At 42.6% G+C, this 244,314-nt stretch overlaps 8 protein-coding genes and 1 long non-coding RNA gene across 21 annotated transcripts; 6 read left to right on the forward strand and 3 right to left on the reverse strand.

Annotated features, from left to right (window-relative positions):
• Nucleotides 1-87,769: 87,769 nt before the first annotated feature.
• Nucleotides 87,770-122,820, forward strand: dmxl2 (Dmx-like 2). Of its 8 annotated transcripts, none has more exons than XM_034572820.1 (55): nt 87,770-88,234; nt 94,290-94,415; nt 94,666-94,737; nt 94,860-94,938; nt 95,149-95,293; nt 96,257-96,323; nt 96,426-96,598; nt 97,167-97,347; nt 97,462-97,642; nt 97,871-98,089; nt 98,174-98,445; nt 99,156-99,425; nt 99,541-99,770; nt 99,925-100,130; nt 100,218-100,339; nt 100,640-100,729; nt 100,834-100,942; nt 101,050-101,169; nt 101,345-101,572; nt 101,695-101,981; nt 102,521-102,693; nt 102,785-103,436; nt 103,660-103,989; nt 104,074-104,193; nt 104,532-104,667; nt 105,876-105,986; nt 106,104-106,273; nt 106,663-106,760; nt 106,854-107,019; nt 107,516-107,780; nt 107,939-108,135; nt 108,279-108,698; nt 108,858-109,040; nt 109,135-109,431; nt 109,534-109,725; nt 109,842-109,918; nt 110,245-110,375; nt 110,904-111,149; nt 111,471-111,656; nt 113,978-114,168; nt 114,304-114,437; nt 114,539-114,624; nt 115,201-115,402; nt 115,599-115,716; nt 116,721-116,786; nt 117,584-117,670; nt 117,948-118,069; nt 118,183-118,321; nt 119,309-119,369; nt 119,537-119,664; nt 119,991-120,068; nt 120,213-120,304; nt 120,399-120,451; nt 120,549-120,766; nt 121,669-122,820. In XM_034572820.1, exons 1-55 carry the CDS (start codon nt 88,148-88,150, stop codon nt 121,876-121,878), a joined length of 9,399 nt encoding a protein of 3,132 aa, XP_034428711.1. In that variant the 5' UTR covers nt 87,770-88,147; the 3' UTR covers nt 121,879-122,820. The 8 variants fall into 8 exon arrangements, with proteins under 8 accessions (XP_034428711.1, XP_034428721.1, XP_034428727.1 ...); XM_034572830.1 differs by having other exon boundaries at nt 99,928-100,130; XM_034572836.1 differs by having other exon boundaries at nt 94,863-94,938.
• Nucleotides 122,821-123,675: 855 nt separating this feature from the next.
• gldn (gliomedin) lies at nt 123,676-128,846 on the reverse strand. 2 transcript variants are annotated; one of them, XM_034573025.1, is made up of 10 exons: nt 127,745-128,846; nt 126,968-127,019; nt 126,855-126,872; nt 126,651-126,749; nt 126,050-126,151; nt 125,824-125,958; nt 125,405-125,488; nt 125,182-125,307; nt 124,887-125,037; nt 123,676-124,787 (listed from the first exon to the last, which is right to left on the reverse strand). In XM_034573025.1, exons 1-10 carry the CDS (start codon nt 128,321-128,323, stop codon nt 124,322-124,324), a joined length of 1,812 nt encoding a protein of 603 aa, XP_034428916.1. In that variant the 5' UTR covers nt 128,324-128,846; the 3' UTR covers nt 123,676-124,321. The 2 variants fall into 2 exon arrangements, with proteins under 2 accessions (XP_034428916.1, XP_034428926.1); XM_034573035.1 differs by having other exon boundaries at nt 125,824-125,950; nt 126,051-126,151; nt 127,745-128,845.
• Nucleotides 128,847-132,739: 3,893 nt separating this feature from the next.
• Nucleotides 132,740-136,353, forward strand: LOC117754230 (aromatase). Its single transcript, XM_034573049.1, has 9 exons — nt 132,740-133,305; nt 133,399-133,549; nt 133,642-133,796; nt 133,887-134,051; nt 134,203-134,317; nt 134,419-134,530; nt 134,641-134,803; nt 135,023-135,264; nt 135,606-136,353. The coding sequence occupies exons 1-9, from the start codon at nt 133,110-133,112 to the stop codon at nt 135,876-135,878; spliced, it is 1,572 nt and encodes a 523-aa protein (XP_034428940.1). The 5' UTR covers nt 132,740-133,109; the 3' UTR covers nt 135,879-136,353.
• Nucleotides 136,354-143,983: 7,630 nt separating this feature from the next.
• tnfaip8l3 (tumor necrosis factor, alpha-induced protein 8-like 3) lies at nt 143,984-162,155 on the forward strand. The gene is made up of 2 exons (XM_034573133.1): nt 143,984-144,372; nt 161,018-162,155. The coding sequence occupies exons 1-2, from the start codon at nt 144,327-144,329 to the stop codon at nt 161,578-161,580; spliced, it is 609 nt and encodes a 202-aa protein (XP_034429024.1). The 5' UTR covers nt 143,984-144,326; the 3' UTR covers nt 161,581-162,155.
• Nucleotides 162,156-169,237: 7,082 nt separating this feature from the next.
• Nucleotides 169,238-183,063, forward strand: scg3 (secretogranin III). Of its 2 annotated transcripts, XM_034573062.1 has the most exons (12): nt 169,238-169,581; nt 170,266-170,318; nt 170,489-170,531; nt 170,718-170,933; nt 172,181-172,323; nt 172,660-172,818; nt 172,897-173,131; nt 173,501-173,617; nt 177,246-177,326; nt 177,841-177,951; nt 178,850-178,939; nt 182,206-183,063. In XM_034573062.1, the coding sequence occupies exons 1-12, from the start codon at nt 169,479-169,481 to the stop codon at nt 182,322-182,324; spliced, it is 1,470 nt and encodes a 489-aa protein (XP_034428953.1). In that variant the 5' UTR covers nt 169,238-169,478; the 3' UTR covers nt 182,325-183,063. The 2 variants fall into 2 exon arrangements, with proteins under 2 accessions (XP_034428953.1, XP_034428962.1); XM_034573071.1 differs by lacking the exons at nt 178,850-178,939; nt 182,206-183,063 and adding an exon at nt 178,079-178,223 and having other exon boundaries at nt 169,240-169,581; nt 177,841-178,009.
• Nucleotides 183,064-183,155: 92 nt separating this feature from the next.
• lysmd2 (LysM, putative peptidoglycan-binding, domain containing 2) lies at nt 183,156-189,114 on the reverse strand. Its single transcript, XM_034573119.1, has 3 exons — nt 188,627-189,114; nt 186,875-187,212; nt 183,156-183,975 (listed from the first exon to the last, which is right to left on the reverse strand). The coding sequence occupies exons 1-3, from the start codon at nt 188,879-188,881 to the stop codon at nt 183,924-183,926; spliced, it is 645 nt and encodes a 214-aa protein (XP_034429010.1). The 5' UTR covers nt 188,882-189,114; the 3' UTR covers nt 183,156-183,923.
• A 7,708-nt stretch (nt 189,115-196,822) lies between these two features.
• tmod2 (tropomodulin 2) lies at nt 196,823-212,187 on the reverse strand. Of its 4 annotated transcripts, none has more exons than XM_034573079.1 (11): nt 212,035-212,187; nt 206,508-206,730; nt 205,154-205,310; nt 201,767-201,889; nt 201,376-201,450; nt 201,169-201,299; nt 200,976-201,083; nt 200,740-200,883; nt 200,193-200,337; nt 199,243-199,274; nt 196,823-198,871 (listed from the first exon to the last, which is right to left on the reverse strand). In XM_034573079.1, exons 2-11 carry the CDS (start codon nt 206,631-206,633, stop codon nt 198,605-198,607), a joined length of 1,308 nt encoding a protein of 435 aa, XP_034428970.1. In that variant the 5' UTR covers nt 206,634-206,730; nt 212,035-212,187; the 3' UTR covers nt 196,823-198,604. The 4 variants fall into 4 exon arrangements, 3 of the variants coding, with proteins under 3 accessions (XP_034428970.1, XP_034428987.1, XP_034428980.1); XR_004612372.1 differs by lacking the exons at nt 196,823-198,871; nt 199,243-199,274 and adding exons at nt 199,670-199,781; nt 199,921-200,035 and having other exon boundaries at nt 200,154-200,337; XM_034573096.1 differs by lacking the exon at nt 199,243-199,274.
• Nucleotides 199,281-218,260, forward strand: LOC117754296. The gene is made up of 3 exons (XR_004612375.1): nt 199,281-199,585; nt 199,826-199,831; nt 218,248-218,260. It is a non-coding gene; the product is annotated as an uncharacterized LOC117754296 (long non-coding RNA).
• A 945-nt stretch (nt 218,261-219,205) lies between these two features.
• Nucleotides 219,206-226,620, forward strand: leo1 (LEO1 homolog, Paf1/RNA polymerase II complex component). Its single transcript, XM_034572995.1, has 14 exons — nt 219,206-219,321; nt 220,099-220,229; nt 220,975-221,261; nt 221,384-221,592; nt 221,833-221,937; nt 222,050-222,144; nt 222,347-222,492; nt 222,750-222,834; nt 222,992-223,086; nt 223,178-223,312; nt 224,445-224,580; nt 225,496-225,688; nt 225,799-225,896; nt 226,169-226,620. Exons 1-14 carry the CDS (start codon nt 219,264-219,266, stop codon nt 226,409-226,411), a joined length of 2,016 nt encoding a protein of 671 aa, XP_034428886.1. The 5' UTR covers nt 219,206-219,263; the 3' UTR covers nt 226,412-226,620.
• The last annotated feature ends 17,694 nt before the right edge of the window (nt 226,621-244,314 follow it).

Here is a 244,314-nt window from a genome sequence, read left to right on the forward strand (position 1 = left end):
GACAGATGCAGTCAGGAGAGGTGACCTCAGTCAGACCTTACGCCAGCAAACCAAACTTATTCTCCTCTCCCAGGCAAAATGTCACAAAGACTAAACACAAAGTCGTAGAACCGCCTCACGACTTCTCTTTGGTCTGTGAGAAAACTCCAGTGTAAACATATCAGTTGTTATAACGGTTGTAGTCTGATATCCTGAATTACAGGAGCTAGAATACACAACATGATGTAGCAATAGGGCTGAGATAGCGTGTGTGTGTGTGTGTGTGTGTGTGTGTGTGTGTGTGTGTGTGTGTGTGTGTGTGTGTGTGACATGCAGCATTAACAACAACACCGCTTTTCCTCACTGGGTTGATATTAATGTTTAATCACGGTTTGGTGGGAGTTTTTTAATAATGAATTAGGAGTTTTTCGATCATAAAATCTAAGATGCTTGTTTGAAAAGTGTGTTGTTTTAAAGCAAATTATTAATGAGAAAATTAAAGCTTACTCCGAGGATAGACGAGGATCCCAGCGTGCGCTCATGCTGTTCGCTTTGGTCCAAAAAAACGATGAGTCCTCTCACTCTAATTCATTAGACCTGATGGTGTGAGTGCAACACACACGCACGCACACACACACACACACACACACACACACACATACACAAAGACTTACTTTAACCTTAACCATAATCACTTCTTGCCTAACCCTAACCTTAATCTAACCTGAACCTAACTTTAACCCTAGCATAACCTAACCTCAACCTAAACCTCAACCTCAACCTCAACCTAAACCTAAACCTCAACCTAAACCTAAACCTAAACCTAAACCTTGACCTTAACCTTAACCTTAACCTAACCATATCGTTAATCTCACTTTAACCTGACCTTAACCTTAATCTAACCTCACCCTAACTTTAACCTTAACATAACATAACCTAAAACTTATCCTAAACCTTAACCTAGCCTAACCTAATCTTAATTTAACCATATAATTAATCTAACCTTAATTTAACTTTAACCTCCCCTGACCTTATTCTAACTTGAACCTAGCCTCAACCTAAACCTAACCTAAACCTTATCCTGTTCCTCAATCCAACCCTAACCTAATCTGAACCTAACCATAACCTTAATCTAACCATAACCTAAACCTAACCATAACCTAAACCTAACCATAACCTTAATCTAACCCTAACCTAATCTGAACCTAACCATAACCTTAGACTAACCATAACCTAAACCTAACCATAACATAATCTGAACCCAACCTTAAACTAACCTTATCCTAACCTAAAATATGTTTTCACCTTTAGATTTAATGATTTACATTGTAGACTTGCTTTTTGTCCCGATAAGGAATACAAGTCCCCCATGATGTGACCGTGGAAACAGATTAAGGTCCGTACAACATGACTAATGCATGGACCACACACACACACACACACACACACACACACACACACACACACACACACACACACACACACACACACACACACACACACACACACACACACGGCCTGTAATGATATTCTGGATTTAATGGACTATAACTGAAGCCGTGCAGACCATCACAGCCTCTACAGACACAACGTAAGAAACTTTGAGATTCTCAGTGGACCCATCAAGCCGAGCCGGTTCATTCTTGAAGGAGTCAAGTTATATTTTGGAGCGAACACACTCACCGAGATACAGCTGCTCATTAGGGCCTGTGATGAAAAGAAGCTCAGACAACACCTGATGATACGATATCGAAAGAGCAAGACCTGGGTTGTTTTGAGGGAAGATGCTTCAGGCAAACACAAGACACCTGCTTTATGCTCTTTGTAGTCCACCAGATAACTGCTCACAACTGTGGGCATAATGAAAGTGTGTTTCTTTTTATCTGTGTGTGTGTGTGTGTGTGTGTGTGTGTGTGTTTCAACAAAACACTAATTCTATTATTGCTTTACTGCAGGATGCACATTTCTTCTGTTCCTTAGAGACATCATTGTGCAATGGTGTTTTTATCAGATTTACGGAGCCCCCCCCCCCTCTTCTCTGCTGACACATAGACTTCTATGTGCTGACCAAGTCTCCCTCTCTTTCTCATTTACCTCAGATGGAAGCAGCGATTCAGATGTTGGAGCTGATAAGTACCTGGCATGGAGGCATTATGCTGGAGGAAGTACTCAAACATTTTCCTTCACTAAAAGTACAAATAAATACCAAAAAAAAGACACAAATTAAGTGAAAAATTAATACATTAACTTTTCTACTTGAGTGAATTTACTTTACAATGCACTTTAAGTATTTAAAGTAAAAGTACTTGCTGAGTGTAACCTATTCCCTCCTGCAATGGTCTACTACATTGGTCATTGGTACTTCATTGGTACTACAATGGTCATTATCGCTGATATGTAGAGTAAAAAAAAAATCTTCTTACGAAAAGTACAAGTACCTGGAAAATGTACTTAAGTAGAATAACTAAGTAAATGTACTTTCATGTTTTCTATGTACCAGAGGGTTATATGGACTATGTGACCTTGGTTGTAATTTCATTGTTACAGCCTGATCCAGGAGCAGAGCCTTTAAAGTATTAAACTACTGTCTGAAGGGTTTCAACCTAACCTCTCTGCAGCCCACTCCTTTTTGTTTGATGAGGATTGATGAATGGATGGATATATGGATGGATGTGTGGGGATAAACAGGAGGAGCGCGGGGCCGTGTGGCTGCAGCAGATGGAGGAGCAGCAGGTGTCGGGGTGGGGAGGCACCAAGGTTCCCATCGTCAGTGTTCCACATTGATGCTCCTTGACAGCGCAGGGAATGGAAGTGTGGGAGGAATGTGCTCTCTCCCTGTTAGCGCAGCCTCAACCCCGAAGCCGCCTCCACTCCAGGTTCTCCTCGCGCTCAAGCAGAGGAAAACAGGAACAGGTGGGAAAGTTGCATCTCTCTCGGAGGGGATGGCAGAACCATTTGAAGCAGGTGATGGATAGATGGGATGTTTGACTGGTGATGTGTCACAGGGGTCACGGACTGTGCCGGCGCTTGAGTTAATGCAGCATTTATCATCCGATCACACGACGCGGCCTTAAGTGACAGTTGTGAAAATTGAATTTGGCTCACATTTTTGGAAAAACAATTTCTTTATTATTTAGTGTCAAAAATTTCAATTGGTGATCTGGATGGAATTCAAACGTGTTCATGTTCTTTTATGTTTTATGTCTGTATGTGTTGTATCCCTTGCTGTAAATGCAAAATGCCCTTTGGGGGAAAGTAAAGATGAAAATTTAAGTTGAAGTAACATTGGAGCCAAAGTGCCTTGATCGCCACCTGGTGGTTGGCTGCAGCATTGGTCATAAGCCCTGCCTCCTCCATGTTAGTAGATGGGACAAGGACCAAAATAAAAAGTCAAATACACGTCAAATACATTTTTATCTCGAATATTGGGTAGTTCTTATCACACACACATTTTTTCCGTAACGTTTGTTTGCGGACTCTTCCTCCAAATGCGTGAGATGGCCCCGTTCGTATGTGGACATTTTTGGCTTCATTTCTGGATCGTGAGAGGAAGCAGAGACACATTGTCCATCTTTCTATACAGTCTATGTGCTAAAGTGACATATGTAAGTGCAGCAACAGAACAGAGAGACACAACAACGATGTGTAAAATCAGGCACCGTAACCTTGTCAAAGTCCAAAAACGATGAGGCTGCCGTTACCATGTGAGTCTGGTTTAGGAAATAACTGGTTGCAGTAAACACAGCGCAGCAAGCCCAGTCAAACGGCTCCGAATGAGGCTGGGAACCTTTGCACTGAGGGACCAATAAACACCCAGGCTAGTGCCTCAGCAGGACACACACCAACACACACATGCACACAAACCTGCTTGCCAGGGGGAAAAATCAGGGCTGATGAATAGAGTGTTGTGCAGCACATTACTGGAGACAAACAAATACGCAGCATGTGTCACAAGCGATAACACACATCCCTTGATGTCGTGTGGATGAGTCTCAGGACGTCTCCTGCATACGAGGCGGCAGATGTCTTTCACAACTCCCAAACTACTTCTGTTCATTCAAAAAGTCTCAAGCAACACGACTCGTGCGGCTGCTGTGAAATCTCCTCCTCAAATAGTTTGAGCTCTTTCTCTGTGACGCGGCGCTCTGGACCGAGTCGCCTCTGTGAAATGTTCCGACAGATTCGTTGAACCTGTGTCCTTATAGATCTTTTAATGAGTGTGCCCTCCTCTTTCTGGATCACAGGGACTCTGTAAATGCAAAAAAAAAAGTCACACCTGTCGTCGGGATGATTTTAGGTTTGCTTCCTCGAGGCCTCAGAACAAATCTGTTTGATCGTCTCCGGCAGGCAGAGGCTTACCCACTGTTTTTCTTGTGTCTGAAATAGAAAAATATTTTATTTAACTGCATCACTATGACGTATTTCAGCCAGAAAACAGTTTCAGATGTGCTGCTTGTTTGTTGCTATTTTGAGGTTTTTCACATCGGACTCTCCTCTGATGTGAGAGTTCTGTGTCAGTAGTAAATCCTTATATAATTTCTCATTATGAACTAAAGCCCCGGTGGGACGGCAGGTTGAACCCAGAACCTTTTTCTGCACCACCATCCAGACCTCGACCTTTCTCTGTGAGTTTCCATGTTCCCCCCGTGCCTGCGTGGGTTTTCTCCCGGCTCTTCCTCCCACAGTCCCGAGACAGGAAGCTCAGGTTGATTGGAGACTATAATTTGCCTGTAGGTGTGAACGTGGGCATGAATGTTCGGTTGCCCTGTGATACGAAAGAGGTCTGTCCATGAAGTACTCTGACTTCTGATCCAATGTGAGCCAGGATCGGCCCCAGCCTCTCTGAGACCATCAAGGATACGTCGTACAGATAATGGATGGAGGGATAGATTGATTAATTATTCAGAACTATTTAAAGCATGGATGCTGGGAAACACTGGATTAATAGCTGCCCTGTTAAACCGTAAATGTGAGAGGTGATATTTGATGAATAAAGGTTGGGTTGTATAATGCTTCCTCTCTATAAACAGACTCTGCATGTGAATATGCACAAACTGTAGGCGAGGGACAAGCCTTATGGTTTCCGTTTCTAGTTTGACCTATTGTGTTAGAGTGTTTTGTGTGGTGAAACGTTGTGTGAACTTGTCAGACTGTAACAGAGTCATGGCCCTGATTCTCCTGATGTCTACAACGGAAGCCTCAAAATATTGACTATTCCCCTGGAGGCTAATTTGCTGTCAGGCGAGAACAGGACTTTGATTAGAGGTAGCACAGTTAAGCTCAAAATTAATGAAAGAAAACACTATAACAAGGAGGATTTGTATCTGTAAACACAAATGCTAAGATTATCATGTATCAATATATTAACTGCAGTATGTTAAAGGTACATATAAATCTCTATATTCCATTCGTCTGTTTTTATTTTTCTCTAACTTGTCCCTCCATTTTCACACAGGTATTCCAGTATTTGCATTCATATCTCATAATATATTCATGAGATATTACTGAGTCAGAGCATGGGATCCAATTGAACGGACAATTTATTCAATATTCAGTGAGACCAGGCGTCATTAATGAAAATTACCATTCTAATTGATGAATGACTATCTTCCTGTAATGGAATTATGGGGTGAAAAGCTGAAGAGTTATTTTAAGGAGAGCAGGATAAGGTGCTTTTGTGGTAATACGCTATTTTTATGATAAAAGATAATAGGAGAACTCTAATTGGAGTGTTGATGAGGACGTTACAATGGGTCCTGTCCCGAGAAGGGATTTCTGGGGGTGTATCTCTTAAAGATAGGCCCCCCCTATTTCAAACGGCTTTTAATTGAAATCTGAAAGAAAAACTTAATAGCTTTCGCCTGAGCACTCAACCATTCACAGAGATAGTAGCACCCATTGACTTGAGTAATTATTTCTGGGTTTGACTCTTGTGTGCATTGAGCAATTGTGCTGGTTCCTTACTAAGTAGCTGCTGCTGCTAAATAGTGGGATGTGTCATGTTTGGAGGCTCGAGGCACCAACAATGCTGGGTGGATTTTTCCTTAATGAACACCAGTTTGTGTTGATATTCGAGCCGATGGGATGGCAGGGATCCCGACACACTGGGACCAGAGCATCCTGGAAACTGCACGGTAAGGCTGGTGCTCCTCTGACAGCTTAAGATGGATGACAGTGATCTATATCCGGGTGCACAATTTAATCACAGGTCTCCTCTAGCAGGGGCGAGTACAGTATAATGGGGGATATTTATGTATGCAGACTATTGGTTTGATGTCAGCAGCTGGTTGCCTTGATGAAAGACACCAGGGACTCACAGCTGTGGTTTTGTGAGCCCACTGAAGCCCACTATGATCTGGGAGCTTTAAGGGACTCTGTCACTGGTTGACAAGTGGAGTGGGGGTGGACAGATGCTATTTCTGCACATAGGTTGCATCCAGCGAGCAGAAAGTAAACCCACCGCACTTCCTTTATCATCATGATGACCCAGCAACCGCTCCAGTTGATCCACAATGCTGCAGCGCGACAGGAACTTGAAAACGAGTCCATATTTCATCAAGCTTTCCTGCATCTGCTTCTTGTAAATCCAGACTATTATTCAAAATCATTTCCTTAAAAGCTCGTACTAACCAGGTTTCTTGTATCTAATGAGCTCAAAGTATCTCAGTAGATCACTTTGCTTTTAAAAATGCAGGTAAACTTTTGGTTCCTATAGAACAGGAGCTGGAGCCTTCAGCCATCAGGCTCCTTTTCTGTCGAATCAGCTCCCAATGTGGGTTTAACAGGCTTTTTAAGTTAGGATTAAACGTTTTCTTTTTTATTGAGCTTGTAGTTCGGGTTGGCTGCTATAGGCCTGTGCCGCTGGGGGAACTCCCATGATGCACTGGGCCTCTGAACTCCCCCCTCTCACTGTATCTCTCTCACCTGTGAATTTATATCACACTAATGCATATCATTAACTTTGAGTTTTTTCTCTACAGTCGTGATTTTCCTCTCTGTCTTCATTCTGCAGAATCCACATCTGAAACGATCTCAACTATAATAATAATCATAATAATCATAATTATTATGATTATTATGATTATTATAGTTGATATAGTTAATTTTGGGAACTGTTGGGTTTCTTTAATTCTTAAAGGTCATGACCTTTTGATGTAAAGTTCCTTCAGATAATGTTTTTATTTGTCACAATACACATGAATTCAATTTAAATTTGAATTTAATACTTTTAGCTGCATTCAGAGCTTTAAACTGGAGCCTTTAAAATACACAATCCGTAAGTGAAAGAATATATATGCATATATATATATATATATATATATATATATATATATATATATATACTGTAATTAAACATAGATAATCAGTGTTCACAACATAAATACTGCTCCTTATAGTTTCATGAGTTAGGTATAACTCATGAAACTATAATACTTATTTACATCAGGAGTGGGTCCTCACTACAGAGGCCCCCATGTTTTTTACAGTAGCCCAGACTGGACAAACTAATCACCTTTTGAGTTGTTATGACAACTGAAGGCTGCCCCAAGTTCTCGTTCATATTTGGAAGGGGAGGGTGAGGTGAGGGATATTCAGCTGCAGCATGCAACTTCACCACTAGATGTCACTAAATTCTACACACTAAACCTTTAAAAATCACTCCCCATCTCCAGCTGCTCCACCCACCACCCCACCCCTTCTCCTCTCGCCGCACAGTCTCGCTCTCTGAGAGAAGAACAACCATATATTTAGCATGCTGATGACAATATTCTCGGGGATCGTCATTCTCCAGTGGATTTGAGGAAAACCTTAATATAGGACAGGAGGTGAAGGCTATTTATTCCTACCTCAGCCTCGTAGCCTCTGATGGCTAACAGTGTGCAGGAATGAGAGTATGAGATAATAGGAACAGGTACAGACTGAAAAACAATAATTATTCATTTTTAGTTCGGCAACTCCCTGCAGTGATAAGGTCTAAAATACAACACATCAAACAGCAGAGACAGTAAAGCTGATTTTTTTTAAATCTCCTGAGGCTGCCAACAACATTGCACTTGATTTAGACTGAAATAAAATAAAAATACAATATGCTCTCTCTTGTTAATTTCAGTAAAAGCATTTTGGCATGTTTTTAAATAGCTATGTGATGATGTTTCCCTCAGTAGGCGTTTGAGTAGAAAAGGGGACACTGAAATGTCAAATTCGCTTTTTAATCTTCTTTCCATTTCCACATTTCCACGCACCTGGGAATACCAGTGCAGAGCTCGGCTCTTCGTCATCTCGTCTCTCTGTACTCCCTCTCCCTCTCTCAACAGTTTTCATCCCATCCCAGTTTCCCTCCTTCTCTGATCACAACCCTGTGTTGTGTACCACTGACAGAGATTGTGTGGCTGTGGGTTTTTTAAAGAGCAGGTGATCCCTCTGGGTGGCTTCCCATTCTCCGAGCCTGGATTTGAGGCTGCTGTGGTCTTCCAACACACACACACACACGTGCAAACACACTCACACACAGGATACACACACTTACATTAAATGGGGCATACTCATACTCCTAATATGCTTCATGTACAGAAGAAAATATACATTTGTACCACACACACACACACACACACAGAGGGTCAGAGAGGAACACATTATATTTGGTTCAGGTCCAGATCCAGTATTTTATTTTCACTTTCTTTAACATTGTGAAATCAAACATTTTTCAACATTTTCCTTGATATCTCAATGAATAATTCATGGACCCTGATGAAAATAACAGACGTGTTTTTAGGACTGATATTTAGTTGTGTGCAATTTGGTGCAGATCCAAATAATAATCTGGATCTGGTGAATTTAAACGTGGTTTCATATGAAGACCTTTGGGCCTTTGAGTGCCATTCTAGTTAGTATTAGAACCTGTGTGCAGCCATGAGATGAATATTGGTGCTTTTCCCCTCAGACCTGCACGTGAGCATTTCAAGGTTGAGTTTTAAAAAGTCAGGTCACCAACCACTTGTGGTATTTAATCATCACAATTGTTTAGGTCTTAGACTCTACCTCCATCTTAATGTAGTAGAGGTGAATCAAATTTTGTTTGCGGTGCTCACAGAATCGCAAAATTGCATCTAAATATTTGATGTCAACATCTCTTTCCAGAAACCACGTCCTAGTTACTCTGAATAATCCCCAGATCCCACTGCAAATAGCAATCATTGGATCAAAGAAATAGACCCCATGAAAAAAAAACACACCAACAGAAGTGAGGAAAATAGAGAAAAAATCTGTTTTTTTTTGTTTTATACGAACTGACCCTTTAATAATTAATTTCCCAAGATAAGCCCATGCAGATAACAATTTGTTGAGCGTATTGATTTGTTCATATGTGAATATTGTCATAATCCACATCTTTCAAATGCCCTATACATGGTTGGATCAGTGGATGTACAGAGTGTCTCTGTTTGTCTGTGTGTGCATCCCGAGGACGTCAGACTGTCTATTGTACACATACAACTCCGAGCTCCAGAGACGTCGGCTCGGTGATAGTTTGTCTCTCTCTGAAAGGGCCAATTAAGCCTTCATGTGTCACTGCTCCCTGTCTTTTGCTTGGCTCCAGGATGTGTGTATCCGGTGCTGATTGTTCTCCTCTCCTCTGCTCTCTTCAGGCGTCCTCACATGCAGCTCTTTGAAGGATGTGTCCAGTTGTTTATCTGCTTTTGACTGAAGGTAGGAATTTGTATTTCTCCTCTACATGCGGCCTGTCAGGGGGGCTGTTGTCTCAACGAGGCAGCTCGGCCCAAAACTGACAAAACACGATGATACTCTCGGAGGAAGCGGCCTCCTCAGGAAAAGGCACTTGGACGGTCCAGTAGTTCTGCTTCCTCTCCTGTGAGCAACACGGAGAGCGTTTGATTTCTGAAGGTTTAATTACACGATTCTTTCAGGAAACAGACTAATTACTTTGTCAAGTATGTGTGGGGGAGAACTGAACGTTTCTCCTGTTGCTGCTGTTCCATGTCCTTGTCCACGTCTTGACCACCCACACACACACACACACACACACACACACACACACACACACACACACACACACACACACACACACACTGATTCATCTTCTAATGCAGAAAGCCATTATGTGACTGTATTGATCATGCTAATGAAGCAAAAGAGCAAACGTAGGCAAGCAGACATGGAGGTCAGGCAATGACACGATTGACAGCTATCTGACAAGGACAGAAGGGAATGTCATTGTGTGTGGGTGTGTGTGTGTGTGTGTGTGTGTGTGTGTGTGTGTGTGTGTGTGTGTGTGTGTGTGTGTGTGTGTGTGTGTGTGTGTGTGTGTGTGTGTGTGTCAGTCATTCTAGCATGTGTATTGCAGAGGATATCTGAGGGATGTTACGCACACTCATTGGTGCGATAGTGCAAATACAGACACACATGCGTACACATACAAACTTTCAAATCCAATTCCCGGGAATGAATGTGACTTTTATTTAAGGCTCCTTGTTCTGAGACGCCAGTCGGCGGATGATATGTGACGGTGGATGGGTGATGGATGCTGTCACCTTGTGGTGTCCCTGCTGGGACGGAGGGAAGGCGGCGGGGAGAGAGAGTGAGAATCGTCTCGACCGAGTTCAGGAAATGCAAAACAGCGGAAACAAAATGTCAGATTTGGGAATTGCGAACAGACGGCGGAGCGTGTACGTGGCGGCGTGCATGTTTTGTAGGAGTGTGGTGGGTGTGAATGTCAGAGGGGAGAAGTGTTCTTCCCCCATGCTCTGTATAAATCACATCCATCAGGCAGATCACAGAATAAGACATGAGATATGACAGAGAAACACCACACATCTGCTGTTGCTTCCCCGCACCCGGGAACATTACCCTCCTGGAGCTACAAGGCTGTAATTAGGATCATAAAACTTACTCCAAGTCCGTTAGCATGACCCCCCTGGTGATGCAGATCTGTAATCAGCATTTATGTGCCTGTCTTCATATGCTCGACTGTATCACTGTTGGTAAACAATGAAGTGATGGTTGGTTTTAGATATGGTGCAACTCAAAGTGTGGCAGCAGGGCAAAGACACACACTCAGTTATAAAACACGTTCTGAAATATTAAACCAATACACTGTTAGCTGTATGTGGCTGAACAACAAGAGACTGACGAATGCACAATCAAGTTTTCCTCAAGTTTTTATACAGCTGCTTTCAGACATGCAGTGAACTCCGGAGAATCTCCAGATATTCTCCACAGGAGCTGAATGTCTGAACGCAAATGTCTGAGAGAGAGCATCTGGACTTTCTGTAGAGTTTCTCCAAGCAGCCGCCTGGTAAACAATCCACAGAATGACCACGGGAGCAGATGTGAGAATCAAGGAGAATGTCCGCAGGATTCACCACGAGCGAGTGAGCGAGGTGATGACATTTCTGACATGAGACAGACAAATATCTCAGAATGAAAAATCTGAGCAATGCATGTAGAAGACACTGACAAAGACGTCAAGAGAAGTTTTGGTGATAATTGCAGACACCGGTGTTGATGTACTGTAAACATGTGATCTCTGCAGGAGTATCAATGCCTTACGTCCGGCCTTCTGTCTTCTCCGGAGATTTCTGTTAAGTTGTGACCGTGTCTGAGCTGAGAGTTTCCCACTGCATTGTTCATGTGTGCAAAGTAAACTCCAGAGAAAGTCTGGACCCAATTTTGCAGACATCCTCTGGAGGTCACGTCTGAAAACAGCTTATGACAGAGACTAGCAGGTAGAAAGAGTGGGAAATTTAGTAATTCCTTGTGCATCAGTTTTGAAACTGCACCCTGTACTGAATTATTTACATCCACAAATTATTCAGCTGAGTACATAAGTCCATATCTGATTACTTAATAGTTTTCTTGAATTAATTATTGTGACCTTCAACTATTAAATAGGAGCTTCTTTCCTAAACTGTTTTGGCCGTGGAGGCAAAACTATCATATTAGCACCTTTTAAGTCTTTATGGTGTTTGCATTAAGAACCAGTTGCTTATTTAAACATCCACCAGATACAGATCAACATGTCATGTGCTGAAAGTGTCACAAAGCTTCACCCTGGCAGCTGAAAAGCTTTTATTTGTAACTCTCTGCATAGCAGGAGAGAACCCCATGTCCAGGTCACTGAGTGTTTTTAATATTTTTATTGAATAAAAAACTGTAGACGATTAAGTAGGAACCCAGCAGTGAAATCTAGATAGATGCGGACTCGCTCACCTTTGAACAGAACATCCTTTTTCTCTCGGGCAAGTCAAACTTATCCTGGAGATTAAGGAACTTTACCAGGGTTGGCCTTGGACCAGCTCTAAAACCCGCCGTCGTACAGTAGGAGATCGATGATCCTGTTCGATACTGTGTGCAGAGGGCTCATTTGTTTCATGGAGCCCAGGATGTCCCGGCCCTCAGCTTGTTCTGGAACATGCAAGAAGAGGAGATTAGAAGACTGACTTTCACATCTTCTTCATCATTCCACTTTGCAGACCTCAGCTAAAAAGTGCTGAAAAAATGAATGAACATCCCCAGTTGATGAATATACACTCCCAATACATTTCCAGTGGAGGTTTAAATGTTCATCACACAACTGCACAGGGACAGTCGTGATATTTATACAACTTACATCCCCGACCTGGATGTTGTTCTTGCATAAGCACTTTATATGAATGAGAGATAAGAGAGAAACTCAGTGCATATTCCTGCTGACACGCAATGTGAGAACAGCACACACACACACACACACACACACACACACACACACACACACACACACACACACACACACACACACACACACACACACACACACACACACACTCATATTGTACCACAAACCTTAACCATACTTATTACTTTCCTAACCCTAAACTTAACCTCACCTTAAAATGCATCTTCACCTTAGAATTTAATGATTCACTTTATAGGGACTTGATTTGTGTCCCAAAAAGGAAGACAAGTCCCCATAATGCATGTCAAGGGCATTGCACATAGAGCGAAGCAGCAATACAACAGACACAAAGAATCAAAATAGCAATGTAATAAACATAAAATACTAAAAACTAAACATACTCCCTAAGTAAATGATACACAATAAAGTACTAGAATACACATCTAAGTACTAAATATAATAGAACAACGAATAATCCTATAAAGAAGAGACTTAATACAAATTAAGTCCCCACAGTATGATTTTCTTAGAATATAGGACATATCCCTTGTACGTAACGCACACGCACGCTCTCACACACACACACACACACACACACACACACGCACACACACGCACACACACGCACACACACGCACACACACGCACACACACACACACACACACTGGGTTGAGTTCACACCTGTAGTTCATTTCCCTTGGGTCAAACTAAAAGCTTAAAAACATTCAAGTATTCCTCTACGTTTTTCTTTTATAAGTCTCAACTCTGACTAAGGACAAATGAGCTAATTGCTGTAAACATCGGGTCACATGTACCGACAGGAAACACATTCATCAGAACATTTCTTATTCTGCCTCATCAGCTGCACACAGACCCCGACACAGCAGGCAGAGCTTTACTTTATCTACCGTATCATCATTGCGTAACCATTTTATAAACTGGTGCAACTGAGAAATGTTCATTAAAAGTTCATTATTACTGTGATCACATAATTGAAACTCACTTCTGTCCTCTTCTATGTGCGGCTGATCGGTTCGGGTGGAGTCCGGGAGGCTAAACTGCGAAGCCGGCTCGGTATGGAAGCACAGACCGGAGGCTCGGTGAGATTTCATCAGATCCTTCAGATCAGAGAACCCTCTTGACAGAAGGATTTAAAAAACGCTTCCCTAATTTTTACACAACCTGCAAAACTGAACTGAAACTTGATATGTTTACCCATTCTGTTTGGTCATAACATCCCCATAAAAGCATGGCTGCGCTGAGAGCAATAATTTCCTGTTCAAAGGATTAAATGTTTAATGTATTAAATTTTCAGCTGAATAATTTCCCTGTTTCCACTGACAACACTTAATATTTTCAGAGTAAAATACCTTTATTCACTGTGACTTATCTTAGAGTAACTGTGGCTATTGATTATTTTGACAGTAAAATCTCTCTCTGCAGCATATTTTTGTCTTTGCAGTTAAATCACAGCTTGGTCTAGTTTCACTGAGGATCTGTCTGAAGACGCGAGTATGGGTTTCGCTTTTAATTGCAATAACTGTTAACTCTGACTTCCTCTAAATGCTGCCCACTTGGGTTTTATGGATATTTGCTCTCATGTCATATCAAAGAATTAGTTCTCAGATTAAGCCATTAGCTAAAGATGTTGATGTTTTAAACTTCTCTTAGAGGAAGAACTGAGCATGAAGATGTACTTACTGTCTGAACACTGACATATGTTTATATGAATCAACCAGTGGGAAGTGTTCACCCATTTAGTGCTTGAGGCTCATTTATGCTGCCTTTATGTATGAAAAGAGATATGTCTGTTTCAAATGATGAAACCGTCACGTCCATACTTCTCTGCATCCTTTACGTTGGCATCGTTGTTAAGTGAAGTAAGTCTCTTTGCTGTGTAGATCGCCAAACTACTAAGAGACAGTCTGGTCTACAGACACGATGTGAAAGTATAAACTGCACTTTGGTTTTTTAACCAAGTGTGACTCAATCTTTGGATGTCTTGCCGGTGCCATTATCTCTTTGAGAAATGGTTTGTCACCGAAGTTGACAGTTCTAGGATAGGTTAAGCCCGGGAAGGATCCACCCATTGGAGCCTTTGTTTCTCGGGGATGAAGGGATGCATTCGTCGGCTGCATCTGAAGGAGCCTTCGAAATGGGAAAAGTCTATTCGTGCCGCTGAAGCAATCAGTTTTCAAATGCAACTACTGTTGAGATATCTTCCTTGTGTCCTATGATCATCTTGCTTTGACTACACACACACACACACACACACACACACACACACACACACACACACACACACACACACACACACACACACACACACACACACACACACACACACACACACACACAGATGAGGCTGTTTAGTTGATTGGTGGTTTGGCATACATTTTATACAAATAGCACCAGTTACCCCATTAAAAGTTCAGTGTGTAGAATGTAGTGACATCTAGTGGTAAAGTTGCATGTTGCAGCTGAATACCCCTCACCTCACCCTCCACTTCAAAACATGAAGAACCTGTGGTAGCCTTCAGTCGTCATAGAAACTCAAAAGGTGTTTAGTTTGTCCAGTCTGGGCTACTGTAAAACATTTGTACAATTTAGATGAAACACACTAGATAGATCAATAGATCCCTTTCACCTAAATCGTACACACTGGACCTTTAAGTAATACCTTTCAGTTACATCTATATGTGCCAGGTTTGCTTTGACGGTAACGATCCTGTGCAGTCAGAGAGAATCTGGTGAAAGGTAAAGAGGGAGGCTGAAGGGAAGCCTGACAGTGTGTCGTACCCTGAGGGACTCCGTGCTATCTTTTATTCATACTAATTAGCCTCTAACTAAATTAACTTCCTCCCCCCAGTAATTTGCACAGATTGACGTTTCTAATGTGCATCCTCCCCCCATGTGCACACACACACACACATACACACACACACACACACACACAGACACACATTGACACACAACTCGAAGAATATAATTTGTGTGTACAGTACATATAGGACGTGCCTATGGGAAAACAGCGCTGAATATGTATAACAGCAGTCCATTATTGTTCTGGCATTCCCAGTTTGCACTGATGTACATTAATGAATCTTGTTCAGTAGATGAGTAACATGTAAACAGATGTATCGGTGTCTTAGAGTGAAGCTTCGTGGTTATGTTGTTCATTCTCTACCTTTGCAATAGCACAATTAAATCCTTTGTAAGACATTTTACCTTGACTACCTTCACATGGATAGACACATTCTGAATATTGACTTTATTCTGACATTGTTTCGATTATGATGTTTACACGAGTTGCTTTATAATTTACATGTTATAGGGCATAGTTTGATTGTTGGAGCCAAAGTTAATATTTATTTATACAACTATTTTATTTTTGTTGTTTGATTTGTTGTCACTTTATGTGAGAACAGCCTTCATTTAATTTCATGTGTAGCTACATAATGTTTTTTAGATATCAAAGTGTCCGTGTTCATACATGTGTGAATATAGCTAATATTTTTTTTTGAAGAATTAATTATTAACATACGTTTGATGCTCTCATGTAGACCTATGCTAAGTTAGCTTTTAACAATGACATTTGTTTTTTTTACTTTGAGATGACAAAGAGAAACATATCAAACAAGGCAGTGAGGGAGTGGATTGTCAGTTTAGTGAGACATAAGTAAATGAAAAGATCTTATTATTGTTCTACATCCAGTGAACAGGATTTCAGGAAGGTTATCAAGCCAAAGAAAAACAGTTTTGAAATCTAGACCAGGAAGACGGCAGAGAAGATCAGAGAGAATTGAACAGGAATTTCAGTCCCTGTGGAGGGATGGTTTCTGGAAGGAAGACACTGTCAGGGTCGCGCCTGTCTGCAGGACAAAGGCAGGACCGGAGCTGCCCTCGAGAGCGATTTGAAAAAGGGCTGAGACGCCGTGGGACAGAGAGTGAGCTGGCTGGAAGAGCAGGTCATGGAAAAGAACAACATGATCACAGCTTCAGGCATCAAACACAGGCAAGACAGAAAAACATGGCGCTGTGAGGAAACTTTGACCAAGAGGAGCCAGGAGAACGTCTGAGCTGAAAGGAAACGAGACAGAGAGAAGCCATGAAAAGCTCGGCTGGGTTTTTATTTTAGTTCACGTGTTGATGTTGGGAGTCCTTCTACCACCCAAACACATTCAGCTTTAACTTACTGGTACATACTGAAAATAGTTTCTATTAAAATACTGTGGATACTGTACAACTACATTCATATTTATAAAATGACACTGCAGCCAAGGCTGTTATGAAGTATGAAGAGTGTTATTACTTTTCTTGTAAACCATAGTAACACTGTTAACACTTCTGAGAAGGTGCTGTTTATATTTGTGTCTGCAATTTTCTAAGAAAAGGAAAGTGTACTGATCAGAATACACGTTTTTATGTACATGGATCGTGTTACTTTACGGTGGCAACTTTATTAATCACTAAGGATGCATGTTCTTTTTTTAACAGTTTTTTTAAGGTTTATGAGTATTAGGTAAGACCTAAAATGTCGGTACTTTCTTTCCTTACTGACTAAATAGAAATATAATGAGAGGCAGTAGTGGCAGAAGGTTTCAGTTGGATCAACTCAGCAATGCACAATAACTGTTTGTCACATTATGTTATTTTCTGCAATAGTCCAAAAGCCAGTGGAAAATTACCTGCGTGCAAGGGCTGCAGTAGCAAGAAGCTTCTCTGTGCAGAGCTACAGGATCGACTAATAGTGTGTATATGAGACACTGAGGGAACATCCGTAAATTGTTGCCTCTACTGATAGTCTGCATGTGAAAGATTCGGACTCCACAACTCTCTGCATGCATGTCAGTCACACAGCACTTCAGTACGACTCTACAATCGTCAGTGGAATTGGTAGCACCAAGGTGTCGGGGGGGGGGGTCCACCAAATCAAATTCTACTTTGGGCCCCATGAAGGCTTGGGCCGGCCCTGTTGTGTAAAATAATCACCCCTGTCTCTTTCTTCTCTCTTTGACGTCGTCTGCGAGCCTCACCTTTCTTCATTTCTTCACCTCCCTTACTTTTCAGAAATGTCTCGTGTGGGTGGAACGAGGCTCAAACTGAATGCAAGATGACTCCTCAGCAGACATCTGCTACCTGACTTTTACAGAATGAAACTGAAGTCTAAAATCTAACACCTAGTTAAAACACCAGCTGCTAAACCTGCTGACCTCTGCACTACATGTTGCTTGAAGTCAGAGAGTAACACTTGTGATAATTTGCTGCGTTGGCTCATCCTTCTGTAAATAAGCTCACAGTGCATATGTATTTATATTCAATCCTCTGCTCTGAGACGCTCCCACTAATCCAGACTCATCCCCAGCCCCAGCTATCCATCACACCACATGAATCCTGCCACATATACATACGTACAACCACAGACCTTGGCTGGTGACCAGTGGCCTCCAGGTCACAGATGTCTGTGTGTGGGGGGGGATGACAGGAACGAATATTGATTAGATGGAGTGATATCTTTGCCATCCCGCCTCATTTTGCCTCCCACTCTTCCCCTCCAGCCCTTTACCCCAGTCTCAGACACATCCTCTTGCTCCAGATGGCAAACCTTTACTCCCTCTGCATTTCTGTTTTGTCTGCATCAAACATGTTTTCTATTTTGCTTCATTGGCAGAATTTTTGGATCCTGTTGCTACAAAATTATAAAGAATGATATTAATGACAGGGATGTGTTTAGACGACATGAATCCAAAACATTTTGATCACCCCTGGTGGCTGTATGCAGTATAGGTTATAAACCCTGCTTCCACAAATTTATTTTGCTTAAAGATATTTTTTGTCATTTGAGTCATCACGTTTCTAACACGTTCGTTTTTAATGAGTGATTTGTTGTTTTTAAAATGTAGTGAGACATCATGATTGACAGCTGAGTCTGACTCATGATTGGTCGGGGGAGTGTAACACCTGCACCTGTGATAGGCTGGTGCCTCCTGCCCAATGTCAGCTGGGAGTAGTTCCAGCCCGTCTGCGACCCTGAGAGCATAAGTGGAAAAACTGATGGATGGATAATAATTGCAAGTCAATGTCAATGTCCATTGCATAATTACCATTGGTAATTATGGTAATCGGTGCATTTGTGATCGAGAAAGATCTTTTAAACATGTGGCACAAACATGGCGGCATATTCACGAGGCCTTGAATAATAAGCAGCAAACTTTATGCAGAATTCAAACATTCACAGAGGCTATTTGAGTCCACGGAACTTTTCTTTGCCTACAACCTCTACAGTATAAAGCTGCTTTCAGACATGCACTGAACCTCCTGACATTCTCTGTATGTGAAAATGCAAATGTCCGAGTTAGAGGCTGCTGATATTCTCTGGAGTTTCTCTAGTCAGCCCCTAAATATATAATCCTGACAACCACCAGTGAGTGAACTTGTTGAAAAAGTTAAAATTAAAAATAAGAATACAAAGATCTTAGGATGAAAAAGCTGAGCCAAAGATGTCAAGAGGTTTTGGTGATCAGGGCCGACGCCGCGGAATTCATACGTTACATCCGCATGCAGCGTCAGCTCACCTGAACGTGTAGTTGTGAACGTGCCTGGTTGAAGAATCTCCTGCTGTGTTGTTCATGTGTGAAAGTCTGGATACAGTTGTTAAGGACAATCTCCAGAGTTCATGTCAGAAGACGGCTGAAGACCAATGTCCTCCACGAGCCCTGTGTAGCCTCCATCCCATGATGTGCAGTGACCCAGCTCCTGATTCTTCTGCTCTGGATATTGCCGACATCACTTTGGAAAACACCAGGCAGAGAAAAATCATCCAAATCCTGGAAACTACTTAAGTTGGTTACGCAACACGAGGTTCCTGGTTTCTGGTGCTGTGTTTTTATGCAGAACTCCTGTGGGTTTTCTACGAGGCTTCTCCGCTCCCATTGGACTGCAATTAGGCTGTTTGGAGTGATGTGGTGCCAGAGGCCTTCGTATGAGCTACTTCACACAGGTCCTCAGAGAAATAACAGAGCTTACCTCTCTCTAACTCTTTCTCTCACTCAACACGCTGACAGCCCCTCTGTTTCACTTTCCACCTCTCGTTTTCTGTCTTATTATTTTCTTCTTCTGTCTCACTCTGCTCTCTCTCTCTCTCTCTCTCTCTCTCTCTCTCTCTCTCTCTCTCTCTCTCTCTCTCTCTCTCCCTCTCTCTCTCTCTCTCCCCTCTTCTCTCTCTCTCTCTCTCTCTCTCTCTCTTTCCGTCTCACGCTCCCTTGTTTTCTCCCCTTTTCTGTTTATGTTGTTTTTCCAAGCTGACTGATTTGAATAAACTGCCAGGGTTGAGATGAATTATTGATTATGGTGCAGACTTTCAGGGAACGGGTAAAACTCCTGTTAATCACGATTTGCAGAGGGTTACAGTTATCTTTTAATTAGCGAAGGAAAAGACCACACCGAGGCATTATCGCTCAATTTCCTGTCATGACTGTTTCGGGGAAATACTAAATCAACTTAATACCCCACTTTCTTTTCACATCCGTGCTTCCTTGTTTGTTTGAAAAGATGTTTGACCCGAGTCTTTGTTCCTCACACGTGGATTTTTACTGAATAAGAGCTTCTCTTTTATTTTGTGTTATTTTGTGTTCTGCTCTTGAAAAGATGTCGGGCTGCTCTCTCCTCCGTTTCTAATACGAACCCCGGAGGGAGTTATTTTGCCTGTTATAAAGACACCTTCTCTCTTCTAAGTGAAACAGGTGAGAAACAGCCACGTCACACGCAGCTCAATGCTCTCTTCTTTATTAGGCTCCTCTCTGCAGAAACCTTTCTCTTTGTTGGCATATATTACCTGTATTGTCCAATGCGGCCTCATGTTTCTAGTCCCATCGATTCTTCCAGCTATTCCTTTTTTCCTGAGACTCAATACACTGGTTATCTTTTTATTCCAGGACACCAGCATTACAAAGGCCTCAGTATCTCTCCTCAGACAGAACGCAGGAGCAAATAGAGTCTTTGGGCTCAAAGTAATTCCATATCTCCGCCTAACAAACATCCTTTACATTTTAATCTGACCGGGGTTCTCTCATTTTGCACCAAGCTGTTGTGTTGCGTGCTCCAGTATCTTCAATTTATTCAAAGACTACAGCTTAATTTCCCGTTGCCATTGATTTCTAGCCCTGCCACAGGGCTGGGTAAAGAGTCTATTGATCCGCTCGCTCCCTTTCTTCCTTCACCCTCCTCTTCACCAGCTGATGTAAAGCTGTGGTGCGTTGGAGGGAGGAGGGAGACACATCATGAAACAAGGAAGGGGAGCAGCAGGGGTGGTGTTGGAATAGGTGGAAATTGTAGTTGCGGAAACGAGAGGAAGTTTGTGTTGGAGTGGAAAAGTGAAAAGTGTGAGCGAGAGATGTGATGGTGAACGTTTGTGTGTCCCATAGTATCTGTGGAGTTCTGTGTTTTATGGAGAAACAAGCAACAGCTCTATGTCTGTGACAAATCTTCTCTAAAGTGTCCGGGAAGTTTGAATGTGGAGTATTGATGTGAGCAGTTGATCCAGTCATGTAATGTCTGTCGAACCCCAAACACCTGAAAGTGCCTCCCTGAACATGATTAGAAGTCGTTTTTTCTGTTTATAAAGCAGACAAGTAAAAATGTAATTTAATATAATCTAAAGGAAACATTAGGACAGACAGTGACATACATACAGTCTGTAGATTAACACACATGTTTATGTATGTTGACTCACTGACTTAGAGTCCAGATGCTGCTCACTTCAAACTATGAAGTAATTTTTTGTAAATATTTTATGATAATGTTTTGTGTTTCACCACATTTTCAAAGCATTAAATAACTAATAAAAACAAAAATGGAAAAAGTGAACACTTCAACAAACCTATAATGACAGAACAATATATTTGACGTGAACTTTGACATTTTAGTTTGGTTCATCTCCCATCCATCAACATGGGGAGGCAGGATATGTGACCTATAACTGCCAAAAGTCTGAAATTATGTTCATATCCAGCTGTTATTGTTCAGTATAAGATTATTACAAAGAACACGTTCAAATCAATCAAGCCTAAGTTATAGAACCCCCCCCCCCTCCCCCAATTCTCCAATAAGATAATGAAGATGTGGTTATTTTAAAGAGGAAAATCAAATTAAAAAATCAAAAAATCAATCACTGATCAAACATACAAGTGCAACAATAGGTTAAGACAAAAGGAAAACACACAATAAGAGGTGATGGCAGAAATAAAACAGAACAGAGACGTATCGTCTGCCTCACTCTGTCTCACACAGCTTCTATTTTTGACTTTCCTCTTGAGCTGCGGGAAAGTCAACAAACAAAAACAAGGCTCTGGCTGGATATGAGAATGTCTTTTTTAGGATGAATACCTACGGTCTGTGTCTGTGTGTGTGTGTGTGTTTCTGTGTGCATGACTAAAAGTGACTCAGACCCTATACAGTCAAGTGCAGGTACTCACCCGTTAATGGGAAACTTATCTCTCTCGAACACACGCTGACCTTCACCACCAGCTAATTGGCGTATAGGCAGCCTTCTTGCTTTTTATAAGACTGTAGTCGAGTATGTGTGCATGTTCGCGTGTGTCTGCGCTTTCAAGTTGAGAAGCTGAGAAAAACACCTGCACCTGCATCTTATGCCAATTACCACACTTAGCCCTCCACTGACCCCCCCACCTCCTCTGTGCAGGAGCACCACTTACTGTGAAGCCGCCTCCTCCTCCATCTTCCACTTTCATCCTCCGTCTGTCACCTCCGACAGTTTTCTAGCCCCTCCCACCTCCAGTCTGTCCTCCACCATTTACATTTTCTTCTGGTGTTAAAAATACTTCCGAGCTTCACTGGGGTTTTGTGCATGTGTGTGTGAAAGTCAGTGTTAGAAATTAATAGGGACTCGGGAGCTGGAAAGGTCATAAAACAGAGATTGGATTGAAAATCACCCAAATGAAGCACAAAGAGCTATTTTAGTATTTACACCTTGTTCTGGCCACTAGTTATGGAGGCCAGTTACGGGGGGGGGGGATTGTTTCCAGCGATCTGGGTGAGGAAAATTGAGCCGTTTTGAAGCAGATCAAACAGTAGAGCACTCTGCCTCAGGCAGTTGAAAATGTTCGCTTCATGCAGCCAGAAGTAAAAAAAAAAGCGCTGACCCGATGCAAACACACACTGCTGTCATCAAAAAGTAGAACAACCAGTTTTGTATATTAAAAAAAAAGAGTATGGGGGGGGGGGGATGGACTGGTTGGGAACACAGTGTCATCCTTCTCTCTGAGGCTTGTTTCCAGCAGTGGGGAAGAAATGTAGGACAAGGGGATTATAATGATTTTCAAAGAGGCTACAACACATCTTGTCTTGCATTGTAAATAAAATATCCAAACAGAAATGGAGAAGTTTATTTTCTCAGCCTGTAAAAGGGTGTGAATGTCCGTGATAGTTCCTGGTTGCTGCAGTTCGCTGTCAGTGGATCTGGAAATGTCCAATTTGTCCGTCTCAGCTGATCTTTATCTGTGTGTGTTACGATGTGGCGTCATCCCCCCACAGGGCTCGAGGAGAGTCTAACTCTACCTGGTGTAATGAGACATGACGAGAGACACCATCAGCTCAGGTTTTAACATTATAGCCGTTTTCAGACATGACCTCTGGATAGAGCCTGGAGCCAATTCTCCTACTAGCAGTTTGCCGTTCACACATGCAGAAAGGGGGGGGGGGGGTTCAACAGCAACAAATCCTCTGCATTCTTCAGGTGAGGGGTGGAGCAACCGGGTGAGAGCTAAGAAATAACGTATTCATTCCGCTGCAGGGATCTTGTGTTTTTGTTTACAGCACATTGGCACCAGCGTCGGCTCTTATCACCACAAACTCGCTCCCAGTCAATCCAGCGGGGGGGGCACCCTGCTGTGCGCTCACATTGGACTCTGCAGACTTTATACTGGGGGGTCAGGCAGAGGAAGTCCGCAGATAATCCGGAGACTCTGCCTCGGACATTTGCGTTCATGCAGGCGCCTCCTCCGGCGACAGTGCGGTACATCTCCGGTTTTCCGTGCATGTCTGAAAGCAGCTTATGATACAATCAGCCCCAGAACTACTAGATATCCTGATGAAGAGGAGAAGAGGCAGCACTAAAAAAACAATACAGGTAATGGTCAAATTGTTCTTAATTGATCATTTAAATAGTTTCAACCTGTTGTCAATACATCATTTATTTAATTTAAATATTTTCAACACGACTTTGTAAACACCAGCTACTTGTGTTTTTGTTCTTTTTTACCTCGTTCACACTTGTCACCCTTGTTTCTTACTGGTTTGTTATGTTTATGAGCAGGATTATGCAAAAATGATGGAATGGATTCCCATGAAAGGGCAGCTCGGTGGTGGGGGGGGGGGGGGTTGGCACTGTTGCCTCACAGCAAGAAGGTTTGAATCCCAGGTTGGCTTCTGTGTGGCGTTCTCCCCGTGTGTGCATGGGTACTCCCGCTTCCTCCCGCAGTCCAAAGACATGCAGATTGGAGATTAGATTGATCCGAGTGAATGTGAGTGGGAATGGGTTGTTTGTTTCTGTATGTTGTGATACGCTGGCATCCTGCACCCCGCCTCTCGCCCAGTGTCAGCTGGGATTGGCTCTCCAGCAAACCCCCCACACCCCCCCGTGAAGCCCAATGGATATGTGAATCTTGGTGGACGGATGGAACATGGGCCAAGAAAACGGATAGAATAAAGGAATTTTTCTTCACTTCCTTAAACATTGCGGAATATGGCCTTTTTTAATGTATATATTCTCACAGATTTTTCATGGATGTTAATGAAAATAATCAGGCACCTTTAGGAGACGTGTATTTGGTGCATCGATTAAAAAGTTGGTCCTTGGAGGAGGCGTTTGCTCTTCATGCTATTGTACTTGTCAAGAAAAGGGTAGGATAGCCTGATGCTAATTGTCATCTTCTACTATTGCGTGGTGTTGAGCCAAGCAGCCTTGTTGGCTTCTGTTTGCTGCTTCTCTGCCTCATCTCTCTCTCCCTCTCCTCATCCTGCAACCTCCATCATCGGCTGCTGAAACATAACAGTTAAGATTTGCCCATTTGGCAGCATGTGCCTGAAGGGCCCGAATGTTTTCTTGGCCCTCGGTTTTCTCAGCGGCTCCCTTGTGTTTTGTCTCATCCGTTTTTGGCATCCATTTTCTTTTTTTTCTTTTTTTTTGCAGATGTGCTGTTTAATGAAGGCACTGAGCCCAAAGTGGGAGGGAGTTCAAAGATGTGATTGGCCCGGCCCAGTGTCAGTTAAGAGAACAAAAAGATGATCCACCTATTTGATTGGGCGGTCGGGAAAAAGAAAAGGACAGTTGTCAGTCCAAAAGGCTCTTGTGCTCACTGGGAAAATGAGGTGGAATGACTTCATACAATGGTTTGAATGGTTTCTTTTCGCCTGAGAAACAGGAAACAATCAAAGTCAAGGCAGCCAGGCTCCTGCCACATTGTGTGTCTCCCTAATGAGAGAGAGAGAAAACAATACATGTCACTCCCTCACTCTGAGAATGATTCCCTCACACCTCGGGCCATTGTCTATTGATGTTCCTATAGACTTCCCCACTGCACAGCTGTCAATTCCGATTCCAGCCACATCCAACCGTTTACATATGCAAAAGGTAATTGTGAGACCGGGAAAAAAAGACTTTAACCGGCCCATTCGAATTGTGCAAAAGTACAGAAAACCCACTCCTCTGCTATTCAGCTTCTATGTATCCTGTGATCTGATTTCTGCAGGCGTCGCTAGATCACTCTCTGATGTTCAAATGGTCAAACCGCATCATTAGTATTCTCTCCGGACCTCCAACTGTGATTGGTTTCTTTTACACCGGCTGTTCAAAGCATTTGCTTAATGTCCACCAAAAGGCCAATGTGTCTGTGCTGTTTAGTACAAATCTAACATTTGGTCCGGTTCCCTTCCTCTTTCCCAGGCTGCTGAACAGAGCGGCCCACTGGAAACGCCGTGGGTTTGCGGCTCGGATGAAACGGCACAGATTGAAGCTAAATCTGTGAGTGTGTGAGCGAGTCCCACTGTTCCCATCGTTATCACCTCGCTGGCCTGGGCCTGGCCGAGGGCGAGCAGCTGTGCTTCAGGATGCCTCTCTGCAGGTGCAAATCCCACACACACTGCGGACAGGAAATTACAGCTTCACCTGGGCCAGCACTCACCTGTGCTCCGTCCTGACTCAGCCCCCGCTGCCCTGTGGGAGAGAAACCCTCCACTCCACTTCTCACACAAGCCTCCGTCCTCTCGCTCACTTTCCAGTTGTTGATTGTATTTTCTCCTTTTGTTTCTTCCTCTCTGTGCTTTTCTTAGCATCCTAATTTCCCCACCGTTTAACTGACTACCGCAGGTCTCAACAGGCCTCCTTTGTTCGACTCAGCACTTATAACGTTGGTACAAACACACTTTGACAAACACTGCACACACAGCATTCAGGTATTTCTGGACCTGATATACGTAACCTTGGAGCTGTGTGAGTTGTGTGGAGTCCATCGGCTTCTCAGTGTGGGAACAGAAGAATGCAGACTCCTGTTTTCTGCCTCTCCTCCGATATTAGATACACATTCAAGAGCCTGTCCTGTTTATTTTTTATATTTAGTCAGCAAAACAGCAACAACTGCACGTTATTTTGTGCAGACCCCAATCATTCCTCACTTATCTTCATTTAGGGCAAAGTGAATGAAATGTTTTTTTATAAATGCTGCCAATGTTTCTGCCTTTTCTGGGAATTTGGAGGTTTGAGGAACTTAAGGTGAACTTTATATTTGAAGATTAAAAACTTAGTATTTCAAGTACTTTTACACCCAGTACGAAGCGTGATGATTCAGACTGATTCATTGTCCATTTCCCATCCAGCTGCCATCTTACAATGAGGTGTGGACAGAAGCATTATCTTTGATCTCTCTTGAAGGGCAGGCAAAAGCAATTTTGTGATATACCATCAAAACCCTGGTCTGAAGTCAGTGGTGCAGTACTTCACTGTTACTTTAACTGTGCAAGATATCAAGATAGTTGTATGTACCTACATGTACAACATAAAACACTGTGCTCACAGATGTTCTGCTTGTGCACTGCTCGTGAGATCGGTTTACTCTAAAGGAGACATCTTGCTATCTGGCAATTACGCACTTCATATAGCAATTCATCAAGGTGCAAGCATTCCTGGACTTTAAAGTGAATGAGAGATGACACTCTGGTAGGTTTACAACATGTTGTACTCAAAACACACTCATGATTAATTAAGAAACAACATGAAGCCTTTATTTATTTTCCACTGTTAAACCAGTGTGTTTGGACTCACCCTGAATGCACTTGCTTTATACCCACGTGGTTCGATTGTTAAAACAGACCCTTGGCCTCAATATTTTTAAAATTTATGCTCACAGACATTTTCACGTTAAACTATGAACGGTTTGAAAATGCTACTTTATCCTTGGCTTTGACCTGGGAAGACAAATCACATTTTGGGGAGTAAGAGCTGAAACACTAGTGCAGTGGGAACTGCTCGTTTAAGGATTTATTAACAGTAAAAACTGCTGAAGCACCTGTGGTTAGTGTAATCTGGAGCCCCAGAAGCAAAACTTCAAATGTCTTTTCTTAGCAATGTATATTTCAGAATATCCTGTAGGGACATATATACTTAAAGCTGTAACTTGCTTGGTGCAAAACTAGCAAAATGTAATTATGATCTCAAATGATGCATTTTGGAAACAGACAGAAAAGGCAGGGAATCATATTGACTTGAAGGAGAAGAGATAAAAGCATCATGGACTTCTTCCAAATCACTGGAGGATAAAAACTAACTTCAGAATAAAAAATTTGCCTGAACGTTCTCGGCTTAAATAAGCTTTGAAAAATGACACCTGTTACTTCTGCTGCTTCCTGTTGGGACTCAATGATCCCAGTTCATGGCCTCTCATCTTAATTAAGTTACTAATTAAATTGAGTGGACTGGAGCTAAATATTCAACGACTCCTCTGGTGTTAATGAAAGTTTAACTAACTTTCGAGATTTTCCTCACTTCTTATAACTGTGATGGAACTTCACATTACCAAACACACGTGGTACATGCTACTGTTTTTTTAATTTATTTATAATACCAACAACTTTAATGAGTGAAAGGGAAAACAGCCATAATAGTTTCTCAGTAAAATCCCCCACTCCTCCCTCCAACTGTCTCTCTCACTCACGTTTCCTCCTCCGTCTTCCTGCAACAACCAAGTCTCGTGAGACGAGGAGCGAGTGGCAACGAGCGGAGGAGAGACAGCGAGCTGATGCACCGTGTGAGTGAGACTTCTCGTGTGATGTTGCCAGACTCTTGGCGAAGACCCAGAAAAAGAATTGAGCCTTTTATTGGTGACACTACATAGTTGCCCCATATGATTATATTGTCTGCCGGTAGACGTGAACTACTGGTTCGTTTTTGTGAATACAATTAATTTACACACCCAAATTTATAAACATAGGTCCCAGGTTGATAAATACCAGAATTCCTGTTTAAAAGACATAATTCTTGACCCTTTTAAAGTATATGAACAAAATGATTAACTCCTGTTCCTCTTTTAAAACCTTCGTCTGAGAAGTTCTGCTTGTCTGGAACCTTCTGTCGCTTTCTCACCATATTGTGTGAATATAGATGTGTCCTGTGGTGTCACCCCAGGTTACTTCAGGTGTCTGTCTGCCTGGAGAATATCTCTGTGGCATGAGCTAAATTTGTAAAAATTTTAAATTGAGCCCAAAGCTTATTTGCAGCTACTGGGTAACATGAATATAAAATGACATTAAACCTGTGGTAAAGCATTAAGCCAGATTCATGCTTCTCGGTCGAATCTACGCTGGTGTATTAGACGTGTACCCTACAAGGAACCCGACGCCGTAACCTGATGCAACCCAGGCCGCAAGAGCTGTGATTGGCCCAACCATCTCCTCCGACGTCTTGTTCTTCAACATCTAGCAGCTCCAACTCCAAAGAAGTAAACAGAGACACCAGAGAATTTGTAAATAAGTGGACGAGAAAGCAGAAGAGACACAGTCGCATAGAAACTCTCCACTAGCGTTTTGGCTCCACGCCCACTAGCGTTTCAGTGTAATTGCAGCGCGACAAACGCACACCTACGCACAACTATGAATGCTCACAGAGGTGTAGACCCCGTGTGTAGGATATGTTGTAGCTTCGACGCAGAACCATGAATCAGCCTTTTACAGTACTTTTAACAAAGGAAGAATGCTGATGTGAATTATTTAACATTCCAGTAGTATATTAAAGGAGGTGGTTGGTATATTAAAACATAATGAAGCTGGGCTATGTTTATCATTATCAAAAGTACTGTCTGTATGTATGAGTATCGCAGCTAAAAGCACAGCCACCCTGTTTTCTATGGATTGAGCTACAGTTCACGTCTTAAGGCTGCCAGGGATGAGCTCTAACAGTCTGTCAGCGACCTTTCTTGGCTTCGTGTCTGATCAAAGCCTCTGCTCAGCAGCACCCGCTGCTGCAGGTCCCAACCCTCTGTCCCTCTCACTTGATGTAAAGGAGAACAAAGGCAAGCCGGAGAAGGACAGACAGAGGAGAGGAGGAGAGGGAAGAACGTGAGAGTAGAGCGGGAGGGAGACACGGAGAGGCCACGCTGAGAGGTCATGTTTGATGGGAACTCTGGATCTCCTGCAGATAGACAAAGAGAGAAAGGTCGACTCAACTGCAGCCAAAATAGAAATACAGAGGAGGTGGGTAGAGGACAAAAGAGGAGCCAGAAATGTTTGGAAGACGGAGGAGGAGAAGGAGGAGGAGGAGTGGAGGGATAAGACAGGAGGTTGGACCCTTGGACAGGAATAGCCGGTCCGATTAAGATTGGCTGGCAGTTACACAGATGCTCTACGTGTGTTTGTGGTTCTGCATCTCTCAGTGTTTGCGAGTGTGTGAGTTGAGTCACTTCAAGTGCGGACAGTGTGAGTGTGTGTGTATTGGTGTATGAGAATATTCATGTATCTGTGCTTTTTTGCTTCCGCTTCTGAGTGTTTGGTTGGTTCTAAGTGTTCATGCATGCATTTGTACATTTGCGAGCATCCATACAGTGCGTTAGTGTACGTGATGAAATGCATCCATCCAAATATATGCATTTATCTGTACACATTTGTTCATGCAGCCATGGATTCACAATCACTGAATGTTTTATGGGTGCCTTCATGTCAGTGCACATGAATAACTCTAAAAGTGTTCCCATACGTCCTCACGCCTTAATATGAATATATGGAAGTGTAGCATGAAGATCTAGGAATAGGAGCGGGAAAGTGACCTTGGTCGCCATGGGGATAGTATCAGTCAGATCTTGATTGTATAGCCGGTGTAAGTGAACATTAACTGACCAAGTGGGCAACAAGCTGATCAGCTGGGAAGTGCATTGACTTCTATGTAGAGAATGATATAGTGAGTTCGAGGGCAAAAGAAAAAAAAAACTTTTCTCCGCCGTGAGCCCAGTGCATGATGGTAGACATTGCTCGGTCAGTGACCATCGGTTGTGCGCTACTTTTCATGATGCATTATGGGAAACAACGAGTCCACTATATAGCATCTAAAGAATTTCATTAGACATTCGGACATCTCTTCGTGAGAGAATGCAGCAAATGAAGGATTCCAGCGCCTCTGCTCATTAGTTGCTACTGGATACAGATTATCTTTCAGCCTCATGCAAGGACAGCAGGGCAGAGTGACAACCCCCCCACTGTGGCTCCAGCTTTCCTTCTCCAGTGTCTCTGTTGTTGTCACTGTCCTCGTCTGTCTGTCGCTCTCCTGTTATACCATCGACTATCACCAGTTAATCACAGATTAAATATCATGATAGGAACAATCCAGTCCATCCTTATGTCTCTGTATTGGTCAATAACACGTGGGGTGATGACGTTTAGAAAACGCGATGGACACAAAACTGAAAAAACTAAAAGAATATAAATATCTCAGGATGAAAATGAGGAGACGACACGGAGGAAGAAAGACTGAGTTTCAAGAGCTTTTGGTGATAAGGGCCAAAGCCTTTGTTGATGAGCTCTGAACAAAACATCATCTCCACGCAGAATTAGAGTAAAAGTTCCATCCTGCCTCGTGCCACCCCTCACCTGAACACTGCTGATATTTCTGTGTTGTTGTGAATACCTCTGATGGGAGATTCTCCTGATTTCTGCATATGTGTAAGGAAGGGGACGTCCACCATGCAGTTGGACATGTGCTTCTTATATGACATTCGTTTGACATCTTTCAGACTAAATGTTTTTCATCCACGTCCCTTATTGAGCCAAGAATACTGCATAGAAAATGACAGATTCCAAAATTGCTGTGGGCTGCTTATTTAAAGTAAACATAATTGAGTGTGCCTGTGTATCTGACTCGTGTCCTTGCCAAAATGCCACTTTACTGATGCAAAACATCATAATGTAGACATATTATGAGGGAGGGAAAAAATTCACAAGGCAGCATTTTGTAAAAGAAACTGTTCTATCAGGGGAAACACCAGTTTGTGTTTGGTAAGAATAAAGGGAAGCATTGGCACAGCACTGAGGACGTGCATCTGTGCTGCAATATGTTGTCCATTAGAAAGACGTGGCCCACAGTTCCTCGAGTGTCTACCACGTGCTTGACATTGTCAGCTGCAGATTCTTGAGTCCAAAGCTGGAAAAGTTTGCATGATTATCATCCTGATGCTTCAGTTTGAAAACTAAACTTTTTTTTTTTAAAGAGACAAGCTTTCTAGTTTCTTTATCCTGACAGTTCCAGATGCTGGTCTGCCACAGCAGAAGACTCTTAAGTGGTGGTTTGATGTGCGCAACCAGGTGGACACGTCTGTGAAGACAGGTGTATGATGACCCTGTGCAAATCACACTATCACTTATAGAAGGAGAGCATGAGAGTTACTGCTAAAGCTGCTGCCCAGCACATGCTATTAACATAACACCTCTATGACTAATTCATGAAGAAAGGCTGGAAATAAGCAAAGTCATCCATTGAACCGGTGAATCTCAGTTATTTCAAATATTCAAGGATATATTGAAATATCTTTTTCCGTCCTCCTCAGCCTCCATCAGCTCCACAGTCTCATTAGTGACTCAGTGTGTGTCATATCACTTCCCCTCGGTGCCGTCTCTCACAGAGTCCAGATCATTTCATGTCCCTCCCTCTGTGACTTTATTTTACCCGCATTACTTTTTCATTGCTTTCTCTGTCCTCCATCTCTGTCTCGGCAGCTCTTAGAGGTCATTCTCTCTATTCTTCAAGGCTCGCTGGTCACAGAAATGGATCTGTCGTCGCTGCCCACCAGTCTAGGACCTTGAAGACCTGTAAAGAGACAGAGCCGGTGTAACTTTATTCCCTCTTCCCTGAATGGAGGAGTGAAGGACTGAGAGGGTAAGAGACAAGGATCTGCCTCTCTGACCTGTTGTGAATGGTCAGTATTTATATAGAACTTTTCTAATCTTGATGACCACTCAAAGTGCTTCGCAGTACAGTTTTTCACACACACATTCATTCAGTGCATCTATGTGAAGGGGCAATTTGGGGTTCAGTATCTTGCCCAAGGACACTTCGGCATTCAGAATTGGGAAGACTGGGGCCTTCTGGCTTGAGGACGACTCCTGACACACAACCGCCCCGCAGGTTGTTGTAACGCCTCAGTAATTAATGATCTATTTTAATTATTTTCTAACATGGCTCCTCTTTGCTGTGAGGTTTGTTCTATGAAACATTAATCGCCATTAAATACATGTGCAACGTCCAGACTACATATGTATCAGGAGAAACACATCTGCAGCACGACAGCATGTGAAAGTAATCATTTAGAATTCATAAGTTAGGTGAGCAAGTCAGTTTACATGCAGACGTGTGATGCGGAGCCCATAACAAAGTGCCTGGTTAATTGAATTAACACCGGCAGTCTCTGTGGGAAAGTGCTGTGGCAGCAATAAGTCGTCAGCGCCTCGGAGCAGCGCAGCAGTCAGAGTAAACACAGCGGCTCCGCGGGGAGGCGTATATTGTGATGTTCCTCCTGTGGTCAGCTGGGAGGGCAGAGCTGTCAGAAACGGGGCCGGGCTGTTGCCTCTCTCTCTCTCAATGTCTGTGTCCCGCTGCCACTCTCGCTCTTTACAAGTCGCATTCCTGCAGAAACACTCATCATCTTCTGACACCCTGGCGCTCGCCCCTCGTCCCTGTTCCCTCAGGTAGTTTCTATTTCTGTCCACAAGTGCAATTAGGCCTTTGTGACCAAATATTTACAAAAGACCCACAGACACTGAAGTGCGTTTGTGTTCACACAAACTTTCTTGTATGTGATGTCTGTTTTTGAGAAGTTATTTGTATGCGATGGCAACAACGGAGTCATATTGTTGTCTTAATAGATTAATGTCATGTGTGCGAACTCTCAGGTCTTCCTCTTCCATCCACCTCACTGTACCACCTGCCCGCTTGACCACCGTGGGATCTAGATCTTTTCAAACTGGCATATTCAGTCTGATTGTTTCCAATTTGGCCAAACTACATAACGTTTTATTCACCGTTAATTTTATTGATCTTTTTTTATCTCTGCCTTGTAACGTGACCTTCAGTGCTATGAAAGGCGCCTATAAATAAAATATATTATTATTATATTATGCCAAGTTCATAGTTGATTAAAAGAAGCTCTACAGGGGTGGAAAGGCAGATTGAAGATGCCAGAAAGGCAAAGTGATCTCACAATGTTACAGAAAGTGGAAATAAAAGAAAATCCAGATCCACACCAAAATGCACCTGATGTAATTATGAACACTGTTTTCAAAGGCCTCACTCTTTCTTCATCCGTGCTACAACTTGAGATGTTTGTTTTTAAACTCAGCTGCTTCGGTGGCCACAGAGCCACCATTTTGAAAAAAAAAAAAACATGGTCTCAACCTCCTTTTCCGCTCTCCTCATCCTGAATCCCTCATCAACCGAGCACCCAGCACTTCTTCCCTCCGACAGAACGTCCCTCTCTCATCTCAGGGTCTGAATGCTGCCACCCCCCCCACCAGCCTCCCCTCGCTCAGTAGTGTTAGCCATTCACACTTGTCCTGTGAAATCACACTCTCTTCACGGGGGCTCTTCAACACGCCACACTCTCTCTCCTCTTTCCTGCCTTCCCTCTCTCTCTTTCTCTCTCTCAATCTCTCTCTCTCTCTCTCTCTCTCTCTCTCTCTCTCTCTCTCTCTCTCTCTCTCTCTCTCTCTCCCTCCGAATTTTAATTGGCCGAACAACGAATCCATGACTGTTTCTCTCGCCTGCAGCAAACAGATGGGGCACTGCCACTCTCTCCACGTTTCATTCTCCATTGTCCCCCCTCATCTAACCCTGTCATGATCACTGCATCATCAGTCTGTTTACCTAGAAGGAACACACTGTGCCTGGCTACATCCACACTACTGCGTTTCACTTTGAAAACAGCGTAATTGATCCTCCATGTTGCGTTGTACACTGTCACCAAGGCTAATGCCGGTTGTTTTCTTCTCCTATCACATGACCCCCGTCTGTGGGTCATGTGATAGGAGCCTTATCAGCGAAGGCTACGTTGTGACCGAAAAGACCAAATGAGCAAGTAGGTTGTGAGTGTCAGCGTCATTGTTTCCAAACATCTTGGTTCCTGCCCGTCCAGACCAAAGGGCGGCCCCGGGTTTTCAAACTTAAACGTGGAGATGCAGCATTCACAAACTTTTCCGTTTTGGCGGCTTTAAAACACACCAAGAGTAGAGTGGACGGCAGACGCATTAAATAGCAAAGTTGACGTGTTTTCAAACAAAAACATAGTTATGTAAATCTAGCTTTTTACTCTTATTCTGTCCACTCACATATCATCTTCTATCCCATTCACACTGTCCATAACAGTCTCCAGCTGAATCTACCTTCCAAACACTGGTGCTAAATATAAAAGTTTTAAATTGGAATCTATCTTTTATGATGTTATGGATCGAGTTAAGTTTTTGGAAAACGTCTTTAGTATTTAATGTCTGCCAAGAGAAACTATTTCCAACTGCATAGGCAGCAATAAAAGGAGTTTTAATGACCTTCACTACCTTAGTAAAATGTAGTTTCTCATAAAAAAGAACAGGGTTTTTTATGTTAGAATAATTTAATTGAGACTTGTGAATTGAATGATCCACTTTCCTTCAAAGGCCACGGAACAAATGAAAACCAGATAGAATTCAACATACATGTAAAAACATGACTATTACTGTAGCTCTCTGTGAAAAACATATTTTGATAGAACCATGAATATGTTTTGACATCTGCGTGTGTATGTGTGTATGTGTGTATGTGTGTATGTGTGTATGTGTGTATGTGTGTGTGTTCGTGTGTGTATTGTCGGTATTGTGAGCTTGTTTGTCTAACAGGGCCTGAGGTGGTGCATTGTTATATCTGAGACAGAAGAAGGGAAGAAAAAAAAAACATACGTGTCATTTATTATTGAGTGTGTGAATTTAAAAGCTGCTATTATTGATTTGACGTGAAGTGTATATCTCTACTTGTTGCTACACAACAAAATGTCACCTCTGACTTAGATTTAGATCAGAATTAAGAATGAGATTTCATTATCAGGAGTCTTCACTCGGGGGCAAGAGAAACTCCTGAGAGAGTATCTGGAGCCTCTGACTCAGACATTTGCGTCCTCACAAACAGCCCCTCCGGATGATTTGTCTGAATGCAGCTTTAAATGACTCCAAGGTTATTTTAACTGATCATTGCCAAAACCAAGTTATAAATATATATATTTTTTTAAATCAATAACAGCAGGTCTGTCAAGTTCGAGCTATTCCACTAACCCATGTTAACATGTTGATGCTGAAACTGAGGAAACATCCTGGAGAAAGATTTAATCAACCTCCTCCACACTTGACACTGCAGTCAAGTCAGTGTAACGCAGGGACCGAGGGGGTTGCTGTGCACTGCTCGGTTGTGTTGTGTTGTGCTGTGCAATGCTGTGAGGGATAATGATCCGTGGCTGTGTAAGCCATTAGTGAGTAAGTGGTTATGTTGGCGCCCCTGTATCCCTGATGCCTGCTGTCACTTTGATAAATATGTAGCACACAGATGCCCTCGTATGGAACTGCTCTCTGCTGCAGATAGAAGGTCCCACTTAGTTTATTATGTTCCCCAGAACTTATTAATTGTCGTGAATATTTGGAGTTTAGAGGCAAAGTGGGAAAGTGTTTGTTGGTATTCCTTGTGTGCAGAAATGTAGTGAAGGGTATACACAGGTGCAGTTTACCCATTTATATTTCAATCAGCATAATTTATACCCACTTCTAAATCGCCTGTTGGGTGCATCATTAATTTGCGTCCTGAAGTCTAGGACATTGAAAGCATCACCTGCCGTACTCTGCCTCTGATTGGTTAGTTAGGATAAGAACATCAGAGTCAGCCAATCAGAGGCCGAGTAGAGTGGGTCATATCTTCCTGGTAAGAAAATATGACTTCAATCATAAATTCGGCCTATAAGGAAATTCAAATATGAAGCGCACTACCAAACTAAAATGTCAGCAGGGTGGTAGTTCAGCGCCCACACCGGTACGCGCTCCGTCCACACGTCCCCCACCCCTCTTCAGAGAGGAAGCTGATGGTGACAGAGATTCTGACTGGTGAGTAGATTTGAATGGCCGAACCTTGTAAATTATGTTGAAGTTATTTATATAGTAATTACTGTAATTTTTGCAAACTGTAATATTTATAAAGTCATATTTCCAAACTATAACAAATAATGTTAACTTTATTATGGTGGAACACAAATGCATCATCTTGCAGTCTAAAGTCTGTGGGCCAGCATTCATACTAAATCTGCATCTGCATCACAAATTAAGTTACAATTTGCCTATTTCTGGGTGAACAAACTGTGCATTAGTATAATCTTTCATGTCACTGTTTATAACACAAAACATTTATTCTGTGCTGGACTGACTGAAGGCACTCCAGGCACCACTACACCACTGCTTGTGTGTATGTGTGTGTTTGTTTTTGTGTGCATGTGCATCAGTCTGACAGGCTGGAGTTTAATGTGGTTGCAGTTGGCCGTGCAGGGACGAGCGCAGTCCTGCAAGCACACAGGGCCCCGATAGGGAACCACGTGACGAAGAAGCCTCGCGATGAGAAAATGACAGCGCTGGCTCTGACATGCATATCCGCTGACAGCGAGAGGAGCCTCTGTGTGTGTGTGTGTTTGTTTCCCAGTGCACTGAATTCACCCTTGACTCCCTTCAAAAGCTGATTTGTTTGGGTCACCTCGGCAAACCTCCGCAGACATTTGGGGTAGACGTCCTGCGAAGCTGTCTCTTTCAAGTCCGCTTATTTTCACCTCATTTCACACCAGTATGAGATGGACGCCTGTGAAAAGACTTAATTCACAGTCCACTGAGTAGCTGTTTCTCAAAGAATACGTTAATAGATGCACTCCCTGATCTCCCTCTAATGTCGGGCAAGTAGCCGATCCTCAGAAGCGTATGCTGTCCTACCCGCTTTCACAGTGCCGCCGTGAAAGGACATTCAGGATAAAGCAGACGTATATATTCGCTCATGGTGAGTGTTTGTTTTTTAGCCGGGGAGTCTCTGTCCGACATGCAGATTGAAAGCTGCGCTCCTCACAAAGAGTGGAGATGCCTCAGCTTTTTGTCCGTGTGAAAGGTTGGAGGAAAAGAGGCTTTTTCATGGTCTGAGTCCACGGTGAATCGGGCTTTACATCCCGCTCAACTCCTCTGCAAGTGAATTAGATCCTTTATACTGTGGATCCCCTGGGGTCAAGCAGACACGGCTAATTGTATTTTCTATTTTCTCTGCTTTGCATCTCTCTTTGCTTGTGTTTGCACAGGTTCGCTGTTTGTGTTGAGCATTAAAATCTCCTTTTTTCAGTGTTGCCTTCTTTGTCCAAGGAATTAGTGAATGAAATGTCCAACATCTACTTATTTCCTACAAAGGATTTGTCCACCATGTATATTCCGACCTCTTTGAGAGAAAGTGTAGCTGCTTCACTGACTAAAATTAAACCATTAAATTCATGTAGCTTTTGTGTTTGGTGATATAACTGAGTCGTGCCCCCTGAGGTTAGCAATTAGGCCTCGAGTTGTGTGCGAATTCAGGTTTGTACACACTGTTGTGACTGTGTGCATGTTCCCAGGCAATTCTGAATAAGTGAGCCTCAGTACGCAGAGAAGACTTTGCAGCACAATACATGCAGCAGCAGCGTCTGAAAGAAAAAGGCCTGGAACTTTTTCAATTGTGCCAGTAGGTTAATCTCCAACCTAGCATTGGGCTACACACAGCTCCCACTGGAAACACTGGTCTGGGAAAAAGCCTTACTGGCTCGCTGTGGCTCTCCCCAGTCAGGACTGTCACTACTGTGGCCAAGGGACCGTTCTGAGAGAGTGGAGATACCAGCTCTGTTTTCAGGACAAGCCAAAACCACAGTTTTGTCTCTGTGTGAGTGTGAGCAGGAAGACAGTCCTCTTATTATTGGACTAATCTCAAGGATTAGGAAAAGCAGCTTTGGGCCTTCAACTCATCCTCTTTAATCAGCCTCAGTGTATTCAACAATTATGATGTATAACTGCTCATTCACGTCGCATCCCTGCAAACAAACGGGCCCTCTTACAAAACAAGAGCGGAGGAGGATGCTTTTCCATTCGTATTATAGTCTGATTTCCAGTATCTTCGGCAGCGTTGCACCAGTGGATCAACATAAAGGAACTGCATGGACATGGCTTTGATTGACTGTCCTCTTCTGGCATCATCTCCACCACCTAAACGTGTATGATCGCTAATTTCTTTGATGGTTTAAGCCCATAATCTCCATCAATAGACCTGCAGCACTGAGAAGCTGAACTGGACTTTCGAAGCAACAGCTTTGGCAACGAAGTATCCTCGCATCGATCTCCGTCAAATCACTAAAATGTTCTTAATTAACTTTTATGTCCCTTTGGCAAAACACAGCTGGTTCACATTAACATCCCATTTATATTTCATGTTTTATATATTTCTTCCAGCTGATCACAGGTATCAAAGGATGTGAGTAATACAGCATCTGAGATCTAAGCAGCCCAATTCAACTGATTCGCCATCAGTGATATTACGCACATTCCTGAATATTATAGGATGTATTTGCCTGTGTGTGTGTGTGTGTGTGTGTGTGTGTGTGTGTGTGTGTGTGTGTGTGTGTGTGTGTGTGTGTGTGTGTGTGTGTGTGTGTGTGTGTGTGTGTGTGTGTGTGTGTGTGTGTGTGTGTGTGAGAGAGAGGGAGAGACTTTTTGCTGGAGGCTTTGTTCGGCTCAGCGCTGCATGCCTGCTTTCCTTGAAATAGGATTTTGATCTTTTGCATTGAGAGTGATTATAGTTCACTTCGTTCACACCCAAACTTTGACAAGCCGCAGCAGTGAGGGTGCTGAGTGTGTAGGAGAGCGTGCACATATGCTTGCATGTGTGTGACTCCCTGTGTGTATGTGTGTGTGTGCGTTTGCTTGTGTGGCCACCTTAGCCAGATTCCCTGGGGCTTGCAGATGGTAACCATACATGCCAGCCTTATAAACACACACACACACACACACACACACACCTCCGGAGCCAACCTGGATTCAGGGCCTTGTATCCTGGAGGTGCTCGCTGCCAGGTTACTGTGCTCTTGGAAAAATGTCGTATTCCAAGACGTCCAACTGCCTCCCTGCTCTCCACAGAACCTTAACACACCAGGATGAGGGGTTTCTGCTTCTTGACAATGAAGACCAACAAGACACAAAATCAGGTAAGTTGTAAGTATTGTGCCATTAGATTTAAAGAGAGGTACAGTGTCCAGGTAATTAAATCGTAAAGGAAATCACAAAAACGAGTAAAGGATTCGCAGGTAAACAGAGACTGTTTTCCCAGTCATATCAGGAAACGGCCAAAAACATTTATTTACATTCAAGTGTCTAAGCCCTCTAGTGGCTGTAGTGATTATAGCTCTGATATAGAGGGAGCAGAGGAGAAAGTGAACTGTCATCTTTATTAAAATCAAAATCAAAATCTGTATGAGGAGGAGCTCAGGCTGGATGAGACCAATGTTCCTTTATTTATTTGTTTGTTTGGTGTTTATTTTAATCATGATCATTCCCTACACTTGACTTATGTAACCTGCCGGAAATTCAGAGCCAACTTTCTTTAAACCTTGAACTGAACCAAAGCAGGATCAGTTTTATTTTGACAAAAGTGGCATCAGATTCTAAAATGTCATTCTGGTGGGTTTGAATGAATTACATATTGTTTTGTTTGGATTATTACCTCCAACAAGGAGGTTATGTTTCCATCTGTGTTTGTTTGTTTATCAGGAGGATTTCGTCAAAACTCCCCAGACAGATTAAATTTAAACTTGGTGGAAGGTGGTCCCTGTGGGTCAGGGAGGAACCCATTCAATTTAGCTGAAAAAAGTCAAACATATTTAAGAGATCCTTATCTATTACTATGTGTAATTTGATGCAGCTGGATTTGAATTTAATGGGACTGTTGGGCCTTAGCAGCGTTTTTCACTCTTCAAAACAGGAAAACTAGGTTTTGACAACAACTGCCAGAAATCTGTAGTTTTGCAAGACATGGCAGAAATATGGACAATTTCACTGAGGAGAGGAGAACAAGACAGATATATATGCAGCTCACGCACACTTGTTTTTTCTCCATCCTCATTCAAGCTTTCTACTTCCTGATTTCAGGCTACTCATGCTATCGTGTGACTAATAATATATAATGTATCAGCATTCAGATACACAAACATACATGCACACAAACTGCTGTTGATTCTACTTGGTGTTGGTGAGTACTTGGTTCAAAACCAAGGGTCAGAATTAAACATTTATTCTCAGAGGTGAGGTACAGGTGAGGTAGAGGCGAGAACATTGCAGCGAAATAAAACAGATCAGCAGAAGTGCGAGTCCTGAGTCCTTAAGATGTGTGTGAGAGAAATGACTCTTACCCGACCTCCGATTTCTCCGCTCTCTGCCTTCAGGTGCATGAAAAGAAGAGAACTGCACTACAAAGTGTTACAGTGACAGGGAAACCTGCTGGTGTGACCCAGTGTGAAGCCGAATGCAGAGCAGTGCCAGTGATGACAGACTGGGATGTTGACTTACCAGGCTATTACACCTAGCCTGCTGTGCGCATGCAAACAAGTAAGTACAGGTAAATATAAACGTACGTTGAGCTGTAATGACCCAATCAAACGATGGCGCATACAAACAAAAAAAACACCCGACCCTGAAGATGCCATCCCGCTGCTTTTATCATCTGCATACAGGGGTGGTGGATGTGGGTCTTTTGATTTAATACCAGTGCGTTTAAGCCAAAGGAAAATGTTGGCATCCTCCTGAATTACAGGCCCAACACCAGAAATCTCTGTCTGTGTGTGGCTCGCACATCACGAGAAAATGTAGTGTTGAATTTGGTGCGATTTGGACATGTGACACATTTAATAATAATAAACTTTGAATAAACAGGAGAACAGAGACTGAGACCTTTACCTGCTGTGGCTCAATTACTGAAGGTCACTTTTACATTTTCAGAAATAAAGCTGCAACCAGCCAGCATCACCACTGGCCAAGTAAACAGCCCATTACAAACCAGCATGTTGAGAAGGGGTACTGTACCATCGCTTCTACTATGGTCATATTGTTTGGGTGTGACCCTGCCTCAGATACCTTGGATCCTCTCAGGAGCTGAGAGGTGAAGAAAAGGTCAGACATTTGGACAAAAATGAAGGGAAATGAGACAAATATAGAAGCATCCAACTGGTCAACTATGCAATCTCGTCCCAGGGAGGAATTCTCTGGCATTTCTCCCTCCCCAACTTTTGAACCCTGCATTCCCACATTCACCAGCCTCACTGTTACTCTCATGCCACCTCCTCTGTCCAGTTCTCTGCGTGCTTGCAACAAAAAGCGGCTGAACTAGAAAAGAAGTGGGGCGTAGAGCTAACCCAGCTGCCAAGCCAGGCATTCCTTATTCCTTTGGCTTTTAATGCCGGCTGTGATAAAATATGCATGGCGTGGCGTGGAGGGGAGCTACTTAAGGTGGACTACTTTATGTGCCTATAGTCTGCATTGCTGTCGTGTGTGTAGAACAGAGTGCACATAATGGAGTCAGTCCGCTTTAATGGGCTAGAGAGCAGGACGATCTCCCCGCTGCCCTTATGGACAGTGCTCGGCTGAGTCCCAATTTGCATACGCTGAGGATGCTTCAGCACATGATAATGGGAAGTACGGTTCCCAATGGAGGACCTGTAGTGATGTGAGGTCAACCAGGATGCATAATACATGTAGTGTTATACCGTGTATCCTGGTCGTCCATTTGCTGGTGGTAAAAAAAAAAAAAGCCCAACCTCACTCATTAGCCAATGTGTTCATCTGGTCCAATTGCAATTTAAATGGCCGCAGAGCACTAATGCAATAAATTTAATGCTAATCTTGACCAGTGTTTAAGTCTGTGGAGTAGCTACGAATAACTTCACCCACTTCCTCGTGCTTTGAATGTGACCCAGTTTGAGTTTGAGCCCTTACATTTGATTGTTGGAGTTATTTTTGACTCACTGTGATTAACCTCAGACTTATATCAATCCCTTCAAGCCGACAGCCTCATGGTGCATAAACGCTCCTCCGCTGAGCTATATGACAAACTCTTACTTATAAATCCAGCCTAAGTCAAATTCATGTTCACAGATTTTCAGTTCACGCAGTCATTTCTTTATAACATGGCGGGTGACTCATCTCTGAGAAATTAAACTCCGCGCAAATCCTCCCACAAAGGTTGTAGTGTTTGCAATTAAAAGCGTGGTTATTTGCTGTGTCGGGGAGGTGAGGGACATTAACTTAACAAAGCCAGTAAATTGCATAAAGGTGATGGAAATTAGTTTGAGACGATCATAACAGCTGAGAACATGCTCTGAGAAAAAACAGTGCTTCATTACAGTTACCTACTGTTACTCACTGTTAATACTATCGTACTTTGTATAATTTAAAGTGATACAATGTAAGATTCACGTTTAGCTTTACCCACTACAGGTAGGATGCGTATTTCATCTCATGAATAGGGGAATTGAGCTTCCCTGTGCACAAATATGCAATAGAATAGAATAGAATAGAATAGAATCAAATGATATTAAATTGTTTGGCTAATGTTCCAGCGAAACGTCTTCTGATGATAAACTAGCGAGAACAACTTCACTGACGCATCCCAACATTGCGCGAACAAGACAGCACAAGACACAGCAAACAAGCAAAAGCGATGACTTACTTGTCCAATAAATACAAAGTAACCTCAGGATCTGTCCTTTGGTCTCTTTAAGCTTCCGGTTGTTGGTGAATGCCGTTACACCAAAGAACAAAAAAACTACCCAGTGTTGCTTTAAAGTTCAACATTTCGTGAACTTGGCTTATTAACTGTCTTGCAGAAAGCTCCATGTAGATGAGAAGAATGACATCTGTATATTTAGTATAAAGGGATTATGGGCTATGAACCTAATTATTTATTTCGCCAGGACCAGTAACATCCTGGAATCTCTGCTGGTTGCCTGGTAACTGGTCCATGGCTTGGAAAGTGTCCCCTAAATAGTATTGATCTTCTCATCTGCCTGTCTGCAAGAATACAGATGAATATATATCCAACAAAGTGAGAACCTATCTTCTAAAGGGCACCTATATTAGACTTTAATATATAAATGTCCACAAAGAGAGCGTCCTCCACTCTCATATCCTGGATCAGATTCAGGCCAGAATGTGTTTGGATTGAATGTCATGCTTAGTTTTAGTTAGAGGTTACTTTTATAGTTTACTGACTGAACCCCCCGCTCGTAAAGTGAGCCAATAAGAAGAAAGAGGGTCTCATGTATGATAAAACTTTTACATCATATTTTGTCCACCAGGCATATATGCATTTGTATTTCAATGTATATAATCGGTTCAAGGTGGTCATCAAGAGTATAGAAAGTGCTTTATAAATACTGATTTACCATTTGCATACATGCAGGGATAAAATGTGTTAAGTTCAAGAACCCAGGGCGCTGTATCTCACACTAGACAGTGCTTCAACTCCACAGCAGCCATTAAACTCAGACAAAACTCTACGTTGCTACGCAGTCGTTGTTTATGTTCTCCCCTGTAGTCATTTGTTGCACTGGTCTCACCATAAAATATAACAAGTCCTCTCAGTCCTCTGGTCTAAAAACAGCAGTTGTCGTTAATGTCGACACTTGGTCACTGTGCATCCGCTGATGTGACGCTTTTCATTTGTTTAACGTGTGACTTTTGCAACAATTGTGACTTTAAATTTAGCAACGTAAATTATTTGAGTGAGGGTGATTTTACCATTTCAAAATTACAGTTCAGGAAAAAGACTACTTTGTTACCGTGACAATGGCGCCCCCTGTAAATACGGACTTTGTTAAAAACTGTGATCATGCAAAGCTGTATCGTCACGTAATAAAAATACCGAGCTCGAAATTTGCATAAATGTTCCACTTTAAATGTGATGGTGGTATCAGAAATTACTTTTATTTCTACAGTATAATTTTAACAAAACTGGTAAAAAATGTATAATCCCCAGGACAGCAATGAATATCTTTCCGCGATAAAGGAAAGTAACAGAGAGCGGACTGACATGGTTCCTTCTGGCTCTGTGCCTGTCAGGTCAGAGTCAGGGTTAAGGAAACATTCGGGTTGACAAGCATCATGGTCACTCACATGCAAAGAAAAGCAAATGCAGAATGTCGTGCTTTCAAAGAGAAATGGAAAGACAATTCCTTTTTGTTGCGTGCTCACATGAAATGGATGAAAAAGGCCGGAAACATGTTAAACCAGATGAATTGTAAGGATGAATTGTCCTTGCTAGATTTCAATCGCAAGATTTCACAGACACAATGTTTTGTAAGGTTTTTTTAGTGAGCGAGCAGAAAAGCTAAGAAGCTGAAACCTCTTTCAAAAGGGGAATTTGTGAAGGAGCCTTCCTGCTGCTGCAGAGCTGCGACAACCAGACAAAGATAAAATTGTTCCAAAGAGTCAATTTGTCTCGAAGAACCGGCATCATCTGACATCAGACGCCTCGCCAAACAGAAGCAGTTCCAGCCGTCACATTAGAGACGTAAGTGTGATATATGTGTTCAAGAATGTAGTATGGCCTTCGGGAGATATCATAAAAATTGGAATGGAACTTCCCCACCTTTGCTTCGATATAAAATGCCAGGGTTTCTTTAAAATTTCAAAAAATGTACAATCATTGTCATTCTATTTTGAAATAAACAGAGTTAAACCCACACAAACTAAGAACTTATAATTAAAGTGAGTATCACTCCTAGTTGTACATGGAGATTTGTAGTGACCCCAGTCGTAATTCTTGTGATAATTATATGCATGTTGAGCTTTCCTCACTTTTTATTGATTGCCATTCTTGTTCTCTGCAGACGCCTGCTGTTGCTAATTGTCGCTTATTTGTTCAAAAGAGACGCAGCGGAAGCCAGAATGAAGGAATACGTGGACGGCTCTGTCGTTTTCTCTCTTTGCACAAAGAAAAGCATCATTATGGGCGAGGCACGACTGCAACTGGACATTTGTGACTGACCGCATGGAATCTGTCTCCTCTCAAATGACTCTCTCTCCCCCACAGTGTTCATTCAGTCACTTTGCTCTCGGCTCAAGTAGCAAATTTTACAAACAAAATGTGATTTGGTGACGAGGCTGCCAAACAGCTGTTCTCTCACTTCATTTCAACACAAAATCATGAACCGTTTCAGTGATGAACGTTGGAGAAAGTTCTCTGAATTGGGTCCGTGCTTTCTCTAATGTTTTCCTGTCACGTATGAACAACGCAGCAGACGTGTGCACGAAAAAACTGAAATCTCTGGAGAATATCTGCATTTTATTCACAAACCCACAATGCTGCTTCTGCAACATCATTTCTTATGTACACTACCATCTTTACTATGACTGTTACAACCTGATCTCCCCCTGGTGGCTGGCTGCAGCATAGGTCACAAACTCCTGCTCCTCCATGTTAGCAGATGGGATGGGGTCTAAACCAAAAAGTCAAATTAAATTAAATTTTCTCAAAGATGATGTTTGTCATTTTCAGTAGTTTTTAATCAAATGAATATATGTTCAAATGTAATTTTTTTTGCTAATTTTGGTTTTAATTTGTGATTTGATGCTATAAGAACAGTGTGGAATATCTGAGAGTGCCTAACGATTGCTGGAGTGCGTGTTTTAGCAGGACCTCCATCAGACTCGGGCTCCACCCATCTATGGGATATTCTGGATTGATTTTTGTAAAGTGGGAGGAAGTGGAGACACGTCGTCCATCTTTATTGACGAACCTATGGTTCTACCTCTGTGGCTGATTTATTCAGGGAAAGTGTAAGACAAAGAGTGAACCACTTCTCACCGTCCTGTCAGATACATCAGAAGAAGCTAATCAAAATGAGCTTCCTCGTGCGTATGTGTCCAAATTAATGTTTCTCCTCAAATCATTTTCTCTCCCCTCTTCAGCACACACACACACACACACACACACACACACACACACACACACACACACACACACACACACACACACTATCCAGTCATTGTAATGCCTGTCAAGTACCAGGCTGCTTTGATATGCTGCGGTGCTACCTGTAATGTGTTCAGACAGAGTAACTGAGGGATGGTAGTGCAGGCCTACAGCACTGCTTTTATCCACATCAGCATTACCCATAAGGTTCTGTTGAAATATTGTGTGTGTGTGTGCGTGTGTGTGTGTGTGTGTGTGCGTGTGAGAGAGAGAGAGATTTGTTTTTAGTTTTAGGCACTTTAGCTCTTATTTCTAAACGGTCGCTCGTAGAGATACAAACTGACGTATGGTAAACGATGTGGAGATCAGGGTAGTCTTCTTTAAAGAGCGTTGTCATTTAAGATGGAGAAAGACGCTGTGATGTTTCGAAAAAGATGTCACACACACACACACACAAAGTCAGAGAATATTTCTGCAGTTTTTTTTCATTTGCACAGCACACGCGCGCTCGCAGTGCGTTGGTGAAAGCCATTATCATTACGACAATGTTTCTCATTTTATTGTATCTTCAAATCAAAACAGTTGCCTGAGCTTTTGTTTGTCAGTAATGTGCGAATAGATAAATTGTCTTTCCCTATTCACCATTCAGCTGGAGGTGCCTTCAGCAGAGATGAGCATCTTCGGCAATTTCTTCTGGCACCTTGCAAATAACACACCTGCTTTCACTTGAGTTCCTTAAGCTGCCGGCACGGCTATTTCCTATGAGCTGGCTTTATCCAATCCTGATCTTTAAATCGTTGAATGAAATAACTTTAGCGTTACACACAGCAACAACGACCCGTGAGGTTCTGAGGCTGAGAATCGCTGATTGGCGACCGCAGCTCTGTCTGGTGAAACATGTCTGACAGGCTTCCTGGCAGCTGGCTAACGGCGTCATCAGTGTCAATGTAAATGATCAGGCCATCTCTGGCAAAATCAGCTTCCTGCGCTCCGTACAGAATGACAACATCCCTCACCGTGCGCCCCAGAGCATACACACACACACACACACAACCCTGATTACATTTCTGCTGCAGATACTGTATCGCCACGAAACAAACAGAATCTCTCAACGCTGCCCTCGCGGTAGCAGGTTTGTTTTCATGACCCTGCTCAAGAGATGCTTTAATCTTTGATAACAGTATGGTTAGCCACATGTTTCGGGCCAGACCCAAATAAACATGCTGCCAAAAACACACATGCACACACACACACAGACACACACACACACACACACACACACACACACACACACACACACACACACACACACACACACACACACACACACACACAATCTCCCTCACACCTACATGCCAACAGCTGTGTGTTCCTGGCAGGGTTATTAAGCCAGTGGCAATGATTGAAATGTGCTTTTATAAGCTGGGACCCTGAGATATGGTTCTATCTGCTGGTCTGCACAGACACACAGCCCAGATTTTAATAAACTATACAAACCCCAGCAAACACAGCTTCACTGAGCCAGTCGCACAAACCCACCACCGCCTCTTCTCCACATGACCTCGTCTGCTCCCTTTACCTGATCCAAACCTTGGTTGTGTCAACGTTCTTACAACGACTCTTTACGCCTCAAATCGTTTGTAATTCTTCCCACGTGAGAGTAAATAAATACGTACAGCCGACCTCCCAGTTCAGAGCCACGTGGTCTCTGCTTCTGAAAATAGGCCCAAGAGAAAGAGTAGATGAGTCCTCCAGGTATATGAAGTTACTCTAAAGGTTTATCTCTGCTTTTGTGTACAAGGTTCCATTTTAAACGTCACTGCCCGCTTACATCCTCTACGTTGACATGGTGGATAAGCTTTACATCCAGTAGAGGGCAGTGCAGAGTTGAGAGTTCCTAAAAACAACAAAACTTGATGGAGGTTGTGATAATGCAAAATCGACAATTTTTCCCCGTGCCTACAGTTTCTTACCAAATCGCAAAGTCTCAATTGCAAAGTCTACCTCGAAAGGTTCCACCATTGTTGGAATGTCTTCCTCGTGTCTTACCGTTGTCTCGCTTGAACTATTGGCTACACAGCCCCCGTAGATTACTGGTGGTACTGCTCCGTATACATAATGTTGAGTATAAATGAGCCCTAATGATAACACAACATAACATAACCAAATAATAACCCACACACTCACACACACACTTACACAATCACACCTTTATTTGCCGATGACATTCTTCTATTTCTGTGTCTCATCTTGATTTGTGAAGCAGTGGACAAGGCGTCCTCCCTGCTCTCCGAACTGTCTTTTCAGTCACTGCTGCACTTCCTGTTGTCTTCACCTGCTCTATACTTCCTTCACCTCACTTTTTCACTCGTGTAATATATCAGAGCCACTGAGGGCCTGTGTGTGAGAGAAAAAGAACAAGCTGTGGAGTGTCAGTCGTGCTTTCATGATCCAAGGGCAAGTTGAAACTGTTATGGTCTGCACCTTTGAAAATAGCTAAATGGTCCAATAATGTGCTGATCCTTAGAGATAGAATCTGAAAGGTGTCGTGGGGATGTCACCGGTGTCACCACACAAAAAAGAAACTGTACCGAGAGGTGCAGTGTGGGTTGTAGTGTTCAGCCGCGGCAAAAATCCATTAATGTACACGACTGGGCAGACAACAATCACAAGCAGGAGTCAATGCTTGCAAGGATACAAGCAAAAGAAAAAGCAGTGCAGACCTTAGATATTGAGAGGAAGAGGATATGCAAATGCCAAGATAGGAAAGGTTGAGGTTATGGTAAATCAGGCTCACAAACAAAGAAGAAAGAGAGAAAATTGGCAACATTATTGCCTCGTCCTCCCACGCAAAACAAATCCTCGTGTGACAAGATGCAAAACACACAAGAATAATAGCGAATTTGATTGGCAGATACAATAATTCAACCAAGGGAATTCTGACAGCTGTGTGTGTTTGTTTTTGTGTGTGTGAGAGACAGCTGTTTGTCTGAGAGAATAAAAAAAGATGGTAGAAAGATCGCTGTTGTCTTTTTGGCAGCATAGAACTGGAATGTGAATCACTACTGAGAGACTGACAGAGCAGCTCAAATCAAGACTGGAGTGTGTGTGTGTGTGTGTGTGTGTGTGTGTGTGTGTGTGTGTGTGTGTGTGTGTGTGTGTGTGTGTGTGTGTGTGTGTGTGTGTGTGTGTGTGTGTGTAAAACTGACCAGAGTACATCAACACTGGCACCTCTTACACAAAAACACTGAATCTGTGGCACAAAAAATGTATCAATATCAGAATGTGCAGAGAGGAAAGCGTGTTTTCTTTTTGCACCTGTGGCACCAGTACCTTTCTCACTCATAATCTCCTGTTCCATAGTCCCGAAAGTTATTTTTCACTCTGCCACCGACTGACAGAGATTTTATGAAAGTCATAAACGATGAAAAAAAAGGTTGACAGTGTTTTGCGTTAAGACAAACTGAAGATGTTCCAAGATGGTTCAATTTCCTCCACATGTCAGGAGAGAAATTTGAAAACACAAGTTGATTATTATTTTGTACTTGATGAATAATCTGACTTGGATCAGAATGAGACTGGAGGAAATCATTTCATTGTTTATTAAAAAATGTGCAGTTAGTGTACAGGAGGTATGAAAGGAGCACCGCTGAAGGTCTTCGGAAGATTTTCATTCCCTGGAGAGTTCAAATGACAGAATATTCGGTCAAAGCCGGACCCTTCCTCCTTATCCTCTTCTTCTTTACGCCCTGTACACAAAGACAAACACGCCAGACAGTCCATGTGATATCAGCTGCAGTGACCGTCTTGCATCATTGAGTGTAAAATGATATGAACGTGGATGAGTTGTATGTGACCATAGCGCACAGTACATACGTAATTGTCACTGGCTGACCACTCAGGGAAGAGCTGAGAGTGGAGCTGCCTCTCCCTGTCTGCATCTTTATAGTAGTTGGCCTGCTCCTCTTTGGACAGCGACCTCCACTGTGGACACACAACAACACAAACACAAGCATAAGTACACACAGATCCACATGAACAGGCGTAGGTTCTGCGATGAAACCACCCACAGTGTATTTGTGACATAAAATGCTGGAAATGCTCTTTTCAAATTGAGATTTGTTCACTGGTCACGTGCAAGTAAATAAAAATCATTCACAAGAACAAAACTTACTGTTAAGATGTCAAGAACTATAGTTAGAAGAATGAACAGTTTAGAGGTGTTGTCTTCGACAGAGCTCGATGGCAGAAAGCTTTTAAATATTTTATCGAACTGTGGTGAAGTTTGTGTGACACCAAGAGTTTCTAACATACAGAGTAAAGACACCTACTCTCTGTCCAATGACTCGGTTGACAGCCGCACATTCCGGGTTTTGGATCTCTGCCACAACCTTCGGCCTCTGTTCCCTGCGGAATATCATGAAAGCGTTTGGGGGCTTCGTGATATACAGCCTGCTCTCGTCGCCTGGCTTTCTGTCGAACTTTCTCTTTCTATGGGAAAACAGTAAAACATGAGAAGAGCTTGAATTTCCGCTGCATAAAACTCTGAGGAAAGAAACAAACCAAAAATGATCAATGTACATAAATAGATAGTAAAAATAAGAGGTGACTGTGATTTAATTTTGAGTCTGGCTTTGTTGTGGTCAGCCACAGATGATGAAGCAGTCAGGAGGACTTACTGTGAAGCGTGGGCCTTAACTTCAGGGCCATCAGATGCGACAGGAGGAGCTGTATAGGCCGGAACCCCATAAACGAAGTTTCCATTTCTATGTAAACACAATCAGGCAGACACGTTAGATGACAGAAAAAGTGGGTTTGAAGAACAGATGCTCACAGTTGTGTGTTTTTTTGAATTTATGTGTGAGATACACACATTAATCTGATGGGAGCCAGGTTGGTCCCACAGCCCTGAGGGAGAGTCACAGGTACGTTGTTGACCTGGAGACACAAACACAAGGTTTCAGTAGCCGCTTGAATGAGCAGCCATGGACTGAAAACACAGCCTGTACATCCAAAACCTAACCTTGACTTAATAATCCCTTTCCTGATGCAACCCAAAGATTGATAATCTGTCAAAATTGCTCTGTGGTATATCCCAGAACCCAGTCAGGATCACTACTCTTAGTATCCATGAATTATTAGCTAAAAGTGAATAAGAAGTATCTTTTTTGTCATACAAGTATTGACAAAGTTCTTGTGAATCGATCTCTAACCTGTTAATACCTTACCTGGCTGTAGCTGAAAGGAGCTGCCTGGATGTACATGTAGTTTGGCTGCAAGTCAGTTGGTGGCTGGTACATGGGAGGAGGCCAAACAGGTGCAGGCATGACTGGCTGCTGCAGACTGAACGGTGCTGCTCCCGGAGGCATGAAGTACTCTGTCTGGGGCTGCTGGGGGCCAAACTCTTCCTCAGCTGGGGCATAATAAGGAGGAGGAAGAGGAGGGTTGGTTTTGGCAGCATGAAATCCATGTGCTGGCATGACTGGCTGCTGCAGACTGAACGGTGCTGCTCCCGGAGGCATGTAGTTCTCTGTCTGAGGCTGCTGGGGGCCAAACTCTTCCTCAGCTGGGGCATAATAAGGAAGAGGAAGAGAAGGGTGGGCTATGTCTGAATCCAAAACTTCCATCAACAAGTCAAAGTCAAGGTCCAAAGGAATGTAGCTCATGGCCTCCATCTCCTCTCTACACCAGTCAATGTCTGGGTTTTGGTCCATCATCTTTGCAGATAATAGTAAAAATACTAATAATGCAAAATTAAGTTAAAATGTTGAGGTTTTCTCTGCACGTGTCTCTCTGAGGTGAACAGGCAAGGAAAGGAGCAAATATCTAAATTGTGTGCAATATATCTAATTTGAACATTCTAAAAAGTGTTTGATGTTGCCACAAATTGTAATAAGATCAAAGGCATCCTCTGCTCACTACAAAGTTACTCACTATTGAAGTGTAACGTTTTATTCCTTTGAACTATTTAGTATATGCATATGAATATAATCACATGATCCATAAGTACATCTGTTTTTATACAGACAGATAAGACATTTCAGCATGTTTGAGGGATCAAAACCGATAACTGTGTGGTTGACTTAGATGGAAATCATGAATACAAGGACTTTTAAGATACACGATGCACTTATTTAAATGGAGAGAAATTTCCCATCATCCCCTTTGCTCGCACTGCTGCTGCAGTATTGCTACCAGTTGCTTCAGCCCCTCCACCACCCCAGCATCCACCTGTAGGCTCCAACAGGGGGGGTTACAAGTATTTGCTTGGAGCCTAGACACCAAACACTAAACCTGTTCTACTGTTGCAATAAACTTTTGAACGTGAGTTGTCTGACTGAACTAGTGTATAGCAGCGAGGTTGCTGGACTTAACTGCTCCTCTGATAACAATGCATCCTGGCAGGGTTGCCCACAGACCACTGCTAGCAGCCTGAAGCAGTGTGCTTTTGATTTGTACGTAAAATAATGCAGAGCATCCAAGCTTTTCAATTTCCATTAGATAAATGGCAAATGTCATTGTGCTGTACCATTATTGCCACAGTACCGAGGGAAAGCATGACATCATGTCCTGAGCATTTACCTGGTGATTTGATTATGTGTCAATGGTCCTGAGCTACTTCAGAGTTATTTCTTGTCAGTGGTTGGTCCTCCTCAAACTATATACTGTCACTTTTTAATTGTTTGACTGCAGAGCTTTTTATAAACAGTCTAAGATGCAGAGTGAAGTTAGAAAACGTACTTTTCATGTTTGTGGCTTGTACGTTTTATATTTATTTGTAAATGATTAACTTAACTGGTGTTATTTTTTCATACCTTGCATGTCAGATATTTCAGAGGTCTGATAAGCAACCGACACAAACTTTAGACCTAAGTTAAAAACTGTAAATCAGCTCGATATGAAGCATTGCAGCAACAAAATGAACGTAGAGCTTTTACAGAAAGTGATTATGTGTATGTTGTTGTACCATGAGTTGAAACATCCACTGCACCTGTGTGTGTGTGTGTCTGGTGTGTGTGTGTGTGTGTTTGTGTGTAGGTATGAAGCTGTCAGACTGTGAGTGTGTGATTGAAAAGAACAGCGAGTCTTGCAGTGAGGTTTACCGAGACTCTGAGAGAATGACTGTGATTGTGAGCTAGAGTGTGTGTGCGTGTGTGTGTGTGTGTGTGTGTGTGTGTGTGTGTGTGTGTGTGTGTGTGTGTGTGTGTGTGTGTGTATGTGTGTGTGTGTGTGTGTGTGTCTTGTACCCTACTTACCATTACCACTTTCAGTCCTCATTCCTTCTCCCAGACAGCACATTGATCCACCAGTGTTCCTTTCTCCACAACCCATTTAGTTGTAAAGCAGACAATTGGGCACAAAGAGAATGGGCAACCTGGTTGTTGTCTCAGACCCCAAGTCAGCGGACACACACCCCTGGTACACCGGTGCTTCTTACCTTCATTTTGCACTTTATCTGCTCTTTTCTCTGCATATTTAAAAAAGGATAAACTTTCGTGTCTTGATGCTGATGCTCCGGACACTTAAACCCAGAAAGTATGGGTACAGCTGGACAGCTCACACAGATATTTACTGTAACATGTGCTCCCAATGTTCCCCATAAACAAGTCCCTGCAAGGTGTCTTTACAGTTAACACAACAAATCTTTGTTAATTTGTACGTGACTTTACAAATTTGTCCAATCACTGCAAATTTTAGACGAATTTGACTGATTACCAAACTTTATCCTCGAGTTTCACAGATCACAGCAGTCATACACATGTCAAGTCACCAAACTCACTTCTCTGTTTCAGGCTTTGAAGAAAATGTGTGACTATCAGAAATTACAGCTAAAGAAAGTGCAAGGCAATTCCCTGCTGGATTGTTATTACTTTAGTGTATAGTGTGTGTGTGTGTGTGTATGTGTGTGTGTGTGTGTGTGTGTGTGTGTGTGTGTGTGTGTGTGTGTGTGTGTGTGTGTGTGTGTGTGTGTGTGTGTGTGTGTGTGCGTGTCCACACAGTGTTTTTGTGCCAAGCCCTGGTGTGAAAGCTTCACACAAGACCAAAATACCTACTATTTTCTGCAACTCTTACTTGCTCTTAAAAAAAACGAGTCCAAAAACATTACAATATTCATGGCAAAATTTTAGAAATTGGGCTGTGAAATCAGACATTTTAAGCCACATATATCCTCAAAAAACCTACGAAATCCTGGAGGGACTGATTAAAAAAAGAAAAGGCAGAGTACATGGTTAGAGGACCAGAGTGAGGAGGCAAGTGAGGGAAGCACAGGAGAGGAGGAAAGGAGGGAAGAGGGCACGCAGGCCTACTTAAGCGTTTCCCTGTATTATGTATGAAAATGGATCATATCACAGCAGTGTGTCTTTTTCATATTTTATAGGTTGTAAGTTGCTGTAAGTGTACATTTATAAACTTTTGTTATTCTAAGATTAAGTAGTCTAGCTCTACTCAGTCCTGGTGTGTAACAGTCAAAACCGTGTTGCCGCACGGTTAGTTAAAACATCTGGAATGCAACATGTGGCCTACATTCGAAAGATATAAAATAAACAATTTTTCATTTTATTAAAATTTCTCATTTAGCAAATTAGGCAAAAGGGGCTAAATAAAATGACTACCCCTGTAATTACCCTCAAAATGTCAAAATGTGTGTTGAAAGTAGTTTTATGGTAATGCAGTCTGTGTGTGTGTGTGTGTGTGTGTGTGTGTGTGTGTGTGTGTGTGTGTGTGTGTGTGTGTGTGTGTGTGTATGTGTGCGTGTGTGTGTGTGTGTGTGTGTGTGTGTGTGTGTGTGTGAGTGAGTTTTTTCACCTCTTTAGGACCTTGCAGCCTAACCACTGACCTTGTAAGGACCAGTAGACCTCGTGGGGACCAAAGCTTGGTCATAATGAGGCAAAACCTAATTACTGAGGTCCTGGTCAAGGTTAGGGTGGGGGGGCTACGGAACAGAATGAGTGTACTCACTAAGATAGTATAGGAATGTGTGTGTTTCTGTGGTATAGGTATTACTCATGTTGTGAGGACTTAAATCTGTTTGTACTATGTGACAGTACATAAAGCAGGTCCCCATAACGTAAACGATAAACTTTTGAGGAGAAGACATGTTTCACTTCACTAAATTCATTAAAAGTGGATGTGTTAGCTAGACCGTGTGTGTCTGTGTGTTTGTGACACTTCTATCTTTTCTTTTTATGAACTTCTTTTCCCACTGAAACTAAAATAACATTTGATTTAAAACAGATGAAGGAATTATGTCTGAGTGTCTGAACTCATTAATCGAATACTGAGGCGCACGTTCCCTGCACATCATCTGAGAGGCTTCGAGCAAACAGAGCAGAAAAACCAGGTGTAACCTGGGTAAAAAACAAAAACAAAGGGATAAGTTTCTCATTTTGAAAACTATAAATCATATTTCTTCCACCTCTCTGCTTCTCTGCATTTCATCTCCTTTACTTTAATTTCTCCTCAGATTCTCTGCCTCACCCTGTCACAGAACGAATCGGGGTCCAGGAGAGGATCGTTGAGGAGAAGCTGGGAAACATAAGAGGATAATTAGAGCCCAGATGGCACTCCCTAACTAATAGTCCAAATTATCGGTAATGGGGAAGGTTTTGGGATCAGAGCAGCAAGTGGTTAAATCTCACCATGACAGCGAGCTCGTTGCTGGAAAGGAGGCTAACAGCTTCTGATTGGGGGAGAATTAGTCGTAACGAACCAGGAGACGGCCATCTTTAACCAATCATGTGTCACAGGTTAATGAACCGCATGTCACTGGAACCACTGGAAGACGAAGCCAAACCAGTGGTGTCAGTTACTCTAATCTTTCCATACACACAAAAGTGGACAGATTGCAAAGATTTTTACGCCGATCAAAGTTAAAGTTATGTTGAGGGTGCAGTGACCTAAATTATACAAATGTAAAAGCAGATTTTCTTACTTTCCTCTACTTATAGCGAGTTTAGGTTTTTCTTTGCTCTGCGACCTTTGAGATACCCGAGATTTCTGCCTCAACCAGAACACAGCTGAGGTGCGTGGACTTGTGTTTGTGTTTCTCCTCCTCACTCCGGGCGATGTTCTCACGAAGCTGTGCCTCTTTCTTAAATGGAAAAAGATGTTTCTGTTGAATTTCCAACGCAATATTTCGATGCTGTGAGCGCCGCAAACTCCATTCCATTCACCAATGGATGTGTCGGAAGTTAAATGTTAACTGTTGTTAAATAAACAGAAATTTCTAAATCAGGGTCAAAACTATCAAATCTATCTGCATGATGAATATGAAAATAATGCAGATTTGTAATTCCAACCATTTGACCCATTGACAGAAGATGGGAGAGACGTTAAGAAGGTGCTGTGAGGGCACAGGTGGATTTTCCCCTGAGGAGAGTCACAGAAAAAACCTCCTCCTGTCTCTCCCACTCTGTAGTTTTCAAAGTTGAATTACATCATCTCTTTCTGCCCTGACTCCACTTTGATGCACCTGGCAGCCCAATAGGGATTGATCTGGCCTGTATAAATCATGCATTATTGAAATGGTGATATCCACGAGGGGGACTCTGCGTTCATAGGATTTCACTGTGTGGGCTGCTGCAAACTGGCAGAGGGCCATCGCTCGGAGGCCACAGACACATCCTGCCCATACACAGGTCAACACAGATATTTGACTCTGCTCTACTCTGGCTTCTCCTCTGAAATTTACCTCACCAGAGCACAATGAACTCGCTATTGAGGTTATGGTTACACACACACACACACGCACCATACACATGCACGCTCATGGCTCATGGCTCATCCTGAAGGAGTAAGGAATAAAACCGGAGCCATGAATCATATCAATTTCACCACAACTCTGCGCAAAAGTTCTATAAACCACATGTAAGCAGATAATGACTCACCGCTAGTTTTTAAACCCGACCTGTAATAATTTAATGTACGATGCTACCGTATGCCATTTAGGATGCTTTCTTTCTAGTTTTGCAAAAGCTACATCTCCTTTTTATTTGTTTCATACACTTGTTTTTATGATTGTGGACATGTGACATCAAGCAAACTAATGTTTTGCGATGCCACAAAATCCTGTGAAAACTCCTATAGGATAATCTATTTCGATTAAGACGTATACATGTTTACACAACGCAAATAAGGTCGGAATACACATGTCTTGATTTGATTATTGCTTATTCTAGTTAAGGTAATTAGAACATGTTATTTACATGACTATGTCCTATTCAGATAATTGTTTTAATTAGGTTAATATTATTATTGGTGTCTGTGTAAACATAGTCACGTAGTCTTTACAAAATTCTGTGCAGCTGTTTATCAGTCTGGCTGCAGGCAGAATGTGGCCAAGAGTTAAGTATAGATTATATATGTAAAACTTACTTATTCATTAAATTACCTTTAAAATGCTGCCCATCATCCATTTTACAGATGAAAGTTGTCTATTAAACAAGCACCTCGTGAGGCATTTTACTTTGAAGCCAAACGAGAAAAGTTTTGTTATTTTGCACTGTAATATGTGTAATTCTCTGAAGACATTGCTGTTGAATATGTGTTCTAATTAGCGAACTCTCTCATCTCCTCTGTAACTTTGCTGTTTGTGTCAAACGCAGGCCTCTGTGGCTCAGGGGGACATGAGGGATTAGATCTGTGCGAGAGTTTTGTATCAAAGCTGAACACTGTTATTGATGTTGATGCAATTCCCCATTAAAGCCAATTTCAGCCGATCAGTGTCACATGTATTAATGTTCCTTTAAGTTTAGCTCTTACATTTATTTGGCCTGTGCTGTGTCCATATAGTGTAATGAAGTTAGGATTATTCCCCAGTGAAAATAAAACAGACTAAGTTGATCTTTAACTTTTGTCTTATGCTCCGGATATGAACACCTAATGAAAACACAATGATGTTTTTGTAATATTCTTGAAAGTGTAAATGTATAACGCTTTTAAATATAATGTAAAATAGGGTGAGGTTTTAGGTTGTAAAGACAAATTAAGCATTTTAATTTATTTAAATCATACATGTTGATGCAGGACAAATGCGCGGACTTACATTTTGTGATTTCATATTATTGAATGGAATAGGGGGCCCACTGATACTGCATGCATGTGATTGCATATGAATTTTGAGGTATAGCGCTGCAGCCAGCTCCTACGTTTCAGAGTACCGGTGTGTTTTTCTCCTCCCATCACGGCTCTGTCCATTTATAGCGGTCACCCACTGGTCAGCAGTGATGGGATTCCACATAAATCATTGTATAACCCCGTCCGCTAACAGCACATAACCTTTGACCCGAGTTCCACCCACTTCTGGTTTCTCCTCACAGCCAAGCCTCTGTCGTATCATCCGTCAATATCCTCCATTAAACCCTACCTAGCATTTTTCTCCATCATCCATATTTATCGTTTTCTCTTTTTCTCCGACAAAATGCTAATTTCCCTGCTTGACAACTTTCCCTTGTGGTTAGCGCAAAATGACTCCTCCCATATGTCTGCTTATCAAGATGTCACTTGCACAGGGGAGATGAACTGCATTCAATTCTTTGCATCTTAGGTAATTAATGTTTGTGCTCTGCAGGGAACATCTGGTTCCCGCTACTCGGTGCTGTACCTGCAAGCACTCCCCCCGTGTGTGTGTGTGTGTGTGTGTGTGTGTGTGTGTGTGTGTGTGTGTGTGTGTGTGTACGCATCTCATAACAATATTATATCTTCATTTACTTGCAGGTACAGTAACTACTGTATAATATAGACCCATTATTTCTTAATTTCTTTCCACCATTAGCCCTTTCTTGTATGTTTTGCTTCTCAGTGCCAGCTGAGATGAATTATCAGCATTTATCTGCAGACTGTCATGCACATCACACACACACACACACACACACACACACACACACACACACACACACACACACAATCACACACACACACACACACAATCACACACACACACATTGTACACATTGTTGTACTTCTATCTTAGTGAGGACACGCATTGGCATAATGCATTTGCCATCCCCTTACCCTAACCTTAAGCCTGACCCCTAACCCCTAAACCTAAAACCAAGTCTTAACCCTCAAAAGCCTTTGAAAAAGTGAGGACCAGCAGAAATGTCCTCAGTTTCCAAAAATGTCCTCACCTTGAAGGTGTGTTCAAAACGGTCCTCACAAATATATAAGTACACGTACACACACACACACACACACGTTACAGGTTTGGCAGTTTTCCAAGCAGGCTAATTGTGTGGCATCTGATAATGTCTCAAACCACTGAGTTTTAATCGTGCCACAGCAAGGCGAGATAGATTCATCCTGATAATCCTGATCTAACAGACAGATGGTTAATGAGGGAAGGGCGGCAGTAATAACGTGTTGTTTGAATTTGAGCTGCATTGCCACTAATTTGGAGGTCAGCGGGTGTCTGTCCTTTGACTCGGCCGCTCAATCAATGATGCACCTACACATAGAAATTAGAATAACTTCCCTGTCCTCATTTGGTTTGTAAACGTGGACGGAAAAATAATCGCAACGGTTTTTCCACACGAGCAGCGACAGTGATGTTTTTCTGATACAATAGAAAATGTACTTGTGTTGATGCAGCCTGATTGATTTGCTCGGTACATTGTCAACGCGGTTTTCAGGCCTGATGAAATGGAGTGAACCTTGCAGACGGGTGACATTCCTGCTGTGAAGAGGGATGACTGGTGGCCTTTACCGGACTCCGATTGTCTACCCCGGAAACATGAAAACCTGGTAAATGTCAGGTGTTTTTGAGGAACGTCAGAAGCTACATTTCACTCCTCTTTAATCCACTTTTTTTTCTCCCTCCTTCTCCTTTCATCGCTATCCTTCTCCCTGATGCCCGTCTCTCCCAGATAATGTCAGCGCCTCTGGGGTGAATTGCACAGCGGTGATCCTCCCTCCTTCATCTGTGCCTCCACGCCCTCTTCTTCTTCTTCATTTCCCTGCTCATCCTCTCCTCTACACCTTGTTTCCCTGATCGTCTCCCTCCTTTTCATTTTGACAAGCCCCAATCTACCCGCTCCTCTTCCTCTCTATCTGAATTTAGAGGGGGATGAAAATCACTAAGCTCTGAATTATCTGGCTCTGCTAAAGGTCACAGGCCTAATCATCCAGGATGATTGTGAATGGAACCAGCAGCAGTCATTAGCAGCGCCCTGTCTGGCCTCAGACCGAAAAAAGATAACAAGGACTTGTTAACTGCAGATCAAATGGAGAGACAGATACAGAAAAGTCTGAGGGGAACAGGAACATTTATTTTTCAAATGACCACCCATAGCAATACATTCTCCACATGAATTTGACTGTAGGTTTAAAGCTAAATACTCTTTATAACATTTATTTGTTTTAAAACTTCTTTGAGAATGGGTGGTGTTTACCGTATTCGCACAGTGAAAACAGTACTAAATCACGAAAACCACTGAGGGGAGAGATGCAGTCAGTGAAAAGTGTGTGGGAGACAAAAGCCCAAAGGGTATCGAGAAACATCGCACCGCAGACAACAGACAAAAACAACAATAAAGAAGATCAAGGCGGCGCGCTACGACACAACCGTATGGATACACAAGACAAATTATTAGCAAAAGCAGTATGATGAAAAATTCTGTAACACCGGTGACACACGCAAAATATCAAGGGAAAGGAAATGAAATAAAACAAAGTAGCCCTAATATCAGAAAGAAAAATGAAAGTTAAAGAGACGAAAAATATATAATTCATAAGTTATTAGGACGATATCTCCTCCATGTTCAAAAGTCCTGAGTTCATATTTTTAAGTCGTATGTTCATTTGTCACTTATGTTTCCCAGCATTCACCATGTGAAATGCAACTGTGTGTAGGTGTCTCTGTATGTGTGTGTCTGTATGATTGTTGAGTGATTTCCAGTGAAAGATTCTCTCGCACTAGTTCTCATGCACACAGGTGATTCAGTGAGTCTCACTGCAGCCTGCCTCCACAGGTGTCTCACCACATAATGCACTGAAAAGGCCAGTTTCAGGTAAATGTGTGTATCCACACATTGAGAAGGAGAAATTGACGCGTACATGTTTTTATTTATTCAACATACTTCATGAGCTTTCTATTATATGTGTAAAAATGTAAAGTGTCACAAAGTATTAAGGGTCCTGTCTTACACCTGGAGCACAGCAATCATGTCTTAAGTGTCGTGACCAACTAAAACCTGGTCTGATGTCAAAGGCACAGTGTTAAGTTGTTGTTTTAACAGTGCATCATCAAGATAGTAACATGTACCGACGTATGGTTGGAGCAGAATATGGTTTCACTCTGCTTATTATCCACACAGATGAGGTAGAGCGGGTCGTCCACTAACCAGAAGGTTGGCAGTTTGATCTTAATGCTGAAGTGTCCTTGGGCAAGAACCCCAAATTGCCCCTGATGGATGTACTGGAGGTGAATGGTGATGTACTGAACTGTACTGTACTGTAAAGCCCTTTTTTACCATTTAACGCAGATCAGTTTTTTTACCACCTGGCAAATCCACTATTATAATATTAATCTTTATTAGGTAATAGGAGACGACATGGCAGTTTTTGCACTACTGATTATTACTGACTGAATATTTCAGAGACAAAGTAAAACACTTTTGAAGCTCTATGCATCGGGCGCAGTAACCTTTGTTTGACTGTGTGATATGTACAACATCTCAAGCCAATAGAAGTGATTCCATATCCTGATTATATGTAATAAATATACTCATTGCTCATGCCTTCTTTTGTAAATTAGAGCCATGTCTTTTCAGATGTTAACATGCGATGGCAACATCTTCCATTTCCATGATTCTTCGGCGTATGTTGTGCCGCGGGCAAAAAGCCTCTTGCAACATTTGAGTTCGAGGTTTGTTTTGAGCAATCAAATGTTTGTTTAGTGACTCTCATCCATAGACTCTGTTTGAAGTGATTCTTGCGAAGCTGATAAAAGAGATTAATGGTGTTTGATTCTGTTGTGGAGACCAGTTTGTGGCATAACTTTCAAAACAATGCTTTCTGCTCCAGTCTTTTCTCACCCAAACCACACCCATGCAACAGTCATAGCCACTATTTCAAATAAAAGCTCCTTCTTTTGTCTCGCCTGGTTGGAGTCTTTATCCTGTTCAGAATAACAATAATATTTTTGTTATATCCTTCTGCAAATTTCCTGCCTGCATTCCTGTATGAACACAAAAATGACACGAAGATATAACCGCAAAGGCTGTTTGTTTACAAGAAAACTCCACAGGTTACCTTTTCATTTCAAGTCTTATTCAGTGTCACCCACACAGAACCTCAAAGCGTGCCGGCACACAGACCACAGACAAAAGGCATCAGAGAAAACAACCCTAACCACCTCAGAGTACCCAGCAGTTCTAAACAAACCAGCACGGTACTTTGTTCAGCGCTGTCACGGTTGCTGTCAGCCCGGAGGCACACTATCCCACTTCCACCAGTCTATCAGTCAGTCAGCTCTGCAGCGCCTCTTCACCCACACCCTCCTCCTGATAGCGCTCTATCAACCGTGATGCTATCTACCGCCCCGGCGAGGTATCCTTCCATCAGGCCCTGCGAGGCATCTTCTCCCTCCTCGACCTCCTCGACCTCCTCACATGGTCTCACTCTCTCCTCCCTGTTGTATGTGGATCGATGAGTAAGTGCCGTGCTGAATGTCAGGCCGCCTGACAGAGGACACAGCGGCTGCTGGAGGGACGCCAGGGGACAAGCGCCGGCTTCGTGTCCCCACAAGATCTGCATGACGGCCGTGTGCGTGTTCGCTTGTCTGTACACACGTGTCTGATGAGAGGAGACCATCGATTCTCACCGAGTCTCTTTCACTCTGCTAACAGACGGAGCAGGGCAGGTGAAGGTCACAGGAGAGTCGGCTCGAGCTCGGCACATATGGCACAGATCTTGTTTATGTGCGGCAACAAAGGCCAATCACAGGCATAAATACAACAGAGACTCTGCAAATCATCTGAACAGCAGACACCGGAGCGTACTGCTCTCTCAGAGTGTCTCAGAAGGTGTGTGCGTGTGCTCACATGAGACCCGAGGACTATTTACAGCACAGTTACTGTACCTCACGAAATCCTGTAGAGAAGCATGTTTCCCATTTGTGTCTCTCTCTCTCTCTCTCACTGTCCTTCTCTCAGTCCTTCTATTTCTGCAACCACAAAATAATGACCACCCTGTCCCCCTCCTCTCCACTGCCTCAGACACATATACAGACTCCTTGATTACCTGAGTGCCAATTCCGGCCGAGACATAGTGCTCAGAAACTTCTCTCCCTTTGATGCAAGACAATTTTCATTCCGACATTTTCGGTGTGTCCTCCGAGCTGAAACTCTATTAACTGTTCCTGAAATAGACTCGCTCCATTCCCAGCTACGTCTATGCAGCGCGCTTGCAAAGGCGGAAAAATCAATATTGAAGCTGCAGCAGGAATTTCCAAAGTTAGCATTATAATAGCATACTGGTGACAGGGATGGCCAGTGTGGAAAAGATATTGTATGTGCACACAATATATTAAGAAGAGCACTTGTAGGAAGGACTAATACAAAGATATATAAGGTATTTTGTTTTTAAAAAATATGAATATGTCTATTTTATATCTTACGTGAAAAGCTGCTTAAATCAATACTTTTATCTTAAAGATATAATATGTAGAAATTCATCATTAAAATGTGTATTAATAATAATATTAATAATAATATGTACAAAATCACTGCACCTGTATCATCGGAGAAATAAGTGTAACAGGATAGGTCACTCTGCTGGATCTCAATTGATCTTTGCCCTTTTCTGCATAATATGAATACAACTTTAATTCATGACCTCGTCCATGAACATGATTTGGTCCAAGTAGAAGACAACAACTCCCATGATCCCACACTGCTTCATGAGGTCATCCAACTAGGTCTTTTGTTATTGTTTTGATTGAGAGACCCCTAGTGGCTTAAGCTTCATATTGCACATGTAACAAAGGATGAGGCGACTCAGTCGGGCTCCATGATTATCGTCTGTCTCCACAGTTTCCCCAAACTCTTTGGGGGTTTTTCTTTCAGCTCATTACTTCTCTGGCCCACAACACTTCTCTGATTAACTTCATTTCCTGTATCCGGTAAAAAAAACACTGATAAATCCAGTGTTTGCCAAACAGACAAGAAAAGAGCAGCTGAAGAGCCAAGATCCTTCAAGAGTTGTTTGAGATCACACCAGAGGTGGACTGAACATTGGACTCAGTCAGGTGGACAGACACTCATAAAAGCTGATGTGATTCACATCTGTTGGGTAAGAAATGATTTGTGAACATGTTAAAAATGTGATAATATGTCAGTGTTGTGTTAAAAGCTTATTTTAAAGGCCCCAAGTGGCTCAAATTAGTCGATTATTGCAGCTTTATAAAATTAGTTTAGGTTCCTTTTGTTTGTTCTCTCTGTTGCTCTGAAACTCAACAGAATAAATGTGAAGACCTGCAGTCAATTCCCAGGCTGTTTATTTCCCCTCAGCTTTCATTGCACCTGCTGAAACAACAAAGTGCTGTTACCTGGGATAAACCACCCTGGATGAGGAGCAATGTTTATATGCTGGTGACATTACTGTGTCCCTTCCTCCCTTTGTGCTTCCTCCTCTTTCTCTCCTCCTGTACTTCACCATCAACCATCACCACACACACACACACACACACACACACACACACACACACACACACACACACACACTGCTCCACTTGAAGTTGCCAAAGGTCAGTCTCCTTAATCCCATCCGACACAATCATTACTGGATTCTCTTCTGGACTTCTAATGAATATGGATACACATACACAAACAAACAAGCTTGTGAAGTTGTGCACACACACACACACACACACACACACACACACATACACACACACACACACACACACACACACACATTCGCATTTAAAGTGGCTCACCGTTCATCTCTATCTGTTGAAACCAGCTACAGCACATGTATCTGCATCTTGTTGCTATTACCCTTGTGACTCGCAGGCCATAAAAGCCGGGAAATGTGTCCTCACTGAAATATTTGAAGAGAAATAGCACTCTCAGTCAGATGTGAGGTCGTGATAGCTTTAATTTCACACATGTGTGGGCACAATGGCTTCGAGAGAGCTGCTGTGCACCACTGGTAATATGAAATGTATTTGTTTCTCTCCTTTTGAGCAGAGTAAAGCCTCGAGATCTACAGATCACTCATCATCAACGTGGTTATGATCTCAGCCTCACGGGAAACTAAGCCGAGCCCCATTCTCCTTGTTAATTATTATCACTTTGCGATTAAACAACATGACAGTTACAGCTAATGCTTTGTGGGAAAACATCATTGAAGGTTTGTTCAAAAACTTTAAGTAGGTTTGACAACATTTTCCCTGATAAGTGAAGTTTAAGTCATTGTTTACTTGTGTATGTACCTCTTGCCTATAAGGGCACTTTCACACCTTCCTTGTCTTTAAGAAAATAACAGGAGTGATGGAGATTTAAATGGAATAGTGTTTTTAGGTTTCGGAACAATTATGGCTGAAATATAATATCACAATTTGGTTTTTTTTCTGGAAATCCTCTTGTGACCTCCCTTCTGTGTCTTGACCCCTTTGGGAACCACAGCTCTGTCACATAGAAATGTGCAGACCAGCGTACATACAGTGTAATTATAATAATAAGTGGGATAAAAGGGGATCACTGAGTACAGAGCTTAGGTTTTCAAGCTACACGTCTGCAGAGGATTCGCTGACATAGTGTCACTGCTGCGAGCTACATTCACCCATTCTTCAGTTTTGTCACTCATTGAACTGTGCTAAGTGAACAATTAGCTTTAATAGCATGCACTATTATTATAAATCCCCTATCAAGTAGCTTTCAGCACCTTACAGGCGCAGTGTGTAGAGTTTCTAAGGCTATCTTTGAAAAAATGGGATGTAATTCTCATATTCAAGTTATATTAACTGTGTAGTGACCATAAAATAATAACTGGAGTGTTTCTGTTATGGTAGAATGAGCCTTATGGGCGTCGTCCTGAACAAGAGAGAAGTGAAGCTTCTTTGTAGCCTCTTTACCATTTTTTAAATAATATTTAATCGAAGCAAGTTGACATCATGAAAATTTAGTTGATTTTCCCTTAAATTCCTCAGATTTTCTAGAGTAAAATTACTTGAAGTTCAAATCATCCTGACCAAGAGTGAAGTGAAAATTCTTCGTCACCTCTTAAGTATTTTTTCCTAGATTAATTCTTAATAGGAGCATGTTGGACCATCAAGGTGTGATAGCACCACACTCAGTTACATGTTGTTAAGAAATGCAGAAATATCAAATTGGAATTTACTCTCTCAGGGCCATTGATCGTATGTGTGCCCCAGCAGGTACACCAGTGAAATTACATTTCTCTCTCTCATGTCTCTGTGGCTCAGTCTTTCCACACTGACTCATGATGGTGTTTCCTAATGAGGTTTGGTTGTTAGGAAACCTCCCATTTACACTGCAAATTACAGAGAGCTAGAATTAGAGCTGCTGCCTCGTCAGCCCCATTTTCCAGACGTTCAGCCAGATAAATAATTGAGTTTTCTGCTTACGCCACGACATATGTTATTGATGATCTCAAATCAAGGGCGTGTTGGTGCTCTGACCACACAAAAGCAATTTACCAGTGCCTATGTTAGCATGTTCAAAAACTTAAATATGATTCAGACTGTAAAGGTAATGAAACATCTCTGTCTAAGTAGGAACAACGGAGAGTAATGAGCAGATATCTGGTGTGTATGTTCAAAACGGGCTGACCCCAGCAGGATGTATAAGAGTAACAGTCCGGTTGGAGGTGAACGGCTTTGTGACGTCTCCCAGTGGCCTGAGGGTCGATTCGTCAGCTCGATCAGTGATTATGTAACAACAAGGAACGACTTGACCGAGCTTGGGCATAACCTCACCTTTGTATTTTGGGGCGATAGCTCACTGAACTGCTGAGTCTCACACGGGTGCACACTGTCGGCTGTGGTGCCGAGTTTGCTTTGGATAATGGCCGTCAATAATAACAAGCATCTGTTATTGATGAATGGTCGTAAAAGTGAAGAGTTCTAACCAGAAAGCAATCACACGAGAGAGAGAGAGAGAGAGAGAGAGAGAGAGAGAGAGAGAGAGAGAGAGAGAGAGAGAGAGAGAGAAACCACAGCCGTCTACCTATAATGTTTTATTGGCTTATTGACATATTGAAAACAGTTTGCTGGTCAGACACGATATTTAGTATTTTACATTGTGGCCAAATATAGTCTGGTAACCCACAAATCAACAAAGAGGGTTAACCTTATAGCACTAAATCAGCGGTCTTATTGTTTGCGTGAGGCTGGCCCTGGGGCTGGAGTCAAATTCTCATCCTGTATTATTGCTCCAGTCCACCCCTGAGTACAGTATATGAATATTTCAGAAGGATGACTCCCATTTTCCACTTGGGCAGCCGAGTAGAGACGGAGACAAAGAATGAAAGAGTGTAATTTGCGACTTTCCTCCGCATCTCCTCACACAGTGCATCTGGAGGGAAAACACCTTTTAGCTATTTGAGTGTGCACTTGGCCTGTCAGCACGCAGCTGGGAGCGAGTCTCTGCAGAGCCGAGGAGGATCTGGAAACAGACGTTACAGTCTAACAGCAGCGGAACCAAACTGTGCGTCTGTCTCAGAACAAATCTCTGGCTCCCTATCTGTACACATATTTTTTAGGGATTTGTCTAGAAACACTTTTTTTTTCTTACTCGAGAAAAGAAACGCCCGGCTGTGATGTAATAAATGAAATTTCTTAAGTCTCGGGAAAAACTGCAAACGCAGCGCGGCATTTTTACATTTAAATATTTTGATAACTTTGCCGAGTGTGAATAAAATATCAAATAACTTATCTTTTTCATCTCTTTTTCAAAGTGTATCCATGTTATGACGAATTATGTTAGATTCTGTAGTTTCTCTGCCTTATTTTGGTTTTGCTGATGAAATAGAGTCATTTTTGCTGCTTATGTAAAACTCCTCACGCACTGTTTTGCTCTCTAACTTCTGATTGCGTCAGATTTTTTTTAACTTCTTCGAGGTCACATTGCTTTTGATAATAAATGGGGGAGAGGGTCAAAGGGCAATAGAAAGTGTGTGTGTGTGTGTGTCTTGGTAGCCTAAAGCCATTATAGTGTTAACAGATAGATAGATAGATAGATAGATAGATAGATAGATAGATAGATAGATAGATAGATAGATAGATAGATAGATAGATAGATAGATAGATAGATAGATAGATGGATAGACAGACAGACAGACAGACAGACAGACAGACAGACAGACAGACAGACAGACAGACAGACAGACAGACATAGATGCTGTCCCAGTATTTCTCAAACATTTTCAGTGCTTTCCCTTCACCTGGATTTTTATTTCCTCCAAATCTTGTTGTTTCTCTCTGCAGAAGCAGCAGGAAATAACAAAGACCTCTTGAGGCATGATTAACTCAGATTCACCCTCAGATTCACCCTGATTTGATTTTTATTTTTAAACTCAAAGCAATGCATTTTAATAAATCTCCATTTCTTTTACACTGCCTAAAAAAAAGGAGAACAATTTCTACGCATACATTAAGGAGGACTGAGCATTCAAAGAGAGATTATTCACTGGATGAAATGTTTACTCTGACATACAACAAAACACCAACAGCACTTACGATGAAAAGAATCTAATCCGTTGATTCGGTTGATGTGGCACGACCCGTACTCTACATTCAAATGCCATCTCCAACGGATACTTAATTTTCCAGTCTATTAAATGCTGCCCTAAGATAAGGTTCAAATTGTAATATCAGTGTCTGTGGTAAATGAAAAGAGTACACAAGTAGAACAAATTATAACCTTAGGAAATTGCCGCAATAAAATGTCTGGACTGCAGCTGCTCATTGCATTAATGGTCTCCAAACTATTTCACCTCCTACTCGACAGACGCTTCTTCTTGTGTAATGTTTTCCATCCAGGTTTGGAAACTCTGATTATTGGTGTTTGGCTCAAAGGGTCAAATTTGGGTCCCGGGACCCCGACCCACTCCCGTTTCTGCAGCTGAGGCACCAACTGCCAAAAAAAGAATAACAGGCACTCATCATTTCGCAAGAAAGACTTCAACTCACCATGTATAATTCACAAAGTTGTAAATTCCCCACAACTCACTGCTTTGGAGCAGCAATTACCAGATGGTTAAGATTCAGGAGGAAAACACAATAAAACACCTTTGGGCACATTTGGCTGATGGTCTTCTCTGGAGTGTGTGTCCATGTGTGTGTGTGCGTGTGTGTGTTTGTGTGTGTGTGTGTGTGTGTTCTAGTTGTAACTCATGTTGAGAGGACATGAGGTTACCTTATGGGCTCAAAAAGCAAGTCCTCGTAAAATAAACGTTAGGTTAAAGTGAGGTTACTCTTAGGTTAAGGTTAGGGTAAGGGTCAGAGTAAGGCAAGGATTAGTGATGGTTGATCTCCAGGAAGTGAATGTAAGTCATAGTGTGTGTCATAAGCTACTTTTGGGGCAAATTTCCAAATTCCAGTTAGATAGCAGCAGTAAAAGATTTAATAATGGTGAAGACTTGTGTACTTACATCATCCAAAGTGTTTCCAACAATGTTCCAACCCAGAGAAATCCCCAATTTTATTCAAGGTGAAAGGAAGTTTTACTTTGGTCGCATTTTAATTGTGTCGTAGCCACTTAACCTGTAGCTTCTGACGTATGACAAAGAAAAACACGCTTCCTTCCTTCTGTTTTTTGTTGTGGTCACTTAATGGATCACAACATAAGATGAATACAACTTTAATGCATTACCTCATGAACATGATTCACGCCTGAGTCACGTCAGTGGTGAAGACAACATCTCCCATGATCCCACGCTGCTTCATCCAACTAGGCCTTTTTTTATTGTTTAAATTGTGAGACCCCAAGCAGCTAAAGTTAGATATTGTATTTGTTTAAACACTATTTTAGACTATACAGTTAAGATAATTAAAAATGGAATCCAGTGTCACGGCAAATACAGCACAGAAACCGGCCATCCCACAAATCTGGTCTATCATTACCAGGGGTGTGATGGGAGCTCTGTGGCCGAGACCCTTATTAGAGGCCTGAGTGGCTGCTGAGCCAGCAGATGCTGAGGGAGCAGCTCTCTGGCCCTTCTCTCCTCTTACACACACACACACACACACACACACACACACACACACACACACACACACACACACACACACACACACACACACACACACTCACACAGTACAGGAATTCGCCTGTCTTACCTAAAGCTGTTAGCTTGATGTCCCAAACATAGATCCACTCCCCTTTATTTAGAAGAAAGGTCCTCGCTGTGCTTTGCGATGCTAATTCCGCTGTGTCCTTTCATGTGGAGCCTTGCTAACATGCCTGACATGTCATGCTCTCCAGCAGGGCTGCTTTAAATGCTGCACTCTCAAAGACTCACGGTCGGGATCAATGGTTCTGCTTCTCTTAACCCAGAGTTAATATTTCATAAGTGGAGAAACGGTGTGTCAAGCTGGGCGCTCCCAAAGCTACCAATCCTCACCCAGGTGGACTCATGACAGAGAATAATTCAGATGTAAATAGAAAGGAAGGCCCAGTGAGGAGGAAAGGTTATTGCCGAGCTATGGTTCGATATTACATCATGCATTTCCTCTGGAGTGTAATAATTTTACATAAAGTTCAGCAAGTGTCAAAGGAAGAATATTTAGCTTTTGGCCTGTTTTGGCTCACAGACTTTTAATGTGTTCCCCGTTTCCGCCCAGTAACTTGAAGTAGAATCATTTATCATCAGTCAGCGATGAGAGAGGCGGCTTGTGTCGGTCGACGGCGGCAATTTTGTTGCTGCAGCGTTCGCTTAGAATGAAACATGGTGGTGGTGATAAGACCCGCTGATGTCCTCCGATGTCCTCCACATTCTCCCAGCTCTCCCAGTATTCCTCCCCAGGTAGGTCTCCTTATCACACACAATTAGTGCAGCATCACAGTGTAAGCACATGAATGTGAGCTCATACACACACACACACACACACACACACATCAAATCAACAAGCCTGGCCGAGAGCACAAAGGAGGCACTTTTTTCTGCCTGGTTGACTATTTTTGTTCTGCATAAGTTTCTTTCCACTCCGCGCAGACCTCGCTCATTTTCACGAAAGACTCATTTCCGCGTGCCAAATGCAGTTTGGATCGCAGATGTATGAGCACCAAATTGAGGATGTCACCTCAGGAGAAATGTGAGCTGTCCAGCATATTGAATTGAGAATTTGTTGCAGCTTTCAAGTCTCATCTGTTTTGCGATTTACAGAGATGGAAATGATTCAAAAACAATTTGCAATGGAGATACCTTCCCCTGCTGACAGGGAGGAGATCATAATCTTTTTTTTCTCCCCCTCGCTGGAACCTCAGTCACCTCATGCTGTAACATCATAATTTTATTTTGTCATATCAAAGCTTGTAAATGAGCAGGCACAGGAATTGAAAAAAAAACATTGTGTCTACAACACCCTGTGTGAAGTTGGTTTATGATGGTCTGTGGTGCTGACTACTGAAGCAGGTGCAGCCTGGTGTAATGTCTGTGTGAAATCTCTCTCTGTAATGTCTCCTCAGGTTTGGAGACTTACTTTGGTTTTCATCACCTTCTTATGAAATCCAGATATAAATGTACTAATACATATAATTAACGTTTTACACATATAAGCATTTACTGTATGAATATAGGCCTTTACATAAGTATGTAGTATACATATACATAAAGATCCTGTACGATATATGTGGAATCCTTGAGATAGAATATATAGTAAGTATTAATATAAGTATTCGGGGCCCAATCACACACAAGCAAGTGTATCTGTGGCGAAACTTCACCTTCCGACTCACTTACAATTAGCGAGGGGGCAAATATGACGTTTGTTTTCTGTGGCCAAATAAATCCCAATGTGGTTTCATGTGGAATTCAACTTTGGTGAATTTTGACTCACATTTGCGTCAGTGTAAGTACTTGTGCAAGTTTGGCTGCAGGATTATTGCAATCGCTGCATTGTGCCACATTGTGGAAATGCCAGAAAGGCCAACGCCATCGTGTGCGGGTCCACAAGATCATCAGGAGGCAGCACACAGCGCGAGGAATTTCACCGTCTTCTCCAGGAGCTGCATTAGGGTCGTTTCCGACGCTACCAGTTTGATGACCTGCTAGCTCGGTGCCATTATCCGTCAATATGCTGATGATGTTATATGATTCATATTAATTTTAACAATTAGATTTTAAAATTAAATTACAAAATAAAAAGCATTATGTCACCTTCATTTAAACCTCAAAACTACGCCATCCAACATCCTTTCTTGTTATGCCTTTAGTACAATTAACCAGAAAACTAAAAAGAGCTGTGGGCTTTGCAGCTGGTGCAACAGGCAATACTAGGCTTCATAAATTAAATGATGTGCCACTTTAACAGCAGCCACAGCCAAAAGACACACATTAAAGACAGACTGACTCTAAGTTTGTTTTTGAACTCACCTGTTTAACCGAGATTCTGTGAGTCTTGTATTAAGTCGTCCATTAATCTGCTCAACCCTCCTGCTGATCTTTGCATACAAACCCACTTCCTGTCCATAAATTTGTCATTTTCACAGTTATTTGCCAACCTGAATATCTGCATCAATATATCAAATTTGCAGACAACACTATGAAACATACTGGGCAAAAACAGAGACAAATATTTATCCATGCCCACAAGGCGGGGAAAAAAAGTGTCCTCAGTGACATAAAGCTGAGACGGGCACGGTCCTCACTGCACCATCAATCTGTTTGATTGATCCCCCGCTTTACTTTCATAAAACTCCACTGTCAGCTGTTAAACACCTGTTATTGATTGAAGGTACATGTCCATGTTGGCTGGCGACCGTCTCCACGTTACACAGGCTGGAGCTGTGAAGAGCAAGAAGACAAAGAGGAACACACACATTGGTGCTTTTGATTTGCTAAAAATGAAGTGCATATAGTGGTGATTTCTTGCTTTCTTTATCTTTCCTGTAGCTTGGTTGTTTCCACCCGTGTGTTTTAGCTCACGGTCTTGTTTCCTTTGGATCTCACAGTCTCACCGTGCTCATATAAGACAAATTTATAAACCTGTTGCTGGAGTCGTAAGTTAAAATCCCAGTATGACCCCCGAACTCAGAAATTGGTGGAACAGACCAGTGCTAAAAGGCCAGTGGATGTGGATTTAGATTGGCGAGGGAGCCAGAAGCACTGTGCTCATCTGGCTGTTTGTCATGGGGAACAATAAGTTACCAAGCTGTAAAGCAGGCTTTCACTGTCCAGGAGTAAACTCACTAATATGGACCATGGAGGATGGTATAAACATATAAATCTCAAGCGAAAACCGAACATTAGCAACATTAGTTGGAAAAGGCCGCTCACGTTCCTCCTAACCACGTCAATGAGGGATTCCTGATTAACCCTGTGAAGGTAGTTATTAGGTTTACCAACGAGGAAAACCAATTAAGTAGCAGGGTTGTGTTTCTCTAATTGTTTCTCCTGAAAAACAAATGTATCAAGCTTTGGTTCTAATAGTGTAAAATTTAGTTTTAAGGGATTTAAAACCCCCAAAATGCAACGCTGCAGCACTTTTACCACCGAACCCCCCACCCCCAATTCCTTGTAGAGGATGTGCTAAAGGTGCTCCCTCGCTAGGAATTTGCCTCAAAGTGTAATTTAAATCTACCATTGCTCTTTGGCTCCAACTCAATTATTTCACTCAGAAAGCGATACAGAAATCCTTTGTAGAAGTTTTTCAATAAAAGTTTTATGATGAAAGATGAGTCCAATAAAAAGCAATAACACGAGCACATCCTCATCAGAAAGGCCTTTGTCATATTTCAACTCTTAAGGCAACGTGCGGGTCCAGGAGACTTTTATTAACCCATTAGCATGTTAATTACTCCGGCACGTTGAGGGATGGCTACGTTCAGGCGCATCAGCTCTTTTTTGAATCGCATGTGAGATGTATTTTCAAATCGCCTGTTTCTCAATGAGACAAACTGTGAGAACCATGTTCAACTGGCTGCAGAAAAATTATATTGTCCATGTAAGGAGGGAGCAGCATTAAGCCGTCCTGGCTTTACTGTTTGCAAACAAGCATCATTCATGATCAATATCCACAGCTATGAAATGTGATCCTCCAAGCTTTTCTTAGAAGTGAAATTGATTTGTATTTTCCTTCTGTCTGAGGTTTATGAGCGCAGTCGAGCACCATACACTCTCTTTTATTTGCGCTTAGTTTGGTGTTTGAAATATATCCTGCGGTAAACTTAAAACAGCCAAAGGATGAGTCTTTCCGTGTCGCACATTAGAAAGTTTTTTTAAATGTGTTGTTTCTCGAGAGGTGCTTATGAGAGGCCGAAGGGTGAAGAGGAAAGAGCGATGAGGATAACTGACATCATCCAGACGACTTTTGGTCATGTACAGAAACACACCAGAGACCCAAGTGTGTGTGTGTGTGTGTGTGTGTGTGTGTGTGTGTGTGTGTGTGTGTGTGTGTGTGTGTGTGTGTGTGTGTGTGTGTGTGTCCGTATAAGCCAGAGACAGAAAGACAAAGAGGGGGAGTTTAATGGAGTGTCCCTAGGCGAGGCTCCGTTGTTCCCCCTCATCAAGCACGTCGGCGGTGCTTTAGCCCCATAATGGCTACCGTGTGCCCTGCTGCACACTTTCCTCTCACTCATTGCTCATTCTCTAAGGCCAGGTGCACACTGGGGGGCGCGGGGGTTGAGAGGATGCACCGCATTAAGACACAGGAGGCAAATGGGTGCTGTGATAGGGGGGGGGGGGGGGGGGGGGGGGGGGGGGGTGGAGAGATGCAGGGACCAAAAGGAAAGGGGAGAGAGGGGGAGGCAAGAGGCGAGAGGCGAGAGGCGAGAGGCGAGAGGCCATCGACTGTGCAGTTGTTATGAGGTCATTACAGAGAAGCACGTAACAGCACAATCTAATCTCAGGAACAAACTGCTACCAGTCTGTGAGAAGGCACTGCCTGCTCCCTAACATGCCCATCTGGATCAAATCACATATATTGCCCCACACACTCACAGCGTCTCGTGTGCACACCCTGATACACACACACACACACACACACTCAACAACGTCTCTGACAGCAGCCATTTAGAGGAGAGGAGTGATATTTGGCCGAGTGGAGAACAGCTGAATCCCTCACTCGTACATCACTGGCAGAAACCATTACGGACAATCATAACAGTGTCCTTCAGTGCACACACAACCAGGGACATAAAAACAAAACTGGCCAAGCTGCTTCCTGTACGTTTGTTTCTGGTCCCTGTTTGATTTTCTCCATCTTTGGCTGATTACCTCACCACTTTGAAATTAGTTTGTCTCACTGAGTAGGAAAAGTCCCAAAATGAAATGAATGGATATGAACTCTCTTATTATGTTTACTGGTATCATAAATGTTTTAGGGAAATTTCAAATATAAGAATTAGTCAACCCTAAAATGGCACTGCCACTTCCAGGCTTCGTTTCTTTTCTTAGTCTCTACTGCCCCCTAATGCGGGTAGAGAGAGACATATTTTGATCACAATGTATGGAGGGTTAATGTAGAATTGAATGTTTTTTAGTTAAAGCAGCTATTTAAAAACAATAAAACTTTTATCATGAGTAATTTAGAAATACTAAATACTTTTATCTATAATAAAAAATGCCTTTCCCCAAAGCCTTTTCAAATTAAAAGCTAGATAAGTTAGGCAAAATGTCATAATACAACTGTTTCTAAACACATACACATGAAACACAATCTGAGAACGACAGGATGCGCAGCACTGCTCGCCGAGTGAGCTCGTTTCTTACCAACCACAGCCAGGGGACATAACGTGACTCCGCCTGGTGTTTGCAACGCAGCAGTCCCACCAATTACAAAGTGTCATGGACAATGAATAAAGTGATAATGAGGGATGACTGACACAGAACTGGTGTTTTTTTTCTGAAAGCAATATTGATTGCCTTGTTGCAGGGGGATTCAATTTAGTTCAGCGCATAAATACACTTCAAAAATCATAGAACCCATAAACACACCTCCATCAACACAGTGGTGAAAAGATTAAAAGAATAAATGACAAATTGTATTGTCAGTCAGTTTGGCTGTGTGGGTCCACGGGAAAGAGACAAAAACGTTCTTCAAATCTAAAAACTTGTTATGGAATTTTGAAAACTTTATGCTTTGTTTCACAAGGTTTTAACTGGATTTGCTTGCTCCCCGTCCTTTAAAATGTTTGTGGCAAGGACCACTGCTAAAGGGGGCTATATGGTGTAATTTAGGTGCAACACATTTGTACAGCCTGTGCTGGGAAGTAAAAGGAAGTAAATATGTCATGGGTTTTGTTCTTTTTTCTATTTGTGTATTTCTATGTTGGTGTTTGTATTTGTTATCATCTCTGCCAAGGAGGTAATGTTTTCATCTGCATTTGTATGTTTGTTTGTTAACAGGATGAATGAAAAACAGATTTCCACGAAACTGGAAGGATGTGGTTTTGGTTCGGGGAAGAACCCATGAGGGGCAGATCTGGTTCCAGGGGCAGATCCAGGTTTGGTTTTTTTTGCGAGCATTTTCCAACATTTTTGTTGATTTCTCCGAGAATAATTCATGAATATTGAAGGAAATAAATCAGGCCTGTTTAGAGGTCTGATATGTTCGTTCTTAGACAAACACACTGACTAACTAATAAATAAATACATGAAATAAGCATTTAACATTTTGGCAAAGATTGATCAGGAAATGAGGTGCAGAGTAAAAAAAGAAAAGAATCAAAGTTATCTCTGCACACGTGACTGAATCTCATCTCGCCAGACTTCTTTCCATTTCCTCGCCTGTGTTTAATGGCCCCTGTTTGAACAGGTAACAAATAGCCGTCACCATTTCTCCACCTCATAGACCTGCTGCCTTTTATTGTCTCCCCGGCTCAGATAAGGAGTCTATTATGAGCTTCCCTTTAACTTTACAAGAATGCCGTATGACCATCATCAAACTCAAGGTCTTTCAAAGTGCTTTGGCTTTGCACACTCTCCTTTTCTCTCTCTTACACACACACACTCATCAGTCAGAGAGCGATCCTATAGTCGCTTCTCTCTTTAGAGACATCTTATCAGGCCTGATGGTTCAGATTAATGATCAGCCAGAGCAGAAAGACACACACAGACAGATCCATTTACAACAGGGCACTTTTAAATCAGGCGCCATTCAAAAACACCATCTATTATTGCAATCCCCTTTCTCTCAAATCTAATCTCTATAAGAAAAAAAGTCACTTTCAATTCTGAATACGTTCTCTAACACTAAAGATCTTTCTGCCTTTCACTCATTGTATCACTTTGGGATCAAAATGAATAAATCTGAGACTTATCCTTCAGTTAAATCTAAGACAAAAGTATTAAATCTGAACATTTTCCTCTTCTTCTTCTACATTCACAGCCTTTCTTGTTTTCACAAGTGAGCAAACACTTTTATCTGGGGGCTGCATTCCTAATCTTACAGCCTGTTGTCTTTTATTGTCCATATCATGATATAATTCTGATCATCGCACTGTGGGTTGTTGAACCGCCAGATCTGTGTAAACTGGGGGATGGAGGGTGCAGAGCTCAGCAGCAGCAATGGCACCGTGTGGTATAATCATTTCCTCCTGCTCTATAGGCTCCTGCATTCCTGGGGTTTACCCGTCTGCCCAGGCCAGACACACACATGAACATGCACACACTCAGCTACAGTAAACACACTCAGATAGTCATGCACTTTATCTACAACTGTACTCATGTCAGCAAGAATACATTTCACAGACGTCCACACACACACACACACACAGATATATTCCTAAAACACAATACAGGTATTGCTCCTGATATTAATCAGTTTTGAAGATACTCACATCCCATATGTTTGTTCAGACACCACAACAACACAAAGAAGGCACCTGATCAACTAGATCTGCATCTTATTCACTTCGTATCACACCAGTGCTGAAGCAGGCCCTTCTGTGAAATGTCCCTGGTCAACAGTGCCCTCTTCTGGCAAACGTTGCTGCCAGGTTTCTCCTCTAGCGTCACACACTCTGAGAATCACTTCATACACACATCTCAAGTACTCCATTGATTTGCATTGCAATGTAAAACTCTTGAATCTCATTTGTCATTATAAATTGAGTTGCTGATGGTGCACCCAACACATTCAGGTTGATGTGTTGGTGTTTTCATTTTCTATCATGTGTACATTTTTTTATGCACAGACTAAATCTTCCATTTGTCTAAATCTAAGGACCAAAGCTGAGGAACTAACTTCACAGCAAAGAGATGATGTAAGACATGCCATTAACTTTCAAATGCAGCACAGTAAATAAGCCATTCCACTGCCTGGCAATGGTGCATCGTCAGGGGGTTGTCAGACTCATAGTATTTAAAATCTTATTTATAATTCTGGAGCAGGAACTATAGTGATCCAATTTTTTCTGAAATCAAATAAAATCATCTTAGAATGAGCTAAAACAGGTTTAATTTATGCCAAGTTGGGTTTATTAAAGAGTTGAAAGGAGAGAGAGTAACAGGAAACAACTGGACAAAGGTAACTAACCTAAACCTAGAGAGTGCAGATGAACCCTCCTCACGTATGTACATATGACTGATCATTACCTCCAAAGCCAAAATAAAAACGTTGGTCTCTCTGTTGGCCTCTAGTGGTTGACTGCAGAAGAACCCTCATGCAATAAGTACTGAAACTCAAATATGATCAAATAAAGGTTTCAACATCTGCTTTATTAAGACGCAAGACAACTTTTTGTTTTCCAAATGTTGCTCTTTAAAACTTAGATTTGTCAGCGGATATTTTCATGATTTTAAGTACATACACAACTAATATAACATAAATGTGGTTTAGAAGTGGTAGAGTTTCTGTTTGAGAATCTTTATTAAAGTGGCTGCAGCCTTACTCCACCTTCTCCAGCCTTTGACCCTGTGGTTCAAACTCAGTTTTAATGACTGATCTCACAGTCGCTTCTTCTGTTATTGTCAACACTATAACCAAGTGTCTATTATAACTGAATTTCCAGCTCAACATATCAAGTCCAGTCAAGTCAAAGTTTGTTTATGTAGCTTATTTTATAGCCATAGCACTGTTGACAAAAGTCCTGAAGAGACTCAAAATATACTAAACAGCAAATACATTTAATTTAAACATATTCCGCAATATAGCACATGAAATCAATATCTCAAACTCAACTCAAAAAGAAAGCCAGTGAGAAGAACTGGGTCTTTAGCAATGATTTAAACATTTCTAGGTTCTAAGTGGTTCTGATATGAAAAGGTAAACTTTACCAGAGATTAGCTGCAGCCACAGCAAAGGCCCGGTCATATGAAGGTGCAGCGTTTCAGTGAGGCCCACACGTCCAAACCCTCCACTCAATGTTTTACCTGAACTACAGTACTGATAGATTAATGTGAAGTGTATTCTTCATTAGAGAATGTAGGCCACGATAACACAGTTAGTACCTGCTGGAGTTCGGTGAAGCATAAATGAATGAAACAGATGTTTGAAATAACAGAGAAATAAAATTTACATGCAAATTTAATAGATTTGTGTGCACCAGTGAATGACGTAACATGGATGCTTTCTGTAACATGCTCTTTCTTCTTGTTCCTTCAGAGGCTCATCACTGTGTGCTGCTGTGGCTCAGGTGGTAGAGCGGGTGTGGTTCAATTCCCATAGTCTGCATACCGAAGTGTCCTTGGGCAAGACACTGAACCCCAAGTTGCTCCTGTGCCGGCAGTTTGTAAATGCTGTGAAGAGCTGTGTATATGTTTGTGTGAATGGATGAATGTCAATTGTATTGTAAAGCACTTTGAGTGGTTGTTAAGACTAGAAAAGATAAATAACAGTTCATGGATTGATTGTTATTACCTTCCCTAAAACAGGATGACAAGACACCATTATTCACTAAAAGAATAAGTACAAAAAAGAAATAAAGAAAGAAAGAAACCAGAGTTGCAGCATCATTAACAATACTAAACAAATAAACCATTCTGAAGCTTTCTCCAAGATTTAGACATAAAGGTAGCCAGCCTATTAGCTTTAAAACTACACAATCATTCCATTCTGTCATCATCAGTGCACCAGAACATTTCTTGTAATATAGATATTCGTAACTCATTGTAATAAGAGCAATACAGGAGAAAATGTGATTCATTTTCAACCTGTTGTATTCAGGGAGGTTTTACATCAACCAACTTCATGGGCCAGAGGAGGAATTCATGTTCTCAGCTGTACGACTGAAAACCTTTGACTCCTTAAGTTTGCTGGAACACAAGATTCAGTGCTGTAAGTGGGCTTGATTTGAATATAAGTTCATAATTTTGGTTTCAGAAGTTTACCTTTTAACCCTTTTTCTTAATCTGTGAGCAAGTAACTTTCTAATAATTGTGTTCAAGCTGCATGATAGATTATATATATTCGTATATTGTTAAGCTTCCTCAAAAACAGCTTGACGCTCTGAAGTCCAGGGAGAGTTGTGTGATTTACTCCAAAGAAAAACCTTCTTATTGAGCCTGTTTTCAGATTTATCAAGCAAACAATTCCACAGTCTCATCATCTCACATTTCATCTTATTGATCCAACTCATATCACCCTGAAGAGGCCAAAGGAGGAGCAAACGTATAAAGGCCTAAAACAGCATGCAGCTCTGTTCTGTGTAGACTTTATTGTATATATATACATATATATATATGTATATATATATATATATGTATATATAATTCAGTCCGTTTACCATTTACTTTCTGTGACAATGATTAAGTAACCTGTTGCAACTCGTAAAATTCTCTCTCTCTCTCTCTCTCTCTCTCTCTCTCTCTCTCTCTCTCTCTCTCTCTCTCTCTCTCTCTGTCTCTGTGTGTTTGTGTTTGTGTGTGTGTGTCTTTTATGCCAAGCCCTTGATCTTCTCTTCACATTTCAGTGCCACCTCAGAAATCTGCTCACACTCACCATCTGGTCCTCTCCTCGTTCCTCCATCCTGCACATTGCTTAAAAGAACTCATATTTGCGACTGATTTCTTTTTCACGACAGTGTGTCACACATATGCACAGTAACACACATTGTGAGCACAGGCGCTATAGGTAGAAATAGAACAGGTTTGCAGGCAGTCCAAAAATGAATGAGATGGAGAAACACAATAAAGCTCACTGAGGTGGAGATGGAAAAAAGCTGTAATTCTGTAATGGCACCAAAGGGATAGAGGAGACTAACACTACACAAACACAAATGCACCCATGTGATCACCCACACACACATTCACACAAAACTAAATTGTATTATTGAGCACAGGGACAGAACTGGATGGGATTCTAAACCAAACACACTCACACACTCACACATACATCAGCGGTGACAGTGAATCATCCCTGAAACAACTGCAGGTGTAAGAGATTCATCATTTAGCCCAAGGCTGGGCCGGACAGGAAAGAAGGCGAGACAGATGGAGTAGTTTAACCACAGTGAGAGAGGCTGACCTTCTTCAGAAAGGGGAGAGGAGGGGAAGGCGACAAGAGCACAGAGAGAGGAGGGGAAGAAGGGACAGTGTCAAAGACGGAGACGATGCTCTGGAATAGCTGTCATCAATCTTCAGTATCTCTGCAGACGCAGAAATCTCGGAGAGTCTGAGCGGGATTTCAGCGTGTGTGAGACAGAGATAGAGGAGGGAGGGGAAATAGAAAGTGAGAACAGATTAGACTTATTGTACTGTATAATAGTGAGGCAGGTGCGTGAGGCTAAAAAAGAAATCACACCGAAATCAAATAATGCAGAGGAAGAAATGACGGAAAGGGAGAGAAGCCGTAATCATGTTCAATCACTGCAATAAAACACCGACTGATAAATGAAAAAACAAATAAACCTTTCAAACTGCAAGTGGGTTTAATCTTTTCTGCAGGAAAGTTAAAACATTTGTATTTGTCCATAAAAAGGCCCTAAAGCAGACAGGCTTTTCAACATTTCACGGGCGGTATATGAATCTCCAAAAGTATTTTAATTAACTATTAGTTAATTGATCAACCAAGCCTCTATATAAAAGCCAATCACATAAACCAGTTGTATTATTATTATCAAGCAGTCAAAAATAATTTCATAAATGATGTGATAATGAAACTTTCAAGACATTTGCAAGTTGCAATTCAAAGCAGAGATTCAAATACCACAAAATTATGGATAAAACTCAAACATAGATGTTAATACAGGTATTGTTACACTATACTGAGTAGCTTTAACAAATGGGTTCATTTAACTGCAGACACACATTAACATTATTAAACCTTATATAGTGCCAGCACTCTTAAAACCACTCACAGTATGGATGAGGAATTGTAGGTTAAGGGTTCTCTACAATTTCACAGTCAGGGTAGCGATACACAGGGAACACAGAGTGCTATATCACACAACAACAGCAAACATATCTAATAATAGGATGCTTTGGATGTGCCTGAACAAATGGGACTTTTTTTTCCAGCGAGAAAACGCTAACACCTGCAGTGCTTTAGATTTCCACAAAAGATTGTTTGAACCCTATTCTGCTCTCAGGGGGTATAAGCCATAGAGAGTCTATGCCGGTCTAAGCAATGAGGGGTGGCAAGCACTGGAGCTACGTGAGTCATATAGTTTCATAAGAGATTCTCACTGCAACAGAGGGAAGTGCAAAGGCAGGTAAGTGCTATAAACATGACATTCAGGTCTACCTGTTACAGACTGTCATCATCATATAGACAGATAGACAGATAGATAGATAGATAGATAGATAGATAGATAGATAGATAGATAGATAGATAGATAGATAGATAGATAGATACACCAACTACTGTCCAAGTGTCCCTCCAGTGTTTAAAGCAACACTGTGTCACTTTTACCGAGCAACAGCGCCCTCTGCAGCCACACTTGGAGACTAATTCTGTTTGACTCCTTGTTCTAACGATTAACTGTTTGTTGTGTAGAGCAAAATCAAAGCCTGTCAATGTGTTAAGCAGAGTTCTGGCTGTGTCGTCCCGCTAACTCAACTGAAACACTACTGAACAGTGGATATCACCCATGATCCCTGGCTTCCTGAACCAGATGAGCTGCTGCTGTAACAAACACACCAAACTCTATTTAGAATTCTTCATATTTTAAAAGTTTCCTCGCTGGATATCAGAGATTTGTTTTAAGTGAGGATTTGGATTCTAAGCCAGTGAGCTGCTGTTTAAAGGCTGTTCAAAGGTAAAACAGTTGCATAGTGTTTCTTTAAAAGGGCTTTGACTCTACACCAGAGTTTAAGGGTGATCTCTGTTGCTCAGAAGTTTTATTGTGGTTGTGTTATTTAACCGTGCTGTTCGGTTGAATTGGACTCATGGACTGAAAAGACAGGCTTGTAAGAATTTTGTGTTATATGCAGCTGCTTAGAATAAACTGAGCCTTTTATTGATGTAAACAAACTTATACCATCACTAAGCTTTACTGTATTAAGTTAGAGGTTGTAAGGTTAGTCCCTGTAATAGATGTATAATAAGACATACAATTCCAATTCTATGCTGATGGTCTTGGGGACTATTTTACATTTATATTGTGAATTGTGCAATTTTTAACTTATCCATAAATTGTATTTATTAGTGCGATCAATTCACCACGCAAGCAGCCATCAGTAGTTTGATTTGTTACTGCTGAATACAACCAGGCCGATGAAGCTAGAGACACGGAGGGTACTTGCAGCATGAGACCAGAGGCATGTACCACACATCTGTTAGTGAATGGGCCTGAATGGCTGAACACTTGAGTGGCCGTTTTCTGAGCCTGCTTCCAAATCTCCCCCCCCCCCCTTGTTCTGTGTCCTTCAGGGTCTTTAGAAATCTCCTCACTAGTGCCTGGATAAGTGTTCACAGCCGATCACACACATATCTCGTTGTCCTTTGGAATCTAGATTTACTTTTCTGTCATTACGACAACGCATTTCAACTCCATTCCAAGTTGACAGTAAGGAAACCAAAGAACCAAAGAACAGCATAGGGCTGCATGTATTTCTTAATTAATTTTGCATCAGATTGTGTTGAGGTTTGGTTTAATCTAATACACTGAAATAGCTGGTGTTGTTTTGAAGAACAAAAGGAACCCGGTGAAATTGTATTTATTCTGAAAAATACCAAAAATTTTGATTACATTACTCTAAGGCCCTGTCTCCCTGGTATTATTCTAATATGTTGCTTTTTCTTGGTATATTGGCTAAAATGAACTTCATCCTGGGTGAATATTGGTTTAAAACTCAGTTGTCAGTGTTGTCGTGTAGAAAGGAAAACATGTTTTTTGGCTTGTAACACCTCGATATATATCTATGTTGTCAAATACATGTTGTTCAGGCTCCAGATTGGCCAAATAAGTGTGGATGAGTCATAAATCATGGCCACCATTAGTGTGTGTGTCTGTGTAAAAGCAAATAGCTTGATTATCCCTTCACCTCCAGCACAATCACCATGACAGATGTCCTTGGTTCAGAATTATATGCAAACATCACAATATTTTAATCCCATCATTTTATAACCTTACTCTTTTCTTAAGCTTAGAGAGCTGGTGAGTCTTTATTTTTGTATATATGCATATTATCAAGGTCGGTTTCTTTGTGAACATACAAAATGCTCATATCAGCGATCACAATGAGCCAAAACACATAAGCCAGGATGAAAGACATTTGTGTTGGTCATAGATTTTGAAATTAATTTAAACAGATTTTTTTTTTTTTAATGAAAGTCTTTTAATGTGAGGACACAAAATACCACCACGCTCGACCTTTTATTTTTCTCTGTATATCTGTTCTGCTTTGACACCAAAACAAGGCATTCGTACTGTAAATATCGCTGTGTCACGATTCAGTGTATTTCAACTCTATGCATTGATTTATTTACTCGGGACTGTAGAAAAAGTCCCATTACATTTTGGTCCTGGGGAGCAGACTGCCGTGCACCTCAGGGCCACACTGGAGCTCCCTCCAGCCAGCAGCCATCCATGAAATGAGAAAATCTATAATGCATTTAATTCTGTTCACTGTAGATCAAGGCTATGTCTCCCAATGGCAGCGCAGGGACTGGTACAACACTGCATCAACCTCATTCCAACCCTACTGCAATATCCAAAGGTACAGTCACTGTTATCCACATGGTGTTGTGCACCATCTCTGCCTCTCTCTCACACTTGTGTGAGCATTTGCACTGTTGTCTTCACAGGTTATGCTGTATCAGTTGTATCCCTCTGTACGTCTTTGTTTACTCTGTTCTCTTTGCAATGACTTCCCCCCATTTGGCCCATTGCACCTCTGATAGAGACATATACGTCTGAATCAAAAGTGGATGTCATCCATCGCATCAAGAATATTCAGCATGAACAGGAACAAATGCATAAACTTCCTCAGACTCCAGCACAAAACCTGTCCATTTATTTCCCCTCAGGCTGATAAAAAGGGTCAGCGCGTTATAGCTCGATTATCTTTATTTCTTATAGCCAGAGCGAGGTGCTTCAAGGTAACTACAGCTGGGAGGGATGCACTCACAGTCTTACTCACATGCCCTCACAGCAGACTGCCCTTTGAAATTAGCCACAGACAAAGGAACAGAAACAGGCAGATTTTCTGGCAGAAAATTCACTAACCCTCATTTTACCTGGTTATCTGAATCCAAACTCGTTACATACTCATCTGGGAGATTGCATGTTCTCCATGTGCCTGTGTGGCTTTCCTGAGGGTAGAGATTGGGGTTAGGTTTAAATTCTAGTTTATTTTGTGATATTTCTGTGATGTCATCATTTAACTTAGAAGCAAATGTCACTAAATTGTGCGTAGGTGTGAATTTAATTTAATTTAATGTGAATGCAGGGTTGTTTATCTCTGTAAGATGGCCCTGGGATATGTTGGTCCTGCGGTTTGCTGGAGGTGGCACCAGCTCCTAGCTCCCTGCGACCCTTAAAGGATAAGCAGTATAGATAATGGATGTGTGCGTGTGTGTGTGTGTGTGTGTGTGTGTGTGTGTGTGTGTGTGTGTGTGTGTGTGTGCTTGTATGTGATAGATCAATTTCGACCATTTTACTATATGCAGTATTCATTGTGACCAGATTTAGTTAGAACAGCTGTATAGTCTGACACATGATAATGGTATTCAGTAAATGCTAAATGGACAGACTCAATATTACACATGCTACATGATGACTGTGCCAGGCCATTGACACTGTTTATGTGTATGTGTCACATTCTCTCTGGGCGACGGCCTCACAATATTCTGTTGTGCCGTCCTGTGTGTCACGTTGGCTGGAAGGCAGGTCGAGCCTGATGATGTCAGTGTGCCTTAAATAACTAGGCTAACGCTACGTTGGTTGGGTTGTGTATCCCTACCATGGATCCCTATCAGTCCTCTCATCAATTATCTAGAACAACAAAGGAGAGTGTGACAAGGGCTATATATAAGAATGGGTACGAGAGAGAAACATTGGTATGGTGATGTGCTTCATTAAATCTCATCAGGAAGAGTAGATAAGTAGATGAGGGACAGTTGCAGATACAATGAACCTCGGCTATAGGTTTAGCTCTCACTCACTGTGCTCAGTGGTAAAATATAGAGGACATGTCACAGTAGGTTGCATCTTATGGTCTCATATGGTGTCTCATGATACTATGAAAGATGAGCAATGAGATGGCAGGACACTTGCCCATGACATTTGAAAAGAATATATTTTCAATTGTTGATTTTGAATGTTGATTATTGTACATTTAAACAATTAAAATATTAAACTCAAGGCATGGTTATTTCTCATGCAGTATTTTATGCATGGACAAAATGTATATATATATATATCCTCATGAAGTTGAAACTTAAAAAGGAGGCCAATGCAAAACCCCACATATTAAAATAAATCACTTTTTTATTTCTTTACTTTTAATATAGTTCAATTTATTTCACACAACATAAATACAAAAAGCATGAATAAAATGTTAAAATACGTGTGTGGGGGGAACTAGTGATGGCTTATATGAAAATTACACCCAAAAATACCGAAAAATAAGCAGATTACAAAACTACAAAATCTTTAATACATGTTATATATTAGTATAAAAGAGGAAATGGTGTGTGGCAGCTTTTCAGTGTCGTTTTACGTCTAGAGTTTTAATTATTTTAAAGTAACTGATGAAATGATGAGAACATGAGTTACTGTTTTCACTCAGACCAACATTGAATGAACTGTAGAACTGGCACACTGTAAACATAGACAACACAGTACTAGAGCGGGTGTGCCGTGTCCCAGAAAGAAGTCCGGTGACTCACTGATTTACGTTTGCACTCATTCTTATTAAAAAAACAAGACGAGGTGAAATATGTTTTTGCTTTAATTCCCACAAACGAGGCACCGAGTGGAATCCAGGGGCTGCCGCCTCCCGATCTAGGTGCCACAGATCTACATCTATTCTGTCGTGCCTGGAAGAAGGTCGTGAACGCGCATGTCAGGTTCGCTGCAGAGATCCTCCGCGGATCCCACGACTGGTCGCGGGCATGGTGTTGACAGCGGGCGGCTCGTTTTCACGCGACTAAATCGATGTCAGTTCCGGGACGAGATCCCATTAATCAGGGGGTTTGAGCACCGGTTCCCCCTTCCCCCTGCTGCCGCCCGTGGAGGAGGAGCAGGACGACACCGCCAGGCCGAGGACGACGTTGAACGCCGCCGATGGAATCCCCAGCCGCTGCCAGACGGAGAAACCGAAAGGGTGGACTCGTTATAAATAATTAAAAGAAGAAGGAAGAAGAAGGAGAAGGAGAAGAAGAAGAGGAAGAAGAGGCACCTTTCTGCTGCTGAACTACCCGGGGAAGATGCATCTGCACCAGGTGCTGACGGGAGCCGTGAACCCGGGAGACTGCTGCTACTCGGTGGGCAGCGTGAACGACGTCCCCTTCACGGTGAGGCTTTTTATTTTCACCCCGCTCGGGAGGACACCCAGCCCGGCAGAGCTAGCAGGGCAGTTAGCCGCGCTAGCTCGCGTTGTATATCGGTCTCTAAACGGGCTGGCTTAGCGAGCTGTAAGCTAGCCGGCTGGTGTGCTAGCCCCCAAAAAACTGCCGCAAACGACGGGTCGAGCCCACTCGGGGGCGTCCACACCCCCCACCCCCCACAAGCTAACCCCCTCCAAGCGGATGTAACGGTAATCAGCTAATTCACTGTAGCGCCGTATTATAAACAGTGAGCGCTAGCCACTCAAATGACCTTTAGCTGCATCTCGTAACGTGAGAATTACCGCAAGGGAATCCCTTATGCGCAGCCATAACGCTGATGATCGCGAGGTGTTTGCACCGGGACACACGCGAATGCACTTGCACACTACAGGTGATCGTGCACAGGGGTGGGGGGTGGGGGGGTTTGGCTTGAATGTAATGGTTGCACGACTGCAGGCGGTTTCCACTGTGGATGCAGAACTAGCTAAGCGTGCTAACATTTGGCGTTAAATCCCCCTCACGGATCATTAGCTCGCTGTCAGTCCGGCATCAGCTGCGCCAGCCGTGACGTAGAGAGCCATATATGGACACATGGGCTGGAGGGCTGAGTGGCAGTGTTGTGGTGCTGAAGGTACAAAACGTGCACATGCGTCCCGCCATCTGTCAGTGCAGCATAATAAACTTTTACATTTTGCTTGACCCGGTCGGTTTCGTGCTGGAGAGCTCAATCGAGATCCATCAGTAGCGCAGCCCTTCATGTCTTTGCACACATCAAACGTTATGCGCCGAACCAAAGTGTGTGTGTCTGTTATTTGTGGACATCTTTGTGTTATTTGTGCGTATTCTTTGTCTGTGTGAGCTCTGGCAACTTCCCAACTTTTCTCTTTGTGCCTCAAGATGACAGCGCCCTGAAATGCAGTCAATAGGTACAGATATGAGATCCTCGCTTGTGATGGCAATTAGGAAAAAGGTGCACAATAGTTTTTATTCCTATAGGTTGGAGTTAAAAGGATAGTTCACTGAAAATGAAAATTCACTCATTATCTACTCACCACTATGCCGACGGAGGGGTGGGTGAAGTGTCTGAGTCCAGAAAACACTTTTGGAGTCTCAGGGGTAAACAGCGTCGCAGCCAAATCCAATACAAGTGAAGTAACTGGTGACTCCTTCTTCAAACGTACAAAAACAACAGAAAAAAACATGAAATGCCTCCATACTGCTCCTGTGGTGTCACCCAAGTGTCCGTAACCCCCGACCCCCAACTATCCCTTTAAAGTAGAGAGTAGTGGTTATTCAGCTCTTTTACTGAGAGCAGATGATGAATCATCATGACTTTATTGAGAGCTGGATGATGTTTCATATCACCCCTCAGGGAAAACCCCTCACAAGCCATTACTATGTTGTCTTCTACCTGAGTGGTTTTAATATTGCGTTGTCATCTTGACAAGTCCTTTAGGGGGGTTTGCAGGTTATTTACCACAGTGTTTAAAATGACAGAGCTATATTCTCCAGAATAGTATTCACCTGAAGCTTAGGGGTTTGTCATCCCTTGAAGGTGCAAAATATGCTACTTCAAGTCCTAACTTGTAAAATCAGAAGAGATAAGTCTTTAAGTTCAACACCCAAATTTGGAGCAAAAACAACGTGACTGCATGAGTCAAACTGAGCAGCTATGTTACATGCTACCATTCCCACATGCTGAGAACATTCAGTCTAATGGCTGCCAAATCTGGGCTGCTTATCAGTGAGTTGTCTGTTTTATTTTTAAATATATATTTTCATTTTTATCAGAATCAGACACCCCTACACACCTCCTTACTTTCAGATTCCCTCAGTCCTATAGAATGTACAGTATAGAGGTCGACTAACAGTGGATTTTAAAGGCTGATATGATCATGATCGTTTGGAGGATAAAACATCAGAGAAGTGAATTTCCTCTTTCTCAGTTTGTGTTATCATGCATGACATGCTTACCTTTAGCAGTAGGCTGGCCCGGTACTTTGGCATATGCCATTTTTATTAATTGCATTGTTGGAATATATTGAATTTACAATCAATTGTTAATGAAACATCTGTAATCAGCCAAATTGATTAATTGGTCAACCTGTAGAATATAGTGGATTCATTTATTGTCCTGTTCGTTTCTGTTAAAACTACAGAGTGGAGTTGTCACCCACTGTCCTGACACTGACCCCAGATCGAGGCAGTTTGAATGTAAACAGGCGGGCTCTGTACCTGAGGTTATAACTGCTCAGCAACACAGGACAGAGCTGGTGGTGAAGCTGAAGCCTCGCACGTTACCAGAGGGCCCCGGTTTCTGCGCCTGGTGTTTTCTATCTGTGTCTGAGAGGGTATTTGAAGAACAGTAGACATCACGTCCAATGCAGTTACACTCACACTGACCCCTAGGGCTCTTAGGCCAGACCCTGACACACACACACACACACACACACACACACACACACACACACACAAACGCAGCTAATCTGCGGCATCTCCATGCTATTTGCTTTTGTGTTACGTGGCTTCTGCAACATGTATTTGAATGTAGTTTGAACGATGAACTGTGAAATACTGCCCTTTTGTTGCCAGTCCAATTGGCCAGCGGGGGGGGGGGGGGGTATATAGTTTTGTGTTGAATACTGAGTAGGAATGTGAAGGGACCAGATGGCACGAAGTAGGAAGAGATCTGTTCATTATTTAGGCAAAATAAAATGTTCTTCTTTTTCACAATAGCTTACTAATTTCTATTTCAGATTTTTGATTGTTCAAGATGGTTCAAGTGTTTTGTCATTTAAATGACAAACGTGACAGAACCGATACTTACCACATTGTGTTTTCATGGTTCGAAAGACAGTTATTCTGCTCATCTACCTTTTGACGTGTACAGGTTCCTACAAACAGCCTGTGGGGCTGATATGCAGAGTTGCAGATGTGCGATCTGCTAAAAATAGCACAGAGGGAGAGTACATACTTCCACTAAGGCTGCAAGGCTGTGTTCTCTAAATTGAGTTATTCTAATGCATTTTGATCTTGATCTACATTAGAATACAGATATTGTCAGATAATGTAGGACATTGATACCAATTGGCTGGAGATGGATTTTCTGTGTACTTAAATTTTGTCTGGGAATATTGTTTCTGTATATTGTGCAAGTATGAATTTTGTCCGTTGAATTTAACGTGTCATCATGGTACTGCAACAAGTTGATATTTGCATGTGCAGTGGTTACAGTTGCAAATGCATTCAGTAATGGCAGTTTATATTAAATACAACATTCACACAGGTATTTAGCCCAAAATGTCCCAATATGGTATGGCATCAAGACACCAATGAATAAGCTTTTTATAGATTATCAATTATGTACCAAAATTCAAAATGAGAGAAAATCTGGAGGAAATGCATGAAACTACTTCTATCTCTCACAGTTCCAGACCCTACTCCAGTAGTTCTTATTCCTTTATTTGTGATATGTAAAGATAGACAGGCTGCATTTGTTTGTCTATCAGTCTACATTGATTTAAGTTGGATATGTTATGACCATCAGACAGAACGGAGACGCATGGAAGCCGGACCTGCTGTAGCTGTTTCACTGCAGTCATGCTGCAGAGAATAACGAAGCCCATATATTCTGGTTATAGAGACAGTGAGATCAAAGTACAAGTCTGTGCTATAGGTTTTTCAGCAATAATGTTTTAATACAGGTTGACAGAAAAAAAAAGGTTATTACAGGTCAGAACTAACCAATATTTGCAGCTTAGGGTTTTTACAACAGCTCAAAACAAGCACAAACATGAAAATGGTGCATATGGTAGCAGCTGTGACTGTTATTTGACCACATGATTGCGTTAGGCAAGTGACATTTGATGGAGTCAATGCAGAAGTGAGCTCTCTCGCTTCCTCTCATCTGCTTTCATTACCACAGCACAAGACTGCATTGGCTCCTTTCTTTTAAAATATATTTACCATGAAAAACAGCTACACCCCTGCGTCATGGCGTTTACCATAATGCAAATAGTATTTCAGATGCTCTTAAATATCAAGATGTGAACTGACTTCTGTAGCTGTCATCAGTATTATCATTGTGTCACGCAGAAAAGGAGTCTTTCTGCTTTGGCTTTTAAAAGAATGACAAAGGGGTTTCCCAGAGTTGGTCAATCGTATTATTCATATCATCTGTCAACCATACTGTATTTCTTGTTAAATTCAATGAAAATGAAAAAAAAAAAAACAGATAATAATAAAAAACATTATTTAAATAGATATAGTCAACATTTTACAAAATAATACCATTACATTGTTTTTCTGCTCTTCTTGGATGCAGTTGCTGTGTTGTTGATGTGGTGCAGAGAGGTTTATCCAAAGGCAGCAACATTCTTGTTGTGAGCAGCTTGCATGACTGAGATGGAGGAAACTTCGCTGCTCGGGGTTACACTCCTTTATCTTAGCTACAGATACTTGGGTAAAGATCTAAGTGCACTCATTGAAAGAATCAGTAGATCCTTGTGTCGGCCATTTGCTGAGTCAAATAAATACCCTGACCACGAGCTGAACATTAGATTAATTAGAAGAGGTGTCCAGCAGTCGTCAGTTTCTTCATTTTATTCATTTGAAGTGCTGCCTTTGATTGAATTAGGTTTTTAGTTGACTAATAGCATTAGGTTTTTAATCTTTCAGCATATTAACATATCATGATGAAAGAAGTGTTGTTTTGTGTACATTATGGAGATGAGGAAAACAACATTAAAAAAAACAATGATGTAGACTGACATAAAATGTCTTTGCTGATGAAGACCTTAATGACATTTTATACCTCACTGTTTGTGCATGCAGGTCTTCCATCTGTATAGATTAAGTTGTGTCAATGTTTTCACATGATGCTGTGTATCCTTATTCTGCTGGTACTACTAATAACTCATTGTATTGTCATCCCTTAGTACCTTGTGTGTGTTTGTGTGTTGATCTGTGGATAATGAAAGAAATACAGGACACACACAATCTCAATCCTTAAGAACCGGACAATTATGTTGGATCATTCACTTTGAGGCAGATACACTCAAGCTTATCAGCCTGGTTCAAGATCTGACCAGGTCCAAATTACAAAGAGAGAAGAATGGACCCACACATTGTCTTACATTTGTGTATGTGAGTGAGAGAGAGAGGGAGAGAGAGGTGCAGAGCAGTCCGAGACACTGCGTGACGGTGACCAGTTTTAATTCCAGCTGTAATGTGCAGGAGCAAATGCTGTAGTAATAAAGAAGCACAGGCCACATCTCCCTCATGCCCCTCCCACTTGTCTCTCTCAAATTCTACATCATTGCATGTGAAGCCTAATCCTATGACAGTCTTCAACATAACTTAATCCCCACCTGTCACTTCATATTATAATACTGGCCGTAATGCTGTCCTGTTGTGTGTGTGACCCAGTGGTTACCGGCCTCTCCTCCTGTTCTCGTGAATAATGAAAGACACACGGCGTCACACTGACTGTACTGCTGCTCCGAGGCCAGCTTGCCTGTCTCCCAGGTGCTGCTGTCATTGCTGCCGTTCTGCACATGGTTGGCTGCTAGAAGCCGCCCTCGTATCACTTTACCTTCCCGCCCAGAATCCAAATCTTAAAGCGAGTCTGCCTATCGAGTGTGGAGAATAAACACGTGCTGCATGTCTTTTTTTTTATTGCACATGAGTAGTTAAATTTTTTCAAGCACTGGGTTTGTAAGTAAGCTTTTTATATTACGTTATATTCTGTGGTGTTCATGCTACCACCACAACCTGCCAACGCTGTAGTGGCTTGTCCTGCTAGAATATCTTACTCTGCTAATGCAATATTCATATTGTGCAATTAAGGGCTATTATGCTCTGCTTTCAGATATTTATATTACATTATATTGTACAACCAATTTATATGCATTCACAAATGCATTTTGAAGTGATATTTACCATTTTGAGTCTCAGCTGTTTGATTTAATTTGTCTATTGTGGCTCAATCTGATTGTTTGTCCTCATGTGTCATTTCTTTCAGGCCTATGGCTCCGGCTGTGATGTAGTGATCTTGGCCAGTGACTTTGAGTGTGTGCAGATTATCCCTGGAGCTCAGAATGGAAACATACAGGTGGGCTGCGTGGAGTGCTCCCACCAGCTTGGCAGGGTAAGTGTTGACTGCACCCTCCCACTCTTAGTTTTCATTTTCCCATGTAGCCAGGAAGCGTGATCAGTTATGCTTTGCATAACGAAGGACATTTAGGCCCACGTTCGCTCCTGTCTTGTACGGCCATGCTCTCCTCTCTTTGCTGTCCTGATTTCCTGCACCACTCACCCCTCTCCTGTGGGAATGACTGTGCAGAAGCACTGATGGGGTGAGTAATGTTTTGATGATGAACACATCTCTTTATTTTTAGATCGCTGCATCCTATGGAAACACAGTCTGCATCTTTGAACCTCTTTCCACCAACCCAAACAAACGGCATAAGGTGAGCATGAGTGTCAGTATTCTAGACATGCTGTATGTAGACGTTTTAAATCAATACCCGGTGAGTTTAATCACACTGCCAGTAACATTGCATGGGTTGTGTTGCTCTTCTGTCACTAACAGCAGCTTATCTATCAGTGGCAAAAGACGGGACAGTTCTTCCTCGATGCCATCACCTACAACCTGGCCTGGGACCCACAAGGTACGCTCGTGCTTTCTGTGTTCACTGACTGTCCGACTAAATCAATCCACGCTACGCACAGCTCCTACTCACAGCTCCCACTCACAGGCCTCTTTGGTTTGTCTGAAGTGACAGGCGTTATGTAAGAGTCACGGTGTGCATGTGGCTCTCTGTACTGTAGTATTCGGTGTGGGACATCAGGTGTGTAAGATAATGCTTTTGTATCCTCAGGGAACCGTATCCTAGCAGCAACCGAGCGGCTCCAGCTGTGGGCTCCTCCGCTGGCAGATGCCCTGATAGAGGAGGAAGATGGGCAGTTGACTGAGGACAAGCCCCACCCTGTCCTTAATGACTGGAACTGCGTCTGGCAGTGCAAGTACGTTTTTGCTTTTGTGCATACTGTAAAAGCATCTGACACAATTGCCATGTAAATAAAGCCCTGGCGGCTTCACAGTTATGTACTGTACATCAGATCAGAATCGAATCCTAAGAGCCAAGTCCTGTTACACAGAGGAACCTTTGGAGAAGACGGTCTCTTTGTGCTGTTTATCAAGCACGTACATTGATATCCTGACAACTAGCTAACCAGTAAATTGATTAGACCTGTTTTTCTTCATTATTTTCATTCCTTCCTCACTCAACTCTTGCTCTTTGTCTTGTAAATACCAAGGTAGGAAAAGCTTTCTGTCACCAGGTTTGTCAGACTTTTAAGTGAAAAATACTTTGCTCATCCTTGAAAATATTTATTATATGTCTATTTTTTTATTTTTATAAAAAATTTTTGAGGGAACAATTTCGTTCTGTTCACTGCTTTTTCACTTGGGCTCGTTGTAAGTGAAAGAGGAACAGAATGTTTCTGTCTTTTTCTGAAAGCTGACTCCACCTTTTTTCCTTATCATGCTATACAGAGTTTCCTGTCCTCTCTTTCCTGTGCAGACAAATGTTATGTTTAATTTTTCTTCTTGAAGCTTGTAGAATTGCATAATTTGACTAATAACAACCTATAGACGGTTACTGATTATCCAAACACATCTGCACACAGCCTGACATGAAAGGTGTGTATGCATTGTTGTGAGCCATTCTTTTGAGTCTGTGTCCTGTGCTTTAACCTGTGTAAACAGACATGTGATACCTAACTGATAATTGCCAACTGATGACACATGTTCATGCCCAGGAAAGCAACTAGAATGGGGAAATGCTGTCTCTGAAATTTACACGCTGTCACGCACAAAGTAACCAGACATAGAGCTGGCAAGAAAAGCCCCAGTGTTTTTCCTGGCGTTTATTTTGGAGAAGTGAATGTAGCTGCTATATTTGTTAATGCTTTTGTTTCTCTTAGAACTGCTGCATCTGTTCACGTTGCGAAGTGGTCTCCTGATGGCGAGTATATTGCAACAGTTGGGAAGGTATGATTCACGCTACAAGCTTTTGAACATTTATTTTAGCGTAAGGCCTGTGGTGATGTTTGCATATAATGTATGCTCACTCACATCTGTTTGCACATGCAGGATGACTGTTTACTTAAGGTGTGGTATCCCACCACGGGCTGGCGATCTGCAGTGGTGGTCCACGACCCCTCCGATAAAAAGCCTACTCCTGTCAACTTCTCCTTTGTTTACCTGGCGCATCCTCGCTCGGTCACTGGTATGTCCTGGAGGAAGACCAGCAAGTTCATGCCCAAGTAAGAAAAGACACACACACACACACATTCACACTGTCAGGGTGGCCAGCAACTCCTTTTAGTACGAGCTTGTTGTCTTCTAAAAACATGGCATAGTTTTTGACTTAAAAAAGAGATGGTTTGCTCTTTGAGTCAAGTGTTAATGAACTGGTATTGAGGCCTGTTTCTAATAACAAGACATAAATTTGTATTTAGCGCAGCCGGCAAGACAATTTAAAGAGTTAGTCCACCCTGGTTATGTACTCTCATGCTCTCATGAGAATCTGGAGCTGTTAAATTTCATTCCTCCCACCTGCACTCCCACTTTACACTTGTTTTTCTTTCTAGCGTATAATTAATTATGTCCACAGTGAGCATTTTTGTGTGCGTTGTTTTTTTTGATGGTGTAGATACCAGTGATATATGTTTAGAATTACATTGACACTTAAGTTTCTTCCATAATATAAATGATTTATTTCCATAATATGCTGTAATGTATTTTGACTGAATATTTGAGGGTAAAAGTAAATCATTTACAAAACTGAAGTCATTACTGATCGTTAAAATGTGTTGTTTTCGCCTGCTCTAGGGGTTCAGTGTGCAACGTGTTGCTGACGTCCTGCGAGGATGGTGTTTGTAGAATGTGGTCGGAGACCCTGCTTCCAGAAGACAGCCTGCTCGGGGGACAGATCTCTGAGAACTCGCACTCCTTCAGCTCCAGCCTGCCAGGCTTGGCAGGCAATAAAGACAAGATCCAGCATGCTTTAGAGGTGCACTTACTTAGTCAGATCTCCCCAGGAATAAATCATGGAAGGAAAATAATGTATATACTATGTCTGATCAGAAATACTAAAAACCTGTGTTCATGTGCTCTGCTTGATTAGTCAATCCACCATCTGAAGCATCTGCGGCGCGGTCGACGACGGTCCTCTGCACTGGTGGCACATAGTGAGCTGCTGCCCTCTCAGCTCGGCACGCAGGACACTCACACTCACCGCCACATCGCTCATCACGCCAATGCCCTGTGTCACTTTCACATCTCAGCCAGTATTAACCCCAACACAGGTACGATGTCTAGGTTGGAACTTACTCAAAAGTATTTGTGTATTTCTTCACCATAGATCCATACATATTGATCATCTATGGTTGCTCTATAATGTCTTTAATAATGGTTTTAATGACTTATTCTGTAGTAGTGATTATCAATGTCCAAATTAATGATTCAGCAGAAATAGCTTCTTAATCCATAAATCTTTTCCTCCTCCTACCTTCCTCTTCCTCTTCCTCTGTCAGATATCCCAGCAGTGCTGGCCGACTCTGCAGTGTTCAACCCAGATGATGGCTCCGGTGGCGGCGGCTTCGTGGTTCACTGGCTCAACAATAAGGACCTTAGCTTCACTACTTCCATGGACCTCTTTATGCTGCAGCTCCGTAAGTTCTCTGAACAGCAGATGGACCAGACTACTGAGGATCCCCTGGACCCTGAGGGATCCCATTTGAAGTTTGACTTTGGTATGTCCCTCAACCAGGCCGACACTCATTTATTAAACACATTTGTTTAAAAAAATACAAAAATAATATTTTTTGTTATTCTAGACCTAGACGACATATCCGATAAAGCGTCCTCAGAACAAGGTGAAGAGGTTGAGCCAGGGGAGCAGGGAAGCACCAAGGCGTCCTCCCCAGGATCCAGCTCCAGCATGCCTTTACCCTCCATGTTGCTAGAGAGGAAGATGGAGACTCTGATCACAGAGTGGAACAAGAGCCCAGACATGCTGTTCACCATACACCCTACAGATGGATCGTTCCTGGTTTGGCATGTAAAGTACTTGGACGAATTCAACCAGGGTATCTTCAGACAGGTTCAGGTGAGCAAAAAATCTGAAAACTTCTTCACATCCTTCCTATTCACGACATTCTCTACGCTCATACACACAGTGGCAGTAGTGTAACAAAATGTAAGGTGACGCAGCACTTCTCAAGCCATATGTAAGACTTATAGATAAATGTTTAACTGGCAGAATGTGACTCTTGTGACACAGTCACTCCACCTACAGTTGTAAGTTGTGTTACAGAGTTAAGCGTCTTCACTCACAGCCAACCGACCTATGGCTGACAGGCAATGGCTGCAGAGCTCACTTCAACGAGACAAAAGACCATTTTAAATTTAGCCTGTAATAAAGTTGCTCACATAATTACCATTAATTAACGACAAGCTACCGCAGTCGATATTAGTCATTATGACTGGTGAAAGCGACGACTGGCACCATCTAAAAATGCAAAATCTAGCTTCTACTACAATGTTTTGTACATGTTGTGATCCTCACTAATGAAAAAGCAGGAGGAAGGATAACAACTTCCTTTATTTTGCCAACCTCAGTCTGAACTCAAGAGTCGCTCACTAGGGCGTCCTAATCATTTTCCACACTGTAGATCCTGGCTCTGAAAAGGACTCTATAGGTCTATACAGGTCTATACAGGTCTATACAGGTCTCTATAGGTCTCTATAGGTCTGACAGACTGCAGAGAACATGTGTCTGTTCCTTATGGTTTTTATTTCCTCCAACTCTCCCACCAGGTGTCCTTCTCTTCCCGTATTCCAGTGGCATTTCCTACAGGCGATGCCAACTCGCTGAGTAAAAACATCCTGATGTACGCGTGCACTTTGACCGAGGGTGACAGTGCTGGGGCAGCGGACCAGGGGAGAATGGTTCAATGTGTCGCCCACTCTGCTTCAGTGTCGGCCGGCCTGGGTTCACACTCCCTGGCCAACACTCTCAACCCTCGCCCTGGCATCAGCCCTGCTGTCATGATGGTCTCCAAGCATGTTGATGGATCCCTCAACCAGGTAAAGGATTGTTAGAAACACAATTTGACATTTCGTAATGTAATGTTTTTATAACAAGGTGTTCAAAAAAACTTGTTACTATTTCTGTAACGTTCTTGGTGCCTTTTCTCTGCAGTGGGCAGTGACATTTGCCGAGCGCTCTGCCTTCTCAAACGTATTGACTGTATCTCATAAATGCCGGTACTGTGGCCACCGCTTTCATCTGAACGACCAAGCCTGCCACACAGTGCTGCCACTGCTGCTGACCTCCTCTCATCATAACGCCCTGCTCACGCCTCCCTCAGCACCTGGCAGCCTGGAGGGAGAGCAGCCTCCTACCTTTCCCATACCAAAGGGACTTCCCAGGTAAAGAACAGAGAGAAAGAAAAGGCAGATAGACTACTAGTTTGTGTCTGTGTGTGTTAACACAGTATAAGAAAGAGAAAAAAGGAGAGAATGGGTTATGAGTACATACCTGAAATGCCACAGATGAGTTCTGATCGTTTTACTTGTGCATTAGTAGGAAGCAGCTTCGTAATGCAGCTACAAGGACCTTCCATGACCCTAACGCCATCTACAGTGAGCTGATCCTGTGGAGGGTGGATCATATTGGACCCCTGTCCTGCACTGGAGGTGTCTCCGAACTGGCCCGAATCAACTCCCTTCACACCTCCGCTTTCAGCAATGTTGCTTGGCTACCCACACTCGTACCCAGCTCTGTGCTCGGTAAATATTTTGAATATACCAAACTGTAATTAATACATTCTTTTGCACTGCTGGACTTTCCAACAAACTTTGTGTTGTGTCCCTCAGGAACTTACTGTAACAGTGCCAGCGCCTGCTTCGTGGCATCAGATGGCAAAAATCTACGTCTCTATCAAGCGGTGGTGGATGCCAGAAAATTACTGGATGAGCTGTCAGATCCTGAAACGTCTGTGAGTGCACACACAAAAATCATGTTTTGCTCATTTGGATGGGGTAATCTCTGTTCTGTGATTTTACTGCACCTGGATCTTTAAGTCTCACACTCTGAGCATTGAAATTAAATGTCACAGGCGACCATGAATGGAGTCCAAATTGGGTTCATGGAAACCTTAAAGTTCTAATGTAACCGCATCATTCACAGATATTAAGTTGTTGAGATAGGCTGGATTTTCAACATCTATGAGCTTTTAATGTCATTTTTACGCTGCCTTTATTTATTTATGCTATCAATATCATATCCCCATATTTAGAAACTGGTGGGCGAAGTGTTCAACATTGTCAGCCAGCAGTCCACTGCCAGACCTGGGTGTATCATAGAGTTGGATGTCATCACAAACCAGGTAAGGAGCTGCTTTGTTTTTTTTTTACACCAAACTCATCTTGAAATCCTGAAACCCTCTGATCAGTTGAGATAGTAACCTGTTTGATGTCCATGTGAATCCAGTGTGGCGCCAACACCCAGCTGCTGCATGTCTTCCAAGAGGACTTCATTCTAGGTTACAAGCCGCAGAAAGAGCCAGAAGCATTTGCACCGGCCTTTCCATCTGGCGACGGTATAGGACACTATTAAATGCAAACTCTTTGTACATTTGTTTCGTGATGTGTTTTCAAACCTGATTGTCCTTTTAAGTAGCTAATATTGTGATTTAACTATATCCAGATTATCAACCTGCCCCATTCTCTGAGAAGTTCTTTCTGGTGGTGATAGAGAAGGATCTCAACAGGAACTCTGTCCTGCAGATGTGGCACCTGCACCTGAAATCTGTGCAAGCCTGTGTGGGTAAGTGGAGGTTAAACATAGCTGAGCAGTTATTGCCACACTTAAGTGTTCAGGATGCTGCTAAATGTGAAAACTTCATTTCATATGAGAAACCATCTTTTTCAAATCTACTGTATATCTATCTGCTTCCAATGGGTGTAGATGCACTATGATAATCCTGTCTCCCTGTGTCCAGATGAACCAAGCCCAGATTATAGCTCCCAGAGTCAGCTAATGGTTCCTAATCAAGTCGCGAATGCCGACTCGTCTCCTGAGACCTCTCCGATCAGACCCCTGCCACGGTCATCCTCCACAGCCAACCTGCAGTCAGCCAGCAAACTCATCCTCAGCTCCAAGCTGGTGTACAGCAAGCGACTCGACCTGCCCCACGGCGTGGAGGTTACCAGGGCCACCCCCTCTGCAGGTTGGGATAGGCACAAATACGATTCAATACATAAATCGCCAAATTAAACTAAATGGTCCCAAATTTTTCTACATTTATTTTAAACATGTTTCTGTATTTGTTCTGCCTCGTCTTTCTGCCAGGTCACCTCAGCTCCTCCTCTATCTACCCTGTGTGTCTGGCTCCGTACCTGATTGTTACAACCTGCTCTGATTCTCGCGTGCGGTTCTGGCACTGTGCTGTGGAGGGCGATGACGGGTATAGTGAGAATGAGCACGACAACAGGGCTTACCGCTGGGAGCCCTGGGCCCTGATGAATGAGGAGGATGATAACAACAGTGCCGTGTGTGTGTCGGGGCGGCCTGTAGCTGTGTCCTGCTCCTACATCGGCCGGCTGGCAGTGGCCTTTAAACAGCCACGACAAGGACAGGTAGGAAATTAGAGTTTGGTTCTTTAATGGTGTTTTCTTTGAATTGTATTTAACCGGCAATCACCATGAGGTGTAAAATAGCAATGAAAATGTAAATTCTGTGAATTAATACCATTTGGCTATATAGGCTTGACCCTGCACAAATGGATAACAATTCCATACATCAGCATACAAATGCATATTTATGTAAAGCAGAGTGGTGAGCGAAGTACTAGATTACATAAACATATGCATTATGCATATGAAACATTGCAGCTTGTTAAGAATCTGCGTAAACAGTCATTGGACTTAAGTGAAACAGAAGTGATAAAACCTGACTATCTGAGCATCTCATTCCATTGCATTACGTATTTGAATCATATGGAGCTGGATAGGAGTGAACTGAGTTGAGGTTTATGCAGAGCAGTTTGGCTTGCATCTGGGTTTACCACAGGGCACTGATGATTTATTTTTATGAGCTGATGTTTCGTGGTTGACTACTGGTTGTGACCTATTCTAAGAGATGACATGTGTGAAGTAAACACTCCTCTTGTCCTCAGCTCCAGGGCTCTGCAAAAGACTTCTCTATGCATGTCTCGATTTATGAGTGTGAGTCCACCGGTGGATCTGAGTGGGTTTTAGAGCAAACTCTTCACTTGGATGAGTTCACAAGGGCCACGTCAACCCTGGATCCAAGAGTCAGTGTGGACTCCAACCTGTTTGTCTACAGCAGGTCAGGACGACTGCACTAGTGTTTATATTATATATATATATAATTATATATAAATATTTTATATTTGAAATAATGATATTTTCCACACCAGGTCGGACCTCTACATGAGCAGAGACCATAGCTCCCCCAACATAAAGCACTATGTTCATCTGGACTGGCTGTCGAAGGAGGATGGATCTCACATCCTCACTGTGGGGGTTGGATCCAACATTCTCATGTATGGCCGTATTTCTGGCATGGTCAACGAGCAGACTTACAGCAAAGAGGGAGTGGCTGTCATTACCCTTCCTCTAGGGGGCAGTATCAAACAGGGGATCCGCTCACGCTGGATCCTGCTTCGGTCTGTGGACCTCCTGTCCTCAGTGGATGGCACACCATCTCTGCCAGTCTCCCTGTCATGGGTAAGGGACGGCATCCTAGTTGTGGGCATGGATTGTGAGATGCATGTGTATGCCCAGTGGCATCAGGACAAGAAGCCTGGTGAGGGAGACGAGGGCAACCTCTCATCCGCAGACATTGCTGGAGGTCAAACCACCGGTTCCTCCTCAGCCTTTGAAGGGAGAGCCAGGTCCAAGAGTGTGTTTGAAGGAAACACTGCAGTGGACGAGGCCCTTCGTGCGCCGGCTGGACTTCAGGAAGGGGGACTGTTTGAGGCTGCCCACTCCCTGTCTCCAACTCTACCCCAGTACCATCCCACACAGCTGCTAGAACTCATGGACCTGGGCAAGGTTCGCCGTGCCAAGGTGAGTTTTCCTGTGTCTACCAATCAGTAATATGCCAAGTGGTTATTTGAAGCTCTCATTTGTGTATTTAGAAATAATAAATCATTAAATCGCTGGTAAGATATTGATTGATAGTAAAATGATGTAGAATAACCCCAAAAGACGACGTGGACATGTAGTGATCTAGCTCATCTAATCTACATTGTTGTATACACTGTATAACCAATTGCTCCTCTATATATAGGCCATCCTTGCTCACCTGGTTAAGTGTATTGCCGGGGAAGTTGCTGTGGTGAGGGATGTGGAGGCCGGTGAGGGCGGAGCCAGGAGACATCTGTCGCGAACCATCAGTGTGACTGGCAGCACAGCGAAAGACACCATTGTCGCAGGCCGTGACGGAGGCAGGGACTACACAGAGATTAACTCCATCCCTCCACTGCCCCTTTATGCACTCATGCTGGCTGATCTAGATACCTCATATAAGGGAGCGGAAGAGGCTGCTAAGGGAGCCAAAGCGGGGGATGGCGATGGAGTGCAGAAGTCCACAGAGGACCAGTATGCTGACCTCTTCCAGGTTGGTAGTTGAGCCAACTTGGATTTTGTTGTCAATGGTCTTGTTCACTGCTACTTATAACTAATTGTTCTCTTGTGTTAACAGGTGCAAGCGGTCACCACAGATGACTTTGTAAACTTTGCCTCAGACAAACCAGAGAAGAAGTCTCGAGTTATCAACCTCTCTCAATATGGACCCACTTACTTCGGACCAGAGCACGCCCAGGTATCACTTTACAGTTTCACTTTGCTGGCCTATCGTTGATAAAAACCCTAAAATATACATTGTTTTCGTTTTATAAATATATAAAAATAAATAGATAGCATGGGAGTAAGAGAATAATGATCGTGTTATACCAGATTATAACCATGTAACATCTTGTTAACAATGCTGTGGTAATCTTGAGTTTGTAATTTCTGAAAGGACAATAATCGGGAGGAAAGAGTAAAGTAATGATAGTGTAGTGATTGAAATACATGTAATGCCTCGCATTGTAAAATCCATAAGTCTCTTATCATTGTGTAACTTTCAGCCTTACTTACAATTGTCCTTTGTGTGTCCAGGTATTGTCCAGTCACCTCATGCACTCCAGCTTACCGGGGCTGACCAGACTCGAGCAGATGTTCTTGGTGGCCTTGGCTGACACCGTTGCAACCACCAGTGCTGAGGTCACGAGCTCCACTGATCAGCAGTACACAGGTCAGTGTATATGGTTGCGTGTTACAATCAGGTCCAACCACAGTGAATACACTCTTCCCTATATTGTATCAAGGCATTGAAATAAGTTTTAACGATCAGCATTTTCTTTATCTGATGCTAGATCCTCTTTACAGTTCTCTCTGAATCATACATCAAAGTATGGTGTTAGCTGATCTTGTTCCCTGATTCCCACAGCGTGTTCTTTTAAAAAAAAAGTTTAGTTTTAGCTGTTTTGCCAGTTTTTAAGTATTGATTTTTATGCTCCAATCAACGTGACAGTCATCCATGGCAATTTAAGTTTGTACGTTTTGTTGTGACATTCATTTATTCAAGTTTTTTCATGTAAGTCAGTAAGTTAAGTTTTTTTGCATAGGTAAGGTATTCGACAACATTGGTGCAATTGTCTCAACAGCCCCTGTCACCAAGTCTTTAGACGGGTGCGTGGGATTTGTAATCCATTGAAATTGTCTGACCTGAGAGAGCGAGTGGGTGAAAGAGGGTGAAGGAGGGTGAAGGAGGGAGAGGAGGGTCTGTTACATATGTCGGGGCTTTCATGTATGAGAATCCTCCTCAGTGAAGTGTCCTCCAGTGAAACACTGACCTGTGTCTCTCATCTGCCAGGTCTTTTACTTTTGTGGATGAATAAAGTATCACCTTGTTTTGTATGTACAGAAAGATACAAGATGCAACCATACCTGCTGAATAGGCTGTAATTGGGCGTGTTGACGTGCTCTAATGTCTACCAGTCTGTTTCCCTTTGTTAGAGATAATATTGTATTAAAGTTGACGAGAGGTTATAGACAAAAAGAAAAACTCAGCATAATTTTTCTTGATTGTGTGTTCCTGGACATGGTTCATCTCCAGCCATCAAACCTTCATTAACATAAACAGCAGTGCTTAGGCGGTTCCTCTTTAACTGTATATAAACAAGACTCTGCACGTTTTCCATTATCCTTGTCTTTTTTTTTCTTCCAATTTTCCATCTGATTTTATTTAGTCTTTTGAGAGGAAGACATTAGCAGGTTGTTCCAGGGCTAAGTAAGCACAGAGGGGGTAAGAAGGTTCAGGGACAAGAGACACAGGATTCAATGAACACAAGTGATACTGGGGTTGTACAGGTCTGTGCTTTCTGGCTGACATTTAATTATGGTCTCTGTGGAATAACAGTGACAAAGCTGACAGTTCCCCCTGGTTTTGTGTTTGTATAGGTGGTGAGGCTCTGGACGAGTGTGGGCTGAGGTACCTGCTGGCCATGCGTCTCCATACTTGCCTGCTCACCTCTCTGCCCCCTTTGTACCGCATGCAGCTGCTCCACCAGGGTAAAGCTCGCTGCTCATTTTACTGCTGGTGTGACACATAAATGGAAAATATGAAATATAGATTTCTGAACTTCAGATATCTCCTTTTTCCTTCACCTCTGTCTGTCATCATGCCAGGTCTATCAACGTGCCACTTTGCATGGGCCTTCCACTCCGAAGCGGAAGAGGAGCTGCTCAACATGATCCCAGCGATGCAGAGAGGAGACCCACAGTGGTCTGAGCTCAGAGCTGTGGGAGTGGGTTGGTGGATACGCAACATCAACACCCTGCGGAAACTGGTGGAAAAGGTATCAGAAAAAAACAAATTCACACTTATTCATGCAAAAACACGCACCAAATTTGAAGCAGCATGTCTTTACAAAACAAAGACATTAAAACAGAGGATTCAGATCAGTTGTTCCTGTCATTTGATCTTCTCTTGCTGTTCAACCTGCACTGTCTGCAAAATTCAAAGTCAGTGATACATTTATTGTTTCTGGAGACATTTGCTCTTCTCTCTTCTAAGTTCCTCATTTTCATTTCCGAAAGTGATCATTTATAATTAGTGTGAAGCAGCTGAGAAGCTGATATCGGAAGATCTCTACTTCATTCTTATGTTGTCTTTGAAGTGCACTTAAATTAATTTGATCCAATAAAGGAAATGACTGATTCAGTTACGCTGTTTGTGTGTAATCAGTTAGGTAAAGCTGCCTTCCAGAGACACAATGACCCTTTAGATGCTGCTCTGTTCTACTTGGCCACGAAGAAGAAAGCTGTCCTGTGGGGGCTCTTCAGGTACGACTTTGAATGAGTTATAGCGTTAAATCCCAATGAAGGCTCTAACAGAAAAATGATGGGATTCTGAACTGTGTGGTTTTCTTCTCTCAGGTCTCAGCATGAGGAGAAGATGACTCAGTTCTTCAAAAACAACTTCACTGAAGATCGCTGGCGAAAGGCAGCCCTGAAAAATGCTTTCTCATTGCTGGGAAAGCAGCGCTTTGAACAGGCTGCTGCTTTCTTTCTACTGGCTGGATCACTGAAAGACGCCATAGAGGTGGGAACAACAAACACTCACACACTTGTACATTTAATAACACACAAACATAAATGATTACTCTGTGCTCCGACACTCCATTTTCATTTCACTTAGAGCGTAAACAACATGAAATAGAATATAGATGGGTGGACAGGTTCGTCTGAATGAGAGTGAGATGACTACACCAATAACAGTGCAGATATCTGTTGTTTAGGGAGCTGTATATTCTGCAGCCTTTACATCACATGAGAGAAGTCTGAATCACACTGATAAGATGTATGAAAAGCCTGCACAGTTTTCCTTGGCCTATGGTTTTTATACCACACAGTCAAAATATGTAGATAACCATAAAAAATAGAAGTATGAATCTTGTTTGCTTCAATTCCATGTATTGTGTTTGTAGAAGTAAAAATTACTATGTTAAAAAATGTTAGATACTTAAACATGAACCCTAATTACATTTCTTTTACAATCTGCAGTTTTAATCCAGTCTCACGTCTCTTCTGTTGTGTAGGTGCTGATGGAGAAGATGGACGATCTCCAGTTAGCCATGATAGTAGCCAGGTTGTACGAGGCCGACTTTGAGAACTCACCCACTTGCCAGGGCCTCCTGTATGAGAAAGTCCTGGGCTGTAACAAAGATGGAAGTGGTTACCACTGCTCCAGACTGCACCCGGACCCATTCCTCCGCAGCATAGCCTACTGGATTATGAAGGATTACACTCGAGCCCTGGACACACTGCTGGAGCGAATCCCCAAAGAGGATGATGAGAATCCTGGTCAGTTGCTTGTAGGCATTTGAGTTGGTATTACATGATGAGAGGATTGGGACCAGATCCACTGAAACCTGTTTGCTGTGCTCATTAATTTCATTATTTTTGTGCAATTCTGAAAGACTTTTCCTTCTTGGTCTCCCTCTTCTTCACTTCTGTGTTAGATGAGACGGTGAAATCTTGCAACCCTGTGGTGTTTAGTTTCTATAACTACCTGAGGACACACCCACTGATCATCCGTCGCCACCTTGCCGAGGCCACAGCGACAACTGCGGGCGTCACCACTGAGAAGAGCAGCGCGGATGAGATCAACCTTATAGAGCGCAAACTGTTCTTCACTACAGCCAATGCACACTTCAAGGTGGGCTCATCAGTAATATTACCACTTGTTCCAATCCAATTCTTCTGATAAAGTCGAGACCATTTTATCTGCCTCTCTGCACTTGTTCCTGCCTGATAGTAGCAAGTGTTGAGAGGCTTTAATCATATCTAAATCTTCTGTAGGTGGGCTGCCCAGTTCTGGCTCTGGAAGTGCTATCCAAGATTCCCAAAGTTACCAAGAGATCTGGCTCCTCGCCGCTCAGCAAAGCTTCATCCAAGGGCAACGTAAACTCAACCCAACCCCTGGAAAATGGCACCCAGGGCGGTCCGGACTGGAGCTCACCAGGATTCCCTGCCCATGCCTGGGGAGGAAATGATAGTGGGGGAGGGTCAGACTGGAGCCAGCCTGTAGTCAAGGTGGAGGACGACGAGCTGAAGCTGGACTGGGAAGATGACAAGAGAGATGATGAAGATGAAGATGATGATGATGATGATGATGATGATGATGGTGGCGGTCTGACAATGAAGAAACCAGAGTCTGAGTCCAAAGCCGACAGGGGCTCAGAGAGTGGAAGGCCCAAACTACAGAGAGCAGACTCACAGGTAGGAACATTGAAAATATCTATATTTTAAATCTGCCCTGAAATTAAAGAATCTATTGCAAAGTCCATTCTACCCAAAGTACGTGTCCCTGAGACCCCTTATTGACTTGAGTTAAAACCCTTTAAAAGCTTAACTGTAACTCCCTCTCTCATATTTCAGGGTGAGTCGGAGGTGGATGTCATTGCAGAGCAGCTGAAGTTCCGTGCCTGTCTGAAAATCCTCATGACAGAGCTGCGTACACTGGCCACAGGTTTCGAGGTGGACGGAGGGAAGCTACGCTTTCAACTCTACAATTGGCTGGAGAAGGAAATAGCAGGCATGCATATGATCTGCAACTACAAGGTACACTTTGAGAATATTGCGTGTAATCTGTAGTTATTAAAAGTGTGTAACTCGTCCTGGTTGACCATCTTCCACAAATATCCTTAACACAAAGGTGGAGGGAAAGGAGGAAGATGCAGAGGTGGAGCGGTGGGGAGAGCGCACGGCATCAGTGGACATATCAGATGAGGCCCTGGAGCAGACGGAGGCCGGGGCCTACGAGCGTCACCAGATGGAGCGACGTCGTCTTCAGGCCAAGCAGCAGCACTCTGAGAGGCGAAAGGCGTGGCTGAGGAAGAACCAGGCCCTGCTGAGGGTGTTTCTGTCCTACTGCAGCCTCCATGGAGCCAAGGGAGGAGGAGTCACTTCTGTTCGCATGGAGCTTCTGTTCCTTCTGCAGGAGAGCCAGCAGGTACACATGTACTCTGATATGTACACACACACACATCACGTTCATGCAAAACTATTTCTAGTCTGCAAAATCAAATCTACCCTCCCCTGTCTCACTCTGTAGGAGACCACAGTGAAACAGCTGCAGTCTCCTCTGCCGCTGCCGACTACACTGCCTCTGCTATCAGCTTGCATCGCCCCCACCAAGACGGTCATAGCGAATCCCGTTCTCCACCTCAGCAACCACATTCACGACATTCTCCACACCGTCAGCCTGTTGGAGGGCCCGCCACATCCTGACATAATGGATGATCGGGTCAGAACTCTAATTTAAATCTGCCTCATTTATATTTAGGTACATAAGATTTCTGCAGTCATCTGAAGTCATTCCTTCAGATGTTGAATAATGAAATGTCCGTTTCTCACCCTCAGGTCAGCGCTCTACACACACTAGCAGCTTCTCTGTCTGCTTGCATCTATCAAGCATTGTGCGACAGCCACAGCTACAGGTAACTGTGTCTCAGCAGCAAGATTTGATTCACCTACCTTAAAACTAAAATGTTTTACTGCACTATAGATGCTTTTTTGGTGTGTGTTGGTTTCACTATTCAGGCCTCAAGGTACAGTTTCTTTCTCCAAGACGGCATTGTTGTTAATGAAAGTATTTGTTTGCTGAGCTTGTCTAAAACACACCCTGACTGAAAAGAGAATGTTATTTGTCTTCTTATTTCATTCTAGTAAAGAAAACTATCTAACTAATCAAATTTCCCAAAATGTTGAATTTGTTTTGTGTGTTTGAGACTCTTGGCTGACAGGTCTGTTGTTGTCTTTGCAGCACCCAGACAGAGGCCAACCAGTTTACAGGGATGGTTTACCAGGGCCTGTTACTCAGTGAGAGGAAAAGACTTCGCACTGAAAGCATTGAGGAACATGTAACTCCCAACTCCGCTCCTGCACAATGGCCAGGTAACAAGGCCTCTGCTTTACCAACCACGGGAATTCTTCTTGTCAAATTGAGTTAGATTCTACAGTTAAGGCAGAAAATAGAACAAATGAAAAACAACTCTGCTCTGAAGTGCTGCTTGTTTTCAGTGCAATTCTCTCAAGAAATAGTTTTAAAGAGGTTGAAACTAAGTTCAACACAAGTTCATATTCCAGAGTCCTCACAGGATGCAAAGATGTACGGGGGAGCATCAAAGACGTGATTGAGAGGATAAAAGGCAGAGTCTGAGGAAGAGTAGAGCAAAGCAGGCAGTCTGTGTTTATACAGAGAGGCAGATGGTGTTCTATAATAGGAGCTTCATGGCCTCTGGGAAGGAAACGGAAAGGCAGAGACTGAACACGCCATCCTGCAAATGTTGTATAAATGAATTTTGTATTGTGCAGAGATAGTGTTTTTTTGTTTTTCTGTGCTTCTTGTATTCTGCAAATTACTGATCAACCTCTTGTACAAATTCCATTTTGTGTGTCTGTGTGCGTGTCCTCTCTCTGCAGGTGTGTCGTCCCTGATTTCTCTGTTGACGTCTGCCAGGGAGGAGGGCCAGCCAAGGCTCAACGTGCTGCTGTGTGAAGCAGTCGTGGCTGTTTATCTCGCGCTGCTCATTCATGGCCTGGGTACTCACAGCAGCAATGAACTCTTCCGCCTGGCTGCACATCCCCTCAACAACCGCATGTGGGCCGCTGTCTTTGGAGGAGGGGCCAAACTCGTTATTAAGCCAAAGAGGCCTGAGGCCCCACCAGGTAAAACGATGACTATATATTGTTCTTAATTATTTATACCTTTCTTACCATCATGTCATTGTCTTTAGTCTTCTCCACGATCTATATTATCTGTACCTTATGCCTTTATTCTGCTCTCCCTGTTGTTTTCTTCTACCCCATTTGTTGGCTTTCTACCGCCTGACTTATCTCTGATCACACACATCTGAGGCAATGCTTCCATCCCTCTGGGTCTCTCTACATACTAACCCAGTTTCCACCCAGTCCTGTCCTGTTGATGCTCCTAAGATGCTGCTGCTGTGTAGTTTCCTGTGTTAGTTTGCCCTCTGCCCTATGTCTCAGTGCCAGCTGATTTTGAGGCAGCCAGGCCAGAGGAGTCTCAAGACGAGACAGGAAGACCTGAGCAGAGCAGCCTCACCCCAAACCCCACTCCCATCCCCACAGAAACCCAGCGCCCCAAACGACCCCCTCCTGCCCTTTCGAGGGTGGAGGGGTTGGGCACTGTGGCACCAGCAACTAAGGCCAGCTGTGAGTAACTGGGCTGGTGGATTGCAGTGCTGGTTTGCAGGATTGCCGTGCATGGTAATTGTACAGGTTTGCATTGTTGCAAATGCTTGACTTAGCCCTCTCTCCTTTGTGCAGCTGCTACTGAATGCCCATTACAAACAACAAAGCCCACTAGTGCTATGAAGACAGTCATCTGTGTTCAGTGTTATAAGGCAACAGCTGTGTGTGTGCGCGCGTGCGTTTGTGTGCGTGTACTGCATTGCATGTATATGTTGTAATGTCCCCTTTTGCGCATCTCATTGTCATTTCTGCTGTACCACTGAAGCAACTGCTGGGCCTAGCCAGGATTGTTCAGAGGCGAAGGCTGAGCAACCATCTCAGACTAAGTGTGAATCTGAGACTAAAGCAGGTACACCTTGAGAAGTTGTTACACTAATGATCTACCACCGTAGAGCTGGAACTGCGTAACTAGTTCTGTTTTGTCCAGGTTGTAGGTTCCATTCAATATATATATATAGGATGTGAATGGACATGAGTTACTGCAAATCAGTAGTTTGCAGTAGAGGTGATAACTAGAGATGTTCTGATACTGATACCAGCTGATACTTTGGGGGTTGGACATCAGCGAATCTATTTGCCGATATCAATCCTTTAAAGTTTATGAGTTGCACCCAGATAAAACTGCAATTTCCTTTTGGCAGGAATCATATTTTCTTCGCTGCTCCAAAACAGCAGTTTCGCTGTTACCGTCACTGTAAAGTATTGTTTTTTAGAGCAGCAATGAAGAAGTGATTTCCGGCAGTGCAGCATTAACCAGAGCGAGTGAAAATGTTAGCAATTTGGAAATATTTCACGCTGCAAAGTTTAACATGCAAACCGGCGATGTGCATATTTAGGTTATTTTTCAGTTACGACTGTCAAACTAGATAATAAAAGATAGAATATAGAAAGCTTTATTGTCATTATACAGGATACAATGATATTAATAGTTGAAGAAGTTCTATGTCTATGTTTTAATATATGCATTTGTTTTTCAAAGGTTTTAACCTAAGCCAGGCCATACAACGATGAGCAATCGTCACTTTATACAGGGATAGTAGCGTGCAGCTGTTAAAATGCGTTATATAAGTTGTTATTTTTCCAAATGCACTCATATCAGATCAGTATTTGGTATCAGCAGATACATTAAATCCAGGTATTGGACTGAGTCTAGTAGGGAAAATGGTATCGGGACATCTCTAGTAGTAACTATATTATAGACTGATAGTAGCTTGTGTGTCTCTTGGTTCTGCTGTTTGTCAGATTTGTAGATTTGAAGAAGGTTTCCTGAGTAGTTCTGCTGTTTATTGAACTTGACACTGTTCATCCATATTCATTAGGCCAAAGCTATCTGTGCTCATATTGTATCTTGTGTGGGAGGGAGATATGAGCTGGCATTTAGGCTCTATATCACTGTAGAGACAGAGATAGTTCTCAGCCAAGCCAAGAGCCTTTTGAAGAACCGGATGAGAGGAGGAGGGTTGAGGTCTTAAATGCCAGCCTGTTGATAGGAGTCCCTTTGCCAGATGTTAAGACTCTGCCCTTTTGAGCGCTGCTGAAAACGTACATGCATGCAACAAAAAAGAAAGCCATACACAAATGATAACACACTGCCTCCCTGTCATGTTCGAATTGAAACAACCATTTTTAAACACAATAAACGTGTTACATTCACCAGTCTCATCATGTTTGCCTCCTTCAAGGGCTGTGGATACCAAAAAAATGCTTAGCACCCAACTGCTCAACAAATTCACCATTGTCTGATGTGTTCTCTGTTTGTATTTTGTGCAACGCACTACATCAAATAGTTACTGATTCAATAATGTAATGGTCTGTGTTGTATGTGTGTGTCTAACTGCACTGCCCACTCTGGTTTGTGTCTTGTTTTGTCTGGTGCGATGCCAGAGATAGTCACCCAGGATAATGGTGCAGGTTTGTGCACAGCCTAGTGAGTCTTGCCCTGTGCCTCCATCCAAAGTGTTTGCACATTCGTATCTGCTTTTTTCCAAGTGTGTTGATTTTCTTTTCATGTGCTATGACTAATCAAAGTCAGAGAACTCAAAGTTAAACTGCAGACAGTCACCGCATTTTAGATGGGAAGATATTTTTATTTACACTTAATCTACAGTGTACTGTGCTCTGGGTGTGGATGCAGTTCACTTCCTTCTGATCTGTTTCTTGACCTTCCTAAAGTGACGCAGAGTCTCTGTTCATCCTCAGCATTCGTGTGCTGCAAACTGACCTTATCAGAGTTAACTGTGTTTGAAAGGGGCTCCTCTTCATTCTTCTTCTCCTCCATCCAGCGGCTCTCCCTCAGCCCCAAGCAGAGGACTCGGACCGATACAGGCGCAGGTTCAACATGAGGATGCTCGTTCCTGGTCGCCCCGTAAAGGAGACGCCGGTCAACCCACCCCCTGTGCCCATAGAGAGACCCGCCTACAGGGAGAAGTTCATCCCCCCCGAGCTGAGCATGTGGGACTACTTTGTGGCCAAAGTAAAGAACTGAATGCAACCTACACTATGAGGAATCGACTGATGCTATCTGTTCATGGTCTTCAGGCTTTCTCTCTCACTCTGCCTGCCTTTTTAATTAGATTTTTCTCCTCCATCATTATTTTCTCCCTCTCAGCCTTTCCTGCCGCTGTCAGACAGCAACGCTCTGTGCGACTCAGATGAAAGCGGCGCAGAGGATGACGAAGACGATGACGACGCCTTCCTTTCTGACACACAGATAACGGAGCACTCCGACCCCAACTCCTACAGGTACAACTTTTGTTATTTTCACGAATATCCAGCTTTGGAACCTGTGCTTCAGAGTTTAACTTACTAGCATTTCTGTCTGCCTGTCTGTGTGCGGTGCATAGCTGGTCTCTGATCCGCCTGGTCATGGTGAAGCTGGCGCATCACAATGTCAAGAACTTCCTCCCTCTCACCGGCCTCGACTTCACAGGTACCACTCACCTCAGCGTTGACACTAAGCAGCTCCTTGAATTCAATAGAAAATAGTATTTATTCTTTGTAGTATATTTTGAGGATAAGAACAATTGAGCCTGATCCATGTATTGGTTTGCTATTAAAAAATCTGCCAATATGAGCCATTGACAGACATATTGGCATTTCAACCATTATTTAAAGAATAACCATTGTGGGAAAAATAATCCTTTGTTTCCATTTATGTTAAATAATTAGTAAGTTTTCTGGATTTAAGTTCTATATATTGGGTAATATTATTGTTTTCTTTTTATTTATAGTTATATATATTAAGGTTTGTGGTGAAATTGTAAAATATCAAGCCTCAGTTACATTTCTTTGTCGTAACAGCATCTGAGGAATCATTGTCATTTTTAAGAAAAAAATATCAGACAATATATCTGTATCTTTTTTACTCTGTGTTATTGTATCGGCATCAGCCCCCAAAAGAGTCTATAGCCTTTGAGCTGTAATAAATATACATAAATGAACTATTAATTGGTGTTGCTGTTGACTGTATACAGTATATCTATATGAATATGTTTTTATGTCACAGAACTGCCAGTCACTTCCCCTCTAAGCAACGCTGTGCTGAAGACTTTAGAGCACTGGGAGCAGCTTCTGCTGGAGCGAATGAACAAGTTTGACGGCCCGCCTCCCAACTACATCAACACTTACCCTACTGACCTCAGCGCAGGAGGTGGCCCTGCCATTCTCCGACACAAGGCCATGCTGGAGCCAGACAACACACCCTTCAAGTGAGACATGCTCGTAGAATCGTATTTAGAGAACCATATATGGTATTCTAAAATACACCCATCATGCACTAGGGCTGGACGATTAAAAACATTTATAACACAACATCTAAATTTCATTTGACGTTATTACTTAACTCTTACTCTAGTACTTCTCATCATGTGATCAACATATTTCTGTCTATATCTTTTCTGTCAGGACAAAGAACCACCAGTCCTTTCCAGCGCGACGTCTTTGGCACTTCCTGGTCAAACAGGAAGTTCTTCAGGAGACTTTGATCCGTTACATCTTTACTAAAAAAAGGAAGCAGTGTGAGGTCAGTGGCCCACATTCATAAAAAATCTCTGCTTGTTTTCTTCCCCCCCACGTCAGTGTTCATTAGCTTAGATGAGTAAACCATTGTTTTATTTAACAGTCATATTTACACCTGAGTTATTATTCATACATTTGTTTATTTTTGTTCACTTCCACTAACACAGTTACTGTATTGGTCCAAGTAAAAGACTATATTCTGTTGAAATTACATTTTACAAAGCAAGTCTGTCTCACATAAAAACAAGAAGCTTAAAGTTTGCAAACATGATGCCCACAATGATTGTGATTAATGAGAAACATAAAGTCATCCAATGAAGAAATGTAGTCTCAGAATGTTGTGTTAGAAGATCAGGCAACGATAATCTTTCCACTTCTAAAGACATTTGTGTGCGTCTGTGTATAAATGTAATCATTTGTATGTAATGTCTGTTTAAAAAGGAGACAATTACATTTGAATAATATCTTTGGGCCTATACAGTATAAGATTTCAGTTTAATTTCACCTCATGTTGCACAGCATGTCTATAGTAGGTGACCCAGAGGAATGGAGAGCAGAAACACACACAGAAGTGTTCACTGAACAATTATCTGTGTTGTTGATTTTTTTTTTTATTGTCATAATCATTGCTTTGACTCCTGAGACATATTCAATCAAGAACAGGACTCCTCTCTGCCATCTCTGATGTCTGGAGCTATTCATTACTATGTAATCGCTTTAATGACAGAATGATGCTGTATCTGTCTGTCAAATATTAGACAAAACCTTGTCAGTCTACTTTGGATTTAACTGTAGCTGTCGTCTCTCCATTCATCCAGCTCCATGCTGATGAGATCAATCCAGATCATTTGTTTACATTTTATCACCAAGTTTACATCAGAGATCTTGTCAATGTTTTTCATTTTTTGTTTCCCTCCATGTTTTATTTTTCTGTGTTTGTGCATGTGTTGTGTGTCGTGCTGTGTTGGTGTGTTGTGTGTCTATATTGCCTCTGTGTGTGTTGTGTAGTCTGTAGAGAACCATATGGACCATATAAGCCCAAACTGCATAGCAGGAGCTAGCCGTCCCTATAAGGTAGTATCATTCACTGTACCAGCCCTGGCCCTGTCTGTCTGTCTGGAAGAGTCACTGTAAAGACAAGCTTGAAGGAGCAAGAGCATCAAACTTAAAGAAATAATAAGTGTGCACCAGCCCGACGCGGCTCTGGCTTGCAGGTTATAATTAGAGGCAGCACCGCACTGGGTGAAGCTCTTGATGTCTCCTCTCCAGCTTGGACTGAAAGTGATTGTGCTGGCAATTTATCTGGCATAAAGTCTTTTCAAGGCGCTGACGCTTAGATCTAACGTCTGATCTTTCCCTGTCACTGGGACTCTTTTAGCATCCACTCACACAACCTCACATTCGATTCCCTCCAAAATAACACGTCTCCCAGTGTTTCTCACTCCTTTCTCCTTTCTAGCTGGACTGTTTCTGGTGGACTGAAAAATACAAAATGAAAAGGCTTCTTTTAAAGAGAGTTGACACACACAATAAACCTACTAACCTGCATGCACACTGTCGGGGCTGTGTGAGTCTTGTTAATCACTGTAGGAAACAAAAATCAATTGTCCAGATTTGATTATACATCTCTATATGTTACCGTCTCCTATGATTGCTCCCCTTTCAATGTGCCTGTACTTTACGCTACTTTCATTTCAAGGGGGAGACTTGATTGCCAAAAGCAAGTGATATATCTTTCTGCCCTGCTCCTAATAGAAGGACATGATTTAACATGAGCAGTGTTAATGAAGAATGGGCTTCTGGGCAGATAAGAGCACTGTCGCTTTCGTTTTTCTTAAACCTCGACGTCTCGTTTTTCTTTGCTTTTCCAGGTGGAGGCAGATCTGGGGTACCCAGGAGGCAAAGCTAAAATCATTCACAAGGAGTCTGATATTATCATGGCCTTTGCCATCAATAAGGTAAGTTGTGTTGGACTTGAAAATACTGGGAAACTCTCTATTCTTACATCCTTTCTAAAAATTAATTTCCTGGGACATTTCCTGGTAACACCTCTGTAAATTGGTACAAAGTAAAGGTTAAAGAGAAAGTACCAAATTACATAAACCTTTCCAGGAACTTCCATCTGAATATACAAATGCATATCAGTTCTTTTTTAGGAACTCAAATGATGACATTAAAGTCCACCTCTAATCTCTCTAATCTTTTCCCACCCTCCTCATCCCTCTCCTCTCCCAGGCCAACTCCAATGAGATTGTGTTGGCCTCTACTCATGATGTCCAGGAGGTGGACGTGTCCACTCTAGTGGCTGTTCAGCCTTTCACCTGGATAGGAGAGGACTTTGATAAGGAGTCCCGCAGGTCAGACTCAGGACATTTATGCTTTCAACAAATAATCATAAGAAAGGAAACTCTCTTAACATCTGTATAAATGACCTCTACGTGACAGGCTATGGTTGTGTTTTCTTCTGCAGCTCTGACGACGGTGACCATCGTTCCTCTCACACCAACATTTCCCAGGCCAGCTCGATCCCTTTTGCACCCCCACAGATGCAGGTCTCTGCATCTATGCCGTGGCTCGGCAGTGGACAGACCAGCATGGGAGCCAGTGTGGTACGAGCTCACTCACTGCAAACTGATAGATACAGTCGATATGCACAAACTCCCAGATATTGAACCTGGATGTAATGGGGATGCAGTTGTTAGTAATTGCCACCAGGGGGAAACTCAGCTCTGTATGCAGCAGAGTACCTGTGGTATGACTTCAGCGTTTAACTTCTTTACATTGTGGTCTGCAATAGGTGCATTAGTTTTAAATCAACACCCATTCGTTCTGAATGTAAACTCTAAAGGGAGCCTCTGATTCAGGTTTAGAATGACACTAGACCACGTGGATTTCTTTCCGCACTCTGGGGAACATTTTCCAAAGAAGTGTTTATTTTTAATTCTTATCATTGTTGAGCCAAACTGGGCCACGACGACTAAACAGCTGTACTGCTGAGTCTATGGTGGCTGATACAGAGAGGAGGCGTGTTTTCCCTGGCAGAGATGGATGCACATAAACACAGATAGCAGCAGCTCTCACAGGCGGTTACCCAAGGTACAGATTTGCGTCACACGTACATACAGCCAGGGTTCTTCATGTCCCAGCCGTGTTGATAAATGCTGAGCGTGATACACGAAGCAAGACAGGACGATGGGAGTCATACAGTTCAGTATGGAAGGAAGATTCTTATACGTGCAGTGAAAGATCTCAGCCGTTTGATGCCTAGATTGATAGTCGGGGGAATCATCACTCTACTTATAGTGTCGTTGCAGTCTCGTGTAACTTTGCCGGCAGCTTTTGAGATCATTGGATAGGTTTGCAGACACACACTGGAAAAGGCTCAATTTTAATCTGCTGGTTCACGTTGAAATATGCAGAACTATAAACACTGTAACTAAGTGAAACGTCATACTGAAGTGTGATCTTAAGTTTCAGTCAAAATCTGTTAGAGTTTGATGAATGTTTAAATGAAGGTTTCACCCAACAACTGCAGCACTTCTGGATTTCATACTAAATTGTGTTTTATGTAAATGTTTTTATTGTGTTTTTTTCAGATTATGAAGAGGAATTTAAACAATGTAAAGAGGATGACGTCTCACCCCATATATCAGTATTGTAAGTGCCTTCATTGAAGCCTGTGAATCACCAGTATACAACTGAGTTTTTATCTGAAGTTTCTTTATACATTTCTACTTATCTTCCTCTCATCTATGTTGTTCTTTTGTCTCCCTCTCTCTTTCATTCCCTGTATTCGTGTGTGTGTGTGTGTATTTGTGTGTCAGACATGACGGGTGCTCAGGATGGCAGTGTCAGAATGTTTGAATGGAACCGACCTCAGCAGCTTATCTGCTTCAGACAAGCAGGCAACGCCAGAGTCACCCGGCTCTATTTCAACTCCCAGGGCAATAAGGTAGATGCCCACTCACACACAACACACACACTTTTATCTTTCTGTGGACATTTATTGACATGTTGTTTTCCCTATCCCTTTAAATAACAGTAACCCTCACAACTAAATGCCTAACCCAAACATAATTGTACGCCTAACTGTAAACCCAAGTCCTAACCCTCAAATAGCCAGGACCAGCCAAAATGTCCTTTCCCAAATTGTCCTGACTCCATAAGGTCTAATTATCAGACTGGTCCTCACAAGGATAGAACTACAAGCACACACACACTGTAATGTCTATGTCTATTTGGTGTGATGGCTCTGATTGCTCTGTGTTATTCCTGCAGTGTGGAGTTGCGGATGGAGAGGGCTTCCTCAGTCTCTGGCAGGTCAACCAGACATCGTCCAACCCCAAACCCTACCTGGTGAGCTCACCTCCCACCTCCGTCACCTCTGTACTCACCAGCACACACACACACACACACACACACACACACACACACTTTCTCTTCTTCATTCTGGAAAGTGAATATGCCCTCTCTTTTCCCTCATCCCGTTCCTGCCCATAGAGTTGGCAGTGCCACACTAAGACCTGCGGTGATTTCGCCTTCATCACGTCCTCCAGCCTCATCGCCACAGCCGGCCAGTCCAACGATAACAGGTCTGTACTGAAGTAAACCACTGTTAGACCAACACTACTCCTCTTTCTGTTAGTGTAGACTGACCAAAACTATCCTTGGTTAATTTGTCCACAGAAATGTTTGCCTGTGGGATACTCTGATTTCACCAAGCAATACCATGGTCCATGGTAAGACATCCCGAGTACTTCAGTCCTGCTTTAATGATTTTCCCTTTGCAGTTGTTTGGTGATTCACTTTCACATTTCTCCCCACCCACCTCTTCAGCGTTCCCCTGCCATGAGAACGGGGCCACTGTGCTGCAGTACGCTCCTAAACAGCAGCTGCTGATCACCGGAGGCAGAAAGGGCTTTGTGTGCGTGTTCGACATCCGCCAGAGGCAGCTGCTCCACACTTTCCAGGCCCATGACTCAGCCATCAAGGCCCTCGCCCTGGATGCCTTCGAGGACTTCTTCGTCACGGGCTCCGCAGAGGGCAACATGAAGGTGACTCAGGCTCTGTCACTGACCTGACAACCATACATTCACTTTCACTTAGATTGTGTACTGAGGATCAATGTCTTATTGGAGACAATGAACTACTTGATAAGATCAGGAAAACACCTCTTGTATCCACATATTTCTTTAGTATCAGCTTCAATGACATGTAGAGATTTTGGCCATGATGCTGGAAAAATTCTGCTCATTCGAATGGACTTAAAATTAATGTCGGGCATATTTCTAAGACACAAAATGTGAGTTGCCAGGTGGAATGCAAGTTGATCTATTATAGTGTATCAAAATTGCAAATAATAATCATCAATAAGTCTGTTAATTATAGTTGATTGGTTGATACAATATCAGTAGACTGTGAAAAAACCCACCAAGAACCTTTTTTTTGCTTGAAACTCTTTTATACAGATTAAACAAGCAACATTTAACATTTTATATTTGATTTACATGTGGCGCCAGTTAAATAAATAGAGCCCCTTAAGTCCCAAATGGTGATATTTATTCATCTTGTGTGTAAAAGATATTAACTTGTTCATTATGATAAATATCTTGTGTGACCAAGTTTATTTACTAATATTCATAAGCTTCTTTAACAACCTCTGTGATTGAGAGAATTCAGCAAATCAGGTTTTAATTTCTCCTTGGAATCTCATAGATTGAAATCCTTGCTGCATAATAAAATAAACTTACCCCTGTGGTTTTTCAGTGCACAAGCAAATTATGTTTTTACTTTGCAGATAATTATCTTGTGTGTGTGTAAGATAAAAAAATAATTATTACACCACAGCAGTCAAAATGAATTAGGGACTTGACAACTGTAATGAGGCTCCACAAAGAAAATAAGCAAGAACATTTTTAACATCTGTTCTGTCTGTTCTTGTGCTTCCTGCCTCCAGGTGTGGAAAGTAGCCGGCCACGGGCTCATGCACTCTTTCAGCAGCGAGCACGCCAAGCAGTCCATCTTCCGCAACATCGGCGCCGGCGTGATGCAGGTGGAGACGCGGCCCGGCAATCGCATCTTCACGTGTGGAGCAGACGGCACCCTGAAGATGAGGGTCCTCCCCGACCGCTACAACATCCCTAGCAGCTTGGTCGACGTCCTGTAATGCCCTCTTCCACTTTCGAGGGTCCAAAGAGAAAAAGGGACAGAAAGACAAAACACAAAAAGCTTATGTAACACTCACTAGGCATTAGTAGTATAACGGATGGGGGACAACTTAGTCAAAAGACCACCACGCTTTTGGCATCTTTCCGAGTGTGCAGTGTTCACGGGTTTCCCGCCGATGTAAATCAAACCCAGAGTGACAAACGGAGCTGCAAATATTTTTTTCCCCAAAGGCTGAAAGCAAAGTTACAAGCAGAAGTTATCATACTTGATTTTAAAGCTAGATTTATTGTAATTTTATTGAAGAATCTCTACTCTTAGAGTGTGTCCATAGGGAAGCTATGCATGTCCTGTTCTCGTTACGCGGTGCAATCACAGGTCTATTGATAGTGCTCTGTAAAAGTGCTCAAGCAAAAATTTTAAAAGTGTGTAACTGTTGTCATTTTGTGCCCACAGCTGAAATCTCTTAGCATCTACTGTAACCAGCACTGTGGTTTGTTATTAAGTCAGTGGTTTCCAGTGTGAATCGAGTTGTTGGAATCTGCATTTTGTTTCAATGGTTTTTACCCCCCCCCCCCCAGCCTTTTTGCCCGGCTTCTCTCGGCCCTTATGGAAGAGTTGATGGTGCATCGCTCCTGTAGTGGCACCCCCCCCCCCCCTACTTCACTGGCTGCCCATCACTCCCTCTGGCCTCTCCCGGCGTGGGCTCGACCCGCCCAGGCCCGGCCCGGCTTGGTTCCTGGAGCGTGTGTTTCACTCCGCTGTGTCTGCCGTCGTCACGCCTGCCCGCTCACCTGCCCTCAAATGCCTGTTTGTGTGGCGAACGTCACTGCTAGAAACATTCCTGTTTGGAAGATGATGTGTTTTACTCCTGTGACTGTGATTTTCAATGTTTCCATCTGTCTGGTCCAAACCTGAAACACCCCCCCCCCCCCCCCACAGAGCAGAAACACAAAGGTTCACTTCTAGTTTGCACAAGATGATTTTTCTTTTTTTTTATCATTTAATTTATTTATATGTTTGTGTTTGTTTGTTTGTTTGTTTGGCCATTCCTTTGTCAAACTATTTAACTTATTGCCTTTTATTTTAGGAATGTAAGGGGTTTTACGTATCGGACTGGGAGAAGTGCAACACAGTGTATGTACGTGTGCGTTACCTCGCTAGTTGTTTTTACTGTTTCGTCCATAAGAACTAGATATTTGCACTCGAAATTCCGGAGACACTAAAAGTTTATTTCCAATCAATAGGTTAATGAAGAAGAACCTGTTATATACAAATGAATGTCTGGCTTCATTTGGCCTAGTGGTAAAATGTTTGAAATAGTTTTAATATATAAATGATATAAATAAATATATATATATATAAATGATCTTAAACATATATATATATATAAACATATATATAAACATATATATAAACATATATATATATATAAACATATATATATATATATATATAAACATATATATATATATATAAACATATATATATATATATATATATATATATATAAACATATATATATATATAAACATATATATATATATATATATATATATATAAACATATATATATATAAATAATCACAACAGCTTGTACAAACATTAAAGCATTTCTTTATTTTTTTTCCCGTTCGTATCATACCAGCTGGATTAGTTGTAACTTTTGTTAAGTGTATGTATGGTATTTATTAAAGAGATTTGTGTTTCTCTCCCTCTCTCTGCCCACTATGTGTACTGTATGTATCGTTTGTGTTTTACCGATGGTCCTGCTGGTGTCCGATGCATGTGTGTATGTATGTATGTATGTGTGTGTGCGTGTGTGTACATGTAATGATGCAAAACAAGCCAGTATCATGGGTAGACACTTACTAGGGCACTTGAGCCTGAAGGTATGTGAGAGAACAGGTCATGGTCAGAGTTTTACCTTTGTAAAGTGAATAAATTCTTTTTATTTCATCAGGGTGATTTGACACTGTTTCCTTTTTAATTTTCTGCCGAGAGGAAGAAGTCCCCAGAGACCGTGCTGCTTCTGCACAGGGGCAGGTATAAAAAATACATAAAAGATCATTGTCATGCAAATACACTAAATAATGTAACAACTAACAACACGGACGAGCACAAGTTAATTATAAGTTAAACTTGTATAAACAGTTTGAAACAAAATTATAAAAAATAAAGTTTCACACTGTTAGTTACTCCAAAATCCCACATGTACATTACAAATAGGATATAAATACAGCAGTATTTATTTATTGACAGTATGATAATGATTATTGATCAAACTGATTTCATTGAGTGAAACAGATTTTTAACAACGTGACAGGAGGACAGAGATGAGACTGATGTGGACGTTTCTCTTACAAAAAACCTAAATATGAGCGGTTTCTAAAGATGGGGTGAATACTTGTCGACAGGCTGACGTGCACGTTGTCCGTCAGTTTTTCAGTCATCAGAGATGAAGTGCACCACGTAGAGCCTGACGTAGCCCTGGTCCCACACGTACAGGTGTCTATCCTTCGGGCTGTACGAGAGCATCGCCAGCACTCCACCCGGAGACCTCAGGTCAAAGGTCATGTTGACCGGCTTCCCCTTGAGCAGGTCAAAAGCAAACGAGACCCTGGTGTCCTTGGTGTCGGTGACGTACAGGACCCCGCAGGCGATGAAGGCGTTGCCGGCCTTGGTGCGAGGGTAGGTGGTGTTTATGTAGGTGGTGACGGAGAAGGTCTTCTGGTCCAGCTGGCCCACCATGATGCTCTCGTCCGTGCTGGAGGCGAAGATCAGCCACAGGCCGTTCTCGTCCGCTGCCAGTTTGAAGTAGGTCTTGGAGTTGAGCAGCAGGTAGGCCAGGTTGTGGTACAAAGCGTTGTCTATGGTGAGAGTGTGAAGCCTCTTGGTGAGAAGGTCAAATCTGTGAACCAGAAGGCATGTTGGTAAACCGGGGATAGAGGGAAAGAATAGACACAATAGCAGAGCGTCTGACTCAGCACCACACTGTCTCTCAGTTTACCTGCCGATGCTGGAAGTACCAGCGATATGATAATAGAAGGATCCGTTGTGAACTGTGTGGCCGCAGCCCTGATAGAACTTCCTGACATCAACAAGGTCGCTGGTGTTGCTCTGGAAGGAGGCGATGCTCTCATACTGCTTCACCACGCGGCCTGGGCAAGAACAAGCAACAGGTTAAACACTCAGAGATCGTATACTCTTGTTTCCCTGTTTTGCTTCAGCAGCCTCGATCTGGGTTTGAAATACAATGACTCGTGTTTTTCTCTCTGCTACGATGCCGTTGGTCGTCGACCTACCTGAAAAGTGCTCTGCCACCCATATTCGCTCATCGTTCACCTGAGCGGTGTCTTTCATCCATGTGCCAAAGGTGGTCTCCATCTTCATCACGTTCCTGGGGTTGATCAGAGACTTAATCAGACACTCTGAGGGGAAACAAAACCACCGGCTCAGATGTTTATATCTCTACCACACAGTATTTATCCATGTTGTACATGTAGCCAGATTTCTCTGAAAACACACCGTTCCTCTTCTTGGGTTCCTCCTGTCGTTTCCCAGCCTCCTTCGCTGTCGAAGTTCCATCATTTGGAATTGCGTGTAACAGCCCTGTTGGAAAGAATTTCACCTTGTGTTACTTAGTATTTACACATTAACTTTCGGTTTGGATCCAGGAAAATGTTTCACTTTTCTTTGACATTGTGATGCGTTTTTTCAACATTTTTGTCAATTTCTCAGATAATAATTCAGGGATCTTGATCAACAAAAAGTATAAAGGGGAGGCTGTGCAGAATTACTGAGTTTCATGTAAGTGATCATAGGAAAATTACATTTTCATTTCCATAACAAGTGGGCAATTCCATCTTCTGTTGAATATGACGAAAAGCTACAAAAAGACAAAGGTTTCATTATCATTTGTTCATTTGCCAAAAAAGGCCTCTCACCCAGGGTCTGAGCTGCCTGAAGGTGGGCTCTGTGATGCCTTGTCCTGGATGGCCCTTGAGGTCCAGGAGGTCCATCAGGGCCCATGGGCCCAGGAGACCCTGGAGGACCAGGAGGACCAGGAGGACCAGGAGGACCTGAATAAAGGGCAGTGGACAACATCTAAACCATCTGACTACAAGCATAGATTCATCATGAGGATATCACAGTTGACAGAAGTCTACTCGCCCTCAATAATGACATCATTGGACGGTTGTCCCTGTTCTCCAGGCGGACCAGACTCTCCTCGCTCTCCTTTCTCACCAGGCTCTCCTGTCTCACCTGGTGGGCCTGTGGAGGACATGTTGTAAAACAGCTCAGAGAGAGAGAGACAGTGCATTCACAACCTCAGCTCACTTTTCCCCGTCGTTATCAACATGAATGAATCCATTGACTCTCTGGGGTGAATCATTGCCGTCGGCTGAGGAGGAGAACAGAGCGAGGTGGGAGAATACAGGGAGATCCGGTTCATTCAGCTGAGGCCCAAAACCACAAAGATGCATAATATTAGTGGAGAATGTGAGAGAACAGCAGCAGTTTGGACCTTTTCAGTCATTCAAAAAGTTTGCTCTATCAACAAAAGTATGATTCATGGGTAGATCAGGAACCTGCGTGAATGTGTGTGTGTGATTTAAAGTTATTATTTTATATTTTAACCCAGGGCTCCTCTCAAGCCTTTTACTGTTACATTACACCAGTCGTTCTCCACTTTAAGTGGCCAACATTGCCTGAGGCATTTCAAAAAAAGGATGTCGAGTTAAAACAGAATAGAGCTTCACTTTTTGTTTACCTTTTTTCCCTCTTTTCCCATCAGCCCCGGGCTGTCCATTCAGTCCTGGGATGCCATCAGTGGCGTTGTGGCCTGGCAAACCGTCTGCACCAGGCAAACCTACAGAAACACAGAAAAGATCCTCACCAGGGGCTGAATGGAAATACATATTCGGCAGAGATATGGGTCACTAAACCACAAAGGAGACAAACTGCCTTTACTCACCAGGGGGTCCTGGGGGTCCTGCAACAAGAAGTAATGAAGATGTCAGGAGAATGAAAAGGGATATTTTAGACATGAGTATAGTGTAAAGTTTAGAGTATATAAGTGAAACATACCGGCTATACAGACTCCTTTGGTGCTGTTGCAAATGTCGATCAACAATTTGATCTTAAGAGAAAGAGAAAACATTAAAACACAATTAAAACACTGTGACGCACCAAATCTTTAACAAACTATGAGATCCTGTAGCAAACATGAACTCTTTGACCCAGGTGACGTAGCAGTGCACCACAATAAAAAGTGATATTTCATTGTTGACTTTTTAATCTGTAACAATGAATCATGTTTCATAAACTTCACCCACAAAGTAACTTGTAATTATAGATCAAATAAATCCTGTGAAGTAAAACTTACAATATTTTGTCTCTGAAATGCAGTGGAACTGAAGTACACACATATACTACTTGCTCTTCACATTACAGGAGTACATTAACTTCATTACTTTCTAATTAATATTGTAATTCTTAAAATTGTCTGATTCTTAATTACATTGATTTATAGCAGTTATTTAGGAATATGCACCATGTGATCACAGTGAAAACCGAAACAATTGAGGCCCTAAAACTAACTTGGGCCCCTCGACAACACAGAGCCTTGAGATTATGTGCCACCCTAATGTCCCTTACTTCAGTTTGTATTGTCCAGCAGTGCAAACCAAGAAAACACATTCACGTGGAACCTTCAGGCCCTCTGATGGTCCCAGGACCACTACCCATTTTAACCAGTAGGTGATTCTGCATCAGTCATCACTGTACACAGTAATACCTACAGTATAGAAATGTATCTGCCGCCTCTCCCTCATTAACAAAGGACTAGCAGGTGCCTCATCTCACCGGGACCATGGAGTAAGTCATCATCATCATCATGTCGTCCTGCACATGGGCCTTGTGGTAACTCTGGCTGTGTCGGTGCTTGTGCTTCAGCTCATTCTTCATCTTCTTCTCTGCCTCCTCTCCCACCTCCTGGCTGACCTCCTGGCTGACCTCCTGCGGATAGAGCGCCTGTTCCTCCTCCTGCTGAACCTCCTGCTGATGCTCCTTCTCCAGCTCCTTCTCCTTCTCCTTCTCCAGCTCCTTCTCCAGCTCCTCGCTCCTCTTGTTCCTGGAGTACTGGTACTGTGGATGTTGCCCCGTGTTCGCCCGCAGCCCCGCCGCTCCCCTGGGCACCTCCTGGAGGAACTCCACCACCGAGCTCTGCTCCACCTCCACCAGCCTCGCCTCCGTCTGCTCCAGCCTGGTATCCTGCTGATTCTGCCGCACCAGCAGCACCAGCAGGCCCACAGAGTTCAGCAACGCCACAATGCACGTCCCATACAGCACCAGCCGCTGAGGCAGGGTCATGCTCGGTGTCGGGATCCACATGGTCACCTCTTCACCTCCTCTTTTCTGGGGGTCACCTGCCAGCCTCAGCATTCACAGGGGAACACAAGTCCAGTACAGCAGTGAATGTAAAAGCACAGATCTCAAACTACAGAGATGAAGCTTTATCACCTCGTGCCAACAAAACTCAAACCAAACTAATTAAAGACACACTAATCCGACAGGAAGGAGATTTTCAGATGAAAGTCAAGGTCCCGTCCAAATTATTTGTAAGCTCCAAATCGAGTCCAGTCAGCTGCGTTGTCTGAGCTCCACCCGGGCGGTCGATCTGAAGGCAGACTGGTACATACACTGCTTGTTGTGTTGTTCACCAAGTGGACGAGGGGTTTTGTGTACGTGTGTGTGTGTGTGCGTGCATTCAGACCAGTAATGTAGGAGTGGGCATTACACAATCTTCTGAGCTTGTCTGGGAAGAAACCCCCGCCTGTTCAGTCACCTGATTTATATTCATCACAACCCATTCTACTGCACCGCCGTGGGCAGACTGACATCACACACACACACACACACACACACACACACACACACACACACACACACACACACACACACACACACACACACACACACACACACACACACACACACTTACAGACAAAACACTCAAAAACACAACATGTGAAAGCATGCATTGCTCCTGACAAACTGACTGGCAGAAGATGTTTATTTATATTCTAGGAGTATAGTACTTATATTTTGTATGAATATTCTTACTACAAACCCAAATTTCGAGTGAAAAGAAAACCCATGCCATCAAAATCCATCAACGTCACTTCTTCGTTCCACGTCTTCATGCCCTCTCTTCTCCACCTCCTCCCTCCATGTCGCCCCCTGATGCGGTGCTTTCTCCCTGTGTCACATCTTCACAGCTTCCATTCACCAACTGTAACAACGGCCCATTTCCATTGCTTTGAATCTGTCCAATCTGAGGCCAATCTGTGGTTAAACTGTCATTTCCCCAGAAAAATGTCAGCTTAACATAAAACATTATGGCAGCAGTTGAAGCAGTCTTCACTGCGAAAGGCTGTAATTTACTTTTTGGACTTGTGTAGCTGGTGTGTTTTCTGTAACTGCCCAAGTCAGTAAATTGGCCTGTCTGCTGACATGGTGCGGTGCTGGACTCATGTAGCTGACCCACATGCCCTTGCAGCAATGCTATGCCCCATATAACACACACACACACACACACACACACACACACACACACACACACACACACACACACACACACACACACACACACACACACACACACACACACACACACACACTAAGAGGTTTGTGCTGCCATCCTTTTAAAACTTTGCATTGACTCCATTCATGGTGAACAGCCGAACCAAAACCTTTACCTCAAAGGGATAGTTCACCCAAATATGATCTACTCACCTCTATGCTGATGGAGGGGTGAGTCCACAAAACACTTTTGTGTGGTGAGTAGATAATGAGTGAAATTTCATTTTTCTGTGAACTATCGCTTTAAAGTAGAGAGTATAGTGGTTATTCAGCTCTTGTACTGAGAGCAGATGACGAATGATAATGACTTTATTGAGAGCTGGATGATCTTTCATATCACCCCTCAGGGGAAACCCCTCACAAGCCATCACTATGTTTCTCTTCTACCTGAGTGGTTTATATTTTTTCTGTTGTTTTTATACGTTTGAAGAAGGAGTCACCATTTACTTCTATTGTATTGGATTTGGCTGCAACGCTGTTTGCCCTTTAACCTAATCACAACTCACATCTTATCACTAACCTTAACCAGGACCTCAAAATTAAAGTTTTGCCTCATTAAAACCAGACCTTGGTCCTCATGAGTTCTACTGGTCCTTACAGGTTCAGGTTCAGTGTTGTGTTGGAAAAAGATGTAACAAAAATGAGTACACACACACAAACACACACATTCCAGCTCTGGTCAAAAGAGCTCACGACCTGAATCTCTAACAGTAATGTTGTCATGCCTGCTTTCCTTCACCACTCTTGGTGTGTGTGTGTGTGTGTGTGTGTGTGTGTGTGTGTGTGTGTGTGTGTGTGTGTGTGTGTGTGTGTGTGTGTGTGTGTGTGTGTGTGTGTGTGTGTGTGGTGTGTGTGCTCCTGCCTGAGGCTGTAGGTCACTGAGGTCTCTGACAGCTTGAATTGCTCCAGCAGATGTGTGCATGTGTATGTACACACAGTCCTATAGAGCTGGAGGTCGTTCCTTTGTTGCCTCTCACTCACCGTGCTCCGAGCGCTGCTGAGTGAGAGGCAGGGAATTGACCCACAATGACGTTAAAGGAGATTTCATATCTGGACACTTGAATGTTTGGAAAGCTGCAATCATTTCGACCCAATAAAATGAATCACGCTGTGGGACTATGTCAACACGTCCACATATTCTTCGCCACCTCTCTTGCAGACCTCTCTCTGGTTGTGTTTCCTCCTCCCTGGGGCGCAGCTGCTTTGAAAGCAGCCTTATCTCTCTTGGGCTGAGGGGTCCGAGTCCGTCCTGCTGCCCCGGGCCAAGGACAGAAAGATGACCTGATGTGTCGTCCTACAAACGTAATCCTCCCACCCACCTCCTCTGCCTGTGAGACAAAGTTCAGCTCTGCTTTTCATTGCACTGTTAGAATAAAGAATAAGAAATCACTAAAGCCTTAAATTTGCCACGTTAAAGAAAACAGCAGAAAGCAAATAAATTCACTAACTGTAAAAATATATACATTTAACTTCACAAAATAATCTGAATTTGAATTCAACACAATGAGAAATAGATACTCCTCACGAAATTCACAGATCTTTCAAGTTAAACTATGTAGAATTAGTACAAAAGAGTAGTGAACAAAGAGTGGAGCTGCACAAGTCGCAATATTTGTAGTGATCATATGTATTTGCCAATTGTCTGAATACACATCCACTCTCTTAATGCACGTCATCCCTCTGTGTCTCCATCGTATGTCAACTGTTCATTTCCCGACTCACACACAAACACCCTGAAGATGCTTGTGGATTGTTCCCTGTTGTATGAACATGATAAAGTCAAAACAGAAGGTAACAGAGGAGTCATAGATTCCGCTCAGACTTCATACATGTCCTGCCATTTATTGGCTTTCTGTTGCTCTTGTTTGTTCACTTTCTGAACAAATTCCTACACATGTGGTGGAGACAAAGATGTGGTTGACCACAACACAGAGGCCAGACACAAGGTTACATTAACTTCAGCTTTTGTGCTGAACATGGAGGGGGGGTTTCTGCGCTATCATGCAGAACAATCTGGGTCTAATAAGCCATCGCACAGGGCATCGTTCTCCAGGCAGGGCCTCAGCACACAGTCGGCTGTTTGAACCGTCTCACATTCTTGCACTCGAGTGTGGGCGGTGAGTGAATTCACAGAGTCCTTTATACAGAGCGAGCAAATGGAACAAAGGCAGGGACGAAGCCAGAGAGCATGACGTTTGTCAGAAACGGAAAAATAAGTGAATCAATAAATATGTATTTATTAAATTAAATTAAAATTAAATTAAATAATCCTGGATGGACTTAAAAATTATGCAGAAATAAAAGACAAGGGGCACATACTTCATAAAAATATTCATCAATAATAAAACAACAATAGTTAGTTACTCAAAGGGTATATATGAATAAAATACTATCTAAATGTTAACACAAAATCATCGTTAGTGTTATATATTTGAAACACAATATATATTTCTGTTTCATTTATTCATATATATATATACATCACATTACAAGTTGGTTATAAATCAAAATTACAATGTTTGTTACTCACAGGTTTCACAGTAGATACAATATGTTTATATGTACAAAGACATTAGAAAAACACAACAAAGGTATAAAAGAGCAAAATAAATGAACAAAAAAATACTATATAAAATGAAATAACACAATGAAAACATGGTGGTGTTAGAGGTTATAAGTCTGGACAGAAACCCAGAAAAGAATCTGTAAAATACCACTCTTAATTTGAATGTGGTATCTGCCAGTAAAATCTAAAATGAAATGACATATGTATAACATTAAATCAATGGAAAATCAACCCCCAAAAAATATTATCTAATGATATAACCACCTGGCTTTAGTATAGAGCTCAAGAGCCATTGTTATGAAAGTATATGGTTTTGTTTTCACAGCTTATGTCACAGTAAACATCTTAAATATGGATCACAGCTCTGCTTCTCCATCTACTGGCAGTCTAATGGAGGAATCTGAGGGTAATTAGAATTTGTCACTACTATGACAAATTCAAAAGCCGAGGGAGCTAAAGAAGAGATCGTTACAGTATTTATCATTAAAAAAAACTATATTAAACATTTTAAAAATTCTGCTTTCTTTTCTCTTTCTTCCTTTGCTAGAAAAAACCTGAAAGAAACCTGATCTTAACCTGCAGAAAGAAATTGAAAGTGTAATTTTTGCCAGACTGATAACTTTACAATACCACAAACAATAACACAGATTCCATCTCAGAGCCCAGGTGGCAGTTCTCAGCGTTTCATACCAGATCCTTTTGATGTTCAGAGGAGTGACGCTTGCTTCTCATCATCGAAACGTCAAATACACACATCGTGGAAACTCGTTCCAGCGGCGCATCACAACATACCCACGGAACAAAGTCCTGTTCGCTCAAGGGCGCTGGCACCGCTCCAGCCCCTCAAGGTTACAAGTGTATTGTTTACCATTTCCCTGCAGTGTTGTGGCGTTTGCATTACCCTGACCTGGCTTGTAACCAGCTCCCACTGCCTATAAAGAGGAAGGGATTGTCTGGGGCAGCTTTCATCACGTTTGTGCAGTCGTGTGCGGGTTGTTTTTTTCAAATTCAAGTCTTCCTATGGATCGGATCCCTGCTTGTGACATGGCGATGACTCCCGTAGGTCTGGGGGCCGCACTGGGGGACCTGGTCTCCACGTCCCCAAACGCCACCGCAGTGGGAACACCGGGCGTCTCGGTGGCCACCAGGACCTTGATCCTGCTTGTGTGTGTGCTGCTGGTCGCCTGGAGCCACACAGACAGGAGAACCGTGCCAGGTGGGTCCTCTAGTCGCGTTTGAGCTTTGACACTTCGCAGTTTCTTTACTTGTGCCCGTGCTGAAGTATATTTACTGTCATTCGCTACAACAGGTCCACCTTTCTGTCTGGGTCTGGGGCCACTTCTCTCATACGTGAGATTCATGTGGACGGGTATAGGCACAGCCAGCAACTACTACAACAAGAAGTATGGAGACATTGTCAGAGTCTGGATCGATGGAGAGGAGACACTCATCCTCAGCAGGTTTGTCCTGAGTGCTTAAGTATATTCTAGGTATATTTCTCATGATAATTTACAATTTGTAAGTGATTTATTCTTTTTATTTTCACCATAAGGGCATCAGCCGTTTACCACGTGCTGAAGAATGGACATTACACGTCACGTTTTGGGAGCAAGCAGGGACTGAGCTGCATCGGCATGTACGAGAGAGGCATCATCTTCAACAACAACGTGTCCCTTTGGAAAAAGACACGCACCCATTTCACCAGAGGTAACATTCTAACACCTTCGGACATATTCACAGGTCCAGGTATTCAGGATCTGAATATTAAAGTCCAGGAAACGTGTGTTTCTGTGTCAGCTCTGACAGGTCCAGGCTTGCAGAAGACAGTGGAGGTCTGCGTCTCCTCCACACAGACTCACCTGGACGACCTGGACAGTTTGGCTCACGTGGACGTCCTCAGTTTGCTGCGCTGCACCGTGGTCGACATCTCCAACAGACTCTTCCTGGACGTGCCCGTCAATGGTGAGGAGGCATGGATGGTTCATTCTGAAGATGCTACAAACACATGGGGACTGTGGCGGTTTGAGCTCATCAGCTTGGCTCAGTTAAGATGAAGTGAATTTATGCTCCATCTGCGTTGTGTATTTGATGCATCTGTGAACTCTGTGTGCAGAGAAAGAGCTGCTGGTGAAGATTCTGAAGTATTTTGACACGTGGCAAACCGTGTTAATCAAACCAGACATGTACTTCAGGTTGGACTGGATCCACCAGAGGCACAAGGCGGCAGTGTGAGTCCACGTTCTCAATTTATTCATACGATCACACTTCTCCAGCTGTTTTTAAGTTATTTTTCTCTTCAGCCAAATATAATATGTCTGTTATCTCACAGCAAGGAGCTGCATGATGCCATAGGGGACCTGGTGGAGCAGAAGAGGAGAGACGTGGAGCAGGCAGATAAACTGGACAACATCAACTTCACCACAGGCCTCATATTTGCACAGGTCAGTCTGAGAATCTCGTGTCTGCCATTTCTTTGGTAAAAACTATGAAGCCCTGATTCATTCTTTAAGCCCTTCCACCCCTACGTCTGTTCACTTCCACGTGTTCTCAGAACCACGGCGAGCTGTCTGCGGAGAACGTGGTGCAGTGCGTGCTGGAGATGGTGATCGCGGCGCCCGACACTCTGTCCGTCAGCCTCTTCTTCATGCTGCTGCTGCTCAAGCAGAATCCAGATGTGGAGCTGCAGCTGCTGCGAGAGATTGACACTGTAGTGGGTGAGGAGCTTAAAAACACTGATACTGAATGCAGATTTAAGAATTGTGGAGCCACACAAAAATCCCAAATCCTTGTTTATGTGGTAGTTCTTCCTCTTGTTGAGGGTTAGGAACAGAGGGTTTCACACCTTGTTAAACCCTATGAGGCATATTCTGATCTGTGAAAATGGGCTATAAGAATTGAAATGTGATTGATATCTTCTCCCCGTCTGGCTCTAGGTGAGAGGCAGCTGCAGAACGGCGACCTGCAGAGGCTGCAGGTGCTGGAGAGCTTCATCAACGAGTGTCTGCGCTTCCACCCTGTGGTGGACTTCACCATGCGTCGAGCCCTGTCCGATGACGTCATCGATGGCTACAGGGTACCAAAGGGCACGAACATCATCCTCAACACGGGACGCATGCACCGCACTGAGTTTTTCTGCAAACCTGATGAATTCCGCCTGAGCAACTTTGAGAAAAATGTAAGTAGAGGTTTCTTTTTTTTATTAAATTGAAGGTGAATAAATGAACTTATATGCCCAGAGTCTATTTTCATAGCTAGTGTGAGGTGGGCATGGCCTGGTGAAAAAGTCTATGTCATATATTCCCATGCACCAGTAAGGATCAGTCTCATTTGAATCCGAATTTGACAATAGTTGTCTTTTAATGTGGCTACTGTCAATAAAATCTAATGAAATTCAGTTCAGACTTGTAATAATTAATACATATATCGAGTCATAAATACTTGTGTTACTGACTAATACTTGTTGTAAAGTTTTCAGGGTTTCTCATCTGTCTTCTCTCCCCCTCCGTCCTCCTCCAGGCTCCTCGACGTTACTTCCAGCCGTTCGGTTCAGGCCCTCGCTCCTGCGTTGGCAAACACATCGCCATGGTGATGATCAAATCCATCCTGGTGACATTGCTCTCCCAGTACTCTGTGTGCCCCCACAAGGGCCTGACCCTGGCCTGCCTCCCACAGACCAACAACCTGTCCCAGCAGCCTGTGGAGCATCAGCCCGAGGCCCCACAGCTCAGCATGAGATTCTTACCCAGACAGAGAGGAAGCTGGCGAACACTCCCAGACTCCGACCTTTAGCTCTCCCTGCACATTCACACATATACTGTACATATATCTGATCTACACGGCTTCATCTACGTTGTTTTATCTCATGACTGTACAAAGCAAACTTTTATAATTTAATATGTGTTAAACTTGTATTGTTACTGGAACTAATAGGCCTAATGTGAAAAGTTAAGATTAATACTGGATTAAATGAAAATGATTGTGCCAATATTAGGTATTGTTTTATCATTTTTTATACATACAGTACGTAATCACGTGTAAATAATTGGTGCATTTTCCAAGTAGGAAATTGACACGTTTAAAAATCACCAACAGACCTCCTCAATCCAACTGTTTTGAATGTTTATTGTTTAAACTGTTTATCATTTTTGATTCCTTCTTCATTTTGGATACATTCATATTGTAAGTGCTTTTGTGGAGTTTTACCTAGAGTGCCTTAGAGTTTTTTGTTTGAAAGTTTCTATATGAATAAAGTGTACTTACATCATTGGAGGACAGTAGTTTTTATGTTATATAGAAAGCAGAACAAACACCAACATGAAAAACCACAGACAAATATGAAGAATAATAAAAATATACACTGTATATTTGATGGAGAGAGTGAAAAAAAGTTCTATTTTTTTCTAATAAAAAAAAAAACCCCATCAAAGAATTGGCCAGGAGGGGGCGCTACAACCCATAACATAAGAGGTCTCATCATCTGCATCACCTTAATAAACCCTCCAATGTGTTCATTACATTCAATTGCTCTGCCTGTGGGCAAACAGGGTTTTCATCTCACTCACAGATGCTTCAGTTTGTTTTGCTTCCACTTAAACACTGGGGCCCCTCAGAGGACGACGGTTAAAAACCACAGGAGCTCTGTGCAAACATGTTTGTTTGAGCAACAGAGATAGAGGTTCCCGGGAGGAGGACGAAAATATTGAGTCCGAAAAAGGTTTTCAGTTGTGCGGTGCAGTTACTACAGAAATGTCAGACGTCAGCTTTCAATCAGTGATGCAAGAAAGCGAAATGTCTCAAATAAACAGTCTCAATGTCACCGACTAAGTGCTGGGTGGGAGCGAATCAACGATGGGAAATCAATGACCATTTCACCGGCTCAGCAACAACTGTGTGTGGGTGTGTGTGTGTGTGTGTGCTTGTCTTTCTATAGTTATGAGGGCCAATCTTGGTTCAATACCATCATTGCGAGGACATTTTGTTCCTCACAAAGGTTTGTTTGAGGATTAAGATTTGGTTTTAGAGTTAGGGTTGAAGTTTGGTTAGGGTTAGGCTTAGGGTTAGTGTTTAATTTAGGTTAAGGTTAGGGTTAGTATTGGGATTGGTGGTTAGGGTTAGGGTTAGGGTTCAAGTTAGGTTTAAGATGGTTTAGGGTTAGAATTAGGGACTTAGTTGTGATGTTAAGGTTAGGTTAAGGGACTTGGGAATGTATTATGTCAAAAGTGTCCTCACAACTATAGCAAGATAAGTGTGTTTGTTTGTGTATTCAATATTTAAATAGTATCAGGTAAGTAGCATTGTGTTTGTGTGTGTGTGTGTGTGTACTTGTACAGATACCTTCGTGAGGACCATTTAGAACCTACAACCTACTTAGTGAGAACATTTGGGACATTTTGGCCGGTTCTCACTTTCTTTCTTATAATGGGCTGTTTCAGGGTTATGACTTGGTTTTAGGGTTAGGGTTAGAATTAGGTTTCAGTAAGGGTTAGGATGAGGCATTTAGTTTGGATGGTTAAGGTTAGGGTAAGAGGCTAGGGAATTAATTATGCCAGTCCTCACTGAGATAGAAGTACAAATGTGTGTGTGTGTGTGTGTGTGTGTGTGTGTGTGTGTGTGTGTGTGTGTGTGTGTGTGTGTGTGTGTGTGTGTGTGTGTGTCTCAGGCTGTTCTCTCTTTGCGTGTGTCGCTGGATACAGCTGATGAATCATCATATTCTCATTAACCTCGTTCCTCAGTCGTCCATCCAGATGGAAATCTTCTCACGTACACCACAATCTGCAGTGGCCGCTGAAAGCACTTTGTCAGAGGGATCCAGTGAATTTACCAGGGAAGCATTCTTCTTCTTCACAGAAAACTCATGTGTGTAAAGCCTCATGCCACAAATGAGTCAAGAGACAATTAAGCAATTTAGAATGGATGAAAATAGAGGAAAAACAGAACATGTCCAGTAAATAAATCCTTCTTGCTCTTCTCTCGATTTGTTTCTTCCACGACCACAAACTTCTGTGTTTTCCTGCTAATACAGTTGAGTCAGTCCTGAGCAGAGGTCAACAAAAGGCTGAACTGCCGGTTGTTGTCAGGTCACAAACATGTATAAACAGTATGTATTATAGCACTTGATATGAACTACAGTAGCTTCAGGGTGAAGGAGGCTTTAATTATCACTTCCTTACATAAGGGGCCCCATACTGTCAATCACCATCAATATCTATCTATGTCACACTGGGATCCATCTATCCATCCATCCATCCGAATGGGGGACATGACAGGTCCCCAAAAGGCTCCACAGTATAGGTGCCCTCCTCTATGTTAACAGACAGGACATGGACCAAACACAGGACTTTGGCTGGTGACGTTTGTTCACTGGGATATTTTAGCTTCATCTCCGTATAGTGGGATGCAGTGGAGACTTGTTGTCCATCTTTAAACAGTTCATGGTTTCATCTGTTTGGTCTGCACCAAAGTTTCATGGCAAACTAACTATTAGTCAGAGATGTTGATGATGTGATAAGTTGCTTCTGGACCAAGTTAGTGGAGCGATCGACCAACAGACTGACGGTGCCATCCCTGCAGCCTCGAGGAGGATGAGGGGAAAAAAGTGCTTACAAAGCTCAAAAGTTTTCCTGTGTGTCTTCACAGTTTATAAAAGCATCAAAACGTTATGGAGAGCTCCAGTCGACAGAAGACATACCGAGCCAATGTGATTCCTCTGGCTCCAAACTGTGGGACGTCAGGCATCTGTGAAATAGATCTGCGGTAATGTTCGCTTCAAGTCTACTGGTCGACTGGTGGTGGTGGTGTGTGTGCGTGTGTGTGTGTGTGTGTGTGTGTGTGTGTGTGTGTGTGTGTGTGTGTGTGTGTGTGTGTGTGTGTGTGTGTGTGTGTGTGTCAGTTAAGGAAATATTTTTAACGGGGAATTGAATAGTACTTGTGGTTTCAAGCTGTGTCGGCCTCCCCTGCCTTTGGGACAGATTACCCACGTGTCAGTTACATCATGCCCAGTGCCGTTAAACAAGTTTTAAGGTTTTAAGGTGTTGGCATATTTTAAATCCACATGACAGAGAAATTCCTTTTCCTCCGACCAGCAAAGCAGCTTTAGTCAGGTATTATATCGTGAACAGCTCGCCTTGCAGAACGTGACGTACGTCTTCGCCGTGCTCAGGCTGCCCTCGCTGCTTCTTCATATGTGGGTTCTGTCGGTCACATGATGTATACTTTCCGTCTCATTCCATTTGTTTCCATCGCTCCGTGACAGATTCACGGAGGCAGGACGCCAGACGGCTTTTAAAATAACTCCCACGTAAGAGCCTCGCAGCGAAAACTTTGGACCGTCCTGCCACGTGCTCTGATTGATTGATTACACACACACACACCCACACACACCCACCCACACACACACACACACACACACACACATACACACACACACACACACGCACACACGTACACGTTCAAATGCCAGTGGCCATATTGTCTCTCTGTTTCACTCCCCTGCTGGATTATTTGTTAATTTATTAGGGCCCGAGCACCGAACGGTGGGAGGCCCTATTGTATTTTTCGAAGGATTTGTATTTCCCTTTTGGGGCTTTTTCAGGGCCTAGACATGCTCAAATTGTTACCAAAGTTTGCAGGGAATTCAAAACCCGAAAAAGTAATTGTATTCTGGAGTAATTTGAATTGGGCGTGGAAAAAATGTTACACAAATGTAACAGCCCCCCCCCCCCCCCCCCCCCCCTGCAGACATTCAGATGGTTTTAAGGAATGGGCGTGGCAAAATAACTGACTAGCGCCCCTAAAGGGCAGCCCCGGCACCACGATTGGCCGACATGTACAAAAATCTATAGGGACATGTGTCTTTTCATAACAAACAAATAAGTCTCTTGGATAGATATGCTAGACCAAACAGGAAGCCGGCGCCATTCTGACTTTAGTGGCCATTTTCCAAATTTTCCACATTTTTACTGACGTACGGCTTTCATCAGATCAACTTCATATTGAGGTGAGTGTCATCTAAACAAGATGGAGATATAAACTACCTCGGTATATTTGATTTCGTCACACGGTGTGACCGTGGCGTGGCATCAGAGTTTGATTACACGCCATCAAAACATGAGGTTCTCTATCTCGGACATATTTGGTCCAATCGAGTCCAAACTAGACATGTAAGACAAGAGTCCTGGCCTGATGACATCTACACAGAAATCATGACTTAAAATCACAGCGCCACCTGCTGGCTACAGGAAGTGACATGTTTTATACTTTGATGAACTGCTCCTGGCTGCTTTACAATATACAGCTCAAAAGAGCTCAGTCAAGTCATTGGACCATGGTCAGAATTGTGACATTTCCTCAAACCGTGTAAACATTGAGGTGTGGCGAAGGTTCATCCTTCGCCAAAGGAGACGATGTTGTCATAACTCCAGTGTGCATTGTCCTATCACCGCCAAACTGCTGTCTCATGATTAGAGTCCAAGCCTGAACAGCTCTATGTGTCAATATTTCCTCAGGGTCATAGCGCCACCTACTGATTCGCCATGAAACAGGAAGTACTTTGTAAATCCACCCTGCAGTATCCAACCGGCTCCGAACTACTGACCTATGATCACAATCCTGACCTGAACAGCTCCATATATTAATATTAGTTCAGGGTCATAGCGCCACCTACTGATCAGTGTGATAATTAAGTTGTTGTAACATTGTCCAATTGACACAAAATTGCTCACGCTACATCAGAGCCCCTACTTGAACAGATATATTAGTCTGTAGGTAATAATAGTGATGGCGCCACCTACTGGCAACAGGAAGTAAGCTTTGTTTTACAACTATCATTCGATTTACATAAAATGTTCACAGTGTGATGTGCAATTGATAGCGTGGACCGTAATGAGCAATTAGCAGGCAAGGATCAACATCGCGTGATGGACGCAGGAAGTGAAGCATTTATCCTTGCCGCAGTGCGCAAAACGCATGCAACGCGGAGACATGCGCTTGGTCATTGATCGACAACAACCGCAACAGGCTTCGAAATGCCTCTCCCGTCAGTGCTACAACGTAGCCCTAGTATTAAACATGTTTTTTAAAGTTGATTACATATGAAGACACTGAAGTTGAGTGATGACTAATTTTATGTTGTGTGTATTTAGTTTTTTTTTCAGTTTTTAGTTTTGTGTGTTTTGTTTTATCCTTTTGTTTTGTTTGTGGGTTTTTGTTTTGATGATGTGGTTGTTGATAAATTATGATAAAATATTTGTTTTAAATTGCAAACCAAAATAAAGACATTCTCAGAATAATACTACAGATTATAAATGACCTTGTCCTTCTGCACTCCTGCTTTTCATGTTTAAGTACATATTATTGGTCATAACTGTACTTTGGTATTTATTACTTTAAAATGCAGGAGTTTCACTTGGGATGGAGTATTTTTGTACATCGTGTGGTGGATATGAATTCCTCGTTCACCACAGGTCATTATCTCCTGTTAGTGTAGTGTGGTCAGTTTGTCCTATCCAGCAGAGGCACAGTGGATTTGACAGTAAATGTAGTTACACAACAAAAATAACTCACCAACTAAACGGCCCCTGGAACTGAGGGCAAGTCTATGGAGACCCCGATGACGCTGATTATATCAGAAACTGGATTAGTGAGGCTTATCCAAAACTCATAAGCTCACATGCCGGGGGGGGGACTGCACTGTGCTGCAGAATAATGCTCTGCTTCAAATTTATATCCCATAATTCTCATACCTATTCTGCAAACAAGACATTGTAGACTCAGTGTTTTGGTTGTCTGTGTCAGTGCAAGTATGTTTGTATACATGTTCTTCTGCCTTCATACACTTCATTTCCTGTCATGTCAGAGAAGAACACTCAGCTCGTGGTGATTTACAGCATATTTTTATTCCTCACTACAATTCTGCAGAACAAATACACATGCACGCACAGTGTCAAAGATACGAGCGCCTCGGGCAGCGGGCAGTCAGGCTTCGGCCATCTGGTGCCCGGCGTTCATGCTGAGCGACAGTCAGCTCCACACCTGGGGGACGGTTTAGCCTGCAACTGTTGTCGGACCCCCAACCGACCACCCACCTGCTCCTCACGTCTGAATCTGAGTTCATGTCATCTCACAGACAGAGAGACCAAACGTAAGCAGGGGAGGAACCAACCCAGAGATGGTTAGACTGTGTATAAAGAGGGTTTCACATGTTTAATGTCTGTCCTCATTTGTCCTGAAAATTGATTTATCTTTTCTCATATGAAGAACACAGCAGGAGATTTGCCAGCTCAACACACTTTACCATCACTTACTTTCAATAAGAGTTCCACCCATAGACTGTGCATAGACATGGACGACATGATAACTCACAAAAGTAAAGCCAAATCATCTTGATCACCCCCTGGTGGGTGGATGCAGGCACTAACTTTTCTGCTGTTTGGTGTATAGTTTGCACAAGCTGCTTTCAGACGAACACTGAACTTTCCTGAAGTTTTCCGAAGTGGCTGTATGTGAGAAACGCAAATGTCCGAGTCAGTTGTTATGATCCCTGGTTAAATATATGCAAAACTGTCCGTGTGAGCCCATGTCAGAATACAGGAGGAAAATTCATAGTGACTGGGCGTGTTGATGACGTTTCTAAAAAGCCACAGACACGAAAAAACAAACAAACAAAATAATGCAAATATCACAGGATGAAAAAGACGTCTCAACTAGGAAATAATTGAGGTTTGAAGAGATGGCCGACGCCGTGTCGACGTGCTGTGAGAAAAAGAAAAAAAACCTTGGCTGAATATTTTGGACATATTCCGGTTGTTGTGAACGAGTCTGACCAACATCCTGCTGCGTTCTTCATATGTTTAAGCACAAAGTAAAACATTGCTTTTTGTTTTAATACAGCTGCCTGAGAGCAGTGAGAGAGAACAGAGAGAAACAAAAAGCTGAAGTTGTGGTCATTAAAGCTAAAACAATAATACAAACTACACAGATCTGCACTGTGAAGCTGAGGCAACACCTTCAAGAACGCTTACATGTCCTTTTCTTCTGATTCTCTTCTGAAATTGTTAAAGTTACAGTATCTGCTGTGGTGCATTCAAGGACACACTGGCATTGTGACTGTGTGTCACTCATGAGATGAGTGAACATGGAATCAAACCCCAGAAGACAGATGGGGAAACTGTGAAAAGAATATCGTGAAATTTACTTTTTGACTTTTTTTTTACTAGACTATTATTTGCCGACATGTTGGATGCTGGAGCGTCCTTGGACATATATCAAAAACAAGTGTCTGCAAGACATGGTAGCCTCGGGAAGGAAAGAAAAGGATGGGGAGGGGAGGAGAGGAGAGGAAAGTAGAAAGAAAGGGAAGTAAAGGATGAAGAAGAGAGGAAAGAAAAGGATGAAAACATAGGCAACATGCTTTGAAAGGTCCGTGATGGGAAAACTGTAAAAAAAAAAAAGTCATGTTAACTCAAAAACTCCTGTTACACTTAAATGACCTAAAACACATCAAACCTATTAAATGATTAGTGCAGATCAGTAACCTGTGACCACCGCTGTGTACTTAGTATAAGTGACTGATTTTATAACAGCCAGGAAACAAGTGCTCATGGGATTTTTACTGCTGGAGATGCATTTCAAGTTGCCGTGAATGACTCTCTGCTCAAACACAGGCAGCACTCTTACCCAGAGACAGAGGGAGGGAGGGAGGACGAGAGAGAGAGGGAGGAAGCGACAGCCCTTACAGCATACAGAGAGAGGTAGAGAAAGAGTTTGAGTGGGGAGAGAGCGTGAAGAGGCTGAGTGTGACAGGACCGAATGAGAGGAAGAGGAGGAGGAGGAGGAGGAGGAGGAGGAGGAGGAGGAGGAGGAGGAGAGCGGCAGGGACAAGGGAGGGAGAGTCAGAGAGGGGACGGACCAAGAGAGAGAGCAGAGGGGAGGGAGCATCGGCAATGGGGGAAAGTATAGACGAGAGAGAAAGTGAGGGAGTCAGGAGAAGAGAGGAGGGAGAGCAGAGGGAAAAGAGGAAGACAGCTCAGCAAATAAGCTCAGTATCATTCCTCTCTCACAGCAGCAGTGGTCCAGGCTGAGAGAGGGAAGTTCAGTTTCACCAGGGGAAGAAGAAGAAGAAGCAAAAACAGCATTTTTCATTTTCTATTTCTGTGCTGTGAAGAAATCTGAAGACTCCCTGGAGAGGAGAGGGAACACGAAGAAGAGCTTCTGCAGCCTCCGAGTGTCCTGCAGGGGAAGATGGATTCAGACTCCGGAGAGCAGAGTGACGGAGACCTGTCTCCAGGTGAGTGTCCACTGAGCCCGAGGACCACAACCACATCAGGATCAGTGTCTGACGAGCTGTGGTGACTCGGCTTTAAGCTCATATATTCTACGATGAAGTGTGTCAGTCATCCAGAGGGTCAGTGAGTTCTCTCCTCCTGTTTTCCAGCACATTTTCAGCCCTTTCCAGCATTTTCATCAGGTTGTGGTCTGCACCTTCATCATCTTTTACATTTTGCTCACCATGCAGACTCATGAAAACCAAGAGACACACAACTTTAAAGCTTTCACACTTTATCCAGTGTCAGTATCTCTGCTGCTGCGGCTCACACTGATGCTGGTGACTGGCAGAGCCTTGTTGAGTTGTGCGGATGAGAGCGGGTTCAGTCGCCACCAGGAACAGACGAGCTCCAACACGTGCGTCCAGTTTGTTCATCAACCCGTCCCGCTACAGAGAGAGAGAGAGAGAGAGAGAGAGAGAGAGAGAGAGAGAGAGAGCACGTCCTGAATGATGACAAATCATTTCCTGCACCCGGGGAGGGTGAAAACGTTTAGATTTTGTAGTTCACTGGGTTTGTTTCACGAGGGACACATAAAACAAACACATGTTCAAGTTTAGTGTCCGTCGTTTCCCGGTGTTCAAAGCATGCAGACAATGTGTTGAGCTGGGATCCTGTGGAAATAATTCTGTCCGGGAGGTGAAACAACTCAAGTTTGAGTTCAAAGGTCACGAGTGAACTGCGTCTCCGGGAGGTTTTCATTACACTGCGCAGCGTGTTGGACTCGTCCCTGTAAATAATTACACTGATTCACTGAAGGAGTTTATATTAGAAAAATGTGGATTCCTCTATAACTGCATCCTGTCGGGCTCGTGTATGAACCGTCCTGGGACACTATGAGCAGGTCTGCTAGTAATGGACGCTGTTCTGTTGATTGATCAGTAAACTTGATGATGTTATGGCTGTTTGCCCGTTTGTTTGACGGCGTAGAGTGTTGATGATGCTCTGTTGCACTCTGACCATCTGTCTGTCCATCTGCTCCATTGTCTGTCTGACTTTTGGTCCATGTTTGACGAGGGAGGGGAGCGTATATAAGAGTTTTGGAAGAATCCTTGGTGGGCGTTGTATTTAACGTATCATCTGCTGATTTCAGATCAAGGTTAAAACATCAACCGGCGCTCCAGTAGCATGAAGCCCCGGTTGGTGCGTCACGGCCGATCTGTTCAGGCAGATGCTTTATCGATTCTATTTCCTGTGCGTGATGTTTGCTGGTTTCCAGACACAGGGCCAGAGGTAAATCATGGAAATGTCTTTTTCTATTTTTCAACATATGTACTGTGATCTGCTAAAGCCATGACAAGTGGCCAGGTCTTTGTAGTTTAAGAGCAATCAACTCTGGTACGCTTGTCTTTCTGGTCTACAAGCAATGTTGCACATGTTGAAAAGGAAGGGTGACAGCAGAATAAAAAGCAGAATGACATTTCTCCCAGTGGAGAGCGAAAGCGAGAGCCTGACTCATTCGCTAAATGCACGGTGCTTTGTGGTCGAGCTGCAGCTTCGAATCATCAGTCTACCGTCGGGGGGGGGAAAAACTGGAAGGGCTCATTTTATAAGGTCAAACGTCCCAATGAAACCTGAGCAAACGTATTTTGAAAACAGGCATATTTTGAAAGGGCCGCCGCACACAAACATGACCCTCATCCCTGAGTGTGTGCATGAGGGACGTGGGATGGATCTCAGCTTTTCATATGTTTTCTGGCACAGAACGTCAGCAGGGTAAACACTGAGGTGTTCTGTTTCAGGAGGGTGTGAACGTCCCGCCGCCTTCTCTGCCCTTTAGCTGTTTAGATAGAGGGGTAGAGGGGTAGAGGGGTAGAGGGGTAGATAGATAGATAGATAGATAGATAGATAGATAGATAGATAGACAGATAGATAGATAGATAGATAGATAGATAGATAGATAGATAGATAGATAGATAGATAGATAGATAGATACCATTAAGACCTTCTACAAATACTCACGTTTACCCATAATAATCCAGTCATGCAGCACAAACTGATTCATCCAGCTCTCGTGGGGACGAGGCCTCGTCTATGGGTCAAAGTCAACACACCTGCTCTGCTCAACTATGACTGAAATGCACATAACTGAGACATTTGCTTTCTACCAAACGCTGAAACTTCAGGAGGTTTTGTTTCCACATACTCGTGGAGTTCTTTTAAGTTGTTTTATTAGTTTGACATTATGTTGGAGGACAGAGAATAACCGGCCCACACTTCAGTTTTGGCTGATTCACCGTGGCGATGCCTCCCACTATCTCACCACAACCAGATCTGCCATCTGCAGAGCTATTTCCAGCCATTTGTGTTTACTGCACATTCTCCATAGATAGCAGAGTTGTTGACAAGAGAAGCGTTTCTGCCTGTTGTAATAACACACGTGACATTCATGAGGGCCGCTGCCGTGCTTTTATTATAAACAAAATAAAAACTGCATGTGCTGTTTGATGACACAACGGGAATTTAATATTCAGCCAGGTGACATAAGCAGATTTCAGACATGAAGTCCAGAAAATCGGGTCTGGGCATTTTTTCAGGATCGGCTTTCACATATGAAGAACGCAGCAGGAAATTGTCTGAGTCAGACGCGTCTAAATGATGAACCAGGTTGATTAGACACTTCCTGTTCACTCCTGATGTCTTAGTGTTGGTGTTATTGATGGTTTTAGGAGCTCTCGGTTTTCTGTTTCAGTTTTTTCTTACTTTTGCCTGTGTTTCCTGTGAGTTTTAGTTTTTTTGCCTGGCTGCAAAACAAATTTCCCCTCAGGGACAATGAAGGTGAAGTCGAAGAAGTCTTAGTATTCAATTCACAGGTATGATGTGGAAAGTCTGCTGCGGTGAGGACAATTTTTTGTTGAGAGCACAATGACACTTTTTCGAAAATCTCGTTGTGGGTTACAACTTGACATCTACTTCTACATGATGGTTCCTCTTTCTCATCCTGAGATAAATGTATTCCTCCAGTTTTGCGTCCATCATCTATCCCAAATTTGCATGACATTTGACTTTCAAAAAGTTGTGAAAAATATCCGGAGCAACTGACGCAGACATTTGCCTTCTCACATATAGAGCCTCTTTTCATTTCATGAAAACACAAATGAACTCCACGGGGCTTTTGTCGTTGTCATTTTGCTCCTAATCACCATTTCCAAAAACACTTCAAATATCCCTGCTGCACTCGAGCCGGCACGGAGCACCCAGCAATCAGAGGAGAGCCTGTGCCTCATGATTGCCATGTTGGCAGACTGGCCACATGCTTCACACATGAGAGACAGGCAGAGCCGTGCCAGGCCTGCATATACTGCAACACTCCCAAACACCGACAAACGCACACAGACTGAAGAAATGCCCACACTCCTCTGGCTCATTCCCTTGCTCTTCTCATACACACATGCATCTTTCAGGGGTTTTTTTGTTCCTCCTCCTTTAATCTGGCCCACAGATGGAGGGGCTCTCATTGCACTACCCCAGTCTGCCACACACACACACACACACACACACACACACACACACACACACACACACACACACACACACACACACACACACACACACACACACACACACACACACACACACACACACACACACACACACACACACACACACACACATGAGACACCAGGAGCTGTTTCTGGAAAATTGTAACATGAACTGAGAAAAGAAAAAAAAAAGGAGCGAAGCTGTAAATGGAAAAGACGACTCAGGAGAAAAGAGGTTTTTCAGCTGTAGTGAAAGAGAAACCCTAAAACTCCAGATCCACTTCCCTCAGCGTGGGTGCGTTTCCCCTCGTCTGCAGATGCATGCGCAGGCCCAATCAAGCTGTGGCGTTTCATGGTGTTTGTGGGACATTTGCACAGAGAATTGTTCCCCCCCACCCCCACCCCACCCCACGGCTGAGCCATGACTGAAACATGGAGTTAGACCGCAGAGGCATTTTGACAAGGCCTCATAGCGCCACAGTCAGGGGGAGGATACGGCTGTGGTTTCACTGGAGGGCCGGCAGGAGCAAAGCAAACAGTCACCAGTGGCGTCTGGTGTGGGAGGGAAACTGTGTGGATTGGCGTCAGTGGACTGTTGAGCGTGTGCAGGTATCAGGGGCTGTGAGAGCTGCACAGTGGAGCTGTGATGTAAATTCACAAGAATCGCTGGAAATTTTTAAAGGGAAGTTGATTCTTTTTTTAGCTCTGGGTTTCTGGTTTCAATTTGGACTCTGCGGCTCATGCAAGTGTTTTCGCCATTAGAGTCCGATGCGCTTGTGGAAATCACTGAAGTCTGGGTTCGTCTTACCCAACGTCCCCTAGCAGGACTTTACCACGCAGATTTTTTTCCAGTTAAAAGGAGACTCTCCCACTTACATATGATGGCAGTGAAAAACGGGCAAATAAAAACCAGTATGAGTGGGAGGCAATTATACAGAAAGATTTTCACAACTCTGGCACAACTCAAATAACTGTGTTGATTATAGCAGAGTAAGAATCTGACAGGAAGAAAATCTGCATATTATATCACAGCAGTGAGTTCAGCAGAATAATGCGTTGCTGCTTTTAAAACTGTTTCTGGGAGGTAGAGGTAGAAATTACATTTACACTACACAATTTATACAATTACATTTGTAGAAACTCAAATTCAACAGACTGGGATGTGAATTAACTGGGGGAAGGATTAGGTTTTGGCTGGTGGTGGAGAGGGTGAAGCTGGAAGAAGGAATGCAGTCACTAAAAGTCAGAAACAACTACAAATGTGTGTGTGAGTATTTATGTGAGTGTGTGTGTGAACCACAGTTATTTCCTGGTCATTAGTTAGCGGTGGGTTGGCAGCCAAGGGAGCAGCAGCACTCTGGCTGAACACCAAAGGGTGTCATGCACAGGCAGGGCCTCCGAGGCCAAAGCTCAAAGTACGTCCAACTTTATCACTACAGTCAGAGCAAGAGCAACGTTTTAATGGAGGCGGAATTTACAGCTGAAACACTGTCGCTCTTTCCTGGATAATCTTCGTCCCCATAAGGTTTAGATTCACTCAGACACATCTGCCCAACAACCATATATTCACGCAGGTTTGTGTGGGTGCAGTAAATAAACTATTTGAGATTATTATGGTTTTAAATTGGACAAAACCTGCAAACTGAAGGATCCAAGGGATGTATTGTGTCGTCATTGCAAAGTTGTAGTGCAGCAAAAAACAACATTACCACTAACTTTATTTATTTCAATTACATTTGAAATGTCCATGTAACTTCATTACATAAGTTCAATGTAAAGGGTCACATTTAAAGAAGTGGTTCCTGCCTTGTTGAGTTACTGCGAATAAATTGATTAACTTGAGAGTGATGTAATTAAATAAAATTCACATTAAGTCACATTAAACACAATTTTTTCAATGAAATGATCCATGATCGTTCCCTCATCTTCAACTATACATCCATTCATCCCAGATCTGTTAATTCATAAAACATAAAAATGTATGACTATGTATAATTATTAAGGGGATATTGTAAGATCTGCTATCGTGGCTGAAACAAACATGCTGCAGGAATTTTACATTAATAGACAATGTAATCAAGTCAAAGTTATGTTTCCTTTAAAACATATTTGCTGCAAATTCGTCACATATAAATGTAGACGGGGTTCAATAGTCCAACTTTTCAAATTTCACTCATACTCATACTAATAATACTCTCCAGTACATTGGATATCCATGTAACATAGATTGTGCAAAGAGAACACTACTAACATGTGTGTTTCTTGGCAGATACACGCTTGCGGGGGCCAGTGGTACAGAGGGTATAGTAGTCAGGGCAGGGGGGGGGGGTGGAGATTCAGCTGAGGTCACTGACAGACTGAGCTTCTCTGTGAGCGATTCGAAGTTTCCCCAGCGCCTCACGTTCACGTAAACTCAGTAAGAGAGGGTGAACTAGTAAACAAACCAGGAGGCCAGAGTTATGGGAAAAGCTGGCAGGGCTGGGATGAGTGTGAGTGTGAGAGTGTGTGTGTGTGTGTGAGTGTGAGTGTGAGTGTGTGTGTGTGTCTCATTGTAAACGATGCCACGGCATGCTGAGACTTGGCCAAGGTCTGTGAGAGGAGCAACTCACCCAGGGCCGGAAAACATTTACTTCCTCCCCACTCACGGTCGGCTGAGCGCTGTAGATCTTGTAGAGCTCTTGAGGAATGGACAGAGAGGAGGAGACGGTCGAAGAGAGACACGAGCTTCACAAGGATAATTAAAAGACAGAGTTTTTTTAACACAGCTGCAGGTGAGAAGGGAACGAGGCTGAGGAGATGTGATGTGGTCTGACGTAAAGGAGCAAGAGAATTTAAATATACTGTAGATACATGTTGTCACCTCCTCTCACCCCCACCACGACATCCTTCTTTCCATCCCTCCTTTTAATTGTTTTTGACACATCTGCAGAGGTATTGGATGTTTTCCTCCGTCCCAATTCAAAGCATTTTTCGTATCCACATTTTCCTTCTTATTCCAGTTCAATTCTATTAATCTGGACTGAACGGCGTGAAATGAAAACGTGCATCTTGCCAGCTCTGTCCAACTCCTCCCTCCTTCTCTCTCTCCCCCTCTCTGTAAATAGCTTAGTTTCTTTATTTCAGCTGGAAAAAGTTAAGGGGAAGTGAGTGTCTGTCTGTCTGTCTGTCCCTCTGTCTGTCCCTCTGTCTGTCTGCCTGTCTGCCTGTCTGTCTTCCAGGCCAGTTAAAGTGAGGAAAAGCCCCAATATTTTATCCCCCGATTTTTTTATAAGGCCTCAGTCTCACAGTCTGTCATTACAGTTCACACACAAACACGCCCGCCCACACATTTGCACCAACTTTCTATAAAGAGAGAGCCAGGGTTTTATAACTCAAATCATTCCTTGAGATGGTTAGACTTTGTATTTTTTTTTTATTTTGCACAGCTGCATTTCCAAGTGATCACACGTCAATCAAACATCTGTCCCGCATTTCCTTGCAGTTTTGGTCAGTGGAGATTAATCGTAGTCAGCGCTCCCGTCTTTATTTGGGATTCTCTATGAATGTTAACGTCTCAACCTCAATATGTTGTGTAGCACTTTGTGACCTTGTAAGTGCTACAGAAATAAAGTTATTATTACTTATTTAGTTGCTCTTCTTCAGCATATTCCCAACAAACTACTGTTTTTGCAAAAGTGTGCAAAGAATCAATTCCTGTGTGCAAAGATGATTTTAGAGACACCCCTGACTCTGGCTACCTTGGAGCCATAAATAATAAAAGTTTACAGTTTAAACATTATCAGGCAGTAGAAAATATATCCATTATTTATATGAAAATAGATTCAGTATTTTTCCCCCTATAAAGCAACTTCCACCTAACGGGATTTGTGAGAGTACTTTTCCAGAGAAGCTCCCCAGAGCACAGAGGCAGAGAGGGAAGACAGCCTGCAGCCAGTTCCCATGCATGCCATGCAGATAACCAGCTAACTGTGGCCTGGCTCTTTATCTAAACAATGGCAGACATCAGCCAAGCCACAGCTGGCGGAGACATTAGCTTTACACCCGAGGAGAGGTCGAAGGGCAGGCATCTCACAGGGCCCTGCGGCCGGCGCTGCGTCCCAACAGGATGTCCTGTGTGCCACTTCTCACCCTCTGCGGACCGGCCGCCTCCCTGCTCCTCACGATGAGGAGCGACCATGATTAGAGCCAAGGGCAGAGCTAGAGGTGGGGGTCAAACTCTCCCATCGTCTTCTTTCTCTCCCTCCTGTTCATCGTGACAGGCGATCAAACCGGCAGCACATGAATCCATCAGACGTCTCTCTGCTCTCTTGTTCAGCTCCACGGGAACGTGGCCGTTACAACTAAGAGACAAAGACAGAGATGAGGGATGGGGCATTGAATAAGGCTAAAGGTAATCTATTCTCGTGTCTCTCCTGAGGCTCCTAAGTGCTTCTCCCTGGACTGTGAGTCACGTAGACGAGTCGGTTAATCACACTCTCAACCGCTCTATATCAGACCACTTCATTACAGCTACTTTAAAAGACATCAGTTTGTTTGTGTGATTTACATTCACTTTGAATTTGCAAGAAATGCTGAGTCAACCTTGTTTTTCTGCCCGTGGGACCAATACAGAAGTTTGACATACGTGCAGAGGCACATTTACCAATTCAATTCAATTAGATCTGCATTTTGACTTATTCCTAAATCAAGAAAATGTAAGAGAAAGATTTATCTTTGTCATAGTTGGGACCATCTCTTAGGTTTTCTGTGTTCGAAAACAAATGAGTTTGAATGTTGAACTGTCATCCAGCAGCACCTGAGAGCAACAAAGTTTATAACTGCTTTGAAATACAAAGAGCGACTGCAGACCACGTTGTCATGGAGAGGTGTGATAATTGTTTAATTGGGGGGAGGAGGAGTTTGGAATGTTTTTGTGACATAGCGTCAGACTTTCCATCCAGTGTATTAATGTCTGTTATCTTTATTACTCTCATGTGCGTTTTGTGCCCAACCTCATATAGTTTCAGCCTTTTGGGACCAAATAAATAGATTCAAGCTGAGAAGGTCAACACCTGCACAAAGTATTAATGGCACAAAGAAAAAAAAACATAACATCCATTTGTCTTGTCCTGTGTTTTCGCATCAGCAGGCTTTTACAAGCCTTGTGGATCTGAGGAGGATAAATCTGCGTTTCCTGCTGTTGCACTTTCTTCCAGTAAAACATGAGTCAGTCATAACCTGCACGTTCCAGTTTCAGCCAGAGACACATCTACCAAAGGAAATGAACTTTAAACTCTGCAGCCCAACTTCACACAAATGAAAGTCATTTAGAGATTAAAAGAGAGTTATTTATTAACCCCGAAGGTCAGAATGCTCCTCTACATCCTGAGCAGCTGTTAATGGGACGGTGAATGACCTCTCGCGGCTGCAGAGTGCCCTTTGGAAACTGGCTCAGAATCAGATTTTACATGTCATGAATAATGAACATGAGTGCTCTAGACTGTACTGAGTTTCACTCTCAGTCTCTCAGTAGAAACTGAGTCTTTCCCAGTCATCACCATCCCCAGCTTCTTTCATCCCAATACAAACGCACACACAATGCATCACATCCGAGACAGTGTGAGTGTGTAGGGGCAGTGTGTTTGTGTCAGTCATCTCTCGAGCAGAAGATGAGCCAGAGCCTTTTCAGGTCCAGAGCGAGAGGAGGAGAGACACGAAATGACAAGAGGAACTCAGTTTATTCCACCGTCTGGATACTTCCGCAGCGTTTCCCCTACGTATCTTCAGACACTGTCTGTACTCGACTTACTGAACTAGTGACGTTTCCGTTCTAAACATGCCTGCTTGCAATGTGCTGCTTGCTCGGCCTGTGGTGATGCTGGTTACAGCTTTCTGTCTGAAACTGTAAAAGTGACTAAATGAGCCGTGGTGAGTAAGAGGAGTTGTTCAGCTGTTTATTCAAAGTTTGGTGAAGCTCGACTCAGAATGCAGAACGACCATCGCAACAGCGCAACTTTTGCAGAAATCACTGCACTTCTCTGGGCCCCAAACAATACATACGCCAAGTGTGAGGCCGATAACGGTTGTCGAGATATGTGAGCCGCATACAGACAGAGATTTCTGCAATTGTGAAATTATATTAAAAAGTCTGCGGAGTGTGATACTGTAAAATAATGATGTTTCTCCTCCAGCTTCACCAGTCGACCTCCGGCCCCAGCTCACTATCCTCTCCCCCCCTCTCAAGCCCACTGGCCTCTCAGGCTTGCTTAGCACAAACCCTGCAGGCTATTAAAGCCCCCTTTACTATTCCTGAATGACCCACCCCATTGTTTTCCTCGAGCCTTGTAAATTCAGCCAGAGAGGGTCGACAGTGACTCCTTATTGGAAACCTAAGCTGACGAAAAAAGGCCCCGGCCAAACAGACCAAAAACCTGTCACATTTCTTCTCCTGTGCAAAGAGCATTCCCTCTGACATTCTCTAAGTATTGATACATGGCTGTGTTTGTACACTGCAGTGCTGATGGATGACTGAATGTATGACTGGAGGCTTTTCAGTGGGCTTGCTGCCACAGCGTGTGCACAAAGCTGGAGGACTCTGAAAATGAATGTATGTACCTATACTGCAGAACCTCACAATACACAACGGGGATTATTTGTGCAGAGCTGTCCCCCGTACAAAAGAAAACATCTGAGGAGAAAAACTGAAAGATAATTGCAGTTTTAGTATTTCCAAGGTGCAAAGAATGGCTTGGTCACCGCTGATCTTCAGAGAGGCAAGGACTGGCCATTCAGTCATCCACCACTTTAGCGCCTGTGAAGGGGAAATAGGTTGCAAACGGGAAGTAAACGTACAGCAGGGAGTTTTGGTGACGGCCACAAGAAAAAGCTTTGTAGAGCTTTCTGTTTGTCAGTCGCTAAAAACACTCGTAACCTTTGTGCATCTTTGAGTTTGGTCATGGGTCAGCAAACTTTACTGTTTGTACTAATAATGTTTAGAGGAAGAAGGTGCTGAGCAGTTTTCGTTTCCCTGTTCATTCTTCTTTTAATGTCCAACCCCACTTGGACGACTGAGCATGAACATGTTCTCTTTTGTGTGAGCACATGGAAGCACATGAGTGGTGAACACATGTATGTACTCGTGTCTCTCTGGCACAAAAAACATCCCATGCACCTGTGCACAGAATGACCTGGATTTGTCCAATACCAAACATGTGCATGTTGTCATTGGAAACCACCAAACAGGGGGGCACTGATAAAGTATTGTGTTTCCTTCCGTGTGTGTGTGTGTGTGTGTGTGTGTGTGTGTGTGTGTGTGTGTGTGTGTGTGTGTGTGTGTGTGTGTGTGTGTGTGTGATACCTGATCAGTCAGGATCTTAAGCCCTGCAAAGGTGAACCGGAGCAAAAACATCATGTTCTTAATGGCTGCAGACGTTAATGACTCTCAGCTCTTCCGCCGAGGTTTATTTTAGTTCATCATTAATCTCATGATAACTCAGCTCTGTTGTTTCCTTACTTTTTATACAGCTTAGCTTTATCTGATTAGTATTTTTGTTTGGTTTCAACAAATATAGCTGAAAATGCATTTGTCCTTGTTATACGTCACCATATATTGCATTAGACAACACATTATATCTTATTATTCTAACCTTTGATTATTTATACTATTTACTTGTATAAACAAATGCTGCCATCTTTTCTTGTACATTTACTTTGCATTAAATTCAGTTCATCTCAATTCAGATTATGTCAAAGTAATTAAAAATAATAAACAAATCTGAAGTGGCAGCAGTCAAACTCACAAGACCAGCCCCTGAGTGACACCTACAGAGTCGCACACAGGCAGACACACAGCAGCCTCAGTCAGACATGTATGTTCTGCGAGGTTTCCAGCTGATTACTGCCTCCAGCGTTTATTATTCAAGGCCGGCCGGCCCTCGTCAAAGTTAATAATGTTTCATTTCTCTGGTTACATTGGAATGAGACCAACACAAGCCTCAGGACGCTGCCTCAGAGCCCGGCCAATCAGCAACACTGCAGGAAATGTCCCGATTAGCAAGTCATTTCATTTAGTGTTGAGTTGTAGGACTTTATCAGTTCTGCTAATGGGCTGAGGTCACTTTTCACACTCTTCTCTGCTGATAATGGAGTTTCCTCCTGTGCACAGAGGTTTGACCAGATGTAGAATGGTTTCAAATGACTGGCAACCAACTCCAGTAAGTGATTGGTCATAGCAAAGACATGGCTCAGTCCATAACTTTATCCATAAAGAGTTTTATACAGATTAAAGCTTTGTTCCCAAATTACCAGTCGTTGTGCTAAGCTAAGCTAAACAACTTGGGGGTGTAGCCTCCTACTGATGTATCTGAAGCTCTATCCGGGCCACGAAGCTCCCGGCATTTGTTAGCTGCATTTGAAGCAGCTTTTTGAAATGGGACGGACTCAGCTCGTATCAACTTTTTATTTTGCATACTTACCAAACTATCAACCTATTCTCTCAAGTTGGATTAGTTCTCTAACACAATTCTTCTCTCTCTTCCATGTTTGGTCTCTTTTTTTTACGTACATCCGATTGGGCCACTCCCTTCATTTAAGAGTCTGCGACTGAAAGGAAAAATGAATCGGGGCCAGATGGACATTTTTTGCAGCGCACCACCTTTAGCAGAGGAGGGTTTGGCCGGTCTCCATGTTCCACACTGGATGTATGTTCTGATGCAGCGCAGCAGAAAACTGTTGACTCAGCGTTCCAAAAACATCAGGCGGAACAAAGAGAGACTGTCTAGTCAACAGCCGTGGCCAGAGAGCAGCAAGCACCTTACTAATCCTGATGTTAAACGCAAACACCACCAACTCCCAAACACTCTTATGTAACACTCTTTGATGGGGCTGGTGGAGAACTGGTTTGTTGTCGGTGGACACAGTTCCAACTTTCTTTTCGGGGAAAACTTCACACTCTCGGACGAGCGATGTAGAAGAAGAAATGAGGAGACAGGGGAGAAACTGTGAGAGCAGGAGAGGGATAAGTAACAGGAGCGACGGGTTTACTGCCTGACAGCTTCGGCTCCTGTCAAACTCTTTCTGACACCCTGGCTCATGCATGTCACTCATCTCAGCCCCTGGGTGACATGGTGTGTGTGTGTGTGTGTGTGTGTGTGTGTGTGTGTGTGTGTGTGTGTGTGTGTGTGTGTGTGTGTGAGCTTGGACTTCTCAGTTTCTTATAATCATCTACCCTCGCTTACTGTGTGTGCTAAAATCTCCCCCACCGCTCTGACTCACACCTCAGGCAGCCTCCGTGCCCATTCTTCACATAGTTCTCCTCATAGTACACTTTATTTGTTTCTTCATTTTTCCTTCACCGCTCAGGGAGTCTTGAGACGGGGGTCAAGCGAGTGAGTCCATAGCCACCTGCTGGTTTTCAGAAAAATAATTAGTCTAGTTTTTAGCTCTGCAGTAAAAACAAGAAAAAAGATTTTATCAGTTCCTTTCATGCTTTACTCTTCTCAGTTGCTGTGAGAATCCCTCATGTTGCATAATTTAGAGGAATCCGTTTTTTAAAAGTGACTCTTCACACATATAGTGGAGTTGGATCCTGCACCGTCATTGGTCTGACAAGGCCGGCTTTATGGAGCACTTTCTGTCACCTTCATCCGTGTGCCAGGGTTTCAGAAATCTATCCAGTTGGGTTTGTGAATATCAGAGACTCGCTGGAACAAAGAGCTGCTTCAGAGAAACAGGAAATGACAGTGACAAAGAGAGCCTGTTGATGAGAGGCGCAGATTTGCCTAATGAAAACCACTCTCATGTATCCCGATGCTGCTGCTGCTAAACATCAGGGAGCCTGTTGCTGTTGTGAAGTTAATATGTTCATCATCTATCGATCACCTCAGGCCTCATAGTTAACATTGGTATATTCAGCAGTGTGCAGACTGCAGCCTGCAGGGATGAGTCACTGACTCGTCTCTCCCACGCAGTTTGAACGTAGAAGAGCTACGAGTTGCTGAAACGCTGTGGGCTTCTGTATGTTGGAGCTGGTAACAGTATGTCATGGGATAGATTTGCACAATGAGCTTCTATAAATGTCAAATGCATCTTTACACACAACATAGTACACAGAGTAGTAGTTATATTCTGCACCATCCACCAACGTACTTGTTTTTCCATGTGTATGCATTTATTTATCTTATTGTTCATCCATGTAAAGCTGCGATAATCAATATTTTTCACGTTTAAAGAATGATTTTCCATCCTGGGTGAAGGTTGTGGTTTTAAACTCTTCTTTATGGGCATAGAACATTAAAGCCAATTCTGTGTCACACCTCCTCACCGTGCTTGTACAATAAGCAATATCAATATATATATATTTAGACTGAGGTTTATTTAGCACAGAAAAATAATTACATAGAAAAAAAAAATTATAATATACAGTGCAGGGGGAGGCAGACAACTCAGTGGACTTATTTAAAAAGCCTCCACCTAAATATAGCTGATATATAATTAACATTAGACAATGCAGAAAATAAAATAAATACCAATGAGAGTCAATAAATGAACAATAACATGAATTATCAATACAAACATTAAACATGATGTGGACAAGTGTGCAGATGCATTCAAATACACGCCTGAGGGAAACTAAAGCCTGTTCAATGAGTTTTAAGTCAACTTATTAAACATGGACGTTCATTCTTTGCACGTCTGTCTTTGTTTAAACTGCAGCTGTTGATTTAAACACACTTGAAATGTTGATTTTAGAGATAAACAATCCCGTTAATGACTCTGCAGGTTTGACATCTCCTCGCTCATCAGCCCACTCACGCCACTTGTGTCTAATATAGCTCCCGCCTCACGCCCATGTTGTTGTCCAGCAAAGTCGTTAAAAGCACAACCGATAAAACTGATATTTTTTGTTGTTGGGAAATGACTGTGGACAAAGAGATTTGCCTTATTAGTTGTTAAATGTCATGTTGGGCTAATTATACGTGCACGAAATGTCATGTAGCTTCAGAACAACGCATGAAATGTCACTTCTGTACGTTCACATGAAATGCCACCGATTGGGCTTTTGCCAAATTGTTGTGCAACATTCAGGACGCACACACACACACACACACACACACACACACACACACACACACACACACACACACACACACACACACACACACACACACACACACACAGATGATGATCTGACAATGGTCTGAATTCTGCATAGCTGTCTGTTTCAATCAAATTATAATGACAACAAAGCAGGTGTTCCTTTTAGGATTTGGACTCATCTGTGTTTATGAGCCAAGCCCACTGGGTAATAGCGCCCCCATATACTCTCTCTCTCTCTCCCTCCCTCCCTCTCTCTCTCTCTCTTTCTCTGTATCTATCCACCCCTCTCTCTCTCTGTCATCCTTTTCTCTCCTGACATCCATGTGGAGGAGGATGACAATGTGCCCAGGGAGCAGGAGGAATATGTGACACCGCTCTCCTTTAGTCATAGTAGGAGATATGTGGTGTGTAATCTGTAGCTGGGTGGCACCTAAATAAAACCCCTCTCTGTCCTCCCACTACTCCCATCAACACAGACACATGTTGGGCTGCATGAGGATGCAGACGGCCTGATGTTCTCCTCCGTGATAGATGGAGGCCGCGGTGGAACATGGCACAAAAACTGTGATCAATCCGCACGTGTGGAGAAAGTGTGTGCAACAGGGGGATTCTTATCTGTGCACAGATGTTTGATGTTATCCCGAGCAGATAGTCATTCATCCCACAGTCAGCCCGCCGCACCACTGCCAGCTCCAGGAAGGACGCCGCCCTGCCGTAGAATGTGGCTGCACCGCGTTTCATCTCCTCCTTGCACTCGCTCAGTCTGTATTAAGTTACACTTCTAACTATAAACGCCCTCAAATTATAATATTGTTTTTAGTCAAATAGACGTTTAGTCAGTAGCAGCTCTGTGTATAAAAGTTTGGATTAGATTATATATTGGTTCAAACCCAAAGGAGTTTGGATCGATGCTGTGCCCTCATGTTTACTGAGATGACACCAAATACAGATACCAGGTTGTTGCAATACAAAACCGTTTAAGAATAATTAAGAAATCTATACAGACTTTTTGTTTTTAGCACACCAAGTTTATGTGAGGACAAAATAGGCTGAAGGAAGGAAGGACTTCATATTATTATTACAATGGGTTAAGAATGTTTCAAAAGGCTATCTGTCCAGCTGTTGCATGTAAACACATACATATTTAAGCGCGGTGCACTCAAAGACTAAAATAATAACGTGTACGGAGAAGTTCTCTGTGTTTTCCAAAACTTTTGTTCTGGTTCCAGGCAAACTTTTTACTTGCAATGTCCTCAGCCCCAGGTTTCACAAAATCTATACAGATATGAATGATATGCTTTCAGCAGGCAGATGTTTCCAGGTAAGAAGAAAAAGAAAACAGTGTTCGCTTTGTGCTCGGCTCCAAACAACAGACTGACACGGTGGAGCATATAGAGGCTAAAGAGCCAAGAACAGCATTCCCCTCAGGAGTTGGTGCAATGAATATAGGATTTATATTTATCATGCAAACACATTCATAGGTCAAAATTTGGTTAAAGTTGTTTTGAATCTTCTGGACGTGTAAATAAGCTGTTTTTTCATCATGTTCTCACCACATCACCTTCGTCTTTTCAGGTTGCTCTGCTGCCTCCAAGTGGCCAAAGCAATTTAATAATACTTAAATCTGCAATCTGCTACTTCAACAAGATCCTTATATCATTGTTTTGTTTTGTTTGCTTCTCTGATCCTTTATTTACAGAGAGATTGAGATTTCAAAGGCATATATTGGTTTGTCTGCTAGTTGGCAGCATTACCCAAAAAACTGCAGGGCGGATCAATAAGAAACCTGGTGGAAGGATTATGAGTCATTGAAGAACAAATTAAATTTTGGTGGAGATCCAGGAATTTTTTTGACTTTCATTTAATTTTCTGCGAGATAGATCTTTCACGTCTTTACCAATTTCCCAGGGAATAATATATCGACTATGAAGGACAAAATCAGAAATGTATTTGCAGAGGTATGTGCTCTGATGACTGCTCCTCTCGTATAGGTAATGTGAAGGTCAGGATTTCAGACTAACCTCAAACCATCTCGTTTCTCTCCCTTCAGGACAGGAGAGCTTTAACTCTCGCTCCCTGGCCCTGCAGGCCCAGAAGAAGATCCTGAGCAAGATGGCGACCATGGTGGTGGCCAACATGCTGACGGATGACACGAGCAGCGAGATCTTGGACGAGCTCTACAAGGCCAGCCGGGAGTTCACCAAGAGCAAGAAGGAGGCCCACAAGATCATCAAGGATGTCATCAAGATCGCCCTGAAGATCGGCATCTTGTACCGCAACCACCAGTTCAGCCCCGACGAGCTGGACACGGTGGAGCGCTTCAAAAAGAAGATGAACCAGGCGGCCATGACGGCGGTGTCGTTCTACGAGGTGGAGTACACCTTTGACAGGAATATTCTGTCCGAGCTGCTGCTGGAGTGCAGGGACCTGCTTCACACCCTGGTCGAGCAGCACCTGACGGCACGCTCGCACGCACGCATCGATCACGTTTTCAACCATTTTGCCCACGGCGACTTCCTGGCCGAGCTGTACGGGGACGGAGAGGAGTACAGACTGTCTCTGAGGAAGATCTGCAACGGCATCAACAAACTGCTGGACGAAGGAACGCTTTAACCTCTCACGCCTGACCTCCTTCACCTCTAGCTCTTTTCCCTCTTGCTCATTTTCTCGCTGGTCTCCCCCCCCCCCCCGCTGCCTCCTCCCATTTTCTTTTCACTTGCTCACCGGTGACGGCTCACATCCTTCTATTTGCTCTGGTCTTCCTGCTTCTCCTGCAGCCATTTCCACGGAGCTATACGTAACATCCCGATGCTGCGGTGCAATGAGGGGATTTTTGTAAGACCGTCTTTGCGCTCAGTGGATCGCTGCTGCACACTGGGACAACCTGTTTCACCATGTATGCATTTTAAGTCCCTCTCCTTGTCTGCAAAAGTGTACTGTACCAATGGCCAAAAAACATACATTAGGTATACTGTATATGGAAGATAATTAGTAGTAGTGATCTGTCTGTCTCTCTGTGTGCGTGTGTGCGTGCGTGTGTGTGTGTGCGTGTTTGTATGAGATTCTCTTGAATAATGTTTGTACATAAGAACGACTATGACCTGGTGTGTGTAGTGTGTATCAATCTTATGTGTCAATCTTCTCTACAAGGGTATAACACTTGACTTTTATTAAAAATTTCTTGTAAACATTATTTTGTCGTTCTTCTGACAGCCACACCTCCGCGTGAGGTTCTATGGAATCATTGTTCCTTCTTGTCATAATGATAATTTTCTCCCATGACACATTTCAAGATTAACAATGATTTTCCTGCACGCTCATCAGTCTTTTTAAGAATCCATTTTGCAGCCTCTTTTTACAGGACAACAGCCTCAAAGATAGTAGATGAACAGATCAGATCTGGAAAACGGTGAATTAAGTGACTTCCATTCGACCCACATCGGTGCCAGGTATAAATACGTCAACTCGTGTTTTGAAAAGAGCAGGAGAATCATGTGATTTGTCATTTCTGGTTCATTTGATGCCCTCCGGTCGACTCCACTCTACGGTCCAGGAAAACTTCACTTCCCTGGTGGCTTGGTTTGACTCCAGCTCAATGATTCGGTCCAGTTTTAAGTCTCCTCACAGAAACACAAAACAGACAGACCACCCACCCACTCAGCAGCCATTTGCTCTCAGTAACTGGTTATTAGGCAGACTCAGCTGATTCCAGCCTCTTGAATCAGGCGGTCTGGACGGGGTACTGTACATAAAGATGGACGACACGTCTCCGCTTCCTTTTGCTGTACACAAATTTAGCTAAAATATCTTGGATAGCGGTGCCACCATCTTGTGCTGATGACGTCATTTGGAGGCCGTATATAATAGAATGTATATAAACATGGACATCGCGTCTCCTCTTCCTCCCACTATCCAGAAATTAAGCCAAAAATATCCCAGGTATGAAAGCTGCCATCTTGCGCTGTTGTTGTCGTGGAGCGGAGCCACGGTTCCGAGGTCCCGCTTAACCAATCACGAGTCAGTCTCAGCTGTCAGAAGTTTTTATAGCATCAAATAAGTTAAAACCAAACCTATCAAAGACACAAACACTTTTCAGTTTCGCCACCAGGGGGCAATCGAGATGATTTGGCTTCACTTTGGGGAGCTGTCATTCATCTCAAATGTATAAAACACATAATTTATAACAGAGATAAGTTCTGACCTGAGAACTGTTGCTGGAGGAACTGACGGTACGTGTTGTTCTTGGTTTGGTCGTGATTGGATTTCAGATGTTGATACAGTCTCTCGATCTGACCTCCACTTCAACTCTGTCTCATCTGATTCAACTCTCATACTGGTAAAATGAAGCTGGAGCCACTGCAGCCAGAGGGCTTATCCTGGCATGAGGATGGGAAACAAGGGGGAACAGCTAAACTGGTTCTGACTAAAGATTAAAACAAATCCGCCTACGACCAGCATCTACAAAACTCATTAACTAGCATCTCGTTTGTTGTGGTCTCCTGCCTGTAGTTTCATATTATACCAGAGACATGAAAGTTTCCCCTTAAGCCACAATTTAAACCTAATCTGAAACCATTAAAAAGTGAGTTCAACAAATTTTTATTGCAGTAAAGTTTGGGTTATCACTAGAGACAAACAGTTTTAAACTTCTAAAGTGTGGGCCAATCTTTAAAATGTTGGATATTACAATTTCTATCATGCAACTAACAGTATTTTTTTCCTTAGTGACCAAACATCCTGAAGAAAACTCCATAATTCAACCTCCAGGCTGCTTTTTCATAACACAAGTTCCCCCTCAGCCAAAGAAACATTATACAACAGTTTTCACTTGCTCAGTAATACACATGTTTAATAAAAACAACTTATTATTCGCCAAATATGTGTCATCTTCCTTTAAACGGGAACAAAAACAAATAAATAATGAATCTATTAATTATAATTATATAGAATACATGTATCCCACCACATCAAGGTGGGTTAATGGGCTCAAACAGCCTGTCGCCATGCACTCAAAGGAATCAGATGACGAGAACATCACCACAAGGTAAAAGAAAGGCCCGACTGTTCATAACACCACTGGGAGGTAACGTGTTTGACCCCCAGCAGAGGACGTGTGACCCCTCACGCTGTGTCTATGGAAGACGGAAAATTGCTGGTAAATTTTAAAATTAGTACAGATCGTAAAAATGAAAGAATGTAGCTGTAAAGCAAAGAGGTAGCAGCGTGACAGATGTGCACTGTGGAGTTTTCTGCACAATTAACTGTCATTAATCCAATTTGACTCCACATATATAAAACAATAAATGAGTCTTTCCTCTTTTTCTTTTCTTCTATACTCATTTTTCTGCACTGTTTAAAGGGGAACGCATCGCCCTCTAGTGGTGAAGTAACTGCTTGGTGCTTACACACTGAGGATAAATTATTTCTAGCTGTCACAAAAACATTGGCAATGTTTAGAAGTATTATCGTTTATCAAATTGATTTCACTGTCTTTTCCTTGGTCAAAGCTGCTGTTTAAATGGAACAAAGAAAGCACTTTATTGATGGATCTATGTGGCCTGGTGACCCCGTTATAGACAGACTCCCTGTGTCCACACAATAACCCGCTGGTCCCAGTAAACCAAAGGGTTTCCTGCAAAACACTGAACAGATGAACGCACTGTTTGGAAACTTATGTAAATAGATGACTTATCTATTTATCAAAAGCTTCCCTTCCTCTGAATTCCCTCTGACAGAAACATTTCAGTCTTTGAAATCCTACAAACAGTTTCCCTCTGGATCTGATTTAAAAAGAAAATTCATCCCATCCTCCCATCTCGGCCTTATTCCCCTGGGGCAGCCTCTGTTTAGACCGTCCTGATGGAGAGACCGAGGGCATCCAACATCAGAGAAAGACAAATAAATACCATGTCATCAGTGTGCAGCAGCACCACTCCAATCAAACACACACTCACTCATTGTACACACACACACACACACACACACACACACACACACACACACACACACACACACACACACACACACACACACACACACACACACACACACACACACACACACACACACACACACACACACACACACCCTAATTTAAACCAGCTATTTTTGCAGGTCAGGTCAATTGCATGTTGCAGAAATGCTGAGAAACTTCTGTTGTCTACTTTCCAAAAAATGTCCAGAATGTACTCGAGAGGAAACTCAAAAGAAAGAAAGAAAGAAAGAAAGAAAGAAAGAAAGAAATAGAGTATACTTGTACTCAAGTATATCAATGTGATCAAGTGATTCTGAACATGTTGAAAACATATTTTCTTTACACAATATGACAAAACATATGTGGTTGTTGAACATGAAGAGGACTTTAGAGCCTGACTGCAGGAATTTGATCCCATTCAAGTATCATCCCGCTGGACCACTGATGTTTCGTGACGAGGTTTGACTCGCAGTCGATATTCTAGCTCAACCCAACGTTGTCTGATGATGTTAAGTTCTGCTCATTTTCCAACTTCTTGTCAATTCTTTTAAATTCAAAACTTGATAGAATCTAAAACTATGCAAAATCATAACGAAGACAAAAGATGAAATCAAATCTTAACTTTTTCGTCTTGACTTACACCAACATGTACTAATTTATTCAAATTTAACATGATTCATTCAAAATCCAAAAGGAACGTAGCCAAACCATAGTTATCCTAATTTATCCATTTTACCTGTAATGTTTATTATTTATGAATCAATGACACACAAATGTTTGGCTGCTTGCTCAGACGTGTACAAACGTGCAAAAAAATGTGTCTTCCCATTTTCTAAGATGTTTGGAGGGAAGTTGTAAGAATTCGTGCTTTATCTAAAGATTATTTTTATTGATTAATCTCCTGATTGAAAAAGGACATGACAAGATGCTTCTGGGGAAAACCAACACAACAGACGAATGAGTGCAACTACAGCTACTAAACACAAGATGTCAGCAGTGCAGCACAATTTGCAGCTGGTCTGACAGAAAAGATCAGAAAGAAAAGACTAATCCGAGGAACTGGAGGTAAAATCCATGTAAAGCATCCTGTCTCTGTTTAGTGATAATCACCGTTTTGGGTGATTGTGATATTCCCTGGCACTACCCACTGGTTTTCTCCCTACAGATACAGGAGAGCATCTGAAAGGCAGGCGGGCCTTTGGCAGTGCTGCTGTTCTGAGACTGCAGAGGCAGCCAGAGGACAGGAAGTGCAGCCATCACACAGAAGGTGGAAAACATCCCATCCTGCTCGGCACAGGGCTCATTGCACAGAGATAATCTCAATTTCTCTACCATCTGAAAATGGTGCATTTTAAAGCAGGACAAATAAAAACCGAGTCTTTGCTGAGTCTTATATTTTGTGTCTTGTGTGTCAATGCACATTATTTTCTTTATGTTGTTTAAGCTTAGCTTTTCATCATGCTTATAATTTTAACCTTCATATAATTTAGTTGGTTAGAGATTGTAAGCAAACCCTGTGGTGGAAAGCATGAAATCAAGGTTTTGCTTGATGCTCTGTATGTTATGTTTCCTTCCTTCACTCTCTGAGACCTTCTGTATGAAACTCACACATGAAACTGCATCATGACACATGATACTTTAAAGCCTTTACACACCCACACCAGTTTTTTCTCTCCAGACTCTGTGGGTGAGCACTGAATTGATTTTCTCCCATTATCTTTGTTGCACAGCGTGAATGTTACTGAGGTCTAATTAGCGTTGTAATCGAATGTGGGTGTGGGGGTGGGCACCGTTGTGAAAAATGAAATTAATGGGCAATCAACTCAATTTAGCTGCTTTGGCTTCACAGTGCGGACACGTGCACGCTGCTGAAATCACGCCATTGGTTAGGCTACCTGTGTTTTTCCTGCCATGACAAGCCAATGTCTGCTGAGAAAAATGAATATTGCATCAAATTACATAAAGGGAGCTTGGTCTCGAATGCTGATAAGCCTGTGTCTTTACATTGTACTAATGATGAGCTTTCTGTGGGCTGTGGGCCTTTGTCCATGTTTTCATATGTCATGTTTTGATGCAGTGTGGACCAGAGGATCATGTTTCTATTCCATCAGGCCGTTCTACAGACCTAAGTCAAGGCAACCTCACTGTGCTACTCAAAACTCAGCTTGCTCGTCTGGTACATTCGGCCATGAAGGGGAAACCAGCCCCTGCAGTGCACATACGAGCAGTCTGTTCTCAGGCAGCCGCAGAGGATAACGACTGACCCGTCACATCCTCCACACAGAATGTGAGCTCTTGCCTTCTGGCAGATGATATCGAGTCAGCCACTGTAAACTTAATCGTTTTAAAAACTCATTTGTCCAAACAATACAGCTTGAGGGATTGTGTGGAGTGGTCTCAGTGGATTGTTGTTTTTAATGTAATTGTGTGATTGTTGTTGTCACTGTAACTGTGGAGGCATTTATCCGTGCAGCACAGATTCCAAGATAAATTGACCTACGGGGACAATAAAGTCTATCGTATTGTGTCTTATCGTAAATTTATTAATTATTTATGATAACTGTCTGTGTCTTTTTATGCATGTGTGTATATGTTATTGTATGTTTGTTTTTTTTAACCTGTGGGTCTGTGTTTGTGCTGGAATAGGTTCTGGAGAGGTAATAAAAAACGACACACACACACACACACAACCAGCCAACGCTGATACTAAATCTTAACAGGGTGAAAGCTGAAAAACCTTCACTCCTACATACTGTGTGTGGGGGGGAAAGAACAACTGACAGTGGGCAGCGTTAAATCATATTCACTCTGCAGCCAAAGGGAAATGCATTGAAGTGCATATTTAATCTGTAAAGTTGTTTTGTGCTCGTCATGATGACAAACTAATGTGTGATGTGAAGCGAAACGACTTCTCGGACAGAAGATGAGTCCAGTCAGTGAGCGCGCAGGCTGCATGTTAATCTCAGACATAAGGCTTTTCATAAAGCAGAGGATTAACAGTGATGTGCCACATCATCCAAATCATATGTCCTCTCATCCAGACAGCCTGCTAGGAATAGCTGCTGTATACGCATGTGACCAAAGAGAAGTGTGTGTGATGAGCTACAGCTTTTACCTCCTATTTAACATCTTATAAGGACATTTATTTAAAGACCTTTAAGAATTTTAGGTAAATAAACTATTCTCTTGCATCTCAAATGAAACAAGTGGGAAATGAACCCCCTTCATTAAGTTTCTGGAAACTCTGGAGCCTTTACTCCCCATCTAGTTAACCCAATGCACTGAGCTTGTATGTGAGCAACGTGGCCATAAAACATGGCCCCTAATTAATCTGCCCTCCTTTGTTTGTGTGTCTAATTGTTTGCTGGTTTAATTCCGGTTGGTGTTTGCCGGCCAGTGGAAGATCTACAGCCGTGACGCAGGTTGTGTGTGACGCACAGAATGGGCGGGTCTTCTACGCTGCAACGCTGCAAGAAATACGTCACTCAGCAGTTTTTCCTCTTCTAGACTTGAAATAGTAGATTGACATGAAAGTAAATGAAAAAAAAAGGAGTTTAAAGGATGGTTGAGGACGTTCACTTGGGACAACAGGAAACTGATGCAGCAAATTCTGTTTTAAATGTTGGTCTTATCACGACTGCAAGACTCATTAAAAATAAGAGATGTTCCATGTCAAAATAATGAATGAATTAATAATGATTAATACTGGGGGAACTTTACCTGAGACCTGGGAACACTTCTGTCTTTATGTTAAGCTGAGCCCATATAAAATTAAATTTATATATGTCTTTACAACCTTAGTCTCACGTTATGTTAATGGAGGGCTGCCCTCTACTGTGTAAATGATCTGTTATGTGGTGTATGCTGCACAAAAAGATAAAAATGTGAATTATAAAAGAGAAAATCGTTATTAACTAATTTTATATGGATGCAGAGATAGATGTATAGATAGATAGATAGATATAAATTAACTTTATTCATCCTAAAGGAAATTTATTTTTATTATTATATTATTATTGTCACAATGTAAAAAATAAAAGATTTTTAAATTTACAAAATAAATAAACGATGACAGTCTGTGTTATCTTAGACGGACATTTCTTGCAGTGTCCTCCTCCCTTCTCCTCAACTTCCTCTCCTCTCCTCCTTCCTCTCTTCCTCCTCCTCTCTCTCTCCTCTTCCTCCTCTCTCCCTCCTCCTCCTCCTTCTCCTTCTTCTCCTCCTCCTCCTCCTCCTCCTCCCTCCTCCCTCAGTAAAGAGCCAGGGGGCGGGTCTTACAGCTCGGGGCTCTATTACAGCCTGGGCAGGTGATGCTGAATCTCACACGGGGCTCCGACAGCCTCCCTGCTCATCTGGTAGTAACTACACTGAGGTGACCCGGTTTCCACGGTGCACCAGCGGAGATTCGTCCACCTGTCCTCCCGCCCGGTGCGCGTCAGTGAGCGGCTGCGGCTCGGGATTCAGCACCAGCGGCCGGACGGAGCGGAGCTGTCCACACGTTCAGGAGCGAGCAGGGAACCGGAGACCAGCCTCCAGGATGGCGTCGAGATGCGTCGGCCTCTTCTTGCTTTTCCAGCTCCTCGCTCTGAATGTAGTGAGCCACATTTCTGCCTTCCCCACACCGACTGCTCCATCGGATGGTGAGTTGACCATTAAAATGATTGTTACAGCAGTCCTGTTCATTTCCACTGTAAAGCATGTATGTGCAAGTCATTTTTAGAGAGAATTCAATGTTAGAAAAGTGATTAAACAGGATATTTTACAAGCGACACAAAGTGCAATGAGGTCAGTAAAACTCAGCACGTGCTCCCGTCAGAAACAGTCCCGCTACAAGGGTCCGATCACTGAATAATATGAGAATAATCTGCAAAGATTTGAGCTCAATTTGACAATTCATCTCTGTATGAGCGGTTAAATGCACATTATTGCGATTCCTTTCCCTCTTTGCTCAGGTTAAACATGTGTTTTCCTGACACTGTCTGAGTAGCTCCACTTTTTAATGAAGTTAGAGAACCTAAACTGACGGAATCAAACGGAGGAAACAAGCAGCTCCTGTGAAGTGTCTCTGAACGCAGCCCGGTCGCCTGTTAGGCCGCTCGAGGTCTATTTTCGCCGCAGTTTAATCTTTTGTTTGATAATCCGATTAAGCTCTGCCTTTGCTGTGGTGAGTTAGGAGAGCAGGAGCGAACACATGAGTGTGAAAGCTGCAAGTGTATGAAACGAGAATGAGAAAAATAACTATAAATGCAACCATTTTTAATATGTGCACCCACAAAAAAATATTATTAATATCAAATATCTGCAATATTCTTTCTGTGTTGCAGATAAAACTCTGTACAACAGGCAGCTGACAGAAGAAAAACCACTACAAGAGCAGGTAAGCCCTCTTTCTCCATGTCAACATAACTCACTCTCACCTCCAATATCCGGCCAAATGGGCTTTATGGTCACTTGTCAAACAATCTGGGTATTAGCCCAGCAAACGTTATTAATCTTAGCGGATGTCCTGAGTGGAAATTCTTTGTTAAATGTTTGTCTTTTCCCCAGATGGTTGAGGCGGACAGCGTGAAGGCTGCAGTCCAGTCGGCTGGTAAGTGGAAACCTTTATTTCAGATCAATTAATGACTTTATTTCCGCCTGCTGAGTGGATTCATGTTGCCGCACTTCCAGTAAAACAAACTTCGTCTGCACTGAGAAGTAACGATTGTATCAGAGCCACATTCAGGAGCTGCTTGTGTGTCTGAGGTTTGAACGTTTGGTTTCTGCTGCCTTTCAGAGAGCCGGCGTCCCACTGCAGCCAAGGACACAGAGTCTCAGCAGGATAGTGACGACTTGACCGTGCTCAAGTCCCTGGCTGACAGCCAGAAATCTCAGGACTCTGCCATGGCACCGGTCAATAAGGACGATCAGTACATTCCTGATGAATCAGATTCCACCAAGAGCCGGCGGCTGGCTGAGGACTACGACTCCACCAAGAACGGAATGGACGATGGCAAGTACCAGGGTACACACACCTGTCACAAGGCACAGTGCACTTACTGGCCCAGTATAGGCTCCGGCTGGTCTGAGTCTTGACCTTTGCCCCCATCGCCAAGAGCAGGCTGCTGGCTGCTTGCCTTATGCTTCTGTCTGTGGTTGGCAGGCCACCAGGCAGACATTTTAAGAAAGAGTAGGCGGAGGAAACATGTGCGTGTGATGGGGATAAGCAGAGGCAGATAGAAGGAGTCAAAGACAGAACACGTGCATGACAGAGAGAAAGATTATCTTCTTCCTCTCACCGTGGTATTAAAAGTACATGGTCACTGTGCTTCTTTACAAAATACACCAACATCACCGTGTCCAAGTCATGTGGAGAAATGTGTGAAAATACAAGATGCCGTCTGTTCTAGTCTCCAAATATCCAAAATTTATAGCTAATCTTTTATCTTGAGATTAATTTCAAAATGACAAGAAAACCAGCAAAGCCCTGCTGTCTTTTGACCTCCAAATATTGGACTTTTAAGTTGACTTAAACCCACAAAAGATTTCATCCGCACCGTACATGCATGTAATCTGATCTCCACTCCAGTGATCAGCATAAAGCAGAGTCTCGGAGGTGAGGTGACTCAGACACAAGATGCTGAGTGCTCTGCCTCATCGATTCGTGCAGTCAGTCCTGCAATGACAAGCAGCTTGTCAGGTTACGCTACATCTACATTTGGCAAGCGCAGTGTGGATTTCATTTTTTATTTCCCCGAGCAAGACAAGAATAGGCTCAGTGTTTAAAGGTAAAGTACATAACTGATGATTCAGCCGTTCTATTCAGGCAAAAGTATCCTGGCACTGTTTATTCTCAGTGTGTGTGTGTGTGTGTGTGTGTGTGTGTGTGTGTGTGTGTGTGTGTGTGTGTGTGTGTGTGTGTGTGTGTGTGTGTGTGTGTGTGTGTGTGTGTGTGTGTGTGTGTGCCACAGCGGGGGCTGTTATGCAAGAGTCAGGCTGCAAGGATCTTCATTTTTTACTTAGTAATGCAGATATAAATATGCTGAATGGGAGATAATGATGATTAATGATGTATGAGAAAGGCCCAAAATAGACAGAGAATTAGAAAAGACAGATAAATTAAATTTCCCCACAATGAAAAATCATTCGAGATTATTGTAGCTATTGATGCAACTCAAAGAAACACATGCTTTATACATCCACACTGCTAAAGAGCGTGTTTAAGGTTCAGACGATAACGTGCATGTCTTCTCCTCTCAGACGACCCAGAGAGCTTCCGTCAGGTGGACGGCACCATGCTGACAGCTGAGGACATCGTCCAGAAGATCGCAAACAAGATCTACGAGGAGGACGACCGAGGGGTGTTTGACAGGATCGTCACCAAACTCCTCAAACTGGGGCTGGTAGGTTTTGAGTTGTTTCTCTCATACACAGCTCGATCCACACAGCAGGGAGCATGACATTTTCTCAACAGGAACTCTCTCTCTCTGTCTCTCTCTCTCTCTCGCTCTCTCTCTCGCGCTCTCTCTCTCTCTCTGCACTCCACAGTAGGAAAGGCAGAGACGTGTGAATTATGTTTTGTTCCATGGTTTCGGTTGTGAATTGCTTTTTCGACAGTCAATAATTGGTTGGGTTGTGTTCAATTTGCACCCTGAGGGGATCTCTAGATGATAATGTTACACAGTGGTTTCCTGCCAGTGCATGTTCTAACGCACAAGTGTCTCTTTGTGTTTCTGTAGATCACAGACGGTCAGGCAGATACGCTGGAGTACCAGGTGGCCGAGGCGCTCCAGGACCTCATCACCAAAAACGCCAAGAAAAACGAGATTGAGGACGTGGAGAGCAATGACCAAGAAATCGGGGGAGAGCAGGACGACCAGGGTTCAGACGTAAACCTGGTAAAACTGAACTGATGATAATGTAAACAATGGTAATCATGCATAAGGCAAAAAATAATAAAAAAATAACATTTCCAGGACACGTGGGAGCCACCCAGGCGCCGCCACAACGAAGACGAGGAGGACGAGGCGGAGGATGAAGATGAGATTGAGGACGAGGTGGACAGGGATGTGGAGGAAGACGGAGCTGACGCACCAGATGCCGCCCTGGACAAAGATACTGCAGAAGGCAACGAGGTGAGCCCTGAAGATGGGCTCCAGGACCTGCAGTACTTCCCCAACTTCTACCGTCTGCTCAGGAGCCTCAACTCAGGTAGAAATCACACAAACACTCCCCGAGGATCCTGTGATGTTTTAAAACCATTGATTCAGAGAATCCTCTGTCCAAAGATAGAAGTTCTTCAGATTGAGACCAGTGGACCAGATAACTGCTGTTGTCATGGCAACATTATTTTCAAGTATGAGTCACTGCTTGTTTTAGGCACCTTTGCCCCCCCCCGACACATCTTCACCAGGAAGTGTGGATGAAACACACAAACAATACTAATTATTTATAATCCGGTTATGAACCCCACAGCCACACACTGTGTGGCAACATTAACACCATGGTAACCAACTACCATCAACAAGCATCACTGCGAGGGGTTGGTTTTAAATGGGTCCTCTGGTTTGCGGTTTGCAGAGCAAGACACTCAGGAGAGGGAGACACTGATCACCATCATGAAGACGCTGATCGACTTTGTGAAGATGATGGTGAAGTACGGCACCATCACGCCGGAGGAGGGAGTGTCCTATCTGGGTAAGACGCAACACCAGCACTTTTTTATTTGTTGTGGGGGGGATTCGAAGCCAAAACCTCAGACACAGAATCATATAACAGAGGCCACAGTCATAAATACATTTGTGGTAAATTGTGTTATGTGGAACATGCTGATTATATTGCAAATCTTTAACTTGACACTTCCATTTTCAAACGCCTTTTTCAAACCTTCCCATCACACCTTCAATGTAAACCTTGATTTAAGTTATTTCTTAAATGGTCTTGTCTAAAGTAATGAATGGCAAATTTGGACTAAATTAACAAAATGGTTATCAAGTTATTGTTTTGCTAGTTTGATGCATTACAGCGGAAGAAACTTCAATTTTAAAGTTTGTATCTTAATTTATGTGGTTTGCATATATTTTCTTATATAACATTATATATTTTGATAATAAGAAGCTTCAGGGTATAAAAACTTAACGTTGCCTCTTCATTGCTTTAGTGCACATACATTTCTCTCTATGTGCTTTTTCATTATATTCGATGTCCGTTCAGCCGAGCTAATGTTTCCTTCACTCAGTGCAGTGGAGTGTGAAGCCTGCACAGACAGATTAGTGTCAGGGGCACCCTACAAAACCAGACTGTAGTTTTTTTTTTTATGGCCATCCATGACAAATCAGTAACTAGTGGAAAGGTCAGGTACCTTTAAGAGACAGCTGTCATCACTAACATCTCTCTCTCTCTCTTTAGTCCTAGACAGAGCAAATAGAAATGATTCGCTCTTTCATAAATGGAAGGATTTAGTTGTACTATTTATACCATGTATAACTAGAATAGCACTCAGAGAGAGTCACTTTAAAAAAACACATTTAAGTTCATTTAATCTAATTTTTCCATCAAGATCCATGGATTATTCTCTGAGGGTTAATAATAGGATATTAGCCGTTTATAATAACAATTGATTAATGTGTTAAAATATTTTTCCTTAGCTTAAGATGCCTTCAAACTGCTCCTTTTTTATCCAAAAATCCAAAATGGAAACGCTTTCACTTTACGGGTAAATTAAACCGAGCAAGGACGATGATCCTCACATTTGAGGAACTCAAAAGAAAATTGTTACAGATTGATTTCTCTCTAATAACCAGTTAGTAGTTCTGTCAGAACAAATATAATATGTATTTTTAGACATGTGTGTAATGTATCAGCCCAGTATAAGAGAGAGAAATCAAACACTGTAACTAAGGCGAACCTACGGAGGCTGTAAAAGGATAATCAGCTCCTTCAGATGACCCCGAGCAGCAGCAGCCAGTATTGTTCTTTCCATTACCGCCGAGCAAATGACCACTGCTGACGTTGTACATCAGAACAAAACAGGTGTATACCATTACAGAGGACGGGAGTTTCCTAGGCAACCCCTGCCCTTACGGTTGTATAGGTTGTGAGGAGATAATAGGACGGACAGAGCACCATTGCCTAGCAACATGTATAATGCCCACCTCCTTGCCTCTAGCCCCAACTGGCTGTGATGCTCCGGTGAGTCATCCAGATACAAAGCTGAATACACACAACTGTCAATCACGGCTAATCTGCCTGAGGGTGATGACGGTCTCCAGATAGACTGATATAGAGGAGGGGATGTAGAAGGAGGGGAAGAACGATGGATCGTGTGTGTGTGTGTGTGTGTGTGTGTGTGTGTGTGTGTGTGTGTGTGTGTGTGTGTGTGTGTGTGTGTGTGTGTCTGTGGGTAGAGGAAGAGGATTGAAATAATGGGCTTTGTGCTACAGGTGGGAGGAGGCAGTGGTTTGAGTCCTCAGAGAAAACAGAAAGAAACTGAGACAGTTAGATAAAAAGAAATAAAAGAATGCTTGAGCATAAGTAGATGAGATAAACTGTTTGTGATGCTCAGTTACAGTGCTGCATTCAGCCTTTGTGTATCTGTGATGTCTTTGTTATCACTGTTTTCTAATATCCACATATCCAATGCCGTTATTATTAGAAGTAGAGACATTACAGCCGAATAAATACTTATTGAAAACAAACAATAAATAATACAAAACTTATATTATTATAAAACTTATGTCATGGAAAAATCTATAAGTAACCTGCTCTTCGTCGTAGGCATGTTTTCTCTTCTTGACAGTTTAGCTTGTTCCATGTAAAATGTGAAAGCATTATTTAATAAATTGTTGCACTTTATTTTACACTGCATAACAAGTGGTAATTTATATCAAATAACACAAAACTAGAAATACAATGTCATTAGTGAGACAGTTCAGTTGTAGTATAATATTAGAAACATTATAGCAAGTTTAACACAAATGAATTTCCGATACTAATCACACACACAAACAAAGCTAAAGCCTAAATTACCATATGTGTGTCTCTTACGGGACTAAACACTCAAAACACACACACGTGTAGCAGCCATGCTAACCTCATGTTGTTCTGTGTAAGATACTGAGGGAGGAGTTTAAGCTAGCTAGCTAACTGTTTGACAATTAACAAAATACAAACTACTGCTTCAAAACATTCAGTCAGTGTGTTAACAAAACACGAATAAAACAACTTAGCGAACACATTCAGAAGTTCAACTGCTCACGTGCTCGTCACGTACCTGAAACAGGTGAAATGTAAATGATGTCAGACACGCTGTTTCTTCTTCTGTGGTCACTTCACCGATAATGAGGCATCTGCGCCAAGAGCTCCCCCTTCAGGTCTCTGCAGGCATCACTAATCAATCAATCACGAGGCTGAGTAGGTAGATCACAGATTAGAACAGGTTCTAGGGAACAGGTATTGGTGTTTTTAAACTTTTTTAATCATGTAAATCAGTTTTTAACATTTTAAACCCCTGACAGAAATTAGGTATCGTAACCTCTTTAATATAACTTCATTAAGACACACTTTAAACTTACAGTTACATGAATTTATCACCTGTTAATATTGAATTGCGTTTTGTCCCAGTGATTGTTTTTAAACCTGTTTTACAGATCCTCAATAAAGTCAATCTGTCAAAATAGCGTCTCTAAATGCAAAATAAGGGGATTTTCAGTAAAAGCTTTTCACTTGAAGTAGAGGATGAAATTTCAGCCGACCTCTGGTGTGTGTGTGTATCTTCAGAACATCTGCTTCCACGTGTTTACCCCAACGCTAATCCTGAGAGATCCTGACATTTAACTCCCTTTGAGCCAAATGATCTGTTTTGGGGTCTTTTATATTTTTCATCCCTCTAGGAAAACGTAATAACGCTTAGCCCCCTACAGGTGATATGTGACAGCACACCCTGAGGACTTCCAAAATGAATCTGGTTTTATTTTTTATTTTTGGGCTTTAGATTTAGGAAAATAAGTGATGCTATAAATCTTTAGACTTGACACATGTGGATCACCAGAGGAAAAATACCATCTTATTATTATCATCATTAATTTAAAATGTTCAGTTGATAAAGCATCAATGAAATATCAAAATGTATTCCACGTCACACACTTGAAACCCTACCTTTATTTAATTAGTGGAAACTCTTTTCTGATGATAATTGCCTTCGGAGTCACACAGGAACAACGTGGGGCTTTCAAACGCTAATGTGTTTTTTCCTTCATCACCTGTAGAGTGAAATGACGCTGATTAAATGCTAAGTAAATATTTGGCCTGTTTCATCTACCTGCAGAGAACCTGGACGCCATGATCGCCATGCAGACCAAGAACAAGCTGGGCAAGTCCCTCCTGCCTGACTTCATCGGGCCCAACGGTAAACAGCCTTTAACCATGATCATTTGTAAATCAATAATAATAACATTATTTTATTCAATGTGATCAGAGATGTTTACTCCACAGTACATTCGACTGTGGAGTTGTAAGTTTTTAGTTGAAGTTATATAAACTGAGCAAGAAAGACGGTAGTATTATAATCTGACATAATCTATAGTTTGAAGTTTTGGAAAATATTTCTCCTTGCTTGCTTTCCAGCAGAGTTTGATGAAAAGGGCCATATACCACTTTCAGATCTGTCCATTAGGGCGATAGCTTAGCTTAGCATAATGACTGAAAACAGGGGGAAACAGCTAGCCTGTATAACAAAAAACATCCACCAGCACCTCAAAAGCTAACCACCAAACACAACATATCTCATTCAGTGATTAACGGATGTGTAACATGTCATTTTGACACTTCTGGTAAACTTCTGTTTCAAACTTCTGCTTCGTTTATCTCCACCAATACCTGAACAACAGGTTTTAATGTTTTAATGTCCGTTTTGTCTGTAGGTAAAATCTTGGATGAGGATGACAACACCAAGGCCGAGGCCGCCAAGATGCAGAAGGAATATGAGAACCTGAAAGACTCAACCAAGGAGGAGCAGCCATCATCTGAGACCAGTCAGTGCAAAAATGATCAATGAGTTGTCTTGTTATTCGCACCACTCACTTTTTGTTTTTGTTTTTGTTCCAAATAAATTCAGGGTTATAAAAATGTAGCAAATTCCCACCACACCAGTTCAGCAGCACACATCTTCTTCACTCCACCTCAGTGACAGGTCCCAGTTCAGACGTTTTGTTTTCACTCAGCAGGGCCGACAGGAAGTAAACAACACGGCGTAGGTCGAGTGAATCATAGTTAAGTCCCTGAACTAGGCCAGCCCCAGTAACAGTCACAGGAGAACTCATCACAGCTGCCATTATTCTCTGTCCCCATTCATTACTCTAATCCACACACACACAAGCATAAAAGGTAGAATGAAGCATGGAGCAGGATTAATTTGTTTCAGCAGGAAATGAAGTAAATCCTGAGTAATGTCGAAACTAAACAGTGTTTTCTGTGTTTGAACAGATTTCCCCGAGTTGCATAACATATTATTTATAGAAAAATGGAGCATGTGTTATGATCCAATCTGTGGTTAAGCAACTGTCTCATCTTGATCGATGGTTAATGTCAGTTCAACCCACCTCTGGCCATGAATATACGTCCACCGTTCACCCACGTTGTGTCTTATTGTGCTGCTGGTTTAAAATGGAAACACATACCTGGTTGCCAACATTTTCCCATTGCAACTGAAATGTAAAACAATAAGGTAGAAGTCTTGCTGTAGGAAAATCCTTTCTTTTAAATAATTGATAAGTCTCAGGAACCACTGCCTTACTGTAAAGTAGAAACTGAGCTCATCAGGGAGTTAACACACTACAGAAGAAGTGAAAGGAAATTCAATTGTTTTTCTTTTCTCTTATACTTTTAAAAAGATGACTCATTTTCTTCATTGCTTCCTCCTCTTATCTTCAGATCAACCCGGCAAGTCGGAGGCTTATCTGGAGGCCATCAGGAAGAACATCGAGTGGCTGAAGAAGCACAACAAAGAGGAAGGCAAAGATGGTGAGATGTGTTCTCTTTACTTAAAAGAATAGATGAGAAGAGACCAAACGCAGACGTGACTCAGCTCGATAGTCATTGTTTTCATATGATCAGTAAGCTTATGTATGAGAGAACGCTAATATCTAAACTGCTTTACCCCGCCAATAATCCCTGAGTCTCAAGAGCCTGAACAAGAAAACGTCCTCATTTGCAAACCCTCGAGTCCTCAGTGAACAGTGGTGGGTCACAGACAGGTCTGAGGCGATGCACTGAAGAACAGAAAATTTGAAGCCTCTTTTGTTCCCCCCCTCCATTTGCAATTAAAATGAGCGTGGGACACCACACGGAGAGCTGCTTCGCTCCGCGTCTCATGAATATGCAGCGTTCTTGATGAGTCTGTCCCAATTACTTGTGATACAGCCGCCTCATTCAGAGGAATAATGCTCTGTTGGTGTATTCCCTCCTACCTGTTCCTCGACATTTACGCTTTCATGAGCACATGTGAGCGTGACAGGGACGTGGAATCGCACCTTGTCCAGACTCAGCACTTCTATCAGAACAATACAAAAAAAGCCACAGTAAGACCATTACATCTTTGTGGTGGTTTTATAGTATTTGTGTGTTTATTTATATTAACTGTCACATCCATACTGTAAATATCAGCACATGAGCCATGAGCTTTAAACTGTGCTAGTCTGACGTCAAACAGGAGAAGCCCCCTGTCGGGCTCTCCTCAGTAAGAAAATCAATGCCCAGTGGTGCGTAATTAAGCAGAGGAAAATGAAATGTTAATGAATCCTCACTATTCAGGCCAATCCGTCCACTGGCAGTCAACACAGTGGGACATCCGGGACCAATAAATACAAAGTTCTAGCTCAGTGAGATTTATATTCAGTGCTGGTGTTCACTGGCCTGATGCAATCTGAGTCGATCAATTGGTGAATCGGCCTCAAGTGAGTCAGGAAAAAAAATGATTCAACGGCCGAGGAATTACTGATGAAAATGAGGTTTGACCCAGATTCTTGGGTGCGAAAGATAGTGAGACACAAAAAAGAAAGAAGGCGCTCAGACCGAGTTCATAGCGCGGCAGAACAGGGGGGGGGGGGGGGGGGGGGGGGGGGGGCAGAGGGGACGGAGCAGCAGGGAAGTTTTTGTTTGGTGCTCATCTCCAACAAGGCGTTATTATAGGACGTCTCATTAGCATTCCAGTGTGCTGAGGGGTTGTCTGGGAGCCTCCCTGCCTGCCTGCCTGTCAGGGACCTGTGCAGGGGAGACAGACAGATAATGGTGTCAGAACAAGAGGAACAGGACACACACACACACACACACACACAGGCGCAAAATTTGATCCCAAAATTGCCCAGTTTCCCCACAGCAGGACTCGAACTAAAATAATTCACCACCAGGACTCATTTTCTAACACACCGTGGACCCTATTAAAACTGCTCTCCTCTTTCTCTTTATACGCAGAATCAGTTACATCACTTCTAGAATCTTTTTACAAAAGCCTTTTATTAATTTCAGCACACGGTCTGAATGCAAATGTCTTATTTCTTTTTTTTGCATTTATATCCATTGTGGGGGGATTAGTCAATTGTTTGAATTCTTTGTATTTGAATAGCTTGATTTTATTGAGTCCATTTGTTTTTTATTCTTTTTCAAACTTGTTTTTTTGATGCGTATGCAACAACTCGCATTTTGAGTTATTGAAAGGAAGTAATTGTTATTTATTCAAAGATTTATTTGTTTGTGTTTTTTTCAGTTATGACTTTCAAACTAGATAAAAAAGAAGTTCTATTCATTCTCTCTATTTGTTATGCAAAGGGTTTAACCTGAGCCAGGTTGTCGGATCGGTATCAGCAACAAATATAGTGCATGATAATTATAATAATTAATCATAATAATATTATTGTCATCATATATTTGTCTGTTCTGATAAAGTACAGCTGGAGGAAAACAAAAGCCTTTTCTATCAAAAAGAACAGTGTCATAGTAACAGAGTAGGCGACGGGCATTTATTGTGTTTACTCTAGCAGAAGCAGCCATTAGGACAGTGCGAGGGGACTCGGTGTGTTTGTGTACGCCTACACACCAAACAGATTAGCCAGAGGACCAGATGGACGGGGAGGCCACATCCTGTTTTTGGCTCTCAGCCTCCTCACAGCCAAGATGGAGAGGAGCGGTGCGGCCTCTAATCACATCACGTTAATCCCCCCGCACACGTCACGTTAGTCATAGGGCAAAGGGCCGGTATCTTGAAGCAATGCAATAGATCTCAGCGGCTGTAAAGTGCGATGGTCGGAAGGTGCAGAGGTTGTGGTTGGACGTCACGGTCGTCCTCCATCCCTCTGTTCCTCGTCAGTTGCAGCAGGGAGACGTGCAGCAGCTGTTTGGCTGCATCCTGAGACTCGTCTGTTACCTTGATGGATGGAACAGTCAGGTTGGGTTCATCTCTAAATTTAGCCACATCCTTCTGCGGCCTTGTGACAGTGACTGGTCTGGAGCAAGGTGAAAGCAAATGGTGCTTCATGAAAAGATTCATATTCTTTCAAAGGGGATTCAAGCTCCTTTAATATTCATGTAATAATAATGTTTTTGAAAATGACTTCCTGAAACTAATTACTAAATTAAAAACCCACATAATTAGTTTGGTGATTAGTGATTTATATTTTTTCTATTATCATTTTATTTATCGTTGTATTTTGTTTTCTAACATGTTATTGTTGATTATATATATTATTTTATATAAACTTCTGTTATTGTTGTTTTTTCTAATTATTGATTGTTTTGGTCTCTAAATCTAATGCTTTTAATTCCTTATAAATACATTTTTAACATCCATCTTTTTGTTTGAAATTTGCTATATAAATAAATTTTGATCGATTGATTGATTATAAGATAAGAGAAGATAAAACTTTATTGATCCACACAACGGGGAAATTCAGTAGCCAGAGCTGCTGTAACTAGCTGCCACTCGTACGGTGCCATCTTGGAAAAATATAAAATATATTATGAGATGTAACTTAACTGTGATACTCTGTGATGTTTTGATGTTTTGGTGTTTGGTCTTGATTGATGCTTAAATCTCCGTAACCCGAGACAAACATGCTTAGTCTGACCTTAATCCTGTGATAAAGAATGGCCGTAACAGATTATAGCTTGTTTGGGTGTGCTGTTTTAAGAAGACACTGCCGTTCTGAAGTCTGATCTATCCTGCAAATCGCCTCATGACGTTGCCATTGGAGCCTTTTTGGTTAAAAACTGTTCCTTGTGTCTGATTTTTCCAGATTACGATCTTTCCAAGCTGAAGGACTTCATGGACCAGCAGGTCGACTCCTACATCGACAAGGGCATCATCGCCAAGGACGAAGGAGACACGATCAAGAGGATCTACGGCAGCTTGTAAACACCATCATCCATCCTCCAACCCTCCTCTGGCCTAAAACACAGAATCTGACACTAAGATCTCCAACAAAACCCAGAGAACTCAAAACTACCTGCTGAGGTGTTTACCCTCTCAGACATTCCCGATATGTATGAAGGGATTTAACGTTACTATGAAAGAAAACAGATAATTCCCCTCAGCTCCCACAGCTGATTATATTTGCACGCTGAGATGAGAGTAATAATCAGTAGAATAGACGATGACTGAGACAAATCCAAATATTTTACATAATAAACTCACACGTCCGACTAAACAAAGCATTTACTCTAAACCTGACTCCTGTGAGAAATTAATGTTGTGAGAGAATCATGCAGTAGATTTGTCATTAATCGGTTTCCAAAACCTTTTTCTTTTTGCAGCAAAACACACATATATCAAATTGTACTCATTATGTGTAACCTGTCTTAGCCTATTACCTTTATTATTTCCAGCGTAAATGTAAGATCTTAATGTGTTCTGGCTTTTTATTTTACCAAAAATATATTTGTTGTGTATCATGCCGGTGCCCTGCGTATACTCCTTCTGTTCTGTTCTGCTGTACCCCCACTAGGGGGCGATGTCTGTACCATCTGCTCTCTGCATGTCTCTGTGAGTTCAACATTTAAACATCTCTTTAGAGACACAAGATGAAGTATTTTTAAATGTAAATATTTGTGATTTTTTCCTAAAAATGTAAAAGCAATTAAAACATTGCCTTTTCTTTACCCGTGTACTCGATGATGTGATAATGTGCTGAAACACAAGTGGCTGACATGCACCTGTGCTGCCATGGAAACACCTGAGAGCTTCACGTCTGGTTTAAATACATGTTTATTCTCTCCAAACAAAACAAAACAGAATTTAAAAGCACAATTAAACAGCTGTTACACACATAAATAATACATTCACACTTCAAAAAAAAAAAAATAGAGCAGTCCCTTCTGTTCCTAAAGCAAAAAAACAAAAAGCTTTCGATGGAGGCAAATGGAACAAAGGCTGGAGTCCGTCCACCGCCCCTGAGAGCGGTGCGCTCATTCTGGGTAAACACTGATGCTGAAGGCCTGAAAATGCTCCTCAATGTTACTATTCTAAGAGGAGGATTGAGAACATCGGCAGCAGTTAGCAAGTCTAACAAGCTAATCCGTCTGGAGTTGCTTAGCACTCAGAGTGAGTGTGTGTGTGTGTGTGTGTGTGTGTGTGTGTGTGTGTGTGTGTGTGTGTGTGTGTGTGTGTGTGTGTGTGTGTGTGTGTGTGTGTGTGTGTGTGTGTGTGTGTGTGTGTGTGTGTGTGTGTGAACTTATGCAGCAGGTGCGTTCTGTACAGCAGCTTCAGAAGCATAAGATAAGTGGATGGGCACATGTGCTCTGATTAACTCTCTCTGTAACACTGTACAAAAAAAAACTATCATATACATCATAATAACTGCACAACAATAAATAAAAAGGCAAACATGACACTTTTGTTCAACGTGGTTCGGTAAAAGAAAAAGCAGAAATAAAGAAAAGTAAGGAGATTGTGGTTGTGTGTGTGTGTGTGTGTGTGTGCTTCCGGAACAGGGCCTCAGGTAAACAGACTAGTCTCTCATATCTCCTGGTACGACGTTGTAGGGGCCAAGTAGTTGTCTTCGTTGCTCCTGCAAATGAGAAAAAGATTTACAACCATAAATTTTCATGGGAAATTTTCCACAATGGAAACAGGTTTTAATATAGCTGCCCACACAGACGTGCTTCCCCCTTCCTGTCTTCGTCACCACAGTGTCTAAGGTGAGTGTGTGAATAATGGATGAGGCTGATCGAACGGCCGCGTCAAGGCTGACGGCTCATCTGGACAGAATAGAGCCTTTTAGTGCAACGCAAAAAAATCTCTTGGAGTAACATCATTAATTTAAAAGATTTTCGAAAACTAGTTTCACAAATAAAAGCTGTCAAAGGAGCTGCTACACTCAGAACTGAGTTGGGGAAAGATCAAAATCAATCCAGGACGGACTAGAGAGGCTTTACAGCGTAGCTTTGAAGAGAGGACAGAGAACTGTAAAAGTAGGAGGCTCAAAGAAAGTTTCCACAGAGTGGGGGATTTTCTCGGACTGGAAAACATCCCAAAGGAGCACGGTAATCAATCCTCGAAACTTTCCAAGAAACTCAGAAAAGCTAATTGGCCCGATACAGTCCAGAGTTATTGATTTCCTCCGGGGATGCAGTGGAAGGCAGAACTGAGATCTGTCTAACTCTGTGATAGTCAGCTGTTTAAAACCACCTTTAAGCAAATTCTATGTTTATCTCTCTGTCAGCAGCAAGACAGTTAATACTAAACAAAATCAGATTTGTGACGTTTCTTTGTTCATGAACAAAACCAGCGAAGAGGAATTATTCCACTTCCTGGGCCTTTGTTTACAGCATTAATATATTTATGCATAGCAACAGTTATTTGTTTGGCATCAGTGTTTCTTTAATCTGCCGTTTATCCTCGTAATCCTCTCTTTTAATTATCCTACCTCATAATTTTGTACCATAAATAATGTTTCAAATGATTATAATAAATGTAAGTGATAGGACAGATGTGTTTGGACCTAACAGCAAATTGCAGGATGGCAGAATATTTGTCGAGGGTCTTTATGTCAATCCCTAGTTACTGATCAAATGTAAAAGGTAATGTCTCAACCAGCTGTTCCACATTATATTCCTGTCAGTGAATCTTGTGGTTCGTCTCATCCTCAGGAGAAAGCCAGGCAGGCGTGCGGCTCTGTGTTTGCTCTGGGACTGATACAACAAAGTGATCCTCTGTTTGTCTAAAGGCCAACCTGACATGTGGCTGGAGTCAGACACTAAGCTGATCCTAAAGCTCGGCTCGCTCCTCGGCTCGCAGGTAAACAAAAACTGCATCTCCATGTTTGCTCAAGGCTCGTGGCTTCGTCAAACACGGCACAGGTTTACAGTTACAGGCACATCCTGGCAAAACTGAAAGGAAATATGATTCCAGTCAGTGGCTCTGAAATAATGAAATACTTTGCTTACATATAGTATCACATGGACCAATGACTGTTGATCACATGTTGCTAATTAAGATAGTCCTTTAAATGAGTTTCAATTGAGTTAGTGACATAATGCAGTCATGGGATGTTTTACTATATATTGATTGAGGGAATTCTCGCTCTTACGCTTATAAAGAAAAAAAGAATTCAATTAAATCATATCACGCTATAAATAGAAAAACTAAATTATATAAAGCCTACATTTTATTATTCTGTAAATTAAAGGGATATGATGAGGAATAAACTGTTCAGTTGATTTAATCCAGAAAGAAAGTCCCTTTTTATGTTCTTTAGGAAGAATTGTAGTGTGAACATAGTTTCGACCAATAATAATGCTGGTGTAGTGACCAGAAGGGTCAGATAATGTCCCTGAGCTGGGCAGGATGAGCTGCCACAGGAATTCAGACTGAAAACACTCCAGAATGAGAGAGATATGTTAAGACTGTGAAGTGGAAAAACTGTGTTTGTGTGTTTGTGTGCGTGTTTGTGTGTGTCGTCAGAGGGGTGTGACTCAGTCCTGACTAAACTGATAATAGCAACAAAGCCTGTTTCTCCAGAATTCTCCAAATCTGCCAAGCATCCATTACTACCTCGCGACCAGGCAGATGTGAAAGCGTTCCCTGTCTCAACACGCAGTGGACGGACCTGATTCGACACGATCTGCTGAGTGTTGCATAACCGGGCATCTGGCTAGCACATCTGATCTGGAGAGCCCCGATTCCGATCTTGGATCTGCCCTCTGTGAAAACATTTTGCCTGCTTTGTTTGCATTTCCTGTTGACCGGGACCTCTGACGAGCTCCCGCTGAGCTCAGGGTCGAGAGTCTGGGCCTCATTTCCTACAAGGATCTGAAGCCTGAAGCTGTGTTTCAAGGAGCCTTTGCAGGAACTCTGAGCTTTTCCACCGCAAGGACCAGGGTCTAAATCATAGTTCGGGGAAATCTTTTGACCCCCAAAAAAGACCCTGCTCGGGGGGGAGTACAGTAACCTTTGGGGTGGGGCTTGTATCGCTGAGCCTGGTTGGTTGAGTACTCCACCGTTTTATTTCAGGTGGTCAACCTTCGCAATACATTATAAAAACCTGTCTGAAAGCTTTTTCTGGTGTTTTGAAGTGTTCTTCTCTTTTCTGATCAACATCTGAGGATTTTGGTTCCATTGTGAGTCCATGAGTTGGGATCAATTGCTTTTGGGGAAAGGGGCTGTGACCAACACCAAAGATCTTCCTACAGAGGCTGGAATACATCGTACAAATCTTTTCTGTCTACTAAACCCTGTAAACACTCACAGTTTGGAAGGCAGAAAAAACTCTGTGGTCATGATCATTCAGCTGATGAACACCAAACCAGGAAAGAGCTGCAGACAGGTTTACTTATTTATACGAGGCTAAAGTCAACCATCTAACCAGTTTACCCATATTTTAAAAACCTTAACTTTTGCTCACATCCACACACAGACAAGATGAAGCAGATAGAAGCAGATGTCTGGGGGGGTTTTCATGGCCTCACCTTACTTCCTCTTCTTTCAGCCTGCGCGCCGCCTGCTTTGACTGTTTTATTTGCAAGTCCAGTCTGTGTAAGAAGTCTTTGGCTGACAGCTCCTCTGGCTGGGTGGGCTTGGAGTCCTCTGATGGCGGGGATGGAGGCGGCGAGGGTCCCTCAATATCCGGTGTAACAGAGGGCGAGTCCCCCTCCTGGCACGCCGTTTCGCCGTCCCCATCGGGCGACTCTAGAGAGAGTCCGTTAAATGTGTAGCGCTTCTCGGACGCCACGGGGATGTTGAGGCTGTTCCTCAAGAAGATGCAGTCGTTGCTGAACAGCTTGTTGGCTCTCTTGACCTGCTCCATCTGGCACATCAGGGTGACATTGAAAAAGATTGTGTTAGAAACTGCTTCTGTGGCTCTAACACCACGATCAGTATCATTTCCTGCTTTTGTCCTGTGCCTCATCAAGTGAAAACCTTAATATGAAACCACTCTCACAGGCTTTGTACACACAGCTTATGCTGCTATTATAGTGTCAGTCAGTTGTTGACCCATTTAGAACTGACGTGTGTGTGCGGTTTGTATGATGCGATCAGTTCAAAGACATGTTTTAAATAAATGGTGATTCACTGACTTACTTGCAGAGAAGGCAGGGAAGATGAAATGCATTATGAGAACTGTCGTTTGTTTTTAAAGGAGCATTTCAGTGCCTGTAAAGCACTTTGTTTTGAAAGGTGATACAAAATCAATGGAGATGTTCCCATACCAGCATCGGAAGTGCCTCCGATACTTTTTAATTCCGTGTCGGTCATTAGCGAGTATGCAAATCTATCTACCAATCAGTTACCAGGTCTTCACAGTGTATTAGTTTCACCCAGATAAAATGCTATTTACCTTTCCCATAATGCATTTTCTTCTTCACTGCTACAAAACAGCAGTTGCACTGAGCTGCCCCTAGGTTGTGATTAAAGAGCAGCGAAGAAGAAGTGTTCTGTTTGTAAGTAAACCTCCGTTTCAAGGGGCAGCACAAATGTTGCCATAACAACAACATGAGGCCATGCATCAATGACATCATCACTTCCATACAGGGTTGGTATAGCAAACAGTGGGTAAATGTTTTATACGTTATTTTCTTAAATGCACTGGTATCAGATTGGTTCAGTCCAGACATGGGAATGGAAAAGGGACAAATGGAATTGGAACATCTCTAGTAAGAATACATTCAATTGACATATGACTGGGACAATGAACCCGAGGCTACTGGGCCAACTGGAGGTTTGAGGATGTTGCATTTACTTTAAAAATGAAAGCACAACCAAGAAGTCGAAACTGAGCCCCTGTTCCCACCAGAGGAAGTGGAACACGCACACGATATCGATGCACTGGGTGCAAACTGTTCTTGAACCGAGGGTTAAACGAGGTATTTGTGGCCTCTGGTTCACTTTGGGACATTGTCTGAGTTTGAGGAAGGGAATCAAACCCCCTGGTGTGATGGTACATCAATGTACACAAAGGTACTTGTTCATAGTTTGTCATCTCTTTTATTGAGTCTCTTGTTTATAGGCTATTCTATTATATTAAGTACTTTACAGTGTACTGTAGTACTTTGGTGTGGATCATTTACTTAGGGAGTATGTGCAGTTTTCTATCCATCTATCTTTCTTTATCTATCTAAACCTTGTGTGTCACACAATACTCCTCTCACCAGTGAGTATATACAGTATATATCTACCAGGTGAGGTTTCCTGTCCTCGCAGTACTCGTGTAGTACTCTTACCGTGACACCGTACTTCAGCGCGATGCCCTGCAGAGTATCGCTGTCTGAAACCCGATGCTCGATGTATTTCTCCCCCAGAGAGGACGTGACGCTCGCGGTGCTGCCGTAGGAGCGGATCTTGGTCCGGGCCAGGCTCTGGGACAGCTCGCTCTCCGACTCGGAGCCGGACCTGGAGCGAGGGAAGATGGGCTGACCGAACCGTCCTCCTCCTCCTCCTCCATCCCGCATCGGCAGGACGGGCGAGAACTCCGCCATCTTCTCTTGAGTCAATGAAGCGGCCCCCGTCGCCTCCGGCTTGTTTTGAAGGCTCCAGTCGCGTCGCTGCGGGGACGTGAGTCGCCGGGTTAGGCGGCAGGGAGGCTCCCAGGCCCGGTCACGTTCACCGTGTCGGCCCCGGGGAGCAGAGACATGTTTCAGGGTAGAATCACCTCACGAGCCGCTCTGGTCACAGATCCGTTGTGTTGACGTCATAACGTACAGCGCGTCAGGAAGAGCAGGGACACAGCTTCCGGTTGCACTTTCAAAATAATTCAACATTTAAAAACCATATATCTTTATTACTTTAACAAGATTTGTTATCTATAATATATGTTATTAATAATTATTGTATAATAATAATTATTATTATTATTATTAATATATAATTTACTAGCAGGTCCTTGGAGTAGGCTTGGATACGATGATAGTCACCGGTAGACACATTTTCTTTAAAGTAATTTTGGGATTAACTAATAGAAAAAAATATATGTATATGTATTAATAATAATTGTTATTATTATGATTAGTAGTAGAAGTAGTATTAGTATTAGCGTTGTTGTTAATAGTAGTAGAAGTAGTAGTAGTAATTTTGAGATTAATGAATACAAAAACAGTCTATTCTTCTTCTTCCTATTCTTGTTATTATTATTAGTAGTAGTAGTAGTAACAGTTGTAGTAGTAGTAGAAAAAGAAGAAGATGTAGTAGTAGTAATAGTAGTAGTGATATTATTATTAATAATAATGCCAAAATTAGTACATGTATTTAGAATAAAGTGGAGTAAACTCAAACTTGCTTCAACCAAACTTCTCAAACAGGAAGTAGCCAACTTATTTGCTTGATTAAAAAGTTGCAAATACAACAAAGTAGTTCTAGCACAAAATACGAAATGTGGCGTATAAGAATCTATATTACAGTTTTTGCTGATAAATAAATAGACATGCTACATAGTCTACGCTTGCATTCCTTGAAGTAGCTTGCTCCAAACTCGAGCAACACTAGCAGAGGTAACTAATATTAAATACTCTCATTCAATCATCTGTTCTAATGTTCTTGTTCGAAGATTTAAAAATACTTTTAATGATAATGTTTCTATTTCTTCTATATAGGAGGGTGGTGGGCCTTTTTAATGACTACATCCAGGAGCCCAAGTTCTCATAATCCGTCCAGGTCAGGGCCCCACACCCTCAAAGGCCCCGAGAGAAACGAGAGGTAATGAGTTTGAAATTGAATCAATTGCACATTTGCTTGTTAATCCTGAATGTGCACCACACAGTCACAATATGCACTCACTGCAATGGGACCTTAAAGCAACAGCTGTAATATTAGACTTCTTAATCTTAAGGCCCCATCTTGAAGAGGAGTTTTAAGTTACAGCCTCCCAGGTAGACACATTTGTTTGGCTCAACAATGGCCCTAATGCGGCTGACCAGAAAAAATAACTCGGCCCGTTTTAACCCAGTTTAAATGTCGCCCCACAACCAAAGTTAGGATTTATTGATTTAATAAAGGGTATTTTACTGAATGAATTGATATGATGATTGGCTCGAATGTAAGGTTTATAGATCAAACATTCAGTTGGTTATAACTCACTTTTTTGTGTTACAGATAATGAAGTAAGGCGTTTCACATCATGTGGAAACATTCAGCAGGTCTCTGTGACCACTGACCACTGCATGTGACATCTGGAGCCGATGCTGTTAGAAGCAGGAGGAACCTGCTCAACAGTCCCATGACCGACCATGCAGGAAAATAACGTGCTTCGAAAAACTGTGAAAAAAGACAGATTTTTCCCAAGCTGGGATATCAGTGTCATAAAGTCTGGCAAATGAGGAAGTGACTGGTTACTCACTAAATAACATTTTTCCACATTCCCTAAAGTTATATTGATATTAGTGTTAATCACCTTTTAAGAACGGGAATAATCAAACAGAGGTGATGCCGTCAAAGTAAAAAAGATACACAAAAAAACACATGTTATTTTCTTTCACTCTATCAGCAGTGTTTATATTCCTCACTTCAAAATGATCCTTGAACCCACATGATAGGACTAAACACTGTAAAGAACGCATACAGTAGTTGTTGCATGTTTCAGTTTGATTGTACCAATTGAATTTTAACTTTTCAATACATTCATACTTTCAGCGTATAGCGTGACAGCCTGAGCGATGGCACTGATGATATCAAACATATATAACTTGTTCTAATTCACGTGTATATAAAGTCTCCATTATCTCCTGTTCCCTCTGCTGTGATGAAACCCTGTGTATCTTCAGTCCTGATCTGGACATGGACATGGACATAGAGTACAGTAAACTGAGGAGCAACAGGTCAGTTAATCATCAACAGACGGATAAATGAAAGACCTTAAATGAAAACCAAGATAAATCCCAGTTAAATAACCAAGTTATATGATAGCTATGGATGAACCCGCTGTGAGGGACAGAACTTCACTCATCATGGATTCATTACTGGATGGTTCAACACCTCCTGTCTCTATCATCTGTGCTCTTGGTATCATTCATGATTATTCAGAACCCAGAGTGGCACTGAATTCACCAAAGTTTTAAACATACACTCTAATTTAATAGCATTGCTGCTGAAAAGCATTGACTAACTAATAGGAAGACAAAAGCTGCAGGTGCGACTCGAGGATGCACGGGTCCTACCTCCATGAAATCTAATATGCTGAGGGACAAACACTGAGGGAGCGACGAATGCATTCAGGATCTGTGAATGATTAATTTATTCAATTAGTCCCTGTTGGTTAGAGATGATGCTGTGGTAATCTCAGTGCCTGGCATTTTCAGATGGAAATCCAGTCATTAATCGTACGTATCGGAACAAAGACCAGGAGGACAGAGCCGGTGCATTAATTATAAATGATGTTCTCAATGTGAGATGACACTTTTTTTAGATTGAACTGCAGATCAGCTCGGTGCTCGTGTTGCATTAGCTCCTCGTCTTTGTGCAGGTCTGCTACAGTTAGGAGAGGGAGGAGAGTAAAATCGTTTTCATGTTTAAAATTATGCAATTTTCCTCCATTGTTTTCAAAATCTACAGTGGCAGACGGACCACAGTAGAAATCAGATTACTTCACTCCCCCCCCCCCCCCCCCCCCCCCCCCATCTTCTCGTCTGCTGTAGGAAAAACACACAAAGGAAATCATGGCTATAGATGAAGAGATGGAGGAGAAGCAACAACACCACGGGTCATGTGTCACAACATCACCATGACAACACGCTCTGGAGCCGCCTCTTGATCCGGTTGCACCCGCAGGTCTCATCGTAACCAGTGAGCCTGTGAGACTTCAGGTTTTTTAATGTTGAGAAACTCATATTTATTTATCGTAGAAGGGAAATAAATAACATCTAAACACAGCAAGTTGAGGTTTAAGGTTAAACCCTATGAGACTAACTGTGATTTGTGAATATTGGCTATACAAATACAATTTGATTGATTGATTGATTGAGGTACTTTCAAAGTGTTACACTGCTGTTTATTGATCATAACTGGCGGTTTAGGGTCAGGAGGAGGAGCAGGTCGTCCACTAACCAGAAGGTTGGCAAAATACTGGGGCAAAATACTGAACACCAGATTGCCCCTGATGTCTGTGACAGCAGTGTGTGAGTGATGAGTGATAGAGAGAGTGCACACAGATGCACTGTATGAATGTGTGTGTGAGTGGGTGAATAATAAAAGAGCTACGAGTTGTCATCACGACTAGAAATAAATACAGTACTAACAATCCAGACTGTTTTACCATTTACAATAAATGGGATTTATGCAGCTACATAAAGTTAATGGTTTGAGATGATGGGGACATCTACAGGATCATTTTTACTATTACACCATAATATATCTATGAGTTATTTCTGACCCCTGTCGGACATTTTAAATATTGCACATGTGCCATGGTATTATGTTTAACCACCAGATGGCGCCAGTTGATCAACACATACATTTAAAAGTTAAAGGATCTTGTTTTCAATAATTTAAGAAAACTTTAACATGTGTTCAGTGTTTATCTACAATGTCATTCACCTGTAAGTGTCAACATGACAAACTTTAGAAGGACGGGAGCTTCTTTGTTTAATGGAACCGGTCAATTTGGTTTGACAGAGTCTTTATTCAGGAGGGTTGTTCATCCACAAATATTTAACCACCACAGACATTATGAAACTTATTAACAACTACAGTTCAAGGATCAACAGCAACATAATTCTTAATCTGGATTCGTATAAAATAGTTTGTTGAAGGGAACCATTTCTTTATGTCACGGAAAGTCAAGTTAAACTTTTTATTAGAATCCAGAGCCAGACACCGTTTTACAGCGCTGCTAATAATCCTTTTTCCACTCGGACTGGGACGTTCACTTGGCTCAATGCGTTTGACGTTATGAAGCCGAGGCAACTTGCTATTTTTAACCCAAATGGAGGGAAATTAATAAAACAGTGTCACTTGAGCTGCCTGGTAATGGAGATGGATGTCATTCCTGTAAAAGCTGACATTTAGGACAAAATGGCCACAGCCTCTTATTAAATCATACAATTACTAATTTCTTAATTTGCACTCTCAACTCCTTTTTAACTTTAACTTTCTTTTTGAAGGCTTCTCTTTTGTAGTGTCTTATGTTGCTTGTACAATTCATCAAGATGCCTTTGATATTTTCTGTGAAGCACTTTGAAATGTGTTATACAAATAAAGGTGCCTTTCCTTCCTTAGCCAAACAGTTGCAGGGGTTCAGGGTTGCAGGGATCAGATGCTCGCTCACAGATGTTGCACATTTCTTCTCAGGGTCCACAGCTTGCACTCAGGACGATTACATAACCCAGTCAGGTATGAGGCAGTGTTTGAAGGACACATCACTGGTCCTGCCCACATGTCAGCTCTCACCTTGAGGCTTTTCAGCAATGGAAAGAAGAAAAAAATCAATAAACAGGTTTTTAAATCTGGTTTTATTTGTATCCTGCTGCCTGAATCATGAGTTCTGGTTCAGTTTGTGACCTACTTTCCTCTAAAATACACACGGTGTGTAGTTCTTTGTTTTTTCTAGTGATTGACTCACACCCTTGGCTGCTTGTGAATAAAGTAGAGAACAAGTGTCCCTCCTCCGTCTCTCCTCTACATTATCTACACGCCTTTGTTTACCACATGCATGAGGTCACGATAGAGGCAGACTGCAGAGTGCTGTGTTCAGGGCTGAGTCACCAATCACCTGCAGGACCGAGCAGAACAAAGCTTGTGTGTGTGGAAGGTGTCGGACGTCAGAGGATGAGAATCAGGGGAAGGGCAGAATTTTGTCAGCACTGACACGAGTTCATATCTGTGCAACATCTGCTTCTCTTTCCATCACTCTGCAGTTCACGTGGAGGCGAGTCGGTGCTGGAGTCAGGCCAGTGAAGTTTAATCCTCGTCAGCGTGACGGCCGGCGGGCTCCAACCTCTTCACCCATAACTAGATTAACATCATTAATAATCAGACTGAGCAACAAGTATCTATTACATGTAATGAATAAAAATAAACTTTATTTATATAGCATAGAGTTAAGAAATCCTCTATAAGACTAAGTGATAAAAGCAATGAAAAAACTGTTTGAATGTCAATCAATCATCGATCCAAAGGAGCAAGAAAGAAAGAAAAACAGAACAATGTAAAATAATTCTAAAATGGCTTAAGGATACCCTTGTAAAAAAATGTTATTGTGAGATGACATCCAAATTACAGTAAAAGTAAGCTCAGACCACAAGCACATTAAAGGCACACGTATAAAACTAGAATGAGACTTTTAAAACCACATTCAAATTCACCAGAGCCTCATCATCAAATTTCACACACAAATATCATTCCCCTGAATATGCCTGATCTATTTTCATCAGGATCCATGAATGAGAAATCTGAGATATCAGCCAAAATGTAGAAAAACTCACAAAAGAAAGTGAAAACAATTCCTGCATCTTCCCCCAAGTGGTAATCCGTCATTTTCTCATCCTGTTAACTGACAGACAGACAAAACCAGAACATGACCTCCTCGGCACAATAAACTTTATTTATAAAGAACTTTTCAAAACAAAGTTACTAACTGCTTTACTCAACAAAATGATAAAACTATTAAAAAACGTCTGAATCAAAAGATGCCAAATATAAAAAACAATCAAATACAAAGGTGACTACAAGGCAGCCTTTGTATAAAAGTCTGCTATAAAGAGAGCTCAGACCATAAGCCAATTAAATTCACATTCTAAAAACTAGGATTTGAAGAGTGATTTAATAAAGGATGAAGAGTGAGCAGCCTGATCCCTGTTACTGACAGCTCTGTAATCATCTGTCTTTGTTCTACTAGACTTTGGTGCTTGATGTTAAATAGTCTCAGTTTTGTAAGAACCTCAGTTGACGTAATGTGTGAGCTGAGGTTTTGAAAAATATGAAAATCTCCTTCAAGGTTTCATCTTCAAGAGATTTCTCCTTTTACTTCAAACCAAACTCATCATCCTCATCATGTCCGTGAACATCAACCTCAAATACAGACTCGGACTCCAGGAGCTGTGTGTTTCACTCTATTTTCTCCACATGCAGAGGAGTGAGTGGTGTTTATTAATAGTCCTGGTTTGAGGGAACCGTTACTGTACTTACATAAGCACACAACTGTGTAGCTCACCGTGCCAGGTTTGGACTTTTCCTTTGAATCAAAGCCTTCTGGTGCGTTTTTATCAGTCAGGACACAAACCTGCTGTTCTCGTTCTCTGGATCCTCACCGAGTGGAAACACTGGAGTCACACCCCGGCCTTCTCTGACAGCAGCTCACCACAGCTACTCTGGCACAGGAAGCTCAGAGAGCGATGGAGTCATACACATTACATCATCTCTCAGGCATGTGGCAACAGTCTCAGAAGCTGGATCTGATTAAAGGCTGCGTATGCGTACACTACCTCGAGTACCTCCCAAACCAACATGTCCGTCTGGAGGTCATTAAAAATACTGTCGCAGCTTAAGATCTGACCACAGCCTGTTTTCAATCTGGTCCTCAGTAGTTACACACAGATTTAGACTGTAGTTCTTTTTACTTATAGCAGCACAGCTATGCATGTCGGATCCTGACTGAAATATCTCAATGTTTGCTGCAGACTTTCATGTTCCCTCAGAGGAAGAACACTGACATTTCCCTCCAACATTTCTGTTTTCAGGGACATTTTTCTCTCTCATCAGGTTTTAATTAGGTCTCCCCAGGTCTGGGCAGGGCTGTGCTCCAAGTTTAAACATTCCCCAGAGGATGAAACCTTCTGACTCTGGAGTCCGACCCTGTCAGGCAGAACGAGGTCTGCAGCTCTCAACTTATAGAACATGCTAAGATTTACATGAACACAAAACGTCAACGGCTCAACCGTGAAATCTAGAATAGATCTACATGATCCCTGAGGCTATGAACATCTTTCGTCACCAAGTAAATCTGGTGATGAGATTGTATTTCAATGTGGAACAAGGTTTTTCTCTTTATCCTTCTCACATCTCTTTTAACATTTTATTTTGTATCTTTATCTTTATCACATCTTTTTTATTATTTTATCTTTATACCTCTTTTTGTTTATTATTCTGTTCACCTCTTTTTGTGTCTTATTTTATCTTTTCACACCTCTTATCAATTTTTGTATTTCACCTTTATCTTTTAACTTTAAGTGCCTTTGGTGCTCATTTCAAATTTAATGACAGCATTCCCTCACTTCCTGTTAAGATCTTTTTATTAATCTTAATCTGTGTGTGGATGGGTGGTGGCCATTGCTTTGGTTGCTTTTATATTTATATAGCACTTTAAGTTAGATTAATTTGTATCAAAAGTGCTATACAAATAAAATCTGATTGAATGTAAATTTAAGAGGAAATAGGGTCGATAATCATGTTAAACATTTAAGGTTAATTTAAAGAAAAACAAAAGGAGGCGCGGAGTATGTAAAAACATTTATTGTTGAGGATGTCTTATATTCAGCAGTGCATTTTACCAGTCATGTGGTTTTAGAATAGTACATTTTCCTTATGTTGAGTCTACACCTGGATCTTGATTTAAAAGGTACAAAAGAAATCTCAGCAGTGAGTAGATTTACGTGGTCCACACATAAAAGTGTGTGCGTGTGCGAATTTGAGATGGCATTTTTTTTTATTAATGTACAGAATTAATATAGAATCACAGATTATTAACAAGCCCAAGCAAAGAAGCAGTTCATCCACCAGCAGAGCACAGTCATGTAGAAACAAGGAGGTTGGAAATACAAGCAGATATGATGTTGGAGGAAGAACACAGATATAAAACATATAGAACTCTTGTCCCAGGAATGTGAAGCTGCTTGGTCGATAGAAACATGTTGTTCATGTGTGATGACGTCAAGCCGGAGTATTGTTCCTATTACACATAAACAGTATATACAAGCTTCAAGTAAATTCTGCGTTAGTCCTGTTCTCCTCATCTCGAGCAGGCGAGTGTGCGTTCAGTGTAAGGCACACGGCATGTTGCCTTCATCACTGTTACGTAATGAACGACATGCTACTGCTCAGATGCTGCTGAAAGCTGAAGTGTTGGTTGTGAGGGAGGAAGCAAATTTAAGATCTGTACATGGGGTGTTGTTCACAGAGACGTTTTTCACAAGCCGTTGCATGCCGGGACGTAAAATGAAGGGATTTCACACAAACTGGGAGCCGACTCTTACTCGCATCTCAGCGAACCACTTGCAGAATTCTCCTTTTCAATAAACGGCCCATGTTAGGAATGTAACGACACGGTAAAATTAAAAGTCACATTTATTGTTGTAAAACTCTTTCCAAGATCTTAACCGTGAAGAAGCCGACAAAACCAAAACCTGAACCAATAACCATCCAGTCTGATATTGATACTTTAAGCACTGCATGTGTTCGTCTTTGGTTTGGCTGAGTATAAGTGATACTTTATTTCATTAGTGAGAGCACGTCAAAGCCTCAGAGGAAATATCCTGTTATTGATTTGAAAAACCAAAGCCTCATCATAATTTCCTGATCAGATATATCAGGGGTCAGAACAACCAACATTAGAATTTGAACCGTATCAAAACAAGAACTTTAGTTGGAAAAAAAACGATATTCGCTGATACAGTGGTTTAATATTGAAGTGTGGGGGGGGGGGGGTCAACAGTATGACGTGTTTTTACAGACTTTCGAATCGCACATCCTCTTCGGCTGACTACAGCGTAAAACCAGCACCAACTAAGAACGTTCTTTTCCTCACACACACATGAACTATTACACACACCGGCCCATCAGTCACACTGACTTTACAAGGCAGCTCCAATAAAAAACACCCTCAAACCACATTGCTCACATAACGTACGACAGCGATCTCATCATTACTGCACCAAGCTGCTGGTCGTTGTGTGGTGACCGACAGCGGCGCAGTCAGAACAACAGGTTAGTCATCAACGGCCTCGGAGCGATTCCCGTCGTTCTAATGTCAAATTCTGCTCCAGTGGAATCTTAACATCCAATAGCAAACAATCACTGAAGAGGATACGGGGTTAGTTGTTGTTTTTTACAAAGATATTACTGTTGTTTCAGTTACTTGTTCATGTTTATTCCACATGATTATAGCATTGTATAAAAGGAAAGGAGCAAGTAAAAAGTCTGGACAGAACATATAAAGGTTCAAAAAGAAAAAAACGGAGCAGCTGAAATGAAATGACTAAAAACTACTCAGATTTACACCTTCAATGACAAACATAATAATAAACAACAGTATGAACAAGCATATAGGAGAGGAGGCAATTCCAGTTATTTCCCTTCTTCTCAGATGTATGTTCTGGTTGCGCGCGCCTTGCCCCACAGTTTGGCACAAGACTTAAGTTTCCACACAGTGAGATGAGACCAGGGCATTGGCTGAAATTGTTCCACGTGGTGAGATGAAAAAACGAGATTGGCTGGGAGACGGGTCCGGCTCCGCTCCTACAGGTCCGCTTCCACTCGCTTCTTGCGAACTAAACGAGATGAGTAAAAGAAAAAAAAAGCATAAATTTCACGTAAAATCAATCGACCGACAGATAAAATAAAACAAGAATGAACAACTGCAAACATGCAACACAACCTTCGACCTCCACGGGCCTGTTAGTTTGTCATGAAAACACTGAGTGAGTCATCTCGAGCTGTGTGTTCAAAGATTACAGCTGTTTCAACAGCGTGTGTCTGCATGTACAGAAAACTACAAGTGGGATGCCGTCACTCTCCAAGCTGTAAGATCACACCGTGTCAATCTCCGTAACGTTAATGCAGTGAATGCTCCATTCAAAAAGCTGTGAAAGAAATCATTGTTATCGTCGACACACTCTGTGACCACACCCATGCACCAGACCTGTGCTACCGCAGCTCTGACAGGAGGAGGAGCTAAAAGAGAGCAGAGGTCGTCACTGTGGACTGAAACTACAAGTGGGGATTGACTGACAGGTTTCAGATGGGTACAATGATGCATCAACACGATTCGTCATAACGCCCTCTTCCACTTAAAAGCCTTGTTCACAACTGGTATGAACATCCGTCCTGAGAGATCCGATCACAAGTGGAGAGCTCCAGGTTTGTTTATACCTGGAACTAAAATGTGTCATGAATGAGTCTCCTGTGACAACTTGTGATTGGATTTCACTTCCACGTTTATATGCAAACAAAGACGTATGGCATTTTTGCTCAAGTTTACAGATGTGTCTGCTGTCACTGCGTTGCTGTTTGTGTGTATGCGCTCTGTGTGTTGGCACAAGCGCAGAGTCAGGAGGGGCTGAATGAATCTCATACAGCTGTGAAGTGAAGAAAGATTTTATTGTGCCAACAAACATGTCAACGTGTGGGCGCTGAGAAGAGGAAAATTACATTTGACTAATTGAGAAACCAGCAGGTCAGAGGACGTCAGCTGAGTGAGGAGTCCTTCAAATGTGCCCCAGGAGGCATTTGTGTTCACGTAGATTAACGAATGTGGACATATGCGACCCGGACCAACTCCAAATGTGGTCTGAGAGATCGGATCACAGGAAGCAGTCAGGATGCACTGTTGTAGGACTGGATGTCAATACCAGGTCTGAACGTGGTAATAAAGATATACCAGGTGGAAGGCAATGTGATGAGCAGCCACTAACCCAGCTTTATATAAATCTCAAATTGTTCTTTGTGTGTGTGTGTGTGTGTGTGTGTGTGTGTGTGTGTGTGTGTGTGTGTGTGTGTGTGTGTGTGTGTGTGTGTGTGTGTGTGTGTGTGTGTGTGTGTGTGTGTGTGTGTGTGTGTGTGTGTGTGTGTGTGTGTGTGTGTGTGTCGTACCCAGGTCGTTGTTCTTGGTGATAGCTGCGGCGGCTCTGGAGCGAGGTCCTTGCTGGGTGAAGTGGTAGCCAAACTTCACTATGCTGTTGTTCTGCTCCAACATTTTAGCTATCTCCATCTCTACAGTGGTGCCCAGCTGCTGCCTCTGAATCACACAAATATACAGGATCCGAACGTCAGAGTCAGAACTTCACTTTGTTTTACAGCTGAAAAGAGGGAGAACCAGACCACAGGGATATGGTTTCACTTCTTTTCCACTACTAAAAACTCTCAACTGGTCTTCTATGTCTTATTCAGGCGGTGGTTTGTGTTGGTTGGCATTTTCTTTAAACTGCACAGTGTAAAACACAAATATTCTCTGCTACTTTGGACTGCAAGAAACCACTCACTAAAAGAATCAGACTGTGTACTCCCCTACAGGGATCCTGAAAGAATGGAAGCAACAACAAAACAAAGTGAAAAAGGAGAAATAAAGAGCAAATTCTGTCGAGCAGAAGATCCTGCTGTGCTCGGGGAAAGTGGGAAAGTGACCCAAACCATCTGGTACCTGGTTGTCTATCTTGATCTCTATAACTGCGTCGTTGTCTCGCAAAGCGTCAACCAAAGCCTGCACCCCGACCCCGGTGATGAAGTTGGACTCCAAGTTCAAACTTCGCAACGTTTTGTTCTCCCGCAGCATGTCACTGAACGCCTGGGACAAGGAAGAGACAACAGAGCAAAGGTGTAAATAAGGAGTTGTGCCATCAAAAGCCATTTAAAGCCAGCGTGCCACACCACTCTCACCACAGCAATTGGGTCGTTACTCCGTGTTGCTGCCAGGCTGAACTTCTTGACGTGAGTGTTCCTCTCCATGGCTTTGGCCAAGTCCTTCAGGGTGGGAATGGGAATGTTCTGAAAAGCCAACAAAGAAACACCACCATTAGTCACAGGTAGAAGAGCATAAACACACTGTGACAACTTGTGTGTGTGCGTGTACCTTAATGTTGTTGAGGTTGACCTCCGTGAGGGAGCTGTCGTTGCTCTTTATCCTCTGCAGGGTGTCGTCGACGTTGGTGGGATTGGGAGGCTCGTCAAACACTGGGTTCATCTTCTCCCCTTTGATCACATCTAGAAGAGACACAGGGGTCAAGATATTGATCCTTTTTGGGACTTTTGAAGAGTTCAATTCTATGATTGTACTTACTGTTGTAACCGTCTTTGCCACCGGTCCCATCGTATGTCTGATTACTGGTGACCAGCGTGTGAACACCCAGGATCGCTGCAAACAAGAGCAAAGCCACAGACTCAGTAGCTGCAGTGACAGTCAGAGTTTGTACATAGGTCACAGCAGACAGGGGGTGGTATTTTGCTCAGTGAGCCCTTTTATTCTGCCACACATGGTGAAGGATGGAGCCGTGGGAAAGAGAGAGAGAAAGAAGCTTGTGTTTTAAAGTCTCTACAGAGCCCGGACTCAGGCAGACTGCACGTTGCCCTCAACTACAACACAATGAGACCCTCATACAGAGTTATGTTTCTAAACCCTTTTATCAAAGACTTCTTAGTTTTACCGAAGGTGTTCATTCATTTATTCTTACCTGCTAGATCACACAGCTCTGTGTCTGTGGCGCTGCACAGGGCTTCCTCCAATTCTGGATCGAGGGTTGTGACATCTTCCTGACGCGTTTCTATAGGTCTCTGCTTAGGAACAAATGCTTTACCTACAGAGGGAGGAGAGGAAATATTTTATTCAAATCATAAACTCAATGGAGACGATTCAGGCCTCACAAAATAGGCAGGCAATGAATAACCTTTTCATCATCGCAGACAGAGGAATCAGGTCCATGCAGGCCCAGGTACATTTGATGAGATGTTACACAACCACTCCCATTTCTATAAAACGTTCCAAAGCCTCACTTAATGCTGCTTGTTATTCTTCCACAACCATTCCCCTCTCCTCGTAACAGCCATAAGACGGCATGACAACCAAGTGCTCCGTTCATGATTAATACACTAACATAGGTTTAACACCAACATCAAGCTTGAATCTCTAGTCACAACCCATTTGACCTTGTTGCCTGTCTGACTTGACATTTTTGTCGGTGTCTTTCTACATGTACGGTTCCTCTTTTTCATTCGGAGATATTTGTATTTCTGCTTCTTCGGTTTTGCATCTGTGCGTGTTACAAAATTCATCCACACGCCCACTCACTTGCAGAGAATCCTGCAGAGAGTCTCCTTCTGTGTTCTCACATGGACTCACTCTGATATTATCATTAGTTTTTACTTGGGAACAGGCAGGAAAAACTATGGAGAAAGTCCAGAGCCTCAAACTCGGCCATTTGCACTCTCACATAAAGTCCCTCCGGCGAATGTCAGGATATTATCCGTAGTTCAGTACACGTCGGAAAGCAACTTGTGTTTATTTGCTAAACTCAAGTTTTCTGTTTTCTTGCCATGCACAGGTAATGAGCACAGATTACGCTTTACGATGTGAACTAATTACACTTTTAATGAATGCTGTTAAAAGTCACGTAAAATTAACTGAAATTCTTGTTTAGGTCAGCGTACACTTTCTAACACGGAGGTGACGTGTCAACAGAAATGTGCTGTGTAAATAAAAGTGGGCCTCCTGCTACTTTGCACAACCTTCCCCAACCATCAGTGCTTCAGACCAGCAGCACCCAGTCCGCCATTGTTTGACAACTGTGGCATTGCCATGGTTACCTATCTTGGCGAAGAAACGGAAAGAGCGAAGGAAGTCACGGAACAATGACGTTAGTCTAATCTAAACTGCACTGCCGGGGCAACAAACACTTGCATGGCACAGAGAGACCATCCAGCAGCTCTGTGTGCCTGTCTCCTTAAACAAAAACACCACAAGATCAGGCCCTCCCTCTCTCGTCAAACTGCTCAAACGGGTCCCCAGTGGGGGCTTTGGCACTTCCTGAACGCCAGCAAACAGTAAATACAGTCATCAGGCAGCATCTGGGCCAGTCCCAGTGGAGGGACATTTAGCCCCTCGGAAGAAGGAAAGACAGAAAGAGGCGCCCAAAGTCTTGTTGTCTGAATGACCCCACAGGAGCATTTATTATGGACAAAATGGGGAAAACACATTGAGGTACAACATTGTATCATGTGTGGAAAAAACAGCCACTGTATCAGGGACTGTATCAGGAGTAGCTGGAAGGACTCGGAGAATAAGACCGACGGATTTACAAAATACTGGTATTGAAGGGTTTTGATTTGACACTTGTGATGCCAGCATTGGTTTCAGACATCTCTAATGTCGAGACCTGGAAACATCTACAACAAAGTCAGCCAAGCGGAGAAATCCAGAAAAATCACACAGACTGTAAACAAGAAATTAATCCAGATTAAAATATGTGGAGGTATGATCAAAATTGAGCACATTAAAATAATAATCCATAATTGCGCAGGATTACTGTCACCATACAGCTACAGTAAGTAAAATGGGTCAGTGGAGCGACAATGGATTTCCCACAGCTCACAGTGACGCCTTCAAATGCTTTGTGTGACCTGAAGTCCAAGATCCAAAGACATTAATTTAAACACTATTGAACATGCTACCAATAAAATACACACCTTTCTATTCAACATCTATGGACATCCAGCCAAACCCTCATAATGTAAAGAATGTTGACAAAAGCCAAGGCTGAATAGAAGTTGTGAACAATAAAAAAGATGTTTAGTAAAGGAGTTATAAGGGCTAACCTGATTTAATAAAATATAATTGGTTGTAGTGATTGCCTTGGCTGTAGTCAGGCTGTTTTCCTCTGATATTATGTGTGTTGCTGCGAGGAGACACTCACACACTCACGACAACATTATTCATCAGCAGGGAGTGAGTATAACAAGGGGAAGAGAATCAGCCACATTCCAGAGAACCACCAGAGTGATTTAGGTTTTCCATGTAGTCATGGGGTACACACACACACACACACACACACACACACACACACACACACACACACACACACACACACACACACACACACACACACACACACACACACACACACACACACACACACACACACACACACACACACACACACACACACACACACACACACACACACACACACACACGGGGGGAGCATAATTTCTAACAGGCTGGGTTGGGTCATAGTGAAGATGTCAGCTCCATTTCCTCTCCAGCATGGGAGTACTGTTTGGATCTCTGGAGATCCCGACAAAAGAAATTCCTCTGGAAAATGATTTCTTATCAGTTAAGTTTCTTTTTCCCTCATGCTGTCACATAAAGCATCTCCTTTTCCTTTTTTTCTAGACAGTTACTGTCACAAGTGTCTGAATATAAAGGAGGACTCTGTAGCTGCTTTCAGACGTGCGCTGGACTCTGGAGAGTCTCCGCACTTTCTGCAGGGGAGGTGCACGTGTGAACACAAATGTGATGAACGTGTCTGAGCAGAGAACCTCCCAGTGTTTTTTTGCAGAATCCTGCAAACTACTTAACCAACATAGATAGAAACCTAACGTCCAAGTAAAATAAATAAAGAGATTGATTAAAAACATCTAATCCTAACATTGCCTCCGCCTTGGACTCTCCCTACCTCCTTTCCCCTGGTACAAACACACCTCCCCCACTCCGCTGTATGTTGCATAAGAGCAGACATGCATTAATAATACATGCAACGACAGCAGAACAGTAATTATGACTGTGTGTCTGTACTGCTGATGAAGACACAGACACACTTTGGTCCATCATCCCCTGAGAAATATGCCTCTAACACGAGAGAGCACTACGGCTGAACGATAACCAGAGGAAATCATGTTGCGATTGGGACATTTTCTCAATTTTAAAAGAATGCTTGACTTTTCTAATGATCAACGTCACACACTATGTCACGGGATCTACGATTTTAAGGGTCTAAAACCCAAACCCTGTAATTATTAATGCTGAAATGAGCTTTGTGGACAGCTGAAGAAAAACAAAGGCTCACCTTTTCTCTCTCCAGTGAAGGGAATTATATCCTCTCTGTCCTTGTACTCGATGGCTTCCTTCTCCAGGTGTTTGAGCAGACGGTCCCGGTCGAACTTTCCTGTTGCGTCCTTGGACGTATGGTCCTTCTGACGTAAACCCGCTGGGAGAAGAGCATTCTGGGGGGGGGGGGGACGGACAAGGAGACACATTAGACCTGTCGACTGATGAAGACTTCAATACAGTCACTATAGAAATTAAGTCTTAACTCCATAAACTGGTTTGGTCTGCTTTCAGGGGAAATGTATACATTTAATCAGTTACATGAACGACAAGGGATACAATTTCTGGGTGCTGTCATTCTACCCAACATCAGTTTGTGGCAACACAGGTTTCCCATGGAAGATACTTTCACCTCTGTGATATCAAAAGTAGTTCAGCCAGCAACCAAATACCAGTATTTACTGTGCATTCTCAGATATATGAGGACGCAGATGTGCGAGCTTGAGTTTCACATGGAAAATAGACAGAAATTACAGGTTCATCAACATACTCTGAACTAGTTTATCTTGATGCATCTCAACCACAACCGATTATCAGCCATTAGTTCCACGTGACTAAAAACCTGGGGCAGGTGAGAATGGATGTGTGGACACCTAGGAAGAGGCGTCTTGCACACTGCCCCTATTCAAACAAAACTGCATCTTTTCTATGAGCACACATTTGTACTTTGTCTACATAATAAGATCCAGAAATTAATATGTTCCCACTGTTTCCTGTGGGTTCTGTGTGCAGGAGGATTTCTCCCTCTCTCGGTTTAGATGGAATTTCAATAAAACATCCAGGGGCCTGGGAGGGATTATACTTACTAATGCTTATTCATTCTACTCTACAACTCCACTCACAAATAAACACAAAAACACTTGGCAGCCTGTTGACAGAGTCGTTGCAGCCCAGACTCCCCCTTAAATTTCCCAACCATAGAGGCTTGAGACTAGAGGGAGTGGTTGGACTGCAGAGGAAAAATCCACCGTTTCAATGCATCCCAGGGAATCTAAATGTAACGATGTGGCCTCATATTTTCTGGTGGATTCACTTTCTCTTTATGTGCTTCAGCCATTAACCGCTCTCTGTGAGTCACACCAGATTTACAACCGTGACAAGAGGCACACACTTGTAAAACTAGGTGTAATTTGTTATTAATGTTCTGTCTAAGATAGAAGTTTTGTTTGAGAAAGTTAATTATTGCTGCGAAGATGTTTTGAGCATGTGCGTGTATGAAGCAGAAAGTCTATCATTTTCAAATCGTCCATTCCACAGTAAAACCCTCCCACAGAAGAGCCCTGGAGCTCCTCCAGCCCTCACTGAACTCTGACCTCAGGATCCATCTCCTCGAGAGCAGACTCCAGCTGCTTGAGCTCCTCCTCCGACAGCTTGTTGAGGATTTCATCTTCATCCAGATCCTTGTACTTTTCCAGGTCCTTCTTGTACGACAACGCCATGGTGCCGGCTATAGCTTGAAACGCAACCCCGAGCAGCAGACCGCAGCCACACTGTTCTTTCTCGGGCTCACTGCTCCCAGGACCGAGGTGATGCTACCTGAATGTTTGGGAATACAAAAACAGAAACATATGATGGGGATTCCTTTTACTTTGACCGACTTAAACATTGTAATGTGGTTCCATCTTGTAAGAACATTAACATTGTTTATCACATCCATGTGAAACAATAGTTGATCACAGCTGGGCCGGATAATGAGGCCTTGCCATGATGCAACACACAGCTGGAACACAGGAAGAACTTTCTCAGGCTCAGACAAATCATCTGACCGCTCCCATGAAGACCATCAACTACTCCTCGTGAAAAAGAAGCTTCTTCTTGTAGAAAATGCAGGAATATATTTTCTATCAAGGGACTCAAAATAAAGCAAAATGTGGATAGAAAAGTGGCAAGAAACACCGGAGCAAACTGTCAGTAGTGTTAAAAGAACAGTGAGGAGTAAATATAGATCAGATATGTGAATGAGTTAAGGAGTGAGTGTGTGTCCTGTCAAACTAAATGAAGAAGCTTCAGTTCCCTCTCCCACGCCAGTCAGAGTTTAAGATGACCTCATGAGGTCCCTGCAGGACTCTACAGATGGTCTTAGTCCTGATCACTCACACAATTAAACTCAGCTGAAACTCACACTTTCCCAAATAGTTGTTCAAAAAAGTCCTCATGTCAGGGTGAATAAAATATCACTCATGATTATACACAACGTAGATACAAGTACTTAATTGCAGTTGCTACCTGTAAGATGCCCTGAGTTTAGGACCGTGTGATTAATTGTATTAAAATCTCAAAAATCCCACACAATCTAAAGCACATCATAATGCTGCATCTTTCTTTTCCCCCTTGCTGTTTTCAGACATGAACTCCAGATAATGTCCAGACCCAACAGGGAAATCTGCAGAGTGTTCAGGCGGGAAGTTGCGGCTGGCTGGAGAACACAGGAGGCAGGACGTGATGTATTAATTCTGCTGTGGAAATCATGTGTTTTTGTTTACAGCACGTAAGGGGCTGCCAGGAAAAACTCTGGAGAGTGTCCGCAGCAACTGACTTGGACATTTGAGTTCTCACATACAGCCCCTCCGGATAACCTCAGGAGAATACCCGGAGTTCGGTACATGCCTGAAAGTAACCAATGGCAACCTGGCTTAGCAGAAAACGGTCAGCGAAATAGAGGGAATGAGAGACTGTGTAGAATGATTGAGTGAAAGCTCAAAAAAGTTAGTGTCAAGGTCAAATAAATAATAAAACAAGTAAAACAAATCCAGAAGAAAACACTGTTGATAATGGGAACAAATCCTGATTTCAATTCTAAGTATATAAGTTTAATCCAGAATCATGCAGCCCTACCTGCTCTATAGCAAAATACTCCATCAACCCCACTCATTCATTTCAACTATGAAAAACAGCAGCATCTAAACGCTGTGAAAGCAGAAAAATAACCCAAGTTTCAACTCTGTGTTTCAGCCAAAGATTCTTGAAACATTTAGTGCCACTTCCCCGGAGCTGCCTGAGTGATTTCTCCAGCTCAGAGGAATTCCCGGACACAGTGTGCGTCTCTCGTACGGTTCAGTCCACCGTCCGCACAAACCAGCCTCTGTCCTGAGCAAATTCTCTCCCTCACTTCATCCATTAGACCTCGACAACTACCCTCATCATCGCCTCTGAAACCACTATCCCGAGAAAGGCATTCACGAGCTGGACTGAAATGTCAACACCGACGGCTTCAATAAAACCTAATGAATATAATGATCTACAATCGTAATCCCACTGTAATGTTTAAAAGCTACTGGCAGATATTATTAGAGCTACTGGTGTGAGGGAGAGAAGCCACAGAAGCTACAGTGAAGCTTAGCTGAGGGTGGGAGACATAAAAGGGGGTGAAACAAAATGAAAATAAGTAGAAATCTAGTAACTTTAAGATTATATGAAAAAGATTAAAACATTGGATCCAAATCCTGTGAAAACTGTTGTGTGTGTGCTGTAAACACAATAGCAGTCGTCTGTCCTGAGTTCATGAACTGCAACAGGATTTGTGTCTCTTGATATCATTTCAATCCTTTGCTGGCTCGTTTCTGGAAAGAGGAATTTTGTTCATCTTTTACAGTCGAGAGCCAGGTTTGCAGAATCTAAAAACATGTCTGATTCAGCCTCGTGTCCAGACCCAACTCTTGTTGTTTACTTTCACACGCTAATGAGAGCCTGATGGTTGAGTTACCCAGACAGATTCTGAGATGAGCAGAGGGAAATGATGTGATGACTCTTCTGACAAGGATCAGGAAAACGCAGAGATGCTGGGGCCAGGGATAAGCCTGAGACGCGCACGCACGCACACACACACACACACACACACACACACACACACACACACACACACACACACACACACACACACACACACACACACACACACACACACACACACACACACACACACACACACACACACTTATAATGCTCTTATGAAAAGATCAGCCCAAAATAACAGAGTTTACCACGTTATTCCACTTTCCGCTTAACTGACTGATAATTCATCACATTTAAGACAGCAGCCACTGTTTACAATGGGCCTCAGTACTTTGGACTGTGCAGACCGAGGAGTAATGTAGCATGCAGACATGGATAATGTAGCAATGGGTGGGCCCAGGCTGGGGTGGAGACACAGAGGATCCATTAGTCCAATCTGATTGATTCCTTTCTCCTTCTCCCTCTTCTCTGTGTTAATCCTTCAAGACAACAACAGATGGCCTAAAGCCAATCATGCTGCAAACCTGTCTGCACTCTACACTCACCTTGAGCCTTCCTTCACTGACCTGTGCACTTAGGCCACTGTTGGACACACGCGATAAAAACCGGACTTGTTAAAGCAAGACTAGAGGAAATCTACTTATAGAAATAGATATAGAAAATAAATGCTTGTGTTCTGTATGTGTGCATGTGAGAGCAAAATTCTGATGACACGTGAGAAATTCAGTAATAAAAAGGGACAATTAGAATGCCACTCAGAGACTGCATACCTCCAGATCCACAAATTATTCACAGAGAAAAGTGTTGAAAAATGGTCAAGAAAGTGAAAACAATTCCTCCCCCTCATCTGGATCCGCACCAACATCTAAGTGGATCTTTCCTGACCCATACCGCATCCTTCTGCCAGGGCTGTGGTAATCTGTCCAGTAGTTTCTGCGTAATCCTGCCAAATAACCGACCGGCAAACAAACAAATGCAGATGAAAACAGAACCTCCTTTGCGTAGGTAATGAAATGTAAAATACCTGTTTCCACCATTGTCATCACTATCCCTGTTAAATGGAGAGACTAAACATAGTGAAGGGCAAATGCCAGGCTTCATCCTCTTTCAAATTCAATGTTGACAGGCAAATTTAAAGAAATAACTGCGTGGGGCAATAACAGACTCTGTGGCTTATATCAAATAACCATGAGCCACAAAAAAGGCACATATTAGGTTCAACAATGTCGACTGGGATTCTTGCACTCGATATTCCGGTTTCCTGGGCTGCTCTAGATCTCAGAGGCAGCATGAAGGATGAGCATCACATTGCAGCAGTGGGATGAACAGGAAGCACTAACTGGTTATTACATTAAAATAGAGCACCACCCCAGCAAGGCACAAAAAGACTATAGTTAGAATGACCCAGCTCTAATACCCCTGGGACAGGAGTCTCCACTTCCTCCTCCCGCCTACTCTCCTCTGACTGTATTATCCAACTTTTCTGTCTCTCCACTACGTTGTTACTCATTTCTCCTCTGTCCTTCTTCTGTACATCCTCCTACGGTTTCTGTAAGAATGAATAAATGATGGAACACACATGGAAAGAGAAGGACAGACTGTAACAGATGGTCTAATCACACTATTTAGGAGATTATGTCACTGCAATACACAAAAGTAGTGCAAACAACAAAAGAATGCAAGTGTCCAGAGAATAAAATCTGTCTATATAGAAGCAGTTAATTCAAGTTCTATACATTTGGTTGCATTTGTGTTTTCTCCTTATTCATAGTTATTTATAATAAAGTTTATGGACAAGTTGATATGTCAGCCTCAGATCAGAAATATTTCACTCCCTAATATCCGTATCGGGCCCTTAAACCACCATATGGATAATATGTGTAATGCAAACCACATTCGTCTCTCTTGTACAGGTCTGAAGGGCCAGGCAGAATGTGTGGCGTTTCTCAAACAAACAAGAGACACACAGACACACACCCCATTACCATGTAATGAGAACAAACTGCAGGGAGTGTCCCACCTTCCAGCTCGGCGAGGACTTGCAAGTGCTAGAGGATGAATAATACAGGTTTAAAAGGACGATCACCCCGCTTCACACCCCGTTGTAAACACGAATCACAGCCACTAGTCACTAAGGTGGCTGCACGACACACAAAAGGGGCGAAACCCAACACCCACAGGCCGGTATCACTCTCCAGTGAAAGGTATGCAGGTGAAACGAATCCGTTGATCTGCGCCACTGCACTGCAGAGGATGCCAACGTGCACCATCACCAGAAAGATGCCATGTCAGCAGTCACCACGACATTCCTCCCTGCTGCATTACCTGCTGCACAGCTTCAGCAGTGCCCCCCCCCCCCCCCCCCCCAAGGGTTACACAGGGAAAACCAGACTTCCTCATGCAGACGTCTTCTCTGAGACCTGGACCACACCCTTCATTCAACACTGAGCCCTGCTGGACAGACTACAGCACACGACCCCCTCCCATCAGCCCTCACACAGTGACTAAGTCTCCTGTCAGTGGACTTAGTCACTGACCCTCCAGACAGGTTGTTCTGCTGCTGAAGCCACAACAACGTACTCCATGAAAACACTGGTATCTGATATCTATGTCAAAACAAACACAGATGCTGGGATGGATGGAGGAGACTCGGTGTTGACATCACATCTCAGTATTATTCTAATGTGATGCAAGTTACTGATGCTAACGTGGCTGCCTCACCCACCTCTCGTTGACATGCGACGTCAACGGCAGCGAACATGTTCATGACATGTTGATCATGACCTCGCTGGTCGTTGACGTGTTCGATATCGATGAAGCATCACTCAGTAGAAAGTCCCCACGTGTTAGCGGAGGGGCTGTTCCCGCAGAAACGAGCCGTGCGTCGGACGCGAACTTTGGCAACTTGGCTTCTCTACATTTTGTCGGGTGCAGCGGCGCAGCCCGATTGGATGATGCTAGCTGCTAACCGCGCTAGCATCTGCAGTTGAGTCAAGTTGCTAACAGTTTAGCTCCAGCGGCCGGAACACACAGCAGTGACAGTACAGTAAACAGTGAGGTTAGCTCGCTGAGAGATTTACAAAACACCAGAGGCGTCCATTGTCTTACCTGAGACTAAATGAACCGAGCTGACGAGTGTTGAAACGCGAGCTGAGCTCCAGTGAAAGCGATTTCTGTCTGAGCCCAGGGCGGTGACACCGGAAGAGAGCAGCGGAGACTGACGTGTCCACCAGCCAATCGGCAGCGAGACTGTTTGGCCCGCCTTCTTTATCCATGAGAACCAATCAGATGAGATGCGATGAATAAAATAAAATGTATTAAAGATGTATTAAAATTGTATTAATAAATGATTTGATTAATAATTAATGAATTACATTTAAAAAAAACGTTTAAAATTACATTTTATGTTTCATAAATAAAACATTTGATTAGATTAAAAAAAGAAAGAAAAAAGCTGGATCTTAATTTCTATTGACAACATCCTGTGTATTTACGTTACATTATTTTCCATGACGTATTTTTGCACTTCTCAATCCATTTTTACACTATTCCAGTTTGCACTACTCTCATCCTATCCACCGTGTGCCTTTTTACTGCATACTATGTTTTACTATGTACTATGTACTATGTACTGTTTCTGAGTACTTAATATGTTGCATAATAATATCTTCTGTTTACTGTCGACTCTGTCTACAACCATGTTTACACCGGGGATCAGAGAGAAAAGGCATTTCAATCCCATCTATGTTCTGTATATAGCAGAATTGACAGTGAAGTTGACTTTGACTAAAAACTTCAACTTACCATTGACTTTAAAGATCAAGAGGAGCTCATCCTCCTTTTGCTTTTCACTGTGTTACACAATAGTTGGTATTGAATTTCATGTACCCTCACAGTTCACACAATATGTGCACTGTAACAAGATGCCTCGCCCGCAACACAGAAACTTTGGTAGCAGATGAGGGCTACATCAGTAGATATCAGATGAATGATAACACTTAGCTGAAGACATTGCAATGTACTGAGAACAACAAATGACCTTCAAAAACTTAGCACATTCAGACAGGACCCATCTTCATGAGTCGGGCCAGGAGACGCAGGACCCTTGATAGTTGATGTATTACCATTGTAGCAAAACTGTGCAATGAATGGTCTCAGGGATTTTGAGGCCCCTGAAGGTTTGGGATCCCACCTTGTCCTGCTTGTAATCCAGCCTGACTGCAAGCAATAGAAAGGTATTCAAATATTGATATTACAATAAAATAAAACAAAAAGATTATTTTATAGCCAAGAAAAAAAATCGATTTTTCCATACATGGGATATAGGATACTGCTTATTTGCAATATACTAAAAGTATTGATATCTGACTCCGATTTTTTCTTCTGTTATAATACTTCATCAACTATGCACTCATCTCCTGTGTATTGATGCTATGATTGATCACATGCATGGAATAATCAATCAGGGATAAAGATTGACTACATCTGCTATATTGTACATTCTTTAAAAATAATATAGTTCTGCAAATACAGAGACATGTGCAAACCTAAGACCTTTACTTATATCTTTCACTTTAGAACACAATTTAAATCTCTACATATATAAATATAGATATATACATTATAACCAACACAGGCCCAATTTACCATCAGCTTCTCATATGCAGTCGTTGGTGGTATACTGCCTTCTAGTGGCTGATATGACTCACTACACCCGGTCGGTTGACCCCCGGAAACAAAACCTTCCCTCGGAACCATAGTTTTACTTTACATTTCTTCTTCACCCCTTTAAAAGTCCTCTCATAATTTGTCATTAGGGTACAGATTTTATTGCTGCAGCCGGAGGAACTGTACTGTGATCACTCTGCAAGGACTCTGCAAGGAGCTGCCTTTGGGCAATCAAAAACACACATTAATTTTTTAACATCTGCTGTGGAGAAAGAGTCACTTTGCTGAAAATCTTTGTTCAAAAGCCTTCAAATGTCGCAGGCAACGACAATTAAAATGGAAATGGGAATCTGTGGGGGACTAAAGACTAAAATTTATCCAAGTTACACACTTTCATTCTGGTAATCTGGTAACAAGATTCTTGATTAAAAAGGTTTGGAGAAGGCGTTGCACAGTCTGGAGAAGAACCTGCTGATGGCGCTGGATCTTGATGGTGGTGTCACAAGCAGATCTTTGACGACAGAGACAATATATTTGTCCAGTGTTGGGTCTTCCATTTCCAATTCTAACAGCACACTTACAACCCCGTGCCACTTTTTGCAGATTTTTTTGAAAACGGCTTTGTCAAGTTGTTTCATCATTTTTGGGGTGATCTCAAAATCTTCATCCTTGATTTCGACCCATATGTTTTCGAGTAGACGCTCGATGATGGTGTTTGGTGATCTGAGAGTGTTCGACAACTTTGCTTTAGCAAAGATCCTCGAAACCAGCTTCAGAACAATTATCCTGATGGGTAATTTCCTTCCTTCCACTGTTGGTTCTTGCTCTTCTCTGTATTCTTCACTGAATTCAGGAGTGGTCACCTTGCTTTCTGAGCCAGACCCGTTACCAGGTGCCGAAGGCAGACTGGCCCCACCGATCGGGCCCTCTGACACAGCTTTTTCTAAACTATGTGTTATCACCGTAGAAGTGAGAGTTTCTGACTGTGTGTGAAGCCACCACCTCATTACTCCAAGGAAACACCACACAATGGCAAGGATGTCAGCTGATATTATAGCACGTGGCGGACAAACCGTTATGCTTGTGCACCGTGTTTGTGAGGCTTTTGGTCGTGAGGTCATCTTAAATCTCATCCTATCTATGTGATTGCTGAGGATATTATTCAGCTCGTTGGTTAACTCAAGGGTTTCACCACTGAAAATATCATCCATCCATTGAGACCCATTCTGCCCCTGCTGTATCTCACCAACTGCTGTTGGAAGCAGAGCGTCAATATCACTCGTAACAGATTGCATTGACTGCCTACCCAAAACCTTGTCAAAGGCCGGGTTGTAAAGGCTGTCAAAGTACTTGTTATTCAGTCTGCCCACAATACGACAAATGGACGCTTGGGCAAACTGCTTTGCAGCGATTGTCCTAATCCTTTCAGACACTTTCTTCAGAGAGGGTGTGCTCTGGGCTGTTTCTGGATCATCTTTGTTTTGTGACATGATTTCATCCACAATCACCTCAGCAACGTCATCTGCAACATTCTTAATCTCCAGAGTGGAGCCAGATTCTAACTGATCATAATCATAGTCGGATATTTCATCGTTAGTAGATTCTGTGTATTGAGAGACCTCCTCCTTAATGATCTCCTGGACAGTTGTGGATGTTGCAGACAGAAGACTTTCCCTGTCTTCTGAGATTGTCTTCTGGGATGAGGATGATGACTGACTGTCATCTTCATTGACCAGTTGGTAGACCTTCTTTTTGCTCTTAGAAGGTGCACACATACGTTTCAGATTCCTCATGAGTCCCTTGATCATTTTGCCGGCCTGTTGAATCATACCTTGTAGTCTTTTTGGAGGTGTGACACGAGGAGTAGTTGCCTTCACACTGTCCACGCCCATGGAAAGGACAGAGTTGACACACTCTGCAATCTCTTTAGCAGTCAACTGGGTCAAATTCTCTGAACTTACAAGATTGATTTCATCTGGAACGTCAAGAGCCTGAGCAAAAACCTGAGGAAGTGTGTTGCCCAAAGAGCAAATCACACTCTTCTCAGACACAGGCACAGCTGTGCTCTCAAGATCCTTTAGGATGGATTGTGTCATCAAAATGACAATTTCCAGCAGTTTCTCTCCGAGTATGGTCATTGTGGCCACATCAGGTTTGCCTTTTTTCGAAAGATTCCATTGTTCTGATGTCATGCCTTGGAAAAAGGACGTCACAATGGGCAGAATGCTGTCGATGTCCATCTTCATGTTTCTGATATTGTTTTTCAATACTTCTCTTATTGGCTTAGTTTTTAAAAATCGTACTATTCCTGTCGGAAGTGCTCTCTCTGTTCTCCGTGTACTACCCCTACCATACACTGATCAACTAGGACAAAGGAGATATCAGAAATGAGATTATAGCACACACCAAAGGGAACACACACACCAAAGAGAACTTGGTGCTAAAGCCTGGTGCTATGATGTCAGACTAGCTGCTTAGTTATCTTTGATGTGTGTGTACACACCATAGACTGCATATATAATGGACGTAGGGTCCGTGACGTCACCCGTTGGTTTCTGAAGAGTGAAAATTAGGCTAGTAGTAGGCGTTCACCCGGCGCCATCTTGCCGGTGCTGACTCCTCCTAGTTCCTGGCTAACCAATAAATGGGCAAAGAGGAGGAGCGCGAGTGAAGACTGACAGCTGAGCCACGCCCGCAGAGCTCAACGTTACCTGGTTAGCTCAGGCTAAGGAGCTAGGCTACATGCTACCCGCGGCTGCTAACCGGCTAGCGCTGCGGTGTTGTTGCTTCAGGATGGTCGCGATGTTTACAACGAACTCACTAGAGGTAAGTAACCTTGAAACTACACAACAACAAAACCTATTGCTTTATCTATTATCATAATAATTTGCTTACATGCCTCAAGTGGTTTTTAATATGTAATTGTTATAAAAGGTACCGTTTGTTTAGCACGTGTAATGAACAGATTGAAGCAAATTAACTACACTACTACAGTCGTGTTTGGTTGTGACTTGATTTTAATTTTAATAAGTTAATATGAATACGCTACATGTGTAAGTTGCATGTGATAGTAACTATATGTTTCACAAATGTTGTGATACATGCTGGTATAACCACCATTACTATTGCCACCTTGTTTATTTAGCCTGTTATGGAATTTACAGTGAATTAGACAGTTTAGATATGATTATAATCTCCACACACCACTGTTGGTTCTCATATTTATTATATAATTATGTTTTCACACTGAGAGAAGTGGAGAGACTTGATGTGGACTGTTATCAACAGCTCTGTGGGAGATTATCACCTTGAATATTACAGATGAGGTAGAAAGACATTTTATCTATTTGTACAATGTTTTATTTCTTTCAGTACATTACATTTCATTTAGCTGATGCTTTATCCAAAGCGACTTACAATATGTGCATTTAACCATGAGGGTACAAACTCAGAGCCCAGTACATTGGTTCTGTCTGAAATCTGTGGTGCTTCCACCTGCTGAACACAGAATAAACTGTAAGAACCAGTCTTTGCTGGAACATACACAACATAAAACATCCTTTTATAGTGAGTTTCTTCTTTTCATTAGATGAAGCACTGCAGCACCTGATGTCCTCAGCATCCACTGTGGCAGCAGCAACATGGTGGAGATCGGCAGCTTCAGGCTGGTCAACATGAGGACGACCTGCACCAGCTTCATCTGCACAACACTTCATGTTTTCCTCCCTTAACTAAAGATGGCCTGCAACTGTTTAGAGTTGGCAGTCATTGCTAAGTGTCATGGATAATAGAGTTAATTTCTATATTCATTATGGTTGGTTAAAAAAATAAACACTTATCAGAACAATGTTTATCTTTTACTTTCTGATTTGATACACTTTAGATAAAAACCCAGTGTTTTATTTTTCTTCTTTGCCATAAGAGACAGAACACAGTCAGCACAGCTGTGTCCTTCAGGCTCGTCCGTCAATAAAATGACAGGAAACATAAAAGTATGGCATTATTGTAGAGGAAGTGTTACTTATGAACAAAGTTTGTATCCTTATTTTCTGTGGATATTCAACTATGTATTTGAATATGGTTTTGGATTAAACAGTGCACTACCAAGACAATGAATGTACAGTATGGAGTTCTTCCCCATTAATAGTATTGCATTTATAATTTAATGCATTATGTATTATGTGCAATACTTTGCTTTGATTGTTTGTAAGTTATGAAAACAGGTCTGTACCTGGAGTCAGTGTTGAAGTGATGACCCTCAGTGTTCAGTCTGGTTGGATTCCAGTTGTGTCTCATGTTGGACATCCACAGGTGCAGGCTGTCTGAGTCACCTAGAGGAACATTCAACACAAATACACAGATACGTAAAGTCATACATGTGCCAGGTTAACTCCTTAACAGACTTTTACATGGTAAAAATAAAAGTTTATTACTTCAAAGTTCATCAGATCATAATCATTTCAGCTTAGGAAATAGGTGGTGGACATCAGCCTCAGGTTCTCTATGTGAATGTCTATTCTAGTAAAGTTACACTTCCTATAATTTATTTATGTGACAAAAAAATACATTATTCTGCATGTCCACTTATTTAACACAATAATTCCGTAAAGTCTGCCTAAGATTAACGATGTAAAAACTGAATGTAGCCGACAGGTTTAGTTTTCACTAACACGTTACAACACATCAACATCAATACTCTGAATAAAGAGCTTTAGGAGACGTAACGCTACTTTAAACAGCTGCTCTTCAAATGCAGATGTGACTTCTCACGTTTCAGTTGATCACAGTAAATCTGTTTCTGCAGAATAATAATCTGTGTAACGTAGTCAAGTCAAATGGGTTGGCGAGTGAAACAACTTTACATAACATTAGATATCTTACGTGGTGGAGCTTATTCTCCAAACACACACAGTCGCCTGTCTCGGTTCATGTCGGTAATAACTCCCGTACGGTCCCGTTAGCATCGCCATTACTGCTGGTATCTTGCCTGCAGGCTAGCGGAGCTAAGCTAACAAGCCAGGTACAGAGACACCGATACCTGCTCATCACTACTAACACTAAAATAAAATAAACTTTACTTACCACAGAAACGGGAGCGCAGACGTCTTTAAGTTCTCCGTCCGGGGAACAAGCCGAACATCAAACCGTATTATTCATCCGATATGTGAGTGAAACCTCTCCACAGACTCAGGTCCTGTTCGGTGACGGGGGTTAGCCTGTTAGCCTGTTAGCTCAGGTGAAGCCGAGCAGGCAACAGGCTAGGAGCTGGAGTCGCGAGCTAACGGTGACGTCACCTGTCCATCAAGTGATAATTATTCATAATATCAAACCTCTATATAATTTAAACGAGTGAGTTAGAAAAAAATTCACCCCCCTCAGAGTTGTCATGAAGGAAGAACTAAGTGATTGAGACTAAAACCGTTTTTTGAACCATGCTGTAAACAGGTTTAATTCTGCTCTAAAGTCGGGCTTTTTAACATGGGAGTCAATGGGAATTGACTCCTTCTTGGAGCCAGCCTCAAGTGGCCACCCAATGAACTGCAGCTTTTTGCACTTCCGTATTGGCCTCATCGCTCAGCCCGGGATGTTGCCCCATGCTCGGAACCCGGTTATCATCTTTTGTTTCCGGTGGGTCACATTTCTCTGCCGCTCCAGTTTGGGAAAAAAAGATGGCGGACATGGACGAATTGTTCGGCAGTGATGGAGACAGCGACAACGAGCAGCGAGGTAACCGTGTTTACAGCCCTTTAGAAGCCTGTTTGTTAATGAAGTGAGAAAGTGAGACTTTAAGTGGATTTAGAGAAAGACAGAGGATCGGTGAAGGTGAAACTCGGTTGTTGTGATCGTGAAGCGGAAACACGTTAAACTCCGGGATGTTTTCGAGCACGTTAGCGTTGATTAAAACGAGTGACGTTGGTTTTATCCTTCATTTGATTGTTTTGTGTGTGTTTTAACAGACGTAAACTAAAAACTGCATGTTTATTAATCGGTGGATTTTGTTTTTAGTTACCGGAAAAAGTCCAGATCCCGCTTCACGACTGGATCGTTCTTCTTTAGTCTTTATTGCTTTTACGCTAAAATACAAAACGAACAGACCAAAACAAAGAAAAGGAGAACAACTTTTAAATAGTTTTTTAAAAAGTTAGCATTTTACATTTTCACCTTTATCAGAATCAAATCATTCATATTGAAAATGGTGCAGAGCTGACGTCTTTATCTTTTATAAGTAATCTAACTTGAGGTGACAACATGCCTCTATGAAAATGTTTGATATTATTATACACACTGTGGGTAATTTATGAGGGACATCTGTAAAACATGTTGCATTATAATACAACAGCTCAGCCATAAATCCGGCCTGGTTTTCTATTGACAGTGTGGGAGAGGATTCCAGTTGTGTGGAGTATTTTATGAGACGATGAGAACACAAATTAATTTATGTTGTGTACTTTATGCTAAATGAAGATAGAAACATTCCAGTGAATCCGCTCTTTTGTGTTTCAGAATCTGCATCCGGCTCTGGTTCCGACTCGGAGCCGGAGAGACCTCGGGCTGCCAGCAACGTCTCAGGCAGCGGCAGCGACAGTGAGAGGGAGCGGGATGATGAAGAGGAAGGGAAACCCAGTATTAATAAGGTGTGTGTTTGTGTTTGGCTAACGAGGCTCAGGTAAAACAGGGTGGGTTTTAGATGTTGCAGTACAAGATCAAACAACTGTCCGAGATGCTCTGCCACTGTCAAATCACTTCATCAATCATTTTATTCAATAATACGAATTCTGTCACAGTTGTTATTTAGTCCACAGTCCAACAGCAGGTAAGTCAGTTAGTAGCTTTGCAAATGAAATCCCTAAATGACCTGGAGGGGGTAAGAGGGTTGGAATTTTATTTAAAAGAAATATTCAACAAAAATATAAAGGCCAATTCTACAACAGACATACTGAGATATAATCACATAAGTAAAATTTTTAACTGTATATTCATTGTGATTCTGTTGACTAATGAAGTTGCACTCACTGGAAACCTTAATTCCCCATTTGAAAGGGGGAACACGTGTCGACACCACTGGTTTTCTCCAAGCAGCATAGTAACTCTACATCACTACCTCGGGGACCGGCACCCACGAGTAAAGTGTCAACGTGCGAGAAACTGGAAGTGACTTGCAAACATTCTGTATGTCACTCTCACATCTGTGTCTGCAGTTGCACAATTAGCTTGTATCGCAACCTCAGTGTGTCAAACAAGAACAAGCGGGTGAAGAATCCATCCATCCACAATAGATGTTTGTGTTCACATGGGAGAGAGTGAGGGATGGACAACATGCACTAGTGATGTCAATCTCTACATCAGCTGAAGTTACTCACCTTGCCTTCTGCCTAATAGGAGCTGTTTGGAGACGACAGTGAGGATGAGCAGCGCAGTCAACGCAGCGGCAGCGACAACCAGTCTGAGCGGTCTGGGAATCAGTCGGACGCCAGCATGCACTCAGACCAGGGCAACGATCACTCTGACGCAGAGCAGCACAGCGGCTCAGAGCACGGCCACCGAGACGAGGATGAAGATGACGAGGACCGGGGCCACCGTTCAGACGGAGGAAGCCCAGCTGGCAGCGTGATGTCTGGAGCAGGGAGCCCTCACTCTGAGAGAGGCAGTGTGCGTTCAGACAGAAGGTGAAGAACATGCTCTCTTTATTGAACTGACATCACATGAAATAAAATAACACTTATTATTGTCAGAGGACCAGATTTTCATCCCTGCATTTATTCTCTCCAATGTGTTTGTTATAAATCAGCGTGCACAGTGATCCTGGGTCTCCACAGTCGGGGCCGGCCACTCCACGCTCTGACGGAGAAGCCTCTGGCAGGGAGAACCAGTCGGACGATGAGAAGTGGGAAGGAGGGGCCAAGAGCGACCAGTCTGATGATGAGGAGGTGAAACGTCATTACTCTGATGAAGAAAGAGAGAACTCTGATGACGATGGGCCGAGGAACAGGAAGTCAGGTACACCCAGTGTCTGGTGTTAAACAGGAACAGTATTGTAGACGAACTGGATCATGAGCCAGCCGCCTGTGTTAAGACCACATGTGAACATTTTATCCTGAGCCCTGTGGTTAATCTCAGAATTTTTAATATGAATTTTCTTTTAGACCTCTTCATGTGTCTTGTACCTTTTTCATTTATACTGTGCTGTCATGTGGAAGTTATTCTGTTAATGTGGCTTATTGTGATTGGACTTTTCAGAGTCCGTAAAGGGCAGCGACAGTGAAGATGATTTCCTCAGACAGAAAACCAAAGCAAAAGCCGCATCTGATTCAGATTCAGACAGTGACGTAGGAACAAAGAAAGGTAAGAAGCTGTTTTGGCACATAAGTACTTTGACCACAAACCTAAACTAGTTAGTTCACCACAGCATCTACAGTTCAAATCTGAACAGTCAGTCTTCCATATTGTTCAACAGTAAAGAAAACTGCAGCAGACGACCTGTTTGGAGAAGCTGACGACATCTCTTCAGACAGCGATGCCGACAAGCCTCTGACCCCAGGACAGCCCCTGGTACCTGTCTTTCCTCTGACTCTGTTTCTTTTCTGCACTGATCATCACAACTCTTAAATTGTGCAGAGTCCTTTTTACAAGAGTTCCCAAATCTCCTTTTCTCAGAGCCTCTCATTAAGCCTCTCTGAGCTGATCCCTATTATCACGGGCCATTGAATCATACAATGTTTTTCTGAAATATTCCTGTGTGTGTGCGGCCCAGGATGCAGACGATGGGATGGAGGGGGACCCACAAGAGGAGCCTGCGGCTGAAACTCGTATCGAAGTAGAGATCCCCAAAGTCAGCACTGACCTCGGATCTGACCTTTATTTTGTCAAGCTGCCCAACTTCCTGTCCGTGGAGCCCAGGTCAGAACATTGGCACTGTCAATGAAAACAGTGTTAACACATATTGAACTTGATGAGCTCTTAAATCCTTTTAAAATGTCTGAAAAAGATACAACTACAACAAATGAAGAGGACATATTTTCAGAAATATTAAGATGAGAATTCCAAGAGCAGATATCCTAGTTTTTTAGTTTGTGTTCAGCTAAATGTGATGGGTCTTGACCACAGTAGTCAAGTCTTTCTGGTATATTTATTTTTCTTTGAACCTCCCTTTTCAGACCCTTTGATCCTCAGTACTATGAGGATGAATTCGAGGATGAGGAAATGCTGGATGAAGAGGGACGGACCAGGCTCAAACTGAAGGTACATGCTGTACTTCACCACATCTGTATATGGGAATATGTTTGTAACTTTCGATGTGGACGACATGGAAATCCACAGAAAATCTTCTTGTCAATAGATTTCACGTGTGGTTGACTTTGGTATTTAAGTGACAACACTTTATCCTTTTCTCCCTCAGGTGGAGAATACGATTCGGTGGAGAGCCAAGAAAGACGAGGAGGGAAACGAAGCACGAGAGAGCAATGCACGCATCGTCAAATGGTCGGATGGCAGGTGTGTGTTATGTCAAGCCGGATGTTGGGGTTATGTGAAGAGGAAATGCTCTGTATTTTCCATGCTTTTAAATTTCCTGTTCTCGCCGCAGCATGTCCCTCCACCTGGGGAACGAAGTGTTCGATGTTTACAAAGCTCCTCTCCAAGGAGACCACAACCACCTGTTCATCCGACAGGGCACTGGACTGCAGGGGCAGGCTGTGTTCAAAACCAAACTAACATTCAGGTAATGGAATATAAATGTCATGCTTGTGTTGTTGATGGACTCAGACACAGGCTCTCACCTGAGTCTCTGGGGATTTTCCTCCTCCTGTCTGACTCTGTCACAGCTGTACCTGCACTAAATAAGCCCCCCGACTGCCTCCAGTTCCAAACAACAACAGTGGCACCTTTCTTTCAGGCTCCATTCAGAAATGTGCTCTATGCTGTAAGTCCCTGATCACCTTGTGCGAGCTGCCCAGGTTTCTCCCAGTAAGAACAGCGTAAGCCTCTTAGCGCCCCAAAGTCCACCTGGATGTTCTGTCTTCTCAGACCACATGGGACTAGCAGGCCACTGGCCAAAGCTGCTTTAATGCACAATAGGCCTCTACGCTCCCAGGCAGGACTGTACCATTTGTTCTAAATCAGTATTGTCATCAGAGTTTTAATTAGGATTGAGGCTGAAGCTGCTCACGGTTAAATTGGTTTGGACATAGCTTTGTTTCTTTTTCTTTCTTCTTACTTAGGAGCTTTATGCAGCTTCACAAATTAATGAAACAAAAACCTTCAGAGAAGATGGCGCTAAGAAGAAGTAAAATTTTCCTGGTTAACTAATAAGGATACCTGAACAACACATACCTCCACCAAAGATAATGCCCTATCTCACCATTGTTAATGAAAGCCCCCCCCCCCCCCCCCAGAGTAATCCTGCTGAGAGACACAAACCGACAAACAGCTGTGACAACACATTCTTCTAGGGGGAGGTAAAAATGAGAGACACATTGATATGAAAGCAAAAACACAACCTGAACACACTGCGCACAGTGTGCACTTTTTTAATGCTTCTACTGGTTTCCAGGACGGAATTAACTGAAGGTTAAATCTCATTTCTTTACGGATATGTTGCAAAAAATATCTCGAATGTACTAAAAGCTGCTGATTAAGGGATATGAAATGACGATAATGGGGCAGCATAGAAATGTGGGTATCTCTGCAGACAGAAACAGAAAAATGGGACATTTAGAAACCGGCAAAACATCTATGGTGTATGATACTTAAAGTTGCTCTGTGGAGGTTTCCTGCAAACAAACACAGTTATGTTAGGGGCACATTTGCACAGTCGCGTTAAAATCTGACACTGTTTCCTCTTGTGTTTCCAGGCCCCACTCCACAGACAGCGCCACCCACAGGAAGATGACTCTGTCTCTGGCTGACCGCTGCTCCAAGACACAGAAGATCCGAATCCTTCCGATGGCCGGACGAGATCCTGAGTCGCATCGTAACGAAATGATCAAGGTGACACACTTTCACGTTCTGTCCGTCGGGGCTGTTTGGGTTTCTCTTTGATCTGCTCCGAGAACGCCTCTGTTGCCACAGGGACTGAAAAATGTTGCATGAGGCCAATTGTTGGCAATTGTTGGCAAGTGTTGTCCCTTTACATACAGAAATAACCTGGTGCACTTACATAATGAGGTCACACAGTGGTCAGTGAAATGGAAATGGTGTCAGCGAGTGTATGTGTGTGTACGTGTGTGGGGCTGAATGTGTATCTAATGCCAACACAAATCAGATCTGTTAATAGCATCGTTTATAGTTTCACTGAGCTCAGTGCTGACCTGTGACACTTCTGTGTGATCTCCTGCTCAGATTTTCTTTCACTCAGTCATTTCCAGTATGAATGTTTTATAATCTAAAAAGGTGTATGTGTCAGTATAGAAAGTTGCATCATAGTCAGCATTTATACTGGTGTAGCAGCTTGTTGTTTTCTTGTTTGGTAGATTAATGAGGGTCTTAGTTAGATTTGGATACTGTCGACAAAGCAGCTTTTTCTGCAAGAGTACAGTTTGTTCAGATGAGGGACGCCCACAGAGGGCTTTGGTTAACACTTGCTGATCAGAAGCCCAACTTGGAAGATGTGGTCGTAGGAGCTGAAGGCCTTATCATGTGTAACAATACGAATAAAAGCTGATAAAGAATTAATTAAAAAATAGATGTCACACATAATGAAGCCTTGAAAAAAATAACTGATTAATCTAAACCTGTTATAACAGACAAAATAATGACATTCGCTATTTCCTGAACCACAAGCACCACACAGTGAAGTTTTTATCAGTGTAACAAAAGAGATTTTAAATTAGCAGCTAGAAACAAGATGTCAAACTTGAATCCAGGGCTTAAAATTAATTCCCACTGGTGTTGCTCTCCGGGCAGAAAGAGGAAGAGCGGCTCCGTGCCTCTATCCGCAGGGAGTCCCAGCAGCGGAGGATGAGGGAGAAGCAGCACCAGAGAGGCCTGAGCAGCAGCTACCTGGAGCCCGACCGCTACGACGATGAGGAGGAGGGCGAGGAGTCAATCAGCCTGGCAGCCATCAAGAGCAAGTACAAGGGAGGAGGAGGCCTGAGAGGTGAGGGGAAAATGCATACTGTACTCACCCCGGTCATTTTAAAAATTGTCACAAGTTCGATTTTTACTGAGATCTAATGAACATCGCCTTTTTCTCTGCCCCCAATCCAGAGGAGCGAGCGAGGATCTACTCCTCAGACAGCGATGAGGGCTCTGATGATGATAAAGCCCAGAGGTTGATGAAGGCCAAGAAGCTGGACAGTGATGAGGTAGGTGCACTATCCAGCAGGGCAGACAGGGGGCAGTGTGAGGCAGCACCTGAACATGCCTACGTTTCACTGTTACCTCATGGGAACTGAACAGGACAGGAAATTCTAGTCCTTCTGAAAGAACATGAATTCGCTTCTGCACTGACTGTCTTTGCAAAAACAAGTTATGACAAATTTTCGAACATAACAAACAATGTACAGATGAGCTGTACAGAACGTCTGCTGACACCTTATTTCAACCAGTCACCTCTTTCCTTCTCCCTTTCCCACAGGAGGGTGAGGGATCCGGCAAGAGGAAAGCGGAGGATGACGAGGAAATGTCCACCAAGAAGGCCAAGAAATATGTCATCAGTGATGAAGAAGAGGAGGAGGAGGAGGAGCTGGAACAGGAGCCAGAGCCAGAGCAGGACGAAGAGCATGAGCCAGAGCAGGAGCATGAGCCAGAGCAGGAGCATGAGCAGGAGCAGGAACAGGAGCAGGGGGAGGAGGAAGAGGAGGAGGATGATGATGAATAATTTACTTCTTTTTTTTTTAATCATTCCACTGTATTATCAGTGCTCAGCCCACATGGCTTATAAACAGCCAGATTTTTGTTTTGTATATTTTCTTAAGACCTGTGTGTGTGGGTGAGTGTCTGTGTGTCTGATAGTGTGTTTGCTTGTCTATGTTGTGTACAGCAGAGGTGAGAAATAAAGAAATGGTTGTGTGATGTAACCAAAGCTTCCCAAGGCCTCTATCTTTCTAAGGTTGTGATTCATATGCGTGAATCACTCTGTTGTGAGCTTTAGTCCTGTTTCCAAACAAAAAGCAGGTTAAATTGGTTAAGTGTTGATTGAAGATGAAATTAGGCAAAAAGCAGAGAAGCAAAGTCTGACATTTTAGCCGTGAACCCGTTTTGATTGAATGTTCATGCAGGTTATGTGGATGCTAAAAATTCCCTTCAGGAAAGAACTGGGGAGGAAAGTAAAGGGACAAGTCTGTTGGTGCTGAAAGAACCAACTTAACCCTCATGACAGGAGGCGGAGGTCCTCCTCAACCGGTCTGTCATGGGTGGATACTTAACACACTCAGCAGGCCCTTCTGCCTCTGTCTGTAATGACTGTTATCGTTTCTTTCGAGAAAGTTAGTGATTCAGCTGCAAAGAGACAGAACAACAGAGACGCACAACTACTACCAAAGCAACATTTTCAGTATATTTGTCAGAGACTAATTCATGAATCTTGATTTTAAATTATCTGGCATATTTAGGGCACTGATAATAATGGGTTTGTGCAGATCCAAATAAAAATCCAGTATCGGATCTAGTGAATTTAAATGTGGTTTCATAAGAGGACTGTTTCATACTGAGGTGCAGTATGTCCTCTACTGACTGATGTCAATCAGTGGCCGCTGTATAAACTCAAACCTGTTTCAAGTCAATAATCCATTAGTATGATGCAGGTATGATTTTGAATTTGGAGGAGAGAGCGTTTCACACGTCAGAGCTCCAGCACCAGACGTTAGGGGAGGTATTGTGACTTGATTCCCGGTTGTTAGAGGGGAGGGTGGCGGGGGAGTGTAGAGAACAACAGTCCAGGTTACTGATTCAAGTTCATCAGGCAGGATGACGCACACTGTCGCACATTCCCTCACACACACACACACACACACACAAACAGTTAACTGGGTTCCCAGTGATAGATAACAGCCCTTGGATCTGACCTCTCCCTCAGCCCCGTCCACACAGAACTGGTTGGAGCCACCCACAATACAAAACTGGTCAAACAAAGTCATGAAGAAAGAGTTTAGTAAAAATGGCGGCCTCCCTGCGTCACACAGACACAAAACACAGAGACACACAACTAAAGCAACGTTCTGCAGGTACAGTTGGGCTGTACCTAAAATTCCAGTTCACTGGAAATTCACAAGGAAGCTGCTTAGTTGAAGTGAGATTGTGCAACTGAATCATTCACTGCTGAGGGCGAGATGGAGCTGTCACTCAGAGCGGGCCCATGTGTGTGTGTGCAGAGGCTTGTACGTGCATGTCTAGATGCAGGAAGCAGAAGCCATGCGTCCTTAGTATAGCACATGCTGCACTATAAATAGCGCATACTGTGAATGTATGATGCTGCTTTATGCAAATGATGTGTGTGTGTGTTTCCCCCGGTTGTCTCACTAGAGGAGGTGTCGTCAGTACAGTTGTGTGCGGCGTCCTCTCAGACTGCAGTGGGTTATGTAAACCCAGTTCCACACAGGAGAGGAGAGGGAGGGGAGGCACTGCTACACACAGTCAGCACTGACTGAGGGGGGATGAGACGGAGGGGAGGGCTGCAGCATTTCACCCTGTTTTTTTGTTGTTTTGTTTTTTCCTCCTCCTCCTCTTGTCTCGTCTTTTGTCTCTGTATCACTTCAATTGTTTCGCTGAGCCGTACCCGGATCCTCCCACCGTCCAGCACTGAGCCTGGACCGGAACAAAAGCACACACACACTGAACACAACAGATCAGTGATGTGGAGAGGCCATGTTTTCTCACACACACACACACACACTGAACAGAACAGATCAGTGATGTGGAGAGGCCATGTTTTCTCACACACACACAAACGATGAAAGTCGGCTGAGTCACTGTGAGAAACTCTTGGCTTTTGTTCTGCCAATTAACCCCGAGGGAAGACACTCACTGTCAGTCCAGGTGTTTCTTGAGGTAAACAGCCATGTGTTGTCATTATGGTCTTAGATTTATGTGTGTGTGTGTGTGCTCTTGTACAGCTATCTTTGTGAGGACCAGTTAGAGCCTACAACCTACATTTAGGCCGGTCCTCACTTTGTGACCCACCTTTAATGTACTGTTTGGTGGTTAAGACATGGTTTTAGGGTTACAATTAGGTTCAGGTTAAAGTTAGGTTAAGGATTAGTGTTGGACATTTAGTTTTAATGGTTGAGGTTAGGGTAAGGAGCTGGGAGTACATTATGCCAATTAGTGTCCTTACTAAGACAGAAGTAGAAGGTTGTGTGTTGTTGGGGTTAGGATGTGGGTGAGGGTTAGAACTGTGTGTGCGTGGGTTTGTGTGTTTATCTGTGTGTGTGTGTGTGTGTATTCTGATCCTGCACGTGTATACACCTGTTTCATCTGCTCAGGTTATATTTGAGCTATTCAGATATGCTGTACTCTGTGTATCTTGGTTTCTTTCCAGGAGGATTCATCATATCATTAAAATTGTTTTATACTTGGAGTTTGATTGTGGTGAAGACGGTAACATAATCTCAATCTTACACATGACATTTGCTTATTAAATACATTTTTTTCAAACAATTTCTTCATTCTGTTTTTCTGTTTCTGTTAAGACTGAGGACTTCACTGTCTTTGCTGTCATTCTTTTACTTTGGGTTAAAACCTTTTTGATCTTTTCCATCAGATTTATGTCATGTTTTGTATAGTTTCACACTTAAAGAACAATGTTTCTGCTGTTTACTTGTTCAACATTTAACACATATGCTCTTTAAACTGAAGTTTAACTCGGTGCAGACCTCCTTGTCCTTGTTAAGCTTCATTTGAGTGTCAGAGGAACACATTTCTAACAATAAAATTCATATGTAAAGACACAAACAGTGAAAAAGGCACAAAACCTACAGTATATTGTTATTCCTTGAGTTTTTTCTATAGTTCCCATGTAATTTCAGTCAGATCAACTTCAGAGAATAGTTTAAACTCAAGTTTCAGTTCATACAGACCTTTTTGTCCTTGCTTAGCTTCACTTGATGGTTAGAAGAACACCTTTTTAACCAGAAAACTCAATTGTGTAGCATTTTAAACAGTGCTGCCCTTCAGTTTAATTTTTTCATCTGCGGTATTATTGTTCCTTGAGTTTCTTGTGTTAATTCCCTTTTAATTTCAGAGCAACGTCACAGAATTTAGGATTAATTATGTGAATTTCTGTTGTCTTATTCTGTCTGTTGTCTCTTTGTTTCAATTTCATTTGAATCCAACAGTTTTGTGAACCTCCTCAGTAACAGTCTCACTCTGTGTACCCTGGCTGTATTTCATAGCTCAGTGGCCTTTACCCCTGTCTCAGTATGTCCCTTCCCCCTGCTGCTGCTTATATAAGAGCCTAATAAATAAAATAGAAACACAATACTCTCACCGCAGGATCCTCAAACTCTCACACATGACACTGCGCCCCGGAGGCCGCAGCCAGGCAGGGTCTTAGCAGGAACATTTTCCCTTACGTACGAGCAGGTGTGTAATATTCACACACGCACACACACACACACGTGCAACCATGACTGCAACGAATCAGTATCATCCGTTTCTTTTTTTCCTTCTGACCTTAACAATCCGGGTCAGCGTGTTCAGTCGAAGGAACAGAGATTAATCTGTAAACAGCAGGTTACCTTCAACTGGGAGCTGATTACATCGACACAGTTTTACCAGAAACAGACAAACAAAGAAAATGTAAATGAGACAAGGTGACTGTCTGTGGGACAGCTTCTCTAGAGTCACTCTTCTGCCTCATTACACAAAACAATAGTTTCTCTGTATCTACCTGCTGTTTATCTACCTTGGCCTTATATTTAACAACCTGAATGAATTCCATTGCAATGCACAAATAAACACATGATTTGTGTGGCACATGTAGACAACTGTTAAAAACAACATGTTGCGCATTATGTTTACACAAACATTGTAATTAGGTAACATTTTTGTTAAGTGCTTCTCAAATATGAATTTTTAAATTAGTAAGTAACAAGTAATATTTAATAATATTTTGGGCAGAAGACATTTTGATATTGATTGAATGATACATTTTGTATTGATAATACTTCTGTACTCTCACTGAAGTCGGATTTTAATTCCACATTGTTGTATTTGGACTCTTGCTTATGTGAAACCTCACTGGTGGAGAAATGGTTAACATGGGATGTGTGATTCCACTCAGACAATGAAGTGACACAGTTCCTGACTCAGGTCTTATGTCTGCATCTTGCATAAACAGCTTAAAATGGGGGATATCACGGGACATCAGGTTTCCAAATGGGTCAGCTCCATGTTGGAAATATCTGGGTTATGAGCTGAAAAACGTCTGTTTCCACCTCAACCTTGCAGTAATGTTAGTAAGTATTTTTTGTATCACGTATAAGCTGTATTGTAACAGCTTTTCATTGAAGCTATACGGAGATAATAACTGATAATTCTACAATACTCCACGTGTTTCACCCTTCACATAGCCATGAAGGCAGGAGTAAGTTTTTCTTCAGTCAGTGTGTGTGTGTGTGTGTGTGTGTGTGTGTGTGTGTGTGTGTGTGTGTGTGTGTGTGTGTGTGTGTGTGTGTGTGTGTGTGTGCGTGTGTGTGTGTGTGTGTATGTATTCAAATTAATTCAACAATGCATCAACACATTTTCACTAAACTTGGAAGGAATATTACTTTGGAAAGTATCATCAGATGATGACAATGAAGTCACCGAATGACATCACGCAAATTTCAGAAAAACATTTTTTGAGGTATTTCTGCCTCCTGTCAGACTATAGACACGAAGAAAAGCTGGTATATATGTATATTTATATATATTTATCAAAAGATAATTAATGATTAGCTAATGGTCATATGGGAGGAATGGTTTCATCATGACATCACTACAAAGTCAGAAATGAAATCATATAATGTAGTAATGATGTCAACATATACAAATTGCTTGATTTGGGTACAGACAGCACAGTTCAACATATGTCCTTTGTATCTTGTATTTTCTTTCCGAGATGGTGAAGAAGTCTCCACAATAAAGACGTCAGGGTTTTAACACTGCTCAACAGAAAAGCCTGCAGTATGGACCAAAAGGAGCCGTCTGAAATCTGGTTGACAGAATAACCAAAGGCTGCATGTCTTGGTGTCAGGGAGAGAGAGGGGGGGGGGGGGGGGGGGGGGGTTCACACACACACACAGAGACAGAGAGAGAGGAGAGTGTTGAGGAGGAGAGCAGAGGATGGGAGGGAGGCGCTGGGGTCAGGTGTGGGACGAGAGCTCGTCCAGTCTCCCTGGCCTGCGGAATTTCAGAGCCCGCTGTGACTCACAGCTCAGTATACACTCTGCTCCTGACCTTCAGTTATCTAACCAACCTGCCAGCACCGAGCCACAGAAACCGTCTCTCTGTCTTTCTCTCTCCATCCTAAATTGTTGGTCACTCACCCCTGTCTCACCACGCCGGGTTAGGTAAGCCGGAGCATTTGCGACACGATAATAAATGACTAATGTACCATCTTCTGAATTTGCACAGACGATGGTTGAGCGATCAATTTGGTTTAATTGAAAGCTGATTGCTTGGAAACCGGCTCCACTCGCTGTCTAATTTAGGAAACAGAAAGTTTCTGCAGCAGCTGAACTGGTCTCCCACCACCTTTCATAACTGCCATAGTAACCTGGGTATTTACAGTCCCTGTAGTCCCAGTAGTCATAATGGTTATATTGACATTTGATGTTACATAAAGTTTCAGAGCAAACAGTGACAGGTTGTTTCTCTAATGGCCGTACGGCACATTTGATCTATTCCCTCCGATTGGTTGGTGATTGATGGCCTGGGCTCTGTTGTCTTCATGTGTTCTGGGCTGCAGTTATGAAAACAGTGCGCAGTGGACTGCTGAGAGATCTGCTGCTGCTGCAGAGAGAGGAGCTGGTTTCTGCTGAAGCTGACACCTTTTCCCTGCTCAACACAGGCCCCCAGCAGAGAGGGAATTATAAACACTGCTTAGGATTCTGAGCTATTGTGTGTGTGTGTGTGTGTGTGTGTGTGTGTGTGTGTGTGTGTGTGTGTGTGTGTGTGTGTGTGGTACAGGTATAATGTTGTGGGGACATACATTTATTTACACTTTATGAAGACCAAAAGCAAGTCCTCATAACATAAATCATTAAACTTTATGTTGACGACACGTTTAAAGGTCGGTACATGTTTAAAGGTTAGGTTAACTTTAAGTTTAGAGTAAGGTTAAGATCAGGGTAAGGTGTTACGGTTAAGGTTAGGTTAGGTTAGGTAAGTAGTAACTAAAGTTAAGGTTAGTGTAAGTCCCCAGGAAATCAATGTAAGTCAATGTAATATCCTCTGAAGTCACGACTGTGTGTGTGTGTGTGTGTGTGTGTGTGTGTGTGTGTGTGTGTGTGTGTGTGTGTGTGTGTGTGTGTGTGTGTGTGAGAACATCTTCAACCAACACTCCAGGTTGTAATATTACTTCACATTCAGGTACTTCTTCTACCCTGATCCCATGTCTCCATCTCTGATGCCCTCAGCAGTCCCTCTAGCTGCTGCAGCACAATCAGCCGCCATTTCCTATGCAAAGCTTTGTCACGTTGTGTTTGCTAAGATTTTCCTCTGTGGATCAATACAGAGTGTTTGCGTTGAGCAGGTGCTGTTCTCTTTAATGCAAATGTTTCGTAAACACTGTGGACGATGTTGCTGTTGCCTGAGGCTGCAGGTTGTGTAATGGTCTGTAGGAAAGCATAACGCTGCAGCTTTAGTCGTGCAGGGAATTATACTGCGACGTGTCTCACTGCAAATCCAAATTACCCTCTGGGCCTGGCTGACAGGAGCTCGGAGTCGCCCCCTTTGATCGTGTCATCGCCCCCCCGAGTCTTCTCATCCCCTCTTTCCTTCTTTCCCTCGTGGATTTGTGGAATCTTTCACCCGTCCTGTTTGTGGCCCTCGCCCCTGCTCAGCTGCTGTTTGAATAGGTACATACTGCAGACTGGCAGGGGAGAGCAGAGATCTCGCCCATGTGTGCCAAATGGACACGTCCACTTGTCCATCCACCTCTTTTCCATGACTGCGAGTCATTATCACCATGGATACTTCCACAAATAGAGCATCAGTTGAATGAGAACACCCAGTGCATTAGAAAGAGGCCAAAGGCACATACAAACACACACACACACACACACACAGTAAAATTCATACCTGCATTTAGGAGGACAATGGCCTGGCTAGCTGCCTCTTTTCAGGGCCCCGACCTGCTATGTCTGACCCACTTTCCGTCTCCTTCACAGGGACAAACCAAGTGTAGACTCAGAGGAGCACAGTCGTGTCACTGAAGTGTCCAAATTGGGTCAAAACGGAAGTAGAATTGGGAGTTGATCAACGTTGGCATTTCTATTGGATGCAAATAATCTGTTGGATTTGAGCGTTGCACTCAAAAAGACTCTACTGTTTGTACAACGCTTCATGTGAAATGTTTTATTCTAACTGTTCATCTACTCAACATTATCTCTGTAAAGATAGTAACAGTTGTAACTGGTGTTGAAATGGGTTTGTTCCATAACGGCAGGCAGCTGACCTGTAGCTGGCCGCAGAGAGTGCAACCTCTGGTAAAAGTGTTAATCAGTTAAGAGGATTGATCTGTAAGGCTACATACCTCTGTGGAGGAATTTTCTCTTTCACCATCATATTAAGAATCACAGCTCGGCACAAAGACCCAAACAAACAAACACACACACACACACATTGTAGACAATTCACTGGAAAACATTTCTGAAGCCTATAAGGAAATGACCTACAGTTATATTAACATTATATTGATAAGTTAATTAAAAGAAACCTTCATCACCATGAGTACTTTTTGTATTTGGTTTAATTTCATTGCAAAGATTGTTTACCTTAACTTTTTTGAATGGATCCTTGAATACCGAGGTTTCACCTCTAATGGAGAATTTTCCCTTGTGGCACTGTTCCTAGAAAACATATTCGACCTGAGGAAAAGTCCTCATTCACTGCACAATCATCTCTGTGTGCGGAACATAGCCTAACACCTGTATTTATTCTTGCATTTGGCTGCTATAGGAGCATTGGCGATGTCAACATACGAACACACTGGATCAGGGTCTTTTTCTGTGCAATCCAGCTGATGTTAGTTCCTGGAAATGTTGTGATGAAACAGACAGCACCACCATTCATCCCATTCATTTTCACAGTCTCCTGCCAGGTCACGCTGAGTTTGACACTAACAAAACCTCCCATTCCCCAACTTCTGTCCACGGCCTGCTACCAGATTAATCAGATGGGCCACATTCTTGTCGGCCATGACATGTCTCCTTGGCTAAACCCCCACCCCCATCTCTCCCTCATTAATTTCCCAAGCTTCTTCTTTTCATTTTCACCACCACTCTGTCTGGATTTCCTCTGTGTCAATGTGTCTGACAGCCGGTCGGCCATTCTGCAGGGCTTTATTTCTCAGAATAACTCACCCATCCTTGTTGTCATGGTATGAAGGCCAAAGGTTCTCGGGTGAATCTGCCAGGGAGGCAAAGAGGACGCTATAGGAGCTGGGGGGGGGGGGCAGATAGCCGTGTGAGTGTGAGGACCAAAGTGTCTGCTGTATCGGCACACATGGGAACATGTACAGGCAGAGGAGAGACTGAAATGAGCCTCCCAGATTTACTCCACCTTTCATTGCCACTGTCCCGCCCACCGCACGTCTTGTTGTTTTATTGCCGGCCAGAGTTTAGAGGATTAAAGTCGGTCTTCTGCTGAGAATATATGGTTCACTGCATTGGGAGAACTGTCCCTACTGGTCATATGGTGAGCACACTGTGTGTTAGCTGTGTGTAGGTGTGTCGCAGAATTCAATTTTATCGATCGAGTTTCTTGATGGTCACATTTTCACAAGATAAGAAGCTTTATGAATATTGATTTTCACGTAATCCAGTGAGTTTTAAATGGCTTCAAGAAACGTGAGAATTTATTTAAATCCACCAGGAAACAATAAGAAATGGAGAGACATGGTTTTTAACGAGGCAGTGATTATTTTCTGTATGAGAACACATTATATCTGGTTCCTTCTTGTTGTGAGACTGATTCACTCTGAAATACTTGTTTGTACTATTTTCTTTTTCATTCACAATAATTAATTTTGAGTTTTTTAGTAATTGATGCAATTAATTATAAAAATAAACGTTATTTATGTATCACTTTCCCTGTGCTTTACAATGAAGAAATAACACCAGACAAATAATTAAACATATGTAACACGTTCAGTGGTTGGTTATGTTCAACCTCAAACAAGTAAATGATTGTAAGAAAAATAAGAATTAGAAATATTGGATGTTTGATCTTGTAGTTTTCATGTTCTTCCTGTATCTGTGTGGGAGTTCTCCTGCAGACTGGTGTTGGTTTAACTTGGTACCCTGCCTCTCGCCCAATATCAGCTGGGATTAGCTCCTGCTCCTCTGTGAGTTAATGGAGTTCACAGCTTCTGAAAAATATTCAAACATTTTTTGTTGATAAAACAAAATTTTTTAAAACATGCACAAGATCCAAACTGACTGCTGACGAGTGAAAGGTTCGTGCTGGAGGAGAAGAAGTGGAGCGAGGCTGAGGTGGAATCGGGGAGAGATGACAGCACATGATGGTGCAAAGACGGTATGTGCTGTTTGTTTATCTGAGGAAGTTTGAAAAGTTCAGCTCATTTTATAGCAATGCCGGTACTTTTACAGCCGCAAGCTTCTCTCTGCAGAATCCCAGATGAACGCATTGGAGGATTAAGTGTGTTGCTACACCAGCTGCTGGCACGGTCGGGATGAGACATCAAATGTAGAGTTGAACCAGTAAAACAAGAATTGTTCTATTGCAACGAGTTAACCTCAAGTTGACCATTATGAGCAATAACTTTTATAACAGTACAATTTGAAACTCAGAGGAGGGCATCAGTCCCCTTAATATGCCTGATTTTAAAAATCTTGATTTATGTATAACTCCCTGGGAAATTGGTGAAAATCTCAAATGTTAAAGGAAAATAAAAAATCCTGAATCCACCCCCTGATCCGGATCCGCATGAACCACTGCGACAAAATGAGGCGCCTGACTTGTTCGAATCTGAAAAGAAAAATGACTTAAAGAAATCTTTGAGGATGTTTATTATTTTAGATCATAATTCTACAGGGATCAAGATTGCACTAAAACTGGAAAGCCTCTCCCATGTATGACGTCAGACAGTTGATACGATGTCCATGGGAAACGGTTCAGAGAGACGACACTGGGCTGCCGTCATGACAACGGCATCGGGGGCTGACCTTTTGATGAAAGCTAATATTAGACGACATGACTGAACACGATCGCCGGAAAGAGAACATCCTCTTCCCAAACGCCACCAAAAGTACATGACAATCCATCACATTGTCATTTGAAGGCATTTAAGCCCTACACTTTACTGCACTTTAAAAGACACAAACAAGCCCAGAATAAGAGCACGGATGGTTACACATTATGCTTCAAGATTTCTGTGCTGTCTGTTCTGATACTTATAGATTGCATAACAGAACCCTGGAGCCCTTGAGGCCATCACTTCAGGTTTGTCTGCATTGCGTTGAGGGCAGAGTGTGTGTTTGAATGTGTGTTCCCTGCTTATGATTGAGACTTGAGAGCTCTTGTGTTTGGCTGCCTTTTGAGGTCACAGAGTAGGCATGTGTGCTGCACATGCTGTTCAGTCTGTCATGTGTTGCACGATTCATATGTGAGTAACGTGGGCGACCGTCTGCTTGGTTGCACACAGCGACCTGATGGGCAGGGAGGACGGCGAGGACTCAAACCGCCGCTGCTGCAAACGTTATGGCTCTGTTTTCCTAACAGTAATTCAGACGCATTCACTCATTCACTCCCAGTGTGTCTGCATGGAAACCCCAAGTATCTCAGCAGCGAGCCAATCAGCACACAGACGAGGATTTGTTTCTGCATGAACAGAGAGGAAGGCGATGGGAGCAGATAGCAGCTCTCAGACCTGTTGTACTCGACTCGGTCTCTGGTGTCTCCTCATGTTTCCTCTGTTGGGCCCTCAGGTCGTCATTAGTTCTCCTGAGGATAATGACACACAAGACCCAGGAGTGTATGCACATTGGTTGATACATTGTAATGGTCCATGTTGTATCATGGTTGAACACAGCGTGCTAAGACACTACACACACATTTCTACATGAATATGCCAAGTGTTTAGAAAAACAAGGTGTTCTGAAGGCTGTAAAATATAATTTCTTTCATTTTCTGTTTCTTTTTTTATAATATTAGCAAATATATTCCCGGAATTGAGGATAAACACAGTTGAAAAAGTAGCAGAATGCAACATGCAGCTCTGTTTGCAACCACAGTAATAGACTTTGAAACCAATAGTCAGACCTGGAGCTCTGACTTGTGTAACTTAAAGTAGCGTTCATGTCTATTTACCTAATGACCAACTTGTGACTCACAAGGACCTGAGTGGCCAGCAGGTATGTATTATATTCTAGTCGGACCTGTGTATAAACAAGCTGACAGACTGTCATGTCAACACTGACATATTGTCAAGTTGACATAGTGAACGCGCTCATACACATTTGCTTGTTGACACGTCCAGCACACACCAAGCAAATGTGAGCACAGATGCATCCTGGGTCACGTCGACGGAGCGCCTCCCCAGGTGGCGCCCTCCTGTGACAGTTGGCCTTTTATTTGTAGAGCAGAGAAACGAGATCCAATGTGTCACTGAGGACGTGGAGACGCATTTTCTCTCTTTTTATTTTTGGGCATTTCACCTTTATTGACACAAGAGTAAACAGGAAATGTAGTGAGAGAATGGAGGTAGACTTGCAGCAAAGGGGCAGGTCATAATCAAACCAGCAAGCCTTGCAGGAGGACGTCTTTGACTGAATTAAAGAGGACTGTTGGGTCTTGGTGGAGACGTGTGCTCCACGGAACATTCTGCTTCTCTTTGCATTGGTCAAAACAAGCGAAAAATGGGACACATGATTCCAAATATTGCTCATCCCATCAAATATGTTTGTCCAAGGTTGTGCTTCCTGCTCCACCAATGTCTCATATTCTAAATTCAAGAGATGCTCCTATTAATTTATCATCAATTTGTCATGTCTTCCCTTTAACACAGGCACATTTTCATTTATTTTTTAAATGAAGCTTGTCTCTCGCTGCCACACACACACTCACCACTCCCACATAACGGACTATAGCAATGTAATGTTTGTTAATGCACAGTTTGTTAGAACAGTAAACACACAGAGAAGCAGAAGACATCCTTTAAAAAAGCCTCAGGCTCTTGGCTAGAAAAAGCTAAATAGTGTCTCCCTTTTCAAATATGCTACTTTTTCACGGGAGCATATCATACTCATATCCAAAAGTATGATAAAGCCTGAAGCTGCTGGAGATTGAGGTGAGGCATGTCAAGAGAGGCATGTCATGTCCCCAAAGGCAGGAGTGGGGTAGGGCGACAGCCTCAGGATCAAACTGAATCTTAAAACAGCGTTGTAATTTGCATATCCACAGAGAGAGTGATTATCATTCTTGACTTTGACGTCCCCTCTGTCTCTGTCTGAGCTTTCCACAATGAACTCCAAGCTGCCATTCCACAGCAGACACTGTGGCTCTCCTCTCCTCTGCAGTAGGAAAAAGGAACACAGCCTACAGACTTCAGTTGCTCATGCATGACTAAGACGAGTTATGCAATTACACAAAAACAGCCATCGTTTTTTCTTTTATCTGCCCTGCATGCTCAAATGATATGGTATCGGATTCTGATTACCCAATCATATCTATGTTTTTTGGTCATTTGGAAACAATCTCCCCATATCGTTATTTTAGCAAATTCAACAGCAACAACATGATGGCAGGAAATGTCATGTCGGCCACCTTTTCTTTGCAGGTTGCTCAGAAAGTCACCATGCAATGCTAAAAAAAAAGTATTACGGGACCTAACGCCATAAAATGTCTAATTAAATCATGATGCAACAAGAATGGAACTCAGGAGAGAGCATACCGCCGCTTAAGCCTGATAGTCCATTTAAATTCAATCAAGCTGCACCAAATTGCACACACTCATAAATATCTTTTCCACTAAATGTGCATGGTTTAAAAAAAATCAAGATCCATGAATTATTTTCTCCGAAATGAGGAAAACGTTAACAAATGCAATGTTTTCCTGGATCCACTCCCTGATCCAGATTCACCCCAAACTTCCCTGACCCATATTACATCCTTACAATAAGTTTCGAGGAAATCTGTAGTTTTTTAATTATCCTGAAAAACAACAAACAAATGCAGATGTAAACATAACATCCTTGGTGAAGGTAATGATATAATATAATATATTATTATTTTTAGTCTTCAAATTTTGCACGGATTAAAAAAGGAAATATAACATGTTAATTAAAGGTCTTTGCAGGAGCTGATAGGTAAAGACGTTTCAGACGGAGCCCTGTCCAAAAGTCAGACTTAATGCTAAACTAAGATAAGCGGCTGCTGACTGAAGCCTAATTAAAGGGCAGATATGTGAGTGGTATTGAACTCATCTAACTCTCTAAAGAAACATACTGTTTTTCAAATGGGCTGAGCTCCACTGAGGGTGACCAGAAATGAGTTTCTGTAGCTGTGGAAGGACAAATTCTTGATCTATATGCAGAGAAGATGTGTTTGTGTCTGAGGGGAGATTTAGCAGATGAGATAGAATCAGTCCTCACTTGTCGCCTTTGCTTGTGTCTGTGTCACAGGATTTATCTGAAAGCACACATTCCCCCCTCATCACCAGCTATTATTAGCACACTCAGCCATGCGTGCATGTCCACATTGCACACATACTTGCATCCAAACCCTGTTTATTGATCTGCCCCATCATTAGTGGAGCATTTGTGCCGTGACATCACAGGAGGAGAAATGGATCAGGATACAGAGGGGAGAGTGTCTGCGGCATGCAGGGGCTCCTCTGTCATCTGCGTTTATGTAACAGTATGATACGGTCGCTCTATCCCAAATTCTGACGCACTGTTAAGGGGATTTTGGGGTGAACTGTGCACCGCCCGCCCAATCTCCCAATCTAATCCTTCCTAAGAAGAGTTATGCAGGCTGCAAAAGTGTCCAGGAGACGCAGAGAGGAACTCTAATCCTGTTTCATTTGCCTTTTTTCTATCATTATTATTCAGCGTATTCCTCGGCAGTGCAGAGGAGCAGAAATGAACTGAACCGCAGTGACCTACCCACCGAAAACTCTTCTGCAGCCTATCGTGGGGTGTACTGTGGAACATGTAGTGCAGCTGGGAAAACACGTAGTCACATAAACACACACCACACACACACACAATGAACAGACAGTCTCCAGATTACCCAATGAACACACACCTCAGTTGGTTCTCCAAGAGCTGTAGCATTCCATGGTACAGGATTACATGTTATTGCAAAACCAGCCTGAGTTCAGTGTCCCCTGTTCGAGGAAGGATGCAGTACAACTGACCTGCTACAGCAGCAAGGTATTTTTCCACTTCCCTTCCTATCACACCATGCCATAGTAGTATAGGTTAATGATTGATAACCTCACAGAGGCCAGTCGATAGGCTGTCGCAGACGTGTGACTGGAAAATCCTATTTTCGAAGCCATGTTTTTGGGTCAGTGGAGAAGAAGCCATATTGACTTTCTAGCCCGTCTCAGATAAGGAACCTCAGGGTTTTTACAGCCGGTGGCCAGCGATGTCAGACAGAGCGACCATGCAGAGTATTCACAGCCCTTTATCCAATAGTTTGTGTGCAGGGTTGGGCAGATGCCAGTGACAGCTTGGCTAGGTCAGGCCAAGACAGGCTCTCTATTAGACCTGCCACTCTGCCAATTGCACTGCACATTGTGTGCTTCTCCCTTGCCCCAGTGCTGCATCGATCTGCAGTGACACACCGAGCCAAAGCAGGGAGGCTGAGGAAGCAGTGACAGCAGCTGCCGCACTGTTCTATAGCTGCCGCCACATCTGCGGGGCCAACCCGCTTCGTGAGTCTCAGGTTCAGCTGGGATCGGGCTTTGATTGATAAAGGGTGCATCTGTGGCACAAACTCTGACAGAAAAGGCCAATCAGTCCTATATGTGCCGCCGCTGTGACCCGATGGGCGATTAGAGGCTGGACGCTGTCGGAAAGAGCTAAAAGTCAACGAATGGAAATGTGCCTGTGTAAAGGAAAGTCTGAGGGGAGCGATAAGAGGAATGTTATGTAATTGCTGAAAATCCAGTCACAGCTTTGCGAAGCGAGAAAACCATCATGACCTTGACTCCCGCAAATTGCAGGACAGATGGAAACGCTACTCTTTTTCACAAAAAAACAAATGTTTGCATCCACCGGCCCATGTAGATCATTAGCAGGAGAATCCTCAGACAGGGGAAGCGACAACATGCACAAAGCAGACGTCAGTAGACAGAAGCAGGAATTATGAAATGTGCTCAGACAGCAGACTGCTGACAATGATGACAGAGGATGTCCTTGATCTTATTTGAAACCCAAACATTATGAGAAATAAGACCTTGTGGGGAGTAAAAATGACAGAGGTGCAGTGGCAATAATACCAAACATCTTCAGTACATGGCAGATATTACACACAGACTTTTAATATTGCAGCTGTCTCATATCTTTATCTATTTATCTATCAGACAGTCTATTTCTGTTTCCATTGTTGTGTTGTGGACTGTGTGTTCTCGTGGCAGTAATCAGAGTTTTATTGTCTCTTTCAGGTGAGCTTCACCGTTTGTGCAAAAGGAAATCACAGTCAGCTTCCAACTTTGACCTTGTTTTTTAATCTTTATGGTTTTACTGCCACCAAGAAAAAGGTTCCATGGAAATGTGTCATCAAACCTTTCTGAAGTTACAACTGTAGGATTGTTTCTTGTTGTAATTAACCTTGGTTTATATTTATTAGATACTCAGAATATTGTTTGTTTCCTGAGCTAAGGTTGTTATGTTTTCACCGCTGTCTGCTTGATTGTTAGCAAGATTACACAAAAACAACTGGACGGATTTCCATGAAACTTGGTGGAAGGGTGCAGTGTGGGTCAGGGAAGAACTCTTTCCATTTTGGTGCGGATCTGGATCTTTTTTTTTTCACTTCCTTTAACTTTGCAAGATTTTCCCAGGAAATGATTCATGGATCTTTATTTTTTAAATCAAGCACATTTAGGGAACTGATCTATGAGTGTGTGAAATCTGGTGCTGCTTGATTGAGTTTAAGTGGATTGTTAGGACTTGGTGGAGGTTTCTGCTCTCCTGTACCATTCTGGTTAGATTTATTTTGTTTCGCTAAAAAGCTAACTCCCACTTCTTGTACAAATGGTAGATGGATTGTATTTATATAGCACTTAAAGTACAAGTCTCATTTACTCAGTCAAACACGTTAAAGCGCTTCTCCATGCTGTATCTTGCCCAAAGGACACATCAGAATGCAGAATGGAGGATCAACAAGGTTTGTCACAGTAATAGTGGCTAAAAGCACCATAAACTGATGCAGATGATGCAGGTGAGCTTCTTTTGTCTAATTAATTATTTCACCGTTACGACTCCAAAAACACAGCCGGACTATAAAAAAAATCTGCCGAGGTTACGACTTTGACAACGTGTTTGTTATCTGACCCCATTGAGCTGCTTTCAACACATAAGCACCTGCGGGTGCAAGGTTTCTGTGTTAGTCCTGTTAAGAAACAGATTCCAAAGCTTCTGATCCTCTTACATCACCACAAAACACCCAATTTTTATCTCTGATCCCATACAAACAAATGCAATCACATCCAACACACACACACACACACACACACACACACACACACACACACACACACACACACACACACACACACACACACACACACACACACACACACACACACACACACACACACACACACACACACACACACACACACTCACATTACCCACAATGTCCCTGCCAGATCATTTAATCTTTTTCTCTGCAGCATCATATCTAGAGAATTGATTGTCTCACTTATCCTTTTTGGGAGGGCAAGGCGTAACAGGTTACATCACATCATACTTAACACGCACGCGCGCACACATGCAAAGACAGACAGCCCTGTGGGTCTTAGGATGCTCCACTCACAGATGGTGAAAGCGCAGAGAAACAAAGGCAGATGGTCTTTCTCCCCTCCTCTCCTCTCCTCTTCTCTTCCTCTCCTCTCCTCTCCTCTTCCTCTCCCTCTCCCCTCCACTCCTACCCTGCTCCCAAATGTCTTGGTAAAATAGGTCAAAATCTGCATCCATGCTGATAAATGGCTTCTTCTTGCTCTGCAAACATTTTGATATTTTGACACATAATTGATTCATGTTTTTGTCCATATGAATATGCCTCATGTGCAGTATCCACCCTTTCATTAGCTCGTCTCTTTACAGCCCGCAATTACTAAAAAGCACCTTTCAGCAATATTTGATTTAAAAAGTGTTTAATGCATAAAGGAAGACTTGTTGTTGCTCTAACATCTGTTCTTTGCATTTGACATTACACGCAACCACAAATATGTTTCAGATCTGAAACAGTTTCGTCAAACTGTGCATCATCCTTTAAAGAGAATAAAGGCTTCAGACAAACCAGTGTTAGTGGCACTATTGTGCGTTATGCAATAATTCTGTCATGCCCCACTAACGTTCTCCCCTCAGAGCAAATCATTCAAAC

The sequence above is a fragment of the Hippoglossus hippoglossus genome, chromosome 3, assembly GCF_009819705.1.
Source record: "Hippoglossus hippoglossus isolate fHipHip1 chromosome 3, fHipHip1.pri, whole genome shotgun sequence".
NCBI classification, from domain to species: Eukaryota; Metazoa; Chordata; class Actinopteri; order Pleuronectiformes; family Pleuronectidae; genus Hippoglossus; species Hippoglossus hippoglossus.

What these genes read in the sequence shown, in the direction of transcription:
- LOC117754230 (XM_034573049.1), top strand. Translation starts at nt 133,110, where the DNA reads ATGGATCGGATCCCTGCTTGTGACATGGCGATGACTCCCGTAGGTCTG. An exon ending in GAGACACTCATCCTCAGCAG is followed by an intron (nt 133,550 to 133,641) that starts GTTTGTCCTGAG and finishes TTTCACCATAAG; the next exon opens with GGCATCAGCCGTTTACCACG. An exon ending in CCTGGACGTGCCCGTCAATG is followed by an intron (nt 134,052 to 134,202) that starts GTGAGGAGGCAT and finishes CTCTGTGTGCAG; the next exon opens with AGAAAGAGCTGCTGGTGAAG.
- dmxl2 (XM_034572820.1), top strand. Translation starts at nt 88,148, where the DNA reads ATGCATCTGCACCAGGTGCTGACGGGAGCCGTGAACCCGGGAGACTGC. An exon ending in TTGATGGATCCCTCAACCAG is followed by an intron (nt 99,426 to 99,540) that starts GTAAAGGATTGT and finishes TTTTCTCTGCAG; the next exon opens with TGGGCAGTGACATTTGCCGA. An exon ending in GCAAGGTTCGCCGTGCCAAG is followed by an intron (nt 103,437 to 103,659) that starts GTGAGTTTTCCT and finishes CTCTATATATAG; the next exon opens with GCCATCCTTGCTCACCTGGT.
- leo1 (XM_034572995.1), top strand. Translation starts at nt 219,264, where the DNA reads ATGGCGGACATGGACGAATTGTTCGGCAGTGATGGAGACAGCGACAAC. An exon ending in CAGCGACAACGAGCAGCGAG is followed by an intron (nt 219,322 to 220,098) that starts GTAACCGTGTTT and finishes TTTGTGTTTCAG; the next exon opens with AATCTGCATCCGGCTCTGGT. An exon ending in GGACCAGGCTCAAACTGAAG is followed by an intron (nt 222,835 to 222,991) that starts GTACATGCTGTA and finishes TTTCTCCCTCAG; the next exon opens with GTGGAGAATACGATTCGGTG.
- scg3 (XM_034573062.1), top strand. Translation starts at nt 169,479, where the DNA reads ATGGCGTCGAGATGCGTCGGCCTCTTCTTGCTTTTCCAGCTCCTCGCT. An exon ending in ACCGACTGCTCCATCGGATG is followed by an intron (nt 169,582 to 170,265) that starts GTGAGTTGACCA and finishes TCTGTGTTGCAG; the next exon opens with ATAAAACTCTGTACAACAGG. An exon ending in AAAAACCACTACAAGAGCAG is followed by an intron (nt 170,319 to 170,488) that starts GTAAGCCCTCTT and finishes TCTTTTCCCCAG; the next exon opens with ATGGTTGAGGCGGACAGCGT.
- tnfaip8l3 (XM_034573133.1), top strand. Translation starts at nt 144,327, where the DNA reads ATGGATTCAGACTCCGGAGAGCAGAGTGACGGAGACCTGTCTCCAG. An exon ending in TGACGGAGACCTGTCTCCAG is followed by an intron (nt 144,373 to 161,017) that starts GTGAGTGTCCAC and finishes CTCTCCCTTCAG; the next exon opens with GACAGGAGAGCTTTAACTCT.
- gldn (XM_034573025.1), bottom strand. Translation starts at nt 128,323, where the DNA reads ATGCTGAGGCTGGCAGGTGACCCCCAGAAAAGAGGAGGTGAAGAGGTG. An exon ending in CAATGATGTCATTATTGAGG is followed by an intron (nt 125,959 to 126,049) that starts GCGAGTAGACTT and finishes CCCTTTATTCAG; the next exon opens with GTCCTCCTGGTCCTCCTGGT. An exon ending in GGTACTTCCAGCATCGGCAG is followed by an intron (nt 124,788 to 124,886) that starts GTAAACTGAGAG and finishes TCTGGTTCACAG; the next exon opens with ATTTGACCTTCTCACCAAGA.
- tmod2 (XM_034573079.1), bottom strand. Translation starts at nt 206,633, where the DNA reads ATGGCGTTGTCGTACAAGAAGGACCTGGAAAAGTACAAGGATCTGGAT. An exon ending in GTAACGACCCAATTGCTGTG is followed by an intron (nt 200,884 to 200,975) that starts GTGAGAGTGGTG and finishes TCCTTGTCCCAG; the next exon opens with GCGTTCAGTGACATGCTGCG. An exon ending in AGATCAAGATAGACAACCAG is followed by an intron (nt 200,338 to 200,739) that starts GTACCAGATGGT and finishes TGTGTGATTCAG; the next exon opens with AGGCAGCAGCTGGGCACCAC.
- lysmd2 (XM_034573119.1), bottom strand. Translation starts at nt 188,881, where the DNA reads ATGGCGGAGTTCTCGCCCGTCCTGCCGATGCGGGATGGAGGAGGAGGA. An exon ending in CGCTGAAGTACGGTGTCACG is followed by an intron (nt 187,213 to 188,626) that starts GTAAGAGTACTA and finishes CTGATGTGCCAG; the next exon opens with ATGGAGCAGGTCAAGAGAGC. An exon ending in CTGAAAGAAGAGGAAGTAAG is followed by an intron (nt 183,976 to 186,874) that starts GTGAGGCCATGA and finishes TCTCATTTGCAG; the next exon opens with GAGCAACGAAGACAACTACT.